The sequence below is a fragment of the Haliotis asinina genome, chromosome 1 (genome assembly GCF_037392515.1).
Source record: "Haliotis asinina isolate JCU_RB_2024 chromosome 1, JCU_Hal_asi_v2, whole genome shotgun sequence".
In the NCBI taxonomy this organism is placed as follows: Eukaryota; Metazoa; Mollusca; class Gastropoda; order Lepetellida; family Haliotidae; genus Haliotis; species Haliotis asinina.
The window spans coordinates 61,563,478-61,851,835 of record NC_090280.1 but is presented as its reverse complement, the minus strand read 5'-3'; the positions used below and the strand labels follow the sequence as shown (position 1 = coordinate 61,851,835).

The window sequence follows — 288,358 nt, the reverse complement described above, 5'->3', positions numbered from 1 at the left end:
TGTCCAGTGTCAGACCAGATCCATGACTGCCTGAACATTCAACAGGAACAGAAACCTGAGGATTGTCAAGTCTCGATCCAGCTCCAGAAATACTGAGAAGATCATGGTTGACACTCTGTCCATGAACATTTTCAGTGTTCTCTTTTGCCACTATAACACAAGGAGAAATCATATCATCTTTTACAACAGTAATGGTTTGCATGGTTGAATGGCCTTTAAATCCAGAAGTATATTTTCCTGATTCTACTGCAGAAATATCCTTGACCTTTTTAATATCACAAACAGGAGCCATAACTTTTCCAGAGTTAACTATGACTTCAAATCTTTGATTTGTTTTGCTCATAAGAATTCTATTCATATCTCTGGTATCAGAGCCAGTTCTTCCAGACAAATAATCATTTGTTTCTAGAGACATCATAACATCATGTTCATCAGCTTCTTGAGAAAGAAGCACATAACTGTCTTCAGATTTGTGAGATATCGGAGCATCATCATCATCTGGCTTTCGGTGTAACAAATCAGCATCATCTGTTCTGACAGGAATGCAGCTCTTGGACTTCAGGTCATCACAAGGCACTGACAACACTAACAATATGTCCACAATCCTCATATATGCCTTGTCCGTTCTGTCTTCTTTCGTGAGGATGATCATATTCTCAGAGTCGGTTGAGGCAATGGCTGTCTCTCCTGTTTCCTCTTTCTTAAAGAGGTCTTTGTTCAAGTTGACCAAAGCTGTACATGCTTCAAGTAACTGCTCTTTCCCTGATGAAACTTGCTCTCTCTCATCAAAGCCTTCCAAGGCTTTTGTTTCTTCAATCTTATCAAAACGGGGAACATTTCCAGAAAAATGTAAACCTTCGTCATTCGTCTCCTCTGAGCCCTTCTCTTCTACATGAATGACAGGATTCTGCACAACAGGAACTCTTGACCTTCGGCATCGGAATTTTCTGAATGTTTTATTGGATTGTTTAGGATGAAGCTTCAAATGCCTGTTGAGGTTACATTTGTCAGCAAATGCTGCCTTACACAGAGAACATTTGAAAGGTTTTTCACCAGTATGTAGTTTCCTGTGTTGGACAAGATGTGTCTTTCTTTTAAAAGCTTTCATGCATAGGTCACACTTGAAGGGTCGATGGTTCGAATGGATACGCATGTGTGTTGTGAACTGGGACCATTTTGTGCAGATCAAATTACAGACTGAACACTGAAATTCTGCGCCTGTTCTGCGTTGTTGGAGATGGCGTTTCAATTTCAAGATGTTTGGGAAATATTTTTCACAACAATCACATTTAATGGATTCATGTTCCTTTTGGGATTTTTTTTCACTGCGTATGTGACTGAGGGTTTTCTGTGGTCCTCGTGTGTCTGTTGCCACGAGGTGAGATTGTGTATCATTGCTCGAATGTGAAATCATATGACTGTAGCAAAGTTGTTCATTGGAGAAATGTTTAAAACAAACCCCACATCGATAGATGTTCTCAGTCTGTTCACAGAGATGGCTTTTTGGTTTAGACATCTCTACATCCAAACGTCCACTCCTGATGACAGCATCTCAAATCTCTGAAATAGAACACACAAAGTGTCAAAGCTTAGATGGAACCTACAAAATAAACACAATTCAAACACAATTACCATTTATTCCTAACATTTACTACACATGCCTTATGAAGAAACACAGAAACAAACCTCCTTTCTGTCTAGTCTGTCCATACGTTACCTAAAGTAGTACAGAGCTATCAAAACAATAACATGGATATGCGATTCTTAACATTGTTCTTTGTCAGTTACACCTAAACATCAAAGTCAAAGGGAAAAAGGAAAGATAACGAAAGGCACAAAGTTAGTCAACATATATGGTCTCTACCTAGAATTTGATGGAAATTACAAAACACATATTATTCCAAGTCAGGTGAGGTAAAATGGGGTTTAGCGTCGCACTAAGACTATTCCACTCACATGATGACATGCATGCGTGTGTATGTGTGGCTGCTTGTACTAGGTCAGACTTAAGCTGCTTTTAATATGCTAGCTCACTGAGATACCATGCTGCAGTTAAGCCTGAATATGCCACTCAGTCACATTATACGGACTCTGACCCAGCCAGTTCTCTTTGTAACCATTAACGCCGAGCACAAGGCAGGGACCAACAAGTACCATATTTTATTATCTTAACTCACACATAAATGTTGTTTTCTGACTGGCCGAAAGCTCCTCTGTTATTTTCAGTGTATCCTGCTTACAAGATATTCAATATCTTCATTTGGTACATTGTGGTAGTTACTTACTTACCTCAAATAAGATTAGATGATGCAAGATGCACGTAAATTACCAATGTTTTGTGAATGGAAATGTTTTGTGATGGAAGGGAGATAACTCTAAATCTATTTTTCTTGTGGCAACTGCAAAATCATGTGATGTCTACAAAAACATTTGACCCTCTTCCCAATAAATAAATTTTGACAAAACATTCAAATGTAGTCCCTGTGAATAATGAGAAGGGAAATTACATCGTGGCGACTTTACTAAGAGAATACCTACGGGGGGAAAATCAGCAAGATTTGAATGACTTAATGCCCATGCTTCAAACAGTTCAAAATCAATATTGAGGTGTTCAGTATCATGAATATGTTGTTCACTGGTCCCTCAGGGACCATGGGCTGACGTACGCTGAGTTGTTTTGTTACGTTTGTTTATGTTCGGGATCAGGGAACATAAACAAACATCGAGGGTACCTCAATTCATGCCCCACTTGTGACCACTGACAAGCTTATAATGTCTTTTGTTATGATGCAGAACCCACAACTTTCTGTTCTTTGTCTGGGTAGATGCTCTGACCACTAACTGGCAACTAATTGTACGATGTCCGCTATTCTAAGTAATTTAGTTAACCAATAATGAGCAATCAATCTATCAACGCAAGGGTGGTTAATTCTTTGAAGGGAGGATGTTGTTTTTACAATCGCACTTTACGACAGGGTGTAGTCATCTACACACACTACCTTTTGACAAAAGTAATTAATCAATCAGTGTGTTATCGGTTAATCCTTTGATCGATGTTTGTTTTTGTAACTCAGCGGATAAACCCTCTTGCATCACTTACGTGCACATATTACATAACATACAATACATTTGCCATTACAGACTTTAATTTATAATTTTGAGTATTTACTCCAGACAGGAGAAATGCCAAATGGGAACCTTTGTTGAGTAACCTGAGTGGTGTTACTACTAATTATACCTGTTATAAATTCATTAATTGACCATCCAGGGAATGATGACAAATAACACGTGTAGGTTTACACCATCAAACGCGAGTTACAGCAAGGAAGATGTAATCTCTGTGTCGCATGCAGCCTGAAAACACTTATGGGCCGAAACAAATTTGACCAATTTGCGGTTTGGTTTCGTAATTCGACCGTTGGCGAGAAACATTATTCGCTCCGCAAAAGTGCCCCTTTAAGGAATATTGCATTTTACCGGGCGCTCTTTTCAGATTAATTACCACTCCCTCAAGATCGGCAAGGGTACCGGACCCTAACCACATGCCCTACCACTAACTCGTAACCCTAAAGATCGCAAAGGGTGCTGAGCACGGTAAAATGCACTCTAGTAACTTATTAACGATTATAAACTGTTAATACGCACTGTGTTTGACAACTGCTCTATGAAGTTGTGTATTCATAATGGCTAAGTTACGTCCCTTTCTGTGGATAGTAAAATCCGAAATCAGACATATTCGGACGGAGCCAAATAAAATAAATATTAATGTAAATTTCAGTACACTTCAGTAGTGATATACAGGTTAACATGTGTATAAAACAGACTTTGGATAATGAGTTCGATGACATTTGATACCTCCGCAAATGGCAATCAAGTTAATAACTAAACGTGAGCATTTGGATATTTCGTTCACTCTGTTGTTGACGTTTCATCCCACAACGACTTGATACGATTAGACTGTTGGCGCATGCGCACAGGAGAAACAGGACCAGTCGAGGAGAGCGCACGCGTCCTCATCGTTCGTTATTTTGTATTTCTTCCTTGTGTCGAGATTTGCCACATAGGTAACTATTTGTACCGCTGCAGTGGACATTTATTCATAAGATGCATATATATCATGTAAAGAAGTCGACTTGCATAGATTAGCTGTCGTAATGATGTGTTTGGCTGTAATTGACTGGTCAAGAAACTGGGACGTTTCTGCCTCAGTGGTTCATGGAGGGAGTAACGAGAGACTGTACATCGAACTGCGCCTTCTTTTAACAACAGTGAAATCGGACTGTCGCTATGGTCATCTATCAAATAGTGACATTTACTAAATGTACCGTGTCCATTAATCAGATGAAAAAAACGAAAACCGATAATGCGCGTTTTGAAATTGTGTCAACTTGCCCAGTATTGCATAAGCCACAAGTGTGGTTACACAGCAATATTATCAGAAGTGCATAAAATCGCGGACTTTGGTTCGTTCTGCTGTGCATGCTTGAGTGTTATACTTACAGTTCTAAAACGTCTTTCTTTCTTGTTGATCTTAGTATCTGACAATACTGGAAAGGTGTTTACTAAGCTTTGTGATAGTTTTAAACTTTCTGTTTTTCAAGGGTCTCAGACAGGGTCAGTTAACATTCTGTAAATGCCCCTGCCATTCCCTACAAGCAGGAAGGTATCTAAATTAACTGCTGATTTAAAAAATGTCTCAAAGTAGATTCTTGAAAAAACATATGTGTTCTAGCGATAGTTTTGCATTCCTTAGCATGTTTGGGGAGGGATGGCCGTGGTGTATTATTTATTCTTTCATTCATTCATGTATGAATTACTTTCTTTTGTTCTTTTTCTATACTTTTTTTTTCATTCATTCATCGTAAAATTCTGACTGATACAATAAACAGGCTGAAGTACTGTTAAACACAGCTGAAGTTGCACTGGGAACAAACCAAATCACAGTGTGCATTGGAGCATGATGAGGCACACGTTAATTAGTATAAATGGTAAAGGAAGCATGCAGGTTACCTATCCCTGTTGTAGATTATCCCTGGTACGACTAAAGGAAATATGTTCTCTTTCTTTCCAAACCTGGCCCCAGGCAATATGGAGAGAAGGGAACCTAAATACCAGTAAAAATGACTTGAAGAAACAGAGCTACAGATATTTTTTTCAATATCAGGAGTGTGTACTCCTTATTTTTTCAAGACAGGGGTGTGTGTTTAGTTTCATATATGCACCACAACATTCCTACTCTTGTATATACAGATATATACAGATATATATATATTGTATAAACAATAAAACAATACTTTTTTTTAGATAAATACATCTGCAAATGACTCTAAGCCCATTTCAGTTAAAATAACTGAGTCAATAGTAATCACTGTTGCCAGACACAATGACACATGCAACAGCTTCTAAACAATAAACTAAATCTTGACAAATTTGTTCTAATCGTTCCTTCAAATTTATGTCCATTAGAATTTAGGGCTTTTTTTCTCTACACATGTAAGAATTACATGGGTAAACTTTAGGCTTTATTGTATGTCTGATAGAATATCTGTAAATGAACACAAGAAATTCTGAATACAACCAAGAGCATAAGGAATAATTGAGACTATTATGACAATACTGTTGCACAAACCATCATGTATTCATCCCAAGCATAGCTAGATCATGGAAAACCAGATGATGATGATTTGGAGATCTTACCTGCGCTTTTAAACAGGGGTGGACGATAATACCAGTTAACCGGTATAATGCAGTTCGAATTTCACAGTACAATAGATTGCGATACACCTTTCGTGAACTGGTTCATTCTATGCAAACAGTAATTTTTGTGATGTAGTCAAAACAACTAGTAACATTTGTATTTCCTTTATATCATTGTACATTAATAGTTTTGAGTGTTTGTTGGTCATGTAATTGCATTTGCATGATTTTTAAATGGTATATATAAGAAAAATATAACTGGTAACTGCACTCATTTTTATGGATAGACAAACCAAAATGATGGACACGTTGCAGACGCTTTTCTTGAGTTCCAAATTTTAGTGCAAAGTCTTTAGTTCAAGACCTTTTACAGTTGATCTATTGTGCAAACACACCTGAGTCCTGACAGTGATCAGTGGCATTGTTTCAAAAGAAATTAAGTATTAATTTTATTACCTTAGCCCTTGTGTTAGACTTCCACAATATATTATCAGGGATCGAAATTATTAGTGCCATTTTACTGATGGGACGGCTAAGATTGAAATGGCATGGTTAAATTCTTACCTGTGTGCCCTTGTGGCACACTTGATTTGTTTGCGAAAGTGCATTACAGTATGTTTTAACCATTGTTATCTTTCATGCTCTAAAATGAAATTATGAACAATGATCAGTGATAAAGTGTGCAGGTCAGACAAACAGCTACACATCAATGTCTTTTGAAAGTTTTGAGGTCAGTAAATAAACAAAAATACATACCTAGCATTGTTTTGTTACTCATGATTTATAAGTGAATGTTACAATACAATTACAACTTTTACATTCACTTTAAGTCATAAAATGTTTTGAAGTTCAGTTTAACAGATCATGAATTTATGGCACATCTGAAATTGAAATGGCACTGTTTAATTATCATGACAGTGCCCATGAGGCACACTTGAAGAAAACCTAGTTTTGATCCCAGATTATACTAAAATGTTTCCAACATGATGCACATTTTGCATACAGAACTTCCATGGTAACCTGAAGGGTGTGTTACTGTGGCATGATCAAATTTATGAATTTTTAAGCTGGCCCAAAGAGGTAGCTTTCATGTTTTTCAGTGTGTTTTTATTCACAGGTTGTGTGGTTTTATCACATTGATAGTGGTACTAGTTGGTTATGTGGGATTGTACTTGAGAAGGCAAGTTTTGGTTAGAAATATACGTAGGGCTTTTAATTGGGTCACATTTAATGGGCTAAGCAGTGTTTGTAGTGTCAGAACTAAGATGTGTGTTAGTGTCCGGTAAACTCTGGAGCACCATTCTGTGTTGCGATACAGGTTCAGGTGTTTCTATTTCATTGCTGTGTTTTTATGGATTGTTTTTGGTTAAATGTAGATGGGAATTTGATTTTTAGTTGCCTGTTTGTAATTTAGTTATAACCCAGTCAATTTTGTTAGATTTATGATTGATCTTTTTTTTATTATACGTTTGTTTTCATTGAAATGGAAAACCAGTTTGATCTCCTAGAAATGGTTTTTGAAACTAAGTCACCATGTCAGTTGCCACAGTTGACCAGATGTATCAAATTTGGTTGATATGCTCAGAAATATTTAAATTTGGAAAAGTTATTTCAATTATTGATCATGTAACAGCTTTCAACAATTGTGCTGTGATTAGAACCATGGATCTTCTGATCCGGAGTGTGACACCTTGCCCACATGACCAAAGGGGTTAACCCCACAGCAAGCTGACCCGTCCCCTGAAACAAACAGAAATTCATTCACAAATTCACTCAAGACATCGTGAACCTTTAAGATGATCTAGGAATGATGAAGTAGCCAAGCAAGAGGTTAAAGCATCCGCTTATCCCGCCAAAGACACAGACTGGATTCCCCCACATGGGTGAAATGTATGAAGCCCATTTATTGTGTCTCCTGTTGTGACATTGCTAACAGCATAAAACTAAACTCCCTCAAAATGTGGTAACTATAATAGCTGTGAGTCTTGTGGCCTCCGACTATAAAACTAGCTTAAGTCTGGGCTAGTACAAGCAGCCACACATACATGCACATCGTCATATGAGCGAAATATTCTCAAGTATGACGTTAAGCCCCATTTACTCTCCCTCACTTCACCTTGGTGGTGAATGTTTCACTCACTGTCCTCCCACTTCAAGAAGGTCCATCTGGGCACTGCGACAGTACTGATCAACTCATTGTCAATATGAAAAATATGATCAATGTGCTTGTATTCCATTGATATAGTGTAATCAGATGTAATTGTTTTGTAAACTATTTGACCTTTGATTTTCCAGGTCCTTCTCAATCAGCCTTGGAGTCCAAAAATTGCAAGAGCTTAACAGCAATCCATAAGGCCTCAATTCAGAGATGGTGTCTCCGTTATCACATTGATGCATATTTAACAACATGTCTTCCAATTCTAATTCAAATTCCAACTCTATACTCCTGTCCTCAACTCTCTACCGATGTGGCGTCTGCTTCAGCCTGTTTTCGTCCCAGGAGGAATGTTACAGTCACATTGTGACACATGAACCCAGTACAAAGATAGTTAATGAAGATGACCCAGCCATCCAAGAAGAGACTAGCAAAGAGGAGACATCTGTCTCTCAACCTTTGGCAGAAGCCATCCAACAGGAGGAATCTATTCCCAATTCTGATGAAGGGGTGGACATTTCGGGACAAGTTACATTAACTGAAGCAGATTCCCAGAAATTCATGGTCATGCTGGATGCTGGTATTCAGAATGAAAGGGATTATGTGAAACAAAGTATTTCAGAAGAAGCAGTAAATGGAGATGGAAATAAAGGATCAGAAATATTAACTGTGAAGAAAAATAATGCCGGGGAAATAACTTCAATTGAGGTTGGAACTGTTGGAGAAGATGCAGAGAAAGAGGTTGAGATGGAGACTCCGTCTCAAGGTGGAGCTGCGGATCCAGTTGAAGTGTGGGTGGGTAAAGTTGGGGACATGGTTCATGGTCGACGGCTGAGTCAGAACGAAGATCTTGATATTGCAGACATTTTGATCAACATCAAGCAAGAAAAGGTTGAGTGTGAAGTTCCTGAAGAACAGGCAGCAATTCAGATTCTAGCAGAAAATCGAGCAGAAGCTGGAGTAAGTGACCTTACACTTCTAACGAGTCAGATTACCAAGAGTGAAAATGTTGAGACTGCTTCGCCGATGTCAGCAGCTGTTGTAAGTAAAGGACCATCACTGAAAACAAAGAAAAAGAAGAAAAAGAAAGGGTGCAAGATAAAAAAGGAGGCCTCTAAAGTTCCTGTTGTTAGAAGAAAGAAGAATGTTGTGGATGAAGAAGAAGATATAGAAAATACTCATGCTTGCAAATATTGTGGGAAGAGGTATGCGATTTTGAAAAGTTTGAAGTATCATGAAAGAACACATGACTCCGAGAACCTGCTGTATTGTGACATATGCAAGAAGGGTTTTGTGAAACCCTCTCAGCTAGCTAACCACAAGAAGAGTCACATTGCCCGTGACGAGAGGCACAAGGATGAAACAACAACTTACAAGTGTAAGTATTGTGAGAAGGAATACAGGATTGAGAAGAGCTTGAAGCACCATGAGAAAGTCCATGAAGTGGGACACCGACACTGGTGCGACATTTGTAACAAGAACTTCTTCAAACCCAGTGACCTGTCCCGACACAAGAAGGTTCATGAACCGTTGTCAAAGTGTTACATTTGTAACAAGCCTTTTCGAGATCCATCTAAATTGGAAACTCATGTTCGGAAGCACCCTGAGCTGCTCCTTCTTGAGAACAAAGCACAGCAGCGAGTTTCAAAGTCAAGTGTTCTGCATTGTAAGTACTGTTACAAGAGATGCATCAGTTTTTCCCAGCTATGCAACCACGTCCGCACTCACACAAAGGTCCGACCTTTTTCCTGTGATATCTGCGGAAAAACTTTCAACCGTGTCAGCAACATGAGACTTCATAGAAAACTCCATTCTGGTTTAAAACCTTTTGAGTGTTCTAAGTGTAAGATCAACTTTGCTGATTGGGCAAATCGTAACCGCCACATGAAGAAGTACCATGATTCAGTAGATTCAGGTCCAGTGAATTACAAACCGAGAGCTTCAAAAGTCTCAATCATGAAAGACCTACCACCTCCCCCAAAGTTTAAAGTTAAACGAGAGGCACTTGTTGCCGAAGTTTTGAATGCATATGAGCAATTAGAGAGCCATGGCGAGGAGAGCAGTGTTGTGGACCTGAAAGGTAAGACGAAGAACTTGGTTCAGTGTAAGACAGTTGAAGGAATTCCTCAGCAGGTTCAAGAGATGATATCATTCAGTGACAACCTGTCTGGAGTTCCTGTCAAAGTGGTTGCCAATTCAAATGTCCAGATTGCACCAACTACTTCAGAGCAAGTGTATGTCGTGTTCGAGGACAATCCATCAGTATGCTACGTGCTTGAATACGAAGGAGAAAAAACCACACCCAAGGTTGAGGTCAGTTCCATTCCATGTGCATCTACTTCAGCTGAAGAAGTTGGGAACAACATTGAGATGCTGGTGAATCAGAGTGAGTCTGTTCAGCTGCTCCCTACAATGTATGACCCTGGGAAGGAGACAGTGGAAATGGTGGAAGACAGCACTGTTGAACCAGTGGATGACGAGGAGGTCGATGATGACCTCTCTCTGAATAATGTTGATTCTGAGGTTTCCAATAAATCAAATAATTTAGTAGCAAAGGCACCGAAAGTGCCACATCCAGTTATAAAGAAGGAGGAGGTCGAAAAGAGATTTAGCTGCGGTGTTTGTGGGCTGCGCTTCAAACATAGAGTAACTCTTAGATTTCATACAAAAAAACATACTAAAGAAGGAGCTATTTATTGTGAAATATGCAATGCTGAATTTTTCCGTAAATCCCGGTTGAATGTTCATATGCGGGATCACACAGGTGAGCGGCCATATAAATGCACAGAGTGTGACAAGTCCTTCAAGGTGTCCTATGATCTGACGGTTCACATGAGAACCCACACCGGTCAAGGTGTCATCAACTGCGACCACTGTGGCAAGGTGTTCTACACCAGGCGAGCCCTGAACGCCCACATGAGGAACCAGAGCAATGTAAAGCCTTTCTCTTGTACACGATGTGGCAAGCTGTTCAAGCGTTCAGACCAAAGGAGACGCCACATGCTCACCCACACTGGCTCCTTGCCGTTTAAGTGTCACTTGTGTGAACGAAGTTTTGGCGATTCTTCCAACAGAAAGAGACATGTTATCAAAGCCCATGGAAAGGCTGCTCTGGAAACTTTACCCAAAGACAGAGTTTCTTTAACTAAAGGTTTAGAGGACTGAGTTCCTGGGGGGTAATTGGTGGCTACAGTCAGGAGGACAATCTTGCCAGACTTCTGTCTGTTCGTTTGTTATATGGGAAGAGTGACTGGCTGGTTGAACTGTCTCGTTGATAAAACTCTCTTTATGATCCACGTTACATTCTATTTGCCAGTGATGTAGTGTTACCACCTTTACCAAACACCAAACAAACATCAGCGCATAACAAATAACTTTCGTGTTTTAAAGTCTTGCGTATATTGCATCAATTTTTTTAAATTACTAGCTGGCACATTGTATTATATTTAGAGCGGTAATTTCCATTGAAGTCGGAAAACGCAAGGTAGAGAGATTCAGCATTGAAAGATTTCAGTCAAAGATCATTTTGTTTCAGTGAAATACTGACATATTGACATGATTGATATTCCATCTTGACATTTGGGAAAAAATACCATGAAAATTAAAAATGAGAATTCTCTCTTTAAATGTTAAGTTAAAAATTAGATGAAAGAAATAAGTAATGTTTTGTGCCCTGGATCTTGTTACTAAGTAAGAGGAGGTTGGCCTGGAAGTCTGATGTCACTAATATCATTGGTAACAGTAGTGTATGGAAACACAAGTATACATTGCAGAGTTCTGTCCCATGAATGTGCCAGAATCTGCTGATCCAGGATACAAATGTTATTATGCTCCTGGACCCCATTCCTCAAAGTTATTGTAACCTTAAGACGATCATAACTCCCATACTTTAACATAGACTTACGGCAGTTTAAGTTCTACGATGTTTTAGTGGAATGAGGCCCTGGGTATGTAAGCACCTGTTTGTGACCTACGACACAGCAGGCCTCCTCTAACAGACCCTGATAATGATATACCCCTTGCAGTCGCATTGGATTTACCATTTTGGCACCAACTGAGTAATGACAATGATGATGTTGATCTTGTGTGGCAGCTTTGTGATCAGCAATTGAAGAGGCAGTTACTACTGTTACTGCATTGTAGCAAACAGAATCTTTAGGCCAGATTGAACCTGACAGTTTGTTGTTTCTCTGTTACTATAGTTACAATAATATATATATTTCTAAATATTGGTTAATGTACAGATAAAACTTTGATGTTTTACATGATCATTTGTAATTATGTCAGTTCATGTTTTCTTCAGCATTGTTTAACTTCAATGTTTTCTTTACTGAACATCGCACATGGGTAGACAGCAAATTTGATCTTACCCCTAGTGAACAAGTTGTGTGGTGGCACAGCCTTGTGGTTAAAGTGCTTCTCATCATGCCAGAGTACCAGATTCGATTCCCCATATAGGTACACTGTTGAGCCCATTTCTGGTGTCCTCTGCCATGATATTGCTGTAAAACTGCTGAAAGTCCCGTAGCCTAGTGGTTAAAGAGTTCTCGTCACATTCTTAGAAAACCCATCCCCACCCCGACATTGCCACCCTGACACCATACTGAGTGAGAATGGTGTTACGCTGCAGTGTTCCAGCAATATAACAGCAAGAGAGACCAGATAAGGGGGCTTCACACATTGTACGCATGTGAGGATTTAAAGTCTTCAGTGTAATGAGCAAACACTTTAACCACTAGGTTACCTCACCGTACCTGGTAGGTACAGTCATGCATGAGTACATACCAGTCTAAGTAAACTTAGTCTCAGTGTATCTCGTTATACTCCACCACAGAGTCTTAACAAAACCTAGTAGAAGGTCATGTCAGGTAACCTTTGAGCGACCAATGACGTTCCAATCAAACGCGAGACAACGGCTACTGTTTAGGGATCGGGGGGACTTCAAAATATTTAGGTCACTGACACAAAAATCTGCATGTAACACAATTATTTGACTTGCAGTATATACGCTTTGGGGTTTCTGTTGACATGGTTACCATTACCCAATATTTCCGCTAGCTGACGTCTTTGAATATTGCCAAAAACACTATTTTGAGTGACTGTTTACTCACCGTTGTCATGGTTGTATTACGCCGTGTGCATCACCCGGAAGCCAGCTTATGCTAAATAGCATTTGGAATTGTTCAGGTACGAACCTTTTCAAGATAAAAAGTTCAAAAGGTATGTGCGAATATCCACTTTCGTGATTTGGTAACCTGTATTCTGATTGGTCAGTCTCAAAGGTCACCTGAAGCGACCTCCCATAAGGTTCTGTTAGATTCAGTAGTGGAGTTTAACGAAAAGTACTGAGGATAAGTTTACTTAGACTGGAGTACATACACAGGGTTGAATCGTGTTGCCACTCTCTGAATACCTTGTCTGGGTCATGGGGCAGTGGGTAAGCCATGTGGTTAAAGTGTTCACTCGTCACGCTGAAGACACAGGTTTGATTCCCCACATGGTACAATGTGTGAAGCCCATTTATGGTGTCTCCCTCCATGACATTGCTGGAATATTACTAAAAGTGGCATAAAACCTAACACACCCACTCTCCAGGTTGTTATAAATCTTGAATATCATAAATGTCTCTTTCCTGTGGAATTATTTATAAAAGACTTTGGAAATGATGTACTTCTTAAGACAAGTGTATCTATAGTGCATCAATATACTTACATTGAAAGTACATTTCTGGTGTCTCCCACCATGATATTGATACTAGAATGTTGCTAAACCAAGCTCTTTAGATTGAAAGTACACTGGTTTCAAAGAAAAAGGGCTTGTTTTGTTCATATGGTAAGAGGTAACAAATCAAATTTTCTATGCTTCTCAAAACCTATCTCTTGAAAATTTGTTTTGTTCTTTTTTTTTTTAAATTATTGAATTTATGATAATTAAAGCTGGTGTGAAACAGTCTTGTGGAAGAGTCATGCAACGGAATCGTGGAAATATATTGTACAACTCAAAATACTTGATGGTACACTTGACTTTTTCATGACACTTGACACATGAGAACAGCTATGCTTTCATGTCATACAAAAAATTGTTTTTTTTTCTTAACTTGTTTTGAATTTTAGATCTAATATTCAGATTGAATCTTACTTTTCAGAGAAAAAAAACAGTTACAAGATCTTTTCCAAAGATTAATAAGATTAAGATTTTCTGTTATCAGGGAAGGGAAATAACTTAACGCATTTAAGTATACTGGCATTGACTTCAAATCACTGGTCCACAAAGGATGTCATGTGGTAAATGATTGGAATCCTGTATGTTTTATGTTTGAAGAACAACCACTTACCAAACTATTACTGAGTTATGTTGATAATATTGTGGTCTAGACAATTTCAAACTAAGTGTTTTACTATTATTAAGGCGAGATTATTTGTACTCTGGATCATTTCAAACCATGGTCCATGATGGGATGCATTCCATAATATTATCAGTCAATACAGTGTATGATGCTACGTACATCTGCTAAGGTACATCTGGCTACCAACAGCTGGGAGCAAAACAAATTGAGGGTCCAGTGACGGGATTGCTTGTGTGTCATCATCCCCTGATTACGTGGATCGTTCACAATTTCAGCCTCTTAGATTGTCTATTACATAGACCCGCGAATATCTGGTTTAGAATTAATCTTCAGCAACATATGCTTGTTGTAAGGGGCGACTAGCAGAGTCAGATGGTTAGGCTGCCTGACTTAATTGACATGTCATTTTATCCCAGATGCGTAGATTGATGCTAAATGATCACTGGATTGTCTGGTACGGACTCGATTAAACAACAAACCAACTGACCAATGCTTATTTTATCAGAAAATGGATTGTCTGGTCCAGGTTCAATGATTACATGCTGTCATCAATTTGGTTAAACATTAGTTGGAAGTGGGTCAGAATAACTCTTTTGTTTTCAAGCTTAGTCAAACCATTGAAAAGACTCATGTACAGAATTGTACAGTTTGTAATTAGTGTTTCAGCACAAATGCGGAATTACTGTATATTGTTCTTCCTCATTTGATACCTTCCTTCGGTTACCATGGTTATTTTGTCAAGTTAAGGTATTTGCTTATAATCGGATTGTGCAGTTTCAAATTTTGAAAAAATAAATATGTTGAAATACAGTGTTATTCTTTGTCTTATGAATTGCATGTGAATATATTGAAGGTTACCTTGGATACAACATTAACACCAAGCGCAAACACATTTTACCATGTTCAAAGGAAAGAAGACTTGGTGAAATTGTGATAAGAGATGTTGCAACGGAGGTGCAATGATCCCATGTGGTTGCAATACTATACCTTTTACCAATACTGTGATTTGTATAACAGTGCTTTCAGATCCAGGTTAGAATTGGGTATATTCTTGTATGTTCTTTGTGTTTACCCATCTAACTTTGTGTGCTGTCGATTAAGTGCCTGACGCTTGGGGTGTAGGTTCAAATCCCAGATGGGACTCAGGCAGTGTAATCCCAAATATACTGGACAAAGAGTTAGGGATACTGGTATTTTTATGATTGATATTTCATCGGTATGTCAAGGAGTAAATAGATCCCTATTCGCAATTCTAGAACTTACACATATCCCTAACTATTTTTGTCCAGTATATAATGTGTCAGCGCAAGTGTTGATCTATGGGGATACAATGACATGTCCAAGGCCATGAATCCGACCACCTGATCCTGTCGGTTTCCTCTCACAACAAGCGTGGGTTGCTCAGAATCTACTGTAACCCAAATCTTCACAGGGTGTAGGCCAGCAAGACAGTCCAGTGACCGACATTGTGAGGGGAAGGTCACCCAATCAACCAAGTCTGTGAACCTGACCACCTGATCCTGTCGGTTTCCTCTCACAACAAGCGTGGGTTGCTCAGGATCTACTGTAACCCAAATCTTCACGGGGTGTAGGCCAGCAAGACAGTCCAGTGATTGACATTGTGAGTGGAAAGTCACCCAATCAACCAAGTCACTGAACACCCAGTCTCCCTTTAGTGGCACGTGCCATTAGTTACTCAGTTTGAAATTGTCATTTTTTGCACAGTCAGATTAGAACAATACCCATGGCCTTAATAGTCTCTTCCATACTGATGAGCTGAAAGACTAGCACCCAATTCCCTTCATACAATGCAAGCTCTTTGTATATTATTCCGCTTTGTGCGAGATTATGTCTTTCATCAGCTTTCAGATACAAATTACATACAATACAAAACACTTTGCATGTTTGCATGAACATGAATTCTTCCATGCAAGATTATCTCCTTCCTGAGCTTTACATACAACCGTAATACTGTAAATGAGTTAATTCAACTTTACTGATAAAAGAAATTTTGCTATAAATATTTGTGAAATTACCATACACCTTAACGATGGCCGGGTTTACAGCGAGTAGAGCATGTGACATCGCAGCAAGGATACCACCCAGACCATATGCTCATCTTTAACACACTGACTGCCTCTCATGAGTATACATGTAGCATCAATTTTAGTTGAATTTGCCACAAGTTATCTTGTAGCTATATCACTGTATTGTAAAACAAGTTTCACATGTTGGCAAATCGAGCAGACATTGATACTACAAGCACAATCGTGGTGGCAGTCAATGTGTTGACATGGAATGGTCGCTTTGGGCAATTGAGATATCAATAATATGATGTCATTGAGATGATTTAGCCTTGCAAGATATTTTCAAAACCAATCAAGCCCTGGTGGGAACAAATTCTCAAGTGCGAAGAAGAAATACCAACTCAACATTTGGTCATTTATTACAGAAACAGTTACAATCGGCATGACTGAATTAAGGAAAATAACAATCTCTCATTTCTTGGTAATACATGTGAATGATATGGGACAAAGCCACCTCACTGACAACAGATTGCATAAGCTTCATGTATGTAGAGATGACATCGTAATAAAAAGAAAAATAATTGTGAAAAAAAATTCTGTAAGACCAGTTACCGCAATGACTACTGTTCAGTCCAGAACACTTCCATCTGCTGTAGCATCGTCATCCCGCCATCTGCATCAAATCACCGAGTCAAAGGCAACATATTCATACTATTTGGTTTATAAACCTACCAGTCCCAGATTTCACAACTTTAGAAAAAAATTCTGGTCACCCCCATTAAATCTTGGTCGGAAAATTGATTATGAAACTGTTCATGTACTAATCTTGATGGACTGGCATGTAACTTTCTACGCACGGTTACAACAAACTTCAATCATAAACCCAGAAAAAACTAAAATGCAAAATAACAAATGTGGAGAAAGAGCTCCAACAATAAATTACTACCTCATTTCAAGCATATAGCATATGTTTGGCAACATTATTGAAACATAGATTACAGAAGGTTACAGAATAGTATAACTCTTAAGACAAAAGAAAACAAACTATCAAATTATGTACTGATGAATAAAAATACACGCATAACAAGACTGCATAAGAACAATACTGCTACTTTCAACACAGTCACATGCTTCTCAAACACAAAGTCACAGTGACACTATGGAACATTTCTAAACTTTGTCAAAACAATCTGCTTTCATCTCAGAGATCATCTCACTCAGGAGGCTTTTGTCCTATCAAGTGTTCACTTACTTTCCATCTTCACTATATAAACAAACAAGAAAAAAACAGTCCAATTCTCTTGTGCCCCAAAACAAAAATTCAGTGGCTATTAGATGTGGTGGAGATGTGAGCATGCTTGATTTGATTCTTAGGTCAAACCAATTTTATTTCTTGTTTTATGGATCTGCCGGTCACATTCTAAAAACAAAATAACAAGAAAAAAAAAATTCCCTGCTCAAGAAAATAAATAAATAAAATAAAATAAAAATTTGATGTTTTTATTAGTCAAAAATGTAAGCTTACAAGATTCTTTTGATTATTTTTTGCACCATATGCACTTTAAATTTTCCAAAGTAAAATACTTTTAGCATTTATTTAGAAGGAATATTACTTTGACTGGTGATCTTAATTTTACTTACTTTACCCTCCTGCCTTAAGGTTTTCAAAAATTATAACACTCAAAGAAATAAAATTGGTCTGAAATAAACAAAATACCTCAAACTGGAAACAAATGTATCCAAACACAATGCATCAGTCTACAACCTAAATATTAACTGCAAATAATGCTCTAAGACAAAATCAGACTGGAAAGCTCAAATATTCATTGGCACCATGAAACATTGGTACTGAGAAACTACTGAACAACTGAACAGAAATAAATAACATCATTCATAAATAAATGTTGCCACAGAGACAGGTCCAGTCTCTGCGGAGGCACATTTCAAATCCATAGACAAGGCAGATATCAGTGCTCAGCTTCCACACCCTGAGTCTTGAGGAACACATTGCATAACATACCCTGTCAACCAGACCAATGCCAAGCATTGTCTACACAGACTCGTCCGATGAGGACATGAATATTTTTTTATGTTTCTCATATTTGATCATGAAAAGCATGAGTGGACACTAAAAATATATGTTAAAATTTTTTTCTGTTTTTCAATATTTGTGAAACATATTTGTTGAAATTCTAAAAAAATAGTGGCTTGATATTTGTGTTTTAATTAATTTTTGATGTAGTTCAAACTGCTTTGCCATGAAGTTATATTCCCTTTACCTTGACTCCCAGCACAGTATGAAAGGGAAGTAACTCTTCAGTAGACAAACCCAACATCCTATAAGAAATCAATCCTAACATTATATAAGCCAAACCAACTGTTGGAGTAGATAATGTTACTGGCCACAAGACTGCATAATCAAGCTCACAACAAAAAGAAAATAAATAAAAAAAAGCTCACTGAAAATACAATGCTCTTTTGCACAAAATATCTTAAAATAAAAAAAATGTTAAGAGAACACTGATTGCATAATGTAATGCATGACATTTATGATGTTGTTATGTATTCTAAATTACTGCCGTGCACAGTTAGTGAATGAGTGAGTTGGGTTTGATGCTAAGTTAAACAGTGTACCCGTTCCAGAGTTGAGTTAACATTGCATTCAGCAATATTCCAGAAATATAGCAGCAGATCCCAGATATGGGTCTCAAATATTATTACACCAATATATGCATAGTGTCAATATCCAACTCAGCTGCTGCTCAAAGGCGCTTTGTGCCCTTGGTCTTTGGTGTGACGAGCAAATGCTTTGACCACAAGGCTACCCAACGGCTCCCATTGTGATAGAGATGCTTTTTACATATCTGGACATAGGAAATCTTTAAAAGTGGCACTGACATCAGCTAGTCTTTAATGAGTGGTACCTCCAGAGTAAGGCTGAATATAAAAAATTACATGTTTCTCAGGCACATTTTTTTCGAAATGTGACAAGGGAGGGCCACATTTTTCTTTTTTTCTTTCAGAAATACAGCTAGGGATGTTTAGCACATGTTAATGAGTTGTAGATTTAGTCAGACTCGTTACAGACACTCATTCTTATATTAAATGAATTGATGCCTAAATTTATCACTGCATTTTTTTCATCAACCTTCCTCATGACAACATTCATAACAAACGCAAAAGGACCACTAATTCTAGTCCATTATACAAATTTTGACAAAGTTGAGAGGAATGAAAAAAAAACCCCTAAAGCTTGTTATACCTTTTACCAGTTTTGTTATTAATGGAGTTAACTGTATTGAGGTTTTGTTGTGACAGGATCCATCTGAGAAATGGGTTGATACATGATACAAGAGCAAGGAGATACATGCCTCTTGACAACTTGTCATATATAAGAATTATATTTTTTCATCTAAAGGAATGACTTAGGAGACTAACATTCAACTAGTCATCTGAATAAACCTCTTGTCTACCTTGGATACATGTAGGTTGTGGCACATCATACATGCACATTGACTTCTGGAGACAGACACCTTTCACAATACCTGTTACTTATCTAAATTACAAACTCTGAAGGTGTTCTTCCCATTTTATTGGAAAAAATAATCTTTGAAGAATTTTTAGGGTATTGTTATATGCAAGTCATGTTTTCACAACTGAATTATTTGCCAACTCCCCATACTGGTTGCCATGTTGTTGATATTGATAACCCAACAATGATGCTGTTAAAAGTTGGTAAAAGAAAACAAATGGCAGGTTCTGTGAAATTGGGGTTAGCTCTGTTCTTGATACAGAGAATGGTGTACTGATGACCATTCAATGCTGAAACTACTTCTATTTACAGGGTAGGAAATTCTTTGGTTCACAAGCAAGGGATTTCCTTTGTGGATTTCATTTCCATTATCATCAATGAACACTAATGTTCTCAAACAATGCATCAGCAGCCTATTTCTACATAATATATATCATTTGTTCACATTGTTTCCTTCCTTTTTTACTGGAGGTGCTAAACTGCGTCCACATTTAAGCTGAGACCAATGCATGAGTGAGTATAGTCTTAGGCCGCTTACAGCAATATTCCAGCAACATCATGGCTGGGGAAGGGTAGGGGGCACCAGGAATGGGCTTCATACATTGTACCCATGTGGGGAGTCAAACCCGGGTCATTAGCGTGAAAAGGTAACTTTTTAACCACTTGGCTACCCAACTGCCCCAACCTGAGGCCACATACAGGATATATGAGCTCTGACTAGTGGGGTAAACATACGGTGGCGTATCTGATGACATATCAATACAATTCATATCCCAATAGAGTAGTTTTATTTCTTAAGTTCATATTCTCACAATATTTTGATGAATCACAATTCTGAACCTTTTTTGTTTCAGTTTCTGACAGCATGGACAGGATATATTAAAAAAAACCCCACATGAGCATTCTGCTTAGAGGCAACCAAGAAATACTTTACAAAAACGCTCTTTGACAAGTTTTTTATCGTTCACATATTTACATCAATGTAACTCGTAATGTAACGAGTGTTAAGAGGTGATTAACAGGATTGGGTGATAAGGCTTTCTGACATGGTTGTCTCATGTCATTGTATCCCAGTTGTGTAGATCAAAACTCATGATGCTGATTACTGGATTGTCCAGACTGAATTATTTACTGACTGTTGACACATATGGCTGGAATATTACCGAGTGCAGCATAAAACTAAAGTCATTCACTCGTTCTTCAATGCGATATGGCATTGCTGTATCCTTGGTGGATAGTTGAATAGAAACTAGTCATTATTACTTTTTGGATGATTGGACAGTAGTGATTTTTAATTAAATTAGTTTCTAGTGAACAAGACAAACCTGAGTAATTTGCATGATTTACACAAATGTAAAAATATTTATTCAGTGTCTCTTGTATATTGTGCTACATACAGCTTTCATACATATTCTAACTACGCGGATTTACTAGTAATCAGTCTTGGCACAATCATCTGAAATTTATTTTAACAAGTAAATAAAACAAAATATTTGGAACCGGAATATGTTTTCATTATTATACCCTACCTCCCCGAAGTTCTAGACTACAAATCTGTAATTCATAATAGCCTCAAATTCAGCTTCATTTAAGCTGTGATCTGATTGGTCAATTCAAAAGGTTAGGTGATTTCACCTTCTCCTACAGTTTGTTAGTTTCAGTACAGCAGTGTAATGAATAATGCTGAGTTTCAGTTTACTGTATATGTGTTTAGCAGGGACTGTAAATTCTGGTATCTTGATTACCTAGGTGCAACCTTTGTATTTGGAAAGTGTCTACAAACCACTGTCTCCTTTTCTGAATAGGAAACTAGGAAACTGTCCTACGAAAGAAATAAACATAAACACATCTGAGTTTAACTAACGTCTATGTTACTTCTGCTATTATTCTATGACAAAGGACATGGCTGCTACAATGAAAAAAGGCTTCTGTCAGCGTTGCAAACACCCGCCTGCCTGACCATCCGGGACGGTCTGTTTGGCAACCTGATGGTGAGTCTTACAAAGTTGCACGCCGATGGTCTTGGATGATTCTGACTTATAGTATAATGACTAAAGCCTTGATTGAAACAATTGAAAACGTCAAGCAGTTTCCATCCTCTTATTTTCTTAACTAATTTTCTTAATCCAGAAAATTCTGGACTGGCAACTTTCCAAGCAGTCTGGTAGCTTTTGAGAGTTACCAGACCAGTTGCCTGGCTGAAAGTGTTGGGACTTTACAACACAGCTTCTGTTAAAATAAGAAAACTACTCTACAGGTGACATTTGGAAAAGCATACAAAATCTTACGACATGGTTTGGAGAGGTTTGAGTCGTGGGGAAATATAATGCAGTGAAGCATGGAGTATTGCTTTTAGCAATGTTCTAGCTTTATTACCGTGGGGGACACCAGAAACGGGCTTTGCAGATTGTACCCATGTGGGGAATCGAACACATGCCTTCGGTTTGATGAGTGAAAGCTTTAGCCACCAGGCAAGTGAAGCATGGACTACAGCTACTGACTATATAGGTATACTCTACTTCTAAAACAAACTCATGGATGAATTTTGCGAGGAGTGAAACATCAGGTTTTGAGCAAGGGATTAGCACATGAAAAGCTGATCTTTTGATAGCGACAGAGGGATGGTTTATACGGGAATGCATAAAACATATTCACATATACAAAACAAACAAGAAAATTGTACAAAAAATTGTAGATTTATAAATGTATCCGGTCTCACACTAGGCATTTTCCGCCTTTGACTCTGATGTGGAAACAATCCTAAAACAAGTTTCTAGCTTCCAAAAACAGCTCGCCACTACACCTCCCCATTTGTCACTATGGTTACCTCCATTAACAGAGAATCGAAGACTGCCTGAACCTCAAACACATGCCCAGACGTCTTCACATCCTGGCAATGAGAAAGAGTATGCAGTGGATGTTACATACCGGGTTGCATGTTTGGTAATCAAACAATTCTTTACATGATGAGGCTGAAAGTCTTTTCACACCAGAATCAAAGAAGGATGAAATGCATAGTGTGGTACTATCTAAGTTTAAAAATATCATAAATACACAATCTTGCAAACACATAGGATATGTATTTGTATAACAAACACAAACAGTACCATCAGACTTGTTTTTGTCAATACAGGAATAGATAATGTATACTCCACCACAATCAGAATGACAATATTCTGGCATCAATGTTACACGACAGATGAGAACCATGCACAACAAAACCACACTTTCGTGGCAAACCGGAACAGATTTACAACTGGATCTATGTAACTGATATACATATACATGATGGTTGCCACAGTAATGGTTATGGTTGATGAGGACATCAAATTCATTAAAATCAAATCTTTTACTCAGCTATGGTACCTCTCAGCATGAAGGTATCTCACGGGTTGAGACAGGTGATTGGAGTTCAGAATTTCAAAAATGAACATAATTGGACAGTTCTGAATTCAAAACCTAATTCCAGTCACAACTACACGGGTCAAAATATACTAAAATGTTGTACAGCTGAGGGTGAATTTATGATATGTGACACTTTCTGCTTCCAAGAAAAACATTTCCAAATTGGGTGTTGAAAATTCACTGGATGCGACATTCTGTGTAAGCATATTAAGAAGTAGTACGATGTGTGAGTAAAGGATCTGATTTTAATAAAATTAGGGGGAAATAATTTGTACATCTATTATTTACAATGGGATAAGATTGGAACAAGGATACATTGGGCCTGGATTTATTTAAAGATTTTTTATCACCAATTATCTTGGGTCATTCAAATTTTGGAGTTGCTCAAAGTATGTCAAATATATTTGCCTAGAAGCGGTCTGGGTAGGTCAGATAGATGGGGAACCCATGAAGAACTGGGTCAGCAAACGTTCTCAAGCAACCCAGCCGGCCATAGAGGTGAGTAGCTGGATCGGGTGGTCAGACGCATTGTGTCCAAAGTGCATAGATTACTGAACTGTCTGGTACAGTCTTTATTATTTACAGACCACCACTACCTAGCTGGAATATTGTTGAGTGTGGTGGTTTTATGACACTTTGAACAACGCTTCAGTAACATGCTGAGTGTCAGCGTTACAAGACAGGAAGACTAAATGCTACAGGTCATGCTACTCTAGACAGATACAAGTTTGGTGAACTGCCTCCATGATGCAGTGATTAGAGCATCCACTTAGAGGACATAAGGTTGTGGGTTCTATCCTTGGTCATGTTATACTAAAAGACGTTAAAATATGGTACTTGTTGGTCCCTGCCTAGTGCTCCGTATGAATGGTTACAATAAAGACTGGTCAGCTCAGAGTCTGTATAGTGTGTCTGAGTTGAGTATTCATGCTTAACTAAAGCATGATATCTGAGTGAGCTAGTGCTATGACACCAGCTTGAGTCTGGGCTAGTACAAACAGCTAAATATGAATGCATGTTGTCACATGACTGAAATATTCTAAAGTGTGACGTAAAACATCATTTCACCTCACCTCACCCATATTTTACCATCACACCCAGGATCAGGGGCTCAAAAGTTTTTTCAAAAGTCACTTGGCACAGGGCATGTGACTTCAAAAAAGTAACTTGTCCTGACTGACTTTTCACTTGATTTTATGACACAATGTTTGATGTTAATGTTTACTGGACCATTTATCAAAGAGTGACGAATTTCAAAGAACGATAGCTCTTAATTATTATTATCATTATTATTGCAAAATGTAATAGCTACATCATGAGCAGATATGACCGAAATCCAAGTTTATTTGCAGTTTGAAACCATATGTGGAAATTATCTAGTAGTCCACGGAAAAGTAAGATACCATTATTTGATTGCCCAAAATGAAAACTGACTTGTCCCGGGTGTTGGGCGATGGGATTTTTGAACCCCTGAGAATGCTATATAAAATTCAAGTTATGAAGTGGTATGATAGATAACTATAGATGTGAATAAATTGGGTGGATATAATAATATCAGATTCAATGATTCAATATAGGGTTTTACAACAAGAATCCAGACATGTATAGACTGTACAGTTAAACTGACATGACTATTATTGATGATGAAATACAAAACAAAATAACTATCATTACAAATTAATTATCATTATAAAACACTTATATAAATATACATAATTACACATACTTCAATAATCAAATATCTAAAACATCAAAGTTGCTGTATCCAAAAGGATTTTTTATGACTTATAAATACACCATCTTCACATTTTCCCAGATTATTGTAAATATTTGAATAATTACAAACTTGAGTGAGTGAAGTGGGTTTAATGCCACCTTGAATATTATTCCCGTTATATCACGGCATGTGAACTTAATGTGGGACGACTGAGTGAATTTAGTCTTAAACCGCTTTTAGCAATATTCCGGCAACATCACTGCAGGGGACACAAAAAATGGGCTTCACACATAGTACCCATGAGGGGCACTGAATCCTGGCCTTTGGTGAGACAAGCGAACGATTTGACGGTTAGGCTACCTCATGGCCCAAACCAGAGTAAGAACCCTTCATCACAGGTTACTTGTGTACCGAAAGGACACAACACTGCATGACTAGTTGCAGCACCCTAGATAACATACCAAGGATCCAAATCGATCCCCCTCTTGGAAACGTGATAAAATTTGTATGTACTGTAATGCATATAGTTGGAACATTGCTATGTGAACCATTGTCAGGCTACATACATTTTATGAAAGATATTGACTGTCCCATGTTACTATGCCTCTTCTAGCTTTACCTTATATGATTAATCAGAATATAAAATAAAAATTTAATCATGATTTATTTTCTGACCATGGTTCCTGGCTCTGGTTATTCAGAAAATACTGAATTGTGTGTGTATTGCCTCCCTGTAATTAACGAAGTGAATTCTGATTAAAATACAGTGAGACTCGTTATACAGACATTAGAAAGAAACCCTGCCGGTTGATATTTGCACAAATGTGGTCCTCCTAGACTCCATCTATTGCTGCCATCTTCTATTATAACTAAAGCCTGTCCACCATTGTGACTGTTGCGTTCACTTAAACACCCCCTGGAACTTTCATGTCACTTTCATGATGTTTCATACACTTTCATGTACCCTCATACTTTCATGAAGTTTCACACACTTCGATGTAACCTCACACACTTTCATGTACCTTTGTACACTTTCATGAGGCTTCATACACTTTCATGTACCCTCATACACTTTCATGAGGCATCATACACTATCATGCAACCTCACAGTCACACACTTTCATGTAGCCTCATACACTTTCATGAGGCTTCATACACTGTCATGAGGTTTCATACAATTTTATGTAACCTCATACACTTTCATGAGGCTTCATACACTGTCATGAGGTTTCATACAATTTTATGTAACCTCATACACTTTTATGAGGTTTCCTATACTTTCATGAGGTTTCATACCAACAGATTGATTCACAAACAGTTGGGGATCATGGCTATTTTTGGGATACTTTATTCCTTGAGACTGACTTCCTTTGAAGGTTTACTGTATATAACAATCCTCATGATCGCCAACATTTTTTGCACAATCTATATAAACCATTTCATGCCATTTGACAGAAATGAAAACAAACAAACACTACACTTATAAACAATATGTCCTGATAAAAATTCTGATATAATAAATATGTGTTTGAGATTTCAGTGTCCACACTTTCAGTTTATTAAATGACACATTTAAAGCATTTTAGAAAATAGAAAATAATTTTGATTTATGTATTAAGATTGAAATGGCAGATTAAAATAAACCGTAAGTCAACTAGGTTTGTAAGAAGTTGATTTCTTTATATTAATTAATGATTTTCAGTAATTGCACATGGAATATATAATTGGTGCCGCTATGCAGGGGAAATCTTTGCTGTGGTGGTGTCTACTCAAGACTGACTTTAGTTTTGCCCATCACAGCATGCTTGGCTTTGCTGAGTCTCTTGTGATAGCTCTGTGCCATGGAGTTGACTATAGACAACACAAAGTATATCACCATGACAATCACTATCTTCTCGAATATCCATGACAACACGTTGGTATCCTGAAAATACAAAGAGAAATATCAGATTTGTGCTCCACAAAGCTTGATTGGCATTTCAGAAGATGCTATTTGATAAACACAGAAAATTTCCTGGGTTTCATTTTCTTTTAATCCTTTGAATAAAAGCCGTGAAACGTTGTATTCAAAGAATAAAAGATGAAACCAAGAATACTCTCTATGTTCCATAAGTCAGATGGGTTTAATACTGCTTCTCATTTCCGTGAGTGAGTGAATGAGTGTAGTAGTACACCATTTTTAGCAATGTTACAGCAATATCACAACAAGTGACCTAACAAGGCACCTAATCGCCAGCACACAAAGTAAGCCACCTAGCCCGCTCTGCCACTGCGACTTACACAACAGGCTAGGCAGCTGACGTTGTGTGCTGGTGTGCTGGCAATTTGGTGCCTGACTTTGAGGGTGCGGGTTCAAATCCCACATGGGACTTAACCAAAAGAGTACCAGAATTTGTACTTTACTAAGAAAGTGAAATCCCTAATATGACATATGTTGCATTTGACCACTTCACTTCTAAATGTCATCGTGTAATCACTGTTAGCAACATCCAAACAGGCATGAGGGGACCTTAATAACACTGTTAGCAGCATCCAAACAGGGATGAAGGGACTCTTGAAAAAAAACCAGATGGCCCTGTAGATCTTACGGAACAGTGACAGTAACAACTCACCGATTGTGCCCCAGTGCCTATCTTGTGATGCAGCTTCTGTTTCTGTTGCTCAAGCCACTTGGCGAACGGCGTCTGTAGTGACATCCCCACTGCTGGTATACTCCTAGAAAACACAGTACACAAGTATTACTCCACCCAATACACGATGCTGTCCTAAGTGGGGTGGATACAGCTTTCTGAAAAAGGGGGGGAATGCACACTGTTGAGAAAACAGGGGGTGTACCCTTCATTTATACCAGTGTTTGAATGGTGAAAAAAATGATGATACCTGTGATACTAATTCCACATAAGACACAAAATGCTACTACATTGATATTAGAATCAAAATTCACAAATATTAGAATCAGATTCACTGATAACAGAATCAGAATTCACTAACACTGAAACCAACAACGATATTCACAATACTAAATCAAAATAAGACAATACATGTATAACAATCTTATTTCTAAATACGATTTCAATCTACCTGGAGCCAATTCCAAGATGGAATCCCCATGGACTCAGATTCAATCAGCCATACCAAAAATTATTTCAGCTATATGGCAGCAGTCTGTAAATACTAGAGTCTGGACCAGACAATCCAGTTATCAACATTATGAGCACTTATCTATGCAAATGGGATATGATGGCATATATATCATGTCAGTGAGCCTGACCACTCAATGCTGATAGTCGACTTTTTACAACAAGCATAGTTTACTGAAAACCAATTTTAACCCTGGGCCTAGATTTTTGAAGCTCTCCTAGCACTAAGATAGTCGTAAGTTCCATACATCAACACTAACTTATGACTATCTTAGCGCTAAGAGAGCTTAAAAAATCTAGGCCCAGATCTTTAAGGGTCCATGTAGTTAGAATATGTATAAAGGCTGTATGTTGAGCGATATATACACCTGAGGTTAAACAATTATTTGTTTTTATTTTTCATGAAAGTAATTGTACGTATCTATGTTTTGATGACCAGAAACTAATTTTTTGAAAAAACTATTTACTACTGTTCTATCATCATCTATTACTCGTTGCTAGTTTCTATTCAACTGTCTGCTAAGCAGTAGAGTCATGATACAGCAATATTGAATTGAGGAGCAAGTGAGAGAGTGAGGTTAGTGTTAAAGGCTCATGATACAGTAATAGATTCATTACATTACGTGAGGGAGTTCAGTTTTATACAGACTCAGCAATATTGTAGCTATAAGATCTGTAAATAATTGAGTCTGGACCAGAAAATCCCACGATCAACAGCATGAGCATCGATCTATACAGCTGGGATTCGATGACAAGCATCAACCAAGTCAGCAAGCCTGACCACCTGATCCTGTTAGTCGCCTCTTTCATTACATTACAAGTTACATTGAGAAAAATATGTGAATAATAACAGACTTTCTAGGAACCAGGTTTTACAGATTCTCCATTATTTCTAACACAGATCTTCATGGCCACATGGACTTAGTATCATGACAAGAGTGAAAGCATCAAACACTCACCCCAATAACTTCACTAAACTTTCCACATGTTGTTTGCTAAACAGGAAAATAACAAACAATTTCTGCAACAGAAAAGAAACCCATGACATTAGAACATACAACAGTATGTCAAGTGCTATTTACCTAGGGCACATTTCAGAAAGCAATCATAGAGCTACAACTCTTATAGCTCCCATACGTGAATGCAGAGTTGTGACAGTTGTAGCACTAAGATCACTGTGTGAAACGGGGCTCACTTCTTTCATATCTGTTTATTTCATCTAGATGTGCATTAGGGCTGCAGCCAATCAGCTGCGGGGTAAATGTGATACACACCACGAATATTGGGAAATGAATAAAAGATCACAAACAGATGTATTATTAACCATAGTCATTGACACAATAGAAATATACATTTTCTAACATGTTTTGATTACGTTCATAGCTTAAGATGACAATGACAAGTTACATGACGATCAAATAATTAAACAGAACTGAACTGTTGACGATTTTCCAGACTTGGTTTGGATATATACTGCATTTTGCATATCTTGCTTGAATAAATACGGTTTATTAATATTCCTTTTTAAAATGTTCATGAATCGTAGAGGTTGAAAATAAAGAAAGAATCAGGGATATAGTTTGATTCATTGATATACAAGTGAATGCCCAGATATGATTATTCATAACTATATGTGCATAATACAGCAAGATCATTATTATCATGATTATATGTATTTCACCTGTAACAGCTTTCTGTAAATGATGCAGTCTGAACAGAAGCAGACAATCCAGAGATTGATATCATGAACACAGATCATTTTCACTGCCATTACTTAAAGAATGAGTGTGAGTGAGTGACACAGTGAGTGAATGAGTTTAGTTTTATGTCACACTCTGCAATTTTCAAGTGATATGGCAGCAGTCTGTAAACAATTGAGGCAGGAAAGACAATCAAGTGATCAACAGCATAAACATAGACGTAGACAAATGGGATAGAAAGACATGTCAACTAAGTCATTGAGCCAGCACCCAATCCCATGAGTTGCCAAGAATGGTTTACTGAAAACCAATTCTAATCCGCTGTAACAGACCGAACTTTATCCATGGCCAATCCCTCTCTGGGGAAACCTTGGCCAAGGACAAACTTTCCCCTCGGTAAGAATCTCCTAGGACCAAACTTCCCCTGGGAAATTTTGCCTTGCTCTCTACTGGTCCTCTTATACCAGTCTTACCTGTATATGCATCTTAATAATGGCTTTTCCTATAAGTGTTGCACCAAAGAATGTCCAGAATGGAATGAGGAAATGGCCGCAAGTGATGCCAGCCAGGTCAAACAATGGGTTCGGGATCTGGAACACAAAACAGCCTGATTCAGACTGGTTCAGAATGAGAAGACCACATCATGGTTCATATGAAATGCCAAGATGTGGCAGTTCCATAATACATTTGTTCGTTGATTTTTTAGGACTGCACTCAAAAATATTCCAGATATAAGGTGGCAGTCTACAAATAATCGAGACTGGACAGGGCAAACCAGAGATCAAAAGCATGAGCATCGATCTGCACAACTGGGATACGATGACATGCGTCCCAAATGTCAGTGAGCCTGACCTCCAGATATTGCAAGTCGACTCTGACAACAAGCATGAAAAACAATTCTAACCCAATCTTCATGCCTTTATGTCAAGTGGATGTTTCACGTCCTGTTTGATGAGAGTTCTTTTAAGTGGGTCTCACATATATACTGAGGGAAAAAATTAAGGGATCACATGAAAGGGCAAGTTTTTCCAGGTTTCTTCACAAGATTTGTACTACATATATCATTAACAGTATATCATTAACAATACATTTGCTTACATCTTCAACACTTTAAATATCTTGTCATAGTATATGTATGAAAGTGTGTGTGAATGGGTGTTTTATATGTATTTCCTGTTACAAAAACAACGTATCTAAAAGTAATTCTCTTTTATTGTATCTCTATTCCACACAAATGTGTGACTGACTCCATAATACCCTTGGAACTTTTTACTGTATCAGGGAAGGCAGAAATAATATGTCAGTTACATAAAAGAAATGTCAAGATAAAATTCAACGATTCTTCAAAATAGGAAGCATTTTCAAATCTTTTTTTCTTGATGAACAAACTCACCGAAGCACAGGCTAAAATCCCGAAGAACCCCACTCTCTGTACAAGATTGTGAACTGACAACTTTGCTTTTTCCATGAATCCCTGAAACAAATGTTGGTATTCAATGTTTAAACGTTTTAGCACATCAAAACAATTTCTTCCTAGACAATCAATGAAAACTATTCACAACAGATGACAATACCCAAGAGAGTGAAAAACATAATTTCAGGGAAAATGTTTCTTTCTATCAGAGATAACACAGAATTGACATTCAACCCATATTTCTTCACTGAATTAAAGATTATTCCACAGCATTGTACCCATGTGGGAGTTGAAACAGGGTCTTCTGCATGATGAGCAAATGCTTTAACCACTTACCAAACCCACCGCACTCCCATTCTTTTTGAACCAATAAATAACTACTTGCTTATCGAGTTTATCAGGAAGAATTACACAATTTTCCTAGAATCAACTTGTAACTGAGAGTCAGTAGATCCTAAAGCATCTTTATGCTGGTTTCCACACACCACACACATCACCTACCAGTTCATCTGGGTTTGCCTGTTTTTCATGAATCAACTCCTCAATCTCCTCGAACTCATCCTCCTCCAGGTCTGCCCCTGACAGCCTGGCTGCTCTTGCCATGAAGTAGGGCGGCAATTCCCCAATAGCAGTGCCTGCTCCCTAAACAACATGGATTACATTCAACACAACATTCAGCAATGTAAACTTTGCAGACAATGTTCTCTGAGAAATAATATTCTGCTAAAATACATGGTATTTCTTTGATTTTCATGTTTGTTTGCAAAAGTAGCTACCAGAGAGCATGGTTATTAAGTTATGAGGTTCATGACTAGCACGGTCCAGACTTACATGGTCCAGTCAGACAAGGTCAAGACTAACATGGTCCATCCTGACATGGTCCAGACTACTAACAACTTCCAGACTAACACAGTCCAGACTGACAACTTCCAGACTAACATGCTCCAGACTAACACAGTCCAGACTGACAACTTCCAGATTAACATGGACCAGACTAAGATGGTTCAGAGTAAAATGGTCCAGTCTGAGATGGTCCAGCCTGACATGGTCCAGACTGACAAGGTTCACACAAAGACTGTCCATCCTAACATGGTTGTGACTAACAGATCCAGACTGACAGAACAGCAGTGGTCCAGGCTAACACAGTCATGACTGACAGACCAGCAGTGGTCCAGGCTAACACAGTCATGACTGACAGACCAGCAGTGGTCCAGGCTAACACAGTCATGACTGACAGGGACATGATCAACAAGGTCATTTGAAAGCAGGCACAGCAAAATTCCATTCTTCATCTCAGGCACAGAGACAGCAGCAGCTATACTGGAGGATGTTTTGTTCATTAGTGCAAAAAACATCCAGTGACAAATATCATGGGCATGGCGGTAGAAAACAGGGAAACAGTCAGATGCACCAGCCAAGTTAGTTAGTCTGAACAAGCGATCCCAAGAATCTTGCAGCAAGGGACTAATGAGGACTAATCCTGACACGTGTAATGAAAGAAGCAGTCACTGACCCACATAACAGCCTCTATCCTGACTTTGCTCATAATGGTCCAGAGAGACATGTACTCCTCTTCTTGTTCTGGACAGATGATCCTGGGAAAGAACAGGTGCATGCTGAACTGACTGAAATATATTCTTCTTCAAAGAAAGTACTATTGTCCCGCTTATGGGTCCCCTCTAAATCCTGTTGTTACACTACCCAGAAATAAACATAGTCATTGCACATCTGAACTTAAGTTCTCTACGTAATTTAGTTTATTGATTTTGGTTGAAATGTCATTCAATAACGTTTCAATTACTTGCAACGAAATCTACAGCCATATATGGTGAGGACCGCCATGATATCCTGTGCAGTCACTTCATACAAAAACACAATTGGTAAAAACTTCACTGGTGACAACATATTGTAGTCAGTACCTTAATGCAAACAAGTCTCCTCTATTTACGGGCAATGGTAAACCATAGCAATATAATTTGGGGTTCAGGGGAACACAAATGCCCCAAACTATCTTGGTTAGCTAATCAAAAGCTATGAAGATATCTTATTTATTCAGCAATAAGCAAATTATAGCTTGGTTTGGTTCAATTATACAAAAAAAACCCCACAGACAATTTATAGAAACAAAGCATAAACAGTTGATCGATCTACAATAGGTGCTTTTAGTGTCTTTGTGACAAGAAAGTATAACTTTGCCTCAATTACAAATGCTACAATTTATTTATTGTTCACAGGATGATTTCCATAATGTTATGTGACACATATGCAGTTCTGGCAATATCGATTAAGCACTCACGAGTTTGGGTAGGGTGGCTCAGGAAAGTCAACAGACATACACTCAAATGCAGCTAGCGTGACTGACGCTATGTGTGGACCCTGAAAAAACAACATGCAATAAATATACCATCATAGAAGGTGTGACTTATGTTCAATGCTACTAGATGGTTAAGGTGTGTAAATAATTGACTCCGGACAAGACAATCCAGTGATCAACAAAATCAGCATCGATCTACACTATTGGGATATGAAGACATGTGTCAACTAAGTCAGACAGTATGCCCATCTGATTCTGACAGTCAGTTCTTATGACAAGCATAGGGTGCTGAAGATCAATTATAAACCGGATCTTCATGTCTGATGAATTTTGGAGAGTTGATGTTTACAAACACTGGGAAAGGTTACCATGGTTACAGTGTTGCACTTACCAGATAAAGAAGGAAAGTGTGAAGGCCAGTGCCCAGTCCAACTGATGAGAGAATACCCAGGCCCATCCAGTATCCACACCACAGAAGGTGTTTCCTCATAAACATCACTATCTACAACACAAGGAAACAGATATGACATGGCATCAGTCAGTTACAGAGAGGGGAATACCCAGGCCCATCCAATATCCACACCACAGAAGGTGTTTCCTCAGAAACATCACTATCTACAACACAAGGAAACAGATATGTCATGGCATCAGTCAGTTACAGAGAGGGGAATACCCAGGCCCATCCAATATCCACACCACAGAAGGTGTTTCCTCAGAAACATCACTATCTACAACACAAGGAAACAGATATGTCATGGCATCAGTCAGTTAGAGAGAAAAGAATACCCAGGCCCATCCAGTATCCAAACCACAGCAGGTGTTTCCTCATGAACACCACTATCTACAACAAAAGGAAACAGATACAGCATGGCATCAGTCAGTAACAGAGAGGGGAATACCCAGGCCCATCCAGTATCCACACCACAGCAGGTGTTTCCTCATGAACACCACTATCTACAACAAAAGGAAACAGATACAGCATGGCATCAGTCAGTAACAGAGAGGGGAATACCCAGGCCCATGCAATATCAAAACCACAGCAGGCGTTTCCTCATGAACATCACTATCTACAACAAAAGGAAATAGATACAGGATGGCATCAGTCAGTTACAGAGAGGAGAATATCCAGGCCCATCCAGTATCCAAACCGCAACAGGATCATCGAAGTGCGATATACAGACATACAAATACAATCTGTAAATCCATGCAAACTAAGGGACACTGTGCAAGAGGACATAATGAACCAAATATTTAGGTTGATGGGTGCACTGAAGCAGGCTAAAAGGGCATGTGGGACCCAAGAACATAAGCAGTATGGTAAAATATTTCACAATCCGGCCAAAACATTTTACTTGCTTCACATCTTTATAAGACAAACCATATTGCAATATGAGTATTTTCATTTCATATAAAGTACATCCTCTTTATGCACACAACAGTTTTTGTTGCACAGTTTTTTTAAAGTCCAGTTTGCTGTTTGAGAACAAAGGCATGAAATGACATCCTGGTTTGAGAAATCACTTACTGGTTGATGGGCTCCCTCTGTGTTATAAAGAAAGGTGAGGACAGCAGTCAGTACTAGTACAGCCAGGACACTTCTCTTTCTCTTCCATAACCTGGAATAATGGAGAGAGTGACTGAGTGATGGTTTTGTGGATGAGATCTGTAGACGGATGGAATGAGTGAGCAAGTGATGAATGGATGGATGAATCTGTAGATGGATGAAGTGAATTTAGTTTTATGCCTCACTCAGCAATATTACAGCTATATGGCAGCAGTCAGTAAATAATAGAGTCTGGACCATACAATTCACTGACCAACAACTGGAGCATTGATATGCGCAATCGGGAAGCGATGACGTGTGTCAACCAATTCTGCAAGCCTGAACATCAAAACCTCGTTACTAGCCTCTTGTGACAAGCATAGTCACTTTTTGTGGCAAGCACTGGTTGGTGAAGACCTACATATGGATCTGTAGAGTGAGTGAGTGCCTGAGTGAGTGAGCGAGCTGGGTTAAACACAGCTCTGAAGAGTACCAGAGTTAGTTAGTACTTGATGTCTACAGCCACTCTACATTACCAAAGACCACATATCAGTGATATAAATAAGTAATTTCAAGGATGATGATCTCACCTAGATATCAGTGAATGTATAAGACACCCTGATTCAAAGACAAAATAAAATAGTGTCCACAAAGGTTTCTTCCACAGCACTATCTGTTCCCGTTCTTGCCGTTCTTGTTCCCGTAGTGCCTTCATGTCTATGCTTGTGCCTGTCGAGGATGCTGGGGCATCTACATCACCGTTCGTATTGCTCTCCGATTTTCTCTGGCGTATGCGTTTCTTTCCATCTTCCATAGTGCTATAGTTCAGCAATCTTGATATCTGTAAAAAATATCAGAGTGATGAGGAGTTCATGACTTTTTTGCAAGGTTGATGTAACTATCGTAACAATTTTCATTATCAATATGACAATTAATACGACTTGAATGACGTAAGAAATGCATTTACACAACAACATTACAGAGAGAGAGACAGAGAGAGAGGAGGATGGAATACATGGTAATGCAACATAATAGTAGGTGTTGCTTACAATTAAGTATTATTCAAGTTTAATTAAATACATACGTACAATGTAAATATGACCAGCTGAAACAGTTATACACACAACAATGATCCAAACAATTTAGATTTACTCTAAAGAAAAGTAGGGAAACTTCATTTTTATTTTACGATTGAAAAAATTGGGAGATATATCACGGTCACTGAGTCAGTCAATCTCAATTTTGAAATGACAATTATGAGTAGTGAGTGCACCATTGCTTGTACTTCCTAATGACCATAGTCACTTGCACAGTATTCGCAGTAATCAGATAGTCCACATTACTGACAGTGATTTATTGACCGTTCTGAAAAACATCAAAATCAAGAATGACACCTAATGCATGTGTATATGGTTACTGCAATATACATGTGCATGCCCTGCATTGTATTTACAGGTGGTGATAAAGAGAAATGGTGGTGCTTTCACAAGATGTCCATCCTTGAAAAGTTTGTTAAATCATGCTCCCTACCAAAGTTTGGGTTTCCCTTCCATTTTGGAAGAGAATATGATGACAAACTATTGAATCAAGGAATCTGACCACTTGATGTATTCAGTCACGTCTAACAACAACCATTATTTTTCTCTACCAGAGGAAGACTACTAACTTTGAAAGTTCATTCTTGCCAAATTGGGAAACTGAAAACCATACGTGACTGGGGACAAGAGTTCTTTCTTGATATCCTTACTATTCTCAAATAATCTCGTTCTACTTGCAGTGTTTGCAATGCTTTAATTTGCCAGCTGGCCATCAGGGCCTGCTGCCACCTGCGGGCCTTAAAATCTGAAGACCCTGAATGAAATCTGCAGGCCCATTTTGTTAAAGACAAACCAACAGTTTCATACTGTTTTTACAAAACCAGCTGGCAAAGACAATGGCACAGAGAGAAATTTGTATTTTAGTAAAGACTGGTGCTGTGCAAGGTCTGAAATACCAGGAACTGGGACTGTAACTTGTTATAACATGACGAATCAAGGATGGTTCTCGAACGTTGATAAAAATAATATGCAAAAGATTGTGGTTGAAAAGACAAATTAACAGATAATTCGCTAAAGGCCACAAGGGCCTGCAAATATTTGAAACTGCCAGCCTGATATAACAACAACCAGTGTTGTGTCTCCACGCCAGATATCAACAAACACCATCAAAGGTGTCAACAAACATTGGCACAGATGACAACAGATAGCATAGTTGTAAACAACCACTGTTTCAGGCACTGACAAACATTGTCCCCACAAACATGACCCACTACACCTGACTTGAAAATCTCTGAACTGTGAATAACTACATTACTACATAAGATGAATTTGTAACTGAAGCTGCTTGTTAGGTGCTAAAAAGTTATAGCCACAAGCCATATATCCCGTCAGGTACCTATTTTCTGCCGGGTGAACAGAAGCAATTTTGAACAAATTCACTTGTGTGAGACCATATGTATCATGTGTGCTCTGTTGTGAGGCAGGACATGTCATCTAGACTTTGCCTTCATTTGTGATTAATGCAATATTAACATGCAAAACCCTGTTCATGAACGTCGTCATAAACTGTACGATGACCAAAGAAAAATATCATTCAAACCTGAAGTAATGCTCATCTCATGGAACAATTCAAAGTATTGATATCAAATATCATGGAACAGGTCAAACATTGTTGTCTACTGGTGTATGCAGCTATCAGACTGAACTTTGACCTCATCAGCTGTTGACATGTTATTGAGTGTGTGATGATCCGTGGGACAGATGTTGATGATGCAAGTCACATTTATCTTGTTTATAACTGCGACAGATGGGTCATGTGTTGCATTGATGAAGTCACTCACCTACTGCTGTGATTCAGAGACACCATGATGGTGTTACCATGGTTACTCATCACCCTGGCTGTTTCACATAATCTGACAATGGTCACAACCAGGTGAATGTTCTGTTCTTTTAGTCACATTTCATAATGTTGTTATAGTCAGAACAACCTAAATAATGTCCTCCCTGCATGGCCACAATATAACTAAGGTCCTGGTGTCATGGCTACACCAGTGTATGAAATAAAACCCATTCGAAAAACCAAGATTTCTGACATACAGGCACATTTACAGTTAGCCAGATCGATGGTCTGGTAAAAATGTCTTAATCATAATGTCAATTTTTCAAATTGAGAGTTCCATTTAGACTTGAGAATTACTGTTTAAACACTGTACTATAGTACTGCAAGCTCAAGAACACTTCCTCGTCATATATTATTACTAAACAGCCACTAAACAAAAACTAAAAATTGAGTCATTTCCTTTCGATTTTCTGGTCTGGTTAAATCCAGTTGGGGCTGTAACATTTTGAAACCCGGATGTCTGGCTGGGGTTTGGGCTTATTTGAATAATTCATACACCAGATACACCCAAAATTATGTCCTGCCATGGTTACTGTCCCTTCAACATGGAAAAAAATAATAAACATGATCAAGCGCCCTGGTACATCTTACAAAAATCAATGCAAGCCCATTCTGTGTTCATGGTCACAAGATTATGATAGGTCACATGAGCATGGTCAGCGAGTAAGCTACAGAAGCTTAATACTGTCTTAGCAACATTCCCAAATCATGGGACACCATTAAAACATCTGACACAAGGCTTCTGGCCTTCAGTCACATTTACCTCAAGAGTGTGATGAGTTTGGTTGCATGTCAGTATTCAATAGTCCAGCATTCTGATGGTGTGGGACACCATGAAAAGTGCTTCATAAAACGTACTCATGTGGGGAATGGAAACGCATTGCTCTGGAGTGAAAAGTGAACGCATCACACTAGGCTACTGCCCGTCAGTCACTATGGCCACAAGAAACATAGAATATGATCATAAAGGCAAGACTGTACAAAACACTGAACATAAAATAAGCAAAAACATGACTCATTAGGGAGTACAATGTATTTGCACATGAATGAAGAACACACTCAACACACACTCCTTCAACTGGTCAAAAGGGTTCTTTCAGATTTGCACACGAGCAACATCCTCAATATCTCCCGGGAACGCGTTTCGATAAATGTCCACTATACCCTGGATACATTTATGGATCGGACCAATGATTTTATCACGTCCCTTGGCTGGGTTTTTATCCAGTCAGGTGTCTACGCTGGGAAACTGAGCATACCAGTCATAACTCATTTATCTTCTTGAATTATCTAACCGATTAAACTTGGCACCGCAAATGATGCAGAGGTACTCTGAAAGAGGTAGGAGTTCCTGCATATATGTTTTTCAAAAGTTTCACACCTGTCAATGTGTCTGTATAATTTCCCCTAAAATCTGAATTGCACTGCGAACAAACCTTCGTGGCTGTGATCGCTATCTTTGCTGATACTGACAAGTTCGGTTGTTATGGCGACATAGCTGATTGGCTACTGTGAAAATGCAGAGCCAGCAAAGTGAGGTGATAAAATTATCGAACTGAGCCGAAGATGCATCCAGGGTATAGTTAAGATATATTGGAAGGTATACAATGGGGATTGGATGACATCAACATGTGTATTAATATCTTTCATCACATCGGCACTACTTCAGCCATGTCGTGGCAAGAACAAATTTGACATTGATAAGAAATAAATGCATAAAATAAAACCTGTCGTCAAACAAAAGGACAGTAAAACAACCAGAGTATCACAGTTAGAACAAAAACTAGCATTTACTGTTGAATAATAGCACTATGTAAACAAAACAAAACACAACACAACAACAGGCTACATGTCACAAGCAACTGAAGGCAGGTAGATCACCACTTAAGCAACACCCACATGAACACTATTGATTTCCTTTGATCATACATTCAGTAGTAATGACTAACATGATCAAAGGTGGAGAAATTATGAACTACATGAAACACAAAAATACCAACAATTAATAATGGCAAACTTTAAAGGACAAATCTTAGTAAAACTGGTAAACAGCACAGTAATTTATCATGTCCAAGAAAAACCAACTTGAAAATGGTTAATATCAGTTATGAAGTCAACTGACTTAGCATGCTTGGGGGATAAAAGTAATCTGTATAGACATACCTATTAATATCTATAGTCATATCTATTAATTTATTATTTCAATACCGTGTTTACTGATCAATGTCATTTTGAAATGTGAGTGAGTTTAGTTTAACAAAACTATCAGTAATATTAAAGCAATATCTAAAGAAAGGACACCACAAATGGGCTTCTACATTGTACCCATGTAGGGAATCGAAACCGGGCCAACAGCGTGACGAGCGAACACTTTAAATTTAACCACTACTCAACCCCAATGTCCCCTCTGAATTATGACTTTAGGTACTCAAAACATAGGCAATCTTTCTTTTACTTCTGAAGTTAGAATATATATTGGTGATGGCTTACATTCATCACCCTCATGGCTTACATTCCATTCCCCACATTGGTACAATGTGTGAAGCCCATACCTGATGTCCTTTGCTGTGACATTGCTGGAATGTTGCTCAATCTACTAAAACTGGTTAACACTCACTCACTCATTCTAAGGTCCTACTGAAACCCCAATGGGTACTATTGACAACTTTTATGGTCAAAATCAGTGAGAATTCCTGCTTGAATGGCTAAGATTCTGCATTTGCTACCCATGAAATAAAACAAGCTGCAACCCACAAACTGACAAAGTTTGTCAATATTGTACTTTCAACTTCCAAATTACCAATGAAAGAAGTTACCCAATGGGCATGTTTCACTAATGTACTGGTGATTAACTATTCAACACTGATCACTGACAACATGCTCACAAATGTTCTAATTGTAATTGTCCCTGCAAATTATTGTATTGACTGATACCACTGCAAAATAATTTGATAATAGATTTGTCACCACTAACCAAAATCATTCATAAATACCTGCGTGATGGGGAATGTCAATTTTATCATACTTTCTGTTTTGTTCAGCTGTTTAAGAATTCAAATTTCCATTTTTTCACACAATTCAATGTGTGTGTGTTTCTGGTGGTACTTAGAAATCTTTGCATCCTTTCACCATAATAGCCCATAAATATTTTTCACCATGCATATCACCATGTAAATCACTATGTGCCAAGTGGCTCCCAAAAACTGTAAAACCAATATTTCACATTCATTTCACACTACCTCTACATTTGATTTTGCTAGTCTGAAATCAGAAAGCAAAGAACACGTTGAAAAGCTAAATCTAACCCTTAATAGTCTTATTCAATGTGTGTTCATATTTTAACACAGTCTTTCATCATATTCACACATGCATTATTTCTGTTTCTCCAATGTTTCAAATAGTTATAACATATTTAGGATAGAGAATATCACACGACTGTCCTCTCATATCAGATATCGTATGAACACTCTTGATAAGGGTTGCTGTTATAGCGCTGTGGTGTATATACAAGGTCACGGGTGATTTGGTTTTGCTGTTTGAACTTGAAGATATATTGGGAATGGGAACATGAACCCAACAACGTAACACTGAACCAAACAGCATTATGGCTGAACCAACTGTGGATCTGATCCCTATTTACTGAAACAATTACGAATGTAAACAAAATTTAATTAAAAGGACCAAAAAACCTAAGTAAAAGAAAAAAAGTATTGATAATCATTCATAAGAGCAGAAGTGATTCTACTGCAGATACGTTTCGTTAGACAGTAATGAACAAGATCAAACTACAGAACCAAACCCAGCACCTTAAATGGATTATATTTAACGGAGTCTATATTTAGCAGCCCCAAACCAAAACCGTATGTAGTGGTTCCCGTTCAAACGACTGCAAATGGCATTGTGCTCCATGAAATATTCATTACAGTGCATGGTCATTTGTTATAGAATGCTATCAAATACATCTAAAACAACTCTATGACAATTCCAATCTAGAAAACAACACACAATTGTCCAAGGATATGTTTCCATATTCTGATTTGGCTAAGGTACTTTTCTGCATACAGAAACGTACCTGAGGTACACATCTGTAGTACCTGTGCCAACAACAACCCTTCAGCACTATTATAATTTTGACGTGATTATCAGTTATTCATGCAATAATCAATAAATCAGTAAATGTTCCTTGGCAATGATATACCAGAAAACAATGTGAGACAATGTGGTGATGTTTATATTGGTGCAACTGCCCCAACACTCAAACAAATTTTAGTTATATTGTTATTAATTACCAGGGCCGTTTATTTTTTTTTCAATTAAGCGTTGCCTGAGGGCCATTAATCATAATTTTCTGGTATAGATAATAGGTATCTGATGTTGATGGTGTCCCTCACAACTAATGTTTTTGTTTATGTTCTGTTCATGTTATTATTCTCAGAGATACAGTTAGTTAGTTGGAAACAAGTACATCAATTTTACTGATACTTTATATACATGTCTCGTATTAGTACTGGAAATTTAGACAATTGTTAAAACTCTCACAACAGTGATATCAACCTGTTAGTCATGCAAATCGAAATACAGGTGACCGGCAACCTACCAACTCGGCCTTGCGGCCTCTAGTACTTAATCCCCTCTTCTTTAATTTCTTTCTTAATTCAATCACTGTTAGGTTTCCCAAATTACCATTGTCCTCCACCATTCTGGTACTACAAATTTAGGTTCGTTCTCAGTTAACAAACAAATTTAATCTACATACTTTGTGTAACGTGTCCTTAAGCCTCTTAGAAACCGGAAGTTGATCTGACAGGTAGAGCTGGGCCTCAAATGGTAAAGTGAGTTGCGTATCTAGTTGAACTCCTCGCAGAGTACCTGTACAGTAGGAATCGCTTCCACATTTGACGCACAACTACCCTCCCTTATTACTTTGTCGTTATTCTGCTTGATTTTTTCCCAGATTGTTTGGAATACCACACGTTCATCGGAAGATTGTGACATCCTTTTCTAAATGGTGAAAAAGCTTTGAATCCCGTTAGGGGTGTATTGGGAGAGCGGTCGGATTGTTCGTCGGGGAACGGTGGGGTAGCCAAGCATACCGTGCAAATATTAAAATGTCAAATTCCGATGAAATTGTTAAATTTGGTATCATTCTGTAGAAAAATATCCCCCGACATTTGCTTACTTTTATTACTCAGATGTTGTTTCTTTTATATGTATGTATGTATGTATGTATGTATGTATGTATGTATGTATGTATGTATGTATGGATGTATGGATGCATGCATGCATGCATGCATGTATGTATGTACAGTGTTCCCAGAATTTATTGAGAAAATCTTTGTTTTTTTTCTAATGATGCTAAGATTGGAAAAAGGGCTTTCACTATGCACTAAGCATACTAAATAAGGGAGACAACTCTTGAAGGCTTAGAAGGCAGCTCATTACGTCAAGAGTTATCTCCCTTGTCTGAGCAGACGGCTTCCTGTGTTGACATGGCAGAATTTACAGCAAGAGAGAAAAGAAAGCTCATTCTAGATGATTTTGAAAGGGGTGAGGCTGATGCTAAAGTGTTAGCTTGTAGACATGGTATTCCTCTGTCTACAGTATACAGAACTTTGAAGAATATTCAAACAGGAACCGGGATAGAGCACAAAGCAGGGGCAGGTCGGCCTAGGAAATTCAGTGTTGTGGATCGCCGAAGACTTGGGCAGATTGTGAGTAGGGGCAAATTGAAAAGTGTTGAGAACATCAGAAATGAAATGATTAGCAGAGGAAGTCCTCAGGTATGCAATGAAACAGTTAGGCAAGAATTACAGAGACTTAATTGGGTGAAAAAACGTGGAATTCCCCCGCCGTTGATGAAAGATGCACAAAAGGAAAAAACGTTTAAACTGGTGTCGGGCTCATGAAAATCAAGATTGGGATAATGTTTTCTTTTCGGATGAAAGTTCTGTTTGGCTTTTCCCTAATTGTGTGAAAATTTGGACCAAAGATACTGTCAAACCTATCTACCAGCGACCAAAACATAGCCCGAAGTTTCACATGTGGGGTGGCATATCGGCTCGCGGAGTGACGCCATTGTGTGTTTTCACGGGAAACTTGACAAAAGAAAGATACGTTGACATTCTAAATGGTCACCTTCTTCCGACAGCACAAACATTGTATGAAGATGATTGGATTTTCCAGCATGATAATGACCCAAAACACACACACACTTGAAAATGTTCAAGTTTTAGACTGGCCCAGTTACAGCCCAGACCTAAACCCAATTGAGAATGTGTGGGGAGTCATGAAGGACAGAATAAACCAAAAGGGACTGAGAAATATTGAAGATATGAAGGCCGAGGTGGTCCAATATTGGGATACCCTGTCACACGATTACCTACAAACTTTGATGGGTAGTGTGCCTAGGCGTATTCCGGCATGCATTGCTGAGCGAAGAGGTCGAACAAAGTACTAAAACAAGACTGAGACTGTAAAAGGATGATGTTTTAACATGTTTATGTAAGTAAAACGCCAGAAGTTAATAAACGTAATGAGTTACATGACGCAACATGATTCTCAATAATTTCTGGGAATACTATATGTATGTATAAATACATGTATGTATGTATGTGTGTGTGTCTGTCTGTGTGTGTGTGTGTGTGTGTGTGTGTGTGTGTGTATGTGTATGTCTCTGTGTGTGTATATGAGAGAGAGAGAGAGAGAGAGAGAGAGAGAGAGAGAGAGAGAGAGAGAGAGAGAGAGAGAACTATAGTGAAGAAGCAAGAAACAAAGAAGTCATTAGCTCTGTATTATACCCGTCGAGGTTAAGTCAGCTCAAATCGTGATCACCCTCGATCGATATACAACACGGGCTTTAGACCACTAACATCTTAGGGCAGATCACCATACTAGGGTCCGATTGTGATAGTGAAAGACGTGGCAACCACAATTAATCGTATCCTTTCGAAACAGAATATACAGTATAACTGCGATTAAATGCAAAACTGTAGCACATGATAAAGACACCAGACTCACTGTCCACCATATTTGATCAAGTCATGGCTGTGTTTCAAGATGGCCTATGAAAAAAAGATTTAATCCGTTTTAATTTCTACTTACCTCGGTGAGCGTACAATGATGAATGAATATTGTAACATGAGATGTTACAGTAGCGAAACAATGTCTTTTTAAACCTACAGTTATACATTCACGTTCATTTGCATCTAACACAACATCTACATCATCTGTCGTTTGTCATACATAACGAACACAAATCTGAAACACCGGACGTTTTCTGAATAATACAACCTCTTGCCGTAGTGTTTGACAGTACAATAAAAGGTAGGGACTTTTTTACCTCAAATATGGCAATCGTTTCATCATCATTTACAGCAGCCATCCTTTGTTGAATTTGAAGCAAGTACTAATTTGTTTGAAGGGTTTCATTATTTCTACGAGTGAGAGAGTGAGTTTAGGTGTGTGCTGTAAATAATCAAGTCGGTCTGGACCAGACAATCCAGTGATCAAGAACTTGAGCATTGGTCTACACAGTTGGGAACCCATGTCATGTGTCAACCACAGGAACCCGATATCGCACTGTAGGTTAAACATAGACCATAGATATACCCTCACGTCATATGTTTATGTTTAACCTACAGTGCGATATCGGGTCCTGTGGTGTCAACCAAGTCAGCGAGCCTGACCACCCGATCCCGTTAGTCGCCTCTGTACGACAAGCATAGTCGCCCATTCTACCCCGGGACCTTCACGGTTCTCGTTATTTCTACGAGTTGTGAATCGCTTAACATAACTGACACCTTGATCCTGCATCCCTGATATGGAATCGAATTCTGTCAAGTCAGCAAACAAGTGATCACAGTCTCGCACTATTCCTTTACTGGTGTTCAAGGTTCAGTTTGCTGAGACCGACACGGGAATGTTAACAAACGTTTCAGTCGCCGGAGCACCTGAACGCAAGCGTTTGATGTTTTTAACTTCGCCTTCAATGCCTTGTATTCCCTCAGATACCGCAAAAGGGTTCAATTTCAAGGCGTCCTAGCTACGATAAACCGTGGCCAGTAATCAGTTGATTTAGTCAATATCAGGTGGACGTTTTGTTTTTTGGTAGGGGTTTGGTATTCCATGGCTAGTATTTAATGGTTCATCGCCCGAGCTACTCACCCACTGCAGAGTATCGCGAAGACAATGTTAAAACAAACAGTTGTTTTAGTGGATCTGTGTTCAGTGAGTGAGTGAGTGAGTGAGTGAATTAATATTTAATGTCACATCGGCAATATTGCAGCCATATCGTGACGAGAACGATTAATTATAAAAATGCAAATGAATTAATAGCACATGCATTGTAAAACTCTGTCAACGAAGGACAGTAAAACTAACTAGAATATCACAGAGTAAAATGTAAAACTAGTAAATAGACCTAAAACAATGTATCCATAGAGGACAGTACAATATAAAAAGGAGCTATAGGTTGCCAACAACTAAAGGTAGATCACCATACTAAGGACCATGGGGACTTACAGTACATTTGCTTCCTGCATGGACCCTAGTTGGATTTACATCATCCCTTCAGCTGTTAGCAATTTAGACAAATCTAGCCATAAAGTAAAAAGCTGGAAAACTGAAATTTACTTCAAATGTTTTGGGACTTAAGTACCCTCCCAGGAGGACAATTATTTTACAGTACTTCAACCCCCTTTGAGTGAGTAAGTGAGTTCATATTTAACGTCACATCGGCAATATTGCAGCCATATCGTGACGAGAACATTTAACACTAAAATGGAATATATGTATACTATAAAAATCTGTCGACGATGGACAGTAAAAACACTAGAATATCACAGATATGAATATAAAACCAACATGAAAAACTAAAACATTGTAATTAAAGAAGACAATACATTATAAAACACGGGCTATAGACAACAACTGAAGGTAGATCCCCATACTAGGGACCATAGGGACTTACAGTACCTTTGCTACCTGCATGGACCCTAGCTGGATTTCATCCCTTCAACAGCTGGCGAGTATACAAAATGCTAACCAAAATTAAAACAACATGAATACTGCGATTAAAAGCCTGGTAGACTTAAATTTACATCGAATGTTTTGGGACTTACGTAACTTCTCAGGAGGACAATAATTTTACAATACTTCAACCCCCTTTGAGGGTACAGCCACTGCAATTCTAGTTCCTAACCTAAACTACCAATTATTAAAATACATTTATATACAGAACATATTACTCAAAATGCAACCAAGAAATCAGTTTCTTTTAAAAAACCAATAACTAAATGAGAAACAACAGTGGTAAAAAGATCCTTGATAGTTTTGACATTGAAATATCTATCCCTTGTGATGGAGAATTCAATACAGTCAAGCAGGATATGCTTGACCGTGACTCTCTCATCACAAGGGATACAAACAAAATGGAGGATCCTCACCTTTTAACAGGTAGGTATGAGTATATCTTGTATGGCCAATACGACATCGTCGCATGATGCCCTCTTCAAATCTGGACTGACAACCCAAGTAGGTATTACCAATGTAGGGTTTTATTTCGTGTAGTTTATTGGTACCTACTTGGGTGTCCCACTTCTTCTGCATCAGAGCACGGATATAAGATCTATTGGTGGCTTTGTAATCTTTGTAATAAGGAATAAGAAGTGGTGTCACAGATTTGTTGAGTGCTGCTTTAGCAGCAAGGTCAGCCAATGTGTTACCAGAGATTCCTACATGGCTGGGTAACCAACAGAAGACGACGTCGTACTGGCCAGTGGCAAGATCATTGTACAATTCAGTAATTTCTACTAAAAGTCGATGTTTGCAAGAAATATTTTTAATAGCCTGAAGGCAAGAAAGAGAGAATAGATTATATATTGTTTACGTTTAGGGTGTCTTTGCATATATTTAGGAGCTGTTAATATGGCGTTAGCTTCTGCTGTAAAAAGAGAACTATTATCTGGTAATCTAGAAGATATTGTTCTGGATCCAATGACAGTAGCACAAGCCACTGCGCCACTGTCATTGGACCCATCTGTAAATAAGGATTTATAATTGCTATATTTATGTTTCAATTGATAATATTCTTGTTTATACTGTAATTCATTCGTTTCTGATTTTTTAAATGTAGTTAATGTCAGGTCAATTTGTGGCCTAACCAACTGCCAAGGAGGAGAAGAAGGAAGACGGGAAGGAGCTATATTTCCAAACTCAATCCTAGAAGCAGGAAGAAATGGTTTAATTCTGAGCCTAAGAGGCGGAACAAGAGAAGACACAATTAAATGAGGGATTAGACTCATTAGAAGCTAATTTTGTGATGTATTGTAAAGGTAGTTTTATACGGCTTTGGTTGAGAGAAGGTTCATCAGCTTCGACATAAAGACTGTCGATAGCTATAGGAGAGGTTCTAAAAGAACCAAGACAAAGTCTTAGGTCTCGGTGATAGACAGAATCAAGTAGTTTTAGGTTGTTTTGACAAGCTCCACCATATATGATGGAACCATAATCAAGTTTCGATTGCACGAGTGATGTATGTAAGTGAAGGAGGGTAGTCTGATCCTTTAATAAATCGAGAGCCTTCAAGCATTTGGCTTTTAGGCACTTAATATGGGACAAAAAGATCAAATGTGAATCAAAAATAAGCCCCAGGAACTTAGCCTCCTTGACAACTTTGATAGGGGTACCACTTTAGTTCTGGGTGTTTGTGGGGTTTATTTTTCCGGCAGAAGTGTATACAATTGGTTTTGATTTAGAAAATTTGAAGCCATTTTCAAGACACCATTTATCTATTTTTTTTAAACACAGCTGCAGTTGCCGTTCAATAGTATGCATTTTTTCCCACGACAAGAAATATTAAAATCATCCACAAATAACGGTCCATCAATTGATTCGCTTAAAACTTTAGATAAACTGTTGATCTTAATGCTAAAGAGAGTGACAGACAAAATACTGCCTTGCGGAACACCCTGATCCTGATTGTAATGATCAGACAGGGTAGAACCTACACGAACCTGGAACTGTCCGTCATTTAAAAAGTTGGCTATGAATTCAGGCAAACGATCTCGCAAGCCGAAGTCATGTGAATTAAAATGCCATATTTCCATGTTGTATCATATGCCTTCTCAAGATAAAAAAAAGATAGATACAGCGTGTTGTTTATTGGTCAGCGCGTTTTTCACAAATGATTCTAAACGTACTAAGTGATCGACAGTACTTCTATTTTTACGGAAACCACATTGTATATCTGTGATAAGGTTATTTGTTTCCAAGTACCAAACAAGTCGATTATTTATCATGCGTTCAATGGTTTTGCAAACACATCTAGTTAGTGAAATTGGTCGATAATTGGACGGATCCGTATGATCACGTCCAGGTTTAGGTATTGGTACTACTATAGCATCATGCCATGGAGTGGGAAATTTCCCGGAAGTTCAAATATCATCCAAAATTGATAAGAGCGTCCCTAAACAGGATTCTGGTAACTGCTTCAAGAGTTGATAATGTATGTTATCAGCTCCTGTAGCAATGTCATGAGCTTGATCAAGAGCAATATGGAGTTCATGAATAGAAAAGGTTTCGTTATAATCTTCCCCATTATCTGAATTGAAATGAATAGTTTTCTTTTCTTGTTGTTTTTGATACGGCTGGAATTTAGGTACGTAATTCGAAGAGAAAGAGTGTTTAACGAGGGTTTCACCCACTGTAATTGCAATATCTGATTTATCTGTAAGTGATTGACCTTCATGTTTAAGATGATGGACAGTAGATTTAGTACCTTTACCTTTAATTTTCTGGACCATGTTCCATACCTTAGACATGGGTGTCCGAGAATAAATTTTGGATACATAATTTTGCCAAGATTGGCGTTTGTTTTGTTTTAAATTATGCACCATAGGATGGCGACGGAAATAATGTTCTGCTTTTTTCCTTGCCTTCCTAGCTTGTTTGCAGTCATCGTTGAACCATGGTCTTCTTATGTGTGGAACTGCAGAGGAATTTGGAACACACTCATCAGCTATGGAATTCAGAAAAGCATTTAATAGCATCAGGAACGTCAATGAAACGTTCAGGTTTAAGTTTTGCATCTCACAGTGTTTCATATAAAGCCCAGTTAGCCTTAGAGAGAGAGAGAGAGAGAGAGAGAGAGAGAGAGAGAGAGAGAGAGAGAGAGAGAGAGAGTGAAATAGAAGGAGGGCATAGTGTAAACGCTACATGTAAAGTAATTCTCACTGACTGACCATTCGAATTCATTTAGTAGTTCTGAATTTGTGAGTGACAAGTCGAGAGCAGAACAGGCCCCTGTACCAAGGTGTAAATATGTGCTGGAACCATCATTATAAATACATAAATCATTGTCAGAACAAAAGTCCTCCTACAATTTACCTTTAGCGTTTGTAGTTACACTACCCCAAAGTGGGTTGTGCCCATTTAAATCTCCCATTATAATACAGGGCTTCGGGAGCTGGTCATATAGAGCTTGAAGATCGGTTTTGCCAAACGCCGAAGACGGCGAAATATAAAGAGGGCATAGTGTAAACGCTACATGTAAAGTAATTCTCACTGCAGCTGCCTGCATATTAGTAATAAGTGAAACAGGGCTGTGAATAATGTTTTGTCTGACTAGAATGGATGATCGATCCGCCAGTGGCCCTACCACCCGGAGGGGAAAAACAATGATATGCATTAAAATGACGAATGTCAAATGTATCTATTTGTTTTAAATGTGTCTCTTGGAGACAGATCGCCGAAGGTGTACAATCTTGGACTAATAGCTGTAATTCATGTAATGTAGTCCTCAATCCTCTGCAGTTCCACTGTACAATATTACTGGAATAAACTATCCTTTGGGTGGTGGTGGTGGTGGTGGTGGTGGTGGTGGTGATTTATTGGGGATCTACCCCACACTCTTTTGGAGGGCGACAAGCTATGTGCCCTAGAATGGACGTTTTCAGAAGAGACCCATATTTATTCAGCAATAATTATTGTATTTCATTTTGTGACCCTTTAGGAGCTCTGCCACCTTTTTGTTTTGAAACATCAGGCTTAGGTTTAGGTTTACTTTTCATAGTTTGTTGACTATCAGCTGAGACTTTGAGAGCGACTGAGATGATGATGATGATTTGTGATCAGAAGAAGACTTTGATGTACTAGGAAGTGATTCCTCAGTCTGAGATGACATAGCAGGGTACAAAAGCTACGGAGAATCGCAATTTACCCAAGTCAAGGTAGTTTGGCAGTCTGAAAGTTCAGATCTCTTTACCAGTTTTTTTGGCCTCCGAAAAAGAGATATTTTGAGTAAATTTTATTTTGTTGATCTCCATTTGCTCTTTAGAAATAGGACACTGTTTAGAAAATGAAGAATGGTAATATTCTGAGCAATTGGTGCATCTTTTAAGATCACTGTCACAATCTTCTGTTGTGTGTGTTTTCTCACCACAGCCAGCACACACAACAGACAATGTGCAAGTATTTACACCATGTCCATATTTCTGGCATTGAAAGCACCTGAGCGGGTTGGGGATGCATGTATCAACCTGAATGTTACAGTAGCCTGCCTTCACTGATTTGGGTGCATTTGGAGCGGAAAAAGTAAACAGATACGTATTGGTTTTGATGGTTTTCTTGTTTCTCCGAGTTGAAAAGCGCATTCTGCCCTGATGTGAATATGCCTTTAAATGATATTGATAGCTATATTCTTGAGTCTTCTATCACTGATGAGGAAATATGTTCATGTCTTTCCCATCTGAAAAATGGCAAGTCAGCGGGTAGTGATGGTGTAATTACTGAGCTGTTGAAATCATCTAAGCATGTTATTATGCCCCTTTTAAAGGTATTGTTTAATAAGATTTTTGATACAGGCGTTTTTCCCATGGCTTGGACGAAAGCAATAGTTATTCCTTTACATAAAAAGGGCGATCGCAAATAATTACAGAGGGATTTCAATACTGTGCATATTAAGTAAATTATATACGTCCATTTTAAATGTCCGCATCAGAACCTGGGCAAATATAAGGAGTAAAATTCCCGAAACACAAGCTGGTTTTAGACAAGGTACTCTACGATTGATCATATTTTTACTTTACATGGTGCTATAGAAAAATGTCTAATTAAGAAAAGGAAAAAGTTATATGTTGCTTTTATTGATTTTAGAAAAGCCTTTGACTCAATTGACCGTCCTAAGTTATACAAGTGCTTATTCAAATCTGGTCTTCAGGGGAAAATGCTATCTGCTATCATGAGTATATATAGTTCAGTAACAGCTTGTGTTAGAGGTTATAATGGGTATACTGAATATTTTGATTGTCCAATTGGTTTAAAGCAAGGTTGTGTTCTTAGCCCCATATTGTTTTCCTTTTTCATTAATGGATTATCAGATGACATATCTAGATATGGCAAATATGGAGTGCAGTTATTTCCCGACCTATTAGGAATAATGTTACTTATGTTTGCAGATGATGTTGTTCTTATATCTGATACAATTACAGGCTTACAGAATCAACTTAATATACTGCACAATTACTCTGAATATTCAAGTCTAGAGGTAAATTTAGACAAGACAAATATAGTTGTTTTTAGAAGGGGAGGGCGCTTAGCAAGGAATGAAAAGTGGTTTTTAAATGGCCAGCCAATAACAACATTAAGTACTTATAAATATCTGGGAGTTGTATTTTCGTCAACATTCAAGATGAGAAATTGCATCACTGATTTAGCATTGAGGGGCAAGCGGGCCTTAATGGAAGTAATAAGTAATTTAAATGGAATTGGAATAATAGACCCCAGTGTGTACTTCAAAATGTTTGATGCCCAGATACAGCCGATATTACTGTACGGAGCAGAAATCTGGGGAATGCATAGATTTTATGAAATAGAAAAGGTCCATTTAATATCCTGCAAACGTTTCTTGAATGTCAGCCCTCAAACACCTACTGCTATTGTATGGCGAATGTGGAAGATATCCTCTCTATATAAACGCAGTGTGTAAAACTTTGAAATATTGGGTAAAGGTTATTCATATGCATGAAGATAGAGAGTGTACAAAATGCAAGTGTATTACGATAACTGTGGCTACAAGACATATGCTTCTTATATAAGAGAAATACTTTTTGCACATGGGTTTGGTTACGTCTGGATGTCCCAGACAGTTGGTGACGCAGCTTTATTTTTAAGTAGACTCAAGACTGTTGCAATCAATATATTTTTTCAATCATGGAACAGTACATTGAATAACAGTTCACGATACCATATGTACCGTGAGTTTAAAAGTCTGTTAACTCCAGAAAAATATTTATCATGTATATTGGACAAAAAGTTTCGAAATATTTTGACCAAATTCCGATGTGGATTATTAAGGCTAAAGTATAATGAAGGTAGATGGTTGAATGTTGAGGTTGCTGAACGTAGTTGCCCTCTGTGTAATCTAGGTGTGGAAGACGAGTACCATTTCATCTTTATATGTACTGAATATAACGCACTAAGATTAAAATACTTGCCATGTATATATCAGAAACAACAAAACTACTATAAATTTAAGTCTCTGTTATCAACGAACATTGAAACAATTTTAATAAATTTATGTAAATATATCTATCATGCTTATAAAAGCAGGACAATCAAACTCCAATAATTTTTCTTCAAACCACAGGTTCGTACATTTTAACCATATATTTACATTTGTGTGTATATATGTTTATATCACAATGTTATATTTATAGTGACAAGAATCTGTTAATACAATCCACATGTACCATTAATATGTATACCCTGTAATAATTAACTTATATTTGTAACAATTGCGTGTATATTGTATATGGGCCTGTGGCCTACGTACGGAATAGAAATACTTGACTTGACTTTAAAAGCGCTTGACGTTAAGTACACCCTGATCCTTCATTTCAGATACTATATCAAGGTCTGATATATCATCAAACAATCGATCTCGATCTCTAATGATTCCTTTGCTTGTGTTCAAGGTTTTGTGTGCAGACACCGTGACCGTAATGCCCACGAAAGATTTGATGTTCATCAGGTTGTTTGTTTGTTGTTTTTAACTACATTCAACTAACAGCGCACCCGAACGTAAGCGTCTAATGTTTTTCACATCTCCAGCAATACCTTGAATACCTTTGGAGACAGCAAAGGGGTTAAGCTTTAACGGTGTCTTGTCAGGAGTCTCAATCACAATGAAACGCGGCCAGTACTCAATCAATGCAGACGGTCTGTGGTCTGTATCGGCAGGGTCAGTTTGGGTGGAATTTCATAAGCCATGGTTATTTTAAATTGGTTCATCATCCAAGCTCCCCACCCACCACGGAGTATCACAAGGACAATGCTAAAGTAAGCGGGCCTCCAGCTTACAGCATCAAGGATACCCGGATGACATACTCCAGCAGAAGAATTAAAAGATTAATAATTCCACCAGATTGGCCCATGGGCCACCGCCTTCTGGGCATACGACTACACAAAAACATGAATTTGTAAAACTGAATTTCAGAAAGTAAAAAAATCGGCGAAGACCTAATAATATATATATATATATATATATATAACAATTATCAAAATTATTGCAACGTTACATATAGTAATGCTCAGGGCTTGGCATGACCAGCCGATTGGTTGAACCGGGCCCATTCAACCACCCGTCTAGGTGAAATCAGGGCCAAAGTGGTGTATAAGGCAAAGGGAACATAGTTACAGGCCCCTATTGCCCTCAACCACCAGGATCACATCCTCCACCGACACAGGGCCGAAACCCACGGCAAACGGGTTGGTAGACCAAATGTCCCCCTGGATCCACGACAGGGGTGAACAGCTCTCAGCGCTACCCAGCACCCACCACGAGGAGGTGGTGGGCTTTGAATAGATAAATTTAAGAGATTTCTGATCTGTCAGACCTTCATTCTGCTTCACAATCTGCACCTAAACTAGTCGTGAAGCTCCTGATTGTTTTTGTGAGTATCTCCGTTCAAAGTTCTGCTGGTGAACGGTAGTCGTCTCCTTGCAGCTGTACGAGAACTGTTCCTAGAGCAACAGGACTCGCATCTGTGACTGCTTCGCGAAGTCATTTGAATTGACACTTATCCGGGTTCAGTGTCATCCTGTGACCTCGTCTTACATTCCACACTCTCAGTCCTTTGCCATGGTCACCTACTGTTGCTGCATATCCGATAACGTCGTCAAGTTAAACTGAGGTAAATATCCATCATCCCTGATCGAAACACCAATACCCTATGTCAGTTCTCTCGTCTTTAAATGCAGCATACAAATGCCAACACACAACCATGCTTTGGTAGTCACTGAATGTGCATCTCATACAGAAAGTGGTTGGTATATTTGCAAGGGAGTAAGCATTGTAGTGAGTGAGTGAGTGATTTAATATTTAACGTCACATCGGCAGTATTGCAGCCATATCGTGACGAGAACATTCTTGAAATAAGGAATTTATGTATATGGTAAAAAACCTGTCGACGAAGGACAGTAAAACAACTAGAATATCACAATAAGAAATAAAACTAGCGTGAACAGTTAAAACTAATATCACTGGCTATATAAATCACCAACAACTGAAGGTATACTAGGGGCCATGGGGACTTACAGTACTTCTGCTAGCTGCATGGTCCCTAGCTGGATTTACACCATCCCCTCAGCTGCTGGTGATTGTATGCAAGATTAGCCACAAATTAAGATAACAGAAATACTACGGTTAGGTAAGCATTGTAACATTATTTAGAACCGTTAATACTACACATAAATTTTGTTTCTTCAGCATAACCAGTGAATCTGCTACTGACACACAACTCCTCATGCTTCAGTTACAACGCCGGTACTGACCATGCTGCTACTGCTGTTGTTGAATGGCGTTGCCACACAAGATGCACAACTATCTGGATATCACCCACCCATACATACACTCGATACAGAGGTTCCTGTGGCTGGTGGACTGTGGATTAGCTGGGTTTTTTTTGAAAACGTTGTCATGAAGGTACACATGTATTGTCTTAATACTAGTAAATTTCTCGTCAAGATTTTTTAGGCCTCCTCGGAAGTGTGCATTTCACGTGCATGATAGGAATACAATGTACTGTAGTATTTTATGCAGAGCGTATTTGAAGCTGGTTGTGGTTAATGTACACAGTTTCAAGCATTCAATTATCGCAGAAAACGTGGACTTCCTGGGTGAAGCTTCTCAAACATCATATCAGAAGGTAATGTTTACAAATGTTTGAGTGATTCGGCGATCGTGAGTAAACACATTCTTCAAATGTTGGACATCAATCTCTCCCATGCTTTCACATGTTTCTTGGACTTAAAGTTGACATTATTTCAAAGAACTCGATTCTGCTCAAATAAACGCAAATACAAGTTAAGGCTAGCGCTATATCTAGAAATATATGTTCAAAGGTAAACAGTGAGTAAGTTACAATTTACCGTCACATCAGCTATATATCAGCCATATTGTGACCTTAAAGGTCTACTTAAAAATAAACACAACTTGGAAATTGTAATACCGCGGTAAATTGTAATAAAAAGTGTGGTAAAATGTAATAACTGCACTACGGTGTATTAAAATCTATGGCAAAATAAAAAAAATCATGAACTGTGGTAATTTGTAATATCTACTGTGGTAAAATGTAGCAAAATACATTTTATATGAAAGGAAACATTCCTGATGTTAACTAAGCTTGTCACAAACTCCGTTAAACTGTACTAACATCTCTCATTCCTTGTAAATTTCAAAGGAAGTAGAATTCCACTCTGTGTGTGTCTTCATGGTGGTAACACGCCATCACTGACTCAGTATATATTTTAAAATTTCTATGCTCAGTAAATTGTACCGAGCTGCGGTAAATTGTACAGTTGGTACTGTAAATTGTAACAACATCTCTCATTCCTACTAATTTTCCAAGAAAGTTGTATTCCTGTCTTTGTTCGTCTTCTTAACGGTCAAATCCCACCATGGACATGTTAAAAGAAATGAGAGAATATTTTTTTAAATTTCCTACTTCCACACTGAAATGCACGCTCCGTAAATTGTAATAACAAACGTAGTAAATTGTAAAAAACTGCGGTAAATTATACATCATTTGCCATCCTCGCATGTTCCACCACATTGATGGCAAGCACTTTTGTCACAGCATGAAGTCAGTGACACCCTCTGATTTCAGTTCTCCCACATTTTCAGTTTCCGGCATTCAGCTATGAATGTTATACGAACTGAGTTGAGTTTTTCACTGCACTCAGCAATATTCCAGCAATATTTATGGCAGTGATCTTATACGACTGAATATTCTTGTTTTCCTAGTATCCAAGTCAACACCAGTATTGTCTATCGTCATTCATTCATAATGAATACAAATGATGACAGTGGAGACTTGTTTTCACTCTACAATATCTTCTGCAAGTCCCTGTCAGCATCGCTGAAGGTATGGACGTTTCATTCTCAGTATTGTGAACATTTCAATTTTTTCAATATCAGTATAGTGAACATTTCAATATTTCAATATTACTGCAAACTAGCACTTCATTTGAATATTATGCGAGTCGAGGTAAGTTGACTTTTAGCAATGTTCCAGCTTTATAACGCTAATGTTACAGGACTGCTTATATATTCTTGTTTTCCTAGTATCCTAGTCAACCAGAAAAACAGTGAGGACATCTTCTACAAGTTCTTAGTATAGTGAACATTTTATTGTGACTACAAACTTGCAATGAATGTTTCAACTTTACATTTTCAAGTAGATTACGATGAAACGCTATTCAAAGAACACGTTCGTTCAAGGAAGTAAGGTTTGAAATCAGGGAAATGTTTGAATATTTCGGTAATCGTGACTATGCAAATTCTTCAAATATAGGACTTTTGTCTCTCCCATGCTTTCAGTCGTTTCTTAGATTTAAATTTGACATTATTTTAAAGAACTGGATTCTGGTCAAATAAACGGTGTTTAACGCAATACTCCTTATGTGATCTTGTGTTGTGAATGTGGCCACGTCTTCCTACAAACTTGAAATCAGTACTGTTTGGAAGTAGTTCTCACCCCTACATGTTAATGATACAGTACTTTTGGTACTATGGATACAGAATGGGTTTGCGCTTCTTGTTTGAAGACACCTCCTTTCAAAGGCAGTCACATGTCTGGATCTCGTCGACCATTGATTGAAACATTTCATCAATACAAGCAAAGGCTATTTCTAGAAATATTCGTTCAAGGAAAAACAGTGAGTAAGTTAAAATCAGTGACCTTAAAAGTTTTAACTTAATAATACACACAACTAAAGTTTAAAACGCCTGTCGACGAAGGACAGTAAAGTAACTAGATTATCACAGGATTAAATTTGAGACAAGTAATTAAATCTGAAATATGGGAAAACCATGGGAACTTAATACCACGTAAAACCATGGGAACTTGAAGTACACACGCTTCCTGCATGGGCCTAGTTGGATTAACATCATCCTTTCTGCTGTTAACAATTTAGATAATTCTAGCCATACCTAAAATACAGATTCTCTACAAAATAAAAAAGTGGAAATGTTGAACTTTGAATGTTTCGGGACAATCAGTTTACAGTACTTTTACCCCACCTCAACGGATAACTCCCCGTCAAATATCTTCCTGAAACCAACCCACTACATTGCAGAAAAGTTATAGAGTTTCAATGGGTTGCAATTGGGAAATGAGTGAGTGAGTAAATAGTTAACGTCACATCGACAATATCTCAGCCATGTCGTGATGAAATCAATTACACAATGAAAATGAAAACAATTTAAAGAATGAAGCAGTCCTGTCTAAAATCTTCCTGAAACAAACCCGCAACATTGCAGAGCATGTATTTACCTTTTATTTGTTCCAAATTTGGGAATTCATTGGCCAGATAAATGCGAAAATCCAGACTGTGGCTTTGTCATCCCGCTATCACACATCCACTCTCTCTGTTCGTGATATCAACTTTTCTCCTACTCCATACGAGATTATCAAGTGGAAAAAGAACACATGAAATAGTGTATTGTTCCTTACACTTTTGCAGCGATGGGGGAATATTACTTTACATAAACAATGAACCTTAAACCTTTTTCTAGTACGTGCATTAATTAAGTGTATTTCTTTATTGGGGTGTACGTAAATGTAACCAGCTATTTCCAGTACACTTTACTATAGACATGTATACAACAAACCATACTGTCCAATTGTTCATTGTGAGTTTGCCTTGTTGGTTTTAGATTTCGTCCGCCATGCTGAAGACACGGGCTTGATTATCCTAATTCAGAGTGAAGCCCTTTGCTGGTGTCCTTTGGCGGGTAGCACATTGTTAAAAGCGGAGTACAACCAAACAAACCAATTAACAGTTGTCTGGTGTGGCCCGTGCTTGTAATACAAACCAACAAAGGTATTTGTGACCTTTGTACTACTTTTTCTCCTGATTGTGAATATTGTCACCTCACCAAATGTATGCAATAATTGCAGTCACAACAGCACACATTAGCAGAGATTTCTTATGGATGTGAAAGGGGTGTGGTCGCTTCCATTTGTATTACAAACTTTCCTGATGATTATGCCTTCTGACTTCGCTAGCTGCACGCCGTGTGTGCCATGACAGTACTTTGTTTCTTACAAACGTATCTGCTACTGAGTCAGAAGCCTTTATGTTTCAGTTACAACGCCGATACTGACCATGCTGGTGCTGTTGTTCCTGTTGCTGCTTGGCGTTGCCTCACAAGATGCACACAATAACCACACGCAGCTGTGGGTTAAAACCCCCGGTCAGCACAACAACCAAATCCATTTTCAACGGATTTCCAATAAACAGGCACTAGAGTGTTTGGCAAAGCATAGTGATGATATTGATGTGTGTCTTCACGGAAATGGTCTTGATATTAAAGATGTAACTAAGACAACTCCGAACGTGACTCCGACTAAAGCACATACAGAACAATGCCAGTGCAGAATTGAATACTCACTTGGATGTGATGTGGCCTTATTTGTTGATAATGGTGGAGATGACTTTGATGGACTATCTACTCTGAACATCACTCAACGTAAATTCGTAAGTGCACTCGATATAGATGTTCCCATATGTGACTGGTGGACTGTGGATTCCAAATCGTGTCACATAATCTGTCACAATGAAGACAAGGTCGACATGTATTGTCTTAATACTGGTAAGTTTCTCTTCAGGATTTTTGAGGCCTCCTCGAGGGTGTACATTTCTCATTATGATAGGAATACAAAGTACCTCTACTATTTTATAGAGAAAAGTACATGGCAGCTGATTGCACTGAATGTACAGAATTTGGAACATTCAGTTATCGCAGAAAACTTGGACTTTTTCAGTGAAGATTCCCAAACATCAGGTGAAGCTGAATCTCGCATGATAGTATGGCGCAGTGACACCACTGGGAAGACCTATGAGTTTTATTATGTTATCTACAACATGTCTGAGAAAGTCAAACCGCGATACTTTACAAAGATTTCCGATGTGTCGATATACTCTGTAGCTATTGTAAATGGGTCAATGTTTCTTGATGGTGAGAAAGCTATACTCTTCGTTCCTGACTTAGCCACTGGGGTGTCTCGAGTACTAAAACAGTGTGGAAAAGAGGAGGATGATTTTGAAGAATTTGGGTCTTACGGGCCGTTTCTGTACATGACGTGTGTAGATGATGACGACATTGGCCATTTCTATCTTGTGGGTGCTAATGGAAGCACTGTGGTCTCAGTACCTGCTCACATTGATTGGGATGAGTCAGCAGTTGGGTAATTCTTTCTGTAGCTGAAGTGTCAGTTTGACATCATGTGGTATTGATTTGAATCGCCTTGAATGTATTATTGTGTCATATTACTGAGACGTCCAATAAATAGATGTTGACAGCCCTGTTGTATTTCCTGTTTTGACCCGTCATCATTATTGATAGGGAACATGCCAAGAATGAGAGAGATGAACATGACCTTCAGAATCAAAGAGTGAGTGAGTGAGTTAAAAGTTTACATCGCATCGGCAATATTACAGCCGTATACCGATGAGAACAAGGTAATCAGTCTAAAATATCTGTAATACAAAGGACAGTAAAAGTAACTAGATTATAACAGATGTATTGATGTTAAAACTAGTCATGAAATCTAAAATATTTTAACTAGAGAGGAAGATACAGGTTATAGTTCGCCAACAACTGAAGGTAGATCACCATACTAGGGACCATGGACGCTAACTGGATTTATATCATCCCTTCAGCTGCTGGTGATGAGGTGAATTTTAGCCAAAATTAAAATGACAGGGATACTACAATTAAAATAGACGTTAAAAGAATGAGAGAGATGAACATGACCTTCAGAATCTAATCAGCAATATAGTCTTTGGTATCACGTGGACGTGACTTCATTATATGATAACGTCACTGATGTCGCAAACAAGGCCGTGCAATACAGAGAAACAAATCTATGAATGAATATAACACTTTTTCCTCTTATAAGGATAAGGAAGGATTTCAGATTTATAGTCATATCGGCAATAGTTCAGACATATTGTGACTAAAGCAAGTTTCATTACAGATACATGTAAACTGTAATTACCTGTCAAAGAAGGACAACTAGAGAGAATATAAAACTAGTATGTAAATCTAAAATCTATCAGGTGAGTGAGTGAGTTAATACTTAACGTCACATTGGCAATATTTCAGCCATATCGTGACGAAAACATTTTGATACTGAAATGAAATATGTATACATTATAAAATCCTGTCGTCAAAGGACAGTAAAACCACTAGAGCATCACATTTACAATTACAACTAGTGTGGAGAGTTAAAACAATTACCACTATTCGGACAATACAACATAAAATACGGGCTGCAGATCGCCAACAACTGAAGGTAGATCACCATACTAGGGACCATGGGGACTTACAGTACCTTTGCTACCTGCGTGGACCCCAGACGGATTTACACCATCCCCTCAGCCGTTGGCGATTATACTGAAAGTTAGCCATTATTAAAAACAACAGATATACTACGATTAAAAGTTTGGTCGGACTAAATTTACATAGAATGTTTTGGACTTACGTACCCTCTCAGGAGGACAATAATTTTACAATACTTCAACCCCCCTCGAGGGCACAGCCACTAACAATCTCAGTTATTAATCTAGACTACCAATAATAAAATATTTATCTATTTACAATTCTGATAACAAATCTAATTCTTTTAAGAAGGCAATAATTAAATGAGAGCTGGTATGAGTAAAAAGATCCTGCATAGTTCGTGAGTTAAAATACTGATCCCTTGTGATGGAATACTCTACACAGTCAAGCAGGATATGCTTGACTGTGATTCTTTCATCACAAGGGATGCAGAACGGAGGATCCCCACCTTTCAAGAGGTATTCATGAGTATATCGTGTATGGCCAATACGACATCGCCTTATAATGACCTCCTCAAATCTGGACTGACAACCCAAGTGGGTATAACCAATATAAGGTTTTATTGCATGTAATTTATTTACACCCACTTGGGTGTCCCACCTCTTTTGCATCAGGTCTTGGATGTACGATCTGATTGTAGCTTTATAATCAGAGTATGGGATAAGAAGAGGAGTCACGGGTTTCTTGAGTGCTGCCTTGGCAGCAAGATCAGCCATTGTATTGCCAGAAATGCCCACATGGCTTGGTAACCAACAAAAGACGATGTCGTATTGGCCAGTAGCAAGATTATTAATTAATTCAATTATTTCTATTAAAAGTGGATGTTTACAAGAAATATTTTTGATGGCCTGAAGGCAAGAAAGAGAGTCGGAAAAGATAATATATTGGTTATGTTTAGGGTGTCTTTGAATATATTTGAGAGCTGTTAATATGGCGTTCGCTTCTGCAGTAAAAATAGAACTGTTATTTGGAATTCGAGAAGATATTGTTCTCGATCCAATGACAGTGGCACACGCTACTGCACCACAGTCTTTGGAACCATCTGTAAATAAGGGTTTGTAATTGCTATATTTAATTTTTAATTGATTATATTCTTGTTTATATTGTAATTCATTAGTTTCTGATTTTTTAAATGAAGTTAATGTTAGGTCGACTTGAGGTCTAACCAACTGCCAAGGAGGAGAAGAAAGAAGACGGGATGGAGCTATGTTTTCCAGCTCAATGCCGGCCGAAGAAAGAAATGGTTTAATTCTATGTCCTAGGGGCGGGACAAGAGAAGACTTTTTGTTGTATAAATCCTCATAAAGGGGATTGAAAACACAGTTATAGGCAGGGTTAGATTCATTAGAGTATAATTTAGTAATGTACTGTAAAGCTAACTTTATACGGCGCTGCTCAAGAGATGGTTCATCAGCCTCAACATAGCGACTGTCAGCGGGAGAAGTTCTAAAGGACCCAAGACAAAGTCTTAGACCTTGGTGGTGGATAGAGTCTAGGAGTGTTAAGTTGCTTTCACAAGCTCCACCATATATGATGGATCCGTAATCTAGTTTCGAACGGATAAGTGATCTATATAAGTTAAGCAGGGTAGTTTGATCTCCTCCTCATTTAGAATTTGAAACAACTTTTAACAAATCTAGTGCCTTCAGACAGTTGGCCTTAAGTGATTTAATATGCGGCAAAAACGCCAAGTGGGAGTCGAAAATAAGACCCAGAAACTTGGCCTCCTTTACAACTTTGATAAGTGTATTGTTTAAATACAGTTCAGGGTCCTTATGCGGTTTGTATTTGCGGCAAAAATGTATGCAGTTAGTTTTGGACTTTGAAAATTTAAAGCCATTTTCTAAACACCATTTATTTATTTTGTTTAAACATAACTGCAGTTGCCGTTCAATGGTATTCATATTTTTCCCACGACAAGAAATACCATTGATATATTCGCAGTCGTTGTTGAACCATGGCTTTCGTATGTGTGGAATCGTAGAGGACTTTGGAATGCAGTCATCGGCTATTTTGTTCAGTTCATCAGAAAAGAGTTGGACGGGGTCAGGAACTCCCATAAACAGTTCAGGCTTCAATCTGTTGAATGAAAGTGATTCAAACAAAAGCCAGTCAGCTTTGGTATAGTTCCTTCGTGACAAAGGAGGGACGTCAGATGGACATATAGCTTTAAGAATAGTCGGAAAATGGTCACTTCCACACAAGTCGTCATGGACTGACCATTCAAACTCACCCAGCAGAGTAGCGTCAATAACTGATAAGTCAAGGGAAGAATATGTTCCTGTACCAGGATGTAAATAAGTGTTGGAATCATCATTAAAGAGACAGATATTGTTGGCAGAAATAAAATGTTCTAGTATGTTACCTTTGCTGTTTGTATGTGTACCTCCCCACAAGGGATTGTGTCCATTCATATCGCCCATGATGATACAGGGCTTAGGAAGTTGGTCATAAAGTGCCTGCAGATCGACAGGATGCACAGAAAAGGAAGGAGGAAGATAGAGAGAGCACAATGTAAAAACAATGTGCATCGTTACACGGACAGCAACGGCTTGAAGATGGGTATTTAGAGGAACAGGACTGTGAATGGTGCCCTGTCTCACTAATATTGAAGAACCTCCAGTTGCTTTCGGCCCAGGAGGAGAAAAGCAGTGATATGGAGTATATTGTCGTATATCGATGTGATCGTTTTCTTTCAAATATGTTTCTTGTAAACAAAATGCTGATGGCTTAAAATCTTGTATAAGTAAATGTATATCATTAAAATTGTTCTTCAGTCCCCTACAATTCCATTGAATAATAGTATTGGAAGTGTTCATGGAGGCTTAACTGGAGATCGTGATTGGGAGGAGTGTTCACTCCAATGAATTGGTTGTGAAGGAGGAACGTCTATCTCCAGAGGTTCATACGAGCTATGAACCTCAACAGATGCAAGAACTTGAGTGGGCGTCTCCACGTTAGTGAGCGCCTTTCGTATTTTCTGTACTTTCTTTTTCTCTTTTCTAGTTAGAGTTGCATCATCGGTATGTGTACTTTCCATGGAGTGAGATGGTACATCACGAGTAGGATTGTCTGTTTGTGAAGTGGTTGATTTCATATTACTTTTCTGAGACATGTCAGAGGGTTGGTGCAGTACAGTCTGGTCATCCTTGACCCAGGAGATGTCGGTCTGACATGACACGGAGACTGTCTTGCAAACTCGAGTGGAGGATGCAATTTGTGAGGTCATTTGTGCACTCAGAGCTATCATGGGCTCCAGTGCAACGGCAGCATACTACAGAACTTAGCACCATGACCAAACTTTTGACACTTAAAACATCGGAGTGGATTTGGTACATAAACCTCCACCCCGATGTTGAAATATCCAGCCTTTAGTGATTTAGGTATTACAGGTTGAGAAAAGGTGAAAAGATAGGTGTTGGTTTTAACAAAGACACCATCTTGTACTTTTCTGGAAAAACGTTTTACATGTGTGACTCCTTGAGATTTTAATTCAACAGCAATTTCCTCCTCGCTCATATCAGAAAGACAGCGAGCAACATCTCTCACAATGCCGCTGCTCGTGTTCAGTGTCTTGTGCACTGAAACAACAACGGGAGTATTAACAAATTGTTGTAAATCCAACAGATTGACTGATTGTTGTTTCCTCAAACACTCCACTAGTAAGGCACCAGTCCGTAGTCGTGTGACATTCTTAACATCTCCACAGACACCTCTAATGCCCAGTGAGATAGCAAACGGGTTAAGTTTTAAAGGACTTCCGTCAACTGATGCAATTGTGATAAACCGTGGCCAAGAATCAGAAATATCTGGAGCTACCTCCTCATCAGACGAGAGCATATCTACATGTCTACGTTTAGTTGCTTTGTAGGAACCAGGTGAATTGTATTGAGACATGGTATAACATACGAATTCAGCACCCCTGCTACCCACCCACCATGGAGTGTCAACAAGGACGGTGTCATTTTGCACCGGATCTCCAGGATGCTAACACAAGGGATACAGGGGTGGTATACTCCAGTAAATATGACATGAATAGCTATATTTGTCCAAAAGATTAGTTGTCAGGCTGGTTCGGCCCATAACAATAATCCAAAGACATATAGAATTCAGCGGTCAACATCACCAGATTGGCCCATGAGCCACCGCCTTCTGGCATAGGACTCTAGGCAATTTCCTCGATGCAGAGAAATAAAATCTGACTTTGAACAAGACCTAAGACCCAACAGTATAATGAAAATGTGCAAAAATAATCCCCATGCACAGGGCCTGGCGTGACCAGCCGATTGATAGAACCGGGCCCATTCTACCACCCGTCTAGGTGAAGTCAGGGCCAAAGTGGTGTGTTGAGCAATAGGAACACTGGTCCTGCTCCTATGCCCTCAACCACCAGGATCCCCTTCTCCACCGACACAGGGCCGCAACCCACGGCAAACGGGTTGGTGGACCAAATATGCCCCCGGGTCCACAACGGGGGGTTGGCGAGCACTTAGCGTTACCCAGCACCCACCACAAGGAGGTGGCTCGCCACGGGTGCCTAAAATCTATCAACTACAGAAGACAATTCAATATAAAAACAGGCTTTGGATTGCCAACTACTTAAGGTAGGCCACCTTACACTGGACCATGGGAACGTCCTATGTTTGAGCTAGTTTATAATCACAGCGGCAGAAGAGATCACTACAGCCTTGATGGAGAGAAAAGTCCATCCTCCTGCTGTAGAAAGTGTATATGACATCTGTCTTTTTATGTTCACTGTCACAGCCGTTCAGGACTGCAATGTGCACAACATATAACACTGCTTCTTTTCTTATAGCATCTCTCATATTTTCATTGGTTATAGGCAGTGTCTCAAATTGACTAGCATGAGTAGGTCTGTAACACTACCGTGACTTGTTTCTCTAATGCACTATTTTGAAGGGGTAATCTTGAAAAACCATCTGCAGTTTGAGTGAGCCCGAGAAGCCTTGTACTCAAAATATGGACTAGTAAACAATGCCCGCCTTTGTAGTGTAGCCGCTGCAAGTGTGGGAGCAGGTGTGACTGGCCTGAACGGAGGCTTGAACAGAGTGAGTGACTCAGTGGAGTCTGATCTGTGACAAGTACAAGTGCCTGCCATACACATGCTTGCCAAATGTGATTTCCAAAGCGTCTTTGTCTTTCACAGCCATTCGTCATGAAATGCGAACTAATAGCACAATGACGTGAAGAATTAACACCACAAGCAAGTTTCAGTCGTAGATCTGAATGATAATGTGTAAGTGCATCGACACTTAATAACAACTATATCTCTTGCATGCTTGCTCTCATTGTTTGGACCATACCTCATTCGACATCTTCCCCCAATGGTTGTCCATCACTATGTGAAACTTTGGTCATCACGCCTACCTTCTCCATTCTATGGATGGACATAAAAATATTGAATAGGTTCACGAATTGTTTGTAGAAGAATTGGGGTTGCTCGTCAGCTATGGTTTACAGGGTTTACAATAGAATGTGTAAAGCCATTCATCTGATATATAGTCAGGTGTTCAAAAAGGTAAACAAATCAGTTACCTCGGATGTCGTGTTAAAGTAACGAAAGTGTATGAAACTAATACAAACAGAGAGAAAGCCCACAGGGCTGATAACTAAAAATGTTGCTGGCCCTGTTAACATGTAACCATCCCTGTATTAACCGTAGGAAATTGAGATATGGTGTTAAAAGAAAGTGATCAATGAATTACTTGTAGTGAGGTACACTTGAACGTGTGCAAAAACAAATTTAATAAAACCATGACTTGGGGGTTACTGTTAATTCATTTAGTGTCACTGCCATCAGAAAAGAACGACATTATTTACTGGCTGAAAGCATTCTTTAGTGTTATATGAATGGGTAGAATGTTAGATAAATGGGTAGGTTGATCTGTGGAAGTTACAACTTGATTTATCATTAACTATACAGACATCATCTAGTTATCACAATTGTAAACTTCGAAATTTCGAAGTATTTCCCGTAGTCATTGACATGGTCAAATATACACCCTTCGGAAATGTATTGGTGCACAGGGCCGACTATAAAATAAGTTATAAGCACGCCGTGTAACCAGCAAGCAGGAGCCGCCGGGCAGACGCTAATTCACACACTGGTTACAAGCAAAACCAAGTAGGAAACTCAAAACTGATAAGGGTGTCAAATGGTATGAACACAAAATTAAAGATAAAGGTACTAAATCTATTTTCTATCAGCTTTGTAGTAGATGATGGAAATGTTCCATACCTTGGACTTGGATGTCCGTGTATTTATTTTGGATACATAATTTTGCAAAAATTGGCGTTTACATCTATTCGTTTTAAAAGTACGACGTTCTTTAGCATTTCACATTTATGTAAATTATGCACCAGGATGGCAATAGAAATAATCTTCAGCTTTCTTCTGTGCTTTCCTGACCTGTTTGCACTCATTGCTGAACCATGGTTTTCGTTTGTGTGGAATTGCAGGGGCTTTTGGGATGCACTGTTCAGCTATATTATTGAGAGAAATACTTTATGGCATCAAGAACCTCTATAAAATGTTCAGGTTTAAGTCTGTTAGTACACAGAGTACGATGTACATTTCAGTTAGCTTTTTAAAAGTTCCATCTCGAGGATGAGTTAGTGTCAGAGGGGTTGAAGGGTCTTAAGAACGATGGAAACCGGTCACTTCCACAGAGGTCATCATGGACTGGCCACTGGAATTCACTCAATACGTCTGCGTCTGTAAGTGATAAATCTAGAACTGAATAAGTTCCCGTCCACGATGTAAATATGTGATGGAACTGTCAATATATATGCATAAATCATTATCTAAACAGACCTTTAGAATTAATAGTTGTACCACCACAGAGTGAGTTGTGGCCATTTAAATCTCCCTTAATAGTACATGGTTTTGGGAGTTGGTCATATATAAGATTTTGAAGGTCAGTCTTCTTAAGAGTGAGTGAGTGAGTGAGTGAGTGAGTTAATGTTTAACGTCACATCGGCCATATCGTGACGGGAATAGTACGTTGAGATGGAATATAAAAGCCTGTCGACAAAGGACAGTAAAACAACTAGAACATCACCCAAAAAATATAAAACTAGTACTTATACCTATAACAGTTTATCTATGGAGGACAATACGATGCAAAAATGAGCCATAGATTGCTAACAGCTGAAGGTAGATCACCATACTAGGGACCATGGGGACTTACAGTACTTGTGCTACCAGCATGGACCCTAACTGTATGTACATCATCCCCTCAGCCGTCAGCAATTTGGGAAATCTAGCCATACAGTAAAAAGACACTTATTCTACGATTAAAAACGTGGAACAGTCTTCTTAAGAGCTGAAGACAGTGAAATATACAAAGAACATGATGTGAGTGGAACATGTAAAGTGAGTCTTACGGCAACTGCTTGAAGATTAAAAGAAAGCGTAACTGGGCTATGGATAACATTCTGTTTGACTAGGATTGAAGAGCATTCAGTCACGGAAACGAATTTTTTTTATCTCCTATTTAGGACTTAATATTTCCTAATTAGTATTTAATATCTCCTAATTAGGACTTAATATCTCCTAATTAGGACTTAATATCTAGTAATTAGGACATAGTATCTCCTAATTAGGACTTAATATTTCCTAATTAGTACTTATTATCTCCTAATTAGGACTTAATATCTATTAATTAGGACTTGGTATCTCCTAATTAGGACTTATCAGAGTTTAGAGGTTTGTACTGGATCAGAGCAAGATGATTCCCTTCGTTGTCTCAACCCTGATTGGAGCAGCGTTTTAAATTGGAATTGGTTTTCATTTGTCTGCGCTATCATAGTATTGGGATTCTTGAGAGGCATTTAGAAGTTGCTGAATATAATAAGACGAGTATAATGATGACAACTTCTTTTTATTGTCTAACACGACGTTTCTGTTCTATTTCTTGCCCCTTCTACGGGTGATAACGACAGTAGTACAAGACATATTATATATACCAGTACTGACAGGAAGAAGACAAGTACATGCATATACAAACAAACCACAGAGGACAGATCAAACACAGTTATAAAAACAATGATAACAGGGATTAAGTGAAGCCAGTTAACAGATGTGTACTGTACACAGATAATTAGATTTACAGGAAGTTTGAGGTGTGCATGTGTATACAATTAAGGAGGTGGATGAAACACACGATATATAAACGATGATGATGGGGTAAACACAACAGAGTGATATACAGCTGATTAAATGACATGAGGGGTGGCTTTTGTGATGTGAAGTGTGGTGTGTGTGTGTGTGTGTGTGTGTGTGTGTGTGTGTGTGTAAGAGAGAGAGAGAGAGAGAGAGAGAGAGAGAGAGAGAGAGAACTATAGTGAAGAAGCAAGAAACAAAGAAGTGGGTGTGGGTGTGATTGGACAGGTGGTGGATATATTGATCGGTGTGATTTGGCTTTCTGCAGACTGATGTGGTGATCTTGTCAGGCGAGTTATGGAGGGAAACATCGAGAAAAGTCAAGGTCTGTTGTTGTTCGGACTCCATGGTGAATTGAATGTGGTCATGTTAACTGTTAAGGTGGTTAAGTAGTGAGACAGGGTCCTTGGCAGGATGGACAATGGCAAACACATCATCTACCTTCCTGTACCAACATAGAGGCTGGAATGGTGATAAAGATAATGCAGATTCTTCAAAGCTGGTCATGTGAACTTCAGTGATGAATGCAGTGAGTGGACAGCCACCCATGGGGAGACCATGACGAGTGAGTGAGTTAAAATTTATCGTCACACCGGGAGTATTTCAGCCATACCGTGACGAGAACAATTAAGTTCATACATAATAATGCACTTGAATAAACACTTAAATGAAATATATGCATATTCTAAAAATCTGTCAATGAAGGACAGTAAAACAACTTGAATTTTTTAACTAAAACTAGCATGAAAAGTTAAAACTAATATCACCATTTTGACAATACAACATACCAAAAAGGCTATAGATCGCCAACATGTGAAGGTAGATCACCATACTAGGGACCATGGGGACTTACAGTACCTTTCCTATCTGCATGGACCATAGCTGGATTTACACCATCCCTTCAGCCGCTGGTGAGTGTACAGAATGCTAACTAAAATTAAAACAACAAGAATACTACGATTAAAAACCAAGTAGACTTAAATTTACTGTGAATGTTTGTGGACTTACGTACCCTCTCAGGAGGACAATAATTTTACAATACGTCAACCCCCCTTGAGGGTACAGCCACTATCAATTCAAGCTACTAATCTAAGCTACCATCCATTCAAAAACATCTATTTACAGAACATATTATTCATAATTCAACCAAGAAATCCATTTCCTGTATAATATCAATAATTAAATGAGCACTTCATCGTTTTAACTGTAAACTACTCATCCCCTGTTGATGGAAAATTCAGGTATGCATGAGTGTATCGTGTATGGCCACATCGTTGTAAAATAACCTCTTCAAATCTGGACTGACAACCCAAGTAGGTGTAACCAATATACGGTTGTATTTCATGTAGTGTATTTATACCTACTTGGGTGTCCCACTTCTTTTGCATCAGATCATGGATGTAAATTCTAATGTTAACTTTAAAATCTGAGTATGGAATAAGAAGTAGTGTCACAGATTTGTTGAGCGCTGCCTTGGCAGAAAGATCGGCCATTGCGTTACCGGAAATACCTACGTGGCTGAGTAACCAACAGAAGACGATGTCGTATTGTCCAGTAGCAAGATTATTATATAATTCAATAATTTCAATTAAAAGTGGATGTTTACAAGAAATATTTTAATAGCCTGAAGACAAGAAAGAGAGTCGGAATAGATTATATACTGTTTACGTTTAGGGTGTCTTTGAATATATTTTACCCATCTGTAAATAAGGATGAATAATTGCTATATTTATGTTTTAGTTGATTCTATTCTTGTTTATATTGTAATTCATTTGTTAAATGTGGTCAATGTTAGGTCCACTTGGGGCCTAACCAACTGCCAAGGAGGAGAAGAAAGAAGACAGAAGGAGCTATATATGCCGGCCAAAGAAAGAAAAGGTTTAATTCTTAAACCAAAAGGCGGAACAAGAGAAGATTTCTTTTTGCATAAATCCTCATACATATACTGAAAACAGTTATATACAGGGTTTGACTCACTGGAATATAATTTTGTTACATACTGTAAAGCTAATTTTATACGTCGCTGCTCAAGAGATGGCTCATCAGCCTCAACGTACAGGCTGTCAGCAGGTGAAGTTCGAAAGGAGCCAAGACCTTGATGGTGAACAGAATCTAAAAGTTTTAGGCTGCTTTTACAAGCTCCAACATATACAATGGACCCATAATCAAGTTTTGACTGGATCAGTGGTCGATAAAGCTGCAGGAGGATAGCTTGATCCCCTCCCCACTTAGAATTTGAAATGACTTTCAACAAGGCATGTGGCTCCAGGCATTTAGTTTTGAGGGATTTGATATGTGGTAGAATTGTTAAATGTGAGTAAAAAATTATTCCCAAGAACTTGGCCTCCTTTACAACTTCCACATGCAAGATAGACACAGTATGTTGTTTATTAATTGGTGCGTTTTTCACAAATGATTCCAGTCGCATGAGGTGATCGACATTACTTCTGTTTTTACGGAAACCACATTGTATATCTGTTATGAGGTTATATGTTTCCAAGTACCAAACAAGTCTACGAGCTGCGTTCCATGGTCTTGCAAACACAGCTTGTTAATGAAATCGGAAGATAATTTGACGCATCCGAATGATCACGTCCAGGTTTAGGCAGCGTCACGCCATGAAGAAAGAAATTTCCCGGAAGTCCAAATGTCATCAAATATATACAAGAGCGTCTCCAAACAGGATTCTGGTAAGTGCTTCAGGAGTTGATAATGTATGTCTCTTGTAGCAGTGTCATGAACTTGATCAAGAGCAGTATGGAGTTCATGAATAGAAAATGTTTCACTATAATGTTCCCCAGTATCTGAATTGAAATGAATAGTTTTCTTTTCTTGTTGTTTTTGATACTGCTGGAATTTAGGTACATAGTTAGAAGAGGAAGAGTGTTTCACCCAGTTTATTTGCAATATCTGAGTTATCAGTAAGCAATTGATCTCCATGTGTAAGATTTCGTACCTTACCTTTAATCTTCTGGACCATGTTCCATACCTTGGACATGGGTGTCGGAGAATTTATTTTAGATACATAATTTTGCCAAGATTGGCGTTTGTTCTGTTTAAAAGTACGCCGCGCTTTAGCATTTAAAATTTTAAATTTATTTAAGTTATGAACCATAGGATGGCGACGGAAATAATGATCTGCTTTTTCCCTTGCCTTCCTAGCTTGTTTGCAGTCATCGTTGAACCATGGCTTTCGAATATGTGGTACTGCAGAGGAATTTGGTATACACTCATCAGCTATGGAATTCAGTTCATCAGAAAAGTATTTAATACCATCAGGAACGTCAATAAAACGTCCGGGTTTAAGTTTTCCAGCACACAGTGTTTCATATAAAGCCCAGTTAGCCTTTTTAAAATTCCGCCTTGATGATGGAGGAACATCAGATGGATTTATAGATTTTAGTATAGTAGGAAAATGGTCACTTCCACAGTGGTCATCGTGGACTAACCATTCACATTCATTGAGTAGTTCTGAATTTGTGAGTGACATAAATCATTATCAGAACAAAAATCCTCCAGTAAATTACCTTTTGCGTTTGTAGTTACACTTCCCCAGAGTGGATTGTGCTCATTCAAATCTCCCATTATAATACAGGGCTTCGGGAGTTGGTCATACAGAGCTTGAAGATCGGTTTTGTGAAACGTCAAAGACGGAGAGATATAGAGAGAGCATAATGTAAACGCAACTTCCAAAGTTAGTCGCACTGCAACGGCCTGACGATTAGTAGTAAGTGAAACAGGGCTATGGATAACGTTTTGTCTGACTAGAATGGATGATCCTCCTGTGGCCCTATCACCCGGAGGTGAAAAACAATGATATGCATTAAAAGGACGAAGGTCAAATGTATCTGTTTGTTTTAAATATGTCTCTTGGAGACAGATCGCTGAAGGTGTAATATCGTGAACTATTAGCTGTACTTCATGTAACTTAGTCCTCAGTCCTCTGCAATTCCACTGTTTAATATTGTTGGAATAAACTGTCTTTTGGATGGATTTATTGGGGATCTACCCCGCTCTCTTTTGGAGGTCGACAAGCTATGTGCCCTAGAATGGTCATTTTCAGATACGTTCATGTCTTCAAGTGATCCATATTTATGGAATAATTGAATTAAATTTTCTGACCCTTTTGCAAGACTTTTTTTTCAAAATCTGGCTTTTTACTTTTAGTTTTAGTGAGACTTTGTTGAGGCTTTATTGACGATTGTGACGTCGCGAAATGTGGCATACAAATGCCAACTCACAACCATCCTTTGGTAGTCACTGAATATATAACATTATTTAGAACCGTTAATACTGCAGAACCGTTTCTTCCGTGTTACCAGTGAATGATATCTGTTATTGAGACACAACTCCTTATGCTTCAGTTACAGCGCCGGCACCGACCATGCTGCTAATGCTGTTCCTGTTGTTGAATGACGTTGCCACACAAAATGCAATCTATCTGGATATAACACAACGCTAATTCCTAAATACACTCGAAACGGAGAGTGTGGCTGGTGCACTCTGGATTAACTCTCTCCCTTAAAATGTGGTCACGAAGTTCGACGTGTATTGCTTTCATACTGGTAAATTTCACTTAAAGATTTTTTAGGCCTCCGCGGAAGTGGGAATGCCTCATTCAGAAAGGGATACAATGCACCATGCTATTGTATACAGAACGGATGGCAGCTGGTTGTTGTTAATGTTCATAATTTCAAACATTCAGTTATCGCAGAAAACTTGGACAGCCTGAGTGAAGCTTCACAAACATCATGTCAGAAGGTAATGTTTGGAATGGTTGGAAATGCTGCAGTGATTCGGTAATCGTGACTAAACTCAACAATGAGTGAGTGACAGAGTAAATTAAAATTTACAGTCACATCAGCTATATATCAGCCATGAATAAAATAGTAAAATTTCATTTTATTGCCCAGTATGAAAGGAAACATTCCCAGTTTTAACACGTGACACTAAGCTTGTCACAGTATTTCATTCCTTGTAAGTCTCAAAAGAAGTCGAATTCCAGTCTTTGTATGTCTTCATGATGGTCACATCCCACCACTGACACGTTAAACGAAATGAAATGCCAGAATACCTTTTAAAATCTCTATCATCCACCAGCAAAGAAATGCTCAGTAAATTGTACCGAGCTGCGGTAAATTGTTATAACAAGTGCTGTAAATTGTAATAACATCTCTCATCCCTACTAATTTTCATAGAAAGTTGTATTCCAGTCTTTGTTCGTCTTGTTAATGGTCAAATCCCACCATGGACATTTAAATGAAATGAAAGAATATTTTTTAAAATTCCTTTCTTCCACACTGAAATGCACGCTCCGTACATTGTAATAACAAGCATAGTAAATTGTAATAAGCTGCGGCAAGTTATACATCATTTGCCATCCTCGCATGTTCCATCACACTGAAGGCAATCAGTTTTGTCACAGCATGAAGTCAGTGACACCCTCTGATTTTCATTCTCCCACAATTTCAGTTTCGGGCACTCAGCTATGAATGTTATACGAGCTGAGTTGAGTTTTTCGCTGCACTCAGCAATGTTCCAGTTTTAAGGCAGTGATCTTATATAACTGCTTGAATGTTCTTGTTTTCCTAGTATCCAAGTCAACACCGGTATTGCCCATCGTCATTCATTCATAATGAATACAAATGATGACAAATGATTAACAGTGGAGACTTGTCTTCACTCCACATCATCTACAGCACCAGTCCCTGTCAGCATCGCGGAAGGTATGGACGTTTAATTCTCAGTATTGTGAACATTTCAACATTTTCAATCTCAGTATAGTGAACATTTCAATATTTCAATATTACTGCAAACTAGCACTTCATTTGAATATTATGCGAGTCGAGTTAAGTTCATTTTTAGCAATGTCCTCCTGAGAGGGTACGCAAGTTCAAAAACACTCACAGTAAATGTAAACCTTCCACTGTTCTTAGTCGTAGCATATGTGTATTTTTAATTTGTGGCTAGATGTGTCTAAATTGCTAACAGCTGAGGGGATGATGTAAATCCACCTAGGGTCCAAGCAGGTAGCAAATGCACTGTAAGTCCCCATGGTCCCTAGTATGGTGATCTACCTTCAGTTGTTGGCAATCTATAGCCTGATTTTATATTGTATTGTCCGAATAGTGACATTAGTTTTAACTTTCCACGCTAGTTTTAATTCCATTTGTGATATTCTAGTTGTTTTCCTGTCCTTCGTTGACGGGATTTTATACTATACATATATTTCATTTCAGTTTTAAATGTTGTCGTCACGATATGGCTGAAATATTGCCACGATAATGTGACGTTAAATATTAACTCACTCACTCACTGAAGACACGGGCTTGATTACCCGAATTAGTACAAAGAGTGAAGTACATTTCTGGTGTTCCTCTGCGTACAGCACATTGCTAAAAGCGGAGTACAACCGAGCAAATTAACAGTTGTCTGGCGTGGCCTTTGCTTATAATACAAACCAACAAAGGTATCTGTGACCTTTGTGCTTCATTTTGTCCTGATTGTGAATACTGTGTGTAATTATTGCATGCGGCTGTGGTTGGCTGAGGTTGCCATTACCACACGTATCTTTTCACGAACACCCGGTATGATCACTATTTCAGTGCCATTGCCTTGTCATCGTATCGCGTGGTGACAATCATTAGATTGTCTGGTCCAGATTCCATTTGCTTACAAACAGCATTTGTACAGCTGCAGTGCTGCTGAAACTAATCTGTGCTCATTACATAGTCACAACGGCACTCTTTAGCAGACATTTCCTATGAATGTGAAAGGGGTGTGGTCGCTTCCATTTGTATTACAGACATTCTTTAGGAGATAAACATCATGTGTTGGTCATTTTGCGGGTGTTATTGAGTATTTGAAGCACGGGAATGCATTTGGAACCGACGGCGTTAGCCGGAGGTTTCAAATGAAATATTCCCGTGCTTCAAATACTGAATAACACCCGCAAAATGACCAACACATGATGTTTACCGACATTGTAAACACAAAAGTAAATCAAAGGGTTTGACTGTCTGCACTCGTTTACATCGAGTATGGGTTCAGGAGTGAAGTGTCCTCAGCTGGCCGTTCCAGCTGGTTCCCATGGTAGCATCTGGCGTTGCTCATTTGTGACGTCATTCTTACTTTACGTCACAATATGATTTGAATGACGTCACCACTGTTGATGACACAAGACACATTGTTTGCGATGTTTCTACGTGTTAATACGTAGTGAATAGTCTTGCAGTTTCCGGGAATATAATACCATTTCATCATGTTTTCCAACCAATCAGATTACAGAACACAGTGACTTTTGGTTTACAATTAGGAGATAAACATCCTGTGTTGGCCAATTTCCGGGTGTTATTGAGTATTTGAAGCACGGGAATATTTCATTTGAAACCTCCGGCGTCAATAACACCCGGAAATTGGCCAACACAGGATGTTTATCACCTAATTGTAAACACAAAAGTAAACCAAAGGGTTTTAGTGTCTGCACTCGTTTACATCGAATACGGATACAGCAGTGAAGTGTCATCAGCTGGCCGTTTCAGCTGGTTCCCATGGTAGCATCTGGAGTTGCTCATTTGTGACGTCATTCTAACTTTACGTCACAATATGATTTGAATGACGTCACCACTGTTGATGACACAACAAAACAATTGTTTACGTTTCAATACGCGGTTAATAGTCTTTCAGTTTTCGGGAATCTAATACCATTTAATCATGTTTTTCAACCAATCAGATTACAGAACACGGTAACTTTTGGTTTACAATGATGATTATGCCTTCTGGCTTCGGTAGAAGAACACCGTGTGCACTAGCATGTGCCATGACATTACTTTGTTTCATACAAATGTATTTTCGTTTTTCAGCTTAATCAGTGAAAGGTTTCTGCTACTGCGTCACAACTCCTTCATTTTCAGTTACAACGCCAGTACTGACCATGCTGCTACTGTTGTTCCTGCAGTTGAATGTCGTTGCCACACAAGATGCATTCAATAACCGCACGCAGCTGTGGGTTAAAATCCCTGGCCAGCACAACAACCGAATCCAGTTTCAACGGATTTCTAGTAATCAGGCACTAGAGTGTTTGGCAAAGCATAATGATGATATTGATGTGTGTCTTCACGGGAATGGTCTTGATATTAAAGATGTAACTAAGACAACTACGAACGTGACACCGACTAAAGCACATACAGAACAATGCCAATGCAGAATTCAATACTCACTTGGATGTGATGTGGCATTATTTGTTGATAACGATGGAGATGACTTTGATGGACTATCTACTCTGGATATCACCCAACGTAAATTCGTAAATGCACTCGATATAGAGGTTCCCCAATGTGACTGGTGGACTGTTGATTCCAGATCTTGTCACATAATCTGTTATACTGAAGACGAGGTCATGAAGGTAGACATGTATTGTCTTAATACCGGTAAATTTCTCTTCACGATTTTTGAGGCCTCCTCGGAAGTGTACATTTCTCATTATGATAGGAATACAAAGTACCTCTACTATTTTATAGAGAAAAGTACATGGCAGCTGATTGCACTGAATGTACAAAATTTGAAACATACAGTTATCGCAGAAAACTTGGCCTTTGTCAGTGAAGATACCCAAACATCAGGTGAAGCTGAATCTCGCATGATAGTATGGTGCAGTGATACCATTGGGAGGACCTATGAGTTTTATTATGTTATCTACAACATGTCTGAGAAAGTCAAACCGCGATACTTTACAAAGATTTCCGATATATCTACATACTCTTTGGCTATTGTAAATGGGTCAGTTTTTTTTTCTGGTGACGAAACTATACTCTCCGTTCCTGACTTAGCCACTGGGGTGACTCAAAAACTAAAACAGTGTGGAAAAGAGGAGGATGATTTTGAAGAATTTGGGTCTTACGGACCGTTTCTGTACATGACGTGTGTGAACTTTGACGACAATGGCCATTTCTATCTTGTGGGTGCTAATGGAAGCACTGTAGTCTCAGTACCTGCTCACATTGATTGGGATGAGTCAGCAGTTGGGTAATTCTTTCTGTAGCTGAAGTGTCAGTTTGACATCATGTGGTATTGATTTGAATCGCCTTGAATGTATTATTGTGTCATATTACTGAGACGTCCAATACATAGATGTTGACAGCCCTTTTGTAAAGACAATATGTGTGTGTGTATTTCCTGTTTTGACCCGTCATCAATATTGATAGGGAACATGCCAAGAATGAGAGGGATGAACATGACCTTCAGAATCTAATCAGCAATATAGTCTTTGGTATCACGTGGACGTGACTTCATTATATGATAACGTCACTGATGTCGCAAACAAGGAGGTGCAATACAGAGAAACAAATCTATGAATGAATATAACACTTTTTCCTCTTATAAGGATAAGGAAGGATTTCTGATTTATAGTCATATCGGCAATAGTTCAGACATATTGTGACTAAAGCAAGATTCATTACAAATACATGTAAACTGTAATCAATTACATCAATTCCAAATGATATTTGTGCAATGATAAATATAATTGTAATCCATGCACAGGGCTTGGCATGACCAGTCGATTGGTTGAACCGGGCCCATTCAACCACCCGTCTAGGTGAAGTCAGGGCCAAAGTGGTGTATAAGGCAACGGGAACATAGTTACAGGCCCCTATTGCCCTCAACCACCAGGATCACATCCTCCACCGACACAAGGCCGAAACCCACGGCAAACGGGTTGGTGGACCAAATGTCCTCCCGACGGGGGTGAACAGCTCTCAGAGTTACCCATCACCCACCACGAGGAGGTGGCCGTTCACGGGTGCCTTGCGACTAAAGCAAGTTTCATCACACATGTATGTAAACTGTACTTACCTGTCAAAGAAGGACAGTAAGAACAACCAGAGAGAATATAAAACTAGCATGTAAGTCTAAAATCTATCAACTGCAGAAGACAATTCATTATAAAAACAGGCTTTGGATTGACAACTACTTAAGGTAGGCCACCTTAAAAATCTATGAATGAATATAACACTTTTCTCTCTCATAAGGAATGCGTTAAGATTTATAGTCATATTAACAACAGCTCAGACATATCGCGACTTAAGCTCGTTTCATACATGTAAATTGTAAAAACCTATCCAATGTCTTGGTTTGAGAGTGAGAAACAGTTATGCAGAATGCAAAACAGCGAGCGGTGAGGCAATGGTTATGTAGGTCAAGCGTTGACGAAGGCAGGCAGTTTAATGTACTCCGGTTAATCTGTGCGTGTTCCCGTGTCAATGCGACAACCAGCCTTTACATACGTCATTGATTCAAGTACTTTCGAGCACTTTGCAACATTATTCGTAGTCCTGTGACACTAAAAACCAAATCTCCAGGCAGTTGCAGTGCGAATTACTCTGAACGTTACACTTACTTTGTGTTCATTGCACATTCCACCTTCATCAACTCTTCAGCAGCTTGATCTGCAAACTCTCTGTGATCAGCTACCCAAGCCACGTGCACTCATGGTTGATTTGAATGGGCACAATCCTCTCTAATGAGGTGTGTGCAGGAACGCAAAAGGTGAAATGGTGGAGGATTTCTTTTTGAATAATGATTTATGTATTTATAGTGATGGTTCAAACACATATTTACACCCTGGCACAGGAACGTATTCAGCTCTTGTGGATCCATCTGATGTTCCTCCATCATCAAGATGGAACTTTAAAAAGGCCGACTGGCCTATACTGAAACGTTGTGTGTTGAAAAGCTTAAACCTGAACTTTCTAATAATGTTCCTGGTGCTGTTAAACGTTTTGCTAATGAATTTAATTCCATTGCTGACGAGTGTCTTCTGCAAGTCCCATGGTTCACTGATAAATGCAAACAAGCTAGAAGGAACGGAAAAAGGCAGAACACTCCATGCATTTTTGTCGACAACCCGCGGTGAATAATTTAAATAAATTTAAGATCTTAAAGTGCTAAAGCATGGCGTAGTTTCAAACAAAACCAAAGCCAATCTTTGCGAAATTATGTCTGAAACATTAATTCACGTGGGCACCCGTGAACGGCCACCTCCTCGTGGTGGGTGCTGGGTACCGCTAAGAGCTGTTCACCCCCATCGTGGACCAGGGGGCATATTTGGTCCATCAACCCGTTTGCCGTGGGTTGCGGCACTGTGTCGGTGGACCTTGGTGGTTGAGGGCATGGGAGCAGAACCAGTGTTCGTAATGCTCAACACACCACTTCTGCCCTGACTTCACGTAGATGGGTGGTTGAATGGGCCCGGTTCAACAAATCGGTTGGTCATGCCAAGCCCCGTGTATGCATATTTTGATACACAATTTCGGAAAAATTACTAATTTTAATTCTTCTGCTGGAGTATATCATCCAGGTATCCTTGGTGCTGCAAGTTGGAGACCCACTTGCTTTTAGCATTGTCCTTGTGATACTCCGTGGTGGGTGGGGAGCTCGGATGATGAACCATATGACACCAACCATGGCTTATGAAATCCCCCATAAGAAATCAAAACGTCCACTTGAAATTAATCCTGTTGATACTGATCACAGACCGTCTCTACCGATTGAGTATTGGCGACGTTTCCTTGTTATTGAGACTATTGACAAGACACCTTTAAAGTTGAACCCTTTCGCAGTATGTAAGGGTATTCAAGCTATTGCTGGGGATGTTCAGAACATTAGACGCTTACGTTCGGGTGAGCTACTAGTTGAGTGCAGCAAGAAACAACAAGCAACTAATCTGATGAGCATTGAATCTTTTGTGGGCATTCCGGTCACGGTCTCTGCTCACAAGACCTTGAACACAAGTAAAGGTATCGTCAGAGATTGTGATCGGTTGTTTGCAGACATGTCCGAACTTGATATAGCATGCGAAATGAAAGATCAAGGTGTGCTGTTTGTAAAGCGCTTTTCAACCCAAAAACATTCCAAATGAATACCTATCTGTTTTCTTTGTCATCACCAAATGCTCCCAAATCAGTGAAGGCAGGTTACTGCAATATCCAAGTTAAAACCTACATCCCCAACCCGCTCAGGTGTTTTAAATGCCAGAAATATGGACACTGTGTATCTACCTGCACATTGTCTGTTGTGTGTGCTCACTGTGGTGAGAAGACACACACAACAAAGGATCGTGACAGTGACTTTAAAAATGCACCAACTGCTCATTTTCGTCAAAACAGTGTCCAATATGGAAAGAGCAAAAGGCGATTAACAAAATAAAGTTTACCCCAAATATATCTTTTTCTGAGGCAAAGAAACTGGTGAAGAGATCCGACCTTCCAGAAAGTTATGCTACAGTAGCAAAATCATCATCTGAATCCAGCTCTAAAATAACAAAATCATCCACAGGATGCCAAACTACCTTGACTTGGGTCAGTTCCGACTCCCCACAGGTTTTATACCCTGCTATATCATCCCACACTGAGGAATCACTTCCTACTGCATCCAAGTCCTCTGATCATAAGTCATCTTCACAGTCATGCTCTGAGTCTCATTCAACAGCTGATGGACAACAAATTGTTAAAACTAAACCCAAACCTAACTCTGATGCTTCAAAGCAACAAAGTGGCAAAGCCCCAAAAGGGTCACAAAATAGAATTCAGTTGTTCAACAAATATGGATCTCTTGAAGACATGAACGTATCTGAAAACGTCCATTCTAGGGCACATAGCTTGTCGCCCTAAAAAAACGTGCGGGGTAGATCCCCAATAAATCCCCCCAAAAGACAGTTTATTCCAATAATATTGTACAGTGGAACTGCAGAGGATTGAGGACTAAGTTACATGAATTACAGCTAATAGTTCACGATATTACACCTTCAGCGATCTGTCTCCAAGAGACACATTTAAAACATACAGATGCATTGGACCTTCGTCATTTTAATGCATATCATTGTTTTTCACCTCCGGGTGATAGGGCCACAGGAGGATCATCCATTCTAGTCAGTCAAAACGTCATTCAAAGCTCTGCTCCACTTATTACTAATATGCAGGCTGTTGCAGTGAGAATTACTTTACATGTGGCGTTTGCGCTATGCTCTCTTTATATTTCGCCGTCTTCGACGTTTGCCAAAACTGATCTTCCAGCTCTATATGACCAACTCCCGAAGCCCTGTATTATAATGGGAGATTAAAATGGGCACAACCCACTCTGGGTTAGAGTAACTACAAACACTAAAGGTAAATTGTTGGTGGACTTTTGTTCTGACAATGATTTATGTATTTATAAGGATGGTTCCAACACATATTTACACTCTGGTACAGGGACCTATTCTGCTCTCGACTTGTCACTCACAAATTCAGAACTACTAAATGAATTCGAATGGTCAGTCCACGATGACCTCTGTGGAAGTGACCATTTTCCTACTATATTAAAAGCTGTAACTCCATCTAATGTTCCTCCATCATCAAGGCGGAATTTTAAAACTGGGCTTTATATGAAACACTGTGTGCTGAAAAACTTAAACCGGAATGCTTTACTGACATTCCTGATGCTATTAAATGTTTTTCTGATGAACTGAATTCCATAGCTGATAAGTGTATACCAAAGTCCTCTCCGGTTCCACACATACGAAAACCATGGTTCACTGATGACTGCAAACAAGCTAGGAAGGCAAGGGAAAAAGCAGATCATTATTTCCGTCGCCATCCCATGGTGCATAATTTAAATAAATTTAAAATTTTAAATGCTAAAGCACGGCGTACTTTTAAACAGAACAAACGCCAATCTTACAAAATTATGTATCCAAAATACATTCTCGGACACCCATGTCTAAGGTATGGAACATGGTCCAGAAAATTAAAGGTAACGGTACTAAATCCGCTGTCCATCATCTCAAACATGGAGATCAATTGCTTACTGATAAATCAGATATGGCTAACAAACTGGGCGAAACTCTCGCTAAACATTCTTCCACTTCGAATTATACACCTAAATTTCAGCAATATCAAGAACAACAAGAAAGGAAAACTATTAATTTTAATTCTGATAATGGGTAAGATTATAATGAAACGTTTTCTATTCATGAACTCCATACTGCTCTTGATCAAGCTCATGACACTGCTACAGGAGCTGATAACATACATTATCAACTCCTGAAGCATTTACCAGAATCTTGTTTAGAGACGCTCTTATCAATATTTGATGATATTTGGACATCCGGGAAATTTCCTTCTTCATGCTATAGTGGTACCAATACCTATACCTGGACGTGATCATACGGATCTATCCAATTATCGTCCGATTTCATTACCTAGCTGTGTTTGCAAGACCATGGAACGCATGATAAATAATCGACTTGTTTGGTACTTGGAAACAAATGACCTTATCACAGATATACAGAAGTACTGTCGATCACTTAGTGCGTTTAGAATCATTTGTGAAAAACGCGCTGATTAATAAACAACATGCTGTGTCTATCTGTTTTGATCTTGAGAAGGCATATGACACAAATTGGAAGTATAGCATTCTGAGAGATCTACATGATTTCGGTTTGCGTGGTCGTTTGCCTCAATTCATAGCCAACTTTTTAAATGACAGACAGTTCCAGGTTCGTGTAGGTTCTACCCTGTCTGATCATTACAATCAGGATCAGGGTGTTCCACAGGGCAGTATTTTGTCAGTCACACTTTTTAGCATAAAGATAAACAGTTTATATAAAGTTTTAAACGATTCAATTGATGGATCGTTATTTGTGGATGATTTTAATATTTCTTGTCGTGGTAAAAATATGCATACCATAGAGCGGCAGTTGCAGTTGTGCTTAAACAAAATAAATAAATGGTCTCTTGAAAACGGCTTTAAATTTTCTAAATCGAAAACTAATTGCATACATTTTTGTCTTAAGTACAAACCACATAAAAACCCTGAACTATCTCTAGATGGCACTCCCATTAAAGTTGTGAAGGAGGCCTAGTTCTTGGGATTAATTTTTCACTCACACCTAACGTTTCTGCCTCATATTAAATATCTGAAAACTAAATGCCTGAAAGCACTTGATTTGTTGAAAGTGGTATCAAATTCTAAATGGGGAGGTGATCAAGCTACCCTCCTCCATCTATATCGATCACTTGTCCGTTCTAAACTTGATTATGGCTCAATCGTCTATGGTGGAGCCTGCAAAAGCAGTCTTAAACTTCTTGGTTCTGTCCATCATCAAGGTCTAAGACTTTGTCTTGGATCTTTTAGAGCATCACCTATTGACAGTCTCTATGTTGAGGCTGATGAACCATCTCTTGAGCAGAGCCGTATAAAGTTAGCTTAACAGTACATTACTAAATTATACTCTAATCATTCTAACCCTGCATATAACTGTGTTTTCAATCCCCTTTATGAGGATTTATACAGCAAAAGGTCTTCTCTTCTCCCGCCTCTAGGACATAGAATTAAACCATTTCTGCTGCTGGCATTCAGATGGAAAACATAGCTCCATCCCATCTTCTTTCTTCTTCTCCTTGGCAGTTGGTCAGGCCCCACGTAAACCTAACATTGACCACATTTTAAAAGTCAGAAACTAATGAATTACAATATAAGCAAGAATATAATCAATTAAAACATAAATATAGCAATTACAAACCCTTATTTACAGATGGGTCCAAGGATGGTGGCGCAGTAGCTTGTGCCACTGTCATTTTATCCAGAACAATATCTTCTAGATTACCAGATAATATTTCTATTTTCACAGCTGAAGCTAACGCCATATTAACAGCTCTTAAATATATTCAAAGACACCCTAAACGTAAACAATATATAATCTATTCAGACTCTCTTTCTTGTCTTCAGGCGATTAAAAATTTATCATGTAAACATCCACTTTTAATTGACATTACTGAATTGTATACATATGGAAATTAATTAAGCAACACCAAATTCAAAGACACATAAAAACTTAACAAAGTTTAACGAAGTAATTTTGATGATTGATTATTCAATTTTGATGTATTGACATACAGCATGAGCTTTTCATGGGTTGATATGACGCGCGTGAAGCTTGCACAGCGCACGTGCATTGCTTTAACCTCAACTTTCGAAAAATGCACTTTTTCCCTGGGGTGTTTACAAGCGCAGGTTGTCGATTGCATTCGGTTTTTCATTCATTTCAATGTCATGGCACGTAGGAAATTATCAGAGGCCACTCGTTGGCAAATAATCGGCATGAGGAATGCTGGTATGTCTCTAAGACAAATCGGGACTCAAATCGGACGACATCATTCCATAATTTCAAAACTTTTGAAAAAATACCGGGCCACTAATGAAGTTAAAGACCTGCCTAGACCAGGAAGACCCAGGAAGACCACAGTCCGGGAGGACAGAGCTTTACTGAGACTTGTACGGCGCAGGTCCTTCGACTCGAGCTCTCGGTTGAGACAGGAGTGGCTTCCAGGGAGACCCATCTCGAACAGGACTGTTCGGAATCGTCTGAAAGCTGCAGGATACCGGGCAAGGAGGCCAATCAAGCGACCCAGACTGTCTCCAGCCCATAAGGCAGCCCGACTGGCCTGGTGTAATGACCGTTTGCACTGGAACATTGCCTCTTGGAGGAAGGTCCATTTCTCAGATGAGAGCCGGTTCTTGCTGCACATGGTGGACGGTCGTACTCGGGTCTGGAGGCAGAGGAACACAGCAATGGCTCCACGGAACATCCAGGAGACTGTGGCCTTTGGGGGAGGTTCCGTTATGGTATGGGGGTGCATTTCCATGAACTGCAAGTTGGATATCATTACCATCCGTGGCAACCTTAACGGTGTTCGTTACCAACAGGAGGTTCTTGACAGGGCTGTGGTACCTCATTTTGAGAACCATCCTCTGGCAACGAGACCCATATTTATGGACGACAATGCTAGACCTCACAGGGCGCATGCTGTAAATGATTTTTTGCGGCAAAATGCAATTGACAGAATTCCATGGCCTGCCATGAGCCCTGACCTCAACCCCATTGAACATTTGTGGGACTTTATTGGCCGTCGTGTGAGGCAGAGAGACCCACCAGTCCATAATCTCAACGAATTGACGGCTGCCCTGCATGAGGAGTGGAACAGGATCCCCCAGAATCAGATCCGGAGACTCATCCAAGGAATGAGGAGGCGTCTGGAATCGGTGGTGCGTGCGCAGGGAGGACACACTAGATATTGATGAAAGTCGGTGTGCAGACTCTCAGATGACTGTTCTTTCTTTCCATGTGACATTTGTGTTAATACACCTGACAACAACGTCTGTGGATGAATAGTAAATTGTGTCCATTTTTTCATGAATTTAAGACAGTTTTAAGAATTTGGATTTCGTTGCAATAAAGCAAAGTCTTGATACTTTTTCCCTTTAAGTTGTTTGTCAGAGATAGTCTGTTGAATAAAAAAGTGTCAAACTATATCAACCCGGCATATTTTGATTGTCAGAACACTTCAAAGTTGCTCCAATAGAAAAAATTGGGGTGTTGCTTGATTAATTTCCAGGTGTATATAATAATCTTGCCACTGGCCAATACGACATCGTCTTCTGTTGGTTACTCAGCCATGTAGGTATTTCAGGTAACACAATGGCCGATCTTGCTGCTAAGGCAGCACTCAACAAATCTGTGACACCATTTCTTATTCCCTACTCTGATTACAAAGCGAGCACTAGAACCTACATCCGTGATCTGATGCAGAAGTGGGACACCCAAGTGGGTATAAATAAATAACATGAAATAAAACCGTATATTGGTTACACCTACTTGGGTTGTCAATCCAGATTTGAGGAGGTCATTATACGGCGATGTCGTATTGGCCATACGAGATATACTCATGAATACCTTTTGAAAGGTGAGGATCCTCCGTTCTGCATCCCTTGTGATGAAAGAATCACAGTCAAGCATGTCTTGCTTGAATGTGTTGAGTATTCCATCACAAGGGATCAGTATTTTAATTCACGAACTATGAAGGATCTTTTTAGCAATATTAGCCCTCATTTAATTCTTGCATTTTTAAAGGAATTAGATTTATTAACTGAACTGTAAATAGATAAATATTTTATAATTGGAAGATTCAATTAGTAACTCAAATCGTTAGTGGCTGTACCCTAGAAGGGGGTTGAAGTACCGTAAAATACTTGTCCTCCTGAGAGGGTACATAAGTTCAAAAACATCTGAAGTAAATTTAAGTTTTCCAGCTTTTTAATCGTAGAATAAGTGTGTTTTTAGTTTATGGCTAGATTTGTCTAAATTGCTAACAGCTGAAGGGATGATGTAAATCCAACTAGGGTCCATGCAGGAAGCAAATGTACTGTAAGTCCCCATGGTCCCTAGTATGGTGACCTACCTTCAGTTGTTGGCAACCTATAGCTCATTTTTATATTGTACTGTCCTCTATAGATACATTGTTTTAGGTCTATTCACTAGTTTTACATTTTTCTCTGTGATATCCTAGTTAGTTTTACTGTCCTTCGTCGACAGGGTTTTACAATGTATGTGCTATTAATTCATTTGTATTTTCAGAATTACTCGTTCTCGTCACGATATGGCTGCAATATTGCCGATGTGACGTGAAATATTAACTCACTCACTCACTCCGGCGGGTAAAGCTTCTGGTGGGTGTTCTATTTTGGTAAGGCAGCCCTGTTCCTCTTACTCTCAATCTACAGGCTGTTGCAATTCGACTCACATTGCACATTACGTTTACTTTGTGCTCATTGTATATTCCACCCTCTTCAGCTCTTCAGAGATACGAACTGCAGTCATTATATGATCAGGTTTCGAAACCATGTATAATCATGGGTGACCTAAATGGTCATTACCCTTTATGAGGAGGTACCACCTCTAATTCAAAGGGAACAACCATTGAAGACTTTATCAGTGATAACAATCTGTGTATTTTTAACGATGGCTCAAAGACCTACTTACATCCTGCTAGTGGTAACTATTCTGCCCTGGAACTCACTGTCAGATTCTAGCATGTTAAGTGAATTTTCCTGGTCAGTCCACGATGACCTCTGTGGAAGTGATCGTTTTCCTTCCATTCTTATGCCAACCATCCCTGCTGATGAGCCACCTTCAACGAGGTGGAACTTTTCCGACTGGCCTGCTTATAAATCAGTGTGTGAAGAAATATTGCAGCCGGATCACCCTACAGTGCATAATCTCAATACCGTCAAAATAGCAAACGATAAGGCACGGCGAACTTTTAAACAGAATAAAAGTCGGTCTTGGAGAAATTATGTATCTAAGATAAATTATACAACGCCAATTTCTAAGGTATAGAACATGATACAAAGAATCAAGGGTAAAGGTACAAAATCTGTGGCTCATCAGTTGAAAGACGGAGATCAATTACTTACTGATAAAATAGGTGAAACTCTGGCTAAACCTTATTCGTCATCGAATTACTTACCTCAATTCCAAAAATATCAAATGCAACAAGAGCAGAAGACTATTAATTTTACTTCCGACAATGGTGAAGATTGTAACGAAATATTCTCAATTCATGAGCTCCACACTGCACTTGCCCAAACGCACGATACTGCAACCGGTGTTGATAACGTCCACTATCAACTGAAACATCTGCCTGACTCGTCTGGAAACTCTGCTTTCCATATTTGATGGCATATGGACTTCTGGGAACTTCCCATCTTCTCCGCGTGGTGCCATCGTGGTACCAATACCCAAGCCTGTTCGAGATCATTCCAATCCTTCTAATTATAGACCTATAGCTTTAACCAGCTGTGTCTGTAAACCTATAGAACGTATGGTAAATAATAGATTAGTATGGTGCTTGGAAACTAATAATTTAATCCAGTAACATTCAATGTGGTTTCCGTAAACACAGAAGTACTATTGACCATTTAGTCCGTTTGGATTCATTTGTACGAAATGCCATTGTTAACGAACAGCATGCGGTGTCAATTCTTTTCGATTTAGAAAAAGCATACGATACCACATGGAAGCATGGTATTTTAAGAGATACACATGATTTTGGCCCGAGAGGTCGTTTGCCACATTTTATATCTCAGTTTTTAAAAGACACTCAATTTCAGGTCCGTGTGGGCCCTACCCTGTCTGACCACTATTACCAAGATCAGGGTGTACCACAAGGTAGTATATTACCTGTTACCTTGTTTAGCAATAAGATTAACAGTTTGCCAAAAGTTGCGGATGAAGAGTTTCTTCTTCAGCGACGCATTAAATTATCTCTTCAGTATATCACTAAGGTATATTCAAATCCATCAAATCCTGCTTATAGCACAGTGTTTAATCCACAGTATGAAGAACTGCTTACACAAAACCCATAAATATTTTAAATCACGAACTATGAAGGATACTTTTAGCAACACAAGCACTCATTTAATAATTGCGTTTTAAAAGAATTAGATTTATTGACTGGGTTGTAAATAAATAAATAGTTTATGATTGGAAGTTTGAATTAGTAACTCGGATTGTTAGTGGCGGTATCCTCAAGGGAGGTAGGAGCACCGTAAAAGTATTGTCCCCCTGAGAGGTAACGTAAGTCCCAACACATTTCAAGTCAAATTTAATCTTTCACTGTTTTAGTTGTAGTATTATTCTTATTTCAACTTGTGGCTAAACTTGCATACAACCGCCAGCAGCTGATGGGATGGCGTAAACACACCTAGGGTCCATGCAGGTAGCAGAGGCACTGTAAGTTCCCATGGACTCTAGTATGGTGATTTATCTTCAGTTGTTGGTGATAAATAGCCCATTCTTACATGGTATTGTCTAAAATAGTTTTCTGCTTTTAAAAATAAATGCTAGCTAGTTTCGTTTTTTGTGATACCCTAGTTATTTTCCAGTCCGTCGATGACTGGTTCTTTAACTACCTGTATACCTCTCGTCATTATATGTCTGCAATATTGCCGATGTGACGTTAAATTTTAACTCACTTACTCACACTCCATGGTGGGTGGAGTGCGAGGAGGGTGAATCATAATCAATACCACCATGACACCCCCACTGAAAAAACGTTCGTATGAATCTGATGATTCATTATCTTCTGAGGATGAAATTCAAGAAGTTCTCCCAAATCCTAGTCATTGGCCATGCGTTTTGGTCATGTCAGCACCACATGATGGTCCACTAAAATTGAATCCTTTTGCCATTGTAAAGGGTATAGAAGGTTTAGCTGGCGATGCCAAGGAAATCAAGAAGCAACGTTCTGGATCTCTTCTGATCGAGTGTAAAAAGAAAATCTAATCACAAATACTTCTTTCAACCAAATCACTGGCTAATGTTCCTGTGGAGGTTTCCCCTCACAGGACACTCAATAGTTGCAAAGGTATTGTCCGTGATGTGGGACGTTGCCTTTTAGATATGGATAAGAATGACATCATTTCAGAATTACCTTCACAAGGTGTAACTGCTGTTAAGCAGTTCACTTCCAAAAGAGAAAATGACATCATAAAGACCAATATATATTTATTTACATTTGGTCTTCCAACACGTTCGGAATCATTGAAGGCTGGTTATTGTCACTTAAGGGCTGATGCTTACATCCCAAATCCCCTAAGGTGCTACAGATGTCAGAAATATGGCCATGACTCTAAATCATGCTGCAGCCCGGCTGTCTTGTTGTCGATGTGGAGGCACCTGTGACGATGGCAAACTCTGTGATAAACCTCCAGCGTCGTCCAGAACATGCCCTGCATGGGAACTCCAGTCAAACATTTCGAAAATAAAACATGAACGTAATGTCTCTTTTTTGGAAGCAAGGAAACTTGTACTAGCTCTTGAAAGACCAGGCCCGTCTTATGCAGCCGCTGCTTCAGCCTCAATTCCTACTTCTAGACCGATTTCATAGTGCTCTACTCCGATCCTGACTACACCTCATCGACAGTCGTCTAGTTCTTCATCTCAAACGGATGATCCATCCACAGTTGTCTCACCCTCGCCAATGACTTCAACAGTGAACCCGCAATCGGTACCAAAACCATCGTCTGATATGAAAACGCCGACCAAATACATTGACCATTCTAATCGTTCTGATCGTATTCCAAAGGGTCAGCGTGACCCTGTACGGATACAGAATGGTTTTCAAACCTTAGAGGACATGGATGTATCTCCTCTCCCTCTTCTGCGCAACACCAGTAAGTCGCCTAGAAAAAGGAAACACAGATCCCCTGTACAGCTACCTTTAACACGAGCGTTTCTAGTTCAATTATTCAGTGGAATTGCAGAGGCCATAGGAGCTATTTCAATGATTTGCATTTATTGATACACGATTATAAGCCATCACCAAAATGTCTACAGGAGACTTACCTTAAAGATAACTTTGATTTACGCCAGTGCAGTACCTACCATTCCTTCTCCCCACCAGGGACTAAAGCTACTGGTGGATTTCCATTTTAGTCCGACAGGGTGTGATTCATAGTCCTGTTTTACTTCATACGAATCTTCAGGCTGTTGCAGTTAGAATAACTCTGCACAATGGTTTTACTTTGTGCTCTCTTTACATTCCGCCAACATCGTTGCTTCAATTAACTGATCCTCAAGCACTTTACGACCAGCTTCCTAAGCCCTGCATCATTATGGGTGATCTCAATGGTCATAACCCACTAAAGGGTAGTGTGCACACAAGCAATACAGGGAAGTTACTTGAATAGTTCACTCAAATAATGATTTATGCATTTACATCGACGGCTCAGACACTTATCTACATCCTGGGAATGGTACTTATTCTAAGTTCTAACACCTGTAACACCTTCTGATGTTCATCCGTCATCCAGATGGAATTTTAAGAAGGCCAACTGGCCTTTATATGAAACTCTCTGTGCTGACAAACTTAAACCTGAACTTTTCACTGATGTTGCTGACGCTATAAAGTGTTTACTGATGAGGTGAACAACATAGCCAATGAGTGTATCCCTAAGTCCCCCGCAACTCCACACATTAGAAAACCGTGGTTTAACGATGATTGCAAGCAGGCTTGGAAAAAGGTTGAACAGTATTTCCACCACCATCCTAAGGTCCACAATTTGAACAAATATAAAATTCTTAATGCTAAAGCTGGGTGTATTTTCAAGCAAAGAAAACGCCATTCTTGGCGAATATATGTACCAAAGATCAATGCACATACATCGATATCAAGGGTATGGAACATGAATCAGAAAATCAAGGGTAAGGGCACTAATCCAGCATTCAACACCTTCAAGATGGGGATGAGGTATTGACTAACAAATCAGATATTGCAAATAAACTTGGCGAAACCTTAGTCAAATACTCTTCTTCTTCAAATTATGTACCTGAATTCCAAAAATAAAAAAAACAGCAAGAAATGAAAGCCATAAATTTCAGTTCAAATAATGGTGAAGATTACAATGAAACATTCTCTATTCATGAGCCCCATACTGCTCTTGAACAAGCTCATGATACTGCTCATATACATGATTAAATCCTGAAACATTTACCAGAATCCTCTTTAGAAACCCTTTTAAATATATTTGATGACATTTGGACTTCAGGAAAATTTCCGTCTTCATGGCGAGATGTTATAGTAGTCCCAATCCCTAAACGTGGATATGATCATACTGATGCTTCAAATTATCGACCAATTTCTCTCACCAGCTGTGTTTGCAAAACCATGGAACACATGACAAACAATAGACTAGTTTGGTACTTTGAGACCAATAACCTCATAACAGATATTCAGTGTGGTTTTCGTAAAAACAGAAGTGCCACTGATCACTTAGTGCGTTTAGAATCATTTTTCAAAAACGCTATAATTAATAAACAACATGCAGTGTCTATCTTTTTTTTACTTAGAAAGAGTCTATGACACTACGTGGAAATATGGCATTTTAAAAGATTTTCATGACCTTGGACCGCATAAGGACCCTGAACCATTTCTGAATGGCACTCCCATCAAAATGGTAAGGGAAGCTAAGGTTTTAGGTCTAATTTTTTACTCACATTTAACCTTTTCCCCGCATATCAAATTCCTTAAAACTAAATGCCTGAAGGCCCTTGACTTGTTGAAGTTTCTAACTGTAAGTGGGGAGGGGATCAAGCTACCCTCCTGCAACTTTATCGATCACTGATACTTTCAAAAACTGATTACGGCTCCATCGTCTATGGTGGGGCCGGCAAAAGCAACCTAGATTTTGTATTATCCTGTTCACAATCGTCTAAGACTTTGGTTTGGCTCATTTCGAACTTCACCCGTCGACAGCCTCTACGCGTACGTTGAGGCTGATGAGCCATCTCTTAAACAACGCCGTATAAAATTATCTTTATAGTATATAACAAAATTATATTCCAACGAGTCAAACCCCGCATTTAACTGTGTCTTTAAACCTCTGTATGAGGATTTGTATAACAAGAAGTCCGCCTCTTGGACTAAGAGTGAAACCTTTCCTTTCCGCTGCTGGCATAGCGTTACACAACATAGCTCGCTCCCGTTTGATTTCTTCTCCTCCCTGGCAGTTGGTGAGGCCACAAGTGGACCTTACACTGACTACATTTAAAAGTTAGAAACAAATGATTCACAATATAAACAAGAATATAATCAATTAAAAATTAAATATTGCAATAACAAATCCTTATTTACAGACGGATCCAAGGAGCAGTGGCTTTTGTCACTGTCACTGTCACTGGATCCAAAACAATATCTTCTAGATTACCCGATAGCAGTTCAATTTTCACGACTGAAGCTAACACCATATTAACAGCTCTTAAATATATTCAAAGACACCCTAAGCATCAACAATATATAATCTATTCAGACTCTCTTTCATGCCTTCAGGCGATTAAAAACGTATCATGTAAACATCCACTTATATTAGAAATTATTGAATTATATAGTGATCTTGCTACTGGCCAATGCGACATCGTCTTTGGTTGGTTACTCAGCCATGCTGGTATTACTGTCAAGGCAGCACTCAACAAATCTGTGACACCACTTCTTATTCCATACATTGAGTATATGTTTGAGTGATTTGGGTTCCTGAGCTGATTGGGTTAATGGCTGCAAGGTAAAGTAAGCTGCAATGAGGTTTTATGTCGCACTTGAGCTTATTCTGCTCATATGGCGACATGCATGCGTGTGTATGAACGGCTGCTTGTACTAGTCCAGTCTTCAGCTGGTTTTACAGCGCTAGCCCATGCACTTAAGCATGAATGCCCCTCTGAGACACGTTATACTGACTCAGAGTCGACCTGTCCTTGTCATACCCAGGCAGGGATCAACAAATGCCATATTTTAACGTTTCTTATGACGCGGCCGTGGATCGAACCCGCGAGCTTCCGCTCTCCTGCACTTACACTGGTATCGGTTGTGTGTGAAACATAGGTGAGTCCTTATCGCAAGATAAGACATATTTGCTTTGGTGTGAGTGGTAAGGGTTTGTGAACGAGAGGTCTGCTGAAGAGGCCTCCGTTTAACAAAAGATAACGAAGTCGAGTCAGAAGTCTTTGCCCTGTCGATTTGGCAACCGTCTGCAGTAAAATATTTCTTGCTTTTGACTCTGTAAGTCGAACTGACATGAATTGCCATAATCACATGTTCCACCACATCGATTGTAAGCTGTTTTGTTTCGGCATGACTTGGACCTGTGGACCATGTTCTGACAACGGTAACCTCGCACGGCTTTGGGCGAAAGCATCCACCCGTAGCCATATTTAAGTGATCGTAGATCTAGACCAGCTGGAAGCTAAGATGTAAATAAATAAGTGCTTGTCAATGCAATTTCAGTGTTTTTGTCAGTGTGAAGTCTTTAAGTCAGTGACACAAATGTGATTTTAATTCGGCCACAATTTCAGTCTACATTATTCCAGCTTTAGGGTGGAGATGTTATGCGATACTTGTATATTCTTGTTTTCCAAGTATCCAAGTGAACTCCGGTATCGCCTGTCGTTGTTCATTCATTATGAATGCAAATGCTATCAATGAGGACTTGTTTCTACACTGCTACATCTATGGCACCACCAAAGGTACGGCCATTTCATTCTCAGTATCGTAGTTGTAATTACAGCCCTAATTATCACATTAGGCCTCGGGTTAATTCCGGTGGTGTTTACATTAGACGAGTTTCCAGTGTCGGTATATCTAGACAGTGTTCTAGTAGCACGTGCGTTCACGAAGGCTATGTTTGGAATTATGGAAATGTTTAAGTATTTCGGTAATAGTGACTATACACATTCTTCAAATGTTGGACTTTAATCTCTACCATGCTTTCACATAGTTCTTAGATTTAAAGTTGACATTATTTAAAAGTACTGGTTTCTGCTCAAATAAACGTTGCTAAACGCAATACTCATTGTAAGATCTTGCATAGTGCATGTGGACACTTTTTCCTAAAAACCTGGAATCAGTACAGTTTGACAGTAGTTCCCATGCCTAAATGCTAATGATAGTTAGAGGAGAACGCTGACTTCTGTGGATACAGAATGGGTTTGCGCTTCTTGTTTGAAGACACGCCCTGGCCCCTCGCTGGATTAATCCTTTCTGCTGCGAGCAAATTTAAATAAATCTAGCCATATATAAAATACAGATTTTCTACGAATCCAAAAAATGGAAATTTTGAATAACTTTGAATGTTTCGGTACTTACACACCATCACAGCAGGACAATCATTTTACAGTACTTTAACCCTTTCGCAACAACGAATAACAGTCCCGTCTAAAATGATCCTGAAACCAACCAACTACACTGCACAGCAGGTATACAGTTTTAATGGGTTGCAGATTGGGGAATTAGTAAGTGAGTGAGTAAATAGTTAACGTGACATCAGCAATATCTCAGCCATGTCGTGACGACCACAATCTACACAATGAAAATGAAAACATTTTGGAGAATCAAACCTGTCGACAATGGACAGTAAAGGTACTAGGTTATCACAGATATGGATAAAGAACTAACACGGAAACCTTATGCATTTAAATTACAGCAGGCAATGCAATATATATTGAAAATCCGGCCTATGCGTTTGTCGTTCCGCTATCAGAAATATCTGACACCCTTTCTCTCTATTCGTGATATCAACTTTTCTCCTACTCAGTACGACTCCGTACGCTATTATCAACTAAACAATCAACATATGAAAATAATATATTGTTCCTTTCACTTTTGCAGTGATAGGTGACTATTGTTCTACATAAACAATGAAGTGTTCCGAGTTACCTTTTTCTAGTACGTGCATTAATTGACTTTCTTTACTGAGGTGTACTTAATTGCAACCAGCATTGTATACCTGTTTCCAGTACACTTTACTATACATATATACAACAAACCATACTGGTCCATTGTGAGGTTGCCTGGTGGTTATTTCGCTCGCTATGCTGAAGACACGGGCTTGATTACCCTAATTAGTACAAAGAGTGAAGCTCATTTCTGGTGTCCTTTGCGTGTGGCACATTGCTAAAAGCGGAGTACAGCATAAGAAACCAATTAACAGTTGTCTGGTGTGGCCTTGGCTTCTAATACAAACCAACAAAGGTATCTGTGACCTTTGTGCTTCTCTTTCTCCCGATTGTGAATATCTCAACAATGAAAGTTATCTGCTACTGAGACACAACTCCGTATGTTTCAGTTACAGTACTGACCATGCTGCTCCTGTTGTTCCTGCAGTTGAATGTCGTTGCCTCACAAGATGCACACAATAACCACAGGCAGCTGTGGGTTAAAAACCCCGGTCAGCACAACAACCAAATCCAGTTTCAACGGATTTCCAATAATCAGGCACTAGAGTGTTTGGCAAAGCATAGTGATGATATTGATGTGTGTCTTCACGGAAAGGGTCTTGATATTAAAGCTGTAACTAAGACAAATTCGAACGTGACACCGACTAAAGCACAAACAGAACAATGCCAATGCAGAATTCAATACTCACTTGGATGTGATGTGGCCTTATTTGTTGATAACGATGGAGATGACTTTGATGGACTATCTACTCTGGATATCACCCAACGTAAATTCGTAAATGCCCTCGATATAGAGATTCCCGAATGTGACTGGTGGACTGTGGATTCCAGATCTTGTCACATAATCTGTTATACTGAAGACGAGGTCATGAAGGTAGACATGTATTGTCTTAATACCGGTAAATTTCTCTTCAAGATTTTTGAGGCTCCCTCGGAAGTGTACATTTCTCATTATGATAGGAATACAAAGCACCTGTACTATTTCATAAAGAAAAGTACATGGCAGCTGATTGCACTGAATGTTCACGATTTCAAACATTCAGTTATCGCCGAAAACTTGGACTTTGTGAGTGAACATTCACGAACATCAGGTGAAGCTGAATCTCGCATGATAGTATGGCGCAGTGACACCATTGGGAAGACCTATGAGTTTTATTATGTTATCTACAACATGTCTGAGAAAGTCAAACCACGATACTTTACAAAGATTTCCGATGTATCTATATATTCTTTGGCTATTGTAAATGGGTCAGTTTTTTTTGCTGGTGAAGAGACTATACTCTCCGTTCCTGACTTGGCCACTGGGGTGACTCGAATAGTAAAGCAATGTGGAGAAGAGGAGGATGATTTTCAAGAATTTGGGTCTTACGGACCGTTTCTGTACATGACGTGTGTGGATGATGACGACAATGGTCATTTCTATTTTGTGGGTGCTAATGGAAGCACTGTAGTCTCTATACCTGCTCATATTGATTGGTATGATTCATCAGTTGGGTAATTCTTTCTTCATCAGAAGTATTAATTTGACATCATCCAGTATTGATCACTTTGAATGTATTATTGTGTCATATTACAGAGACATTCATGAAATAGATACTAGTTGTCACAATCTTTTCACAAGGTCAGTTTGTTGTGCATTTCCTGCTTCGACCCGTAATCAATATTGATTGATTAAAACAAGTTCAATCATATGTGTTGCGGCCCTATGTTGGCTGAGGGCTTCAGGAGCCTGTAACCGCGTTCCCTGTACTCAACACACCCCTTCGACCCTTACTTCACCTAGACGGGTGATAGAACTGGCCTGGTTCTATCCATCGGCTGGTCACGCCAAGCCCTGTGCATGGTGACTATTTTTGCACATTGTATTTGTAATTGGGTATTGGCACTTTTAACATCTATTGCATTAATTATAATTTATATTATACTGCCTAGAGTCTTATGCCAGAAGGCGGTGGCTCATGGGCCAATCTGATGATGTGGGCCTCTGAATAATGTATGTCTTTAATTTCTTGTCAAGGTCTGGACCAGTCTGGCATTAAATTGGTTGACAAAATACAGCTATTCAAGTCATATTGTCTGGAGTATAATACCCCTGTAACCCTGGAGTCAGCATCTTGGATAGCCGGTGCTTATTGACACCGTCCTTGTTGACACTCCATGGCGGGTGGGGAGCAGGAGTGCTGAACCGCTCTTTTTCACTATGTCTAAAAATTCACTGGTTCGTCAGATGATGATCATAGTGCTACTGCAGATTCATGGGCTCGATTCATTGTAATTGAAGCTGCTGACCATAATCCAATAAAACTGAACCCATTAGCCATTTCTAAGGCTAGTAATGGATGTTGCTGCAAGGTTAAAAATGTTACTCGCCTCCGTTCTGGATCTTTGCTTGTTGAATGTTCTAGAAAGCATCAATCTGTGAACCTTTCATCCATCAAACAATTTGCCAACATTCAAGTGGTGGTTACTGCACACAAAACACCGAATTCATGAGCGATCGCGCACGTTGTCTATCCCACACGAGATAGTCTTTGAATGAAAAATCAAGGTGCCACGGCCGTGAAACGTTTCACTAGTAAACAAAATGATTCAATCATCATATTTCAGCAAACATCCTTAAGTCCATAATTTAGACAATGCCAAATTATCAAATGTCAAGGTTTGACGCGCCTTTAAACAGAATAAGCGTCAGTCTTGGAGGAACTATATTTCCAAAATAAACTCTTGTACACCTATGTCCAAGGTGAGGAACATGGTCTAAAGAATAAAGGGCAAAGGTTTTTAATCTACTGTCCACCATCTGAAGTATGCTGATCATCTTTTAACTAATAAAACTGACCTTGCAAATAAACCTGGTGAAACTTTAGCCACTCACTCATCTTCATTAAATTATGTTCCAGAGGTTCAAGAGTATCATAAACAACAGAAAAAATATAAATTTTGCCTCTGACAATGGTGACGCTTATAATGAATTATTTTCCTTACATGAGCTCCATACCGCCCTTGAACTGGCTCATGATACAACAACAGGAGCTGATGATGTCCACTATCAGCTCTTGAAGCATTTGCCCGTGTCTTGTTCGGAAACGCTGCTAAATATGTTTGATACGATATGAACTATAGGGAATTTCCCAACTTCCTGGCGTAATGGCATTGTAGTTCCCATTCCAAAACCTGGCCGGGATAATTTTGACCCGTCTAATTACAGACCAATCTGAGTTGTGTTTGTAAAACCATGGCACGAATGGTAAACAATAGATTATCATGGTATCTTGAAACCAATAACCTTATCACATATTTTCAATGTGGTTTCAGGAAAAATCGTAGTAGCATTGATCATCTGGTACGTTTAGAATCCTTTGTCGAAATGCTATAGTAAATAAACAACATGCTTTGGTTTGCGAGGCCGTTTGCCTCTTTTTATACAAGACCGGCAATTTCAACTCCGAGTGGGTGCAACAGTGTCTGACCATTATATTCAGGATCAGGGTGTTCCACAAGGCAGTATGTTGCCCGTCACACTCTATAGTATAAAGACAAATAGTTTATCAAAAGTTTTAAACGATTCAATTGATGGATGTTATTTGTGGATGATTTTAATAGTTCTTGTCGTGGTAAAAATATGCATACATTTGAACGGCAATTGCAGTTGTGTTTAAATAAAATAAATAAATGGTGCCTGGAAAACGGCTTTCAATTTTCAAAATCAAAACTAATTGCATACATTTCTGTCGTAAATATAAACCCCATAAAAACCCAGAACTGTTTTTAAATGGTACTCCCATCAGAGTTGTCAAGGAAGCCAAGTTCTTAGGTCTGATTTTCGACTCACATTTAACTTTTCTTCCTCATATGAAATCCCTAAAAACTGAATGCCTGAAGGCACAATAGAGAACTAATTTGGGGCGATATGTGCATGGGATGTTTGGACAACGATTAAGGGATGTGGTGAAAATGAGTTGTTTGTAGAACAGAACAGGTTTATTACACAGAATTAAGTAGGTTGGTTGGAAGCCAGAAGAGAAAATGTTCATGGTTCTGTACAATAAGAGATTAGGAATGCTGCCTGGCAGCCAGTAGGGAGTGATTACTTCTCATGTACCACTTATTTGGTAATCTATATCGAAATGTCACCTGTTCAGAATAATGAAGTTGTTTATCCATAAACATTTTTCGGTATTCATAGTAGTGGCATTGTGTAATTGTAATGATACGGTTGCCATATTCAAGTGAAAATAAAAAGACGTCCATACCTCTGATGGTGTTGTTCTACACTACCTCAAGACGTAGCATTATTCAGGAAACGTCCAGTGTTTCAAATTTGCATTCATTATGTATGACAGACGGCAGATGATATGACAGATGATATGTGTTGTCTTAGATACAAATAAACATGAATGTATAAACGGTCGGATCACTGTAACATTGTATGTTTAAATACTGTAGCATCATTCATCTTTGAACGTTCATTTAATTAAGTATAACTGAAATTAAAAATGGATTGATTCTCTTTTCCTTTTTTTTGTCAGATGCTGGTTGAAACCTATGACTTGATCAAATATGGTGGGCAATGAGTGAGTAACATCACATCGGCAGTATTTCAACCATATGGTGACGAGAACATATTTGACATTGAAATGGAATGTGTGTATATCATAAAAAAAACCCAGTAGTTTAAGGACAGTAAAGTAACTACCATATCACAGTTAGAATTGCAACTAGCGTGGAAAGTTCAAACAAATAGCACTATTGGGACAATACAATGTGAAAACAGGCTATGGATCGCCAGCAACTGAAGGTAGGAGAGAAACAACTGACCAATACTAGGATCCACGAGGACTTCAGTATTTTTGCTACCTGCATGGGCCCTAGCTAAATGGTGGGCAATGAATCTGGGGTCTTTTCACAACGCAGCGGTGCTAAACCAGACTAGTTAATCGCAGTAGACCCGTGAATTTGGAATCCTTGTACAAGATATATTTGTCCTGGTTGCAGGACTGTTTGATTTGACTTTTCCTTGTGCATGGATGTATCTAGCAGCAACTAAGATTGAAGACCTCACGCCTTACATACAAGTAACCATTCGAGTAGACACAACAACCATATTATTAGTAATATTTATCATGGGTTGTTAGATGAACTCCATGGTCCCTGGTGTGGTGATCTACCCTCGGTTGTTGGCCATCTATAGCCTGTTTTGTATGTTACATATTTGTATACATACTGAAACCCAGTGGAAACATAACACAAACCTTGATGCCCACAAATAGATTCAAATCGAAAACATTAGAATTTTTAACGTACAGTGTGGTATGATGATGATCCGGGTTCAAATCCGCAAATTGTTTCCACCCATGGAACATGTGCACCAAACACAACATTGACTTGAAGCGCCGATCAGGATGGATGGACATGGTGCATCTTTTGCACGTGCACCCGGATGCATAAAAGAGCGATGCTCGTCTGGTTCAGAGCAGTATCACAATGCCACCATTTGCTGAAAACTAGAGATGGGGGGCTTTCGAAATGCTGTTGATGGGATGTTCCCAGAGAGAGGGTTAGCCGCCAGTTTAGAGTCAGTCCCTCCACCATTCAGAGGTTGCATATCAACATTAACGCTATCAACATACAGGAAGCGTTCGGGATCGCCCCAGAAACGACGCCACGCCAAGGTTACGGTGACACAAGAGACAGGATATTCCATTGTGAAAAGGTTTCATGGACCATGGCCTTGTAATAAATTTAGTTCACATATATCCAATATTTTCTTGTAATTTCAATTTGAACTTGCTGTTGCGTTTGCACTGGGTTTTAGTGTAATTCAAATATCTTAGATTGTATTGCTATCTGAAATCTGTCATAGTAGTAGTTTTACTGTTCTTCGTTAAAATTTATTTTATTTATTCTGATCTATGAAATAATTATTGATTCTTCTCTTCACAATATTGCTGAAATATGGCCGATGTGACGGCAAATTTTAGTTCACTCACGGTTAGATGAAAAATCTTGAAAAGAGAAACATTTGATCAAGTCAATCAAGTCAATTTTCTGTTCAGCACTGCCAATATCCCAGACACAGCAGGAGATCAAACCAAGTAGAGAAGTAGAGGAATTTACCTGCTTAGAAAGTGTGTTTCACAAACGAGAAGGCACAGGCCAAGACATCATAGCAAGGGTAGGTAAGGCCGAAAGGAACGCCAGAAATGCTTGGAAGATGTTTTTGGACAATTATTTCATAATGGTTGATATTTCAGATTCAAAACTCAAAATGTAATCATTCATGTCCCCTCTTCCGAACATGAGTAATATATGAATAATCATGATGTACCATTGTCTTACCATAGTGATTACTCGACAAATATCGAATAAATTACAAAAAAATCGTAGAGGTAGAAACACCTCTAAGAAACAAACTATACTGTGACCCACTTGGCAGGCAGACAGGGCGACAACGTTCGTGTGAGCACGGGCAGTTCATGTCAGGAACAGTCTGAAAATATCAAGAGTCGGCATGACTGCTGGTCGAGAACTCTAGTGGAGGTGCAACGCCGTCCCGCAAGCTATTTTGAGAACACAGTCTTCAGCCTTTCACCACACTGCTGGGGCAATTGTCGCAAAAAGAGCACACACAGGCTCTTTAATGTCTGAAAAGTCTCAAAGTAGTAAAAGTTTCTCAAAGTTAACCCAGATCTTCTCGATGGGATAGAGCTCACAGTGCCGTATTGGCGTATGCAGAACAATGTGACCGAGTTTTGCGGCTAATTCGTTGGTGATGTACTGGCGTTTTATGCTTCCTGGATTTTGTCCACGAGCTTGCACTTTGTTGCTGATTGCCTGTAAGGTACGTAACGGAAAATAAGAATATCCTGAAACTGAGTCCGTGTGAGATTGCTGTTGGTGGGTTTGCTCAAATCATGGTGGGGAGAGGTTCTCAAAGACAAACTTGCATATCGGAAGTTGATGCAGAATGATAGCAACTATTGACCATCAATACTCCAAGAGGTCAAAACCAATACACAAGATTCGCATTTGCTATTGCCTCTGCCTCTGCCATTTTTCAAGCGCGTTCATGAAAGAATTCACTATCTCGAAAACATCAAAGATAAGGATGGCTTTCTCATTTGTGATGACAAGGTAAAGGCAATTCAGAATGTCCCAGCACCATGGAATTTTGCTGAATTGCGCTCATCTTTGGGTATAGTACTATACAAAGGTCTCGCTAAATCTATCAACTGTAATACACCCCTTGAATTTCCTGTTGCAGAAAGGTGTGGACTGAGGTATGGTCCCAATAATGTGAACGAGCATGCTAGGCATGCACATGTTACTGAGTACTGATGTACTTTATGCTTTATGACGATAAAATTGGCCAGTAGCAAGATCATTATACAATTCAATAATTTCTGTTACAAGTGGATGTTTACATGATAAGTGTTTAATAGCCTGAAGACAAGAAAGAGAGTCTGAATAGATTATGGATTATTCACTTTTTATGCTTAGGATGTCTTTGAATATATTTAAGAGCCGTTATTATGGCGTTTGTTTTAGATGTGAAAATAGAGCTGTTATAGGGTAATCTAGAAGATATTCTAGATCCAATGACAGGGGCACAAGCCACTGCGCCACCATCCTTGGGCCCATCAGTAAAAAGGATTTGTAACTGTAATATTTACTCTTTAATTGATTATATTCTTGTTTATATTGTGATTCATTAGTTTCTGATTTTTAAAAGATCCTAATGTTAGGTTGACTTGTGGCCTAACAAGTTGCCAAGGAAAGATGGAAAGGAGATATAAGCCCTAGCTCAATGCAGGCAGCGGAAATGAATGGTTTAATTCTGAGCCCAAGAGGCGGAACAAGAGAAGACTTCTTGTTATACAAATCCTCATACAGAGGATTGAAGACAGAGTTAGATGCAGGGTTAGATTCGATAGAGTACTGTTTTGTAATATATTGTAAAGCTAATTTTATACGGCTTTGTGTAAGGGATGGTTCATCTGCCTCGACATAGAGACTGCGAACAGGAGAAGTTATAAACGATCCAAGACAAGTGGTGATGGACAGAATCAAGAATATTAAGGTTGTTTTTGCAGGCTCCACCATATACGATGGAGCCATAATCAAGTTTAGGTAGCACCAGTGATCTATATACGTGACGGAGGGTAGCTTGATCCACCCCCTACTTTGAATTAGAAATAACCTTTAACAAATCAAGTGCCTTCAGGCATTTGGCTTTAAGGGCTTTAATATGCATCAAGTGGGAGTCTAAAATAGGACCCAGAAACTTGGCCTCCTTTACAACTTTGTATTTACGGCAAAAATGTATGCAATTAATTTGGTACTAGAAAAAGTGATCCATCAATGAAATCGTTTAAAACCTAGGATAAACTGTTGATATTAATACTAAATAAAGTGACAAACAAAATACTGTCTTGTGGTACACCCTGATCCTGATCATAATGGTCAGACAGGGTTGAACCCACTCGGACTTGAAACTGTCTGTCGGTTAACTGTGGTACAAAATGAGGTAAACGACCTCTCAGACAAAAATCATGCAAATGCTTTAAAGTGCCATGCTTTCAGGTGGTATCGTCCGCTTTCTCAAGATCAAAGAATATCGATACAGCATGTTGTATATTTACTATAGCATTTTTCACAAAGGATTCTAAACGTACCAAATGATCAGTGGTACTTCTATTCTTCCGGAAACCACATTGAATATTCGTAATGAGGTTATTGGTTTCCAGATACTAATCAGTCATTTACCATTCGCTGCATAGTTTTACAGACACAGCTGGTTAAAGATATCAGTCTGTAATTGGATGGATCAGGATGATCCTTGCCAGGTTTGGGTTTAGGGACTACAATGGCATTACGACATGAAGGAGAAACGTTTACAGACGTCCATATTTTGAATATTGTCATTATATGAATATTGTCATCACCCGCTGCTGTGTCATGAGCTTGCTCAAGAGCAGTATATAGATCATGGAATGAAAACACTTCATTATAGTCTTCACCGTTATCTGATTCAAAATTATTTTTTGTCTTCTGTTCTTTCCGATATCTCTGAAACTCAGGGACGTAATTTGCTGATGAATAATTTTTAGCAAGACTTTCGCCACTTTTATTTGCAATTTGACATTTCTCAGTAATTAAATTATCACCATCTTTGAGATGGTGAACGGCAGATTTTGAACCTTTGCCTTTAATTCTTTGGATCATGTTCCATACTTTGGACATTGGCGTGTGAATGCGTGTGACATTTCTCAGTAATTAAATTATCACCATCTTTGAGATGGTGAACGGCAGATTTTGAACCTTTGCCTTTAATTCTTTGGATCATGTTCCATACTTTGGACATTGGCGTGTGAATGCGTGTGACATTTCTCAGTAATTAAATTATCACCATCTTTGAGATGGTGAACGGCAGATTTTGAACCTTTGCCTTTAATTCTTTGGATCATGTTCCATACTTTGGACATTGGCGTGTGAATGCGTGTGACATTTCTCAGTAATTAAATTATCACCATCTTTGAGATGGTGAACGGCAGATTTTGAACCTTTGCCTTTAATTCTTTGGATCATGTTCCATACTTTGGACATTGGCGTGTGAATTAATTTTGGAGATATATACTTCCTCCAAGACTGTCGCTCGCTTGTTTAAAGGTACGACGCGCCTTTGCATTTAGCATTGTAAATCCAGAAAAGAGTAGGTGCTGGTTGCAGGATGCAGATAAGTTCTTGAATCATCATTAAAATGCACAGGTCATTATTTGAGATACAATCTTCCAGTATTTTACCTTTAGTGTTAGTATTTGTATCACCCCAGAGTGGACTGTGACCGTTAAGATCACCCATTATGGTGCATGGTTTCGGAAGTTGATCAGAGAGAGCTTGGAGATCAGTCAGTTGAAGTGTTGATTGAAGGATTGAAGATCCACTAGTTGCCCTATCACCCGAGGGTAAGAAATAAATGCATCGTACTGACGTAAATTAAAAGTATCTGTCTATTTCAGGTTTTCTGCAGACAGAATGGTGATGGTGCAAGATTTTGGGCTAATACATGTAACTCATTATAATTAATCTTCAGTTTTCTGAACCCTTGGGTGGTCTACCCGTCTTTTTCCCATTATTTGTTCTCGGTTTGACAGTACGTTTAGACTTTGAATTTGTTTCAGATCAAGTCTGTTCTGTAGGCTGTGACAGTCTTTGTTCTTCACCCTGAACTGTTGATAGCACATGGGCGTTCACATTTGTTTCTGAAGTCTAAGCTGATTGTTTGGGCGTGAAAAGTTTCGGGTTATCGGGTTTAACCCAAGTCAGGTCTGTTTGACACACCGTTGATGAAGTGGATATTTTAGGCATGGTTTCAGAAGGTAGCCTGACGCATAAGTTGCATTAGGTAGTGTTGATTCCACAACCATTTTAGCATCAGTAAAGCTAACATTTTGAGTGAATTTTACTTTGTTTATTTCCATTTGCTTTTGCCATATTTTACATTCTTTGGAAAAAGATGAATGATTGCCTGAACAATTTGTGCATTTTTTAAAAGTGCTAGTGCTGTCGTCCGTTATAAGACGTCTTGCTAAAATGAGCACGTCACTGGCCGACTCCATCGAAAAAACCTCAATGGATTTGGGATGTATACTGCAACTACGATATTACAGTAACCCTCTTTAACAGACTGAGGGAGACTTGGAGATGAGAATGTAAAAAGGTATGTGTTTGTAGATGTCAGTTTTTCCGGGTGGTAAATCGTCTCTCATATGTCACACCTTGATCTTTCATTTCAGACACAATGTCCAGTTCTGAAATGTCAGCTAACAAACGGCCTCTATCTCTTTTGATGCCTTTACAGGTGTTCAAGGTTCTATTGACAGTGACTGAAACAGGAATGCCAGCCAAAGTTTGCATTGCCAATAGGTGGTGCCCTGCTGTGTTCGATTGCATTCAACCAGTACAGAGCATGAACGCAGCGTTTGATGTTCTTAACGTCACCTGCAATGCCATATATCCCCTTAGAAATAATAAAAGGGTTCAATTTGAGTAGAGTCTTGTCAACAGTGTCAAGAACAAGTATTAAAAGTATAATTATTCCACCAGTTGGGCCCATGAATATCGCCTTCTGGGCATAAGACTCTATCCAAAGTTTATGAAAAACGCATCACGAAGTCAAATCGTTTTCTATGAACAAGGGTGCCAAGACCATATTTTCAAAAATTCAATTCAACCACACGTCTAGGTGAAGTAAGGGCCGAAGTGGTGTGTTGGGCAAATGGAACGCAGTTAAAGGCCCATTTGCCCTCAACCACCAGGATCCCGTCTTCCACCGACACAGGGGCGCAACCCACGGCAAACGGGTTGCCCAATTTGGTCGCCTCTTACAACCAGCAAATGGGGTGCTGTGGACACATTCTGTCCCGGGTCCACACAGGAGAAGAGCACTCAGCATTACCCAGCACCCATCACGAGGAGGTGGCTTTTCACGGTTGCCATCAAGCTTCGAAAGGACAACTGATCTATATAAGTGTAGGAGGGTAGCTTGATCACATCCCACTTTGCATTAGAGTGAGTGAATTGCGGCAAACGGCCTCGCAAGTGAGTGAGTGAGTTCATATTTAACGTCACATCGGCAATATTTCAGCCATATCGTTTTGATACTGAATGAAATATGTATACATTATAAAAACCTGTCGTCAAAGGACAGTAAAACAGCTAGAATATCACAGTTACAATTAAAACTAGTGTGGAGAGTAAAAACAAATACCACTATTTGGACACTACAATATAAAATACGGGCTGTAGATCGCCAACAACTGAAGGTAGATCACCATACTAGGGACCATGGGGACTTACAGTACCTTTGCTATCTGCATGGACCCCAGATGGATTTACACTATCCCCTCAGCCATTGGCGATTATACTGAAATTTAGCAATTATTAAAAACAACAAATATACTACGATTAAAAGTTTGTTCGTACGAAATTTACATAGAATGTTTTGGACTTACGTACCCTCTCCGGAGGACAATAATTGTACAATACTTCAACCCCCCTCGAGGGCACAGCCACTAACAATCTCAGTTATTAATCTAGACTAGCAATAATAAAATATTTATCTATTTAGAATTCAGATAACAAATCTAATTCTTTTAAAGGTCACATGCAACCAAAAAATCAAACATAATTAAAACACATTTATGAATTATTCATGACATGTAATATACATTGCTGCTTTTATAAAAACAAATAAACAAACTTATAAACGTACAATCAAAAGTGCGATGCGAAAGTGCAATATTTTGTACTTGGACTTACTTCCTCCGAAACGAAGCCCTCGGGAGACCGAACCCAGTCGTGTGTAACGACGGCTTCCGATTGGCTGTTTCATTTGCTGATATGCCGAGGGTTCATTGTGTGTACAGAAAGATGATCTGTTTGATGGGCATTTTACAAGTATGGCGAGTCACAAGAAAGTAAGATTCTTTATGGCTAACAGCTTCTTTTTGTGTACTTGATGCTTCGTTTCAGTATGGATTCATATACTGTTGTCAAACAAAAAATCATTTACACTAAAAGAAGTTGTTATCCATGAAGAATGTATATAGAGATGCTAGGTTTTGAAAATACATGTTCTCTGAATTTGCGCTCGATCCAATCAAAAATCATGTCAGTAGAAATGGTAAACTACTGCGTGGCTAGAATCTGTCATTCGTCCAAGTACAAAGCAGGACTTCAAACTGAAGAGTTTGCACCAGTTTCCGTCAGATCCAGTCACCCGAAAAACAATGAATGTAGTTTGTTAGCAACCCACAGACATAAAAAAACATGTCATGTGTAGCACACCTGCCTAAGTACATAATGTGGCAGACACGGGACTCTGGTGCACGAGTGGTAAATCAATTTATTTTCTGTATGTCGTATAGTCTGATAGGTGTTAAGCTCAATGATTGAAGCTGTTGTCTTTAGCAGACCGGCAGGCAGACATATAGGTGTCAATAAACCAGACACTGAGCTTTCTCTGATCTGAGACAGAGACTGCTTACTACAAACAACAAGTTTTTTTTATGTAATGAGTAGATTATTTACTTGTTTGTGTACACAACCAAGATTAGACTACTGCTCACAACCTCAGACTCTGGGCATGCATACTGTTTCAAGCTCCACGAGCCTATTCACTGCGCATGCGTTATGGACGCAGCGCAGCACAGCTGATGAAACCAGTTTCCCCCCCCCCCCCAGGTTAGAATTATGGAAATGTTGTGAATATTTCGGTGATCTTGATAACAAAAACATTAAGAATGTTTCCACATGTTTTCGAGATTTTTTAGTCCAGTGAGCTAGAGGTGGTGAGTGAGTTAGCTTTGCTGAGCAATTATTCCAGCAATATCCGCTGGTGGACACCTGAAATGGGCTTTACTCATTAGGCCCATGTTAGGAAATGAACCGGGGTCTTCAGAGTGACGAATAAATGCTTTAACTAATAGGCAACTCCTTCACTGTTGATTTTTCCATCACAAGGAGTCGATATTACACGGTTTCATCCCTAAAAGGGTCTTTTTAATGTGTGTCCTAGTCTAATTAAATAAAAGTTTTTAAAATAAATTGTATTGACTAACATATTTCAAAATGTATTGTAATTAAGTCAAATCTAATTTGGTAGATGGAATATAGAAAACATTGATTGTTAGTGGTTGTACCTTAAAAGGAGGTTCAAGTAGCATACAAAATTGTCCCCCTGAGGGTCAGGGTAAGTCCCTTTTCACTCAAAGTATTTCTTTTACTCTGAATAGTAGTAGTATGTTTGTATGTATGGCTATTTTGCTAAACATGCTACGCATGGATTTTTTCTTCAATTTTACCAGTGAATTTTATCTGCTATTGAGACACAACTCCTTGTGCTTCAGTTACAACGCCAGTACTGACCATGCTGCTACTGTTGTTCCTGCAGTTGAATGTCGTTGCCTCACAAGATGCATTCAATAACCACACGCAGCTGTGGGTTAAAATCCCTGGCCAGCAGACAAACCAGTTTGAGTTTAAACGGATATCCAATAATCAGGCACTAGAGTGTTTGGCAAAGCATAATGATGATACTGATGTGTGTCTTCACGGGAATGGTCTTGATATTAAAGATGTAACTAAGACAAATTCGAACGTGACACCGACTAAAGCACAGACAGAACAGTGCCAATGCAGAATTGAATACTCACTTGGATGTGATGTGGCCTTATTTGTTGATGAAGGTAGAGATGAATTTGAAGGACTATCTGCTATGGATATCATCCAACGTAAATTCGTAAATGCACTTAATATTGAGGTTCCCGAATGTGACTGGTGGACTGTGGATTCCAAATCGTGTCACATAATCTGTTATACTGAAGACGAGGTCATGAAGGTAGACATGTATTGTCTTAATACTGGTAAATTTCTCTTCAAGATTTTTGAGGCCCCCTCGGAAGTGTACATTTCTCATTATGATAGGAATACAAAGCACCTGTACTATTTTATAGAGAAAAGTACATGGCAGCTGATTGCACTTAATGTACAAAATTTGAAACATTCGGTTATCGCAGAAAACTTGGACTTTTTGAGTGACGATTCACAAACATCAGGTGAAGCCGAATCTCGCATGATAGTATGGTGCAGTGACAACATCGGGGAGACGTATGAGTTTTATTATGTTATCTACAACATGTCTGAGAAAGTCACACCGCGGTACTTTACAAAGATTTCCGATGTATCTATATATTCTTTGGCTATTGTAAATGGGTCTGTGTTTTTTGCCGGTGTGGATGCTATATTCTCCGTTTCTGACTTAGCCACTGGGGTGACTCGAGTACTAAAAGAGTGTGGAGAACATGAAGATGACTTTGGTCAATTTGGATCTTATGGCCTATATCTGTACATGACATGTTCGGACGATGACTACAAGGGTCATTTCTATGTTGTGGGTGCTAATGGAAGCACTGTAGTCTCTATACCTGCTGAAATTAATTGGGTTGATTCATTAGTTGGATAATTCTTCATGTCAAGTCGACATCGGGTCTTGATAATTTTGAATGTATTAATGTGTCATATATTACCGAGACTTTCAGGAAAACCAGAGTCTTAATCCTTTCATGAAGTAACTTCAGGTTTTACTCTCTCGTTTTGTAGAAAGCGAGATTTGCAACGACCTGATAAAATGGGACCAAAGTGATTTTTCTCACTGTCATTCTTAAGTTGAGATATTGTTGGCACAATTGCTTTCCAAAGTATTTGGCCATGGGTATCTCCTGAAGAAGTGATTCGAGTGAGTGAGGGACAGTCATATCGGAAATATTTCAGCCATATCAAGACGAGAAGAATCAATTATTACATCATAAATCAGTGGAATTAGAAATTAAAAAGCCTGTTGATGAATAAAAAGTAGAACTACTAGTATCACAGATATCCATTCAAAAGTAGCTATTCAATCTAAAATACTAGTATTTGAACTATTTTCGACAATACAACATGAAAACAGGCTATAGATAGCCAAGAACCGAAGGTAGATCACCACACTAGGGGCCATGGGGGCGTGGGCCCTAGATGGATTTACCCGATTCCTTCAGCCGTTTCCAATTCAGTCAAATCTAGCAATAAATTAGTTAAATAAGTTACACATATTCTACGATTAAAAAGACGGAAAGAATAAATTCACTTTAAATGTTTTGGGACTTACTCATCCTTTCGGGAGGACAATAATATTACAGTACTCCAAGCCCCTTCAGGATACAGCCACTAACAATCTGAGTTGCTAATTTAAACTATGCGAAGTATAAAGTACATCTATGTACAAAACACATAAATCAAAATAAATCAATTAAATCAATATAAAAACCTACAATTAACATTTGTGAAAAGATCCTTAACAGTTTTTACACTGAAATGTCGATCCCTTTTGATAAAGAAGAGGTCATTCAAACTGAAGTATTTGAGGTTAGTTGTATACTCAAGTGACACTAGGCAATACAGTTGCTATATGCAAACGACCGAGTATGAACCACAAACACCATTGATTGATCTTCTGTGAAATGACACACGCTGCCTGGGTATGATGACATTAACTTGTCGGTCTCGGTTATGATGACAACCCAATATTTTGGAGGTATTTGTTAATCTAGGTTCTCCCCAAGAGTAGGTGAAAGGGTTAGCGAGCTCCATTATGTTCTTTTGATGGGATTTTATAGAACAACAATCAAGTTCTGAGGGATATTCTAAACAGAGGTAAACTTTTATAGAATTATTGATTATCTTAAGCAAACAGAATTAATTACAAAAGTGTGAGTTAAAATTTAAAGTCACATTTGCAATATTTCAGTCATATCGTGACTAAAACATTAAATACTTTATAATTTCATACTTTAAAATTAAAAATGTAAATCTGTCGCCAGAGGACAGTATAACATCCGGTATTGCACAGTTTGAGATATAAAAACTAGCATCATCCCTTGTAATGGACAAACGAATGCAGTTTAGAACATGTTTGACCGTGATTTTTCATCACAAGTTACAGAAACTGAAGGACCCTCCCCTTTCCAAAACTAGTCACATGCATTCCTCGAATGGCAACAGCGACATCAAATAAGGACTGACAGCCAAAGTAAGTAACATCAATGTTTGGTGTAAGTTCATGTAGTTTATTGAGACCGTTTATTTAGTTGTCATCTGTCTTTAAAAGCAGGCAAGATACAGGAAGCCCAAGAAGCGGAGAATCCGACAGGCAGCGGGAAGAGCCTAGGCGGACCAGCAGAAACGCAAGCCTGGGACAAGGAGGGTCGGAACAATGACCATCCATCTGCAACCCAAGTGCCTTTTTCACGTAGCCTCTGCCGGACCCAGTAGCCTACTGGTTGAAGCATTCGTTTGTCGCACCAAAGACACCATAACGCAATGTGTGATGCTAATGTCTGCTACATGTATAAGTGAAAGCTATAAAAACAATGTAACTGCAGGGCATTGTAAACTGAGTGTAAACTGTTAGCCCTGATAGTTGTGCGAGAATAAAAACACTCATTATTTGTTGGAGGCGTAGCATGAAGAGTAGCGGAAGTGTTGCAGATAGTCAATTTGGCCTCTGCACTGGAGAATTTGATTAAGAATAGAACAGGATATTTAAATACCGCACATATCCACGCAATTAGTACATGTCTCAAGATGAGATTGACATTCTGAGATGACATAATTCGTTTACAGAGATAGAATCAACATCAATATATCATATAAATATGCAGTTTCTACCTCCCATGATTTTCTTAAAACCCAAATCGTACGGAAGCATGTGGGAGATTTGAAACATTGGTTTCTTCACCTGAACTAGAATAACCATTCCTCCAGAAGCCTAAAAGGTAACCTTATGGTATTAATTGTAAAAGAAGCCCGTGAAGAACCTGGTCGCAACTGGTCTTCAATAACTATTTCTTGTCGTAAGAGGTGACAACGAGTATTGGCTGTCGGGGTCTCTGATTTGGTTGATCATTGTATTCCAATGGGCTTGTTTGCTGCTCATGTTGTTGATCACTAACTTCGATGCTGATTATTCACAAACCGCCACCACATAGCTACATTAAACACCAAACAGACAAACAAGTTAAAAAATACAAAGTCTATTCAGCACTTGTTTAATGGTACTGGTGAAAGAATATGGCAAAACATACATATCACAGGTCTAGCTTCTCCTTCGATGAACAGTTCATCGGATTCAAAGTACAATTGGATACACGTATATTACACGTCTGGGTCCCGATCCATAAAGCGTTCGTAGCGCTACGACGTAAGTCTATGAAAAACTACAGACATGTGACACGTCGTAAATAACCTTTTGAAGACTTTGTGGACAGGGACCCTGTTTGGTCTACAATACGGAGCATATTGGGCAAAAGATTGAATTCAAATCATTCAATATATTGATGCCATACAATATTACGAGATATTATGAGTTTCTACATGTAAGAGACTATGTGATCTATATGGAGGGATGGCGATTGGAAGGCTTAAAACTTAAAAGAGATCTTTGGAACTTGGAATGTTACTTGTCTTGAGTGAGTTTAGTTTTATACCACCTTTAGAAATGTTCAAGCAAAATCACCAGAAATGTGGTACACGCACTGTATCCATGTAGGTATCAAACACGGATATTTGACCTGATGAGCGTACTCATTTTACCCACCTTGCTATGCCACGCCCTCGCTTATACTGATGTAATGGACAGTATTGAGTTATGAAGGTGATCGGGTTCCTGTAGTCATTTTTGCATGATTAAATGAAAGAATGGTTAATACAACGCCTTCCTTTTGCATAAAGGACATGTTTGTTCAAACTCAACAGTAAAAAGGGCAATTTCATCACATATTATTCTGACGGCCTGGTTCCATCCATGACAAGATACAGAAATGAATGTACCCAATCATTAGAACTGAGAAAATTCCATTTTCCATGGTAGTGAGAACCATGGCTGGAAATTCATTGTACATCTTATATACACAGTGTCTCTGATAACAGTCTCGTCAATGCCTACAGAATGGAATGTAATGAGTTAAATAACTGTAAGGCAAATATGACAGCACAATAAACTGTAACAATTATCATTGAAAATTACACACACTTTTCATTAACTGCATCAGCTATTAAAGTGAGTATGATTTTGCGCTGCTTGTAGCAGTAGTTCAGAAACAAGGAGCAGTGGAACATCAGAAATGGGATTCATACATTGTACCCATGTGGAGTATCAAACCCAAGTCTTTAGCAAGAGGAGTAGATGCTTTAACCACGAGGAGCTGCTATGTCCAAGCTATTAAAGTCAAACACTACCACTAAATACAATCAACAAACAGGCTGCTGACAATCAGCAATTTGGGTTACGTCAGTCGGGTGTGACACTGCCTCAAACATTTCAGTTATATCACAGCATGTCAGTTGGATGTTTGAGTAGGTATTTTTTTAAGCTTAGCAATAATGTCACTATCTGGGACACTCGGAATGGGCTTCACACATTGTACCCATGTGGGTAATCGAAAATGGGCCTTCAGCATGGCCCAGGCCTTCGGTGTGATGAGAGGACACTATAACCACAAGGCTACCCCACCAGTCCTCTTCACAAAAGAAATCAACAAAGCTGCAAGAAGCCATAGACACCAACAGATTCCTACCAGCAATCACTCTTAACCTAGGAACAGCGCTGGTGACTCATTCCTTTTACTCATAGCTGTTTTCCATGTAATCACAATCACCATAAATGCTATTACCCTCTCCCCAACACCCTTGAACTCCTTTTGTCCATTACCAGTCAGTGCTAGAGAACTTGGTGTTATTCCCACCTGGAATTACTCCTGGTCTCAGTTCGTCCATTGCCTTCACCAATCAGAGAAAGTACTGGTTCCTCCTAGTTAGTGTCCAACCCTGTTATTATGTCTTTTTGGTTGCTTCACATGTACATAGCTGTCTGCTTTCTAGTAAGACAAGACTCTGAAATATCATGTTCCTCATATTACAGCGGTTGACGTTCATAGAGTTCCTACTTTATGAGTATCACTTCTAAATGCCATTCAACGACTGGTGCAACAGTGACCTTTTACACTTACAACTGACTTTAAGTGCTAGAAGGAATTTCCTTTTCAGCAGATACATGTTTGTTGAATCAAAGTAGGAAAGCATGGAGACGAAGAACTAGAGCCTTCATCACTTAAAGAAGCATCATACGTAGGCCCAGTAGTGGTGTTGTTCATATGTGAGCTCTTGCACGGGTAGACGTATCTGCTCACACTTGAGTAGGGCTGAGCGGGGCTTCAACAGAAAACACATGAATTCCATTCTGAGAGTCTGCTATCACAAGAGCCTGTCCACACCGACTTGATTCAACCATTGCGATGGTTCTTGGGTCTTGACAACCTTCAAGTGGTACCACCGTTCGGCAGTCACCTGTTTGTCCACTCAGAATGTGGATTTTGCGGGTCTTGTGATCCAGAATGTACACATTTCCATTGTTATCTTTTGTCATTGCATTTGGTTCTTTCAGCACCTCGCTCTCTACCCCATGGTACGACTTTATCACTGCACCATTTGTCCCAACCATCACCACTGCCTTCTTTGTCCAGTCGCAGATGACCAGCTTGCCATCACTCAACGCCTGTACTGACCTTGGGTACTGACACTGAACATCTACGTATGACAGGACAGTGCCAAAACTGTTGATGACATCAACTCTTGGGTTGCCATGAGGTCGACACACTCCAACAACATATGTATTATTTCGTAAGCTTGAGATTGAGGAATAGGGCCTGGTTTGCACAGTTTCACTAATGTAGTAACTGTTATTGTCAGTGTCATCTGCTACAAATACAATAAAGGCTTGGTTTGGACAAGTTACAACCAGTTGTCTGATGGACTGTGCATATGTTATATCCCAAGGATCCATGTTCCCGAACGTGAGAGTATTGAGGATCCGCCCCTTGATATTGATCACTTTAATGCAGTTGTTGAATCTATCAGACACAGCACACAGGTTCCTTGACATAGCTGTAATACCAACGAGTCCACCCCGTCTCTCAACGAATGTCATGTTTCCGAAGAAAGACAGTGATCGCCAAAGAGTCACATCGAAATCTTCAGTTGTCTGAGATTGAAGGTATCTCGATGGAGAAGTCGAACTAGAGAGTGGTCTGGAAGGGAAGACATAATGGGATGACTGTTGATGTTGATTTTGGCGTTGAGGATGGTGTCTGCTGGATGAATAATTTTCCCCAGGGCGTGGACTGAGGGACGCTGAAGAGAACCCCTGGAGGCAGTAAGGCCGTTCTTCAGGTGGTGGTGGAGCTGACGGGACCACTGGAGCTGCTGCTTGAAGCCTTTCCTCTGCTGGTTCTTGAGGTATCTCTTGCTCTGCTTCTGCTTCTGCTTCCTGGGCAGACCCAAACACCTCCTCCTCTGCCTCCTCAGCTATTTTAATATCAACATTCTCAGCTCCTAATCTGACCACTCCTATCCTGATTCCTGCCATTATCTCTTCCACTTCATTAACAAGAGGAACAAACTCAACAGGAGTCTTCTCACTGGATGACTGGAGGGTCTCCACAGCGGTTGTGTAGCTGGCTATCTGCTCTTCTATGTTGTACAATGCTGTGAGGGCATTTATGGAAGAATTGCTCATGAGCTTGTCAAACAGGTCCACGGTATCATGGAAGGACTTTATCAATGAGGAACATTCATCTACCTTGTCAGAGATACCATTCTTCTCCTTCTCAATAATATCAGCCAGTTGTTCAGCTACCTCCTTTTCCTTCTGAATGAGACACTTAACAAGCTTACTCTTTAAGTCTGAAAAATGTTCTGATATCTTTAGAGCAAGTTCTTCTTTCTGTAACCGAAGTTCTCTAGGTTTGGAGAGTTCAAACTTTTCTCTTGCTCTTTCCACATCATCTTTGAAGGTCTCCATTTTTGCTTTAAAATCCTTCAACTTCAAGGCTGTGACATCTGCAGCATCGTCGGTGTTCAGGTGATGATTCCCACAATCCCTGTGTTCCGCCAAACAACACTGACCACACACACCAACACGTTTTAGAGTACAGTAAGCATCACATTTATTGACAGGGTGTTTGGTACATTTCTCAGATGCTGTGTTCAGGGTCTTCTGAATATTGTGAACTGTGGATCTCGAACTTCGTGTATTCAGCGTCTCCATTAAACCCAGAATGAAGAAATTGTCTGGGAAAGCATCTGCCCATTCTTTTAATCTGCTTCCATCCGGATTGGCTGGTTTGGTGACTTTTCGACACACAGGGCATGTAAAGCTCAGTGTTCGTCCACGTGGGACATTGTTGGCAATGTGGTCTCCCAAACACTTTCGGCAGAAGCTGTGAAGGCATGGCAGTTGCTTTGGCTCCTGATACGGATCAAGGCAAATACTACAGGTCAGGTACTCATCTGAGATCTCGTCAGCCAAATCCATCCTGGTGACAGGTATACTTCAACTGAAAGAAGACAGTGAGTGAGTGAGTGAGTGAGTGAATGAATGAGATGAAACTTAACATCACATCATAGGGTCCAAATATCTGCTAATGTTGGTTGCCTCTTAAGGGAAGAGTTTTTGTTTGTTGTTTAGTGCTGCATTTGGCAATACAGTTATATTCGTTTATAACGAACTCAAAGGGACTGTTGTTTTCAGTTCGTTGTAAGTGAAGTTCGTTCTAAGCGATTCGGGAATGTTCGTGAATATTCGGAAATTACCAAGAATGGTTGGTCACCACGCCACTGGTTTGAAAGACTTCCCAGATCGCTATTTATGCCTTGACAATGTCAACAAGATTCACAAGATTAAATAAATGATAACATTTCACAGGTAAGTTTATTTTATTGTCCCCTTGATCCCCTGTGAGGAAGCCTGTTTGTTTTCACAAGCTAATTGGTGACACGTGAGATGACACGCGAGTGGATTCGGATCAGCTGTTCGTTATAAACATGTCAATTAACGCGTGAAATAGCACAGAGGGCCCATCAATTTGTTCGTTGTAACAGATAATTTGTACTATCAGTGTTCGGTGTATACGGTAGTTAATTCATAACAACATATAGGGAAGCAGTCGGGACTTCTGAATTTGTTCGTTGTAACAGGCAATTTGTTGTAAGCGTGTACGTTATAAATGAACTTTACTGTATTCCAGTTATATGGCAGCAGTGCGTAAATCTGGACCAGACAACAGAGTGATCAACAACCTGAGCATTGATTTACTGAACTGGGATACAATGACATGTGTCAACCAAGTCAGCAAGGTAGATTCTATGAGTCACCTCTTACAACAAACACTGGTTGTTGAAGACCAAACTTAAACCAGATCTTTAAGCGAGTTCAGTATACAATAGTAGTATGATAGTACACAAAACATTTACATACTGTACCTATCCATTTATCTTTGCAGTAATATTTGATTACAGATGGATGTACATTAGGTAAAACAAAGGTCATGGATGTGGCTCAAGCTTGAGTGAGTGACTAAGTGCCTTAGCATTAGAATATTGGCCTTCAGTAACCCATGCTTGTCAAAAGAGCCAACAAGATCATCATTGATACATCATTGGTACCCAACTGCGCATGTTGATTCTCAAGCTGTTGATCTCTGGATTGTCTGGTCCAGAATAGTTTACAGACCGCCGCCATATAGCATATTGTTGAGTGTGGTGTAAAACTAAATTCGCTCAGGATTTTTTTCTCCCCCTTTACCAGCAGTGACAGGAATAAGGCATTTACAGGCAAACACCAACTGGGTCAAATATAAGACTTGGGGCTTATGTTTCCAGAGAGGCTTTGATGTTTTGTATTAGTATGTAAATAAGGACATGTAGAAATACAAATATATAACAAACTAATATGACATTATAAAATCCAATCATTTTTATTATTTGAAAGAAATAGTTTTGACTCAAATCAAATGAAAATCGTTATCTATTGTCCTTCTCTGTATACTTGCCTACCCAAACACAACACTTCTTGTGGCATACAGGACTGTTCATAAGGTAAGGCTGGTGTGTGTGTGTAAATCAGATGATGAAGATGATGATGATGATGATGATGATGATGATGATGATGATGATGATGATGAAGATGATGATGACGACAACGACTTTTGGAGGGGGTATGGTCATTAATTATGTACACATTTACTAGGAGTGAGGGGTAGGGTTGTCACCAGTTTATATAGCTGTATCAAAAATATTGCTTAAAAACTGGGGAGAGCATTGTATTTGCATGACTTGCAAAGATAAGGTGTGTCACTTACTCTGTACATATATGTGGCGTGGGGTGGGGGTTGTGGGGTGTGTGTGTTGTTATTCACATTGTACATTATACATGAAAATCATCATGAACAGTCCCTAAAGTATCTTCAGGGCAGTAGGGTAGTCTACAGGTTAAACGGTTTTCTTGTAATGCTGAAGGTCACAGGTACAATTTGTGAAGCCACTCACTCACTCAGTAAATTATCCACTAACCTTTATCAAAGTCTGGTGGCTCTGATACTGGCTAGTTGACTCTCTCGACTCATGAAGATGGTCTTAAGTGTCATGTGGGAAGCTGACAGATGAATCAGTTTTGAGTATTTCCTGAGTTATTTGGGGAAAACATTTCTTCCTGGTCACACATATAGATACCGCCGTCTTGCTAACACTAACTTTTGCTCCTGACAGGTTTCAAACCTTTGGGAACAAGCAGTCCTCATAAAAGGTTTCCAAAATTCAAGATGTCACTTTCGATGGTAATATTTAATTTTCTTTTCTATTGGTTTGCTAAAAAAAATACATTTTTCACTGGATACATATTATTTTACTCTTATGACAGAGGATGATCTCTGTTATGAAAGAATGCACTGAGTAATACTGATGGCAATCTGTAAATATCTGAAGTTATGACTGACATCATGAGCTTCACCACCCAATCAAACCACTTATCCCCTTACTTGCTTCATCCAACAAGCATGGGTTGCTGACCATCCATTCAAACCTGGACCTTTGCATGGGAACAAAATTAATTATGCACAGTCAAACAGAAAACCTGATCTCAAGGATTTACTTTAATTTCCATACCTGAGAGTTCCTGGGACAAACACTTCTAATTTTCAAGGGTTCTGGACTAGTAAGTGCGTGAGTTTTGTTTTACTGTTTATATATTCCAGCTATATGGCGGTAGTCTGTAAATAATCTAGTCTGTACTAGACAATCCAATGATCAACATCATGAGCATCGATCTGCACATTTGGGAAACAATGACATGAGTCAACCAAGTCAGTGAACCGGACCACCCGAACCCATTAGTCGCCTCTATTGACAAGCATAGTCGCCTTTTATGGCAAGCTTGGGTTGCTGAAGACCTGACCTTCACGGGTCGGTTCTGGACTACAAAATTGGGGTCCAGACACTTGAATATAATTATTAGTACTATGCCTTAACACTGATGTAAGTCAGTTATTGTTATTGTATTGTGTATAATGAACATCACATTGGTACAGCAATTAAATTGCGATACCATAACCTGGCTAGAGGCAGACTGTGATAACTCGGTTGAAATTTAAAAAAAAATTATTTTGACTTTTTCTGCATTCCTGTGGACACGCTGATAAATGTTATTGCATCCATTGCAAATTTTTCTGTGAATAGAATTGCACTCCCTGGACCTTGCAGCGAGTTTAGTTTTAAGCCACATTTAGCAATATTCCCACAATATCACAGTAGGGGACAGCAGAAATGAGCTTCACACATTGTACCCATGTGGGAATAGAACCTGCATCTTTGGCATGATGAGCCAACACTCTAACCACTAGGCTAACTCACCAAAAAGAAAAAAAGAAACATTATCCCCATCTGCACCACTTGTGGACCATAAATATTGTCATGTCAGTCAGTGAAACAAACATGTTACTTCCGAAAAACCTGAGTGAGGGTCTGTAAGCCACTTGTTGGCACTACCCCTGCAATATTACCTGATATGGCCTCCAAACATTGTACCAATGTGGAGAATTGAAATCGGGTCAGAACTGCCCCTAACTTGCCAAGAAAAAAAATAATATGCTGAGAAAGGTGGTGAAGATTTATTCTGAGAGGTCTAGAAAGATGTTACAATGAGTATGAGTGTGTGATTGAGTTTAATGCAGCATTTCATAAAAGAATCAGAAGCATTTCATAATGCAGCATTTCAACACATTCAACCTCAGAATATGCATGTTTGAAATATCAGATGTGAAACATTTAAAACATTTAAAACGTTGGTAGTGGGTCAAGTCCCAACAATTAAAGAGTTGGATTAAATTTGGATTGTTACAATTAAAGATAGCCAATGCCATGTTGGTAAACATCAACGCCCTCTAGCGAGTAAGCCAGATTTCTGGGACCCAAATTTCTTCAAGGAAGATTAACCCCTTTATATTGTGAGTTGAGGCGGCAAACAGACCCGATGTATTTCAAAGTCGACAAAGTCAGGCCGTCTGATATTTACATGCCCTGTTCATCTTGTCAGCCAATCAAGTTTTCCTAGCAAGATTTACTGACCCAGTTTAGCCGCCCAAAAGGGCAAATGATATGTAGCTCTCATCTGTCAATATAGTGCAATAAATTCACATCCGAGATTGCATGGCGTCTCTGTATTTGTCACATGGAATGAAAATGACGTCACGCTCCCTCCCCACCCGTGACAAGATGGGCATGTGCTATAAGAAAAGGTATTCAAAACATTCATCCATAATGGCAGATCAGATTACGCTCTAATTCCAAGTTAAATATCACTCAGAAGGCATCATTTACCTTCAAATTAGATCAAAATATGCGTGACACGGACGGGTTATCAGAGTGACTAGTCTATGCGACCAGATGCCATTATTACGATGTGCAGAAACAATCGTTACCTGGTTTAGTTCCGTGTTGACGAGATGTTCTGTCGGGCGCCTTCGCCTGGAGTTACTTCCCTTTGATGTAGTTCCTGCGTGGGATAAAGAGCTGAATTCAGAGTCATGGGGTTGTCGAAAATTCAAGTGAAGTGTGTTCAAACCTTTACACACACAAGTATGAAGATTGGAGTATGTTTAAAATTATGTTATGATTTGCAAGTAGTTTAATTCAAATATTTAAGATGAAATTTACACATGAAATATAATTAAGAATTCAATAAATTTAGATGTATTTAACACATAGTTTCTTATGTTTGAAATAAGAAATTGGAAAGGATAGGAATGTGAAGTAGGTGGCCAGATAAGATAAGAATAATAACCTGTAACTGTTTAAATAAAATGTTTGTAAAATAAGGAAATGTCCTATTTAGTCCTAAAGAATAAATTAAGACAAAAGTTCATTTTACTGTTATTACAATTATATCTGTATGTATCAATGAATGAATGAAATTAAAAGTATTAAAAATTAACACACCTTTATTAGAATGCATTCATGCTCCCCTGCAATGGCATTCTGTTGGTTTCATTTTTAGGATCCACAGTCCCAATGTTCCATTTCGTGATCCCACTTTGAAGGAATTCCAAGACACAGGTAACCCTTTCGTTGCGAGGGTTAACAGAATAGGTTAGAATATGTTGTTAGTACTCTTGACCTGGGTCCACAGCACAAAGCAAACTTTGAGCTGAGACATGTGTATCTCCTTTGTACAAGAAGCCCTTTGCCTAATATAGAGTGGGGTTCAGAATCATTTCATTTTTGAAGCTTGCATAACCATCCCCAGTTACTCAGTATGTAGTCATGGGCAGTTTGAACCCCACTTGGCTCCACCAATGCTAAAAAATCCCCAACTTCAATGTGAATCCACACCCACCCTTGGATCTGCCTATGTCTACCAAAACATTCAAAATGTGCAAAATATGCTCTATGAAAGTGCTGATCTATGAACACTGGTCTTCAGTGATCCCACATATGACATATGTTACAGTTGTATGGATCAATGCTTAGGGTTGTCAATCACTGGATTGTCCAAACATGATAATTTACTGGCCTCCACCATATAGATGGAACATTGCTGAGAGCAACATTAAGCAACAAACAAACTTAATGGCTTCGTTTGTTATCACCAAAAGAGACTCAAAGAAGTTCATGGTTTAATATACTTGTGCTACAGTACTGCAACAGTATCACTGTGGGAAATGAAAAATACATGGAATGGGCTTCACACAGTTAAACCATGTGGAGTGAGTGAGTGAGTGAGTTTGGTTTTACACTGCTGTTAGCAAAATTCCAGCAATATAACCCAGGAGACACCATCCCTGGATTTCACACATTGTATCACAAGGGGAGGGAGCAAGTTTAGTTTTACACCGCTCTCAGCAATATTCCAGATATATGGCGGTGTCTGTAAATAATCAAGTCTGGAACAGACAATTCTGTGATCAACAGTGTGAGCGTTGATCTGCATGATTGGGAACGGATGACATGTGCCAACCTAGTCAGCAAGCCTGACCACCCAATCCCGTTAATCGCCTCTTACAAGCAGAGTCGCCTTTTAAGGCATGCATGTGTTGCTGAAGGTCTATCTTGCCCCGGACCTTCATGACCCACATGGGGAACTGAACCTGTGTCATCAGCATGACCAGCAAACGCCTTAACCACTAGGCTACCCCCATCGCCTCTAAACCAAGTGGAGAATTGGTTGGTGTCACAAGCTAATGCTTTAACATTTCACATACACATAAAACATAAGATTTACACAAGAAATATTATGAATTTTATTTAAAAATAATTCTTATGAATACACTGTACTACAGGTCTCTCTGAATGTGGAACTTGATGAAAAATGTTAATTTACAATGAAGCACTTTGTGTAAAAATGAAGAGTGAGACCACTCTATACAGGGAGATGTGTACAGATAAATGTGCAAATACACCACTCACTGTACAAGATGTACACGGTAACTGTTATGAAAGGATGAAGTGGAAACATTAGGTGTTGTGAACCTGAGTGTGTGAGTTAGTCTGTGAGAAAGAGTGAATGGTGTAATGTTTTGCTCGTCCCTTTTGTTCCAGCTTTCAGTGCTAAGTGTCATTTGTTAACATTAACTTACAACGATCTTTGAGCTAAGAGAGCTTTGAACAAGGCACTGGGTCTTTGGCATTGCAAGTGAATGCTTTAACCATCAGGCTGCCAGATGTCCCCCCATAATATGTGTGACTGAGTTTAGTGCTATGCTGCTTTTTAGTAATATTCCATCAATTTCATGGCAGGGGACACCAGAAATGTGCTTCACACAATGTACCCATTTAGAGAATCAAACCCGGGTCTTCGGCATGACGAGGGAAAAAATAACTACTAGGCTGCCATACAGCCAATACAACACTGGGCTTTGAAACAGTCTTCGACAAAATCAGCAGGAACCCATGCTGTTTGAAGATGGCCAAGAATCTGCCATTTATAACACTGTAACCATTCTATCAGCCTTCACAACCAGCAGTGCTGACTATCTATCTTGCATCTGAATTCCAAAAGGTAAAGTGAATTGTGAGTATGGTGTAATGCCAGTTCTAGCAATATTCCAGCATGTCACGGTGAAGAACACCAGAAATGAGCGACATCAATTGTACACGTGGGGAATTGATCCCGGGTGTTATGAATAACCAATAGGCTTCCCCATTTCTTCTTAAGTGAACCAATGATCTGCATTGGACAATCTTTTTCAACAGGGCATGACTGAGTGGTATGCAATCTGATGAGAGTAATTCAAGACAACACAGTGGACAAATTCCTTAGAGTTCAGGATTCATAGAGGTGGCAGGTCACTCACTTGAATTTTCATGGCGACGGAGCAGTCACATTTGAAATTTTGGGGATACTGGTGCTACATCTTGAATTTATGTGGTGGTGGTGTCACAATTTACATTCTTGTATGCTGGTAGCATCGTATTTATAATGTGTGTGCATGGAGCACACAATTCGTGTTTGTTTTTTTTAGTAACATTTTCATTTCTAGTGGTGCTGGTTGCATAATATTTTCTCTGTATTTCAATCACTTGGTGCTGGTCATTCGTGTCTGCATATGAAGTAGAAAACATGAGTTCGAACCCCATGACGCCCTATTGTACAGTAAACATAAAGTAATGTAAACAGATTTAGGCCTGTAAAAAATGTGGTTCAGATTAATTGACCAACCCTTAATTCTGGTGCAGAACCGATTTTTCTCAAGCGGTACAAACAAAATAAGCATTTAGGTACCACTGTTTCTTCCTGGCACTGATGGACATCAGGCATTCTAATAGAGAAAGTCGACATGATGGCCGCAGGCTTGATTAAATAAGCAATTTAACATTGATAAATGTGTTATTAAATCTCACCTACCTACCCTAAATTTTAAAGAGCTGTAATTGGAACCACAGCACTTTCGTTTATTCGACCTTAGTACACACCTCCCTGTCCACAAGCAATGGTACATGTCCGTCTATAGCACACAGCAACACCAATCTAAGGTCAACACTATGTACAAGGGCAATAACTTGAATCTTGTGTACAACAGGGGAGTTATACTTAAATGCACAAGTTATCCAAAACTGATGTCCTCTTTGTAAATGCTGTAAATCGTAGATTGGGACATTACGACAGATGAACTGAAAATATTAACACATAGCTCAGGCACAAGTTACAGGTAAAAATAAAATGTACCTGATAAAAGTGAAAATACGAAAAAAAAAAAAAACAACAGAAAAAAATGTTCATTGACTGCTCACACCATTCTGAAAATATTTAAGAAAGACAGTTTTGACAAAAGGAGATCAAAATCTCTGCAATTCTTTGCATACAAGCTTTTATTTTATAAATGAATTATTGTGATGAGAAATGTTGAAATGAAGAAGGGACATTAGTCTCAATGAAACATATTCTGTACACATCAGACTCTATATACACAGCTAAAAAATGTGAGCATTTCAACTAGTGTGTGAACCATGCACAATGAAATATGAGTGACACTTACACTAACAATGGATTAGAGTATAACAAATTTGTACAACTGTGCAAAAATATACAGTCATTTACAATTAAATTAATTCTGTATGTAAAACCATTCTTATTCACAATGTTTATTTACAATACAAGAGCACAACCTGCATTGTAAGTGTTGTGGCTGTTTGTCAACTCATCTGATTTACACAATTTGTACAGCTCATTACAATAAGTTGAAAGAAGCATCTAGCCCATCGTGATTGCAGCATCCAAAATTGATAACCATGGTAACCTCTTTGGAAATTATTACAAACAAATTCTGAATGAATTTGTATAAATTAATTTGTCTGATGAATCAATTTAATTGAATTCGTCCAAAATAACCAAGCTCTACAAAGAAAACAAACACCAAAACAAACACCTATGTAATCACATATAAATTTCAATTTTAAAATTTAAAATTTAAAATTTACATGTGAAACTAGATTTCTAGTTCCATATATGCATCATACAAGTTGCTGCATATCCTGACATATGAACAGAAAACTGATTGTTTCTAATTAAGTATAAATGAAAATCAATGGCTATCAGTTGATCAGCACTGGATTTCAAAGCTACAGGGATTTATTCAAGATTCCAAACTTCTTCCCTTGGGAGGCAATTTGGAAAAATATTATTTTGCACAAAGTACAAGTCACTTATGCTAAGCCGCAGAGTCTGTTCTGACAGAGCAATATGACTTCTGAAATCTGAATTCCATCGAGGAATTTTTTCAGACTTTGCTTCAGATTAGCAGCCATTTTGGCCCTCTGAGCATGTCCAGATGAATCCCTGAGCTAACAACTGATGAAGTCAAATTCATCCATGATAATCAGAAGATGAGGATACCTTTGGAAAGTTGACAAATCAGGGTGCTACACTCAGGACCAAATCCTACAATGGCAGTTGAAATACAATCACATACGATGTGCGCTTCCACTGAACACTTTTGGTACAACCATGGTCGACAGGATGACATACATATTCTGGCTGCCACTGTCATATCATGGGTAAGACCAACATCATTGTGCATTTACTTTTAACAGGTGCAGAATTTGAATGACCTTTGCATGGCTACCTTTGCATTCGTAATAAAGACAGCACCTGTCCATTTTTAGATGTTTGATGTTTGATAAATGTTTGATGTTTGATGCCATGATGGGACCATGCCGTATGATAAAAAGAGTAAATCTTGATCAGGGAATAGAGTTTCAGAAAATCATTTATGTTACATCACAGTTTGGTTGTAGACAGATGCCATGCCTGTGAAATCCAAGACCATGGTTACAGCACTGACAAAGGATCATAAACAGGATGATTCAAGAGGACACTGGCAGGAAAAAGGGAAGTAATTGCACAACAAAACACAATGTTTCTAATGATAGGGCCAATGTTCTCCCTCAGTAACTAACTACTAGTATTTGAGGCAGTGATCTAAGAAAAGAAAAATAGCAGGTGCAATGAATCCAGGGACAAAAATTGGTAAACAGGAAGGAAAAAATGGCTAATGCACTAATTCCATAATTTCCTACATCAGGCTTTATTGTTCTACTGAATATGCAAAACCTAACTGAATCATCAGAAAAAATTGCAATTACAAAATGCATTAATTTTCAGACATACACAAAATGTAACAAGCAATTTACCACTTGTCCCCCATCAGCCCAACTGTAATCAGGTGAACAGTCATGTGACATCTAGCGATAGCTATCACTTGTGAATCATTCATGCTTAGTAAGTCCCGTGAACAGACGTCAAATGTCGGAAAATAACGAGACAAATTTACTTGGCAGTTCGGTAGTTGCTGAACTGTGTTCTAAGACAAATTATGTTTTGAAATGCCAAGACCACTCACCAGTCTTAGAGATGCTCTTCACCCAGTATCTCATAGCTTTGATAACTACATGTCCAGAACTATTTTTGTACAATTCCACATGTTTCAGAAAACAGCCTTTTTGTGTGGTTCTTCTAAAACGTTGCTGTTTCTCACTGCATTCTTTACCATGGTTACAGATATAAGTTACACATGTATCATACATACAACAATCACAAACAATTTCAGTAGCACTTTTGAAGCATAACAGCAGCTGCAGAAGAGGCAACAACAATGCCAGTGATCTGCACAGCACACCTTGAATTTCATTGTTCAGTTACGTAAGAAAAGTCAAACAAAAAATTGAAACAAAAGACCCAATTACTCAAAGTCCATTTTAAAAAACCATAACATCATGCACATTTTGAATAATATAAAATTGTATTTCTCTTTCTTGCAGTAGTACTAGTAGTAGAGTGGTCATGTGTGGTCCTATGCATAGAGCTCAGGTTACAAATCTGTTGAAGTTAAGCACTGTTGGTCGCGAACAGTCCTTGTAATGGTGACTGTTTGGCACCTTGACTCCTCTAAGTTTCAGTCCTGCCCCAAATCGAAGCACACACATGGTCTCTCCTTTGGCAAGCAAGTTTATTCAAAATTGCCTCTGTTCACCACGCAGGAAGTAGGTACCTGGTGGGACAAATCATGTGACTATTAATCCTACAGTGCCTCACAGGCATCTTGGGTTATCTGGGGTAATAATAATCAGAATATATTTGCCAGCTATCAGCAGGATATGAAGCCAGGCTAGGTGCATTACTGACATTCTACATTATACTAGAAATTGATATTTTCCATATATAATATATTTATGGTGAGTATCACTTTATCAGTTGTCTTTTTGGACTTCAACAGATAGGATTTTGATAATTGTTAGGTAAAATCCAATTTTCACTTGTGTATTTTCTTTCGCCAAGCAGCTGATGAAGGGGTCTAGATTTACTGGTAGACTCGGAAAATAAGAAATATTCCCTCAAGCAGTACACCTTGTTTAAAGCTCCTACTGTTAACCCTTCACAAGACAATATCAGAGTTTTCTTCTACGTGACTATGTTCAGAGCCAAACCTGGACCATAGTTTATGAAATATAAGGTTTCGATTTCTGTTTAAATTTACAGCTAGCCAACCCAACAGTCTGGCGCAAATTTCAGACGTTCCCTACATCTGAGTGAATTCTTGGTGTCTGGTCTGATTAAATCCATTTTGGGCCCGTAACTTTTTGAAATGATGATGTCTTCCAGGGTTTTTGGCTTATTTCATACACTGCCATAGTTTCCTCTACATATTAATTTTCTTTGTGTATTTGTGGGTCTTTTTCTACTGCCACTCAGCATTTTCCAAGCCGTGATAGCTGTCAGTATATATTCAGATCTGGCCCTGCCAATTTAAACATGATCATCAATGAAGGGAATTGGGATATGATGACAAGCATGAAATGGTCTAGAGATAATGACAAACGGACCCCATCAATTACAGATCAAATGCCTAACAATGGAGGATTTACATGTAGACTAAGCAGAAGATAGAAAGTGCCAATGACAATGAAGGCATGGTTGACAGTGTTGAAGGTTGACTAGAATATGTTATGAATATGATTGTACAATTCCCCTAGCATCTCTGGGCAGTACATGATATCTGAATAGTAATGCTATGATGAGCTGTGTTTAAAATGCTCCTGATATCAAAGCTACAATGCAAACTAAAAGACTTGAATGCTAAAATATGAAAACATTTAGAATGTTTTACCTTTAACTTAACTACAAAGAATTCAACATTCCATGCATTAGTTTTGAACATAGTTGCCTTGATGTTTAATGTCTCATCCTTGGAACTTTCCTTCTTCTGAACAAACGTTAGAGATATTGGTCATGAAATACAATCTGTGAGTCTGCTCTGTATCTGCAATGGGGATGTTTTGAATATGAAGTAATGGAATCGTAAATGAAATGAAATTTGACTCAAAAGTCTCGAAATACACTGTCTTTAAATTGCCATCACTACAAAATTGTTGTTTACCAACTGAAGTTGGTAAAGCCCCTTCACAGTGGTAACCATGCCTCTTCATTCACATCCTGATTGAACAGTGCAGCTTAAACTTCATATATTGTTGACGCCATTTGAAATGCTATTGTTGATGCCAATTGAAATGCTACCCTGACCTTGAACTTTGACCTTAGGTTATAACAAGATTCATAAGAACATGAGTTCCAAACTTCTTTTACACATCCACCATTCTGAGAGAGCTGACTTTAATGCATCTTGTCCATTGGCCAGTCCTTGCTTCCTTCTGTATATGACCATGACCTTGACCTTGCACTACCTGTTGCTCTGTCACACACAGAGGGTTAATCCACAAAGCACAGCTGAGAGACAATCGAAGCACATGGGACCCAAGGACCCTTTTAGCACACAGGGCAGGCCAACATTCGAAGCCATGTTTTTCAGTTTGGGTAAAACCCCACCATATCACAGATGAATCATTTCGATATAAGGTTGTTCCACCTTTTGAACACATCCCAGTATACCAGGTTGTTCCATCAGTTGAGAGTGCCCCTACAGCCAACAGCGCCACAGAGACAGGGGATTTTCTCATCCTCAATGGGAAACTTGTAGTCATATGTGATTTCCTCATTGACATCAATGTCTCTTTTGGAATAGATAACAATTTTCTTTTGAGTATCTACTGTGATGATCTTTGCATAGCAGTTGGGCTGCAATGAAAACAAAAATAGATTATAGTTGTTTGGCCTTGATATCATGAAATTCAGGTTAGTTTTATTCAGCTAGTCTGCTTCAAGTGAGTGAGTGAGTGAGTGAGTGTTAACAGCATTTTCATGAAATATCTATCAATATATAATAACCAAAACTGAACACAAAAGGATCACAATTTTTAGTTAAAGACAGTGCAGGTGTGGTGATGTATCAACGTAGATGCTTTCGCTATTGTCAGTAAAGATGGCAGTATGAGGATCTATACATAAATGTTGCCATAACAGTACAATATAAAAGCCGTCTTTAAATTGCATGGACCTTTCATCCGTCAACATCTAAGATATGACTATCAAACAGTTTGCAGTTCTAAAAATCCACCTGGTTTGTTAATTCAATTCAACACTGCTCTATATGCAACATTTTAATGTATGATGGTTGCATGAGAACGAGAATGTCCAGACAAATAAGTGATATAAGCATGAAAATTACTTACATTGCAGCTGTGATTTATGAATCGGGCAAGGTTGCCACACTTGGTCGCGTCAATGATGGTCTCTCCATCAACACGGAATAGGTAGCTGCTGCCAATACCAGTGTTCTCATACTGCTTCTCACGTAGGTCAGCCATCGACTGACGAACTACCTGACCCACATATTCAATGACCATTTCATCTGCTGCGATAGGCTCCAGAGCAAACAGTCCCCAGTCATGAATGGAACTCTTTGCAAACCTCAGGTGCTTCTTTCGGAACTGGAATAAATGGTTACATGATTATACAATGCTAGACATGTAAGATCAATCCGATTCCCATAATGAAATTTATTGATTCCAGTATCAGCCATATTGTGGCTTCAATTATAGTTATCATTAAAAATACATGAATTATAGTATATAAAAGCTGTTGTGAGTATCACCGATACAAGTCAACACTGTACCTATGTGGAGAATCAAACCTGGATCTTCGGCATGACAAGTCATCATCTTAACCACTGACCACAGAGTGAAGATTCTAAAGCTAAAATTTGCCTCTATAACTGTCTGAAAGTCACTACTGAAATAGATTCCAACATGGACAACATGCACTGCTCAACAAAAGCTAAGGACAGTTTGAGTACAAACCTTGAGTTGGTTAAATTTGAATAGGTCTGACATTCCCATCTGGTCAGAGAAATCAGACAGAGCTGTCTGTAACCTTCTGTTTTCACTCCTAGCTTCTCGGGAAGACACCATGTTCTTCTTTGCCTGTTCAGCCTGAAGTCAAATGGGCAAGAGTGAACTTGTGAGGCAATAGAGGTTGTAACAGGGCATTCAGAATTACAATATTAACAGCATACAGAAACTTACATGCATGCTGGTTGTGTTGGCGTGGCGTGGCGTGGCGTGGCGTGGCGTGGCGTGGCGTGGCGTGGTTGTGGGTGTGGCTGAGTGTGTGGTGTTGTGGTGTTTTTACATCACATATTACGATGTTGATAAACACAACATTTTTTCACATTTCAGGTGTTTTAGTGTAAGCAATATCAGAAACATTCATCTGAAACTGATCCTAATGATAGCATCCTGGGTTCCCTAAATACTACCACTAAGATTTTGAGTACTATATTCAGCAATATCACAGCTGCGACAGTGGCCAGTAAAGAATTAAGCCTGGACCAAACAATCCAATGATTGATATTGGGAACCATTTATGCCATCAGGGTAGAGTTCTATGCCATCAACCAAGTAACCTAGTCAGACACTGATCCTTTTATTCTCATTTAAGAGGTTAGTCATAATTTATGGCAAGGGTGGGTTGAGGTGGGGGTATGTACAAAATAGTCCCCCATAGTACATGATACAAAACTGATGACACACCCCCTCCCAAACATAACGAATCCTCCTCCTCCAGCTACTATAACTTATGAAAGTATGAATGGTCCCTAATGACTAGCCTCGAGTGCTACAGGGGCATTATTTAATTGGGGCCAGTAGTCCCACAGTATCGCCATGGCAGTCTCCTTATAAAAGTTTGCCTTTGACCATAACTCACCAGTGTCTGGTTGATGCTGTCTGCTACCTTCTGCTGCATCTTGGCGTTGGCACCATGCAACAGATACTGAGCCTTTTCCTCCATTGACAACTTATAGTAGCCATCTGTCCTTGCACAGCCTGGATACATGAAACATAGGAATATTAGGTCTTAGCTGACATGTGAACCTCCACTGCATTACACAAAGCTGACCGTGCAAAACATCAGAGGGCACAGTGAGTGAGTGAGTGAGTGAGAAAGTTTAACCCTGTGTTCCAACTATATGGCAGATGTCTGTAAATAATTGAGTTTGGACAGACAATCCGTTGATCAACAGCATGAGCACCAATCTACACAACTGGGATACAATGACACGTGACAACCACGACAGGGGGGGTCTGACCTCCTGATCCCGTTAATCGCCTGTTATGACAAACATGGGTTTTGGAAAATCAATGCAAACTCAAATCTCCATGGGTGGTGGAAACCCAGTACTTCACAACAATGACCATGACACATCACTGTCAGTAAAACATTTAATGTGAAACCCAAATACTCCGTGCAACAAACCCATAAACCAGTGCCTCTCATTGACAATGAATACTAATGTTCCAGAACCACCATATGCATGAGACAAATTTAGGACATAGAGCGAGGGCTATTATCTTTGCAGCTGATCTGCATAATATATCAAGATAACATCAACACATACTGAAAATAGGGGTTTCATAAAGTAGGGTGTTTACAACTGTAGGCAACATGTTTTGCTAACAAACCCTCTAGGCCAATTCAGAGAAATTGTGGTATTGTTTATACTCGCAATGCCACTCCAACCATCCCTGTTTGCATAAGAGTATGGCTTTATGCTTTTAGCAACATTCAGAGCTCCAGATTATGTGCGAATTTGCGTATATTACTCAATAAAAATCACATTTACTCAAATCATTACAAATACACCAGTACAAAAAACTAAGAATCACCTAAAACCCAATAGCTCCACAATAGTATTAATACCTTGCATACTTTACTCAATGAACTAAATTGGCTTGTGTATGATAATTTGTTGTGGCGCCAAACCTCTGTAACAATGTTAGCAGATGTTAAGTGATGATTTATATATACATATACTATTATGGCTGTAGTAGCTCTCCAGAGTTTACTGTAGTAGGCACATGACTTCCATGCTGAGTGTCTGAAAATGCCTTCGAACTATTTAGCAATAGAAGAATTACTGGAAACTTAGGCCTATTGAGAAGCATTCGTATTTATGTATTAAATAGTGTTAATTACCCAATGAGGACAAGAAACTCTGTGTAAAAGTACTCAATTCTTTAAACAAGTGGGAGTACCCAATATGCTTGGTACTCCTCAAAACATGCAATTCCTCATACATAAACAGACATGGAAGCGAAAACCCAATTGCTTTAAAAAGTATCTGGCGCCCTGACCATTCCAGCACTATCATGGAGGGGAACACTAAAAGTAGGCATCACACTTCGTACCAATGTGGGAAATCGAACTCGAATCTTCAGCTTGCTGAGCAAACACTTTAACCACTAGGCTACGCCACCACCCCATCATTCACATGCTAACTTGGCACTGGCAATAATAAAACGCATCAAAGTGATTGTACAGCAGAAACACAGCTCTTTCCTGTCCTGGATTAACCAGTGATGTATGTTTGAAACTTTGCAAAGCTCCCTATTCAGAACCATTCAGGGTTCTATCTTGAACTGATTTTGACAAGGAAATGGGGAAAAAAATATCAATGTGTTTTAACTCTGTATTCAATGAAAAATGGAGAAAGGTAGCATTAAGACTCTCCTTCATTATTGGACCCACCAAGGATATACAAGCTACCTCTGTAATTAAGGTAACACTGTACAAATTGCGAACATTTCCTTCAACAATTTCAAAACAAGTTATTATTTTCAGTATGTGAATTTTACTGACATTTGCCAAGGCACTGAAAATAGGCCCAAGAGCAGGTTTGAATACACCACAGTCATTATTGTTTGAGATCTGATTTTGCCATTGCTCCTGTACTCACCTGATATTTTTGTTTTGTGTTGAGCTTCATCCACTTTCCGTCGTTTCTTTGGTGGTGATGGATCCGGAATATTAGTGACCGGATGATCAACCCACAAAATGTCATTGATCCAGTAAAACATGGGGTCATCGGATGACATCAGATCTTCATATGTCCGTTTTAAATACTGAATATCTTCTTCATCCATACCTTTATGATACATTTCAAAAAACTTTTGCCTTTCGTCTTCATAAGACCTTGGGCTAAATGACACTTTAGGTTTAGGAGGTGGTAAAATACTGGATAATTCACGACTCCCTCGACTGTTGAGGGTTGCTGTAATGTCTGCCAAAGCATCTTTCTTTTTGGGACGCTTTTTGGGCTCTTTTTGCTTTCCTTTCTTCTTCGTCGGCGAATCAGAAGAGATATCAGATTCACTGACATCCAATACACTTTTGTCCTTAACCTTTGACACTTTAGACACAGCACTAGTCCTATCATCACTCTCTTTATAGTCTGACACATCTGTCTCAGGCAATTCAAACTTTGCTGGGGGGAGACAGTAACTGTGGTCCATCCAAACCTCCCGGGACAGACCGGCAGATTCCTCATCAGCTGAGGCTGTAGCATCTGAATCTGCCTCATCTGCCTGTGTTGGGGGAGCAGCAAAATAGTCATGTTCTGCAATAGCAGGATTCATATAAGGACGGCGATCCCCATCATCCTCAGAACGAGGAAGTGAGAGCGTCTCCTCATTGCCAACTGGAGGAGGAATATCTTCCTCCTTCTCATTCTTTCCCTCTAGCACCTTGGAATCGGGACTTAATGTCTTCTGAATTAGCTTGGCTAGCTCAGGGGACTCTGCTGAGGGCTTGGGAGGCTTTGTTACGGGCGGAGGAGGTGGTGCCTTCTTTGGAGAAGGAGGATGTGGTGGAGAAGAGGTTCTGACCTCTGACACTTTCTCTTCCTCCTTGTCAGCTACTGCAGTTGGTTTCTCTTGAGGTTCTGTGACTTCCATCGTTTCTTCCTCATCCTCCTGATCACTAACTTCTCCTTCTTCCTTTTCTTCATCTTCCTTTTCTTCCCTGATCGGAGACAAAGGCCGAGTGTCTTCCTTTGGTTTCAGCTCTGCTTCTTCAGCACTGCTTACAGAAGGCCTGAGGGATTCACAAAGAATATGCATATTATCATCAATTGTTTGATTCTACTTTGATACTGCATTGAGCATTTTGTAGACATTTTGGCTAGATGAGAGAATGACTGATTGAGTTTAGTTTTATACTGCTTTTAGCAATATTCTATCAATATCATGTCGGAGGGACAGTAAATGAGTTTCACATATTGTACAAATGTAGGGAAATTGAGTTTGATATTGCCACAAAAAGTTTGTACATCCACAGAACAAAAAAAAAAGAGTAAACACAACATTTCTGTATCGTAATCATGGAAACACTAGTGCATGTGAAACCCATGTATACCAAGATTAAGCAAGGGGAGCTTGATCAATTTGTTTTGATTGTTAAGTTTTAATGAGGCAAAATATATTACTTACGTAATTCACATATTAAATGTACTGTCAGTGATAATTACATACTGCATGAAATGTCTTTAATAGTCAAGTACTGTAAAGATTAGAAAACTAACTTAGTTATTTATGTCCAATACAAACAAACTTACTTGTCTTTCTTGAGGAGGTCAATGTCAGACTCTGTCTCGATATCAACCTCCTCTTCATCACTTTCACTCTCCTCTTCCTCATCGTCTTCACTGTCTTCTTCTTCCTCCTCATCACTGTCTTCCTCCTCACTGCTCTCTCCACTTTCTTCTTCATCTTCCTCCTCATCTGAAACAGTAATAAGAGAATCAAATCCTTTCTTAAAATGACATGACTATTTGAAGTAAGAGAGTGAGTTTGGGTTTAGGCCACTTTTTGGTGTATTCCAGTAATATCACAAGGGACACCCAAAATGGGCTTCAGACATTGCACCCTGATGGGGTAAATGAACCTGGGTCTGCACAGTGATGGGGGAATCCCAAAAGAAAATGTATTGAATTCCCTATACATTGAGCCATAATACATTTCTTGGCATAACTGAATCACAGGTGGCACAGAAACATACTGACGATCCTCTGCATGCTGAAGCACTACTCAGAGTTATCTGACCTTACCAAGTTGACACGGTTTGACAACGGTGAATGAATGAATGAATGAATGAATGAATGAATGAATGAATGAATGAATGAATGAATGAATAGTGACGTTCACTTACCTCCAGACTGAGTTTTGTCTGCCTCCTCATCTGATTCTTCCTCGCTCTCACTGACCACTGGCTTCCTCGACAAACGAGTTGGAGACTGACTTGCCTCTCCATCTAGATACAAATGACACAACCTTTACTATAGTATACCAACATAAAATAACTCAGGTTTTTGTTCTTGACACTTATCTGGAAAATGTTGCAACAAAAGAAGCAAGACATATCATAAATAACAAAAATTGCAAGGGAGATAACCCTGTGAAGAGAAAAGTTATCTCCCCTTATACACTAACAACAAATGATGTGTTTTCATGATGAATCCTTGACAACAGAAAGTAGTATTGACTTCATATGTTCACATCTGTAACATTACTGATAAGACTGACTTCACAACAAAGCAGTGTGTTTATTGATGACACCTTACTGATACGAGTGACTTCACAACAAAGCACAATCTGTTTATCGATGACACTTTATAATGATACGAATGACTTCACAACAAAGCACAGTCCGTTTATCGATGACACTGCATAATCTGTTTATCAATGACACTTTATACTGATACGAATGACTTCACAACAAAGCACAGTCTGTTTATCCATGACACTGCATAATCTGTTTATCAATGACACTTTATACTGATACGAATGACTTCACAACAAAGCACAGTCTGTTTATCGATGACACTTTATAATGATACGAATGACTTCACAACAAAGCACAGTCTGTTTATCAATGACACTTTACCTGACCACGCTTCTTCTTCTTCATGTTTAGAGGTGTGGCCTTCTTCTGGTGGAGGAGATGGAGGACGGAACTTTTTCTGCAGAGATAGAATCATATTTTACATAACACAAAGCAGAAATACATCTTCATTTGTGGTAAATGTGGCATGTCGCATTCAAACTGTCATTCACTTAAAGCCCTGTACTGTCTCTGAAGTTTTGAAACATAATATGATGCAACTCAGATCAGCTAAAAAATATTAAAAACAGACATTATAAGCTTTTGCAATTGTAATGTACAGGCTATAACTGAACTAGTTACAAAAAGATAAATTCACAAATGTCATAGCACACGATAATGTGGTGATATCATAACATTGCATACAATGCAGTAGAATAAAGAAAAGCAATAGAGCCTTTATGAACCTCAACCTTTGATTTATCTTAGTGAAACATCTGTGGTTATCAGTTCAATTAAATTTAAACAATAACAACATTTAAGTTGCAACTCTAATATCCGGGTTTGTACTGACATGATGAGCTAACATGAGCTGACATGATGACCATATATAGTACAGAGCTTACAAACTAAGAAAAACTACATACAATCAAAATAAATTGTGATTTTATCCACTCTACACAATTTCAGCCATTCCCAGGGGACATAACTCTGCATAGAAAATGTAGGTGTGAGAGTGAACAAGTTTAATTTTATGCTGCCTCAGCAATATTCAAGCAATATCACAACGAGAGACACCAGAAATGGGCTTCAAACGCTGTGCATATGAGAGGATTATAATCTGTGTCTTCAGCTGAATAAGAAAGTGCCTTAACTACACTGCTACCCCACCACCACCAGACATATCTAGACATATCCCAGCTACACGGACAACATACAGGCAGCAGCAGACCATTCCATTCTTGTGCAAAACGAAATCCTGTGACAAGCAGAGAGAAGGACTGACCTTAAATGATGGCATCTTGGGCATTCCTCCTCGAATACCAAGAAGCCCTCCGCTGCCAAAGCTGCGATTGAAGCTACCAAAACCACTATCAATAACCCCGTCTCGAGACCAAGACGGTTTGGACTCAAACAGTGAGGCGATCGTTGAACTCATAGCGTTCTGATTTGTCGTAGGTGCGGGAGCTGGTGTTGACTTAACTGTCTTTTCAATACTTGGTAAAGATTTTGTTGGCTGGAACAGAAAATAGGGATACAGTGACAAATAGAGAAAATAATTCCAGGGAACATTTCAAGGTGCTGATTCACGATGTTCCCATTTCACAATGTACAGTATTATCAGAAACAACACAGTATAATCATGAAACAGCACAGTATTATCATGAAACAGGGGCAACTGTCACCATGGTACATAAAAATTAAACATAATTAACTGTTCTGAGGATTAAAGCAGTGGACATTTATCAAATAATCTGTTATGACCATAAGAATAACAAGTCTTTGTGGACGATCTTTATTGTCCATTAGCAACATTGCGGTATAGATATTTAAACCATCTTCGAACATGAGATCATAAGTCAAGTTCGAAAATGGTTACATCGCTACTGTACAACAAAGAAGTTGATCATCCATAAACACTTGTCATTTCTATTACTTACAACTTTTAGAGTGCCTCTCAAACAGTTTATTATGACCAAGATAACTGCATGAGTGAACTGGGATCGATGCAGTTTTGGTTTGAGTGAGTGAGTTTAGTTTTATGTCACACACAGCAATACTTCAGCTATATGGCAACGGTCTATAAATAATTAAGTCTGGACCAGACAATCCAGTGAGCAACAGCATGAGCATCAATCTGAGCAATTGGAATCTGATGACGTCTCAGCTAAGTCAGTGAGCCTGACCACCCAATCCTGTTAGTTGCCTTTTATGACAAGCATAATCAAGCTTTGGTTTGAAAACCTTTCCCGTTCATTGTTGTCAGAGAAATAGTATGTCACTTTAATAGAGGAGGAAATCCAAAGTGATGCACTCCTCAGACATTTTGCAATCAGAAACCCTCAAGTAGAGTACAGAGCTTACTAACTCAGAAACAATCCGCAGATATAATCAGGATGAGTTGTGATTTTTTCCAGTCAACAGATACTTCAGGAGTGCTAAGGGGACACAACTCTGCATAGACATTTACAGAAAATGTAACTTACTGAAGGTTAACAATGTCCTATTTAATATCATCGTCATTATAATACATGAGTAAAATACATCTTTCCTCAATGACGACTCTTTGAATTCTGTGTTTGAAAATGTATGAGTGAACAGCTCTATACTGTGTCAAATTATTATCCATGTTGAGAGATCCTATATGATGGATCACTTGGCCGTGGACTATACCGAGTAAATAGGAATTGTGATGACACAAGCAATTTGAAAATTGTTCATACCAGGTGACTTCATGTTGAACATGATGGAAGCATAACCTTTAATACACTGTAAGACATTTAAGAATAAATTCAAGAAGCAGAACTCAAACCCCTTACCTTAGTTTTCTCTGTTTCCTTATCCCACCACGTTTCAAAGGACTTAAACGCTGAGCTGACAACCATCTTTTTACACAAGTCTTTTTGCATCACCTCTTTGAGTTCCTTCACAAAACTATTGAGCACCTTGGCAAACATGGTCTCATCAACTGGCAGCTTGTCTGCACTTTCTATAAAGTCTGAAGTGCCACTCACACCGTTCTGATAACCACAATAGTTCTGATTGTATGTTGGATTAAACAAATTGTTAGAATGGGGTGGGTAGGAGGCAAAACCAGGCCACTGGTTGATGTTAGTCAGCCCCTGACCGTACACAGTTGCTGTTGGGTTGAATGATGACAATGTGGATGCTGGTTGCATGAAAGATGTGGAAGACCCTTGCTGGGCCTGGGTGGAGTTCGTTTGAGGGTTGATTTCAAGCTTCTGCTCACCACTGCTGATGGAGGAAAGAGACATTTTGTCATCGTCATCATCAACCTCCATGTCACTTGTCTCTCCCGCAGGAGATGCTTGTTTCACAGCGTCTGTCTTGACTTCTTGTGAAGCTGGGAACTTTCCTTGGGCATCATTATTCCTGAAGTTGTGATTTCCCAATGGCCATGCATCTTGGTGAGCACCAGGCTTCGGCCATGATCCATCTACAGGGGTTTGCTGATGCGAGTGAGGTGTTGACCAGGAGTTATCCCCTGGGGTGTGATGACTTGGTGTGGGCCATGAGTTTGTGTCTTGCGTTGATGCACCAGGAGTACCAGAGGAAGGATCCCAACTGCGGTCACTTACTGGAGATAGGTCACTTTTCTTAGTCTTCGCTGGTTCTGGTGGAGGCTCCTCATCAACAAACCCTGTAAGGAGTTCCTGTATGCGAGACTCCAGAGTCATTTTTCTTGGTTTCTCTTCAGCCTCTGGGGTCTTTGGTCTTACTGATTTTTCTATTCTTTCCTTCGGTTTCTTTTCCTCTTTGTCCCTACCCTTGCCTCTTCTATCATGGTCTCTCTCCCTCTCATAATCTCGATCATGGTCTCTCTCATACTCCCGATCATAGTCTCTATGCCGCTCTCGATCCCTATCACGCCCTCTATGATGATCCCTATCTCTGTCTCGGTCACGATTCCGATCACGGTCTCTATGATCACGATCCCTGTCTCGTTTCCAGTCTCTGTTTTTATCGCGTTCCCGATCACGATCCCTATCTTTTTCCCTCTCCCACTTTTTATCCTCACCCCTAGGCTTTCCCCAGCTTCTGCTGTTCTTATCATGGTAATCTGTTGAACTGTGTGAATGGAATGGTTCCTCCTGAATTGGAGGCTGGACTGTATGCAAAGGAGGGGGAGGTCGAGTTGGATCAAAATGAGGGATGCCTGCAAATCCATCCTGAACTGGAGGATGTCCTGGAGGATGTCCTGGAGGATGGGCTGGAGGATGGGCTGGAGGATGATGGTTACCAAATGGAGGCTGAATACCATAGTTAAAGTCCCCAGTCTGTGGAACATTGTAGTGCTGCATGTCATACTTGTTCCCAGTTGGGAAAGGGGTGTGGTTATAAGCATCACCATAGTTGACTGACGACGTGCCTGAGCCATACCCAAGGTCTGAATGGCTGGAGTAGCTGACATCAGACTTAGGACCAGAATGTCCACCTTCACTGAACAGCAGATGGTCAAAAGATGGCGGAGGTGGGTGTCTTGGAGGGAACTCGTTATCACCTGGGTCATAGGCCTCATGCTTCTTTGGGAAGTCATTGCGGATGTTCTTATGACCATGACTCATCTGCTTATCCAGACGTTGCTTGGGTTCAGCCAACATCTCCTCAATGATCCGTGATCGCTCTCGTCCTGAAAGAAAACAATGAGCGAATAGTGTGTGAAGCCTACAGCAGCAACTACTTGAAATTGGGCTCCTAATATCATTTTCATTTGATTTCAGCAACATAAGGACAAATAATATAGGGCAGACAATACGTCACAAAACTCAGATGTACTCTGTCCATTGTATATCAGGTTATCTCCCTTATTTTGAATGAGTGACAGGTTTTATGCCACTTTAAGCAAAATTCAAGTGATTTTATGACAGGTAATGTGTACATATGAACAAAACAAACCCATGATTGTCTCCCCTCAATTGATTTACTTAAATATTTTTGACAGACAACTAACTATCATTGTTTAGATGTGTGCAGGAATATAAAAGACACTTCCTTCAAACATGATTAAAGACACTTGACTTTCCTCATGACGTGAGAAAAGCAGTCTGTTCAGAAACTGAACTGTCACCCACCCATGGTATCTATGACAACCGTGATGATGTTGCCCATCTGAGATGTCTGGTTCAGTTTCTCGGCACACATGCGAGCTGCTTTGGAAGATGTGAACATGACCTGAAATAGCGAAACAAACTGTTCACAAGCATGCAATCACCAGACCTGACATAGGTAACTGTATTGTTCACATGTAAATACACTACATGGTATTAATGAGTGAGCATCTCCCGCCATCTGTTACAATTGCAATCCACACCTTATCATCATATCAAGAAACCTAATTCAGCACTCTGAAACTTCTTGCGTTGTTGCAAAACCTATTTTGTCCTACTAATACAAACACATTACAACATTAGAAATAAAAACACCATCTGTGATGAACATTAGAAAACTAATTGTTTCTATGTAATAACAACCCATGACCCTCCATATTGGGTCCTATAAGCATTTTTGAGCTTTAAATAACAAGTTTCTATTGGGGTACACCACCTTGCCAATGCCCATGTGCTTCTTCGTCTTGGGATGGTAGTAGATTTTGCATTCTTCAATCTTCCCAAATGTTTTGCACATGTTTTCTAAAAAGTCCTTGTTGATATTGTCATTAAGATTTCGGAAAGTGATTTCCTTAGCAGGCGGTGTTCCAACATAGTAGCAGTCATACTGAAAACGAAAAACATTTTATAAAAATCTTGTTTTGTCAGTGAGTGATGAAAAATGCTGTACTGGACATTATTCCATTTTAATCATGGCATGTGAGCTGGACAAGAACCATAAAAGATTCATGTAAGAATTGGTCTGCAGTCACCCATGCTTAAGAGGCGACTAGAGAGATCTGGTTGTCGGATTTCTGACTTGACTAACACATGTCAAAGTATCTGAATTGTGGATATTGATGATCATGCTGTACTGGTTGGTCCTGATTCGATTACTTACATACCCCTGGAATACTGCTGAAAGAAGCACTAACCAAAAAACCAACCAAACAGCTTGAAGAAGCAGCAAAGTCAAACTGCTGCAGGCCTCAGGCCATTTCAACTTTGGTGGAATGGGTATCGCGTTGAGAAATCCAGAAGCCTAATCAGGGTGAAATGGGATCTGAACCCATGACTACAGTTTCTGGCCTGCCAAAGGGATGCAACTCTGCATACTGGATTGCAGTCCATCAGACGACTTGGCCAACAGTGTATCAATCAAATCTATGAAGGGTATTTATGATGGGCAACTGATGAAGGAGTAAGCATACACTCCGATCATTGTGCAATTCACAATAAAGAAGTTGACATCCATATGCTGTTCTTAGCGTCCCAAATATTTCATATTAGAACCAAATATTACGCCTCCTAAAACAGTGGCTTAGATATCATGAATTGTCTGCAGGGAAGTAGTACCTTAAACCTAGGAACTGGCAAGTCTGCAACTTCCTTCCTACTCCAAATCCTCTGGAAACGGGAACGTGGATCACGGGGCTCGATCTGGCGATTTTCCTGAAACAGCAAAATAGCTCTTCTTCAGAAATGAAATTGAAAACTTTTTCGCTTTTACATATTATGCCTATGATAGAGCAAGCAGAATTTGTAAATGAGAACATTCGTCAAAAGTTACCAATCAGAACATAAGGAATGAAACAGAATGAGCCAACAAATACAAAGGATGTTGATAAATATGCACGTCCCTTCAAATAGCACTCTATCAAACAAAGGTCATGAACACAAATCTTTGAATATGTATTAATGGATGTGCAAAAAAACACTTAGAATAAACAGTGTAATGGGGATATAACATGTTTTGGAGAATTCACTGACAGGAGGAACAAAAGATTCTTAACTACACACATCTCTCAAAGTGAAACATTAAATCACTGATGTTGCATCATCTACTTTAGAGTGAAGGGCAAGATGGAGCACTTTCGTAACACACAAATTTTACATATTAAGCATGGCCAGCAGATAATAAGGAGAAATAACATCAAACTTTTTTCATAAAAAATGTAACTTTTTCCAACACGTAACTGTCTTTTTATGCTAAAATGTTTTAAAAAGCCTACTCTTTCACATGACCAAAGCTATGTTTGATCATTTTAAGACTGTGTCTTACCAGCAGTGTTCACAATGTGTAGAAATTTTGAACATCATGAAATCACAATGGATACAGGTAAATTGTAAAATTTCTAAACTACTCAAAATGGAGAAATGACATACCCATAGTTATGAAACCATCAAAGCATTGAAAAATATTATTTTTGTTTCAAGGCAAAAGCATCTAATATAATGGTAACATTAATATGATTGACAAAAAGCACAGAAACAGGAAATTGTTACAAAGTATCAAAATCAATTGAAAATGTCCCAAAAGTGTCTACAAAGTAATGAAATAACCTAGAAAGTAATAAACTTATGATCATATGCATTCACACTTACCAAGTATTAAACAAGGACATGCTTTGAGACCTTGTAAGGACGGGTAGTTACCAAAATATTAGAAGAGATTCTCTAAACACTGAATTCTTATTCTTGAAAGGCTAGTGCATACAGATTATGTAGATCTCTGTGATTATTGCGCAATCTCATAAACATAATAACATGTTAGTAACCATCTATAAGTGGGACAACTTTCTACAGATCATGAGGCAGACTGCATGAACATGACAGATTGCTTTTATGATCATAACAATTTATGCATGCTAACTCCTACTCAGATCGCTGATGTTGTCAACAGAAAACTGAATTGACAATGCATTAATTGAAGTTGCTGATCTGCATACCTGTGACCTTATTAAAACTTTCAGCAAAACAGACATTCTGGTGCACAGAATAAATACATGACAATTGTGTCATGTCAAAGTAATGATGATAAACATAAAAAAAAAATGGCGAGATCAACGATCAAACAACTCTGAATATCAGTTGGACTTAAGTCAGTGGTCACACTACTGGTTCAGACAATCATGGTATGATGCATGAAAACATCATCGCAATAGAGGCCGAAAAAACATGTTGAATCGTTGGGTCATAAGTTCTAAATCTGTAGCCTTGTTGCTAGAGATGAGGGTCCCATCAGACTTTCTCACCCCAGGAATCACGCCATCAATTCTGTAGACCTTCTGCTGCTGACCTCGATGGAGAAAGGGGTCAACAACAAGTTTATAGTTTCTTTTCTTCTTGTCCAATTGATCAACTGGAAGCCCTCTCTGCAAGCCATTGAGATCTGAAATGAGAAGCAGTTGCATGCATTGAGAAGATGCTGACATAACTCTAAGAAATCGAACGGGCTATATAGGAGACCGGCTTCTGTTCGTTTTCTTCATACACAAAATAGTGTTTTCTCTCACATGGATCTGGGTGTCTTCTGTCATGTTCCATTGTGTCCAGGGCCAATCTAAGAAGATTGGAATAAAAAGTATGGTTGAAGATACACTTGCATACAATTGTCGATCATTATATGTTACTAACTACTCGTCTGGACAGATTGGAGCCAAAATATATCAATGACTAAACAACAACACATCCCTCTGTGTTGTATCAAAATTCCCTGCTATCCCACAATTCAACAGGCGGATGTAGCGGAAACCGAAAAAACGATAGTTTCGTTTTATTTGTTTGCTGTTACCCGTGCAGGCTATGTGTCATGTGACCGAAATACAGAATATAACTATGACTGTAATTCAGAAATAATAAATTAGTAGTATTAGGATTGGTATCAAAAGAAATACGAAACTAATCTTGCATTTGACCATATGTTTCCTTGTTAAATGATCAACCATTTGTTACAGTCTTGCGGGAACAAGCCAATCAGGTTCTGTGTTACAACGCCGTGTTGGACGCACGTGTGCTAGTGGCTGTGGCTATATGCTAGTTGGCTGTGGCTACATACACGACGTCGTGTATATAAGCCTGTTATATGCACGACAGCCGCTTAGTTTTTCAGAGAGATGGATAAGAAGGCGAAATTGTTCACGAAACGTTTTGCCGAAAGATTGGCAAAAGGTAATGAATCAATCGTAACATTACACGAGAACAGTTCAGTTTGTTGTGTGTTTTCAGGCACTGTAGTGTTTTTGCAACTGAATGCTCAGCTCATTTTCAACGTGAGGAGCCTTTCAGTATCTTTGAATAGTGAGAGGGTTAAACCCCTTGCATTGCTAGCAGACAGCCAGTATATCAGATCTCAGTCATCACATCGATCACATAAAACCGATGCGCCATGATACAACTGAATGGCGTGAAACTAAAAATATCCCTCAGCCCCATCACTGTTAATGTTAATTTCTCAACTTTTCACAACAGGTACCGAAATGTCGGGTCAATTACTTTAAACACGAAAGCACAAACTGCTTAAAGGTGAATGCTGAAATAATACCATTAAAGGAACATATCAATGATTAGCTGTTCTTGTACATACATCTTCAGTGACATGTCACTGTATCCCAACTGAGTAGATCACTGTACATGCTGTTCATCACTGTATTGTCTGATCCAGACTCAATTATTTACTCAGTATATTTAGTGTGGCGTAAAACCAAACTCACTCACCTTGCAGGAACTTAAAAAATTGAAGATTGTGTGTTATAGCATCCAGTGAAAGATATTTCTTTCCACTAAAAGGGAAAGTGTACTGGTAGCAATGATACAAAGATACAGGGTGCTAAGGGTAGATCATTCCCATTGTCAAAACACATGTGCACCAGTAGACATTTAGGCCATTGCCAAGTCATGTGTCACTGCTTTGAAATAGAGCATGTCCACTTTGCCTGTCCATAACACGTTGCAACTATAATGAAATTGACAAGCATCATTCAAGACCTCGGTGGTTGTACTGGTCAGTCCCACGAGATGTTTGAAGAAAATTCTGTCAAGAGAATATGCATTCCAATGCTAAACATTACAAATTATGTTAAGGATGTCCTGTGTGAGACTTGGTGGTACATTATCAATTTGACAGACAATGCAGCATGGCTGCTTGATAAGATGCAGCACAACTAGTTGCAAACTTCATCCCAGTACCTTTCTGTAGTAACATACCCTTGATTGACAAGTGATTATTACACTACCTCATTTACATGTTCACACCAAAGACCCGGGTTCGATTCCCCACATGTGTACAATGTGTGAAGCCCATTTTCTGGTGTCCCCAGCCGTGATATTGCTGGAATATTGCTAAAAGTGGCGTAAAACTAAACTCACTCACTCACTCATTTTCATGTGGAAATGAAGGTCTTGGTTGACACATGTCTTAGATGTGTAGATTGATGCTTATGCTGTAATCATTAGAATGTCTGGTCCAGACTGGATTGTGGTGGTGGCATAGAGCTCAGGTCACAAACCAGGTGAAGTTAAGTAACGCTGGGCGCAGAGTTCTTGGATGGGTGACTGTGTCCTGATAGTTTGTGGGACCTTAGTCCTGCCCAACAGCAAAGCACATATGATACATGTGGTCTTATCATGGGCAGTGATGTTTGTTCAAATTGTCATTTTTCACCCTGCAGAAAATGGGTACCTGGTGGGACAAGTCATGTGACTAAGAGGCAGCTTGTGTTAGTATACAGGCTAGTAGTGTGTGGCGCGTTGATTGTTAGTGCAGTGAGCATACCTTATTTGGCTTTTAGCGCCAAAAATGGACACTATTATTTTGATTATTTACAGACAGCCACCATATAGCTGGAATATCGCTGAGTGTGTTGTAAAACTAAACTCACTCACTCACCTGTTTTCACACCTTTATTTCTGAAACAAAATCAGCAAACAAGACATGTGACTCTGAGTTTGAAGTTGAGAATAACAGTAAGTTTATGTTTTAACAGTTTACTTGATCTGGGTTTCAGGTTTCTTGTCCACTGTCTTGTGAGTGAGTTTAGTTCTCACACCTGGCTTTCTGTTGTGTCTTAATGCTTATCCTTCTTCGGGGAACCTGTGAAGGTCTGGGGTAGAATAGGCCATCAGCAACCCATGCTTGCCGTAAAAGGCAACTATGCTTGTTGTAAGAGGCTCGTAAGGAGATTGGATGGTCAGGCTCATTCACTTAGCTGCCATATGTTATCAGTTGCCAGTTGTGTAGATCAATGCTCATGCTGTTGATCACTTAATTGTCTTTTCAGACTTGATTATTTATAGACTCAGTGTTTATTCTAGGCTACACCCTTGCACCATTTGTGCACTGAAAGTTCATATCGTGCACTTTAAAAATACAGGGCCATGTTGCCACACTCAAGACATTTAAATATGAATCTGAAAAGCTTTTTATTGTTTTCAAGCGTGAACTCAAGGAAACCTTAAAATGCTCTGAAACGAATATTGTTTTGAGTATCAAGAACTCTGCACATCACTTTCAAATGCAATCTGTACAAGTCAGTGTTATAAGAAAATCTGATGTGCTTTGTAAAACAGATTCTGACTGGTCAGTTACTTTGAGTGATCCAGTCACGTTGCGCATAGCAGTTCGGTACTCTTGCTGCCATGGAGAATGCATCAGCAGTCAAGTACCGAAATGCCATGATGAAGTATCACATCTATGTGTCTTTCAAAATACATGATTGCAGCTTTAGTAGCCTGGACACATGTGTATTATTCAACAAAGACACAAATCGCATACAATGTACGGTGTGTATTACCCATCACAAAAATAATGTGTTTACAAAAATGATGTTGTTTGCAGAGTCAATTATCGGACAAGTACGCTCAAATGACATGTCAAAGCTGTAGATCAAATTTCATCAATTGAAGCTGAGAATTTAAGTTGATGCTTAACAATGAAAAATGACAGATCATTTCTTACAGTCAGGTAATATCAGGTCTTATTCTAAAAATCAAATTCAAAGTATAAATTGAACACTTGTTACACATAATATTTTCTCAATAATTAGACAAGTATATTGTCCTCAACCTTCCTGATTGTCATTTATCATTATGCATCACTGTTGTTTCAGTGTAGGAAGTTTGTTGTTTTTTTTTCAAATTAATTTTGAATTATTCCTAACTGTTCACTAAATGTTTCATAAATCTTGGTTTCATTTCCTTTGTTCAAATTGTTGACCTAACCTGTATTGGACATCAAATATTTTTTTATTATTGTATATCAACGATAAGTAACTACAAAGTACCATGTGTCTAACAAGTGACATGTAGTTTCAACTGACTTGACATGACCCACACCATTTGTAAATGGCCCAAATAACTGAGGACAGGTGGGCCATAAGCACACTTTTTATTAAGGCTAGAATGAATTCTGCATTCTGCAGGGTTCAGACCCATTCTCAGTCTAAAGGGTTTGAACGACATGAACAAGGTGCGATCTTCAAGATGGAGACACTGTGTTCTGTGATCTCATCCGTAGAGGCAGGGTATTGGCTCGCGTCCATAGACCACAAAGACACAAACCTCCATGTCCTTTTGCACCCTGAGTTTCGGATATAGGTCAGGTTTTCCTTCAATTGGAGTTGCCATCAGTTTCAGTCGCTCCTCTTTGGTGTCTCCACGTGTTCACAAATCTCGTGCTGGGTGCCAACTGAGGTCACCAGGGCACAGGGACACTTTGGTTACTCGTACATGGACAACTGTTGACTCAGGCACTTGCCACCCATTTGTGTCGGGAATCCACACAGTTAGTTACGGACACTCTCGGCAGGTTAGGTTTGATTATCAGTCCCAAGAAATCAGAACTGGTTTCTACACAGGATCTGGTTTTCTTGGGGGATGATATTGGAGACATAACAGGGATTAGTCTCTGTCTCGAGACTACATTTCCAAAGTCCACGGAGCTGTGTTACAATATCTGAGGATGCTACCTGTACAACAGTGTTAGCAAAGCTGTGGTCTTACTCACAGAGTTACGAGAAAGGTCTAGTTTCCAAGGGTTGGAGACCCTGGTGCAAACACTCACAAATCAGACGGATGCCTTCCTCACAGGGTAGGGTATGTTCTGGGCACCCACACAATGAGCAGCTAGCCAGATGGATACTAGGAGCTATATAAATAAACTATTATAAATTATTATTATTGTTAGGGTCATTCCAGGTGGTTCTGTTTTCCTCTGGGGTATCGAATCAGATTCAGGTGTTCTGCTCACGGATTACAGATCCGAGAGTTACTTGCTCTTGGCTGTAGGGGGCCCTTTACGGGACGTGTCACAAGACAAAAACAAGTTTTTTGTATACGTAAATATTTTATTACTAAACATAGTTACGATGATCTTAGGATTGTTAATGGACATAAAATGCTTATTTGTGCCCCAAGGAGGACTTTCTTCAAAGAATTCATAACCTCTACTAGTTCATATAAGTTTTATCATTTTGTTACCCATGAAGGTCACGGGGTAGAATAGGCCTTCAGCAACCCATGCTTGCCATTAAAGGCGACTAAGGTTGTCATAAGAGGCGACTAACAGGATCGGGTGGTCAGACTTGCTGACTTGGTTGGCATGTGTCATCGGTTCCCAATTGCGCAGATCGATGCTCATGCTGTTGATCACTGGATTGTCTGGTCCAGGCTCAATTATTTACAGACCACCGCCATATAACTGTAATATTGCTGAGTGCAGCATAAAACTAAACTCGCTCACTCACTCATCATTTTGTTCATCTTTATTCAAATATAGGATGAATGCGACCATGAATAAATGACATTATAGTGTTGAAGTTTACTGAAACAGTATAATATGTTAATGTATTGAAATGACAATCAGCCTTTCACCATTCATAATAATGAATTTCTCTTTCAGGAAAGCCAAAAAAAATCAAGAAAAAGTCTCTTCTTCAGAAGAGTATACACAATGTTTCAAAAGAATCTTTGAAAAGGGAACTCAACAATAACTTTGATTTGTATCTGAAATACTTGAACAAGTAAGTACTGACAAAATAAACCAAGTCAACTGCATTTTTTGTATATAAGGTAAAATTACATTGTTTTATTTTTCTGTATTGTTAAATTATAACAGAAATTAATGTGTATGTTCCCTAATTTTGATGAATTTTGGAAGTGTAATGTGAGTATGGCGAGATAGCAGTTTATTATGAAGAAAACTTAAGGATGGTAATAAACTAATGTTTGCTTTAAAGAATGAGTTGTTATGTATAAGCGGTGAAATGGTACACAGCAATGTATTCATATCGCAGTATTTTGTTTTCAGTTCGTTGCACCTAAATTCACACTGAAAATATGCTAGGTTTGGTTTTTGTACTGAAAAGATCAACTTGCTCACCTTAGGCTCATTGCTCTACCTTCCATGTATTTTCATTCTAGATGACATCTTCATGTCGCTACCATTTCTCGGAACATTTACCAAACCAACAGTAGATCTCCATGAAAACATTTATCCTGGCAGATTTTGTTGTTAATCAACTGAGCCGAATTGTACTGAATCAAGAGCTGTGTACTGCGATACGTACTGAGCTTGGCATGGCATACTGATGCACCATTGGTTATGGGTCTTGATGTTCCTGCTCCTTGTCATCTTATGCTATGTTCAGAATTCAATGTATTATTTTTCTAAATTTTAAAGTTTTTATAAAATTTTAGGTTAAGATTGAATAATGAAGTGCTATACAGTTGGTTTTAATGTACAAAATTGTTTTAAGATACTGATTGGCTTGTTTTAATTTTTTGTATAACCTTGCAGATGTTTGAAAAGACTGTCTGTGGAAACACCAGCTGGCAGCAATGACTTCAAGCTGATTCAGACATGGGAAGACTGTCAGGATGTTGTTGGCCTTACCAAACAGGCATCCAGACAACTTTGTAAATACTTAACACATATTCCTGTCCACACATTGTTTTAGGAACGCTGACTGATGTTGGGGAAGAATATACCATATTCCCTCTAATAAGTGCCTGGGATAAATCAGCAGTTGCTTTAATAAGCACTGGGCCTGTAATAAGTTGCCAATTAGTGTTTTTCATAAATCCATTCTCCCTTGATCCCAAATAGTTGTATTAAGGAATGGTCCCTATGTTTGATATTTGACTCACTGACAACTACTTGTGATACATCCAATAAGCACAATAAGCACCAGGTTTTCAGTAAACACTGGGTTTGGAAATCTGACAAAACAAAATAACTGCCTGAGCACTTATTGGAGGAAATATGGTAAGGCTGTCATGCTTGCATCTCAATTGCACAGGTCGTGAATGTGATGTAAGTTGATGGATTATCAAATCCAGAATCGTTAAGTTGCTGACTGATGTCATGTAGCAGTAATTTTATAATTAGGAGTAATTAGGATGAAGGTGTTAAACATCAGTCAAGTAAACAGTTGTATTAGGACCACATCTTAGTTTCCAGTGGGATAATACCTGTGAAGATCAGGGTTAGAATAGGTCTTCAGAAACCCATGCTTGCCACAAAAGGGCTCTTTCTTTGTCATAAGGGGCGACTGATAAGATCATGTGTATAGGCTTGTTGACTTCATTCATATGTCATTGGTTCCCAAATGTGCAGATCTCAGCCCATGCTATTGATCATAAGCTGGAATATTGCTGCGTAAATGAGTCGAATATGGTTTGTACTCAGCAATTTCTAATTGTTGTAAGGGGCATGGAATATATAGTCCATTGTGTTGCTGGAATATTGCAACTTGTGTTGTTATCTCATCCTTTTGTATGACATGATTGTGTTTTGTTTAAAATATATTCACGGACATTTTGTGATCAGGTACACAAGTGACTCTGAAAGAACTTGAAAGTGAAAGGGCATATTTCGTAAATATTTTGCAGAAATATGAGGTGAGTGTTTATATTTTGCCATAATGTTCAAAGACATTCATTGATATGAATCGTTAAGAGCCCACATGACTTGTACCCTTTAATTTGACATATCATGAAAATATTGAAAGACTAGAAGATCTGTTTTAACCAACATAATAAAAACCTAATCTAATCTAAACTGTCAATATCATGCAAAATGTGTCAGGCTGATGGCGAATAAATCAAGTTTGGTTATAACTATTACTGATGTTTATTCATTATCCCCCTGGCATGTAATGCGGGGGATATAGTCAACGCCTTGTCTGTCCATCCCCCGTCCATTCGTCTGTAATCATTTTGTTTCTGGAGCATAACTCAGAAACTGTTCAATATTTTTCTGCAAAACATGGTAGATATATCGAATAGAACCTATAGTGGTGCCTTTTGCTATGTACAGGATCTTGTGATTTATTATTTTCTCGGTTTCCATGGAAACGTTTCGGACCTAGTCTGAAAAGTGAGAGGTGTGTTTCGTTTCCAGAGCAGAACTCAAAAGCCGTTCAATATTTTTCTGCAAAACATGGTAGATATATCAGTCTGAAGCTATAGTGGTGCATTTTGGTATTTACAGGTTTTTGTGATTTAGTATTTTCTCGGTCTCCATGGAAATGTTTTGGACCTAGTCTGAAAAGTGAGAGGTGTGTTTCATTTCCAGAACTCAAAAACTTCTTAATATCTGTTAGTAAAACTTTCTAGATGTGTGTGGCACACCCCGAAGTGGTGCCTTTTGGTTTTTAAAGGTTTTTGTGATTTATTATTTTCTTGGTTTCCATGGAAACATTTTGGACTTAATCTCAAAATGGAGGGGTGGGCTTCGTTCCCAGAGCACAACTCGAAAACCATTTCATATCTTTCAACAGATCTTGGCAGATATATGAGACACATCTTAAAATTGTGACTTTGCTGGTTACAGATATATGGCATTTATGATTTTCATGAATTCCATGGAAACAATTCAAACTTAGTCTACAAAAACAATGAGTAACTTTCAGATTATTTGTCCTTTCAAACATGTGGGGCACATGTGGGGACCGGGGGAATATGTTGTCTTCTGATGACTCTTGTTTATGTGTAAACATGGCTTTGAGATGACTTGATCTTTATCCACTTCTCATTCAGGACACATGTGACATAGAGTCAAAGGAGATGGTACCAGCCTGGATGGCAGCCACCAAGCACCTGCTAGCATCAACCTGGAACTTGAAGGTCATCACCAAACTCATGCTGTACTATCTCAGGTACTTGCAGACTGATTAATGTTGTATGAAGGTTAAATGAGGGCAGTCCTATCTCTGAATGTTTCTTGAATGTTGCCAGTGAAAACATGTCACTGTACAGGTGCAGGAACGTTCACCCCTTACTAAATATGAAGATGGATTTCTGTTGCAGTCTCTCTTTCTCTCTTTTCTCTCTCTCCTCCCTCTTTCTCTCTCTCTCAGAGAAACTCATTTACTCACTCTAATGGTCTATCTGATTATTATTTCAGCAAACTACAGAGTGTGGCTGAAGACTGCATGCAAAGTGGAGAAAAGTGAGTGAAAAAGTCTGAATGTACCAGTACAGTGTAGAATTTAGCGGTCCTGAAAGTGTGGCCATTATGATTTTGGTGTCCTATGATGCCTTTGATCTCATTAGTGGATATTGGAGATTTGAAATTTGAATATCTTTGCTGGCACTGACCCACGATAGTTGTTGAAGATTTATGGTTTTATTCTCTCCAAACCAGGTAGAATTTCTTCACATAAAGCTTTCCACCCATGTAAAGCCAATATCAGTGTACGAAAGATGTAGAAAATCTTGCCTGTCCAACAGGACTGGCTGGTCAATTTTCTTACCAGTCCTCACAACATCTAGCCTGTCCTCCAAATATAGATGAAACACCATTTCAAGACTTAAAATTGGTTTCTTTTATTTTGAGCTATCATTTGATATTCACATACAGAGCTTGGCCTGTTAAATCTCTCCTTATGGAGTCATCTGGTTAGAACATTACAGAACTAGTCTTCAGAAAAGTCATCAACATCTCTATCAAGATCTGAAAAGTCAGATATGTTTTAGTACCAAACATATCTCATCAATTGATTTTGAGTGCTAATATGCCTTAATTAGAGTTGGGAATTGGTTAAAATCTCATACTTTATGATTGGTCCATTACAAAATAATTGGTTAGCATCACTTATCAAATTTTCCTTGTTATGCTTGCTAATGCACGAAACATTAAAGAGAAAACCTGTGGATCTTGTGGTGGTTTTTTTTATTGTTTTTTTTTTTTTTTGCACAGATTTCAAATTAAACATCTTTTCAAAGGATGACTATTGTGCTAAGAACATAAAATTTCCTGGAGTCTGGAAGATAAATTCAATCATGACTTGGAACATGTAGTGCTCAGATAAAACTAACCGTTTGAAAAATATTGTTAATGCAAACAAGTGCCACAGAATTGTTTGTGATCAATTTTGAAAAAAAAAATTGATTGATTGCTTGATCATTTAGTCACTGTAACCACTAGTCTTAATCCAGCTGGAATATTGGTAAAAGCATTAATTACTTATGGATCACTTTCTCCTTATAACAAATTGCACCTTCATTTATTCAAAGGGGTGTTGAACATGTAATACAGTATCAGAATGCAGTGTCTGTTCTTTCCTAGATGTACACATTTTCTTTGACATCTGTATTTCTTTGATGTACTGTCCTATTTTGACATCTATGTATCTTTGACATATATACTCATGGAAACAAATTAGGGAACACATGAAAGTTCAAGTGTCCCTTTATTTATTTCCTGAATGTCACCTTCAGTACAATATGTACCTTATGAAGAAACCTGGAAAAGAATAAAGGAACACTTAAAGTTTCATGTGTTCATGTTTGTTTCATGTGTATGTTTCATTTTCTTACAGTGTTGAAAGCATCACAGGTGAACTGAAGAAGTTTCTTCTCATGTCCTACCTGAGATCCAGAAAGGTATAAAACATTTGATTTATGAGGACCTGGGCCTAGATTTTCAAATCTCTCTTAGCGCTAAATCATTAAATGAGCTTCGAAAACCTAGGTCCTGCACAGGTAGTGATAGTTAGCTTCAAGTCTGCAACGTATGTCAGTGAGTATTCCGTTTTACTTTTCACCTAAGCATAACAGATACATTTACATTGATTTAATCTTTAATTTGATGTCACACTAACAAATGATGATGCTACACAACCATACTGATGTTTCTGTATTTGCTTGTCATGCTGAAGACCTGCTTTTGATTCCACACATGGGCATGTGTTAAGATGATTTCTGTTGTCCCTCCAAAGGGAGGTAACTCCAGTGTGCTGGGATGAGTCCATTGATGTCAGTCATGTTGATGCATTTTGAAAAAACCCTGTACCATGAATTTCTCAAACTGATGAATGCCATAAAAGGTGACCATGCTTGTTGTAAGAGGTGACTAACGGGATCAGGTGGTCAGGTTCGATGACTTGGTTGACTTGGTTGACTCATGTCATCAGTTCCCAGCTGAGCAGATCGATGCTCATGCTGTTGGTCACTGGATTGTCTGAACCAGACTTGATTATTTGCAGACTGCTACTTTATAGCTGGAATATTTCTGAGTGTGGTGTAGAGCTAAACTCACTCACTCACTCACTCACTCACTGACGACTTTATAAATGGCAATGTTTAATTCATGACTGCTTGTTACAGACGACAATGTACCAATCTCACTTCTTGTTATGCATGGAAATAATGGACTTATCCCTCTGTGTGTTGATGGAAATGGACTTACCCAACTGCTTGTTATGGATAAGAACTTGATCTGTTGTATGTGCTGCAGATGCAGACAGAGGAGCCCGAAGCGTCCTCCAAGAGACCAGATATCCTTGCATCTCTCCTGTCCATTTACATAGATCTGCTTGTGTACATGAACAGGTTAGTTCTTCGTCCTTCTTATGAATGGCTGTAGTTGCTTATCAGGCAAACTCAATATTACTTTCCAAGGGGTTTCCTGGTACCTTAATGGTTAAAGCATTCACTCCTCACACTGAAGACCTGGGTTTGATTCCCCACATAGGTAGAATGTGTGAAGCCCATTTCTGGTGTCCCCTGCTGTGATAATTGCTGGCTGGAAATGTTGGGGCGTAAAACCATACTGTCACTCAGTCACTCACTCACTTAGATGGAAAGGACAAGGTATGATAGGGGCCCTTACTGGCCCACAGCATGTCATGATTATCAAAATTTTACATCACGATAATTTTAGCATAAAAGGAGCTAAATTAATTGTCGAAGTTACCTCCATTTGCATTTTTATGTTTCTAGTGTTGTTAGTTTTCCTCTTTGAAGACCTCAAAGTTAACATATTTTACAATATCTTCTAGAAACCTACATTTTCTGATTTTCAGAGTGATAGAAAAGTGTGAGCAAAAGCATGACCCATCCCAATTTTTTCACCACATATGAAGCGAGTAAATTAGAATGTACACCTAAAAAATTGTGGTGGGTCACGCTTTTGCTCACATCAAAATCTTTAAAAAAGTACATTTTTTCGGTTTATGAAATTGCCCCATACAACATCTCAAAAAGTAAACATTGACATAAACTAACATCTTTAAAAACAATCCATCACATTTACACATCTGTGCCATGATACATTATATTTTGAATGGTTTTGTGCTCTAAAATACACATATCAAACATCGTTATTAAAATTTTCAATATCATAAGGGAATCACAAAGCAGATTTATGAGAGGTAAACATTGGTGTTTGTTGTTGGTCTCTGCTAGGAAAGTAAGAAGATGTCTGAAGATTTTCAAAATATGATCAAGCAGTACTGTAAAGGTGAAAATCTTTGTTATTGTGTAAGAATTTGATCATAGTTTTTCTATCATCTGTGTATCAAACACCTTTGAGTCACCTGTCACTGTCAAAATAACACTGTCATTCAACAGGATTGCCATGTATAAACATATGCATTTTCCAAGAACTTATGTACCTTGATGTTTCCAATGACATATTAGATTTCAATTAACCCAAATGACTACACTTAACTGTATGAAAAGGATGTTTTAGCTAGAATAAGAACATTGTATCAAGGTCTAGCAGGTGATGAACACAAGCAGATGTCACATCATACATAGTTGTAAAGTGTAATATATAAGCTTAAATTCACACTGGGAGGCAAAGGAATATGTAGCCTAATGGTTGCAATAGTGGACTGTTGGTTTCTTTTGTTATCAGACATGCAGGTTCAAATCCATGTAACTTTTCTTTCTTTTTTTCAAAGTTTGTTTATCAAGCCTACAATGTTTAACTAAACTGTTTCACATCAAATCCAAATATTGTAATTTTTTTCTGAAGTTTGGTAATCAATGTTACAACACTGGTGAAACAAGCTTTAAATAACATCATGTAAATCTTTTCTTAAGACACTGACCATTCACCTTTTCAAGTCGGTCTAGTTGCGTTTGTACCCAATATTTTAAATTCATATTTTATACATTTTGATCTACTTTAGGTGTATACACTTTTGAATACTGCAGTTCTTGAGAGTGAATCAGATTAAGAGATTGATGACTGTGTGAATGAAGAGTAATAATGGATTTTTTATATCTTTAAAGTGGATAAGTTGTGAATAATTACTCTGTGAAGTCTTTTGAATACTGACTTTAACATGTGCATGGTGTTAATATGAACCTGCACTGACAATGAAATTTCACCCGAAATGGGCCCCTTTGAGGTCAAGACCTGTGATTTTTAGTGCAACATGGTTGGCTATTGTAATAACATATGATGATTGAGATGTTAACTGTATATTTGCTAAAACTGGTTGTAAATGCTGACCTGTACCACGTACTAGTTAGAATGAAGCTGTGCCCAAACTGAAGCTTCACCCAAAACAGGCCCCTGTGATTCTTAGTGCAACATGATTGGTTATCATGCTTACATGTTGTAAAATTGACCCATGGATTACATTTGCAAAGAATGCTGTGAATAATGACTGAGTTTTGGGGACACAATTGGCAAGTAATTGAATTAACAATGTTTTGCAACCCTAATTGGGCCCCTTGAAGTTAAAACATTATGACTGACATTGACATGTTTTTCAGCATGACTACCTGTCGTAAAACTGCTGTAATATGTATGTAAATAAAATAACAGTTGTAAATAAGCCATTATGGCACACTGATATTTCAGACTTCTTGTTATTTTTCATGGGAATTGATAAAACCCATTTGGGCCCCTCTGCAGAAAAATTACACCTCAGAACATATAAAATATAGCATTTTTATGCAAAGCTAACTTGTCTCTAAACAAATAACATGTTTTCAGCCAATTCTGTTAGTGGGCCAAAAACCACCCCTATCATACCTTGTCCTTTGTGTTTTGAAGATGTATTGAAGCCTTATTGATAGATGTTCTCAGGACCTCATGGAACCCAATTCATAGGTGTGTACACAGACAGATTTCCCACCAACTCTTTTTTAAGATATTCCCACAGACCCCTTTGATATACTTGTACAATTCCTACAGGAGCCCTCATAGATGTGTAAAACAATGTAAAACAATACAGCCTAATAGGCCCAAATGAACTGTGTTGTGGATAGCTTTGTAGTGAAAGCCTCTCCCTGTCATGTGAAGGTCCCACGTCAATTCGTGACATGGCTATAGATTACAACGTATGCTTTTTCTTAGAGGTGACTAACAGAATTGGGTGATCAGGCATCTTGACTATGAAGCGATCAGCATCAAGTGCCTTGCATTGAATACCCATCATGATCCATGTTCAGGTGGACACAAGTCACTGTATCCCAAATGCGTAGATCAATGCTCATGCTGTTGATCACTGGATAGTCTAGTCCAGTCTGTGCCAGCCAAAGCAGGCATATAGCTGACACATTGCTGAGTGCGGCATTAAACAACAAACCAGTCAGAGAATGATGTCCGAAGAGAAGAGAGTTCATGAGCAGATATTCAAGATTTGTCTGAATTATATATGCTTGGTGCTAATGACATGAATATCTGCAGGGATAATGAGAAAAAGAAGGTTTCAAGGGAAATAACAAGCTTGACATCCTACTTACTCAAAGATTTGCCCATGAAACTTGACGTTCTTATCCAGATCTGCTCTCCAGTAGATTCAACACATGTACTCACGTTTGCAAGGTAAGAATTTGAATTGGAAATAGATTACTATATATCGCTGTGTTTGAGTAACGTCATGCGGAAGATAATTTCAGTCCCTGTCCATAAAATGTGGTACTTGTTGATCCCTGTCTGGGTACAACTGGGACTGGTTAGCTCAGAGTTCGTATAATGTGTTTGGTCGTGGGGCATTCATGCTTAACTTTGGCATGAAATCACAGAGAGCTAGCACTATAAAACAGGCTTAAACCTGGGATAGTACAAGCAGCCACACATACACATGCATGCATATCCTCATATGTGTGAAATATTCTTGAGGATAATGTTTTTTCACCTCACCTTGTTATCGTCAGTGGTGGAACATTCTCATGTTCATGGTGCCTTAGAGGTCTTCTGCAGGATCCGAAAACCAATTGAAAAAGCCATAAATTCTTGAATGAGTTAATCGGTCAAATCTCTGTGAATGTCACTTGATAGTGATGTATTGTTTTCCTTAATGCCCTCAGATCATGTTTAGAGAAGATTCCGGGAACTCTGGACCACACAACATACCTCAGGGTCATGCTCTGTCTCCGAAAGTTCCATGACAAAATCCCAGATATCATTGAGGTACGTATGAATGTTGACTTGAGAACTGGATCATGTTTCACAAATCTCGCTTAAGCTTAATATCTTTTAACTTTCTCATAGCATTCTTACTATTTGTGAAACTGCACCCTGGACCATGTGATCCAATTCCCAGTCTCTAGGTGTAGTTGTGTAGTCAACCCTTATGTTTAGGTCCAGGTACCCACCCAGTCCTTGCTCCCTTGGTTAGCCGTTATTTGCTGCCACAAAGATAGTAACTGAAGAATATTCAACAATATCCTTCAGAACATACTCTCAAAATCACTTTTATCTTTTGTGCTTTTGCAACAGAAATTGTTTGCTTAGAAGCCTACTACCTCCCTCCCTCCCTTCACCCGCCCTTACCTCTTCCAACTTTCTCAGCACAGATGACATTTGTTTTACTTGATTGTTCTGTTACACTCCATGTCTTTATTTGTTTGATGCATCAACTCATGCTGTTAACCCTACAACAGATTTTTTTGCAAGAATTGCTCATTTCTTTTTACATGGAATCATATTAATTGCTACAGAACAGCTGGAAGGTAAGAGCACCCTTGGGTTTCATTGACTGGCTGCAAGACAAGAGTCCTGAGGCCATGACACAGATCCCTGATGACATCCGCTTCAAGGGGAGACAAATCACTCACTTCCTCCTCACAAACCTCTCAGAAGACCTACAGTCTGTTCTTGAAGATGTAAGAATGAGTTCTCTACTATTTATCCACATTGTTCACGATTGATGTTTCAAAATAGCAGGACATTGGGTCCTGTAAATTTCAGATGTGCACACATTCGTACAATGTGTGAAAGTAGTGTCCCCTGCCATGATGTTATTGCTAAAAGCAGCACTTTATGTGGATCGTTTCAGCATCTGGTGGGGATGTGTGAACAGACAGAGTTGTGCCCATTTGACATGCCTGAATGCTGTGATTGTAGATTTGATTTTCTAGATTAGTCATTTGTCATGATTAGTTCATAGGTTTGGATTTCACTGAATAGTTAAATACATATCGCATCACATAAGGCTTTCCTCACTGTTTATCCCCAGCCTACATACTGTGAAATATGTGAAAGAAGAATTTCGGAAGAAAATGGTTTCTCATAATGTCCAAGGCCCTCAACAATGTCATGTGCTCACTGGAACTGAAAAAGTGGCTGCAATTTTGTATGAGTCAAACCTTGAGTTCCATTCTGCAGGTACTGACGGACAGACAGGCTGTCAGTGACTTGATGTTGGATGATGAGCAACAGGATGACCTGAAGGATGATGATGGTGGTGGAGACAAGTGTGACCCTGATGAGGAGCAGCCTCTCTTTGTCATGGACAGAAGGAAGTCAACTGATGACAGGGTGAGCTTCAGGCTGAGATGTGGTTGACTGGTCCGTGTGCTCACTTGCTGTGAGACAAATTTGGGTTTGCTTATGTCTCCAGAAACTCTGGTGACATAACTTATTTGGGTATTAGATGGTCTGACAAAGGAGTGTGGCCTTGTGTAGGTTCTCTCAGGGTATTGTATCAGGCCCGAGCTGGAAATACTTTAGTGGCAGTGTTTTAGGACTACTGGATCATGTACGTTGTAAATCTGCTCATTATCAGTATTATTATCTTGGGCTGTGCATTGAACATGAAGTGGAGGATACAGTATTAGGTTCCACACATCCTGTATGTACGAACTGGAATATCTCAAGAACCATTCACTGGATTCTTTTCTTATGTGGTACCTATGTTCATCACTGTGTAAGAAAGGTTCCGGTCATGTTTGGTGACCTTGACTTTCATTTCAAAGGGACTTGAACATTTTACCCTTGTTAGTGTGGTATCTCAAGAACTGTTCACTGGATTTTCTTCTTCTCCCACACCAAACTTCATCTAGGGAAGATGGAGGGCCCAGTCAATTTTGGTGACCTTCACTTAATTTTCATGGTCATGACTCTTTCGTGATTCCAGCATGTTAACTTATATGTTGAGATTGTCAGCAAGTTATCTCAAGAATGGTTCACTGGATTTTCTTCATAAAGTTACAGATTTCTCTTGAATGTTTTTTGATATGCCATTTCTTTGTTACTATTTTTGCATATTTCATACACCATGACATTCATGTCAGGGTCAGAATCAGTCTTGAAAATATTTGTGTGGTTGAAGAACTAAAGAGCAAGATGTCAGAGAGGTTGACTGGTCACATTTTTGTTGACATGTAACTTATCTTAAACTATGACCTTCACTTTCATTCCTGTTTAAGTTTGATTTGATAATTTCGGACAGAGGATTATGTTACCTTAATTACAATGCTTATTATGTTAAATGGGATGATTTTTCTGGTGACGTCCTCCCAAAGTTGTGTGTGTTTTGTGCTGATATTACCGATTTAACCATAACCTCGGTATCCTGATTGACTTTGTAGAAATCTTTTGTTCTTTGATTTCATTCGAAGAGCATAGCCTCAATCTATGATTTTCTTCCAGAAATCAAAACAGAAGGCTGAGGGGATAAAACTGAACAGAACAAAATCATCATCTGACCAAGACCAAGAAGAAATGGACATAGAGGCTGAAGGTGAAGCAGAAGGTGAAGATGTGGAAACTTCACAAACTGTTGACAATACAGCTGAAGTTGAAGTCATAGATTTGTCCAATGTCCTCAGTGCAATTTACGACAACAAACCGAACCAATATATCGGAACAGAATATGTGTCCACTTCATCTCAGGATTCCCCACGGAAAAAGTCCAAGTCACCGTTCAACCTGCCAGCTACAAAGACGAGAAAGAGCTCCAAGTTGAAAAAGCTGGACCGAGTTGATGAGATTGTACTGGACACTTCTGATGCCGATGAAGCAAAGGATATGATCGTTCCCAATCTGGCTGCTCACCTCAAGCATGGTGAGCAGGTTGTTCCTGATATTTTCATTGTGGATGATACAGAAGCTGCAAAAGCAGAATCATTCACACAGATGAAAACAAAGGGAAAGGAAAGTATAACAGTGTCCATTACTTCTCCTGAAACTGTTGACAGTGAATCAGAGGATTTCACCTTGGTTCAGATGTTATCTCCTAACAAAAAGGCTACACCTGTCGGGTCAAATGAAGGTGATGTTAGTTTTCAGAATGTTAAACAGATTTCTGGGAAAGGGAAAAAGCGTTTGAGTTCAGTTTCATCTCATGAAGATAATGTAATTTCTCCAAAGAGAACTGCTAGTGTTAAAGATAGTGGAACATCTCCCAGTATCTTGAAAGTCAACAGCATAAATCAGTCGCCCAACTCAGCTGCTGTGATTGAAATAGAAGATACAGACTCTGCAATTGACACTGATAAAGAAAAGGATTTACTGGGCAGTCGAAAAGGTAACTCATCTCGCCTCACAGCTTCAAATCAGAAGGAAACCAGTGACTCTGATAAGGAACAAAGAAGGAAGATGAGAGATTCTGATTCCAGTTCTAGAAAACCAACATCAAGTGTTCAGCAGCAGGATGGTAGTACTGGTGGTATGGGCCTGAGAACGCGCAGACGTTCTGCTAACAGTGCTTCAGAGTCTGAGTTGGCTAGGGAGCCATCAGAGCAGCAGATATCTTCCCCCAAACTTAATACGCCAAACTCACCTGTTAAAGATTCCCTTTCTAGTTCAAATACAGTTTCAAAGAAGGTTTCAGATTCAAAGATTCTTTCCCCCTTCATTAAACCACGCTCAACTGTTCGTGATGCAATAACCAGGTCAAGAAAGAATTCAGAAAAGGAAGATGCAAGCCCATCTAGGAGTCCTCGAGGCTCCAAGAAAAGTTCTGATGAGGATGTTTGTAGTCCTGCAAGGAGCCCATCCAGATCAAAGAAGAATTCAGTTGAAGAAGCTGCAGTTACATTAAGAAGTACACGAGGGTCCAAGAAAAGTTCTGATGAGGATGTTTCTAGTCCTGTGAGAGGTCCAACCAGCTCAAAGAAATCTGATGAAGAAGCTGCAGGTCTGTTAAGAAGTCCCCAAGGGTCCAAGAAAAGTTCTGATGAGGATGTTTGTAGTCCTGTGAGAAGCCCATCCAGATCAAAAAATATATCAGATGAAGAAGCTGCAAGTCCGTTAAGAAGTCCACGAGGGTCTCAGAAGAATTTGGCTACTGGAGATGCAATCCCTTTCACAACTTTGAGTCTGAATAAGGATTCAAATGAGAAAGCTGTAAAGCCTGTGAGAAGCCCAAGGCGACGCAGCTCAACATCTCTGTCTCTTGATGAAACTGAACCATTGACAGATACCCCTAGAAGTCCAAGGATGAAACATGAGCTTGAGTCATCTGTAGTACCCAGTTTAGAAACAAGCCCAACATCTGGAAAATCTGAAGGTAATATAAGCTCAGCTAGACCACAGTTATTCAGCCCTGAGAGACAGTCATCACCTGTTAAGAAACCAGCACCTGATAATGGATCTGTCACCCTGAAAACACCAAGTCGCACACCACAAAGGAAGAGTGCCATGTCTGCTCAAGAGATGTCCAGTGTTGCCAAGGAGGCCAAAATTCTTCATGCTGATATTATATCTGAGGATGATGTTCGCAAATCTTCGAGAAAAAGGAGATCAACAAGAATTGAAACTGATGATGAAGATTCTGGTCCGAAGGTCAAAACCCCAAGGAAAAGAAAGAAAGGATCAAAACTGGATGAAAGTTCTGGCACAGAGTCCGGCGATGTATTTTCCTCACCAGCTAAACTGAACAGGAAGGTGTGTATGTCACGGAACAGGAGTTCAGATGGCAGCTCAAAGGCCAAAATTACCAAACTTACATCTTCATCTGATCAGGACATTGAAGCAGCTTCTCCAAACAGTTTGAAAAAGATGAAAATGGCAGATGGTTGCAAGATAGATGTCCCAGAGGTATCATTTGACAGTCAACCTGTGAAGACCAATCATAATACTACACCTGGCAAGACCACTGTGAGGCAGACGCCTACTAAACGGGATGTTAACACTCCAAGGAGAAGTTCAAGGTCAGCAATTATTGATTCCCCAATGGTCACAAGGTCAGGGAGAAAGGTCAAGACCCCAAAGAAAGGGAAGATAACTCCAGCTGCCACACCTTCATCGAAGTCAATGCAGACTATCAGGGAGGATGACGAAGATGGAGAGGTAGTCTTCAACATGACTCCAGCCAAACAGGTAATCAGTCCCTCTAACATTAATGTACAGACTTTGTTTGAGAAGGCAAGGTGTAAGTAGCATTGTCATAGCCAGTTGTCCAATTGCATTAACAGTTGTTCCTTCGTGTATATTTATTCGTGCAGTCAAATTATCACTCTTGACAGGGGCTCTGCAGTAACAAAATCATTGATTAGTCTGTCAATCGAACCATATCGATGTAGGTCATAGAGAACAATAATCGTTGAGAAAATTATTATTGAATTTCCATAACTATCTGAGACCTGACTTTGAGCAAGAGTATTGTGAAAGGAATGTATTTCACATAACTGGAGAGTAATGACATGTTTTGGTATGGATTGTAAAAGGAAACAGCACCCCGAATGAACTTGTGGATAAAAGATCTGACTGAAAAGTCCAAGGTCATTGCCATCCCATTGCTATATCAGACCTTAAGACAAATATCCATGGAGATCTGGGTTAGAATTGGTCTTCAGGAGTTGATGCTTGATGTACTTAAAAGTCAATTTGATGAAGGAGCTATAATTAGCTCTGAAAGTTCTGTAAGGAATTATAAGCATTGGTTATCCATAAAAACGTGTCATGTATTCAAGCCTGTGCTCGACTGGACCGACTAGCGGACTTGATAGATACATGTGAACACATCCCAGTTGTATAGATTGATGCTCATATTGTTGATCACTGGATTATCAGGTTCATTTACACATCCAACCAGCCAACCAACCTTAAGACCAGTGTGGTTTGAATTGTTTTCCACTTGGCTGTTTTAATTTCTGTATTTTAATCTGCATTATATATTTTACAGAGGAAAGGTGGAAGACTGACAACACCTCATCGGTGAGTACTATATTTAAACCACATGTTTGCCTGCAGTCGCTTTCAAATGCTGGTTTGGTCTTGCATTAAATCAACTCTGTTACATGGCATAATAAGTGCTCTTCCCTAAGGTGTGGTGATAAACATGGGCGTTATCTGACTTGCTATATGTGTATTCAGTTCAGTTCACTGCAGTGGTAGAGTTTATTACCTCTGTGGATGATAGACTTTTTGCTGATTTACAGCTGACATACAGTGACATGAGGGAATTAACTCGGAATAAGTTTGATTATTTCTCCATAGAGCTGGAATATTGCTGAGTGTGGCATAAAACTAAATTTCCTCTCCAAGTTGACAAAAGGGGCAGTGTGTTGGCCTAGCAGTTAAAGTGAACACACTTCGCGCCAAGACCTGGGTTCGATCACCCTCATTGGTATAATATATGAAGACCCTTTCAAGCCCCCTTCCCTAATATTGACTGAATATTGCTAAAACTGTCATAAAACCATACTCACTAACACAAATTGAATCACCCATTGTTTAGGCTCTTAATGAATGGTAAGTGATTTCTATTTTCAGCTCCACTCGCAAGAAGAGGCAAGAGTGATAATTGGACAAAGACAGGATCCATGGGCTTTCATTACATAACCAAAAGCTTGTCTGTATTGACTAGGAATATTTATAAGTAATTTATGTCCAAGTCCCCTAGAATAATCAATTATCTGTGTAATGCAATGGTGGATGTAATATATTTTTGGTTTACACAAACGGGATGGGTGGTCAGTCTGGCAGACAGATAATTCATGTCTTATCTCAGTTGAGTAGTTCTGTGCTCATAACAGTCACTGGATTATCTGAGCCTGACTTGATTACTTACAGGCTGGTTTTATGTAGCAGCAATATTGTTGAATGCATTAAACAAACATGTCTATTTTGAGTTGAGAAATTCCGATGGTATGAGATTTTGGATTTTTTTCTCTTCTGACAATTGTTGGAGAATGTTGCTGGGTTTGTCATACTCTTCCTGTCTGTCTTCAAGTTTGCTGTTTACAAGTATAATACATGGACTGTATTTGACATTGTCAGATCGTGATAATTTATTACACCATCAACAGTGTAATATGAGATGGGCTCAAACAAATTCAGTGAGGGTCATCAAAGTATACAACTATCTCTGAGTTCAATATTGATCAAACTTTATGGAAAATAACTTGTTAAGATTTGTGGCATAGTGGTTAGAACATTCGCTTGTCACAGAAAAGACCAGGGTTTGATTCCCCATGTGGATGCAATGTGTTATACACACTTCTGGTGTCCCCTATTGTGATTTTGCAGGAATATTGCTAAAAGCAGGGCAAAACTCACTTTCTCATTATATTTCTTGAGCGTGACATTTCGATGCTGGTTCTTGTGCTGATGTTATGCAGGATTTATTGCAGGGCGAATGGGTCAGCGGTATGAATGACAAATCATTCATATTTTTGCATCATGAAAAACACTGCATTCGTTGAGGCTTTTTGACTACATTTCTCAGATTTTTGTACCAATGGATACAAATTATGCCTAAAGTACGACTGATCAAGATTTTTGGTTGATCAAACTCTGTCAAACCTGTTTGTGCAAAGGAGATAGTAGTGTTATCCCGATTTTTTTGAATTTGTAATTCTGGTATATTTTGGCAGTTGTTGATGCAACGGTGAGATGTCTGATATAATGTGCAAAGACGTATCAAATAGGGTTACTATTTCAACATGAAGTCATTGTGATCTCAGATAAGCCCAAAAGAAAAAATAAGTTCCAGTGCCTATTCCCTCTGGGTGCCTTTAAAGTGCTACTTTAGATAAAATCCCACCAGTGATGGTGGGTTGGCCTGGTGGTTAAAGCATGTTTGTCACCTCAATGGCCCTGGTTCGATTCTCCACATATATATGTGAAGGTACAATATGTGAGGACCTTTCTTGTGTCCCATGTCGTGATATTGTTGGAATATTTCTAAAAGCGGTGTAAAGCCCATATCACTCACAAGTTGTAATACTCGGTCAATGGATCAGCTGGTTCTGAATTGTCATCCTCTTTGAAACCATGTTAGATTTCATTCACAATCATCTCATCCTTCCAGGTACCCACTTTCTGCTATTTTTCACAGAGATTTTTTGTCAAGCCAAGATGTGTTAAATGCAGAATAATACTTGACAGCTTTCCAAGACACAATGGACTGATTGAAATGTGAAATCAACTTCAGTGTTACAAAATCGAACACATTATGTGTTGACCTAGACCATTTTTTTCACAAGTTGCATTTTAAGAAGTTGTGGAATTAACTATGATCAAAGTACCAGAAGCCCATTTCTTTCATCACCTACACATTAACTGGCAGCTATACCTGGTAGGACGACGGTGAAAAATGTTTTTGGTGTCACTCTCTCCTACATAGTAGTTATAAATACCTACCTAGGACATACTTTCATACTACCTGGTAGGATTACAGTGAAAAATGTTTTTGGTGTCACTCTCTCCTACATAGTAGTTATAAATACCTACCTAGGACATACTTTCATACTACCTGGTAGGATTACAGTGAAAAATGTTTTTGGTGTCACTCTCTCCTACATAGTAGTTATTAAGACCTACCTAGGACTTACTATCTTTTCTTACTATCTGCTTCATAGAACTTAAGATCTCCTATGTAGTATTTGATATCTCCTTCGTAGGGCTTAGTATCTCCTACATAGGACATACCTGGTGAGTACTGTGTTTATACTTACCGGTGTGCATGAAACTCTGCCTGGCCCATGTTTTGGAATTCTAGGTCACATGAAACCCTGGTCGTAAAGAAGCAACTCACTGGTTCTGGCAAGCTATTCTCAAAACATTCATAGCTCTACAATCTTCTTAGGCCCATTCTTAACACACTGGCTACAATCAATGTGAAGAATTCTTAGGGCTGCGAACACTTCAAGGATAAGGGCCCAGATGGTCACACTTGGCTGATGCTGTGGATTATTGCTCATATCAATCACTAGATTGTCTTGTCCAGCTGAAATATTTACAGGCAGCAGAAATAGTGCTGAGTGCAGCAATTTCTACAAATAAGCATTGCCCAGATGTTTAAACTGGAGGATTCAGGGAGTCCTTGGATTCGAACAGTTTGAGCAGAATGAGGTGTGACTTCGTTCACACTTCAGCATTCTGCAGATATAGTCTCATAGTTCAAGCGTTTGCTCATCACACTGATTAGTAGGATTCAATATGTGTTCTCTACCTCGATATTGTGGCATAAAACCTCACTCACTCATCATTCTGTTTGTCCAGAAATTATATGTGTTTAAGGAATGATAATACCTTCTGTAGTAACATTTCATGATTTCCCATTTTCTGGTGTCCCCCATCGTGATATCGCTGGAATATTGCTAAAAGCGGTGTAAAACCAAACTCACTCACTCACACACTTGATATCACACAACTTGTGATGAAACATGAAAAAATATAGGAACTGTTGTGCTTTCATGTGATCCCTTATTTTTTTCCTCAGTATATATACATGTACTTTCTGTTGTGCTGATTTGTACATACAAATACTTTTTGTTCATAAGCTTAACAAAGAATAGTTCATGAATATATTTCAGATATTTTTAGAACATTATTCATGGAAACAGGTAAGGGAAAACATGAAAGAATGAGTGTTCTTTCATTTATTTCCAGAATTTCACCCACATTACAATACACACCTTGTGATGCAACCTGGAAAAGAATGAAGGAACACTTGTACTTTCATGTGTTTCCTCGTTCGTTTTCATGAATATGTTTTTGTAGTGTAGACTGACTTCACATTTCTAAGTATCTCCACAAATGTTCATGATCCTCAACTTCTTGTAATAGTCCAGCAGGCCGTGCTAAACTTAAATACAATGTTCAAATCAGCTAGTTCTTGTTTGTCTTCTTTCGTGATACAAAGGATCCGTGCAGTTCTTGTGGGGTCTTTGAATTGTTTTTGTATGGTCAGACGGCCACCATATAGCTGAAATATTGCTTAGTGCAGTGATGACTAAACCAATCAACCACTAAGTGTTGTCTGTATGTATGTTGCTTTACAGTCTGCTCCACACATGCAGACCCTGAGTTCGGAATAGAACTGCTCTTCAGCAACACATGCTTTGTCATGAGGTGACTAACGGGATCGGGTGGTCAGGCTCGATATCTCGGTTGACATATATCATGGTATCGTAGTTGCGAAGGTCTGTGTTCATGTTGTTGATCACTGGTCCAGACTTGCACTTTTTTATGTACAGACCGCGCATAAAGCTGTAATATTGCTGAGTGCATCAAACAAACGCTATCCAGATGTGGCTTTGGTATTCAGACCTTTTCCGGGATTACCATGATACTTCAACATCCTCGGGAAAAACACTTCTTTGCACTGTACACAACGTCCTGCAAGAAATTAACGGGTGGACAGCCATTTGTGTCTGACGAGAGAGACAGATGATTTCGCCATCAGGTCGTGTCCAGCACACCACCATAAGCAGGAGACGACATAACGATGTAGTACTGTAGTGATATAAGTGAAGGAACTTGTAGTACATGTTTGTTTATCTGACGTCACGAAACAGCATCTCCGAGGCACTTTCGTCCTTCCCAACCTCAACCGAACCCATGGATTCTGTTTCAGTTTCTGTTTCAAACCACATGCAGAGTATGATTTGGAAGTTTATGATGTCTTGGCCAATCATGAAATGAAATGCCATCAGAACACATATGGGACTGTGCTTAAGGTCGGATTAGAACATGCCATAAAGAGCATGTCAACGGAAGTGACGTAAGAAAAAACCCTTTATTCTCGAAACAAAAGTATGGAAAAGGTGTGCATCTATCTTACAATAGGACAAATGTGAAAATGGGGTTGCTGCCCATGCCTTTCAAAGCCACAGTCGTGAGCGTGTGCCCTGACACATTGTTTTGATGGAAGAAGACACATTTTCTCAGCTCCCACGTCTCGTAGCCTTAATTTTAATTTTAATTTTATCCCGTATTGGCCTCAAAATGCAGCATATTTTGCCTTTTTGTATCCAGCCAGTGTGAACACAACCAGTCGCCAGGACACCCGTATGCATGGGTACAAAGTATTGATACAAATGTGGTCTATTATTTCAAAATGTTTAACCGGTGTGAATGGACATGCCAGGTGTCGTTCGATGTATGCACAAGGGGAGAGTAGGTAAGTCACAACCTGTCACAAAAGGAATTGATTTTAATAAACTTGGTGAACTAATAAGATTGTTGTTTTCTTGTAATATTACACATTTGTTGCCAGTTTCTTAAGTTGTGCACTGCGTGTTACAGTATTGTTAACATCTACTGGTTAAAGTGAGCCTACTGGTTGAAGCGCTTGACCATCACGTCAAAGACCCGGGTTCGATGGGTGCAATGTGTGAAGTCCATTTCTTGGTGTCCCATTGCTGGAATATTGCTAAAAACTGCGTAAAACCATACTCACTCACTCAATCACTAGGTTTCCGAAGCTGAATGATTTTTGTCTGAGAATGGTGAATGTGGCGAGGATGGAGGTGAGCGTAATGGAAGTTTTGACTGTTCTGTAATGTTTGAAGTAGGCAGAAATGGAAATAAAGTACATAAAGCAAGAATAAAAAATCCGGAGATTTGTGACTATCCTACAGTGTATCAAACAGGTAAAAATCGGAATAAAATAATAAATTAGGAATCCAAAATCCGGAGATTTATGACCCTCCTACAAGTTCTGAAACATGTAGAAATAGATATAAAATAAATAAAATAGGAATGAAAAAACCTGATGAATTATAACAAATTGTCTGAATAATATTAACGAAGGGTAAATCATATTGTGCGTATGTCGATTTTAAAAAGGTGTTTTTACATGGTATGTGGGAAGAAGCTTCTCCATCTCATCTTGAAAAATGGTATACATGGAAACATATTTAAAGTTCTCCAAACCCTGTACAACAAGAGAATATCAGCAGTTGTAACTGAAGGGAAGAAACTGTCTGTTTATTTCAGTTGTTCCACGGGGGTTAGACAAGGGTGTGCACTTAGTCCTTTACTTTTGTTTCGAAGTTTATCAAGGAACTTTCTGAATCTATGAGTGAAGTGTTTGACCTTGAAACATGTATAATATTTTACCGTTACTCCTTGCAGATGATCTCGTACTAGTGGATGATGATACACCTCTCAAGATGCAAAAACAGTTAGATTTTCTTCATGGTAATTGCTGTAAAAGGGGCATGGAGATTAATACTGACAAAACTAAAGAAACTGCTTTTTTAAGAAGCAGGGGTCGGTTATCTAGATTTGATAAATGGGCATATAATGATACAGACACTGAAGTAGTTAATGCCAGCAAGTATCTGGGTAATATGATGACACCTAATCTTGTTTGGTCAAGAGCTTGTACTATTTTAGCACAACAAGCGAACAAAGCATTATTCCCAATACAAAGTCTTGTTCGTAAATATTATGTAAATATTTATGATTCATTTAAGATATTCGATATGAAGATTGTACCAATTTTGATGTAGTAATATTGATTTATTTTTAAATGTATTTAGGGAAAGATTACTGACTGTGCCAAGCAAGACTAGCATGCAAAACAAACAAAACCTCGCTACACTTCTATTCTACTATTAAGTCATCACTTACTTCAGAATTGTACATCTTCGATCTTAATGATATTAAATAGCGTTAAGCACTGCTTATCTTCGGAAACTGTTATAACAGGGTAGGAATACAATGTCTTAGAAAAGGATTTTGTGATTATGAAAGCTCTGATTCTAAATGTAACGGAAGATGAAATGCATATTCTATATAAATGTCACAACACTTCGTGATGATCTACCTCTTACTTCAAGCACAGTAGAAATATCAGTGGATTAATGGGTTAGTATCATTCCATTGATCAAAAACTCTTGTTAGCAAGATATCTTTACAATGTGTTTCGTATTCGAAAACTCCCTTGATGCGCATGTGTATACATCCATGTCATGTACACAGAAACGCAAGACAAAACAGAAAAAAAACAAGAAAAAAGAAACGCCACTCCCTTTTTAAAATAATTAATCAGTTCATCAGTTTAATTCAAACACGCGTCAATAACATAATATTTTGGGAAGATTTCAAAATTGACATGTTTGATCATCAATACTTAAAGACGGATTTTAGACAATTACAAGTCAAAATAACGACAGGTGGCGCGACAGTACGATCCGAAATGGAATAACGTGTATGGTCTCCTGGAGTGTTGACAACAGTGTAGCACCGTCTGTACATGGAATGGATGAGACGGTTAAAGAAGGCCATAAGAACTTGTGCCCAGACTCGGTGATCATCCTGAGGGAGTTCAGCTGCAGCTGCCGGCATTGGTCGCGCATCATTGAGCCTCCTCTATATCTCGTACCTCGTTTAAGACTGGATTGAGGGCAGGCCATTCCAGAGTTTGTGTGCCGTGTTCACGGAGAAGGTCTCTAGTTGCTCTGGCAGTATGTCCTGCTGGAAGACGGAGTTCCCATGACGACCAAAAAGTTACACGACGAATGGTCTCAGCGCTTGATCAATGTAGCGGGCAGATGACATTTCCTCTACCAGGACCAATATTCTGGGACACCACAGTGCCTAGTTTGTGTGATTGAGAGCGATGGCACTCCACACCATTATGCTAGGACATCCCCACGAGTTTCTTTCCGGGACACAATGATCTGCAATACGGTCCCCGCTTCGTCGCCACACTCTCACTCTGTCATCAGCCGTCGAGAAAGCTTTAGCAGAAGAAAACTACAGTTTGCAACTCTCGCTACAAGCAAGACGATGTCGAAGAGTGATGATCGAATCCCAGTAAGGACTCTGACCTTTCTATGCCTCAAAATGATATTATTCTCGGGTGATTCCCAACGGTTATCCGCGAAGTTTCCGCAGCCTTAGCGAAACGATTTTGATGACGTACAACCTGGCGATTTTGCCTCAACGTTGTCATATATAGGCGGTCTTCCACTGCGAGAACGGTCTGTTGTGCTTCCAGTGGCTTGGACTTGTTGCTGCAGGCGGTATATATTGTTCGAACATGAACTAAAAAATGATCTGCAACATGTCTTGCAGATTGGCTAGCATTCAGTCTTCCTAAGGCTTGGGGCCTCTTTTCCGTTGATAATCGTGGCATGTCGCTAATGTCGATGAGTGATTGATTCGGTGCATTTTCGGTGACTCTTCTTAGACGGATGACACCTCGGAATGCATGTACATTGTCATTTTCATGAAATACGCACAAAGTAAACATAGCCCCAGCGTTATTCGTTACACTCCTATACTGAGTCTAACAAAACCTGACAGGAGGTCGCGTCAGGTAACCCTTGAGCGACCTGTGGCCGTCCAGTCAAACACTAGAAGGCCGAACAGATTTAACCAATCAGACAACGGCCACTGTTTAAGGTTTGGCGGTTAATTTAAGGTTAAGCCGATAGTCTGTGACAATGATCCCTCAACATACGAAAATCAGCATAAACACAGGTATTTGACCTGCAGTACATATACCCAGGGCTTTCTGATGACATAGTTGACAATGGCTAATATGTCTGCAAGCTGACAGTTCCTTGAATATTAACAAACGCTATTTTCAACGACTGTTTACTCACTGTTGACAGTAGGAAAACAGCATTCAGAATCATTCAGAAAGGTACAAACCTTTCCGAGGCAAAAGTTCTGTAGATATGTGTGAATGCCCACTTTCGCGAGTTTTCGCAGTGTCCTGATTGGTGAATCTCAAAGGTTAACTGATGCGACCTCCTATTAGGTTTTCTCAGACCCGGTGTGGTAGTGTAGCGAATAACACTGGGGCTAAGTTACTTAGACTGACAAAAAACCTCGCCCCATCATTACTTTAGTAACTGTGTTGTAACATTTTTTTCAAATACAGAATCAGAAACCATTTTTTTCTCTTGAACATTGGCAACAAACAAGGTATGTTCGGTACGCTGACGTTTCTTTTGCGGTTCAGTATATATTTTATGTAGTGTAATTATGGGTCATTTGGTCTTTAAAAATATACAATTGATTTGAACTAATTTGAAAATTAACAAAGGGTACGTGATACGTGAAAATCATTGGTGGATATTTTGGTAATTACCAAGGTGAAATTTTCAGACTTTATTTTACATTTATTTTGAACGCCTAGATTTGCACACAAAATCGCTGTATAACAAAAGCATTCTGCCATAGTGTTTTGGAAATCAAAACTCTTGCTGTGAAGTCTTAATACTCATTTTGTTTGACCAGGGATACTCTACAACAGGGATAGGTCACTCGCTTGCTTTCTTTACCATTTGTACTAATTAATGTGTGCCTCGTCATGCTCCGACGCACACAGTGACTTGGCATGTTCCCAGTGCAACTTCAGTTGTGTTTAACCAGAGAGACTATATAGAGTATATACGTTGTAGATTATCCCTGGTTTAACAGAACTTCAGCCAGTTTATGTATCAGTCGGAATTTTACAATGAATGAATGCATGAATTATAATAAGAATTAAGAGCAAGAATTATGTGAATAAATGAAAGAAATAAAGAAAAAGAATAAAAGAAAGAAGCCCATATGTCAATGAATGAAATAATAAATGATACACCGCGGCCTTCCCTCCCAAAACATGTTAACGGTCACATGCAACGTAAAACACAACTTTGCAGATTCTGGTACCTTTCGGTGTGCACTTGCCGAAACAAATCATAAAAAATGCCAATTCAACCTATAAAGTTGAAAAAAACGCGATGAAAAAAAAGCCCGCGAAATCGGAGTGCAAACGTTTCACTAAATTCCCCCCAGCGCTGAGGGGAAAACTGGTTTCAACAGCTGCGCTGCGTCCATAACGCATGCGCAGTGAATAGGTTCGCGGAGCTTGAAACAATATGCATGCCCAGCGTCTGAGGTCGTGAGCAGTAGTCTAGTCTTGGTTGTGTACACAAACAAGTAAATAATCTACTTGTTACGTACAAAAAATTGTTGATTGTGGTAAGCAGTCTCTGTCACAGAGAAAGCTCATGCAGTGTCTGGTTTATTCACACCTGCCTGTCTGCTAAAGACAACATGCAATACACAGCTTCAATCACTGACCACGTGCAATTTGAACTTAACACCTATCAGACTATACGACATAAAGAAAATATGTTGATTTATGACTCGTGCACCCGAGTCCCGTGTCAGCCACATTATGTAATTAGGCACGTGTGATACACATGACATGTTTTTATGTCTGTGGGTTGCAAACATACTACATTCATTTTTTTCGGATGACTGGATCTGACGGGAACTGGTGCAAACTCTTGTCAGTTTTAAGTCCTGCTTTGTACTTGGACAAATGACAGATTCCAGCCACCCAGTAGTTTACCATCTTTACTGACATGATTTTTGATTGGATCGAGCGCAAATTCAGAGAACAGATATTTTCCAAACCCAACATCTCTATATACATTCTTCATGGATAACGACTTCTTTTAGTGTATATGATTTTGTTTGACAGCAGTATATGAATCCATATTGAAACGACGCATCAAGTACACAAAAAGAAGTTGTTATCCATAAAAAATCTTACTTTCTTGTGACTGGCTATACTCGTAAAATGCCCATCAAACAGATCATCTTTCTGTACACACAATGAACATATATCAGCAAATGAAACAGCCAATCGGAAGCCGTCGTTACACTTCAGTGCATATCCACCCGCTATGACTGGGTTCGGTCTCCCGAGGGCTTCGTTTCGGGGGAAGTAAGCCCAAGTACAAAATATTGCACTTTTGAATCGCGATTGTACGCTTATAATTGTGTTTATTTGTTTTTTTTAAAAAGCAGCAATGTATATTATATGTAATGAATAAGTGATAAATGTGTTTTAATTATGTTTCATTTTTTGGTTGCATGTGACCTTTAAAGAAGGTAAAAGTATCGCAAGAACACGTGTTAACATCAGCTGTACTTTTAAAAAATCTACTTTGAAACATTTTTGTTTACATTAATAATTAATTCAGATATCTTATTGCATGTGGGGAATGGAATGGACAATTTAGTCTATCTTCGCAGTGAATCGAGAATAGAAGCTAGTGAGCTATAACTTACCAACTTGAAACTCTACTACAAATCTACTGTCCTAATACGGACACTAATATCAATTATTACAATTTAACTGAAGTGACAAAATAGTTGACCTATCATCTACATGTAGGATTTCAGTTGTTATAACACTCAGCGAACGTTATCAGCTGTTGAAAATAAACAGGGCTCAAGTCTTAAATACTACACTGCCACCATATTGGCTACACTGGTTACGTAACGACCCGAGACATACGTTCAGCGGCTTTTCAGGAGTTTCTTCTCCCCCTCAATATAGGCTCCCTGGTTTGACGATATTTTGAGGCATTTGTGAATGGTATACAAAAAAAAGTTTTAAAAACATCATAAGACACTAACGGACAAGTGATTTTATTTTCCTATTGTCCTCCTTTGAATCTTTTAGCGTTTACCTTCTCGCAACGAATGGCACATCTTGAGTTTGTGAATAAGAATCCCGCTAAAGGCGTGGGAGCGTTGACTTTGCAGTCCAGGGGAAGTAACTCGATGTCAAAGCGCAAGGGCACCTGTCCCTTGATAATGACCTTCACCTTTGACAGCTGAACCTCGCGCGGCCCGAGATTTCAGTGTAAACTTCAAACATGGCGGGACCCATAGCAGAGCGTGACAAATGATTTTATAGAAAATACACAAACAGAAAATATTTTCGGAAAGTTCGTTGAGCAAGAATGCGTTTGCTGAAACCAAACTGGGTATCCCACGAGGGTGAATATGCACATTTGTTTCATTAATAGTTCGATGAAATGCCTTTTTGGGAGGTATTTCGAAATTGTCAAATTTATGCAAATTGAGCGTAATTGCACAATGCGTAACAGTGACAAAGAGACACACATGGTTATGACAACAATGCAGCCAGACCAAATAAACATGGCCACAACTGATTCATCACTGCATACATGATACATGATTTTTCAATCTTATTTACAATGACCAGGTGCAGTACTGACACTGAGGTTTAACATCGTTTACAAATTAACAATTAGGTGAATCAAAATTTGACGTTATTTTGCATAGATTTATACACACGAAACATTAAATCTAATACCAAAAGATCGTCTCGTGCTTACTTGTTCCTGTCAAATGGGACTAAGAGAGTCCAGAAATGATCTATATGTTAACATCAGACCCTGCTGATGGTTCGCCACACCACTTAAAATAGAGATGAAGTTGTTATGCATAAATATGCCTTTATTTTACTTCCAAACGTCTGAAATGCCATTGAAGGAAGTTGATTTTCCTTGTAAGATATGTTTAGAAATGATTTCTGAGACGAACTCAGTCTTATGACCATTCTTGTGGTATTCTTTTATTTCTCTCACTCAAAATATATTTCAATGAATTTACCAAAAATGTCACCTTAACTATACAATTCTGTAATGTGAAACAAATTTTCAATGTTGTTTTACCTTTCTTACTAGTAGTATAGTAGTTCAACTAGTTGCTGTAGTAGTAGTAGTATATTGGGTCTTATGGTAAAATTTTGAAATGGAAACTTGTAACCATTTGGGGAATGTGTCCATATGTGGCAAACACATTTTGGAATACTCACATGTGAAAAAAGTGACAAGTTCATTTCTTTCCAGGCAAACCTATCTTCTCAATCGACATCCACCCAGATGGCTCAAGATTTGCAACAGGAGGGCAGAGTAAGTGAAATATTGAACATGTGTTTTCAATAAAGTTCTTTTGTTTTGTGAGGCAGGGGGTTAGCATTGAGGTTGTATAATTTGTTTGGTACATTTAAATTACGTCCAATTCTGCTATCTTCCTCAATGCTATTGGTATATTGTAAAAAGTAAGCTAGAAACAAAGTTTCTTTCATTCATGTATTCCTGGTTTTGAAATCACGTCTTGTATGCGAAAACATGTAATGCCAGAACAATTTTATTTCTCTTTTATGAATTTTTGTCCTCAGAAAATCTAAAGGCAGGAGGGAAAAAAAATGGTCTGTCAAAGTAATATTCCTTCTAAATGCTAAATGTATTTAACTTTTGGCAATTTATGAAGTGTATGTTGGGTAAAAAGCAATAAAAAAGTTTACATTTTTTATATGTAACATAAGGGTTTTGTGTTTGAGCGGGAAAAATTAATTAATTTTTGTTGTTTCATTCTTGAAAAAATGCAACTGCAAGTCCACAAAACAAGAAATGAAATTTGTCTGGCCTAATGTATTTTTCCAAAACCAAAACACGTAGTACAATCGTGCCCCGTTTATCCGAACACTTGTGTTTTTATTGAAATTGTCCGGATAAGCAAATTTTCAGATATCTGAATCAGGGGCCATATGTACAAAGAAACATACAAAGAAACGAACATAGTAGGCATCAGACATTGTCTATATTGATTACACATAAACAAATATCGGTGCATGCAATGTCTCATACCTGTTAATGCAGTTATGCTCTCTTGAAGAAATCAGTCATAGCCTTTTGCACTGGCTGTATAGAAAAGCGAGAGGACTTTCGCCGGTCAGTTCGTCACTGTCGACATTCCCAAGAACATCGGCAGTAACAGTCACAGTTGCAACTTGTGCACAGGATCTTAGTACATCGCAAAGTTCCGACAAGGCCATGTCTTCTTGTGGGTCCTCATTTGATTGGATAATATCCACATGACAAAAGCAGTTAGCAATTGTCTTTTCGCTCACAGCTGTCCAGGCTTGCTTGATCATCCGAATTAATTAATTATGGTGACCCACAAATTGACACACCTCAAAATTAAGTCTGCATCACCTTGCTACTCAGAGGTAGTTAATCTTCCCACACTTCAAAGACGGCCATCTTCTTTGTTACGTCACGCGAGGCCCTCGGTAATCACATGTGTAAACATATAGGTGCTCAACCATCCAGATATACGAGACAAAAAATGCACATAATTTAGTGTTTTGTATTTGAAAATGACTGTACGGGTGCGGAAACCGGATTTCCAGATAGGTGAGTAATTTTACAACATTGTGAATTCGTTTTAAGGACTTTTCCTTCGGAAGGCGAGTTTTCCGGATGTCTGAGGTTCGGATAAACGGAGCACAACTGTATTAGTTGTACATAATGATATGCAGCAATGTGTTGTCTTACTACAGGTGATGATGCTGGGAATGTGGTCATTTGGAACATGGGTCCAGTCCAGGACGAAGAGGTGGAGAAGGATGAGAATATCCCCAAAGTACTGTGTCAGATGGACGATCATTTAGGTAGGGTTATTCAAAGTTCGTTTTGTTGAATTGATGGAGAAATATATATATGTGGGTAGGCTTGCTGACTTGGTTCGCAACTGCGCAGACCGATGCTTATGATGTTGACCACTGGACTGACTGGTCCAGACTTGATTAGTTACAGACCATTGCCATTTACTGAAGATATAGCTGGAATAGTTTTGAAAGCAGTTTTAAACTGAACTCACTCATTCACTGACTATATTCGAATGTTAAAAACATATTTATATTTATAAGCAGTTAAAAATAAAAAAAGTCTTATAATTATGAAATAATGAGTATAGACAGAAAAGCCTTGAAATAGAGATCAAGAAGAATTTTAGATGGGATAGGCTGTTTGAAGATTACCAAATATTGAAGAAAAAAATAGCTCTTGAAGATTACAATGCTGTCTAGTTGGCTTGAAAGTAGTATGATGTTTTACGTTTCAGCTTGTGTAAACTGTGTTCGATGGTCTCACAGTGGCAAATTTCTAGCATCAGGAGGCGATGATAAACTCATCATGATCTGGCAGCACAGCAAGTAAGTGACAGCATAAAGCTCATGCAATTTCTTGTGTTCTAAATCAGATTTATGATGCTTGCTGTAATGAGTGCCTTTGAAACTTAAAAGAATTGTAGAGAGTGCTTGTTAAAACTAACACAAGTCATGCATGTAGATGTAGCAGTGAAGAACAAACTTAGGTGTCGACAGGACTGAAACTTTTAGGATAGTTACACGGAAATTATGTACTCCTTTTACATTGTTGTATTTCCTCTACGCAAGGATATAGGTTGTCATTTAATTTTGGGGTTTTAGTAAGTTTTGCTTTTGAGAATACCTCTTGGATTAGTCTGAAAGTTGGTCAAGGGGTAATTCTTGGAACAGATTACTTAAAATGGCAATTATTGGTAACCATGATCAGTTAATTCCACGAATTGTCTGACATTGTACTAGGTGGAATCAGTTGTTGCTTCTGTTCACAGCTGAGAATATTAGGCCCCAAAGGATATAGCTTGTAAAAGTGATTGTGTTTGTATGACTTGATAATTTTGTGACAGTGTATCATTCTGTTCAAATTGTGTGTCATTCTGTCAAATTGTGTGGATAATGTCGAACAGTTAATTGTCTTGTGCAAACTTGACCCATGAAGATCTGTGTGAGAATGGAAATTTACTAATCCATACTTGTTGTAAGAAGCGAGTAATGTGATCAGGTGGTCTTGTTGATGCTCATGCTGTTGATCAGTGGATTGTCTGGTCCAGACTCTTTAATTTACAGACTGCTGCCATATAGCTGGAATATTTCTGAGAGCGGCAAGAGACTAAATTCACTCTCTCAGTTGTTGAGGCTTGATTATTTTTTTAGCCAACAATCAAATAAAACAGGAACAACATTACTGATGTCTAGTCTGACAGTGAGAGTGTTTTATACTGTTCCATTGCTTTAAGATTTGCACGTCCATCATCCGTGTTTGGGTCAAACATTGTGAATGTGGAATCATGGAGACCTGCATCAACACTACGGGGACATCTTGGAGGTATGGATTTCCTCCTCTAGTATTTTGTGTCTTAAAACCCTTGCTATACATGTTGAAAGAAGTTTATCTAAGTATGTAAGACCCTGTCAGTTTAATAATCAAAGTTATGGTAATTTGCAGCCAATCAGACAGTCTGTTTCATATGTTACCTAGGGCATGTCTGTTGCACACTTGCAGACCCTTGACAGTTCGCATAGAACTTGTCTTCAGCAACATATACTTGTCAAGAGGCAGACCTACGGGACTGGGTGGTTAGAGTCACTGGCTTGTTTGACCAGGGATGAGAATTCTGGTGTATTTGATGGCACTGATGTTGTCCATGATATGTGTTATATTGTTTCAGTTAAGAAGCCTAGCCCATTTTCCTCTTTTTTTTTTCACTGAAACCCATCTTCATCCCTCGGGACTGATAAAACCCTGTATTTCCTGAGACCAGATGTGGTAATGCATTTATCTAGCTGAATGTTTGTACTAAATCAAAAGAAAACAATACCCTTCGAATTGACTTGTTTTTATTTACGTGATATGCCACGGTTCACATTTCCATGCTGCAATGTTGACACCAGCTGATCAGTTGACCTCAATGCAGTGAGTGTTGCTAAAGGTTTGGAGATCACTCTGCGTAGTCACCGAGGCGTGGCGGGATAATATGACTTTTGTCCTCCCTGCTAGTGGATTGTGATGTACATGGTATTTAATCAGTCACGTGAATCAATCAAAACTCGACGTTTATCATGAGGCTTGATAAATGTCATTGTATACTTGATGCTTAGATAGATGTTCATGCTGTTGATCACTGGTTTAACTCATCCAGATTCCATTATTTACAAATAGCTGTCATTTAGCTGGATTATTGCTGAGTGCGACATCAAACTACAAAAATCAACCCAGGTTTGACATGGTTCTTCATGGTACTAAAAAGATAGTGAGCGATGCATCATGCAAGAGATTATCTCGTTTAGTGTTCTTGAACATAAAAGTAGAGTATCGCTGTTCAGTGATTTACACAACTGATGTTTTATTTCAGATGTCCTAGACTTGGCCTGGTCTCCCCAGGACATCTGGCTGGCCTCCTGCAGCGTGGACAACACCATCATCGTGTGGAATGTGCACAAGTTCCCGGGTTAGTTTTTATGTAGTTATTTAGTCTAACTAGTCCGTAAAATGCCAGTAATAATTCCCACATGGCAATAAACATTTTACAATGGCATGATGCCTTTGTCATTTGAGTAAAGTGAAGTTTCACGGAAGAGCCAGTCTGTCTCTGAAACTGAAGCTTAAGTCTCTGAAACTGAAGCTTATGTCCTTGATATTGATATTGGGATTCATGTCATTTATGGTCCTCAACAAAACATACATGGCTGATATGGACCATTGGCTTCCTCTTGTCACTGCCTTATTACCAGCATGATGTGTCCCCCTTGTTATTTTTGTTAACCTCTTGATTCATGCTTATAAGTAGAATAGGCCTTCAGCAACTCATGCTTGCCATAAAAGGCGACTATGCTTGTTGTAAGAGGTGACTATCGGGATCGGGTGGTCAGGCTCCCTGACTGGGTTGACACGTCATTGGTTCCCAAATGCGCAGATCGATGCTCGTGCTGTTGATCACTGGATTGTCTGGTCCAGACTCGATTATTTACAGACCGCTGCCATATAGCTGGAATATTGCTGAGTGCAGCGTAAAACTAAACTTGCTCACTCACTCATGCTTACATGTTGTTATTTCTTAATCCCTGTTGATATACATAAATCTGTTCTGTGTTGTCACGTTGCTTGACATCGGTATAAGAAGCCATACCGAAATGTCATATCACATTTGATAAAATAAATTGTTATCTATGAAGAATTTTATTTTATCTCTCATTGTTGTCATTTTTTTTTCCAGAACAAGTTGCAACACTGAAAGGTCACTCAGGCCTTGTGAAAGGAGTAACTTGGGATCCAGTTGGAAAGTACCTCGCTTCACAGGTATTGCTGTTGTCAGGCATTAGCACTGATTTGATAACAATAAATTACTCACATGATTATCAAGTTTATGCATGATTGCAGCTAGTGAAATTGGGACACCCTTATTGTGTTATTTCTTCAATGTTTTGTATAACATTTCATATCACTATCCAGTTTTAAAGTTTGTCAAAACCTTCTTTAATGAGTCCCAGTATATTGCAGTACTACTCCCATGTTGTGTAACCTCCTGGTGTTCAAATGGATGAACATAATCATTTTTTACAGTGCAAGCATTTTGTTCCTATGTACTTGCTAGGGAGATAATTAGATGTTAGCATTTGGAATGTTTTGCTCTACTGAAATGTGCATGTTATTACAGTCAGATGACAAGACACTGAAAGTGTGGAGGACTTTGGACTGGCAGCAGGAGACTTGTGTTGCAGAGCCTTTCAAGGAGGTGAGTCACCAGACATAGTATGTTTCGGGCACCTAATCATCAGCACACAGTCAGCCTTCTAACCCTCTCAACTGTTTATTACTGTCCTTTGCTGATTATTTCAAAATGTGACATTTTCTGTTTATTTAGTGTGGCGGTACGACTCATGTACTCCGTCTCAACTGGTCACCAGATGGTCACTACATCGTCTCTGCACATGCCATGAACAACTCAGGTCCCACGGCGCAGATCATTGAGAGGGATGGGTGGAAGGCAACACTTGATTTTGTGGGACATCGGAAAGCTATCACTGTTGTAGTGAGTCAACAATCTGTCTAAAGTTCTTAATTTGCTCACTAAACAGTTTAGTTTTGTAGACCGGAGCCACGAGGGATTTCCTGACCCTGATGGTTTTACATTGCAAAAATTGAGAAGTGTTCTCTCTAACATTTATACCGTCATTGATGGATATTTACAATGTAGATGATCATTTAATGAAGCTACTTAACAATAACTGAAGCACATGTGAAAGCAATTTAATGATAGTAACTATAAATAGATATACAAGCTGATGTCCTTCAGCGGTCTGGTGGTCATGTGGTAGAGCATCTGCCTACAAATCTGAGAGTTACAGTTCCAATCTTGCTGGGGAAACCATTTGAACTTTAAGCTTAATTTTGAACAGTGTTTTTGAAGTGATTTCAAACACTGATATATCATTTGAATGTTGATGTTCATATAGAGTTAGGAAAGGTTGATTTCAAAAAGTAAAACTGGGGAAAACCTGGCCTTACTAACGAAATGTAAAACCTGTGAAGAAGCCGCACTGATTAAAAGTTAAACCTGTCCCTACACAACAAAAGCCTCAAATGTGGTTATTCTGTGAAAACATAAGATGACCTAACATATAGTGAGAAGCACGCTTCAGGTTTATATTAAGCAGGCTTGCAAATTGAGATGTGTTTGTCCCATGTCCATGAGCCATTGACTATTGTATTTCAGCAATCATGATAGACCTACAATGCATTTATTTTTAGTATTAAAAAATTGTAACAAATCTGGTATTCATTCAGATGTTTGTTTTATTGCTTCTTTGTTTGTTTACATTTACACTTGTGTTTATTTCAGAGATTTAACCCTCAAATTTTGACCAAAAAGATAAAGAAGGATTCTGGAAAGGTAATTTGCACAAGTGCTGTATATGAAACAGTCTTGGCTTCAGAAACCCGTGAAGGTCGTGGGGTAGAATTGGCCTTCAACAACCCATGCTTGCCATGAAAGGTGACTATGCTTGTTGCAGGAGGCATCTAATGGGATCGGGTAGTCAGACTTGCTGACTTGGTTGACACATGTCATCGGTTCCCAATTGCGCAGATCGATGCTCATGTCGTTGATAACTGGATTGTCAGGTCCAGGCTTGATTATTTACAGACTGCTGCCATATAGCTGGAATATTGCTGAGTGTGACGTAAAACTAAACTAAACTCACTCACTCACTCACTCACTCACTCACTCACTCACTCACTCACTCACTCACTCACTCACTCACTCACTCACTCACTCACTCACTCACTCACTCACTCACTCACTCACTCACTCACTCACCCACCCACCCACCCACTCGCTCACTCCAGATAAGGTGACTGAGTAGATATGGGTGGTCAGATTTCTGCAGTTTTCATGTAATCGTACCTTACCTGCATTGCTCAGGAATTCAGTCATAGGATTGTCTGGTACAGACTTGACATATTTACACACTGACATCACAAAATGCTTTGTAACTGCCAAAAGTGACATATAAACATCAATCAACCCAATAATAATATAATTTCTGATGATTGGCTGTGGTGAGGTGCCATTCTTGCTCTTGCTATCAGCCACTAGAGACGGTGCTGTGGCCTCGTGGTTACAGCTATTGCTCATCACACTGAAGTCCTGGATTCAATTTATCACATGGGTAATATGCGTGAAGTCCTTTTCTTGTGTCCCCCTCCCCCACTAGGATGTTGCTGGGATATTGCTAAAATTGGCGTAAAGTCAAACTCAATCAATCAATCAATCAATCAATCAGTCAATCAATCAACTGTTGGCCTGATGTGTGCGATTATTTATGATCTTCTGCATAAAACAATTGAGTATCTTATGCAGTGATTATGTTTGAAATTGTTGGGAATTATGTTCAAAATATGTTTTGTTTTATTTGCAGAGCCAACAATATTCATGCTGTGCTATTGGAAGTAAAGACAGATCTCTCTCAATATGGGTAGGTGTCCTGTGAATATTTGTACATATTGATGAGCAGGCTGTTTTGCATCAGTGTTATTTCAGCCATACAGAGAAGTAGATGTTGATGTTATTCTGTGGCCACAACACTTAGAGAGGCTAAAGATGGAACTTGTTATTACCCAGCCTGGTCTTCATTTTTTAGGGGATAACGTCTGTATTGTATATCGTGTCTGAGTATGGTATAAACTGTGGCATGGTGTCTCAGTGCTGTAAGACTTGTAATCAGTCACAGACAGATGCATGTATGTTATGTATTTTAAGCAAGTACAGCTGATCTGGAATACAACTCAAATTCTTTCTTTACAGTTGACTGCCTTGCGACGCCCTCTGGTTGTAACACATGATTTGTTCAATAGCTCAATTATGGATATATCGTGGTGAGTTGTGCGCCAAGTATGTACTAGATGCTGTTGTATTGCAAACTACATTGTGATTCCTGTGTCTCAGGTCGGCAGAGTCTAATTAAGTCCCTTGGACCACATCTGCAAAGTGTTCGTAGTTATAGAGTATTCTTGAAAATAAAATAAAGTATGTATACAGGTATCATAATACATCATATTATACACATTTTGTGGATCAGACCCTTTAATAGGGAGCAAAGTTGGATCAGGTTGTCAGCTGACATGGTTTGGCAGCTTGGTTGTTATGGTGACACGTTGCTAATAGTAGCAACCACTAATTTGACTTGATGCCCTTGTATTCAGGATTGTGTACTTTTTTTGAGATGTGACGAGACAGGTTGAACAAACCATGTTTGTCTTTCCACAAAGATTTATGGACTTTCACAAATGCTTTGTAACACTTTGGGATGGTAACAGTTGAGAGTTACTTCCCTTAGCCAAGTTTGGATCTGCTCTTTGTAGCTTTACTCCTAGATTCACTACAGTAGTGATCCAATGTTTGTCAACCATGGCTGATGTTTTCTGATGATGACCATTAATCAAGTGAAAAAATATGATGTAGCTGTACCACTATGCAAAGTTGCGTTAATTGTGAGTGACTTTTGATGTCTTATTTCCAGGAGTCAAAATGGCCTTGAGCTGATGTGTTGCTCTATAGATGGGTCTGTTGCATATGTCAACTTTACCCAAGAGGAGATTGGTCATGCCTTGTCTAAACAGGAAGTGGTAAGTTATTTGCAGAACCTATTTGGTATTGTAATTATTATGCAGATTCCATTATTCATTGCTTTTATTAAACCCTGAGTATGTAGGTTGAACTTCTTTTCAGTGTCCATGTATGTTGAAGGAGGCAACCTAGACGATTTAACAGAGAGGCATGCTGACAGTGTTGATGTATGTCATCATATCCCAGTATTGTAGTTTGATGTTCATGATATCAACCACTGGATTATCTGTCCTGGGATCTATAATTTACCGGTCACCATGATATAGCTGAAATATTGCTGAGAGTAGTGGTAGCCAATGGAAAAGACGTCTGGACTGTATTGAGACGACAGGGGGACCTGTGGCCAAAGTGTTGTCTTGCTGACCTCATCTTGATACCCCATGTGGGTACAGTGAGTGAAGCCCATTTTTGGTGTCCCTTGTAGGACTACAAGAATTCACCCAGACCTCTTTGTAGGGTTGCAACAATTCACCTAAAACTAGGTTTTCTGTGTTGGACCGTCAATTTGATAATTTTATTATTCCATTTTTCTTTAAAGTAAAAACATCAGATTTCATTTAACTCTCATAATTTATATAAACAATACATATTACACAGAAAATTTAATGAACTTTAATTAAGTAAAACTTTCAAAGTCAAGTGTGTGGAAATAATTTAAACAGATATTCAAATATCAAATTGAAATGGGGATAATGTTTGAGGTGTCAGATTCATTTTTTATAAATTAAACTGATTTGTTGCAGCACTAGTCCCTTGCCATGATATTGCAGGATTATTGATAAAAGCAACATAAAACAATGCTCACTCGCTCTTTATCTCTCTCATTCTTTCAGCAAACACTGTTAGAGAAGATCTATGGCAAGAGTCTTCCTCTTCAATCCAACCTGGCTGCGAATGCTGCCAGTCAGATAATCGAGTCAGCAGCACTTTTCAATCTCCAGCAGAAGCAAAAAGAGAAAGAGAAATTCAATGACCTTGAGAGCAAGAGCAACTCGTCCATGAAGGTCAACGGGGAGACGCCATTCAAGGTGTCACAAAAACCCAACACTGATGTAACGAGAACCTTGCTTATACACTACATAAGTCTGTCGCTAACATGACTGTCACCTCTTACTAACAGTCTGCGTCTGTCTAGATATGTCTCAACAGTTTGTCCAAATTCAGAGTAATGTTAAGTCTGAGGCTACAACAGATGCTCATTTCTGTTTTTATGTTTTCAATTAATTCATTGTTTATTGAATTGAAATTCATTTTAAAAACGTTTTGGTAATAAGAGCGGTGGTATTATGTTGAGCCATTGCGACCAGCTTGGAATGACAAAATTTCTAATGATACCCTGAAAATGAACTCTTAGCCCTGGGAGAAGGCATCAAGAATAATGATTTATAATGACTGATAAATACAACATTATAAAAAAATTTGTTTTGGCCTTAGGAATAGTTTGTAATTCAAATTCTGACTGTTGGAGACCACTAATGTGAATTATGAAAATATTCCATGAATATTTATTGATAATAACTGTAAGAGTCACTTTTCATGTACTATTTCTGCCCGTTTGGACAAAAATGCTAGTGGAATTTCTTCTACAGTCAGTGGTTAATTATTTTTGTTTCGTTTTAGCCAGACTTATGATGTATGTAACAGTTAACAAGATGGATATTTGATAGATTTCACCCTCTTTCTACTCTTGCTTGTTAGCGCATTGTTAAACAGTCATAACCCTTGTAAGACATTATAAGTACTTGATGGGTTTATGTACCTGACCATCTCACATCACCTCTGAGTACATAGGCTTTTAAGCAGTGTGACAGTGACATCTTTTGATTGGTAAACTGTGGTCACAGGGCTGTGGTAATTATGCCACAATTTACCTGCAGAGTTGTCTCCCTTAGGCACGCAAAACACAATATCAGTCATTCAAGTTGCTGTTCCTTGTACTTATTTCCATATTTGTCGGCATCATGATCATATTCATTGCTTTGACCAATACACATGCTGATGAGTTTGCTGTGGGGCTGGGCTGGTGGCAGAGTTAATTATGCCATGATTCACTTTGCAGTGTAGTCTCCCTTGGGCACACCCAAACCATAGCATGGATTTTCATTGCTTGTCCCCAGATTTATTTCTATATTTGTCAGCATCTTAACTGCCCCTTTGTCTTACCAGAGTAACAGTCATCAGAGATTTGCACTCACAACTGTCTTTTTCTGACATTAGGATTTATTGAGGATATTTATGTAGCACACATAGCCATGCCAAAAGTGCTTGCTCAAGGGGCTGATATAATGCAACTAGAATACAGTTTTACTCTAACATACTCATTTGAAACAATGCTGAACAAATATATGGGGAAATCCCATTACCTGTCACATTAGAAAGAACATTCTCAAGCTTTGATTGTGCATTGAAGTAACTCACAAGAAGCTGAATTTGTCAACCAAAAGTAGTACATAGGTTGTTTAGTGCTTGTTATAAAGTGGCAATTTCCATTTTGAACTACCCCTGAAAAATAATTAAAATTCGACTCTTAATTCCAAGTTTGAATAGTCGACATTAGAATAGTTTGGAATGTCCATTTGATAGCCCATATTGTATGGCAGGAGCTTACGACTTGCTATAGAAAGTATCTTCCAGTTCTTTTGTGTCTGTAGCAAGCAAGAGATATGTGTTAAGGGTGTAGAGTCCGAAATTGTAATGGGAATATGAATTCATGGCTTTGGCACATTAAGCGTAAGGGACACTGACTGGGAAATCCGAGGTCTCAATGGTCTTGCTGGTTGCCCTCCATCGTGAGCATGATTGCTTCATTGGTCATAGGGGACAGTGGGGAAACAAAGTATTTAAAGCGTTTGCTCATCATGCTGAATTCCTGGGTTCAATTCACCATGGGTATATAGTTTGAAGCCCATTTCTGTTGTCCTCTGCCATGATCTTGCTTTGCTAAAAACTGCAATAACACTCACTCAGTGCTCATAAAACGCAACTACACTTCAAAGTAGACCTCTGTCTTCAAAGGTGGTGAGGGAACAGGGTATGTGAACCTATGAAGCATGGATGAGGCCTTTAGATTCCTTGATCATTTGTGTCTGTGATGTTTGTGTGGGATGGTGGGGGTAGCCAAGTATTAATATGTGCTTGTTGGGATTAGAGTCTGATTCAACAGCAGTCGGGTACAGCATCATGTGCTGATACTTAGTATGTAGTAAAGTTTGTACTTTCATGATAGTGCTTTGAAAACTTGTTCTATTCTTCACTGGATTTTGGCAGTTCTGTGAAAAGAATCTATTTCAAGTTTTAGCAGTATCATGAGGGGTGTATGCTTCATGAATCTCATGACAGGCTATCAAATGTCCCTGGGTGCAAGATATTTCTTCTGCCATTTGGAAGTATGCGTGCAACCATGTTTGCTACGTGGAAGGGTTTAAGATCTATATCTTCAGGGTTGCTGTTGTACTAAACAACCTTAGCACCAAGGCTACCTTAAGTCAGCATTAAAGTGTGGGAGTTACAGTCACCATAGCACTAAGGCTACCTTAAGTCAGCATTAAAGTATGGGAGTTACAGTCACCTTAGCACTAAGATTGCTTTGTACAGTGACACCCTGCTCAGTAATATATTTCCCACCGAATTGGGATACGTAGACGATGTGAACCAATCATATCTATACTTTCTGATGTGGGCATAAGGTTGATTGTGTCTGGTTCTCCCCTTTAAATTACCAGGGCAAACACAATTGCAGACATGGATGATCTTTGAATCCAAGATTCCACCCACCTTAACTACAGTTGACTAAACTTTAGAACTTACACCAAATAGCTCCCCTGAATTAGTGAAAAAAATCACATGAATTTCTGAAATTCCAGGGGATCCATTCAGGATGATTGTTCTATGATGCAAATAGTTTTTATTGCTGAGTCGGCAAAAATTATTAAATAGTTCTTTCAAAATTGAACAATCTTTTTTTAGTTCTCTCTATTTTAGATCTATGTGCAAAGTTTGTTTAATTTGTAGGAAGTATGCATATTGTACCCTGCTCCAGCTTGCTGTTTATTGCATTGTATACTGGGCATGTGTTGTGAAAATTACAGGAGATGTAGAGTAGTTACATCTTATATTGGTTAATGTCAAAGTAATCATCATGAAATCATCCAATCCGATCTTGGCCTAATGTGCAAATTTGTGGTTGCCATGGTGAAATTTATTGTCTGTAGTAGTCATCTGCTTTGTAATAGTGCAATGCTTGATTGTACATATCGATGAGTCCAACACAACTGAATAATCAACAAGTCTGCTTCTGATTTCCTCTTGTGTTAACTAAGAGCTCCTAAGATCTGTACTGTTGCTGGTATGTTGCTAAGAGCCCTCACATAGCTTGTATGTTGCTAAGAGCTGTGATGTAGCTGGTATGTTGCTGGGAGATGTGATATTGATGGTATGTTGCTAAGGGCTGTGATGTAGCTGGTCTGTTGCTAAGGGATGTAATGTAGTTGGTATGTTGCTGAGAGATGTGATGTTGCAGGTATGTTGCTAAGAGATGTGATGTTGATGGTATGTTGCTAAGAGCAACTAATGTAGCTGTTATGTTTCTAAGAGATGTATAGTTGGTATGTTGCTGAAATGTGATCTTGCTGGTATTTTGCTAAGAGACGTTGCTGGCAGTGTGCTAAAAGATGTTGAACAGTTGGTATTTTGCCAAGAGCTCTGATGTAGTTGGTATGTTTAAGTAGGTTTGTTGCTTCGAGCTGTGGAGTTGCTGGTATGTTGAAGCTTTTTAGGAGAAGCCCAAAATACAAGGGTTTTTTTGCTGATTCACAAATACTAAGTTTGTTTGGAGGGTTATTTACAGGGTGTAAGTGATGTGCCCAGTGGTCTTCTTTGGCAATGGGGGTGGTGTGGTATACTAGAGGTAAGAGCATTGCTTGGCATACTGAAGACCCGGGTTTGATTCAATCTATGGGTACAATGTGAGAAGTCAATTTCTGGTGTTCACAAACGTGATATTATTGAAAATGACTTAAACTCTTACTCACATACTTGCTTTGATCATAAGTGCCTCCAAACTCACCAGGTACTATTTAGAGTATTTTTCCATTGCAGCCAAGAGATAAGCAGATTGAGACAAAGACAGCTGATGGAAGACGGAGAATCACACCAATCTTCCTCGCTCCTCAACCAGAGATTGGATTTGAGTAAGTTGTAGAGATCATTTCACATAAGTGTGGCAAACTTGTCAGTGTAATAATTTCTTTATTATCTATTTGAGTCATGTATATTTAGGCAGCAGAAGACAGTAAGCTTGTGAGGACATCACAGATGAAGTTCAGAAACAACGGTTGCTAGGTAAAAGTGATATGTGCACATAAGATATATATGACTCTGGTTCTGTTTCACCATATGGATAATGATTTCATGCCAAACGCTGATGGGACTCCAGCCCAGAATAAACACTCATGGATCTGTTTGCAGCCGGCATGTGATCAGTTCTGAACCTGACAAACCAGTGATTGATATCATGAACACTTTCTCATTCTGGATTGGAACTATGTCACCAAACTGGACGTGCAAGGTTCAAAGGGCATGTTTCATCTTGAATATGCCCATCATTGTCATTTGTGCTTGTCACCAATCATAATTTGACGATGCATGTAATGTTTATTGTTGTGGGCCATCGTACTTTGACACTGTAGAGTGCAGTTCTATGTACCTGCGCTACTGTTTCACAGATGATTGGAAATAAGTGGAAATATTGCTGATAATGGTATGAACAACATTGACACCTCAAAAGATACCATACTGAACAGAAAAAGAAACACTGGTATCGAAAAAATAAAATCTCATGACAGTAAGCATTCATGTTTATGTCGTCTTTTTAAGAACATCCCCTCTCCCCCTCAGAAAAAAAAGGGTTGAGTTTCCTTTGAAGTTCAGTATACTTTGAATTCTTCCTCATGGTAGCATGGAGTCAGAGTACCAGTGCAGTACCAATCTTAGCAGTAACATGACTCTAACTTAAGATAGACTCAAGATAGCCTGAACACTAAGGTTGTTTGGGACAATAGCACCCAGTTAGTAGAAGACAATTTAAATAACTCACTTGACAATAGATCACTTTTCATTTTGTCCAAACTTAATTTCTTTACTCAGGAGTAGAACTCAAAATCTGTTGCATGAATCTATAGAACGTCATACTAGTGCATCTTTTGTAGTGAGTGAGGAGATATCATGGGAGCAGAGAAGCTAGTTTGAAGAATGAGTTCCATGACATAGACTCATCTCAGGGGTTCAATACGAAATCTAGGGTGCAATATGTAATTTAATCATGTCATATGTATTGCATCCCCGTATTACTATCCTAAGTTTACATGGGTATGTAATAAAACAGGTTTTCATCATAGTTTTGATGAGACACAATACACAAGTTATGATATGAAAAAATATATTACTATGCCTCTTTTTATTTGTGATGTACAGTGTGTTGGGTCATCCCTTCTTTGACGATTACTCACAGTCAAACTATTTGTCCACACAGGGAGGCTCCTCTACCTTTTACAAGCAAAAAAATTGAATTTGCCTCCTCTGAGAGACAGAGCTCAATTCAGATTGAGAAGCAGGATCGAGTGACGGGCCCAGGGATCCAATCCTCACCCTCCCAGTCCCTCCAGTCCCCACCCCCAGGCAGCAGTCTGGGCTCCCAGGACTGTAAGACCCCCTCCACTAGCGATCCACACAAGACCGCAGAGGCCAAGACCCCAGCTTCCTCAGCATCAACAGCTGTGTTTCAGGTATGTGTGTCCTTAACTGGGTGGGTGAGTGGGTGGGTGGGTGGGTGGGTGAGTGAGTGAGTGAGTGAGTGAGTGAGTGAGTGAGTGAGTGAGTGAGTGAGTGAGTGAGTGAGTGAGTGAGTGAGTGAGTGAGTGAGTGAGTGAGTGAGTGAGTGTTGCATCAGCATTGTTTCAGCCATATAGTGACCTCCTGAACTGGAAATTTCAATATTGACACAATGACTCAACTACAGTGGAAGCTGTCAAAACTGGCATCTGTCCAATCTAGCAACTTGTCTACGCCAGCATAAAATCTCAGTCCCATCCATAGCTTGTACATTTACATCAGGTGTACAATCCAGCTCTTTGACTAAACCAGATTATTTCTTCAGACCCAGTGAGTGCCGGTTTAGACAGCTTCCACTGTATATCATGATATATCAGTTGTTAATTAATTTAAATAGAACTCTTCTCTACCACAGACCTTCATTTAATCAATTTGAAAGTGAATATGAACATTATAAAACTTTTAGGCTCTAGTTAGTGTGTATCATGGAATGATCTCTACTTCAGCCAATGAAAGCCCTTGAAAAGACGCCTACAAAGTCAGACAAGTCAAAGTCCACCCCAGCCCCAAGCACTACCACCACTACGCCAGCAGAGAAGTAAGTTGATGCAATGTCTCATGTGCAGATGACCCTACTGTTAATTAAGCTGGCAGAGGGTCTGCTTGCAGAGCAACTTGTTAGTTGTTTGATCCCATGGGATTGTAAGAGAATCACATGTAAATTCCTGAAAAGTTAAGATCAAGACAAGCAGGAAAATGTGGTAGTTATTGTCAAGTGGGACAACTGTAACTGAAGATAGATTCAGTATGTAGGTCTATTTGAGCACGAGGTACAATCGTAGCTTGAATATTCAGTGATTTATTTTGACCTGTTAAAAAGCTGGTAGTGCAGCACTGACTGTATTGTTAAAATGTATTGTTAGTACATCTCAGAATCAAGGAAAATTAGAAACTGAAAGAAAATCCCATTGCAAGAAATAGGGAAAATTAGAAACTGAAAGAAAATCCCAATTTTGAACATAACAAATATTTTAATCTGTATTAGCTGTCAGAGGCGCTCAGTTTAAAATCCTAGATAAAGAGAATACTGCGTTCTTAAAACATGACCTCACTTGCTGTACAGGTCAGTCGAGGACAAACAGAAGGAATATCATCGTGCTAAACTTGCATCTGGCCTGTCACTAAAACGGAAGATCGATGATCGGCGTCCAGGAAAAGTGGGACGACCACGGAAAGCTGATCGGGAGGCCAAGGAGGCAGAGAGAGCAGCCTTGAACATTTCCCAACCAATCTCTACCCCGGTAAGACTTCTTACAGTAGGGGACACACTTCAAAGCATGGTTTCAATTTCCTGAAATGACAACCATTAGATTTTGGCTCATATTACAATATTTTGAACCAAATTTTGTTTGTTCTTTTGACTTTTGGATTAGCATATCCACTTTGCATGCTCAATGGCATGTGTGATGCCTGTTTTTGGTGTTCCTTCAGGATGTAGCTGATACACTCACTGCTGAGTAGTGTCTACCCTCACCATTGTAAGCATGCAACAAACTATATTTGGTAAAAGATATATTTTCTAAAATGATACATTTATTATTTAAGCTTGCCCCTGATCGAGAAATTGTACGTCATGTGCCTGTGCCTAGTGACCTTCATCTCCCCGTGCCAACCATTGAGAAATCATCGAACAAACAGGTAAAATAAAAAATGTTGATGCTTATAAATCAGCCATTGTAGATTTGAGATCTGTTGTTTTTGACTGACTGATTGGCCCAAGTTGCTAAAAGGTTGTTCTGACATGCCCAGTAATTCGATGTTATCATTGGCAGATTGGTGATAGCTTGGGAAAGTTGCTAAAATGTTTTTTAACATGCCCAGTAATGAGATGCTCTCAGATGCAGCAGTATTGAAAACTTAAGTTGATTTTCATGAAACTGCTATACCTACCTGCAGTTACCTCCATTAATGACCTATCTACTGATGCTGCAGATTCTAGGCAAAGCAGGTGCCCCTGGCTCTGTGGCCCTGGAGGTAGAGAACCTGGTGGGCGGCAGCACCCATAAGCTGCACAAGGTCAGGTGTGTCAAGGATGGACTTGTCGCTTGGGAACAGGTCATGACCTCTAAGATCAATGCTGTCACAGGGTCAAGGTCAGTTAATTTTCAGTAATAATCTGTATCATCAGCAAGATTGAATTTTGCTTTCCTTATTTACAAGTCATAACAAAAAATCCATTGAAAATTGTTTGTGCATATTTGGCCTGAAGAGACAAATTTTGTTATCATATTTGCAGACATCGGTCAGTTAGAAATCATGTGTTTAGAATACAAACAAATGATAAATGTTGACAGTCCACAAGGTTGCCTAAGGCCTTTGTGGTTGGAATATTGCTAAGCTTAACTTGATACAAGAAGATCAAAACATCTCGTGTTTTTTGCTTGTGATATGAAGGGCACTGTTGGCTAAGGAACAGCAGATTGTTTAGCTGTGTTCCTTAATAGTGGCAGAAACCTATGTTCTTAGTTTTGAAATCTAGATTAGCAGTGATTATGTGTCAAGGCTTGTCACCTCTAGCCCTAGACTGATTAATAATTTCTGGAAAGATTTTGTTTGAATATATCCAATGCGGTAAACAAAAGACCAATGTCGCATAGTGCTTTTCTTTGATGTCAAAGTGACATGATGTAATAATGCTGAAATATTTTAACAGATTATGTCTGACTCCATCTCTCATTCACTCACTGATCCATGAAGATTCGGAATAGAATAGGTCTTCAGCAACCCATGCTTGCCACAAAAGGCGATAATGCTTGTTGTAAGAGACGACTAGCGAGAATGGATGGTCAGACTAGCTGACTTGTTGCGCAGACTGATGCTCATGCTTTTGATCACTGGATTGTCTGGTCCAGATTCAATTATTTACAGACTGTGGCCATATTGCTTGACTATTGCAGAGTAATTCACTCACGCATTCACTCACCCTCTTACTGTCAGCACTATACTAAAAGCAGCCAACCCTCTCATTTTTCCATTCTTCTTACCCACCCACTTTTCCTGTTTTCCACCATCATCACTCCCATCCATCCATCCATCCATCTAGTTACTCAATGGCATACGCAAGTCCAACCGACCACTCTTTCATCCAACTCAATCACTGTCTCTTTCAGTCATGTGTATGGAGTGAGCTGTGAGAATCATTCCGTGTCCTTCTTCAGCGAGGGAGGGAGAAAGACCCTCCCAACTGTAGTGCTGAACTCTAATGTCTCAATACTCAAGTGTACCAACTACCATGTCATGGCTATAACTCGCAAAGGAAGTCTCTACGTCTGGTGAGTATTCTTGTCAGTTAAGACCCATGAAGATCCCATTGTAGAGTAGGCCTGCAGCAACCCATGCTTGCCATAAAAGGCAACTATGCTTGTCGTAAGAGGCGACTAACGGGATCGGGTGGTCAGGCTCGCTGACTTGTTTACACATGTCATCGGTTCCCAATTGCACAGATCGATGCTCATGTTGTTGGTCACTGGATTGTCTGGTCCAGACTCGATTATTTACAGAGCTCCTCCATATAGCTGGAGTATTGCTGAGTGCAGCGTAAAGCTAAACTCACACACTCACTCACTCTTGTCAGTTACAGCTCAACAGAATAATAACATATACAAAATGTGCTATTAAATGTGGAACAAGTACACGTTGTGAATCTGCATGTATTACTCATTACTTTTTTTTATTTTGATTCATCGAGCGTGTAGGTTTCCATTCAGTCTAATGGTCATGATACTGTTTTTTTTGTAAGGTGGGGTAGCCTACTGATTAGCGTCACGTCCCATTTTCAATTCTGAAATGGGTACAATGTGTGAAGCCCACTTCTGGTGTCCCCTGTAGTGATATTTCTGGAATAGAAGCTAAAAAGTGCTGTTAAAATTAAACTCACTCACTCAATCAGGTCATATACTTGGGATTCTTTGTTTGAACAGATCCCAGAAATTTGCTTTGACTTACTTGATCGTGTTACTGATCAGTGTATGAAATAGAAGCCTACCCAGAAGCAAAATTATTATCAGGCTGATGACAATTCTAAGATGTCTCTTACCGAAGTGGCTGCTTTAGTAGCAGTGATTTGTGAAGCTGACTTTTTAACTGATTAAAATTAATTGATAGGGCTTTGGAACTGTGATGAGATCTTTCAGATAGATATACACTTCACTGTCATAAAATCAGTTGTCAGTCATCACTGAAAAACGCACCCACCAAAACATTTTACTTGTTATGTTTCAGGAATCTACAATCCCGTTGTGCTGTTATAAAGAATGAATGTCTAGCATCAATAATGACAGGTAAGAACCTCTTACTACAAAAGCCCAAGTAGGGTCCAAATGCTCACACAATTTGGATTATTCATGAATGTTGTCTGAATATAGTGACAGCAGTCGGTGACCTCAGCAACTTGTCTCAAGCCCCAAACTAATGATAATATAATTCTCTTCTGTATAGTAGTGGTGTGACTTTAGGACATGACAGATTTATATTATGATACAAGGCTTGTTGTAAAATACATCTACTTAAAACTGTAGTTGAGATGATCAAGGGTAGAATAGGTCTTCAGCAGCCCATACTTGCCACAAAAGGCAACTAAGCTTATTGTAAGAGGCAACTAATGGGATTGGGTGGTTAGATTCTCTGACTTCGTTGACACGTCATTGGTTTCCAAATGTGCAGATCAGTGCTCATGCTCTTGATCACTGGATTGTGTGGTCCAGACTCGACTGTTTACATGTGCAGGAATATTGCTGAGCATGGTGTAAATGTAAACTCACTCATTACGTTACAAGTTATATTGATATGAAAGTGTGATTAACAACAGAAACTGTTTGAGAACCTGTTTATACAGATTCTGCAGTATTTCCTGGTGGACTGTAAATTGCAAAACATAAATGTCCCTCAAGCCTGAAGTTTATTCCCTACAATAGCCCATATTTGCTGTCTATTATTTAAAAACAAAGGATCAAATAATTCAGAGGCGTGATTCACCAGCTGAAAGGGAGATAATTTAGACCATGTGACATGAACCAGCTGTTTGGACACAGATCATATCGCGTCTTGACCTTATTGCTACTCCTTCACACTCTTGTCAGCTCAGCTAAAAATCCATATGATAACACTTGCACATGTGCAAAAAATGATGGTGAGTTTGTACCTGTGGTTTCAGAACTTCGGTGATAGACTGTCCAGGTGCAGTGGTGGGGTAGCCTGATGGTACAAGCTAGTGCTTCTTATGCTAAAGACCTGGGTTTGATTCCCCACATATACAATTTGTGAAGCAATGATGTCCACTGCTGCGATATTGCTGGAATATTGCTAAAAGCAGCATAAAATCATATTGTCCAGACATGTGGTTTGGTTGTCATGCTTTGGTCAATGCCCATAATGTTTACCTGTTTTGCAGGCTCTGACAAGGTAGAGAAAACGTCTCTAACAGCAGACGGGATACCAGTCATTTCTCTCTCCAACAAAAAGTCCTACACATTCTCCGTTGAAATGGCAACATGGTAATATCACATTACAAGAATTGGGAGTATTTCCATTTGTTGTTATGAAAGGTCCCAAAATGGTCCTTTGGAAGTTTTAGCGACATGTTGTGATTTTAGACAAGTAGTTCTTGTTTTCTTAATTTTAAATGCATTATCTTTCAAACAATGACAAACTAAGCATTGAAACATTGCTTTGTATTAATAACCCTGTTGGAAGGCTAGTAGTGAGATTATTATTTGGTGTAATTCTGAATTTTGACCTAAATATTTGTTATTACTGTAGTTTGATGACTGAAATATCGCATCTGTTGCCATTAAGAAATTGTAAACCCATAAAGTTTGTTGCTATTCATAAAGTGCCACATTGTGCAGAATACACCGGTCTCGATGATCTACTGGCAAATAACCGCATGTATGAGAGTATTTCTTCAGAAATAGTCTCGCAAATAATGGAATAGATTTCTTAGCATGTCTCGGGCATTGTGATAATGGGTACCTAAGTTCAGAATCAAGTTTGTACTTGATACTGATTTGGGGTATTTTTAGTGTCCCATAATGTAGTGTTAGTGGAACTCTTACTCGCACAATCTCATCCTCCACAGGGTTCTTGTCAATGACAGAGAAGACACTCTGCAACTGTGTTCCAATCATCATGGCTGTCTCCCGTCAGGGAGTTTCAACATGGTGGCTGGACCCCTTGCATCACTACAGGCCAACCCAGACAGGTGAGAGCAGCAGCTAGTTAGCAATTCAAGATGACCTACAAACTGATTTAGTATCAAAACAGAATTAATTTTTGTAAAGTGCCAAAAGAACTGGTCTTCAGCAACAGAATTCCGTGGTCACCATCACTGACTTAGTTGACTCGTCAAAATTATCCCAGTTGAGTAGATCAAAGTTCTTGATGTTGATCACTGGATTGTCTGGTCCAGACTGCATTACTTACAGACCTCATTACATAGCTTGAATATTGGTGTGTAGTGCATTATCACAATTCTAATTTCCTTGTAGGTTATTCTGATCTTTCCCAGTTGTGTTTTTGAAGGGAACTGAGTGACTTGAGTTCATTCATTTTTTTATATACTCAGGTCTGACACTTACTGAGACATATATTTAAATGATTCACAGGCAGATTTTCATTTCATCATCTGAGAGACACACATGCAGTTAAGAGATGTGGCATTATGCATATTTAGGAAATATGGCCATTTGGTATTTGGTGTCAAGGTAACACTGTATTATAAGAGTTTATATATTGTCAGTGTACAAACCCCAAATATATTTCTAAGGAGAATTAGCATTTATGAAACAAAGATGAGAAATTACCTCTTATTTTTGTAAAATTGTTGAAAAGAAAATACTTTACAAAACTGTTTTAGAATGATATAGATCCTGAGATGTAAACCTATTTTTTTTATTTTGAGATAGTCATGCTTGTTGTCTTTTCAAATCTGAGTCAACACGCTCACAAGGCTTTGGATGAATACTTGTCACTGGTTTGTCGGGCCCAGACTTTTTTTGTTGAGTAACTGCTGATATGGCTTGCTTTTTGTTTTCCATGGCATAAAATAACATTCATTCATTAAGGTTGTTGTTCAAGTCTTATGAAATCTTTTTGCAAATCATAAATGAAAGTATTCTTGGGATGCCAGCTGAAACGCAAGTGTTGTTTCAGACCTGGACACAAGGCAGCAGGAATGCTTGGCTCATCCTCAGAACTGAAGCAGACAGCCACGCTCAGCCACCTGGAGTCACAAGTTGCCGTCTGCCTCAACATCAAGTCGGCCTCAGAATACAGGTTCTGGCTGCTTACTTATGTCAGATATCTAGTCCAAGAAGGTGAGTCCAATGTCTTGATATCCAGTCAAAGAAGGTGTGTCCAATGTCTTGATATCTAGTCCAAGAATGTGAGTCTGATGTCAGATGTCTAGTCCAAGAAGGTGAGTCTGATGTCAGATGTCTAGTCCAAGAAGGTGAGTATGATGTCAGATATATAGTCCGAGTAGGTGAGTTTAATGTCAGGTATCTAGTCTGAGAAGGTGAATCTGATGTAAAATACCTTGTCCAAGAAGGAGAGTTTAATGTCAGATATCTAGTCCAAGAAGGTGAGTTTAATGTCAGATATCTAGTCCGAGAAGGTGAGTTTAATGTCAGATATCTAGTCCGAGAAGGTGAGTTTAATGTCAGATATCTTGTCCGAGAAGGTGAGTTTAATGTCAGATACCCAGTCCAAGAAGGTGAGGCTCACATCAAACATCTGGTCCAAGGAGTTGAGATATCTATGATACTTACTTAAGTCATCAAATACAAGAAAATACAATGCATCTATCTCAGAAATATTTCCAGTAGAATTGCCAAATCTTTATAATTCATGGGAGCTACAGAACCTTATGGCTCTGTTATTTTGAAAAAGAGTAAAACCCAGCTCAATGGACAACTAATATCTGCCGTGTATAATATTGCTTAGTATTACACAACAAACAAGGCAAATATCAGAATAATAGCAGGAGCCGGTTCTGATTCATTGCCCACCATGGAATACAAAGTTCTGATTACAGAGTGAAAGTGATGTTATTCTGCTGAATTTATGTTTCTGCTCCAGGTTTTGAAACCCAACTACGAGAAGTGTGTAACGATCTTCTTGGACCGCTGTATAGGTCGAAGAAGTCGCCATCGTGGCAGGAACATGTCTTGGTAGGTTTGATGTGATAAATCGTTAAGCCAGTATACAGTGTTTGAAGTTTGGCGAAAGGTTTCGTCGAAAGGCATACAGGTCCTTGTTAGTTTCTGAATTTTAGAGTAAACTGATTGGTCCGGATATGAAAGCAAGACTGTTGGAGAAAATTGTTATTTCATTCTGTTGATCCTACAAAAAATACAGCACTTTACTTGATTTGTTACAAATGTGAGGCAACTGATGAGTGATATGTTTGCAACTGTGTGCAACTTTAGTCCAAACAGTAGATGTATGATGGTGATAGATGCACAGAGATACAAATCTCTACAAATTTGAGCCTCAAACAATTTCAGTACATTTGAAATACAATCAATGCAAAAGAAATTATCTGAAACTTTGAAGAAAATTAATTAAAATTTGGACAGACAAAAACTCTATTAAATACATTTTCACCAGAAAGAGCTCACATGCGTACAATGTGTAAAGCCCATATCCCCTGCCGTGATATTGCTGGAATATTGCTAAAAGCAGCGTAAAACTAAACTCACTCACTCACTCACCAAAAAGAGACAACAAGAAATGTAATGCTGATAATTTGGAAATCTGCTGAAATTAAATCTTCAATCTTGATAAATGTCATATTATCTTTCTCAGAATCTTGATTTTACATATTTACTTGACCACTGATGATATGATCAAATTGCCAGTTTTTATCCTTGAAACTACTATTTGCAACACTTAGGGGTTGCCATCTCTGGTTACAGGGCTGACAGAGTGTTTGCTTGGGTGGTGGTGTGTGCGGGGCTGCTCGTGCACATGAGTGCATGTGGCTGGTGGTTTTTGCAGGAGAGATGGGTTGTCATTGTTGGCATGATGAAAAGTCATCATTATTGGAATCGGTCTCCACACATAAGTGTTATAGTTTTTGTTGATGGAGTCATCAACTGCTAGAAAAAAAGAAACGTGGCAAGGTCAAATACTACCAAGCTACAAGGACCTGGCTTCCATGACTAACACCGTATTTCACACTGTTAAAACTAAGACTGGGATGGGTAATGCGGTACTCAAATCTGGGTCAGGTACAGCTGGAATTGAGTCTTAATTTGTAGGAGTCAAGTACCTGGAAAAGAGAGAACTCTGTAATGTCAAGCAGAGATAATAACTTGTTCTTCTGCATTTTAACAAGCAAAGGTGTTACTCTCTTTTTTGGTTTATTAGGCGTAAATTAGATAGCCTAGCATCAAATTCAGGTAAGTACATGCAGGTACTCAGTTCCAGTTTTTCCGACCCATCCCAATCCTAGTTTTAATCTTTTCTGTGTGCTTATTGTCAGTGCATGTAAAACATGTATGAAAGGTTAGACTTTGAAGTAAATGTGTTTTTCGGCAGGTACAGATGGGAAAGAAAATGATGAAAGGTGCAGTTCATTGACAAGTGACATGTATTTTGCAGGGTCTGAACAAAAGAGATCTTTTACGAGAAATCCTCCCAATTGTTGGCAGCAATCTCCGATGGCAGCGTCTCTACACAGAATACCAGGAGCAGCTGGAATCTGTGTGAGAAGGCCTCCCTCCCTGTTTCTTATGCTCTCTATCTTCATCTGTAGCTTGGAAGGAGGAAGAAGGTCGTCCAAGCGACGTTCATGGAATCATTGTACATATTCATGGGATGAAAGGACCACCGTGAAACGATCCATACTTAAATGTCGTATTGTAAAATTTGTAACCTAAGATGCCAAAGCCATTGTGGTTGAAATCTGTATGAAGTTGTTAGGTGATAATGTAATAATTGGTGCATTTTGCTGCCTGATCCAAACTTAGTGCCGCTTGATTCCTGTATAAAACATGATGAAATGCAAATCGAGTGGTAGTGTGCAATGTATTTGACTATATATTGCAACCTGATCCTTATCTTGCAGTGTGTATATCATGATATATACTGTCATCAAAGTTTAGACTCAGTAGTGTAAATGTAGCCACTTACTTCAGTCAAATGTTCTAAACTAGATTTTGCAAAATATTCCATACTGTTTAAAGGTACTGTTTACACCTGAACTAATGTATTGTAAAGCACGTTTTTGTAACATTGAAAAGATTATCGTCATGAGTTCAATGAATGCAAAAACTCACTGAAATATTGCGAATTCTTAAGAAAACACCAAAACACAGCTGTTCACATTCATGATATGTGCACATGCTTTTCTGCAATTCATCCAAGGAAATGGAGAAATTCATCTTCAATGTAATTATAATTTATAGATGTTGCATATAGTGAATGAATTAAGTGAGTCTAAACGTTTGATGGGTAGTATATATGTATTGCAACCCAAACCTTATGCCTTATCCTACTGTGTATATCTAAAGTGATTTATGGAAGATATGTCATATTTGGGATTTCACTTTCTTAGTAAAGTACAAATTCTAGTGCTTCTTTGTTTGAGTCCCATCTGGTATTTGAACCCGCACCCTCAGAGTCAAGCACACAAAGTCAGCAAACTGAACCAAAAGCATACTAGAATTTGTATTTAACTAAGAAAATGAAATGACATATGTTGCATTTGACCACTGTGTAAATGGCATTGTGTATTCATCGTGATTTATGTTTATGATTTATATATTGCACATTTATCAGTTGCTTGTGCAAAAATGTTTCTCATTTTGTACGGCAACCAGTTTATTATGTTGCAACATATATGTCATGAACCTAATCAGGTCTAAGATAATGTGTTTCAGTCATCAGAGTAGCATTCCTTTTATTGTCAGGATCTGCTGATCATGGCTGTGAACCACAGGTTCATCTTGATTATGATCTTTGTTCTGTCAACATCAGATTGGCACTGGTCTTCAGAATTTGTCGAAGGTGACTCACAAAATTGTGTAGGCCAATGCCCATGCTGTTGATCAGTTGATTGTCTGGTCCAGACTTATTTTCAGAAAGCTACTATAAAGCAGAGTATTGTTGAGTGCGGTGTTAAACAACAACAAATAAATAAGTAAATAAATAAATGAATCAGTCTGCAACATACTGAACTGGAGGGATTCATTGAAGTGTATCACTTCAGTCCTTCCTCACAAATAAAGTTGACAAACTGTGATGTGACTGGTACAGTGTTTAAATAGTTAACTCCAACCAACTTCTTTCACCAATGTTTACTCACTGACTGACCAGGAGTGAGGTCATAAGAGTAAATGTTTAATTTAGTATAAGTAACTGAGACACTAAACAGTTTTATGCAATGATATAAGACAGTCACCAATCACTATGTGTAAATACACATCAGCATTCCACAGTGTAATTCATCCATGTCATATCAGGAATGGTCTCTAATGTATTGTGTATTGCCATCTATATTGGGATGTAGAGAAGGTGATACATTGCACAAGGTATAACATTTCTTGTCTTTTTCAGCTGGCTATAAACAACCACTGACAACATTTTGGCTTTTCTTTGCAATTACTCAAAAATGTGTGCTCACAGACCCAGTGTGTTCTGCTAACTTCATTTTGAGTGTTTCTTCAAAAGGGTCCTTTTAAAAATGGGGTCAAATTATGGATGGCAATATACAATACATCTCTGTGGCAGCATAATATTGGTTCATCTCAAGGTCAGGGAAAAGCATGGGGTCAAGGTTAATGTCTTCTATCATCTCAGGTGATTTCTGTACCCAGTCCCATGTTAATGAAAGCAGCATGTAAATGTTAGTCTGCCTTTAATTTACAAAGGAATTTGTTTAAATATGTGTTACATTCAATGACTTCTTGTGTGCTTATTTCTGTAAAACAAGTGATATCCTGCCATGACCTTGTTCAAAGAGCTGGTTTACTAGCTTTCTGTTTAAAGCATTGGCACTCTCCACCATAGACCTGGATTTGATTTCCCATATGGGCACAATGTGTAAGGTCCATTTCTGGTGTCCCCTGCAAGGATATTTCTGCAGTGCTGCTAAAAGCAGCAGTAAACTATGTTTACTCACTCAACAAGTAAACATGGAAAAATAGGTAAGGCTCAGTAATCTTTGTTGTAAGAAATACTTCAGAATCTGTATGAGGGCACAGTTGGCTGGTGTGATGCACCATGGTTTGGGTTTGCTGTTCACATTAATAATCTGGAATACTGTTGAACATGCCATACTTAAATATAAACAAACTCCAGTACTCAAAGTCTGTTTGATTGCAAATTGAGACTTGCAAGAGAGTGATGGTGACCAGAGAGAGTGACCAGGTACACCAACAATATACATCATCCTTTATTATACTTCAGCGAGGATGAGATCATTACCATGGAAACATTTGCTGTCGTACCTTGATCCAAATTCAGAATCTGTGAAACCCGCCGTCCACTCAACAAGACATTCCAAGGTGGATGCCAAGGTTTTGTTGCCCACAGTCGAATGAATGAAGTCATCATGGTGTCATCATTGTGATGACAGTGTGGTAGATATGCATTACATGAAAAATGATGTTTGTTTCCTCCTATCTTGGACCTGGGAAGACTGCAAGATATTCTAACTTCTGAGATAGCTCCCGGAAGTCCTTGATGTATAGGGCAGTTTGTTTGTTTGTCAATGACACTTAGTGCTGTATTGCTACATTTTACACTTTACAAACCATTTTGCCATATTTCTACTCAGTGGATGTGACTTGTTGAAATGTTTTTCATATGTTGTAGATATGAATTGTATATATTTTCAGTTGGCACGATTGTTGCAAGATCGTTGATAGTTTTTTGGGTACAGGGCACTGACAGTTCTCTCCTTTAACCAAAGCCCGCTAACACATGAATCAGTGGAAATATTGATGTCTTGGTTGATATCGTGTTGTTATACCTGACAGTGATAACTGCTCATTGAAGTCACTTATTTGTCTTGTCCAGATTCAGTTATTTAATGCAGTTGTCAGTGGTGTGAAAGAAGAAACAAGCAACTGTCAATTAAATCCCCTGAAAAATTATGGTAACTTCTTCAGTTTCTGTGTAGATGCTTACACTTTTGACAGCTTGCTTGCTTGATAATGGCGTTAGCACCTACACCGAAACTAATCATAATGGATTCACGAAAGACATCTTCACCAATAGACACAATTAGACCATATAGTGTGTGGATAGGCCAAGCATAGGTTGTTTGAATATCAGTCTGTGTTTAATTACATCTCTTCACTTGAGTTCACCAAGAGCTATGCAAGGAGTTAGGTTGTGTCACGTTTCTCCTCCATCTACATATCTGGGTGAATTCAGGCATTTGCTCTTGTCAACAACCCGTGTTCAGTTCCCCATATGAGTACAATATGTGAAGCCCATTTACGGCGTTTCCTGTCCTAATGTTGTTGAAATTTTGTTAAAGCAGCGTAAAAATAAACCGAACTCGCTCACTCGGTGGATTCCTAACAAATATACGAGTTTAAAGTGAACAGATGTTTTTCTCCACAAGTCCATAATGGACACTCATACTCAACTTCACATTTCTCGTTTTTTCTTCAGATTATTGCAAATCATGTTTTTTTTAAAAAAAGAAAACCGGAGCTACTAAGGGGTTTCACAAGTGATCTTCAGATCACAGTTAATTGAATTTATGTCTCCCAACTAAAATTTTGAGAACGTGGCAAACTGTGAATTGATTTCTTTGTCCAATGTGAGTTGATGAAATGAAATTTGTACGAGTCAGTATACTTGTTGATTGTCTTTTCATTAGCATTCTGACATTTTGGACAAGCTCAGGACTTCAAGCTTGTACTGAACAACACTGAATGTTTGAATCACCGGACCATTTGTAAACGTTACCATTTTGACATTGAAGAATGAGGACTAGTTTTAATGATATACACCTTCTTTATTCTGTGTAGGCGACGTTTTGACGTTTGCTTGACAACGAATGTTTAATCTGTCGAAACGTTGCCTATACAGAACAAAGAAGTTGTCTATACATAGAAATAGTCGTGAAACTTACAGAATGCCAGTCAAAAAAGTTATTCTGACATTCAGGGCAGGATCTACGCCTGGATACAAATGGAAATCTGTAATGGATATTTCTGCTGCTTTAAAAACAATATATTCAAGCACTGTCGTGAGTGATATCGTCACGTCTGAAGAATACGTAATTATCTTTAGAAATGAACCACATTTCCAGCCAGTGCAGGTCAAACGCAAGAAAGATTGATCTTTTATGTCATTCCGTTTACTTGAGGATTGCATTTAAGAGGAGATGCTGTTTTGAAAAATCTGGATGAGGATGAATATCACTATTGTGTCAGATGACCAGAGTGGGACCATTTACAGATCCCGGTTCCAGATATGGAACACTACTATGTTGAAGAAGAATCACACGAATGCACTTCCACGTTTCTCAGCAGACCCGTGAAAACGACACTGTTATGGTTGGTTGCATGCGTGATTAGTAGGCTGTTCCATTCATTAAAAAAAAAAGTTAACACAGATGTAATGAGTTTTGACATTGTAGCTAAAGATCCTCTATGTCATCAATATTTATTTAATCAATAATATGTAAAACTTTATTCGTCTTGACGATCTGATAAGAGTAACGTTTTACCAGAAACATAACATATTTTAAAGATTTATCTGTATCCTGTATAAAATCCAGTATAACGTGATGACCAGGATCTGGATGGTTAAATAGGTTTGACCGTTATACTGATTGTGTAAATGATAAACTGTCTTATGAAATAACAATTGTAGAAGTTGTATCTGCAATAGACTATGCTAAACTGATTAAGTCAGCATGAGACCTTCCTTGCTTTATTGTTTTAACAAATGATGTGTAAAGGTCATTTTCTAGCTGCATGAACTACTGCTTTTATAATACCAATGTATGAAGAAGAAAGTAGACAAGGATGCCCACATATTCCCTGGCTGTGCAGTTAATACAGATTTTGTCTTGGTGATCAATTCATCGGTCTCACATAGAATCAAACGGACTGTAGGTTCGCCTCGGAGACACGACTATTGCCCTTCCCTTCGATGAGTGCGTATGACGGTTTTCTTAGGCGTAATGTTATATCTTCTTGTGGCTTGTGAGATGATCTCAGTTCAGGAAATCTCTTCTCCGAAGGGGAAGTCGATCTTTTTCAGCCACCATCAAAACATCCGCTAGATCGTTCCGGGAGAACTCACGAAAGGCACAAGCGAGGTCATTGATGAGATCACTATCTGATTTGCCACTGTTGGTAGCGATCCACCTGTGTAACATTCTGAAGGCAGGGCTGATGTGACGACCACTGGCTTCCTCTGAGATTCTCTCCACTTGGGTCAAGGTCATCCCGAGTTCTATGGCTGTCTTTTGCCACTCTGACCACGGCTGCTGCTCGCTAAGAACCAAAAGGCTCTTCTCGCATAGAGCCGGATGTCCTGAAACAAATGGAGAAACCGCACATCAGTCCACTGAAACACACACACACGTTGTTGTAAATATATTGCATGTAGGACATAAGAATACGGGATAATAACAGGTAAGCAAGTGCATATTGAGGACTTTCATAAGGTTGGAAGCTAATACAAATGTCCGATCTGCAACTAAATTGTTTGTAATGATTTTTGTTTGAATCGCATAGCCAAATGAGTACGAGAGCAATATTTGTATTAGTATACAATGGGATGTGTTCTTTTAGAACAGTTTTCCTTTCTGTATCCAACACACGTTTAACTGAGCACAATCAGATAATTTGGTCCTTTTCACAAACTTTTGACGTTTCCGAAAACAAACTATTCCCTTAACAGGCGCAAACAACGTCATTCTGGACATAATTGTAAACAAACTACATCTGAAAGGTCTTCCCACCTCCCACCACAGAAACCAAAATGAATGCCTCTCTTGTAAGAGTATAAATTAACCTCTGTATACCTGGTGACCTATGAGACATCCAAATGCACATAATTTCATCATGCTAAAGGAAATGGGGAAGGGGTTGCTATAACAAAGGATAATGAGGATATATTCTCTCTGAAATATTCATGTTTGTAATCCCTCATTCACTCAATTCTCTCTGATGTCCCCAGCAGTGATATTGATAAAAGCGGTATAAAACTAAAGTCATTCCCCCAAAAGATTCTCACAAACAACTAACTTTTCTCTTCGAAGGCCCCATCTTCGGAAATTGACGACAAAGAAGCAAAAGATGACATCATCGAAGGCGTTGTTTCATTGGATGATGCACTGCTACAGCTGGCCAATCGCTGACGTCTTTCCGAGACATCCGACTTACTTCCTAATGAAGTCACCGATCGCCTTCTGCCATTGGACAAAAGCGATCCAGTCGCAGAACCTGAACGAGACTTGCTTGAGCCAGAACGAGTCACTGATGGACCAGAATGAGACACCGCTGACCCAATTGTATTCCGAGGCTGACTGAGGAGGTTCTTCGAACTTTTTGTTCCACGGTTAACGTTGAAGTGCACCCGATGTGTCCATTGTGATCTATTGCCGATAAACGTGATGATGCTAAACGGCGTCGATGACACTTTGACTTTCACTGGGAAAGTAACATGGTTTTTCTTGGCAGCTTTAACGAACACGAGAGCATATGCTTGTCTTGGGATACCGGGTGCGTATGTAATGTCGCCTCCTAGTTCAATCCGGATCCTCTCCCTGTCGGCAACAGGGATGTCACGTGACCGACTCATGCTGATCTCCTCAAGCCCGGCACGTCTGTGTTCCTCCGCCACGACATCAGCTCGACACGACTCCACTACATCGACCTGTAAATTATCTACAATTAGGCGAGTTTGCATCATAAATAACCGCATAATAGAGAAGTAACTGACGCAGAACAAGTGCTGAACTTGGAAGACTACATCCCCATTCCAGACAGACGCCCCACGAACTGCACAAAAATATAGGTCCAGCATAAGGGCGACTAGGTGAGTTAGAGTGAAGATACTCATGTTATAGGTCTCTGTGACTTATGGGACAGTAGGGGAACATGGAGATGAAAGCTTTCGCTTCTCAACAGACCCCGGATCGATTTCTCACATGGGTACAATGAGTGAAGCCCATTGCTGGAATATTGCTAAAAGCGGAGTGAAACTAAAACTCACCCACTCACTCAGTAAAATATATATTTACCAGCAGTACTGGCAAACCAGCAAGGCCTTTGTTGTTGATGAAGCATAGTAAGGTGCACAGGTTTTCCCGCCCCGACAAAAACCGGGCTGCCGTCAAAATCTCAGACCTTGACACTGACGCGGATCTCACCCGCACAGCACTGTACCTGGAGGCGGAATTGGTATATTAGTACATAAGTTGACGTGTGACGGGCACTCACGAGCAGTAGTACATAGAGTTCCATTGTCGTGGGTTCGAACCTCTTATTTTCGCCATGATCATGACTCTTGCTTCTGTTTGTTTAGAAAAAATGAAGTAGAATGACTAGTATAGTAATTCCTTGTAGGGATGGTAAGAAGTAAAATGTTTGCTGTTCAACTCCGAACTCGGCAATTTTCTAGTCATATGACGGCGGTCTGTGAATAATCGAGTTTGGACTAGATAATCTACTGATTAGGATCAATGATCCATGCAACAGAAGTGCGATGACATGCAAGGAACTGACCACAGACGCATTTCGTGACAAAAAAAAACGCCAGCCAGGTTGTTCGTGGTACTATACTCTTGCCCATATTTACCACGGGCGAGGAGTTAGAAGGAGTGATGTATTCTTACGCAGAGAATCCCTTCACACTGATGCTGTAGCAGCCTTCTTCCTTGGTAGGAACGTCGTCGACGATGTCCACTTTACCATCATGCCAGCGGAGGAAGACTACTTCCTCATCACCACCGTCTTCCTTACATTCGTGAATGGGCAGTGTGACCTTTGCCCTTGTTTGTAGTTCACCTTTTAGGTTGTGTTGAACGTTGACAGTTGTAGAAAATCCCATAATGCTTTGGAATGTGTTTGGGTTGTACTTCCGGTATTCTGAGGACCTTTTTGGGTCCACCGTTTCCGTCTGAAATGAATTGGCAAATAGCATCTTTGTCATAAAAAAACGCAAAACACGATACCATTATATTTTTGGACAGACGCTGATGAACACCTATTTTTTCGATACGACTATTAAGCTGTAATGGCGGTTTGGTATTGCAACACAGAGTTTTCATGTTGTCGGTCTGCTGCTTTGAGTTCTTGTTACAGGTCTCACGAACGGCATTTTAGAAGGTTTATCAGGTCGAATTTTCCTTGAATGTTCAGATCGCAAAGTGACTTCCCTACATCAGACTTTTGTGATATGTTTAACATTTATTAAATACGAGCTGGCTATATTCGCCTTTCATATCTTTCCGTCTTATCGATATTTGATTACACAGATCTCGATGTGTGAGTGATTGAGTTTAGTTTTCCGCCCCTTTTAGAAAAAAAATCATACAATATTACGGCGGTGAGCACCAGAAACAGCCCACACAGATTGAACCCATGTGTGGTCTTCGGCGTGACGAGCTAACGCTCTAACCACCTCGTTGGACCTCCATTCTCTGCTGTGCTTAAAGTTCTCGTTAAAGCAAATAAAACTCAAATTCTTTTAATGTTAAAATAAAAAAATAAAAATAAAATAAAAATCGCAATACTTTTGGCGATACAAGAGAAAAACGTTTACAATACACATACATTAACTGAAGATGGAAGTAAGTACAATTACAGTTATGAAATTAGGGAAAGATAAGTAATTAATGGGAATATATTTACTTCATTGTTCAGTAAAAGCTTCGCATTTAAATATACAATGTATATAATGAAATTCATCTGCTACAACTAGTACTGGTGATTTACTGAGATTGCAAGTTCTGTTTTCACGACCAATACCAGGAGAACGGCCAAGTTCAAGGTAGGTTGTGATTACAGGTTCTGTATTTTAAAAGTTGTAAATCTACGAAAGCCGACAGGAATAGATGATTTTCTACAAATAGGAGAATTTTAATGTATTTGTAATAGAAACCTTCAAGGCTATTGTCTGTATCAACTTTCCAACTTTCATAAAATTGATCGTTTAGGAATGATTCTACCTGAGAAGTTAACCATTGGCAATGCAACATTTACGGGGTTATGAAATATATCAGACATACCACAAATTTGTCAAGCATACCATTTACACATATCATATATTAATATCATATTCATTTTCTCCTTGGATAAGTGCATAATAATGAATCTGTTTTGAGAGTTTTGGAGTAGTTCCAAGAGTATGTAGCATATACTAGTAACAGATTACCCTTACAGCGGCTAATACTTACAGGGAAACTCTCCATGGTTCTCTGTGTATCATATAATCTGGGGTAGAATTGCGGAAATCAATATGACTAATTTCAGAAATCTCAAATGAATCTTTTCCATAACTTGTAAATTTTGGTATGCCCATGTCTCACAGCCTTAAAGCAAAAAACAAGATCGGTGAAATCGTAACATCAAATGCTTTCCGTAAACAACCTATAGGTGTATTAAAGTTTCTTGATTTTTTCAAATGGTAAAACATGGCTTTGAATGTTCAGTCTCTATTGAAAGTCACGCCAAGATACATGTAATCACACGCAATGTCTGTCAGAGTATTCCCATATTGGAACTTTAGCATGGAGTGTTTTACTGGACCGCTCCCAAATAGGAGTACCTTTGTTTTATCTTGTTTTATTTCTACATGTTACAATGCGTATGGGATTAGGTTAGAGAACGATGAAGTTTACGGGTGAAACAGACGCGCCGTGCCTTATTTACGGTTGAACGCGGCGCAAAAACGTACTCACTGACTCATTCTTATATGTTTAACTGAAAGCACAACACCCACCACAAACCGGAACTCCGCATCCTCTTCAACAGCTCCTTTAGGGAATTCAATTTTTACATCCGGGTCTTTGTCCGACACAAATTCCACGCCCTCTGGTGTGATTGTTGTCCGCTCTGGTTTCAGTCTGGCTATCACTGTCAGTAACTGGATGCTGTCGAGATGCGCACGCACACATCCATGCTGAAATGAAAGATTGCTTTCAAGTGGAGTCAAGTCTAGTGGACCAGTTACCTACATCAGTAACTGTTATAAAAACCTATATTTCAGTTTGACCAAAGCCGCAAAGTCCTTATCTCGATGGGGCATCACCACATTCGTTGCCTTCGTCTAGTCTAGAAGGGTTGGTTATTAAGATCAAGGGTTCATCTTACAACACCTCAGTGATGTTTTCAACACGGTTGTGGCTAGACATTTCCAAACTGGACGCTTTTGCGACAAAAATGAATACTCATGCAGTTCCCCTTTTTACGTCTACCTTATATTGTTGTTTTTTGTTTTATTTTATTTTTGTATTTTTGTATTTTTATTTTTTCCTTTGCCTGGCATCGATGGGCCAAGATACACGTCGTATCTGCGCTATACGCTCATCATTCATTCGAAATCATACCACAGGCTCTTGTTCTAACAGATGTTTGTTGTAAAGGGCACGAAATGCGGCCATGTAGGAACTGTTTCTTATATCCTTCCTTTCATAAACATCATATTGACACAGACATTAAACGGAATGTCGTCATTTGAAGTTCAAGATTCAAGAGTTCAAGATTCTTTACTCTGTGTCAATGGCCTCCAGTCTGCACACGTCTATCTTGTCTATTAACATTCAGTATATGATTTGCGTTTCTTTTGTAATACCCAGATTACATTTCAGCTTGAATACGTAAATACATATTACCATACAACACATGGGGTGGAGTTGCTAGAATTGTCTCCTGGAATATCTCGGTAGTTTTTACGAGGTGCGCTTGTCATGTATGTTTGTATGTTCCGGGTTTTTTTTGGCAGCGGTCTGTAAATAATGGAATCTGGACCAGAAATCCAGTGATCAATGGCACGAACATCGATCTCAATGCCATGTCTTACCTTGTACACAGCATGTACGAAGACCCATTCCCCGTCTTTGAGAATCTTCAGGTAGAAGTCGTACATCTCGCCAGGAGGCACGTAGCTCTTGGGTATATTTACTGGAAATTGCAGTCAAGTTCTCGTCAGTGCTACAGTTGCAGCAAAGGTTGTTTGTTAAGGTTTCAGTTATATGACAACCTGTCAGCTTGGTGTAGGAGTGAGTTAGTGAGTGAGTGAGTATTGGTTTACGTTTAGCAATATCCACAGCAATATCATGACAGGGGACACCAGAAACCGGCTTCACCCATTGTACCCATGCGGGGAATCGATCGCAGATCGTCGGCGTGACGAGCGGACGCTTTAACCACTGGTCTAGCCAACCACCTCACTTGGTACAGGGGGTAAACGATGCACGTTTAAGACATTTACCACTTTCTTGAAACGAGTACGAATCATTATGGCGCACGTAAAGATAATCAGGGCTAACGTGGGATTCAAACCTATCAGAGTGAGTGAGTGAGTGAGTGAGTTTAGTTTTACGCCGCTTTTAGCAATATTCCAGCAATATCACGGCGGGGAACACCAGAAATGGGCTTCACCAATTGTACCCATGTGGGGAATCGAACCCGGGTCTTGGGCATGACGAGCGAACGCTTTAACCACTAGGCTACCCCACCGCCCCGAACCTAGCAGATGATTATCGGTGTGCCATATAACTTCATAAACACAGACATATTGAAATCATTCCTTGAAAAACTAATAATCAAAGAAATAGTAAACAAAAAGATAAATGTTCATTTAAAAATATTCGTAAGTTTACACAGTGCTTAATAACCAATGTTCTCATAAAAGAATGAGTACAACACAAGGTTCGCCTATTGCATATACCAGCCAGCCAGGAAAACGTAGTAAATTTGCTTGTTTAGCAACTTGCATCCCACGAAACAAGTTGACACTTATCCTTTATGTTGAGTTGAAGAACGAGCGAGTGAGTTTAGTTTTATCCAGCACTCAGGAATATTCCAGCTATACGGCGCCGGTCTGTAAATAATCCGGAGTCATGACCAGGCAATCCAATGATCAACATCATGAGTATGAATAATCACAATCGATCTACGCAACTGGGATACGATGACTTGTCAACTAAGTCAGACAAAGTTATAGCCTCGACAAGCATGGGTTGCTGAAAATCATGTCTAACCCGGATCTTCTATATTACTACTACTGCTGCTGCTGCTGCTGCTACTACTACTACTACTACTACTACTACTACTACTACTACTACTACTACTACTACTACTACTACTACTACTACTACAACAACAACTACTACTACTACTACTACTACTACTACTACTACTACTGCTGCTGCTGCTGCTGCAACTACTACTACTACTACTACTACTACTACTACTACAACTACTACTACTACTACTACTGCTGCTGCTGCTGCTGCTGCTGCTGCTGCTGCTGCTGCTGCTGCTGCTGCTGCTGCTACTACTACTACTACTACTACTACTACAACTACTACTACTACTACTACTACTACTACTGCTGCTGCTGCTGCTGCTGCTGCTGCTGCTGCTGCTACTACTACTACTACTACTACTACTACTACCTGGGACATTGATGGTGACATCCTCTTGTAAGACGAGCTCTTTTGAATGCACTTCATAGATGTCGCTGCAAAGGATGTCCTCAGCTGAGAGGTCCAACTCTTCCAGTCTCGAATTTCGCGTCTGCACGTCCCAAGTCTCCAGACGACATTCCAGATTCTCATACTCCTCTGCAGGGGCGCCATCGCCGAGGTTGTCATGGCACCACTTGTACCCATCACAACTCAGAACTCCAAATACCTCACTGCCGTAGGTAAAAATAAAATAAATCAAGATACAGACAAATAAAATAAGATCTGATCACTCAGTCACGTGTGTTCAAGGAAAGCATGGGTTGGTGCAGAAAACATTTATCATATTATCTTGCGTTTGCTGCAGAGTAACGATTCTTTTAGGCACAGCGGGAATTTGCCGAATGGGAGTGAGTGAGAGAGGTAAGTTTTACGCCGCGCTTAGCAATATTCGAGATATATGGCGGTGGCCTTTAAGTAATCGAGTCTGGACCAGACAATCCAGTGATCAACAACATGAGCATCGACCTGCGCATTTGGGAACCGATGACATGTGTCAACCATGTGCCTGACCACCCGATCCCTTTAGTCGCCTCTTACGACGAGCACAGTCGCCTTTTATGGCAAGCATGGATTGCTGAAGGCCTATTCTACCCCGGGACCTTCACGCAATAGCCACTGGGCTTGCCTTGTGCTCAATTTCGACGATCAGTTCACGTAAATCTGATCCACCGGTGAATCGTTGACTGGATAACCTACTGGTATAATCATCTACTCGTCACGCCTGAGGACTTAGTTCGAATCATCATAAGGGTACTACTAGTATGTTTGCAGTCAAGTATACTTTCCCTGCCGAGGACCTACTCCTCGAGCTCCATTCCTTGTGTGATAAGACACGTTCCCTCACAACCTCTCATCACCAAGCTCGAGGACCTTTGGAAATATATACTAAATTATGACTTAATCCGAACTGGCCGTTGTGCCGAATGTTAGTGACATGTGTCTATCTTTAATTAGGTAATGAAAAGATATCCTGGTTGTAGATGTACAAGGTGATTTTCATGCGAGGGTGACAATAACTCGCATACCGTAACAAAGACGCGCTAACGCTGCTTTGTTCAACCTATCCTCGAACGGGACATCAACTCCTTACATAACGTAAGTCCGAATCCTACCGTTACCTGACATTGAAACAGTGTGTAGAGCAGGCTCGTGGAACATGTTGACGATGTGATGTGAGCGTTCATTGGTCAGAGCACTAGCTTGTTTCAACTACGGTGGAACCTGCTTATGACACCACGAGGACACCTTTAGTATTCACGGGTAGAGTGGATGAGTTTAGTTTTACGCCGCTTTTAGCTATATTCCAGCACTATAACCACGGGGGATGGCAGAAATGAGCTTCACACATTGGTACCACGTGGGGAATCGAACCCAGGTCTTCGGCGAATTCTTTAACCACTAGGTTACACCACCACCCCTGGTTGATTATGTAGCAGTCGGTGTATTTGTCATACCTGAAATTTTCATCCAAACCTTTCTCCTGGTCACACTTTTCTCTGCTAGATGGCTGTCCACCTTCTGGTCTGTTGGAGGGAGAAAAGAATCTTTAGATTGATACAGCTTAGTTCCAGTGATATAAATAAAAACTGTAAGTCTTGTAAATCATACAGACTGCCACTCATAACTGTAATGCCGGCGTCCGACCTTCATAAATTCCGGATGCACTAGTTGTGGTACTGATCTTTCAGTTGCTTTACATGGTCCAACTGATGAACCTTCAGTTGTTGGTGATGTAGATCCGTGTTTCATATTGTTTTGTCCAAATAGTGCTATTATTTAGACTTTCCACACTAGTTTTAATTGTAACTGTGATATCCTCGTTGTTTTACTGTCCATTGACGACAGATTCTTCTAAAATATACATATTTCGTTTTAATACCAAACATGTTCTCGTCACGATATGGCCTAAACATGGCCGATGTGACGTTAAATATAAACTAACTTATGCAGCTTGCTGTATTTGCTATCAGCATCAAAGGAGAGTTCCACCTAATGGTGAGTGCCAGAGACATGCCTCATTGCAAATGAATCACTGTCGGCCCTTCATAAAAAAGACATGCTGTGATAAAACTGAAATCCTAGTCACATCTCGTTAATTACTCCCTCTCACATTCACACTTGTCACTGCACTAACAAGCATTAATTTGAGTGAAACAATTATGCGGCACATGTAACGACCACTTCCTGATGAACACCATTACAACATGCTGCTTCAACCAAAGGACGTTACTCATACAGAACTCGAGCAGGAGTAAGCATTGTACTCACGCGTACACGAAGAAGATCTTTCCCTGGGTGTCCGCCATTTTGAATCAGAGTGCACATGCACTGTCCTGCCTCAGCTGTAGCTATACAATAAAAATGGTGATTCATACAACTGACAATTAACACTAGGAGGGAGATTTAGAATCATAACTCTGTATTAAACAAAATATATTAACAACGTAATTTTGATAACGTGTTTTGTCTAACATAGGTGCATGTTATATTTTGGCACATATATTTCTGTTTGATGGGCATTTCATCTTTCATCTGGCTTTCAGTCATTTGGTTATTCTCTAATTCAATCTTTGTACGCTTCCAGAGGCTGCCAATCAGTTATCTTAATCTCATATACGGCAAACACAACTCATCCCCAGTCTACTGAAATCTCTCAAAATAATTCATGTATTATTTGCTTGACAACAACATTAGAATTTGTGTAGAAATGTAGTCTTTTACTGAATAAAGAAGTTATATATCCATAAAATTATCATTATTCTGCATATGTTTCTATTTAACGATTTCATACGTTACCACCGTAACGAGACATTAGAGGTCCGCGTTAAATGTCTTTGTTTTGAGCTGACAAATACAAAATGTTAAAAAGTATAATTCGAACTGAACTGTGTAATGGCAAAATGGTCATATACAAACTCTTACCGCTGTGTACCTCCACCTCCTCATGTCCAGGTCAGAATGGCCAGCAAACCTCACGTGAAAACTAATCTAATCCGGATTGTTACGTAGGAGCCGGATTACAGGAGGTTTATTGTACTACAGCGCGTGCGTGATTGGATTAAAGCTGATTAGTTCACTGTGTAACGGATTAGCGGTGTCGAGCATCGGCCGCGACGTATTTCTAGTGCAGCCTTTCTTACGAAAGTTGTGAAATGGAGCTTATGTCATGAATCCTTACTGTCCATATTTAGAGAAAGACTCACTCCCTTACTCGCACAATCCACAGACTACCTACCTACCTACCTACCTACCTACCTACCTACCTACCTACCTACCTACCTACCTACCTACCTACCTACCTACCAACCTACCTACCTACCTACCTACCTACCTACCTACCTACCTACCTACCTCAATTAATAGGCAAAGGGTGTTACTGGCTGAAGGTCGTCAATAAGTTATAATTTTCTTCTCGAAGAACAATTGATCGAAATTCGAAAGTTAAACATACATTCCTCGAATGCATGGTGGCACAAGCAGTTATTCTTTGTTCGAGTCAAGTGGGAGAGTGTTTTGTAACGACGATAGTATTTCTGCCATGACCAAACAGTACATTATTTCAAACAGTTTAATGTGGCGATGGAGTAGACGCGATTTTAGTGTTTACTGGCACAATATCAATGAGTGAGGTAATATTTATCGTTATATTGGCAATATTTCAACCACATCGTGACGAGAATAATCATTCATCATACTAAAGATCAATATAATGAGAAATTAAAAAACACGTTGACGATGAACAGTGAAACTATTATAGAGTATTATAGATAAGGTAAAGCTAGAATGCAATCAGTCTTAAAGAGAACAATGCAAAATAAAATGCAACGGAAGTTAGGCCACCATACAAAGGACTATGGGAACTTCCTACACTGTTCCCTAACTGGATATGTACCATCCCTTCAGCTGCTATTGGCTGCACATAATGTTACCCATTTATCCTAAAACTACCAATATTCTACAATTACAAACGACGGTGTGAAGAATATGAATACTAGTATGAATATTCTCTGATTAAGGTGGACTTACATACCCTCTAAGGGGACAGTAATTTCACAGTACTTCAGCGGCACAATATCAGTACGCTATCAGACCGCTCGGGTATTATCCTATAATTGAGTCTTGCTAAGCTAGCGTCGGAACCGTTAACACCATGTCTTAAGTCCTGTACACATAATTACCGTGAGCACACAACGGTAAACGGATCATTCAGAACAGCGTTTCGTTCTCCCAGTTGATGAATTATATTCAGGCACCTGGCCATTCACGTGGTGAATACTGTGTTCCCCCATATCTATTCATGTATGCCTTGTGGTGATAAAACATTTCTTAACCGGTGCCTCTTAACCTTTAGATTCATGAAAAGGCAGGTTACCTTGAGCGTTCTTTCATTCATTTATTTAAATGTGCATTTCCCATACAATTCAACTCGGTCTATATCAGAAATACATTTACCCGCTACTGCCAAGTGATCTTATCAAAGTGTCATGAAATAAGCTACACAATTAGTGACAAACATTTCACTTCATTTTTATTCATTTTTGTCAGCTTTTGTTACACAAACTGAGCGAAGAGTCGTACAATCTGCTTCAGTTGTATACCGGATGTTGGTGACTCCGACACCAGGAGATGCGTCTTGGTGTCAAGTGTCATCCTCTGACCCCTTTCAACTGTTCAATGAACAGTTACCATATAACAGTTTCCAGGTGAGACAGGGAATAATGAATGTTATGCAAGACTCTATATCATTTTATCAGTATTAACTGTTATGTCTCCTCAGCTTTTGAAGGTAAGAACTATGTAATTTTCCTAGAAACTGGAAAACGGTGCATGTGATACAGTGTTCAGTTGGATTGAGATAGAAATTGACATTCCTTTCGTTTCAGAACCTTAGACATCTGAACTCCTAAATCGCACACTTTCCCCCAAAGAATGTACTTTTATTGAAACTGAGATAAGTAATCTGTTCCGGTGTTCAGCCTTTCTGTATGTAAAACTACATGTACATGCCAGGGTCTGGAATACTCGAATGCGTCACCAGCATCCAAATGTGAGAGAATTAAAGGCTATTCTAAAGGGGACCTCATACAATCGATCATTTCAGTTTCCTACTGATGACGTAACTACCTGGTCACAACAGTCTCTACTTCGATCCCCTGACTGAAGGTGTGGACGCGCTTGACCAGACCAACTATGTCAGCGCCCCATTCCATCTTCTTTCAAGAGTACTAGGGAATATAGGTCAGTAAAATACAGTCGCAACAGTCGTCGTCCCACGTTGGAAGGGACAACTATGGTGTCAACGACTGATGATAATGTCACTATCAACGTCGATTCTGTTACCGAACCACGAGTGGACATTTTCACCCATGGGGTAGAACCAGGACAACTTCGAAATCGAGGATGCCAAATACATGCCAGGCGCTTGTCAACCAAGTGCAATGATGTGGATAAGTCAAACAAAATAACAAATGCTTTTACATTTGTTGCTGTCAAAGGAGCCTATTCTCTATATTATACAAGCTAAAATCGGAGGAATCCATACGCCATGCCATACAAAGTCAGTTAAACCTAAGCACTATGTCATACAAGCTAAAGGAATTAATACGTTGTCAAGACAAAGGAACCAATAAGCTATATCATACACTGTCAAATAACCCTATACGTTATGACATGCAAAGTCAGGGAACCTGTATGTTAAACCATGTCAAACCAACTTAAAGAAAGCCACAAGCTATGTCCTACAAAGCGAAAGGACCAATAAGCTATCTCATACAAAGTCAAAGAAGCCAATAGCACACGATGTAAATACTATCACGCTGGTCAATGCTAGTAGATGTATCTGCTATAGCACACGATGTAAATAATGTCACGCTGGTCAGTGCCAGTAGATGTATCTGCTATAGCACACGATGTAAATAATGTCACGCTGGTCAGTGCCAGTAGATGTATATGTTATAGCACACGATGTAAATACTGTCACGCTGGTCAAGGGTAGTAGATGTATATGTTATAGCACACGATGTAAATAATGTCACGCTGGTCAAGGGTAGTAGATGTATATGTTATAGCACACGATGTAAATACTGTCACGCTGTTCACTGCCAGTAGATATGTATGATATATCACACGATGTAAATAATGTGATGTTGAACACAATTTGCAAGTATGCATTCTATGTTACATTATGTCACAAATAATAGCATTTGAAGTACACGCTTTCGACAACGGCATCAAACACCGACCTATAATTCAGCTTTGTCTTATAACTGGACTTGCCACGGAGACAACGACCATAGACTAATATTCTGAGTAATCGGTGGCTCCAGTCTGAGCATGACAAGTTGCATCCCTTGATCATACCAGAATCCTAAGATCGCACTTAAGTGCCAGTGTTCTACGACCATGGCCGATTTGAGACTTCTTTCTACTTTCAAAAGGCATTCCATCTGACTATTTTCTTAAAACTGCTCTGTTTCATTTGTCTGCATAAACTTTCGGTTCTACGGATGACTTCCGCCACATCCGCTCAACATGCTTCAACAGTCAGAATATTTTCTTAAAATCGCTCCGTTTCAAATGTCTATGTGTCCTTCCGGCTCTCCGAATGACTTCCGCCATATCCGTTCTACACAGTTCGACAAAGGCTGACACCAGAATATTGATGAGATCCCTGTCAGATTTGCCTCTGTTGGTCTGTATCCAAAACACAAGCAGTTTGAAAGCTGGACTGAAGTGTTGTCGGTGTGCTTCGTCACAGATCCTAGCTATGTCAGAACTGGCTATGTTCAGCTCCACCAACACTCTGTTCCATTCCGTCATGGAGAGTTGCTCGCTCAGGGCCAGTAGACTTTTCTCACTCAGCAGAGGGTGCCCTAAACAAGGATAGCATTATAAATAACATAGTGAAAAGACGTCTGTCATATAATTCCTCAGTTATTTACCGACTGAAATATTGTGGCTTTAGATAAGGAACAGACACATTTTTTGTGCCGTGTATGAGTTTGTAAAAATCAACACGATTAAAGAGAACAAGCAAACTATTCATGGACAGTATTGAATCCACCATTCCAACATTCAAAGAACCCAAGCAGGATCCAACATCAAATCTTTCAGTCATCTGAATAGTAAATGTTCCATAAGTCTTTTTATTAAATACAATAATCCAAAATCAGCCTGCACAGCTACTTAGATAACGCAAATACTTTCCATTTGTGACAGAGCGGTGAAAAATATAAGTGTAAACTAATCTTACTTTCTTCTATCGCTGATGCAGTGGAAGAGGCAACGGTTGACACCGACTTCAGCGACATGGCACTACTAACTGGCCTATCAAACATCAGATTCATTTCAGACTCCTCCTCTGCAGATTGCATTGAGCTCGTTGTTTGGCGGGTTACTGGCCTGCTGTCTTCCCATTGGCGGTCAGACACCTCTAACTCTTTAAAGAGCACCCTTGTAACCGGGACATCTGACACTGGCCTATATTCCACCTCGGATTCGTAATGTTTTAAGGTCGGAATGCATCCAGTAGTTGGACAAAGAAGATTTTTAGATCCTAAGCTGAGATCGAAATGGATAGAGTGAACCCATCTTCCTCTCGCGCCTCTGAAGTTGATGACGCTGTAATGAGACGACGACGCCCGTGTCTGGAGAGGGAAGCTGACGTTGTTGGTGTCAGCTGCTTTCACGAACGTGAGATTGTACACATCACGTGGAATACAAGCTGCAGGGACGAGATTCCCTCCCAGTTCGATCTTGATTCTTTCCCTGTCCGAAACTGGAATGTCCCGTGATCTACTCAACTCGATTTCTTTTATGCCTTTCTTACGGTGCTTCTTTAGGACCTTCTCAGCCTTGCAAGCTTCAACGACATCCAGTAGGACTGAAGCATCAGAGACGCGCATCTTGATGAAGGACAACAGAGTACAGAGGTTTTCCTTTCCTGCCAGGATGCGGGCAGCTGCCAAGACATCTTGATTGGATGACGTTTTGCGTTTCCGAACTGCACTGTAGCTTAAGACATAAAAATAAGCGTTAGTAGGGCTCAATCAGTGAAACACCCAATAATTGGGAACTTTCTGAAAAGTACCAGAGAAATGTGTACCCTTTTCCCACTAGCTTCCCGCATGCCTAGAACCAAGAACAGAAGCATTACAATGCCATGGATTTCCAGATGCAATGAATGACAGACACCCTTGAATCAATATTTTGAGGTAAAGGTCAGATTTCAAAACATTAAAAGGATTCACTGTCGAAAATTGAAACAGATTCCAGTGGTAGCAAATAACGGCAACGCCATGGTCAGTAAATTTTGAATGTGACAATGAAACATCCTTACTTCCAACACTGAAGCTCAAATGCTGCTGGGAGTGTCTATCCAAAAATCATACGAGAACTCAACGATATCAATTATCGCATAATAAACAGTTGGTTTAGATATACAACGCCGGCGCAAAGGAATATATGTCCTTGACAGTCGTCCCAAACCAAATTCCGTTTGTGAAAAGAAAATCATGGCTGTGAAATTTATATGAATGGGTTACTGAAAAGCAGTGGTGATGGCATGTGTTCACATTAAGAAATCAATGTGACCACCAAGTGAAATGGATGGTTTTTTAAAAAGTAAATTCAACTTTAGTGTTTCTCGGGTGAGTGAGTGTAGTTTTAGCAATGTTCCAGTAACATCACGGAAGGGGAATCGAACTCGGGTCTACGGCAAAACGATAACGTTGTGACCACTAGGCTATCCCACCACCGCTTAGCGTTTCTGGAAAGACACAGGAAAAGAGTACCTGATGGACATTCAAACGTACGTTTCAGATGACCCAGATAGAAACAACATAAAGCGGATCCTACCCTGAGAAATGGCTGACGGCAACACTGTAACAATTCTCTGTCCTCTTGGGTTCAGTCTGAATGATTTCTACTTTATCACCCTCCCATCTGAGGAACAGCACTTCTCCTTCCTCGTCCTCCTCTTGGTTGTCCTCCGACCTGTGTATTGGAAGACGGACCTCCACGAGCTTCTTGAGGCACACACCATGTGCGTGTTTCACGTGCAGTGTTGTGGTGAAGCCAATGATGCTGTTGAAGACTGTAGGATTGTAGATCTTGTATTTGCTACTTCTCTTTATGTCAACTGTTTCCACCTTGAGGGACGAAGCATAAAACATAATATATAATATATATATATATATATATATGTGTGTGTGTGTGTGTGTGTGTGTGTGTGTGTGTGTGTGTGTGTTACAATATCGATGGTATTGAAACAGAAATGATTCCAGTTCTTACACTGCAATTACGAATCTTTCAGAACGGATATAGACTTGATTGCTTATTTATGGTTTAACGGCATACTCAGTTTTCCAGTTGTATATGGCGGTTGTCTGTGAACCAGACGATCAAGAGACTGGCATTATGAGGATCAGTTTTCCCATTTGGGATACGATGACATGTGTCAACCACATCCGCGAGCCTGACACCACGATCTCCTCTTTAGACAAGCATGGGTTTCTGAAAACCAATTCCAGCTAGGATCTTCACGGGTACTTGTATACATACTATGAATTTAAATTTGGTGTCTTTCTCCACAGTGCTTTCTGGGAAATTGACCCTGACGTTTTTGTCTTTATCGGAGACAAAGTTGTATCCCTGAGGGGTGATAACATGCTCTTCTGTCTTGAGTCTCGCAACCACGCACAGGGACTTGAATTCACTGACGCTGGCCTTGACGTTGCGATTCTATCAATATGTAAGGATATGTAGAATTTACAACGCTACATATAGCATTCTGCTATGCTTCATATGTTATACTTTTTCTCAAAGACGACAGCATATTGATAGTATTTATTTGAAGACAGATAAAATCACATCAGCAATTATCACGTGAATCAAAGATTTATAACAAATGGATGTGTAAAGTATGATAGTCTCTGAGAAAATGAAATGTCATCCTGACACAGCCAGTCTCCCTGTTGATATAAATCGTTGCTTAAAAGACATGTTTACCTCTTTGCGGTAATACTATCCAAACATTTAGTCTGATCTTATGTAAATGTTTTGAAAGGTATGTCGCATTTGATAAAGAACTTTCATGTACACCAGAATAGTACAACCTTGTATTCAGCTGGACAACGTGACCAGGCTCCTGATTTCTCAACCATGAAAAAGAATTCGTACATCTTCTCTGGTCGGACCTTGCTGCGTTGTAGCTTCACCGGAATGTTGATGATGAAGTTATCGGGAAGACGTGCATTGGCTGTCCCGTCCGTTTCATATATGGGACTCACTAGACGCTCGCTGGAACTCAGCTGTGCACAAATGTACCAGGAAAACAATGACATAAATGCAACAGGTTCAGTCAACGAAGTCCATCATGCACATTACACACATGTCAAATCAGGTACTGAGTGAGTATAGGTTTACGCCGCTTTTAGCAATATCCTAGCAATATCAACATACCACGAACACATCTATTACATTTCTGCAACAATTATTTTCTGCAACCTACCTACAATGTACGTCGTGCACAAAACCTGTAACGTACTTGCAGTATTGATGTAGCATTAGACACACACACACACGCACACGCACACGCACACGCACAAGCACACACACGAGAGATCATAACTGCAACATTTATTTAGCATACGTGAAACACACACACCACACACGCACGTACGTAGGCACCTACAAAAGAGCATACCTGCAACACACATGCACAAAAAAGACATACATGCATGCAACAATGAAACACAGTACTGTATTATTATTACAAATTTTGAAAGGTGGTAAACATCATGTTTTCACATCGAATTCATGTTTTAAGCAAATCTTTATGGTTCGTGGAAAAAACCCTGTATCTGACCTGCAACTGAACCAGCTGCCAGTTCCTCTTCAGGACATCCAGTTCTACCAGCTGACACTCGAGGTTTTCGTGCTGCAAAGGAACATCTGCCAACACGCCATGTCCAAGGGGCTTGATCATCCGCTCTACATGACAGGAGGGGCTGTCGATGGCTCTGAAGAACCAAAAGAGTGAGTGGTTTGTTGCTTTAAGCCGCGCTCAGCGATACTTCAACGGCATGGGGTCATTCCGTAAATAATTGGGTCTGAACAAGACGCTACAGTGATCAACAGCATGAACAATAGACGCAATTGGGATGTGATGACATGCGTCAACCGAGTCAGCGAACCTGACCGCTCGATCCCGTTAGTCGTCCCTGATCACAAGCATAGGCTGCTGAAGATCAATCGTAACGCGGATCTTCACGGGTAAAAGAGTGAGTGAGGTAAAAGGGAAGTGTACACATAAAAGTCACGTATTTCTCTATATGAAAGAAACATTGAAACATGTGAGAACAATACACATGTTTGGTCACTTTCTTAATATAAGTGGTAATCTCAGAGTACGTGTAAAATGTTATGTAGTTGTGCCGTTTTCTGATCAAATCAGGTTATGTTAGTCGATGGATCAAACTGGATTCCGTCTTGTTTGCAAGACAAATATACAGATACGATAAAGCAACATGGCTTCCGACTCATAGTCTGACTACGAAGGATTGCAAGAATGTGTAAAAACAAACTCTGCAGAACCTCCAGGAGCTAATGTTCGGAACAGCTGAGTGCGTGAGTGAGTCTGTATAAGTTTAGCCCGCTTTTAGCAATACTCCAGCAATATCACAGCAGGGAACACCAGAAATGGGCTTCACATTTGTCCCCATGTGGAGAATCGAACCCTGGTTTTCGTATGGCGCTTTCAGATCTTTCAGGTCCTTTGTTATTAAATTGAAACCCGTAAAGTCTATGATTAATAACTCGGACATATAACTGTCTCAGTTGCCTGCTGTTCATTCTGAAGTCAGTATTTGAGGTTGTTTGAACCTCGGATAAGTCGAAATATTCACGTAGGTTCGACACAACGACATTATCACACGACTCACTCAACAATATTATTTATGACAAAGTTTATCAGTGAAGTTCCGGATTAGAACTGGTCTCCAGCAAAGACCATGGGGCGGTGAGGTAGGCTAGCGGTTAGAGCATTCACTCGTCACCGCGCAGGCCCGTGTTCGATTCCTCACATGGGTACAATGTGTGAAGCCAATTTCTGGTGTCCTCCCTCGTGATATATTGCTGGAATAATGGTAAAAGCAGAGGAAAATAAACTTCATTCACTCACACTTCAGCACACCTATGCTGAACAAACAAACAAACGCAACAGTCAAGACAGGAGAGCTGCCTTCACAGACTGATTAATACCCAGAGTCCGTGATCTCAATGACCTGGAGACATGTATGTTACTGAGCGAATGAGACATGTATCCCAGTGTAGAATGTCACAAGTGATTAAACGATCGCAACTCATGCTAAGATCGGTGTGTAAAATTGATATATCGTTATTTTATTACTACAGACTGAAGTGTTATCAACCGTGTACATAATGGATTACAAATTGATATGATGTTTTTTCAAAACGTGCAAGATATACTTGACAAAGGTCATGGATATCAGTGTAATTGACTGTATTTCTGAAATTTATAACATTACGTCAGAAATAGTCTCCTGAGAAGTTGAAGGCCACGCCTATAATTCCGATTTCGTGTTTTACGTTTACAGGTTTCTAATTACGCAAAACTCTCTAGTCAGTTTGTCCCTAATCTTTCTAAAGTTGAGGACGAAGGAAAGTTACATAAACTTTACATACACATATCCTGTCGTAGTTTTAACGATTGTAGCGATGGGATATCTTTTTGTCTGCTTTTGTTTTCGACCAAAGAATTCGGCTGTAGTGTGTTGAGACATAATTAATTTGTTGATCAGCGCTTGAGCACGGGAATTCTGAAAAGCATGAGTGAGGGAATGAGTGAGTAAGGTTTTACGCCACTTTTAGCAATATTCCAGCAATATCACAGCGGGGGAAACCAGAAATAGGCTTCATGGTACCCATATGGGGAAACGAATGCTGGTTTTTCGGCGTGATGAAAGAACGCTTTAATCACAAGGCTATTCCATGAAACCCCGAAAACTATGAAGGGGCTCGACATGGGAAATAATATATTTAAACACTGGCCTTTTGTGGCAAGGATGTTGCGGAGTACAGGAATAAACTGAATTGACTCACTCACTTCACCCAGAAAAGCCTACGCTCTGCAGCAAACAGTCTGATGGTTTGATGTGTGTAAAATATATGGATGGATGGTTAGTGGGCAATAGCCACCGACAGCTCGTGTTGGACTTAATTATGAATATTTATTAAGACTATTCATAACGCGCCTTTCTAGGCTTCACCCGCGGCTAAAAGCGCACAAGGGGTGCTCAAAGCGCAGAATCTGATCGTTATTACCCCGGATAGTCCAAGTTGCTCGTGAGTCTCAAGATGATTAATAGTCACATGACTTATCCCAGTGGGTACCCGTTTTCTGCTGATTCTACCTACGGGATAACTGAACCATCTCTACCTTTACTTTCAATTTACCGTCACTAATTCAACATAGTTCTGCAGTGAAAAATATACATATCCTAACTTCTATAAGGCAACTAACGGGACCGGGAGGACTGATTCTGCTTGACACATGTCATTGTAGCGCAACACTATACACCAATGGTCAATGGGGTCTCTGGTGAATACGCTGTTAGTTACTGGCCATACAGGTGAAATGTTGCGTGAAAGAAATAAATACTAAAATACAAAGAGCAAAAATGGTTTTCCTACCCAACTTCCGGGTTATCCAATTCTTCCTCCTCTTCTGATGAGGAAGAATCATCCTCGATATCATCCTCGGCCGCCCTGTTGGTTTCTGGAGCTGATGTGAAGACGACATCAGAAGATTTTCTGAATAGATAATGAATGCTTCTGAAAGACTGAATAAGTTTGTCATAGTACAAGTTGACAAAGATATCCACGTTAAACATATACTTCAGAGGTAAGGGACCTAGTAATTTTGTGAACAAGCTGTATTTGACCATTATTATTACGTACAGTGAAGACAAGCGTTAGAAATGGTCCTCAGCCACTCATGCTTGTTATACGAGACGACTAAAGGGATCGAGTGGTCACACATGTCATTGTAGCCCAGTTGCGTAAATCCCATGCTATTGATCACTGTATTGTCTGGTCCAGACTTGGTTACGACTGATTGTCGTCATATAGCTCGAATATAGGTGAGTGCGATGTTAAACAGGAATTAACAGGCAGGCAAACGGATGAAGAAATCTTTGTCAACGGAGGAATTCTTCTGCCACAGGGAATGTAACAACAGGTACGTACCCATAGAGAACCTCGCCGATCTCACACCGGTCCATGTTTGTAATCCACTCCCTGTAGTTAGACCACTTTGTCTGTATGTACAGACCACCACAGTGTTATAAATAACACAACTCTTTCTGATATGGAACTTGGCAGTACACAGGTCGGGCATTGATCGAACGTTCTTTAATCAGAGTCGATAAGTAGTTGATAAACACAATAAAGGAAGCGCACAGTGAGTTGAGTATTGGTTAAGTGTCGGCTTGATTGGTTGGATGGTTGAGTGGTTGAGTGGTTGGGTGAGTGTGTGTATCAGTGAGTTCCGTTTTAGGCCGCAGTCACCAATATTCAGCTATACTGCTGCGGTCTGTAAATAATCGTGTCTACTTCTTACAACAAGATGGGTTAATGAAGATATATAAATTCTAACCTTCATCTTCACGAGTCGTGAGTGGTTGAGAGTGGTCTCAACACAAAACTAAGTAAATGTTTTAGGATTAGTATTAGTATGAAATGTGTTAAATCCCCCAGCAATATGTCCCCTCCATCGTGTGAAAAGTGTTCTCTTTAATGTATAAGATTACTTTAACCTCACATCTCGAGTATATCGGCTTAAGCCAAAGTTTTGTTCTCCCGAGTGACTGATTGAGTTATAATTATAGTCACACGGCAGAGTCTCAGCCACATCGTAACTAAAACAATTCATTCACTGATAATTGACAATGTTATATCATAAAATCTGTCGTCATAACTAGATTACCACAGATAGAAAATTGAAACATTATTGCATGGAACCTCTGTTATGGAAAACACAATATAAAACGGGCTGGAGATCACCTGCAGCTGAGGCTGAGTGAGTGAGTGAGTGAGTGAGTGAGTGAGTGAGCGAGTGAGTGAGACATAACAACACTTTAAACAACAGTATTCCAGTTATATCATTGGGTGTGCGAGGATTCTTCGGAGCGTTGTTGTAGAGTAGGCATAATAAATTTCTTCTTGCTGAAATGCACAAGGATATTTACATTACTTTACACCTGATACAATAACTACAGCAGTGCACGAATAAACAGTCTATAGATAACAAGGTCCGAAGTATACACAATTGACATTATCAAGTTCAGTCGCAGCCAGATCTGAACTGCAGTCAACAAAGCTTTCGAGAAATGCTTACCCCAAAAATTAGAGTTATCTCCCCATTTTGTGAACATAGACATGACAGGCACGATCGTCCTAGAATTTTCCAAATGAGTCAGTTTCTATCAACATGGCTATACTAATGAAAAGGGGAGTTTCGAGGTACGTGTTTTACATGGTAGACTTTGGATGAAAAAGGACAGTCTGTGATCATGTCTCATCATTTGTTATATGAGGCTCGATTTCAACGTTAACATCTTTACTTCAGTTTAGAAGTAATATCGTATCACTACGGACCGAATGAGTCTACCATATGCTGGTACAATGGACAATGGCAATTCGAGTATTACCATAGATATAGTTGTTAAGCCAAATGTTTCACTCCCAGAATACTTTGGATCAGGCGATCTGGTGATCAACACCATGATCAACACGATTTACTCAGCTGGGATACGATGACATGTGTCAACCAAGCCAGCGAGAGTGACCACCTGATACCGTTATACGACAAACAGGGGTTACTGAAGACCTGTTCTAACCCAGATCTTCACTGCTTTAAGCAAAACGGGATGGGGATTGGATGGAAAGGCATTCGCTGCATCTGTGGCACGGAACCTGAGTTTAGTTCTGAGTGTGAGGATATTGCCTTCCCTATTTAAGCAACATCTACACAGACTTAAAATAACAATTATTATTTTATAACATAGAAGTAAATCTGTCGTAATGATCCGAATGATGGCCGTGGCTCAAACACCGATTGCTAACACCTCGTAGTTTTAAAATTTTCAATAAATATTATCTTGATATGTCGTTAATTAAGAGTCATAATTGTGTCAAACATGCCAAAAGGTTATACACTGGTGAATCAGAAAAGGTCTGTGATCTAACAGAAAAATAGTTCATTTGTAGATCAAAGCAATGTGGTGCTGTTATACAGAGGGGAACATTGTTACACCAGAAACGCTTCATGCTCCAACGGACAAGTTATACGGTGGTAACTCAGAGTAGTGACGTGCTGTTACAGAATGTGAGTGAGTTAATAAGTTAAAGTCACATCGGCATTATCTCAGCCATATCGTGATGATCACCATACTAAGGACTGGGACTTTGCTACCTGCATGGACGATAGTTGGATTTACACCATCCCTTCAACTGCTGGCGATTGCAGGAAATATTTAGAACAAAAATACTACGACTTAAATACAACTTTTAAAGTTGAGGGACTTACGTACCATCTCAGGAGAACAATTATTTTAAGATACTTCAACTCCCTTTCGTGGACACAGCCACTAACAACAGCAGTTGATAATTTATACTACCGTGTTTAAATTACAATTTATCTATTTACAAAGCACAAAAAGTGAAAAAAATGAAAAAGAGAAAGAACTGTTTTCACATTGAAATACTTACCCCTTGTGATGGAAAAGGCATTACAGTCAAGCAGGACATGACTGATTTATGTAAAAAAGACGATACAACATAAAACATGACCAAAAACTAAGGTCGATCACTATACTAGTACAATGGTGGCTTACAGTACCTTTGCTACCCACATGGAACCTAGTTACACCACCCCTTCATCCGCTGGCATTTGTAGGAAAATGTAAGCTTATTTTGAAATACCAAAAATACTAGGGACCATGGGGACGTACGTTACAGAAAGTAAGTCATTGTTATAGCAAACTTCAGTGACTTATTTATCCCACGAATTAGTCACCGTGGCCCTTTTAAAATGTAAATATACACAAATTACCGTTTTTGAGACAAAACAGGAAAGTTACTTTCCAACAGAGGAGACGTTGATCCGCGGATGTTCTATCTTAGCTTCCATAAGCAGTCGCAGCGAAAGCTTGAAAACGTTTGTATTGTCTATGTACTTTATTGGCGAAATTAAAACCCAATTAAGGTGGACGAAAGCAAAGGCTGGATTAGGCAACCCCTCAACCCCCTCCAATTATAAGCACCTGTCAACTGGTTACACGGTCATGAGTTGCCAGGACAGATTTCCTCTCTGTGTAATTCCCCGGATATACCGCCAAGCTGGTTATACCGCCATGACTTGACAAAACCCCCAGAATTCTTCCTCTCAGTATAATTCCCTGGATACACCGCTATCGCCAAAATTTGTTAAAGCAAATGTACCAATTCCCTGGATACACCGCTATCGCCAAAATTTGTTAAAGCAAATGTACCAATTCCCTGGATACACCGCTATCGCCAAAATTTGTTAAAGCAAATGTACCAATTCCCTGGATACACCGCTATCGCCAAAATTTGTTAAAGCAAATGTACCAATTCCCTGGATATAACGTCAACTCTGATCAGCAAATCCACTGCATGCTGGTGTCATGCATTTCTTTTGGAGATAAAACAATCCTGTTACTATCAAAACAACTTTGTTTCAGCAGAAGTGTGTCTAATTGGTGTATTCATTGCCAAGATGACTTGCTAATTAAGTGTACAGACAGCAATCAGAAGCCTCATCTACTCTTGAGGGGTTATGTCACTGATTATGTCCACCCTCGATATGCCACCACCCTCGATATACCGCCATATTTGTCTGGACGGTGGTAGTGGTATATGCAGCTATACATGTAATTAAATCTACAACTTTTAACTTTAGAAGAAGGTACACTATAAAACAGGCTGCACATATCCCACAACTGACGGTAGATCACCATACCAGAGACTTTTGACTTAATGTATTCTACTTACCTGCATGGTTCCTAGTTTTATTGACACAATCCCTTCAGCCGCACGCGATTATGGGAACATGTTACCACTCACAAAATACTACGTTTACAAAATCCTGGTAAGTGTATATTTACTTTGAAAGTATTACAACAAGATGACAATACTTTTACAATACTTCAGTCCCATATGAGGATACAGCCACAAACATTCTAAGTTTCTCACTTGAACTACCGATGATAAGAGATATATATGTACAGTATACCCAAAACACATCAATCCAAATTTATCAAATAATTCTATTTCTTTAAAAAATTAAATAGTAAAATGATAATTGAAATTGAAAAGATTCTTCACTGTTTTGACACTGAAACATTTATTCATAAAGGAACACACCACTATTGGAATATGGGATTGTGTTTCTTTATTACAGAAGAGGTAGCCGAGTGATTAACGTTCTAGCTCACGACGCCAATGACCGGTGCTCGATTTCCTATTATATGCCTAATCACATGTAAACACCATCCTCTGTCACCAACCAGATTTTGCGATGTTCCTCGCAACCACTTCACGAGCATTGTACGACCGTTTTTTCAAATGTAACGTTCTACTCGGGTATAGGAAAGGCATGTTTGGAGAAACACAATATGACGCTTCCATGTTCACCATCAGTATGACTCCAAGTACCGGCACTTTGTCAAAACCGGCATTTGTATTTGGTCCCGAGTGGTGCCGGTATGAGTCAGTCCACTGTATAGATCTTCAGTAAATGCATTGCAGACCTTTAAATCGCCGATTTACAATGGATGAAAAAATGGATTTACAAACTGTATCAGAATATTGTTCTGCAGGAAGTAGTACTCCGTCAGGTACTGTTTTCAAATTTTGCACCTGTATTGTATTATGTATTATTTTGTGACCCACAAAAGGCTCCACCCATTACAGTAAACGCTGAAAACAGTATCATGTCCAGTCGATGACAGGGGTTCCTCCTGTTCAGTTTGCCAGTCAGGAATTGTTCTTCTGACTGTTTTTCTCCATCACTGCACGTCTTCTTGACGACACAAAGTATGCATACAAGGGACACAGCAGACATTCACTGATTAACATATCGAATAATGGCATTGACAGAGAGAGAGAGAGAGAGAGAGAGAGAGAGAGATAGAGAGAGAGAGAGAGAGAGAGAGAGAGAGAGAGATGGAGGGGATAATCAGTAAGACGGTGTTTCTCAGTAAGACGGAGTAGAATATAGGAGATGTAGCCAAACCCACCTTCTCGCCACTCTCGGTAACAGGAACACGAAGGGGTTCAGACAGGACGCAACCAAGGAGGGTAAGACGATGCTGATCAAGTAGTATTCCCGTCTTCGGCGAATAGACAATCCTGTTTGCACAACATTATTTTGTCTGTAAAATGGACAAAGGTCAGCCGTCAGTGAAAACATTTCCCACTGTCCATTCAGCATCACCGATGAGCTTGCATTAACGTTCACGTCGACAATGTTCATCTGGCATACATCATATACCCATGACTCGGTAACTATGTTACATGTTGGATAATCATCAGGACACACCAGGATCAACCAATTTCACACCCATGTGCAGACATTACCATTTGTCTCCTCTCATCCAGACCAATGATAATGTTGAGATGAGCCTCTAGAGTCACCTTGACAACTTCCTTGAATCTTCCAGGGATGGTACTCTTACTGTGGTTTTGGAAGATGTGTTCCTGCAGAGCAAGTTGCAATATCGCCTTTCACAGAGGCTGGCAAACAAACATCAACTGGTATGAACAACATCTTCTTCTGGCGGAGGAGATGCTGTACAATGTGTCTGCTCGTGATGTGATACCGGACTGAGATGTGTGGTTACATATCATAACCAGATAATCGTTTCATGTTTGTTCAGGTGACACGATCAGAGTAAGTGAAAACACGAGTTCAATACAGACTGAAAGCTATCTGATGATGGTTCGTGCAGAGTCATCAAATATTATACCATTATGTCAGAAAAAAATAGAACAGTCTAGAACCATTAGTATTTGTTCTCGTGGCCGAGTGAATGACACTGGCCAAATAAAACAGGGCTGATAGTATTAGATACTGGATCACACCTTTCACATAGTCAAGTGACATCGATACGCATGCGTTCAACAGAGAAATTATTAATCTAATTAATTTGATCCAGTCCTAACTGAAGTCTGACGGTTTCAACTAATCTCAAGTTATGGTAGTTAAATCAAACTTCAAACCGAATGCACAGTAGTAATGGACAAATCTCAAAGTGTTTATTACCACTGAAACCCAAATCAAATAATGTTTCGTCCACACGAAATCTTTTTTTGGCCTAGCATTTACGACTGGGACTCAATTCATATCGATTACTGTTGGATGGCAGTGGGGCATTTGGGGGAAAATCAGTTTACTTTAAACTTTAACAGTTGCTAGTGGCAAACACATTCCTCCGATTTCACATTATAGTCAACCAAAAATGGATACTTCCGCACACAGAATGTTCGGGTATATTTCCATCTTGCATGTTTTCTGTTTAATGGAAAACGCTTCCACTTTCTTTGTTGACAGCCCCTGGCTGTATCAAACCCAGTTTGGATGGAAGAACGGCCAGTATACAATCAGTTATGATGCATTGATCAAAGAAGTACATGCTGAAGACTGGACAGTCAGTCTTACATCTTCTATAAAAAGCACAAAAACATTCCGTACCCCTTAGAATACGCTACCATTATGTCTTCTTCGCTCTAAATTCCTTCACATATATAAAGTAGAGTGTGTCTCTTTTAGAGGAATCAAGAATTGTATCATTCTGAAATGACACGATAATAGCTATCGCTTTATGACATAGAAACTTGTATAGCCATATCCATGTACTATTTTTGTGAAATACAATTTGATCGAGAAAATTCGATCTTATCCCCACATGTGTTGCATTAACATGATATGGATCAACAACACCCTATCACTGGATGAAACTTACATTAAGGAAACAGCCCAAAGTGAAAGATAAAAGTTTAACATTATTGTGAATGTTTCAGGAAATGATGACATGCATGAATGAAGTCAGCGAGCCTGACTTCCTGATCCCGTTTCCGTCTGAAAGGGTTTTATGCAGATAACGACACTTCGTGTAACAGTAAATGTTTTATTACGTATATACACTTCTTAACATCTTATCAAAATAAATCACTCGTGAATTATTCGTGAAGGTCCGGAGTAGAATAGGCCTTCAGCAACCCATGCTTGCCATAAAACGCGACTATGCTTGTCGTACGAGGCGACGAACGGGATCGGGTTGTCAGGCTCGATGACTGGGTTGACACGTCATCGGTTCCCAAGTGCGCGAATCGATGCTCGTGTTGTTGATCACTGGATGGTCTGGTCCAGAATCGATTAGATACAGACCGCCGCCATATAGCTGGAATAGCGCTGAGTGTGGCGTAAAACTAAACTCACTCACTCATTCTTAACACCTGGTTGTATTCACTCTTAGCTTGATAATGTAAGAACCTACATCGAAACGTCGCCCTATGCAGTAAATAAGAAGTTGTAATCCATAACGTTGTATGTTTCCTTTTTGATTCACCAACTTCTAGCATGCCAATCAAACATTTAGTTAGAGAAAATGACCACAAAAACAATCTGCAAGTCGTCTCATTGTGTTTATGTTTACAAAGTAATCTTCAGGTTTGCATTAGAACGGTCAGAGACCATATTTCATAAGTAGTCTTCGGGTTTGTGTTAGAATGATCAGTGATCCACGTCTAAAAAGCTTTGCTTCCGACGAGAGACCGATGAATCTCTGTGGAATGGTGGTGTTACCAGGTGTACCTTTACTTGGGCCTCAATGCAGTGCAATGGTTACAAGCAAATGATATTATTGTCCATCATTGCAGTAGTCAATGGTTGTGTACACATATTTGTAAGTGCACTGATGTAACATTGGGAACATATATTATAGGGCGGACATGTGAAGCAATATACAACAGAATAAGATAGATGTCGTGCAATATTCAATGAATGCACATTCGATGTGACACAAGACACATCACGACTTGTCAGATGTGGCAAATATACAACAAATGTTTGATAAGACCTACATACCATATAGGCCCATGAAGGTCCGAGGTAAAATAGGCCTTCAGCAACCCATGCTTGCCTCAAAAGGAGACTATGCTTGTCATAAGAGGCGATTAACGGGATTAGGTGGTCGTACTCGTTGATTTGGTGGACACATGTCATCGGTTCCCAGTTGTGCAGATCGATGCTCATTGCATATAGAACTTGACACGTCACCTCTGATGCTATATGCAACATAAATGTTTGATGTGTTTATAATATACAACATGATATATTGGCTGTGATGCATTATATATAAGATGATAGATCAGACGTGATGCAAAATACCATAAGATATGTTTGATCTAACGCGATTTACAGCAAGATATGTGATGTGAACCCATGTGAACAGTATGATATGTGTCATATACAACACTATATGCTAGGTGCTGTGACACAGCATGGTATGCTGGATGTGCCGCCATGTGCAATACAGTATGTTACACGTGATGCAATATACAGCAGGAATATGACCCTATAGACAATATGATATGTCAGATATTGCTATACACAACATGACAGGTCGGGTGATATGTTATCTACAATATAATATGTCAGGTATGACACGAATTATACTACTTATTTTTCGCTATATACAACATATGTCGGATGTGACAATACATACAAAATGCCATTTTCTGGTGTCCCCCGCCGTGATATTGCTGGAATATTGCTAAAAGCGGCGTAAAACCAAACTCACTCACTCACTCACATACAAAATGCTATACAAGTTCAATGTGGCACTACATACAACACTGTACACATCTTAATATTTCGGAGGTCTAACTACGTTACATCGAGGTATGTTGGATATATGATTAAGTTTTTGTATGTACATGTATTTGTTTGTCAGAATGTAATGGTCGTTATGATGGTAGACTTCGTCTTCACATGCCCATTTTTAACGTCAGTGTCTATTAAGGAGACCTAAGAATTCAAACGTTTTTGTTAGGCGTTTTGACAGATTATAACCTATATGTGAATCCACGTGATCACAAACAGCTCTCCATCGTTGCAAGATATTCATCATCTCAAAAACACACTCACACTAACCTCTATGAACTTGAAGAATAGAACCAACAAAACCATTTCCGTATTCAGAAGACATCTCAGCTAAAGGCAGAGAACAACTATGACTATTTCCATAGAGACATGCATTCCTTGGTTTCTGTGAGACATCTCTTTGCACTTAAGAAACAGTTTATTAATACATTATTATTTGTATCATAACGACATGTGTGATCGGAGTACATGTACACTTTACTTGATGGTTCTACACTGTCACATACAAACAAGCGAGAAAACTCTGCAAGACCATGTGCAAAGCTGCAATACCGTGCTACACGCGTGTGACCCGATGAGCAATTCGCTGCGCTGCTTTCCCGGAAATATAATGCAAAGCGCAACAAATCACAAACTGACTGCTTTGCGTATGTATATAGACCTATGGACATCCATTATGGTTGACAAATATTGAATACTACCTTTGGCAAACTATTTTAATCAATGGGATGCTTAGCTGAGGCTCACATTTCCCTATTTCAAAAATGATAAAAAATGTAACTAAACCTACAATTTGTACATGCAGATGCATATTGGATCGTCATTCCACAAAATATATCCTGATATTCCAAATAGACGGTGTGTGTGTGACTATTTCTTAATTCAAATGATCCGTCGCCGTGTTTGTTCAAATCCTTCAACATCACGTGGTAGTGGTCTAATGTCAATGTCGTCGTGGCAACGACAATATACAAATACATGCATACATGCATTTCTACAAACTCTACACATAATTTGAAGGTATTTTATTCTGCTAGATTCCGCGTCTTGTACGTGCTATTTCACACTGTTTCACAACGCTGTTGATCATTCCACCTTAACATGTTATATTTCATTGTTGGAATTTACTGTGGTCTTATCTGTGTTGAAGGAAGCGGCATAGAAGCATCATTACACCAGCATATTTTCAACAACTATAGCAAAAACGTCCTTCCTGGTGGAGTAGATAAAACAGTGAAAGTATCCGTGGAAGTGTGGCTGTCGTATCTCCTTGGTTTGGATGAGAAGAATCAGATGCTGTCAGCTGTGATGTTTTTTATGGTTAGGTGGGAGGATAATGCTCTGGCGTGGAATGAGTCGGATTTCCCAGGTATTCATGAGACTTTTGTTCCAGATGGACAGGTATGGGTTCCTCAATTGGCCATGCCGTCAGCAATAAGGACAAACAGATACCTGACCGCGGAGAATTCCCTCGTTAACATTAAATCCAACGGGACAGTTGAATGGGTTCCGGACTATACCGGAAATATCCAGTGTCCAATAGACACAACAAAATTTCCATTTGACAGTCAAGCATGTCCTTTTCACATCGGAATATGGGTACATGGAAGGAAACATACACAAATTGTTGAGTCGCAAGTTCATGTTCAATCTTCAATGAAACAAAATGGACAATGGGAGTTACATTCTGTAGAAAGTAACCTGGTTACACATATGGGTCGACAGAACTACATTGATATCACTCTGAATATCCGTCGACGAAGGGAATATTACTTAGTCAGCATCGTTTTACCTTCAGTTGTGACCTCTTGCTTGAATCCCTTTGTGTTCCTGTTACCGGCTGAGAGTGGGGAGAAGGTGGGATTGGCCACGACCCTGTTGCTTTTCTATTACGTCATGCTGAGCCACATCTTTGGTAACATCCCTGCCATTTCCCTCACAATGCCTGTATTTGGGATTTTCATTGGAGGACAACTCGTATTGTCAGGTCTGTCAGTTGTCTGTACTGTGGTTCTTCTGAAGCTGAGCCAAAACAAGCGAGATGTTGCCGAGGATGGGAACAAAACGAAGATTAATTGCTTGTGGAAACGAATTGAAACTATTTTGTTTTGGACGTTTGCAATAACTGGAATCGTGGTATGTGGAACAGTGATAATTCTAATACAAACATGACGACTAAGGTCTACATACGTGTGTATACATGAATGAGATGGACGTGGGTCCATAAATGAAGACTCGACATCCAGTTGAGTTGCTATTTGTAAGTTTGATCTTTTGATTTGCAGCAATGATGGATAAACACAATATATTATTTTGCTTTTCAAATAAGATGTGTAAAATGGACCGTGCACATTTTATGAAAGGATTCCAATAAATACGACTGTCAATATCCGTTGGATAACTTTATTCGTGTCATGCTTTTGTGGTTCAGGTCAGTTTAATGCATTGTGATGGCATTTATAATCCCTTGTTTTGTTAGTGAGTGAGTGAGTTAATATCTAACGTCACGTCGGCAATATTGCAGCCATATCGTGACGAGAACATACGTGGTATAAAAAGGAATATATATGCATATTATGAAGAACCTGTCGACGAAGGACAGTAAAACCACTAGACTATCGCAGTTAGCATAGAAAAACTAGCATGGAAACTTAAAAACTAATATTATCACTATTTGGACACTACAATATAAAAACAGGCCATAGATCGTCAACAACAGAAGGTAGATCACCATACTAGGGACCATGGGGACTTATGGTACCTTGGCTTGTTTTGTCTTCTCTTACCGTCATGCATACTGTGTGGCACTTCATAAGGGTGTAACATCTATCGGCTGTACATTTCTGTCATCTTTGTGTGGATTCCTTCCTAAAGTGACATTTAGAAGCTGATATGATAAAGAGGAACACGTTTATGAATAGACACCTTCTTTATTGCAGTGGATGCAATAGAATAGTAGGGTAGATAACACAGGATCATGTTACAAGAGGAAACAACTGACTGTACGGTTGCATCACAGCAGGAGTGAGTAGGCTTAGGTGTACGTCACAGTATCAATTTCAGATATGTGGCGGCTTCCTGTAATTCTTGACCAGATAATCCAGGCATCCGATGACGTGTGTCAACCCAGCTGCATTAAGCAAGCCTGACCACCCGATCCCTTTCGTCACCTCTTCCGACAAGTATTCTACTGCTTTTTTAACATGACAGCCGGACAAGACTGGGTGGTTTGCCTCTGTGATTCGATTGATTGGGGTCAATGTGCCCCGAGGGAGCAGCTCGTGATTTTCTTATAGTCGATTGTTTACCAGGCATTTTCAAGAATTCCATTGAATTTAGCTCTTTCTATTTCCATAAGAAATGTTATTTGCTCAATTCTTAGTGCAGTGAAGCCTCGTTAATCCGGACGGTTGTGTTTTCAGCAAATGCGTCCGGAATGCGAATCGTCCGGACTACTGAATCAAAACCCACATCTCAGCAAGAGTTTCTCCCCTTTATCATTACAAAAAAGACACGACTCTGGATTAAACAAATAAGCATTTTATGTTTGTAAAGCTTATAAAATGACCAATAGCAAGCACAACAATACATGTATGTTGAGAATATGTTTCTGAATAGTTATCAAATAGTAATATCCATGTGTTCGCCTAAAAGTTAACTTTTCGAACGATTTAAAGAAACTTTGAATGCTGCAGTTTTGATCAAAACCTTCAGAACAAGAGCTGTTTAACAAATGATAGCATGAAGGGATGTGGGTGCTGGAACAGTAATCCTACAGTTCTGGTTACGTTGTCCTGAATTGTGAAACCAAATGTGAAACAAATGAGGTCGTCTCACTTGTCTCCTATTTCTGGGTCATGAGAGTAAATGATTTCATCGCAAGTGACCTTTTAATGACTTCTGACTGATATGGATAGCATCTGTAATAAGAGGAACACGATGGTTGATGAAATTCCTACAAAATGCACCTGCATACGGATGTGACATCTCAGTGCAACTGTGGTCCGGATTTCGAAAAACAAAGATTCGTAATAGTCCATATATACTGAATGCATGTTTCCATGTCGTATTCGAATTCAAGCGTTGTTGAATTACTTTACGTTTACACTGTATTAATATGTGCAAAATTCACTTCACATAGGCAGTGTAAACTGTTGACGACTCCTATTTCAGATCATCGAAATGTATTGCGTGGGCCAAATGGAATACAAATGGTTTTACAAATAAACTTTTTTCTCCATCATATTTTATGTTTAAATGCCAAGCCAGTAATGGGAAGGGAGGTATCTCAAGAGAACTACCTAAAGTCCCGCGCTAAAATATTGATAGCACTGAACATTTGTGATACGAAATGTGCATAATAATTATCACTGGAAACTTTGTGACCCAAATAATAATTATTACTATATCTATATTACTTAATCAGTAATACAATTTACAAAAAAATACACCCTCGTTAAACTGTTGACTCTGGGCTTTATTCGTACGTAAGTTCCAAATCTTTCAAAGTAAATTTAAAACTAACCAAGATTTTAGGTGTAATATTTTGTTTGTGATATTTTGTTAAACCGTGACCGTTTCCCATTATTTGGCTTGAGTAAAGTCTCTGGTTGTTTCTGATAACATTATCACGTTTTCTAAATATGGTATTTAACACTTGCCAATAATTATAATGGACGTCCGTCAGTTAACATGTAATGCCACTAAGTTAACGTGTGTTTGTGTTTGTATTTTTCGTTTCCAATATAGCAGTGCAGTCTGTTGTGGAAACAGGAAGAATTTGACTGGGTCTGTCACATGTTAGCGGACCGTTGTTTTCACAGTATTATCAGTGAGTGCGTTAAACGTAGTGGCATCCTTTAGGCTTTCTCATAGACCGGTGCATGGTGCTAACAAATCCTGGGAAACATAGTGGATATTGGATTCGATGTAGCTTTCATGACATGCCAACGAGACCCACATCCTGGGGACTAACGGACCGGCATACCTGTATTATCGTTCACATCAGTGTCTGCTATGTTTGCTTCGTGCTTTCGCGATTATCTCTATATACTATCCCCAAAAGGGTCGTGTTTACACCTTTGACCAATACCTGAAGCCAACACTCATTTTCAGTAGCCCGTTTATGTGCGTGAGTGTAGTTTTACGGCCCTGGTAGCAAGATTCCAACATGATGGCAGCTGAGGACAGCGGAAATTGACTTCGTACATTGTACCCATGTTGACATTCGCACTCGGGTTTTCGTTGCGACGAACGAATGCTTTAACCTAAAGGCCACTCCTTCGTCCCAGTTCACACATGTAATTTTCTATTTTGCTCTGGTGGATGATCAAGCCTAATCATTTCTTTCCACTCTCAATTTGTGTTCCCCCGGTCATATTCCTAAGGTGTTACTTAACGCCTCACTCAGCAATATTCCAGGTGTATATGTGTCCGTAAATAATGGAGTCTTGACCAGTGGTCAAGAACACGAGCATCGATCTACGCAACTGGATAAGATGGCAGGTCAGTCAAGAAAGCGAGCCTGATTACCCGATCCCTGGGTCGCTGAAGATCAATTCTAATCAGACTCGTAAAGGCTGGCATGGCTATCTGTTGATACAAGCTATCAAGTCTTATCTTCTCTAATTTTTGTCTCTGTTTAGAAATAGAGTCCAGCTATAATGTCCCCAATTCCAAGAACTCCGATACAAGCGTTCGGGTATGGGTGACCACGTTGATAAGGAGAGTGTATTTATGGTTTATCCAACGTTTGCGTAGGTAGGTACCACAAAACGTCAGGATGTAGATCTCCATGGTTACCAATTCAGTGTTTCCCTTGTCGTTTACAGTAGTTCACGGTCTATAATGTTAGAGTCATGTCATTTCACTTGGTCGTTTTCATTTTTTAAATAACCACTTAAAGATGTAAAAATAAAACCACGATTATATTGTTTTTCCTTCATTTTTGTTTGAGTGTATGTGCCCGGGGCATTTGAATCTAAATCAATGAACGTTTATTTCAACTACAGCCCTTTTGAAAACAAGACTTCTCAAATACTCAGTGTACACCATCAAATAAAGAAGGGTTGGAATATTTGTTTTCAAAGAGTATAAATATCTGATACCTTGTACTATTTGTTGCAAAAGAGTTTCCTTTAAATATAGGTAACTGCAGAAATTATCCGCAAAGATGAACACATATGACTTCTTAAAATGTTGACAGAAACTGCTTGACCCTCGAACGAGTGAGTTTGTGAGTGAGTGGGTTGAATTTTAGGCCGTTTCGCAATAATTTACCAATAACACGGCGGGGGACACTAGAAATGGGCTTCATACATTGTTCTCAGTGTATATTGAAGAAACCTTATAATTCAAGCTTCAGAGCATATGCAATACTTCTTAAAAGTAAGGGACCTGAATTTGCAGGTTAGATTGGAAGTATATGCGTTAACAAACCTTTCAAAGACAGACATCTTATGAACATACCATCATGTCTTTTATCACCAGTATCATCAATTAACACAACGCATGGAATGAACGTGCACGAAGCAGTAGCCCCATGCACGTGCATGGGGGTGTCATTCTGCATTTTGACGGCTTTAAGGAAGGTCGTTAAATCACTGTAGGCCATTTAATTTGACAATAATCTTACATGTTTTGATCATAAAGTTCTTAGTGTTTGTTCCTTAGCCGGCTTTTTGTGTGAATATGAAAATCGTACACAGGCAAAGTTCACGTCATACACCAAAAATCTTTCAGAGGCGATTACTGTCCAACCAAACATAGTCAAAAGGCAGTGCTAGTGCTGATGCACTCTCAAAATGTTCATTATCATCCTATCAACATTGATTGGATCCAATACATCTCCCAATGTTGCCAGTCGTAAATTAACAATGAAGGTCTCACAGTTTTTAAAGATATCGTGTTTATTTCTAATACAGGATGTTTACCATCTCCAAACCTGTTTGTTTTATTATTAGCAGTATACTAATATTGGATATTCAATGTCCACACAACTAGTACATGTTCAAGGTGTTGCTATGTTCCCTTGAGCATTGAATGTCAATATCAACAGCACGTCGTACTATAGGTTTCCACTCCCTGGGGAGTATACATCCCTTGCAGCCACTAGGCGTATCGAGTTATTGAGGCTTTTTCCACCGCTGGGTGGACTGGAATACATAGTCACAGTATTTGACCAAGTTCACTGCATGTTGCTGTACCTGCAACGAGGTGTTTATACGTATTCATGTGGCCAACGTCTAGTGGTATACCAATAGATTCGTGGTTTTTAAGTGCCCAGCGTTGTGTACTGTACACTAGAGGTTGTGACAACACTGAAAGAGTCTGCACACAAAGTTGACTCCAAGGCTCTTACATCCGGTCACAGATGAGCTTGATCACGACACTTCAAGCTCGCTGGATCACTAGCCTGGAGCTTCAGCCAGCTCATTTAGCGTCTGTGTCTATTAAGGAAACCTTATCATTCAAACGTTTTCGTTTGGGGTTGTGACAGAGGCTAAACGAAGTACGAATCCACGTGACCCAAAAGATGCAAGATGTTCATCATCTCAAAAACACACTGACGTTACAACCTCTATGAACTTGCAGAGTAGAAGCAACAAAATCATTTCCTTGTTCATAAGGTATCACAGCTACAAGCAGAGGACACCTGTGATTATTTCTATGGAACTAAGAAATGGTTAATTAATACACCATTATTTGTGTCATAAACAGCTTGTATGATCGGCATACATGTACATTTTACTTGATGGTTCTACACTGTCACAAGCAAACAAGCGGGAGAACATGACCATGTGCATAGCTGCATGTGGTTGTTTGCATAAAAGCTTGTGACGAAATGAATAAGAGACGGCGTTGCTTTCCTGGGAATATAATGTCAAGGGAAATCAAAACACACACTGACTGCTTTGCATATATGTGTGTAGCTATGGACATCCATTATGATTAACAAATATTGAATACTACCTTTGATAAACATACTGATGTTATCGGAATCAATAGGGTGCTTAGATGAGGTTCAAATTTCCCCATTTGTAAGTAACATCCATTTTAAGCTAACAGTCTATATATACAGATGTGTATTTGATCGTCATTCAACAAAATGAATCCTGATATTCCGAATGGGTGGTGGATGTATAGCCATTTTCCAATTCAAATAAACCGATGCTGTGTTCAATCCTCCAAAATCACGTGGTAGTGGTCTGAAATCAATGTAGACTTGGCAACCAGAATATACACATATACATGTACACATATATATACATACATGCATACATTTCTGCCAAATCTTCAGATAATTCGAAAGTATTTTATTCTGTCAGTTTTTGCATCTGACGCGTTATTTTATCAACATTAGTTTCTGACGCTACACATTAACATGTTACCTTTCATTGTTGGAATTTATTGTGGTCTTTACTGTGTTGAAGGAAGCAACATGCAAACATCATTACATCAACATATTTTCTACAACTATAGCCAAAATGTCCTGCCTGGAGGAGTAGGCGTACCTGTCAATGTGTCTGTTAACATGACGTTGACCTCCCTTCTTGGTTTGGATGAGAAGAATCAGATGCTGTCAGTAGGGATGTATTTTACCGTTATGTGGGTGGATGAAACCCTATCGTGGAATGAGACAGAATTCCCAGGTATTCATGAAACGTTTGTTCCAGATGGACAGTTATGGGTTCCTCTATTGGCCATGCCGTCAGCAATAAGGACAAACAGATACCTGACCGCGGAGAATTCCCTTGTTAACATTAAATCCAACGGGACTGTAAAATGGGTTCCGGACTATACCGGAAATATCCAGTGTCCAATAGACACAACAAGATTTCCATTTGACAGTCAAGCATGTATTTTTAACATTAGGTTGTGGACACATGGAAGCGAACATGCACATATTGTTGAGTCGCAAGTTCATGTCAGATCCACTGCGAAACAAAATGGACAATGGGAGATAAATTCCGTAGAAAGTAACCTGGTTACACATCTGGGTCGACAGAACTATACTGATATCACTCTGAACATCCGTCGACGAAGGGAATATTACTTAGTAAGCATAGTTTTACCTTCAGTTGTGACCTCTTGCTTGAATCCCTTTGTGTTCCTGTTACCGGCTGAGAGTGGGGAGAAGGTGGGATTGGCCACGACCCTGTTGCTTTTCTACTACGTCATGCTGAGCCACATCTTTGGTAGCATCCCTGCCATTTCCCTCACAATGCCTGTATTTGGGATTTTCATTGGAGGACAACTCGTATTGTCAGGTCTGTCAGTTGTCTGTACAGTGGTTCTTCTGAAGCTGAGCCGAAACAAGCCAGATGTTGCCGAGGATGGGAACAAAACGAAGATTAATTGCTTGTGGAAACGAATTGAAACTATTTTGTTTTGGACGTTTGCAATAACTGGAATCGTGGTATGTGGAACAGTGATAATTCTAATACAAACATGACGACTAAGGTCTACATACGTGTGTATACATGAATGAGATGGACGTGGGTCCATAAATGAAGACTCGACATCCAGTTGAGTTGCTATTTGTAAGTTTGATCTTTTGATTTGCAGCAATGATGGATAAACACAATATATTATTTTGCTTTTCAAATAAGATGTGTAAAATGGACCGTGCACATTTTATGAAAGGATTCCAATAAATACGACTGTCAATATCCGTTGGATAACTTTATTCGTGTCATGCTTTTGTGGTTCAGGTCAGTTTAATGCATTGTGATGGCATTTATAATCCCTTGTTTTGTTAGTGAGTGAGTGAGTTAATATCTAACGTCACGTCGGCAATATTGCAGCCATATCGTGACGAGAACATACGTGGTATAAAAAGGAATATATATGCATATTATGAAGAACCTGTCGACGAAGGACAGTAAAACCACTAGACTATCGCAGTTAGCATAGAAAAACTAGCATGGAAACTTAAAAACTAATATTATCACTATTTGGACACTACAATATAAAAACAGGCCATAGATCGTCAACAACAGAAGGTAGATCACCATACTAGGGACCATGGGGACTTATGGTACCTTGGCTTGTTTTGTCTTCTCTTACCGTCATGCATACTGTGTGGCACTTCATAAGGGTGTAACATCTATCGGCTGTACATTTCTGTCATCTTTGTGTGGATTCCTTCCTAAAGTGACATTTAGAAGCTGATATGATGAAGAGGAACACGTTTATGAATAGACACCTTCTTTATTGCAGTGGATGCAATAGAATAGTAGGGTAGATAACACAGGATCATGTTACAAGAGGAAACAACTGATTGTACGGCTGCATCACAGCAGGAGTGAGTAGGCTTAGGTGTACGTCACAGTATCAATTTCAGATATGTGGCGGCTTCCTGTAATTTTTGACCAGATAATCCAGGCATCCGATGACGTGTGTCAACCCAGCTGCATTAAGCAAGCCTGACCACCCGATCCCTTTCGTCGCCTCTTCCGACAAGTATTCTACTGCTTTTTTTAACATGACAGCTGGACAAGACTGGGTGGTTTGCCTCGGTGATTCGATTGATTGGGGCCAATGTGCCCCGAGGGAGCAGCTCGTGACTTTCTTATAGTCGATTGTTTACCAGGCATTTTCAAGAATTCCATTGAATTTAGCTCTTTCTATTTCCATAAGAAATGTTATTTGCTCAATTCTTAGTGCAGTGAAGCCTCGTTAATCCGGACGGTTGTGTTTTCAGCAAATGCGTCCGGAATGCGAATCGTCCGGACTACTGAATCAAAACCCACATCTCAGCAAGAGTTTCTCCCCTTTATCATTACAAAAAAGACACGACTCTGGATTAAACAAATAAGCATTTTATGTTTGTAAAGCTTATAAAATGACCAATAGCAAGCACAACAATACATGTATGTTGAGAATATGTTTCTGAATAGTTATCAAATAGTAATATCCATGTGTTCGCCTAAAAGTTAACTTTTCGAAAGATTTAAAGAAACTTTGAATGCTGCAGTTTTGATCAAAACCTTCAGAACAAGAGCTGTTTAACAAATGATAGCATGAAGGGATGTGGGTGCTGGAACAGTAATCCTACAGTTCTGTTTACGTTGTCCTGAATTGTGAAACCAAATGTGAAACAAATGAGGTCGTCTCACCTGTCTCCTATTTCTGGGTCATGAGAGTAAATGATTTCATCGCAAGTGACCTTGTAATGGCTTTGAATTCTGACTGATATGGATGAAGAAAAGCATCTGCAATAAGAGGAACACGATCTTCGACCATGGAACCAAGTCAGTTATAAGCTCATGTTCACATTGTACGTTCGCGCCTTACGAATGTACTGGTTGATGAAATTCCTACAAAAATAGCTAAATACGGATGTGACATCTCAGTGCGACTGGGATCCGGATTTCGAAAAACAAAGATTCTTATATAGTCCATATATACTGAAGGCATGTTTTCATGTCGTATTCGAATTCAAGCGTTGTTGAATTACTTTACGTTTACACTGTATTAATACGTGCAAAATTCACTTCACATAGGCAGTGTAAACTGTTGACAACTTCTTTTTGAGATCATCGAAATGTATTGCGTGGGCCAAATGGAATACAAATGGTTTTACAAATAAACATATTTTCCCATCATATTTTATGTTTAAATGCCAAGCCAATAATGGGAAGGGATTGAACTCAAGAGAACTACCTTAAAGTCCCGCGCTAAAATACTGATAACACTGAACATTTATGATACGAAATGTGCATAATAATTATCACTCGAAACTTTAAACATTGTGACCGAAATAATAATTATTACTTAATCAGTAATACGAGGGTTGGCTGAAAAGTTCTAAGCCTCACTGTGAAAAAAAGTTACAAAGTCCACGTTTGTAATTTATTTTTCTACATAGTCTCCTTCCAAGTTCACACACGTTTGCCAGCGATGCTGCAAGGCCCGAATCCCGGTCAGGAAGAAATCTTCTTCAGCTACCCTATAAAAAGTCACAGCGGAAATGACGTCATCATTACTTGCAAAATGGCGACCGGCGAGTTCCTTTTTCATTTTGGGGAACAGGTGGAAGTCAGAAGGAGCCAAATCAGGTGAATAAGGAGGATGGTCAATGAGTTCAAAGCCACAATCGCGGATTGTTGACATGGCCACCACTGATTTGTGAACAGGCGCATTGTCTTGGTGGAAGAGGACACCTTTAGCGATCATCCCTCGTCGTTTGGCTTTGATTGCTTCTCGCAACTGGCTCAGTAGATCAGCATAGTATCTGCCGTTGATAGTTTGACCTTTTTCAAGATAATCAATGAGCAGAATACCCCTGGAATCCCAAAAGACTGATGCCATCACCTTTCCAGCTGAAGGAGCTGGTGAATCAGGATGCTTCCACTGTTTTGACTGTAGTTTTGTTTCTGGTTGAAAGTGATGTATCCAGGTCTCATCCATGGTTACAAATCGTGCCACAAAATCATCGGGATCTGCTTCAAAACGACGCAAATTGTCAAGGGACGTCTGGAACCTGACACGTTTCTGTTCTGCTGTCTACACTAGCAATATGTCGAGTAGTCAATCGTCGATCATCGATCATCCATCAACATATCGAGCACTCGCGTGATAGTTTCTGGAGTGGTTGCTGTTGAAGGCCTTCCTGAGCGTGGGTCATCATCAAGGCTTTGTCTGCCACGCTTAAATTCTGCAGCCCACTTCTTTACTTTGGAAAATGAAGGAGCATCATCCCCTAGAGTGGAGACCATGTCAGCATGTATCTGTGTTGGGGACTTCCCTTTCTTTTGCAAGTACTTGATGACTGCCCTGTATTCAGTTTTGTCCATTTCTGATGATTTCAGAGGGTAGGTTTACCAAAAGAGCTGTAGTTGAGATAAAACTATTAGTACGTTTGTAGTTCTTGTGTCTATGATTCACTAAATGATTGTCCTCATTGGTGGCAAACACCTGTCTCTACCTGGTGGGAAAAAACCACTCAGGCTGAGAACTTTTCAGCCAACCCTCGTACAATTTACAGAAAATACACCCTCGTAAAACGGTTGACTCTGGGCTTTATTCGTACGTAAGTTCCACATCTTTCAAGGTAAATTTAAAACTAACCAAGATTTTAAGTGTAATATGTTGTTTGTGATATTTTGTTAAACCGTGACCGTTTCCCATTATTTGGCTTGAGTAAAGTCTCTGGTTGTTTCTGATAACATTAGCACGTTTTCTAAATATGGTATTTAACACTTGCTAATAATTATAATGGACGTCCGTCAGTTAACACGTAATACCACTAAGGTAACTTGTGTTGTTTGTATTTTTCGTTTCCAATATAGCAGTGCAGTCTGTTGTTTCAGAATTTGACTGGGTCTGTCACATGTTAGCGGACCGTTGTTTTCACAGTATTATCAGTGAGTGCGTTAAACGTAGTGGCATCCTTTAGGCTTTCTCATAGACCGGTGCATGGTGCTAACAAATCCTGGAAAACATAGTGGATATTGGATTCGTTGTAGCTTTCATGACATGCCAACGAGATCCACATCTTGGGGACTAACGGACCGGCATACCTGTATTATCGTTCACATCAGTGTCTGCTATGTTTGCTTCGTGCTTTCACGGTTATCTCTATATACTATCCCCAAAATGAAACGCCTAGACGTGAAATATGTTGCAAAAATGATGTATTTTCAAACATGTATAACTCGTCGACAAATAGACTTTAGAGCATGAAATTTTACACCAGTTCAGAAGTAGGTACTGTCTATGTTTCGTTCATTTTGACCAGATATTATCCGATGTCCAGGCACCCTGGCTGCTGTGCTCCCACAAGTGGCAGTACGATCACGCAACGGCAGTACCCGGATGTACTGATCTTCGGCTGCAGTGGCATCTCGAGGTCTCTCCTTACGGGGACGGTCATATGTCATACCTGTTTGGTTACAACGATCTGCAAGCCATGATATCTTGCTCAGACGAACACTCAGAGGTCTGGCAATAGAAGACTAGTAATCTCCAGCATGCATGCTTTCAATGGCGATGTTCCGTGTCGCAGAGTCAAGACGTGACGTAGTGATTTCACCTTCAAGCCACTTGAAAACGTATGCCAATTTCTGAAAGTAATCTGAATTTTCATTGCCAGATCGTGAGTTTTCTTTGCTGCACACTTCCAACTGGAAGGTGATTTCTGTTGCGCGATGGTGATGCATTTCTAATCCTTGTAAGAAATGTCATCAAAATCAACATTTTCAGGTAAAATCGATTTTCTACTTCTGAGTATGCAAACTGTGTGAATGCTGGGTGCCACCAGTAAGGAAGGTCGTGTTTACACCTTTGACCAATACCTGAAGCCAACACTCATTTTCAGTAGTCCGTTTATGTGCGTGAGTGTAGTTTGACGACCCTGGTAGCAAGATTCCAACATGATGGCAGCTGAGGACAGCGGAAATTGACTCCGTACATTGTACCCATGTTGACATTCGCACTCGGGTTTTCGTTGCGACGAACGAATGCTTTAACCTAAAGGCCACTCCTTCGTCCCAGTTCACACATGTAATTTTCTATTTTGCTCTGGTGGATGATCAAGCCTAATCATTTCTTTCCACTCTCAATTTGTGTTCCCCCGGTCATATTCCTAACATGTTACTTAACGCCTCACTCAGCAATATTCCAGGTGTATATGTGTCCGTAAATAATGGAGTCTTGACCAGTGGTCAACAACACGAGAATCGATCTACGCAACTGGATAAGATGGCTTGTCAATCAAGTAAGCGAGCCTGACTATCCGATCCCTGGGTCGCTGAAGATCAATGACTCGTAAAGGCTGGCATGGCTATCTGTTGATACAAGCTATCGAGTCTTATCTCCTCTAATATTAGTCTCTATTTAGAAATGAAGCCCAGCTATAACGTTTCCTATTCCAAAAACTCCGATACAAGTGTTTGGGTATGGGTGACCACGTTGATAAGGTGAGTGTATTTATGGTTTATCCAACGTTTGCGTAGGTAGGTACCACAAAACGTCAGGATGTAGATCTCCATGGTTACCAATTCAGTGTTTCTCTTGTCGTTTACAGTAGTTCACGGTCTATAATGTTAGAGTCATGTCATTTCACTTGGTCGTTTTCATTTTTTGATAACCACTTAAAGATGTAAAAATAAAACTACGATTATATTGTCTTTTCTTTCATTTTTGTTTGAGTGTATGTGCCCGGGGCATTTGAATCTAAATCAATGAACGTTTATTTCAACTTCAGCCCTTTTGAAAACAGAAGGGTTGGAATATTTGTTTTCAAAGAGTATAAATATCTGATACCTTGTACTATTTGTTGCAAAAGTGTTTCCTTTAAATATAGGTAACTGCAGACATTATCCGCAAAGATGAACACATATGACTTCTTAAAATGTTGACAGAAACTGCTTGACCCTCTGCTTAAACGGGTGAGTTTGTGAGTGAGTGAGTTGAATTTTAGGCCGTTTCGCAATAATTTACCAATATCACGGCGGGGGACACTAGAAATGGGCTTCATACATTGTTCTCAGTGTATATTGAAGAAACCTTATAAGTCAAGCTTCAGAGCATATGCTATACTTTTTAAAAGTAAGGGACCTGAATTTGCAGGTTAGATTGGAAGTATATGCGTTAACAAACCTTTCAAAGACAGACATCTTATGAACATACCATCATGTCTTTTATCACCAGTATCATCAATTAACACAACGCATGGAATGAACGTGCACGAAGCAGTAGCCCCATGCACGTGCATGGGGGTGTCATTCTGGATCTTGACGGCTTTAAGGAAGGTCGTTAAATCACTGTAGGCCATTTAATTTGACAATAATCTTACATGTTTTGATCATAAAGTTCTTAGTGTTTGTTCCTGAGTCGGCTTTTTGTGTGAATATGAAAATCGTACACAGGCAAAGTTCACGTCATACACCAAAAATCTTTCAGAGGCGATTACTGTACAACCAAACATGGTCAAAAGGCAGTGCTAGTGCTGATGCACTCTCAAAATATTCATTATCATCCTATCAACATTGATTGGATCCAATACATCTCCCAATGTTGCCAGTCGTAAATTAACAATGAAGTTCTCACAGTTTTGAAAAGATATCATGTTTATTTCTAATACAGGTTGTTTATCATCCCCAAACCTGTTCGTTTTATTATTAGCAGCATACTAATATTGGATATTCAATGTCCACACAACTAGTACATGTTCAAGGTGTTGGTATGTTCCCTTGAGCATTGGATGTCAATATCAACAGCACGTCGTACTATAGGTTTCCACTCCCTGGGGAGTATACATCCCTTGCAGCCACTAGGCGTATCGAGTTATTGAGGCTTTTTTATCCTGACGAGGTACCGAGGTACCAAGTCACCGTTGGGTGGACTGGAAGACATAGTCACAGTACTTTGACCAAGTTCACTGCATGTTGCTGTACCTGCAACGAGGTGTTTATACGTATTCATGTGGTCAGCGTCTAGTGGTATACCAATAGATTCGTGGTTTTCAAGTGCCCAGCGTTGTGTAATGTACACTAGAGGGTTGTGACAACACTGAAAGAGTGAGTGAGTGAGTGAGTTAATATTTTACGTCACATCGGCAATATCTCAGCCATATCGTGACGCGAACATTTAAATTAAATATATACATGTGGAAAAATCTGTCAACGAAGGACAGTAAAACAACTAGAATATCACAATTTTAATTAAAACTAGTATGGAAAGTTAAAACTAATAGCACTATTTAGACAATACAATATAAAAACAGACTATAGATCGCCAACAACTGAAGGTAGATCACCACACTAGGGACCATGGGGACTTACAGTACCTTTGCTACCTACATGGACCCTAGTTGGATTTACATCATCCCCTCAGCTGCTGGCGATTGTACGAAAGGTTAGCCAAAATTAAAAGAACATGAATACTACGATTAAAAACCTGTGAGACTTAAATTTACTGTGAATGTTTGTGGACATACGTACCCTCTCAGGAGGACAATAATTTTACAATACTTCAACCCCCTTTGAGGGCACAGCCACCAACAATTCAAGTTACTAATTCAAACTACCAATCATTAAAATACATCTATTTACAGAAACATGTTATTCAAAATTCAACCAAAATATCAATTTCTTTTAAAAAACCTATAATAAAATGAGAATTAACGTTGGTAAAAAGATCCTTCATTGTTTTTACTGTAAAATACTTATCCCTTGTGATGGAGAATTCAACACAGTCAAGCAGAATATGCTTGACCGTGACTCTCTCATCACAAGGGATACAAAATGCAGGATCCTCACCTTTTAACAGGTAGTTATGGGTAAATCTTGTATGCCCAATACGACATCGTCGTAGTATGACCTCTTCAAATCTGGACTGACAACCCAAGTGGGTATAACCAATGTAAGGTTTTATTTCATGTAATTTATTAATACCCACTTGAGTGTCCCACTTCTTCTGCATCAGATCATGGATATAAGATCTAATGATGGCTTTGTAATCAGAGTATGGAATAAGAAGTGGTGTCACAGATTTGTTGACTGCTGCTTTTGCGGCAAGATCGGCCATCACATTCCCAGAGATACCTACGTGACTGGGTAACCAACAAAAGACGATGTCGTATTGGCCAGTAGCAAGAGTATTATACAGTTCAGTAATTTCTATTAAAAGTGGATGTTTACAAGAAATATTTTTAATAGCCTGAAGGCAAGAAAGAGAGTCGGAATATATTATATACTGTTTACGTTTCGGGTGTCTTTGAATATATTTAGGAGCTGTTAATATGGCGTTCGCTTCTGCTGTAAAAATAGAACTATTATCTGGTAATCGAGAAGATATTGTTCTAGATCCAATGACAGTAGCACAAGCAACTGCGCCACCGTCCTTGGACCCATCTGTAAATAAGGATTTGTAATTGTTATATGTATGTTTCAATTGATTATATTCTTGTTTATACTGTAACTCATTCGTTTCTGATTTTTTAAATTTAGTTAATGTTAGGTCAACCTGTGGCCTAACCAACTGCCAAGGGGGAGAAGAAAGAAGACGGAAGGGAGCTATATTGTCCAGCTCAATACCACCAGCAGCAATAAACGGCTTTATTCTGAGCCCAAGAGGTGGAACAAGAGAAGACTTTTTGCTATATAAATCCTCATACAGAGGATTGAAGACACAGTTATATGCAGGGTTAGATTCGTTAGAGTAAAGTTTTGTGATATATTGTAAAGATAATTTGATACGGCGTTGTGCAAGAGATGGTTCATCGGCCTCAACGTAAAGACTGTCAATAGGTGAAGTTCTAAAAGATCCAAGACAAAGTCTCAGACCTTGATGATGGACAGGATCAAGAAGTTTAAGATTGCTTTTGTAGGCTCCACCGTAAACGATTGAGCCATAATCAAGTTTAGAACGAAGTAGTGATCGATAGAGATGGAGAAGGGTCGCTTGATCCCCTCCCCATTTTGAATTTGAAACAACTTTCAACAAGTCAAGTGCTTTCAGGCATTTAGTTTTAAGTGATTTAATATGTGGTAAAAAAGTTAAATGTGAATCAAAGATTAGACCCAAGAACTTTACTTCCTTCACAACTTTAATGGGCGTCCCTTCTAGAGACAGTTCAGGGTCTTTATGGGGTTTGTATTTACGACAAAAATGTATGCAGTTAGTTTTCGATTTGGAAAATTTAAAGCCGTTTTCAAGACACCATTTATTAATCTTGTTTAAACACAACTGTAGTTGCCGTTCAATGGTATGCATATTTTTACCACGACAAGAAATATTAAAATCATCCACAAATAACGATCCATCAATTGAATCGTTTATAACTTTTGATAAACTGTTGATCTTGATGCTAAAAAGAGTGACATACAGAATACTGCCTTGTGGAACACCCTGATCCTGATTGTAATGATCAGACAGGGTAGAACCCACACGGACCTGGAACTGTCTGTCATTTAAAAAGTTGGCAATAAATTTAGGCAAACGACCTCGCAAGCCAAAGTCATGTAGATCTCTCAAAATGCCATATTTCCAGGTGGTGTCATATACTTTTTCAAGATCAAAAAAGATAGACACAGCGTGTTGGTTGTTAATTAGTGCGTTTTTAACAAATGATTCTAAACGCACTAAGTGATCGACAGTACTTCTGTTTTTCCGGAAACCACATTGTATATCTGTGATAAGGTTATTTGTTTCCAAGTACCAAACAAGTCGATTATTTATCATGCGTTCCATGGTCTTGCAAACACAGCTAGTTAATGAAATCGGACGATAATTGGATGGATCACGTCCAGGTTTAGGTATTGGTACTACTATGGCGTCACGCCATGAAGGAGGAAAGTTGCGCGATGTCCAAATATCATCAAAAATATTTAGGAGAGTTTCCAGACAGGATTCTGGTAAATGTTTCAGGAGTTGATAATGTATGTTGTCAGTTCCTGTAGCAGTGTCATGAGCTTGATCAAGAGCAGTATGAAGTTCATGGATGGAAAACGTTTCATTATAATCTTTCCCCATTATCAGAATTGAAATTAATAGTTTTCTTTTCTTGTTGTTTTTGATATTGCTGAAATTTAGATGTATAATTAGAAGAGGAAGAATGTTTAGCGAGGGTTTCACCCAGTTTATTAGCAATAACTCCTTTATCAGTAAGCAATTGATCTCCATGTTTAAGATGATGGACAGTAGATTTAGTGCCTTTACCTTTGATTTTCTGGACCATGTTCCATACCTTGGACATGAGTGTCCGAGAATTTATTTTGGATACATAATTTTGCCAAGATTGGCGTTTGTTCTGTTTAAAAGTACGCCGTGCTTTAGCATTTAAAATCTTAAATTTATTTAAATTATGCACCATAGGATGGCGACGGAAATAATGTTCTGCTTTTTCCCTTGCCTTCCTAGCTTGTTTGCACTCATCGTTGAACCATGGTTTTCTTATGTGTGGAACTACTTTCCGGTGTAAGTTTTTCAGCACACAGTGTTTCATATAAAGCCCAGTTAGCCGTTTTAAAATTTCGTCTTGATGATGGAGGAACATCGGATGGAGTTACAGCTTTTAATATAGTAGGAAAATGGTCACTTCCACAGAGGTCATCGTGGACTGACCATTCGAATTCATTTAGTAGTTCTGAAGTTGTCAATGACAAGTCAAGAGCAGAATAGGTCCCTGTACCAGGGTGTAAATACGTGTTGGAACCATCATTATAAATACATAAATCATTGTCAGAACAAAACTCCTCCAACAATTTCCCTTTAGTGTTTGTAGTTACACTACCCCAGAGTGGGTTGTGCCCATTTAAATCTCCCATTATAATACAGGGCTTCGGGAGTGATCATATAGAGCTTGAAGATCACTTCTGGCAAACGTCGAAGACGGAGAAATATAAAGAGAGCATAGCGTAAACGCTACATGTAAAGTAATTCTCACTGCAACAGCCTGCATATTAGTGTTAAGTGAAACAGGGCTTTGAATAACGTTTTGTTTGATTAGAATGGATGATCCGCCAGTGGCCCGATCACCCGAAGGTGCAAAACAATGATATGCATTAAACTGACGAAAATTAAATGTATCTGTTTGTTTTAAATATGTCTCTTCGAGACATATCGCTGGAGGTATAAAATCTTGGACTAATAGCTGTAATTCATGTAAATTTGTCCTTAATCCTCTGCAGTTCCACTGTACAATATTACTGGAATAAACTATCTTTTGGGGGACGTTATTGGGGATCTACCCCGCACTCTTTTGGAGGGCGACAAGCTATGTGCCCTAGAATGGACGTTTTCAGAAACGTCCATGTCTTCAAGAGACCCGTATTTATTGAACAATTGAATTTTGTTCTGTGACCCTTTTGGAGCTCTGCCACTTTGTTGTTTTGAAACATCAGGCTTTGGCTTCGATTTATTTTTCACAGTTTGTTGACTATCAGCTGTTGATTGAGACTTTGAGTGTGACTGAGATGATGATTTGTGATCAGAAGAAGACTTTGAGGCACTAGGAAGTGATTCCTCAGTCTGTGATGATATAGCTGGGTACAAAAGCTGTGGAGAATCGCAATTTACCCAAGTCAACGTAGTTTGGCAGCCTGTGGTTGATGTAGTGTTAGATTTAGATCCCGATGATGTTTGTGCTACTGTAGCATAAGTTTGTGGAAGATCAGATCTCTTTACCAGTTTTTTGGCCTCGGAAAAAGAGATATTTTGAGTAAATTTGATTTTATTGATTTCCATTTGCTCTTTCCAAATAGGACATTGCTTAGAAAATGAGGAATGGTCGCCTGAGCAATTGGTGCATTTTTTATAATCACTGTCACAATCTTCTGTTGTGTGTGTCTTCTCACCACAGTGAGCACACACAACAGACAATGTGCAAGTATTCACGCCATGTCCATATTTCTGGCATTTAAAACACCTGAGCGGGTTGGGGATGTAGGTATCAACTTCTATGTTACAATAGCTTGCCTTCACTGATTTAGGAGCATTTGGACATGAAAAAGTAAACAGATAGGTATTAGTTTTGAATGTTTCATTGTTTTTTCGGGTTGAAAAGCGCTTCACATACAGCACACCTTGATCTTTCATTTCTGATCCTATGTCAATTTCGGACATATCAGCAAACAATCGATCACGATCTCTGATGATACCTTTACTAGTATTCAAGGTCTTGTGAGCAGAGACCGTGACCGGAATGCCCACGAAAGATTTCATGTTCATCAGGTTCGTTGCTTGTTGCTTTTTCCCCGCATTCGACTAGGAGGGCACCCGAACGCAAGCGTCTAATGTTTTTCACCTCTCCAGCAACACCTTGAATACCCTTTGATACAGCAAAGGGGTTCAACTTTAACGGTGTCTTGTCAGGAGTCTCAATAACAACGAAACGCGGCCAATATTCAATCGATGCAGACGGTCTATGGTCAGTATCAACAGGGTCAATATCAAGTGGACGTTTTGTTTTTTTGGTTGGGGTTTCATACGCCATAGTTAGTGTAATATGGTTCATCATCCGAGCTCCCCACCCACCACGGAGTATCACAAGGACAATGCTAAAGCAAGCGGGCCTCCAGCTTGCAGCACCAAGGATACCCGGATGATATACTCCAGTAGAAGAATTACAAAGAATTAATCCACCAGATTGGCCCATGAGCCACCGCCTTCTGGGCATAAGACTCTAGGCAAAATTCAGAACTTCAAATACATTCCAAAACCAGAAAAGTCGATGAATAATTCATATATATATATATATAATCCATGCACAGGGCTTGGCATGACCAGCCGATTGGTTGAATCGGCCAACCACCGGTCTAGGTGAAGTAAGGGCCAAAGTGGTGTGTTGGGCAAATGGAAAGCAGTTAAATGCCCAAATGCCCTCAACCACCAGGTTCCCGTCCTCCACCGACACGCAACGCAACCCACGGCCAACAGGTTGCCCAATTTAGTCGCCTCTTACGACAAGCAATGGGGTGCTGTGGACACATTCTGTCCCGGGTCTACACGGGAGAAGAGCACTTAGCATGACCCAGCACCCACCACGAGGAGGTGGCTCTTCATGGGTGCCACACTGAATGAGTCTGCACACAAAGTTGACTCCAAGGCTCTTACACCCGGTCACAGATGAGCTTGATCACGACACCTCAAGCTCGCTGGATCACTAGCCTGGAGCTTCAGCCAGCTCATTTAGCGTCTGTGTCTATTAAGGAAACCTTATCATTCAAACGTTTTCGTTTCGGGTTGTGAGAGGGGCTACACGAAGTATGAATCCACGTGACCAAAAGATGCAAGATGTTCATCATCTCAAAAACACACTGACGTTACAACCTCTATGAACTTGCAGAGTAGAAGCAACAAAATCATTTCCGTGCTCATAAGGTATCACAGCTACAAGCAGAGGACACCTGTGAATATTTCTATGGAACTACGAAATGGTTAGTTAATACACCATTGTGTCATAAACAGCTTACATGTACGGCATACATGTACATTTTACTTGATGATTCTACACTGTCACATGTAAACAAGCGGGAAAACTCTGCATGGCCATGTGCATAGCTGCATGTGGTTGTTTGCATAAAAGCTTGTGACGAAATGAATAAGAGACGGCGTTGCTTTCCTGGGAATATAATGTCAAGGGAAATCAAAACACACACTGACTGCTTTGCATATATGTGTGTAGCTATGGACATCCATTATGATTAACAAATATTGAATACTACCTTTGATAAACATACTGATGTTATCGGAATCAATAGGGTGCTTAGGTGAGGTTCAAATTTCCCCATTTCTAAATAACACCCATTTTAAATCAACAGTCTATGTATACAGATGTATATTTGATCGTCATTCAACATAATGTATCCTGATATTGCGAATGGGTGGTGGATGTATAGCCACTTCCCAATTCAAATAAACCGATGCTGTGTTCAATCCTCCAAAATCACGTGGTAGTGGTCTGAAATCAATGTCGACTTGGCAACCAGAATATACACATATACATGTACACATATGTACATACATGCATACATTTCTGCCAAATCTACAGATAATTCGAAAGTATTTTATTCTGTCAGTTTTTGCATCTGACGCGTTATTTTATTAACATCGGTTTGTGACGCTACGCTTTAACATGTTACCTTTCATTGTTGGAATTTATTGTGGACTTTGCTGTGTTGAAGGAAGCAGCATGGAAACATCATTACATCAACATATTTTCAACAACTATAGTAAAAATGTCCTGCCTGGAGGAGTAGGCGTACCTGTCAATGTGTCTGTTAACATGACGTTGACCTCCCTTCTTGGTTTGGATGAGAAGAATCAGATGCTGTCAGTAGGGATGTATTTTACTGTTAAGTGGGTGGATGAAACCCTATCGTGGAATGAGACGGATTTCCCAGGTATTCATGAAACGTTTGTTCCAGATGGACAGGTATGGGTTCCTCTATTGGCCATGCCGTCAGCAATAAGGACAAACAGATTCCTGACCGCGGAGAATTCCCTTGTTAACATTAAATCCAACGGGACAGTTGCATGGGTTCCGGACTATACCGGAAATATCCAGTGTCCAATAGACACAACAAAATTTCCATTTGACAGTCAAGCATGTATTTTTAACATTAGGTTGTGGATACATGGAAGGGAACATACACAAATTGTTGAGTCGCAAGTTCATGTCAGATCCACCGCGAAACAAAATGGACAGTGGGAGATAAATTCCGTAGAAAGTAACCTGGTTACACATCTGGGTCGACAGAACTATATTGATATCACTCTGAATATCCGTCGACGAAGGGAATATTACTTAGTAAGCATCGTTTTACCTTCAGTTGTGACCTCTTGCTTGAATCCCTTCGTATTCCTGTTACCGGCTGAGAGTGGGGAGAAGGTGGGATTGGCCACGACCCTGATGCTTTTCTATTACGTCATGCTGAGCCACATCTTTGGTAGCATCCCTGCCAATTCCCTCACAATGCCTGTATTTGGGATTTTCATTGGAGGACAACTCGTATTGTCAGGTCTATCAGTTGTCTGTACTGTGGTTCTTCTGAAGCTGAGTCAAAACAAGCGAGATGTTGCCGAGGATGAGAACAAAACGAAGAATAATTGCTTGTGGAAACGAATTGAAACTATTTTGTTTTGGACGTTTGCAATAACTGGAATTGTGGTATGTGGAACAGTGATGATTCTAATACAAACATGACGACTAAGGTCTACCTACGTGTGTATACATGAGATGGACGTGGGTCCATAAATGAAGACTCGACATCCAATTCGATATTTAAAGAGTTGATGATGGATATAACTGTTATTTTGCTTTTGGAATAACATGTGTAAAATGGACCGTGCACATATTATGAAATGATTCCAACAGATACGACTCTCAATATCCGTCGGATAACTTTAATTGTGTCATGCTTCTCTGATTCAGGTCAATTCAATGCATTATGATGGTGTTTATAATCGCTTGTTTTGTCTTTGCGTACTGCCATGCATGCTGTGTGGCACTTCATAACGGTGTACCATCTATCAGCAGTATATTTCTGTCATCTTTGTGTGGATTCCTTCTTTAAGTGACATTTAGAGACTGGTATGATGAAGAGGAACTTTTGTTCTGGATAGACAACTTTTTTTATTGCAGTGGATCCTGATTGCACTGATGAATATTTAAAACCAGTAATGAAATCTAAAATACATTTACTGTAGAGGACGATACAATATAAAGATACTTTAACTCCCGTCAAGGATACAGCCACGTACCATCTCAGTCACAAATTCAAACTTCCAATCATGAACATTTGTAGCTATTTACAAATCATGGAACACAACTTGCCTGCCCCACTTCTTCTGGATCAGATCACGGATATAATATCTGATGACAGCTCTACAATCAGAGTATGGGATAAGAAGTGGTGTCATAGATTTGTTGAGTAGCAGCAAAATCGGCCAGTGTGTTTCAAGAATTGCCAACGTGGCCGGGTAACCGACAAAAGACGATGTCGTATTGGCAAGTATGAAAACCATTATACAATTCAATAACTTCGATTAATGTGTATGTTTGTTAGAAGGCTTTTTATTGGCCCGAAGGCGCGAAGTAGAGTCAGAAAAGATTAAATAGTGTTTATGTTTAGGGGGCCTTTTCTGTACAAGTGATGAAGGGTAGTTTGATCCCCACCTCACTTCATGTGATATGTGGTTAAAAAGGTCAAATGTTGGTCAAACATCAGTTCTAGAAACGTGGCTTTCTTCACAATTTTAATTGGAGCACCATCTAAAATTGATCTTTATGGGGTTTATACTTCCCACATATATGTAATACATTTGGTCTTTATCCGTGAAAATTTAAAGCCATTGTCAAGTGACCATTTATGAATTTTATTTACGCCCTCTTAAACAAAAGTCATGTAAGTCTCGTGACATACCAGTTTCCATGTTGCATCATAAGCTTTTTCCAGGTCGAAAAAGATTGACACAGCATGCTGGTTATTTACAATGGACTTTTTAACGAAAGATTCTTGGCGAACCAAATGATCAATAGTGTCTCTATTTTTGCGAAAATCTCACTGAATGTTGAAATAAGATGATTGTATTTTAGAAACCATACTAATCTATTACTGATCATGCGCTCCATGGTTTTATAAACACAGTTTGTTTAAGAAATTGGTCTATAGTTAGATGGATCTGCATTGTCTCGGCCAGGCTTAGGTATTGGTACAGCATTAGCATGACACCACGAAGGAGGAAAGTTTCCTGTAGTCCAAATGTGATTAAACATGTTCAAGACATGTATTGGGTAATTGTTTCAGGAGCTGATAGTGGATGCTGTCTGCTCCAGTTGCCGTGTCACGACCCTGCGCCAAAGCAGTATTCAGTTCAAGCAGTGAAAATAACTCATTATTGTCTTCACTACTTTCAGAATGAAAGTTAAGTTTCAACCTGTCTTGAATTTATATTTCGGAACCTTCCGAGGATAAATTGACGAAGAAGAATGAGTAGCTAAAATCTCACCCAACTTGTTTGCAATGTCAGTTTTTTCTTTTAACAAATCTTGTCCATCTTCGCGATGATGAACGCTAGAATTTCTCATCAAGGGCTGACCATTCAAACGCTTTATAAATATTTGGATCAAGTCAAGTTCAGAATACGTTCCAGTACCAGGATGTAAATAAGTGATTGATCCATCTTTAAATGGACATAGAGTATTGTTAGAAATAAAGTCTTCAAGGATTTTGCCTTTTATTCTTAATATTAGTACGGCCCCGTTATGGTTATGGCTGTTAAGATCACCCATAATAATACAGGGTTTGGGAAGTTGATCAAATAGATTCTGAAGAAAGTGGGTCAATTTGGAGCTCTTGTGCTTCCACGACGTTTGATCGCTGGATTGTTAAGAACTGAACATTATTTACATTCTCTTTGCAATGTCAGTTATGAGCCCATGCCTTCGTTGTAATTTCGTACATTACGAATATACTTGAAATTGCACAAAATGTCACGTGCATACGAATGTGACATGTCTGTATGAAGGCAGCCAGAAAAACAAAGATTCTTACATAGTACAAACATACTGAATTAATGTTTTGTATTTTTTTATTTTCACTTCACATGGGCAGTGTAAACTGTTTTCAAGTTTCAAGCTTAGTATTTTTTATGATTTTTAGTTAAATTTGCTAAATGGTTAAATACGACTACAGTCGCCAGCGCCTGGTGGAATGATGTAAATCCAATTAGGGTCCATGTAGGTAGGAAAGGTTCTGAAAGTCCCCATGGTCCCTGGTACGGTGAGTTACCTTCACTTGCTGGCGATCTATAGACCGTGTATAATATTTCATATAATCACAAGTGACTTCTCTTTTGTTGACAATAACCACTTTTGACAGTTATTCAATAACGGACCAAAATAGCAAAACTGGATTGTAAACTTATTTGTCGTTATCAATGATGTTGAGGTTCATCCCGAAGTTGGTGCAAGTGACATATCAAATACAATTCTTGAGACTTACATATCGCTTCTCGCTCCTCCGTCAGATCATCTAAGATGATCATGACTCTGACTAGAACAGCATTGCAGACAAAACAACAATATATTTCTGTGCTATACTGACAATTCCGATGGATGATTATGCCTACTTAGACTTGAAGTTAGTAGATGCATTGCAGATAATCACAGATTAGCGATAAACCATGCTGGTGATAACACGTTTAATATGGGATCATAATTATGATTCAAGCTAAAGGAATTGGGATATATTTGAAAGTTATTAAGGAAACCGACTATCATGATTATATACTAGTATCTCAGCACTACATTCGAACAACCTAAACCTTAAAACATAAACAGTTTATCATACCCCATTGCTATCGAATAGTTAGAGTACAGCACAAGTGAGTGAGTGAGTGAGTTTAGTTTTACGTCGCACTTAGCAATATTCCAGCTATATGGCGACGGTCTGTAAATAATCGAGTCTGGACCAGACAATCCAGTGATCAACAACATGAGCATCGATCTGTGCAATTGGGAACCGATGACATGTGTCAACCAAGTCAGCTAGTCGGACCACCCGATCCCGTTAGTCGCCTCTTACGACAAGCATAGTCACCTTTTATGGCAAGCATGGGTTGCTGAAGGCCTATTCTACCCCGGGACCTTCACGGGTGAGTACAGCACAAAAAACATACACAACAGAAAAAGACCAACTCTGACGTAGATTCGAAATATTGTTTAAAAAATTTAAATGTTATCTGTATACATGTTAACATAAACGAATATGCTTTTCATTCAATGATCAAAGCCACACGACTATGCCTAAATAGACATGGTGTCAAAGTCAAAAGATGTTTATTGTGCAAAAAGCCTCCGACCCCTATACATTGGTGTGACACATATACAGTATACATATGGTGCAATAGGTCGTAATTAGTGATCCAAACAGCAAATCATGATACATGCAGTAAACTATGAACAAGTAGTGAAATACGATGGATCTACAACGTTATATCAGATTGTTATGTTTAATAAGAACATAACTGACAGAGTTCGACAGCTTTGTTATCACAAGCTTGTCAGGTGATGAAAGAAGTAGTTTAATAATGTAGATGGCTTACACTGATAATATTCAGCTATATATCTCGTACGCAAATGTTTATGAAAAGTCATAGAAATAAAATATGGATTTATGTTTTACATCGAAATTACAAAGAGTGGGTGAGTGACTTGATATTTAACGCCACATCGGCAGTGTATTAGCCATATCGTCATGAGAACATTTAGCACTGAAATGGAATACATGTGTATTGTAAAAACCTGTCGACAAAGGACATTAAAACAACTAGAATATCACAATTAGCATTATAAGTAGAGTGGAAAGTTAAAACTTATATGTTTTTATTTCAATACAGTATAATAAATTACAAAGAAGGGACATTCTCTTACATCGTTCAATATGAAAACGTCCTCCTTCGTGTACCGTCATGCTGGACAAACCTCACCTGAACGTATACAAGGATGTCTTAATTTCTTTGATGTTAAACACGAAAGACATTTCTCTGGCTGGACTAGTGATTTGTATTTTCTATAGGCGTCAAAACTTTAATCTGTTACTGAATGTCACTCGTGATTAAACATATCAAGACTTCTTTCTCGAAACTAAGTTAAAACAAACTTGCACCACCCACTGACTGACTTAAGCATACAAAACCATAACCATGTGCAAACAGAGGATTTTCTATATAAGAGATGCCCACGTCACTTTACCAGTGTTGTCCAAATGAACAAGCGTGTTATAGGCCTTTTGGGTAATCCATGTTGTTGCATACACAATATCTTAAACCAGAATTTTAGACATCGAATATGAGCATTCATATACAGGGGATAGCTGCCACATTCGTCATACACCATACAATTCGGTGTAGATAGTCCAACATTTAGATCTTACATACCACATGTATTTTTTCTATACATTCATACCGTTGGAATCACCAGATCACGGATCCATAAAGAATCGGTTGAATTGTGACATATCAAATAGTTTGAAGTAAACACTGAGTGTCAACACTCCAATGTTATGCAAGGCAGATAAAGACTTTTCAATGCTTTCTTAGCTTTAAATGATCATTCAGCAAGAGGTGTTTTCCAATTCATAGTGGATGTAAACCTTATGCCAAGATAAATGTAGACATTTATGTAGATAAAGGTCAGAGACAATTACAGGGAGGTTTTTAAAAGATATACGGCCACATTTCTAGACGTAACAATATTAGTTTTATCTGGATTAACGGATAAATCCCATGTTTTAGTATATTGTTCCAAAACATTCAACTTGATTTCTAGTCAACTAAACATTCTAAGAGATCTGGAAACATTCTGATGCCATGCTTACCGTTTGCGATAATATCGATGTACAATTCGTTGATAAACGGGGAAAGCAGAATTGGACTCACAACACATTCGTGTCTGAATCCAAAGGCGGGGTCGAAAAATTCAGCCTTATCATCACCACAACGTACACAAGCTTTTGCATTGGCATACATTGCTTTTAAAATCAAATACATGTGCACATTCTACCTTTCAGGCCAACAATACGTAAAGAGTACCACAATTTAGAACGATTGATTGAATCAAATGCGTTACAGAAATCAACAAAAGCTAGATACAGTTAGACATTTCTGGGCTAATGCAAAAAGTGTAAAGATATGATCAGAAATTGAATAGTTGTTTCCAAAATTTAGTGAGTCTGCCATTTGAACAGATCTATAAGTCTTACCTAAAATACTCAGAAATTTCTCTATACTTATCTGGATTGGTGACATCATCTTTCTGATGTAAGGAAATAGTAACTGGTTGCGCCCAATAACCGGGAAAATACCAGTTTTAGACAATTTATTTAAACACTTGTTAAAAAGGGGCATGATAACAAACCTTTCCACATTTTTACAACGACGAGGCCGAGGCCAGGTGAATTTCCATTTTTCAAATGCAATAGCGCTTCTGATATTTCTTTAACTGTTATGGGTGAGTCTGATACAAGTGATTCGACATGTGGAACATCTGCAGATACTCTCTCTGGTGTTGCATCATCTTGCCAAGGACAATCATCAAAAATATCATAAAAAAACTTTATAAAACAAATTTCTAAAGCAATTTAACCATTCCGCATTTGGAATTACATTTTGTTGTGTTGGTCAACTTTTTAAATATCTGATTTTTTTCCAAAATGACGTCGGACGTTTAGATGTCTTTGTTAAGTTTCTTTAAATCTATTTTTATTGATATTGTTACGCTTACGCCTAAATGTCTTTAGAGATTTTCGTGCAGGCTGACGTGCAGCCTTACCCTCAGCACTTAGAGGTGGATTATCAACATTCTTAGAATCAGTGAGTCAGTTAAAAATTATAGCCACTCATATATTTGGGTCATTTAGTGACTCAAAAGCGTCATATTTAAACAATTACTGGTGGTGTATCTTGAAATCTGTCTGCGGAGGACACTAAAGGAAGTAGAATATCACAGTTACAGGGTAACAACTGGCGTGGGAAATATATACTATTCAGGACAATACACCTTAAAAAAATGTGCAGTAGACCGTCAGCAACTGAAGGTAGATCAAGATACTTGGGACCATGGGGACTTATAGTGCCTTTGCTATCTGCATTGGCCAATGGAATTATTCACATACCATGCTATGTAAATTTTCCACAATGTCATAATATTCCAATGTTGCAGTCATCGTGTTTGAATAAGAATTACCACCGTTCCACAAAACACCACCCCAGTGATTGCAAACACCCAAAACAAAAGAGTTTCGATTCGTTTCCAGATCTGTGTTTTATACCCGTCCTTTGACCCTTTAGTCTTCGGGTCTGCTGTCACATCTCTGCTGTTGTGGCTCAGCTTCAAAAGAACCACAGTAAAGACGATTGATAGACCTGACAATATGAGTTGACCTCCAATGAAAATCCCAAATACAGGCATAGTGAGGGAATTAGCAGGTATGTTACCAAAGATGTGGCTCAGCATGATGTAGTAGAAAAGCAGCAGCGTCGTGGCCAACCCCACCTTCTCCCCACTCTCAGCCGGCAACAGAAACACAAAGGGGTTCAAACAGGAAGTTACAATGGTAGGCAATATGATGCTAACCATGTAATACTCCCTTCGTCGACGGATGTTCAGAGTGATATCAATATAGTTCCTTCGACCCAATAGTGTAATCAGGTTACTTTCTACGGACATTATCTCCCATTGTTCATTCTGTTTCATGGTGGATCTAACATGAACTTTCGACATAACTATGTCTGCTTGGCTCTTTTTGAATACCCACATTCTGATGCCAATTACACATGTCTGACTGTCAAATGGAAATCCTGTTGCATCTATTGGGCACTGGATAGTACCGATAAAGTCGGGAGCCCATTGTACGGTTCCATTGGATTGAACGTTAACAAGGTAATTCTCTGCCGTCAGGAATCTGTTTGTCCTCATTGCAGAAGGAATGGCAATTTGAGGAATCCATATGCGTGTATCTGGAACAAAAATCTCTTGCAAACCTGGAAATTCGGTCTCATTCCACGATAGGGCTTTATCCACCCACGTTATAATGAAATACATCACTAATGAAAGCATTTGATTTTTTTCATCCAAGCCAATTAAGTAGGAAAACTTCGTGTCCACAGATACATTTACAGCTTCATCTACTCCACCAGGAAGGACATTTTTGTCATAGTGTTTGAAAATATGTTGATGTAATGATGCTTCCATGCTGCTACCACCAACACAGACAAGACCACAGTAAATTCCAACTATGAAAGATAACATGTTTCAGTGGAGTGGTCGACAGGGTCAGGAGTGAATGAAATAAGGCACGTCAGACGAAACGCGTCAGAACACATACCCTGCAAATGTACATGTGTGTAGAGAAAGAATTTTATTTATATATTCTCGCTGCCATGACGACATTGATTCCATCTACCAGCCGACTGATTCTGGAGAATTGAGTAGATGCAAATAGCTCAGTTGTTACACACCGATCATCGTTTCCAGAATGTTTGAAAACAGTTTGTGGACGAGGGTCAAATAGACATGTGTCACATTAATTAATCGGGAAATGTGAAAAAGTGTTCCAGCAATATGTAAACATGATAGAAAACGTTAAGGGAAGCCAGTAATTCTTCCTGATAACACATAATGTGGTGTTCAATACTTGTTAATCATAATGGATGTTCACCAGTCTATTGATGCTTACAAACTAGTCAGTGCCTTTGTTTCATTTCCATTAAAGCAGAGATGCCTGCTGTTTGTCGAGTCCTAGGCTTTTTGGGCACACCCTCCTGACTGTCAAAGGAAAATCTCGATGTAACTATTTGAGACTGGATATTTCCATTTGAACCCAATTGTTTACTGAATACATACTTTGCTTTTCATGTTTTCACACACCGAAAGGAAATTCTCCACGAATGATTACAATTCCTGATAGGATGATAAGAAATGGTTTTGTTGCAGGATTGGACTAAACGGTGTAACTGATTCACTATTTGCGTGTAAATGATTCTGTCATAATATCAGTAAGTATTATTTATGAAACAAGAACTTCCTTCTTTCTCAATTTCATCCAGTAACACATATTGAGATTACTCCTGCAGCGTAAAAGGAGGGCTTTTAAATGAAAGTCAGCTGTACGTATTCATTCATTCACTGTAGCAACAAACAAAACCACACAGCAGCAACAACAATAATAAAAATAAAATAAAATAAAATAAAATAAATAAATAAATAAATAAATAAATAAATAAATAAATAAATAAATAAATTAAACCCTGTGAATTACAGATTTGATAAAGCAAAAATCAAACAAACATTCAGACAGACAAATCACCACTGCTATTCAAAGACGCAGAATATATGTAACAACTTCTTCTGGTCCACGTTATGAATGACACTTTTAAAAATGGTCCCAAGAAGGAGTTGTCAATGGTTCAAATCAAATGTAAAGATAATTCGGTACAAATGAATACAGGAGGTTCACTGTTTCCAGTTGAAGAAAAAACTGCACTCGTAGATCTACTATGCGGTTAGAAAATAATGTCATTCAAAACGTGCATGAATCTGTATAACACTTGAATACAAATGTACGTGCATTTTGTGCAATTTCATCGGTACGTCCACTACAGTCTTACTGCATGAATAATAAATACATGAACTCCTAACTGACGCTGATAAAAGAAGGTAAGTATTGTTCAGCTCTTTACAAACTAAAGCTATAAAATATAATAACGTTCTGGTGTAATTTGTAACCTCTTCAGTATAGGGAATAATGATATTAACGTAAAACAATCTCTGAGAAACGACATTGGAAATACTACCACACTGACCCACTGGGTAATCAACGTAAAACATTGTCTGAGAAACGTTCCTTCTCGGATATAATTAATCCATGGTTCAGTAAAGAACGTTCCATGTTGCCGATAGAGCACAAATCAGCCAAGTTGCGGAGCCTGACCTGAAGACTCAGTATTCACATGCTAATATATGTATATATAAGTACATTGCCTTACATAAGCAGGAACCCGGTATGTGAGGAAGGACGAGCTTGATATAAGTGCTTATAAACATATCTAGGTTTGATTATTTACCGATGGAGAAGAGACGAGTCCCTAAGGTCAAAATAGCTTAGAAAATTACATGAGTGGACTAGTGGATAAAACATCCGCTCGTCACGACGAAGACCCAGCTTCAATTCTCAACATGGGTAGAATGTATGAAGCCCACTTCTGGTGTCCCCCGTCATCGTATTTCTGGAGTGATGACATCAGGTATTGCGCAAAGGGGTAAGAATGCACTGTGCTACTGGTGGCACCCGACATTCCGACCTTACGAAGCTGAGGTACCGTGATGCCCCTACTGTTCAAAGTGGCGTCTAATGCAATCTACAGATCACTCAGCCACAATCGTAGTCTGATTATTCAGTAACGCACTGCATTGCTGTGACAGCAATCAAATATTTAACAAAACATACAAGTTAAGTAAGTCGTAATACATGCTGGCTGCCTGTCAACCACTGGCATTAGCAAGCATTTTAATATCAGATATAGAAGCCGACCTGATGTTATCAGTAGCCGTCAGTGTGTTTGTTCACCCCTTATAGAGGATAGTGATCACAGTTCTAACACACTACCTAACTCACCAGTTGATGAACATTTGTTTCTCATGGTACACAGTATACTCTGTGTGCAGTACTACATCACCTGGTGGCGTTACGAAATCAGTGAGAATATATGGAGATGCCTGGTTTCTACACGTAATTTTAAAATGGTTCGAACCAGCGGCGTGTATCAACCGTCATTCCATTCACATTTGTCCCTAACGGAGTCGATCAACACACTTGTTTCTCATCATGGGAATTTACTGTGGTCTTATCTGTGTTGATTGAAGCAGCATGAAAGCATCATTACACCAGAATATTTTCAACAAACATGTCCTGCCTGGAGGATTAGCTGAACCTGTAGATGTATCTGTGAACATCAGGTTGTCCTCGCTCCTTGGTTTAAATGAGAAGATACTATGAGTAGGGATGTATATAACTTGTTATGTGCACGGATGAAGCCCTGTCGTGGAATGAAACGGAATTCCCATATATTTGTGAGACTTTTAAACATAATTATGGTTTACCCAAAAGGGCCATGCCTTCAGTGTTCAGTAAAAACCTATTCCTGACCGCTGAGATTTACTTTGCTAACATCAAATCAACAGAACCGTAACATGGATTCCACTACGCAATAGGCACAAGATTCCCACCTGACAGTTAAACAAGTTCTATCGAGGTTGAGATATGGTTAATCGAAAGGAATCATGCCAAAATTGGTGACCTCCCATAGTACAATATGAACACTGGCGTGAATATTAACATAGAATGTATTCTCCGAAAGAAAAGTCGGAAAGCTACTGATATCGCTCTGGACATCCTTCGACGGTGGAAGTATTACTTGGTAAGCACCGTATTACATCCTGTTGTAGCCACATGTCTGAACCCCTTTGTGTTTCTGTTGCCGACTGAGAGTGGTGAGAAGGTGGGATGCGCCGGTTGCTTTTCTATTACGTCATGCTGAGTCACGTCTTTGGTAGCATCCCGACCAATTCCCTCACTATGCCCGTATTCGGGATTTTTATTGTCAGGTCTGTCAATTACCTTAACTGTAGTTCTTCTGAAGCTGTGTCAACGGACGGTAACAAACCACACATTAACAACCTCAGGAGACGAACTAAAACTGTTTGCAATAACATTAATATTGTACTTTGTGGAACAGTGTTAATTCTAATGCAAGCATGATGACTATGTAATGCACTGATGGACAGTTGCCGTTGGTATTTGTATCCATTGTATTGGACAGATGTCTATTTAAAGTTTCAGCTAATAATAAGATGAATGGCTTTCCATGTGTGTGAATGATTCTAAGAATCTGTACTCTACTTCCTGCTCGATAGTTTCTTCACTTTGGCCGTATTTGGTATTTTCAATAAAGGACAGCTCATATTGTCATTTCCGTCAATCTTCTCAACTGCAGTTCTTCTGAAACTGAGCCAAACCATCCGAGCACCCAAAGAGTGAAGAGTCATGCGATGGAAGAAAAACACATTGAGTCTTGGTACGATGCTCTGAAGTAGTTCTTAAATAGATTCTGGCCTAACCCTTAACTCGTTCATTCTCAATTCCCAGTTCATTCGTGAGTCTGATGTAGTGCCCATGTAACATCCTTCTGTCAGCTTGCAGCCATGATCAATCCCAATGACGACGTGGTCATCTATGCCTTCTTCTCGGGACCTCAAGAGTTAATTATATCAAGGTCCAGGGCTGCAGCGTTGCCAGGGAGTTGATCCATGACTAGTTCTATCAGGAGTGAGTTAATGAGTTTAGTTGTACGCCACACTAAGCAATATTTCAGCTATATGGCGGCAGGCTGTAAATAATCGAGTCTGGACCAGACAATCCATTGATCAACAACATGAGCGTCGATCTGCGCAAGTGGAAACTGATGACATATGTCAACCAAGTCAGCGAGTCTGATCACCCGATGTCATCAGTCGCCTCTTACAACAAACATAGTCACCTTCTGTGGCAAGCATGTGTTGCTGAAGGCCTTTTCTACTCCGGGGCCTTCATGGGTCAGTTCTATCAGGAGGTGCAGCTTACTTTTATACTCGACTGCCGATTTGGACGACAAATCCAACCAGCGTTGGGTCCGTGTATGATTATCCTACAAATAGTAACGACTTTGTTGGATTGGGGTCAGGCGAGTATCGGTAGTGTAAGATTAGTGTCAGGTAATCCTCGAATTACGATCCGACCGCAGTCGATCAGTTTTTATAAGATTTTACCAAAAAGGGGACCCTCAGAAAAGGATATCGGGTGAATTGCCATTGGAACTCATTGGAATGCTGAATTGGGATCGGATGGCTTCAGATCAGGTTCTGATGAAATAGGGGTATATAATAATTTTCATAGTGTGTAATTGTTGGGTAATGAACAGGATATATTCTGTTTTGGGTGATTGCAGAACTAGATTAATATATGGATCACTGGCTATTCTAACACAAACCTGAAGATTACTTGTAGAAACATAGAAACAGTGCGATTGCTTTCAGATTATTTGTGGTCATTTTCTCTTATACGATGCATCAAGTGTCGTGTTATTGTCTGTATAAAACATTTTCAGACGGAAACGGGACCAGGAAGTCAGGCTCTCTGACTTCATTCATGCATGTCATCATATCCTGAAACATTCACAATAATGTTTTATCTTTCACTTTGGGCTGTTTCCTTAATGTCAGTTTCATCCAATGATGACATTTTTAATAGCGTCTTATCGACCAAACTGCATTTCAACAAAATAGTAGATGACAATGTTACCACTCTACAAGTCTCTATGTCATAACACGACAGCTATTATCATATCATTTTAGAATGATACACATTTTGATTCCTCTAAAAAGACACTCATTAAAGAAATAACGGTGGCGTACTTTAATGGGGAAAGGAGTGTTTGTATAGAAAACATTAGACTTACTCTCCAGTCTTCAGCAAATAACAATGTTTGGTGTTTCTTTGATCGACGTGCAATGCAACCGTTTGTAGACTGACTGTTCTGCCATATAAATTGGTTTTGATATGACCAGGTGTTGTCAACAAGGCAAGTGGATTACGCAAGCGTTTTCCATCGATTCGAAAAAAATGCAAGATGGCGATAAACCCCAGCAAATTCAGCTTCTGTTTGCCAAAGTCTTCGCTGTTGGTTAAACAAAATATGAGATGGGAGGAATACGTGTGTCACTATAAAGGTTAAGGTAAATTCTCCTTCCCTCGAATGATACCTTATGGACGCAAACATTATGTGATTTGTGCAGAAGATGTGGGGTAAGTTTTCAGTATTAATAACCACTACTACTGTACAATCGGTGTGAAGTATAATTTAACTATCATAACTTACATCTGGCTCGTGTTCGTTTCTCCTTGAGATTAATTGAAACCCTCATACGTCAGTTAGGACTGGATTGAAATGCGAAGTTCTACACTGAAAGCATGTGTATTGACGTCACTTGACTAGGTGAAAGATATGGCCAAGCATCATTGCTATCGGACGGATATTTTATCTTGCCAATGTCATTCACTCTAACACGAACACGAGAACAAATATTACTGCCTCAAGATAATCAGTATCACTAACTTCTTTTAAAAGTTTTCCAGTGTGTTTCCAACCTTTATGTTATGCTTAAAATGCATGAAACAGTCTGCCCACGAACGACTTAGTCCCAGACTCAAGTAGCGGGGATACTCATGATGTTTACAGTGCTTGAAGTTTTCAGACTATTGTTTGACTTCATGGTATAACGTTTAATAACTCCGCACGAACCTTCATTTGATAGCTTTTAGTCTGAATGTTTCTCTTACTCTCATCGTGTGAATGAACAAACATGAAATGATGATCTGGTTGTGATGTATTACCACACATCTCAGTCTTGCATCACAAGAAGAAGACACATTCAACAGCATCTCGTCCTCCAGAAGAAGATGTTGTTCATACTAGGTGCTCTTCGTTTGCTAGCCTCTGTGAAAGGAGATATTGCGGAACGTGCTGTGCACAAGCACATTTTCCAAAACCTCAATAAGAATGCCATACCTGGAAAGTTCAAAGGAGTTGTCAACGTCACTGTAGATGTTCAGCTCAACATTATCATTGGTCTGGATGAGAGAAGACAAATGTTAATGTCTGACCTGCACATGGGCGTGAAATGGGTTGATCCTGGTTTGACCTGGAATATATCAATGTTTTCTGGAATAGATGTGATATTTGCACCAGCTGAATCAATCTGGACACCAGACCTGGCAATGACAAATGCGCTGAGGACGACACGTCGTCTTCTAAGAGCAGATCAGCTGGTAAGGATTGCACATGATGGAACTGTCTTTTGGATTCCTGACTTTTTCGGTGAAACGCACTGCCCCGTTGATATGAAACGATTTCCTTTTGATTATCAAACATGTAACATAGTTATCGAGTCATGGGTATATGATGCATGCCAGATGAACATTGTCGACGTGAACGTTAATGCAAGCTCATCGGTGATGCTGAATGGACAGTGGGAAATGTTTTCACTGACGGCTGACCTTTGTTCATTTTACAGACAAAATAATGTTGTCCAAATAGCATTGTCTATTCGCCGAAGACGGGAATACTACTTGATCAGCATCGTCTTACCCTCCTTGGTTGCATCTTGTCTCAACCCATTCGTATTCCTATTGCCGTCTGAAAGTGGGGAGAAGTTGGGCTTGGCGACATCGCTGCTTCTATTCTACTCCGTCTTACTGACTCACATCTTTGATAGCATCCCCTCCAACTCGCTCTCAATGCCACTATTCGGTATGTTCATCGGTGTGCACCTCGTGTGGTCTGCTGTGTCCCTTGTATGCATAGTTTGTGTTGTCAAAAAGACGTGTAGTTATGGAGAAAGACATTCAGAAGATGGCTCTGTCGGGACAGTTCCCAAAGGCGAACGGAAGAGGAAGAACATTTGTCATCGACTGGACACGATACTGTTTTCAGTGTTTACTGTAATGGGAGTGGCCTTTTGTGGGTCACTTTTCATTCTTATACAACAATGATGCAGAACTGGAAAGGAGTAACCGATGGAGCACTACTACCTACAGTGCAATGGTGTGATGTAGTTTGGGGTGCGTTAGAGGCATATTAAAATTGGTATTCAAGTATTAGACAAAATATTATGGATGTGAACTTCGTTTTTTTAATACACAAGGTTTCTTGAGTATCCCTTGCTACCTCGTCTGATGTATACAATAAGGAAAAGTTAACAGCCATAATATTTTGTATCATACATGATACAGATTGCAACCTTTTCTCGAATATAAATTTTTTTGCCTCCATTGCAACTGGACTGTTTGGAAATCGGTGATTCATTTACTGAAGATACGTACTTCAGTGTTCATGCTACAAATATTGGCTAGTGATGTGTCTTTTTGTCACTTGTAAAACTGGTAATTAAGACAATTTGTTGGAGGAAAAATATTCCCGCACAATATATTCTTCATTAAACCATAAAACACCCCATGTGCTTATTAATATGTTTTGATTGTATGAGAATGTTGTGTAGACTTACATCTTTGTAGAGGTGGGTTTGAATTTTGGTTATGTTGCTTGGGTTAGGGTTTGTTTTGGGGTTTGGGCTTGGATTTGGGTTGTTCAGTTTTTTGGGCTTGGGCTTGGGTTGCTCGGTTGTTGGGGTCACACTGCGGCAGGACATCTAACTGTCGAGGGGTTCCCACGAATATGACCTTCATATAACAGAATCAAAACATTACATTTGAGTCCTACAATTCCCGTGAAGTTATTGTTAAACGGGACATTTCAAAATATAATTCCTGATAGACGATGATAGTCCTTGTCTTATGTGAATGAAAACATAAGGGACAACGGTGCTGATGACTTAGAGATAGATGTATGATCACGTCACGTCAACAAACCGTCAGGGTGAATACATATATATGGCCATGAAATCTTCCACATCCTGAAATAATGGGCGATCTTTTTTAACTTATCTTCCCTTCACTAATCCGCTAGGTGCGCTGATCCGGACGGTCCAACCTTAAACTGACAGCGCACGTCGTATGCGCGATATGAGCCGTACGTGTTACCATTACACTTAGAGACAGTTAACAAGTATAGCCTTCGCCTTCACCGGTAACGTTCACGCCGGTGCATGGACAGAATATCTTTTCCCTTTACGATGATATGCCAAGTGTTATGTCTTAAAATATTTATTCAATGCTTCTATGATACACCTGGGATAGGCATGACTGCTTACTTTGCAAGTATGAATCGCGAAATGGCAGTTCGAAGCGAGGCGGTGGAATCAGCTGATCGTTTTCAGGTCATGTTTTGTCGTTTTGTTGACGTTTTGCAATCGGTTATTTAAGTCTGGCAGTAGATGTCTCAGTATCACACATTTAAAACTGCAGTGTATTTTCAGTGTATATGTACTCAAATCAGTTTAGTATTACGGCCGATATGGCTGCATTCATGCAATTTAGTGAGTGAGTGAGTGAGTGAGTGAGTTAATATTTAACGTCACATCGGCAATATTGCAGCCATATCGTGACGAGAACATACATGACAAAAAAGAATATATATGGATATTATGAAGACCCTGTCTACGAAGGACAGTAAAACCACTAGACTATCGCAGTTAGTATTAAAACTAGCGTGGAAACTTAAAAAATGATAGCATCTCTATTTGGACAGTGCAACATAAAAACAGGCCATAGATCGCCAACAACAGAGGGTAGATCACCATACCAGGGACTCTGGCTGGATTTGCACTATCCCCTCAGCTGTTGGCGACTGTATGCAAGATTAGCCACAAATGAAAATGACACATATTCTACGATTAAATAAGTGGAAGATTAAATCTGACTTAAACCGTTTTGGGACTTACGTATCCTCTCAGGAGGACAATAATTTTACGGTACTTCAACCCCCTTCGAGGATACAGCTACTAACAATCCTAGCTCCTAATTCAACTTCCAATCATAAAATACTTATTTATTTACATGTCAGTCAATAAATTCAATTCTTTTAAAAATGCAATAAGTAAATGAGAACGTTCGTTACTAAAAGGTCCTTCATAGTTCTTGATTTAAAATAATTGTCCCTTGTGATGGAAAATTCAACACAGTCAAGCAAGACATGCTTGACCGTGATGATTTCATCACAAGGGATGCAGAACGGAGGATCCTCACCTTTCAAAAGATATTCATGCGTATACCTAGTGTGGCCAATACGACATCGTCGTATAATGACCTCTTCAAATCTGGATCGACAACCCAAGTAGGTGTAACCAACATATGGTTTCATTGCATGTAATTTATTGATACCTACTTGGGTGTCCCACTTCTTCTGCATCAGATCACGGATGTAAGATCTAATCTTAGCTTTATGATCAGTATAGGGAATAAGAAGTGGCGTCACAGATTTGTTTAGCGCTGCCTTAGCAGCAAGGTCAGCCAAAGTGTTACCAGAGATTCCAACATGGCTGGGTAACCAACAGAAGACGATGTAGTATTGGCCAGTCGCAAAATAGTTATAAAGTTCAATAATTTATATTCAAAGTGGATGTTTACATGATAGGTTTTTAATAGCCTGAAGGCACAAAAGAGAGTCTGAATAGATTATGTACTGTTTATGTTATGTCTTTGAATATATTTAAGAGCTGTTAATATGGCGTTAGCTTCTGCTGTAAAAATAGAACTATTATCTGGTAATCTAGAAGACATTTTTCTGGATCCAATGACAGTGGCACAAGCCACTGCGCCACCGTCCTTAGACCCATCTGTAAATAAAGATTTATAATTGCTATATTTAGGTTTCAACTGATTATATTCATGTTTGTATTGTAATTCACTAGTTTCTGATTTTTTAAATGTAGTTAATGATAGGTCGACTTGTGGCCTAACCAACTGCCAAGGCGGAGAAGAAAGAAGACGGGAAGGCGCTATGTTTTCCCGCTCAATGCCGGCCGAAGAAAGAAATGGTTTAATTCTGTGCCCGAGAGGTGGAGCAAGAGAAGCCTTTTTGTTGTACAAGTCCTCGTAGAGAGGATTGAAAACACACTTATAGGCAGGGTTAGATTCGTTAGAGTATAGCTTTGTTATATATTGTAAAGTTAATTTTATGCGGCGTTGTGTAAGAGATGGTTCATCGGGCTTCAATTGGCTGTCAACAGGAGAGGTTCTAAAGGACCCAAGACAAAGTCTTAGACCTTGATGAAGAACAGAATCTAATAATTTTAAGTTGCGAGTCTAATCCAGGCAATCCAGTGATCAACAACATGAGCATCGATCTGGGAACCGATGACATGTGTCAACCAAGTCAGCGAGCCTGACCACCCGGTCCCGTTAGTCGCCTCTTACGACAAGCTGAGTCGCCTTTAATGGCAAGCATGGGTTGCTGAAGGCCTATTCCACCCCGGGACCTTCACGGGTCCAGCGGGTTTGGAATATACGTGTCCACATTGATGTTACAATAACCTGCTTTAAGAGATTTTGGAGCAGTTGGTGAGGAAAAGGAGAAGAGGTAAGTATTGGTGTTTGTAATAACATCATTCTTCCGGATTGTGAAACGTTTCACACTGAGTACACCCTGACCTTTCATCTCAGAGATGATGTCAAGCTCTGTCATATCCGCAAACAATCGGTCACGATCTCTGATGATTCCCTAGCTCGTATTGAGTGTTTTATGAGCCGTAACCGTGACTGGAACGCCAACAAACAATTCTGTGCTCATAAGGTTTGTGGCTTGTTGCCTTTTCCCACATTCAACCAACAAAGCACAGGAACGCAAACGTCTAATATTCTTGACATTACCTGCAAGGCCCTGTATGCCATTGGATATGGCAAAAGGGTTCAACTTTAATGAATTCTTGTCAACAGTTTCAATTACAAGAAATCGTGACCAGTATGCAATGGACGTGGGCAGTCTTTGATCAATATCAATTGGATCAGTGTCTAGTTGTCGTTTGGTTTTTTTAGGGGGGTTTTCATAAGCCATGGTTAATTTTCAATGGTTCGTCATCCGAGCTCCCCACCCACCACGGAGTATCACAAGGACAATGCTAAAAACAAGTGGGTCTCCAACTTGCAGCACCAAGGATACTCGGATGATATACTCCAGCAGAAGAGTTATTAAAAACACATCTACCAGATTGGCCCATGAGCCACCGCCTTCTGGCATAAGACTCTAGGCAAAGTGCAAACATCATACATCAAAATCAGAAACATGTTTAGAGAACAATTCGGCCAAGACCACAAGTAACAACATTTTCCAAACAGATTAGTGTAATGACAAAAATTTAAGTCCATACACAGGGCTTGGCGTGACCAGCCGATTGATAGAATCGGGCCGATTCTACCACCCGTCTAGGTGAAGTAAGGGCCAAAGTGGTGTGTTGGGCAAATGGAACGCAGTTAAAAGCCCAACTGCCCTCAACCACCAGGATCCCGTCCTCCACCGACACGGGACGCAACCCACGGCCAAAAGTTTGCCCAATTTAGTCGCCTCTTGCGACAAGCAATGGGATGCTGTGGACACATTCTGTCCCGGGTCCACACGGGAGAAGAGCACATAGCGTTACCCAGCACCCACCACGAGGAGGTGGCTCTTCATGGGTGCCTCGTGCAATTTACAACGGCGGGGAGCTGATGCGGTGCGCGAAATGTGAAACACTGAATGTCTTTTCATGTAAATTGCATCGGCTCGTTCATGGTGGGATTAAGATTTTGGACAGCACAGATATTTAGCAGATACAGAGCCAACTTTCCAATGCGATAAACATGGGCTTAACTAAAATCTACTTTTATATGTCTGTAACGGTGTGTGATGCATGAAATATAAATTAACTGTATAGGCAAATAATACATAAAGATATTGCAAATTTCTACAATGACTGCATTTTAATTACCATCAATTAAGGGTATAATTTAACATGTTTTGATTTTCTTAAGTTTTAATAAAGGAAATAATATTAAAATATTAATTTATTAAATATACTATTTTAGACACAGAACAAGCATTAGATTATGTACATATTCAAGAGCACTTTCCAAAATCTATTTTCATTACACAACTAAACAATACATACATTCATATTGATAATAAATTTCAATATCTAACATAATAAATGCTACTGTTAAGTGTTGTCAGCATCAAATGTTTACATTTTCCTGCAGTGTCTACATACATCTTGTCTTCACAATGATCAGATTATTATAATAGTCATGAAAAAGCTCATATTTCATTTTTAGATCTCGCTCTTATGTTTTGTTGCATTAAATTGATTTTTCAAATTCTAACACAAATATATCAATAAAGTCAACATCTTTTCCCACTTTACATTGTATCTGCACTGTACAATGTTGTAATTCCATCTGATTCTTTGTATGCTGGTGCGTGTGTACTTTTATATTACATTACACATGCATGGCTTTATTCAGTCATTGTATTGTTAAATTTGTATTAATATATATAAATGCATAAACATATCTTCATATAATAATTGTGGGGTTAAATTCGATTTTTTATCATCTAAAACATATTTGATAATAAACACATTTTCTGTGTTAATCCCTAACAAACAGACATAGCCTAAAATTTTCTTTAAGAACTGTTGAATGAAAATCAGAAAGTTAGATAGTTAAAGTTAGATAGTAAATTGTCTGTCATGTGTCAGCTTAATGTTACCCAAGCAAGAAACATATGAAATATATTTTATGATACACATCCGTTTGGTCGGTCAGAATTATATGTTGTTCGTTGAGAGAAATCTCTGTAAATGACTAGTTATATTAAGAGCTTTAAGTGGTGTTAAACTTTTGTAAGAAATGAACCAATAAATTCACACATATAACATGACTCACAATACTGACTGGTGGACATATTTTTCAAGGAGGAAATATTTTATTTTATTTATGACTGGTGTTTCTGATGCAACCGACTAATTGCTTGGATAATTGGTGTATGACACTTGCATATTATGTAAACATAAAAATATACAGTAGTGTCAGAATTTGGATTCAGATGAGTGAGGAACTGCTGCTCAAAACGTAATATATATGTTTCTAAGTAACTGTTACATTGTCTTCAATTGTCAGGGATGTGTAATAATCATAAATTCTCGATAAAGAACTTTCAGGGGATGCTCGTTCACTGGAGGTGTAGCCCCGATTTTTTTACATTGAGTCGGTGGTTGTATAGGAACTCTTTGTAAGA

The 288,358-nt window shown here is 39.2% G+C and overlaps 9 protein-coding genes across 13 annotated transcripts in view; 3 read left to right on the top strand and 6 right to left on the bottom strand.

Moving 5' to 3' along the window:
- Nucleotides 1–3,728, bottom strand: part of LOC137281718 (zinc finger protein 845-like) — a 5,226-nt gene extending 1,498 nt beyond the window's left edge. The window contains exons 1-2 of the mRNA XM_067813181.1: nt 3,646–3,728; nt 1–1,560 (exon numbers count right to left, since the gene is read on the bottom strand). The exon at nt 1–1,560 is cut by the window's left edge and continues 1,498 nt beyond it. Of these exons, the coding sequence (XP_067669282.1) occupies nt 1–1,516 (1,516 nt within the window). The 5' untranslated portion in view covers nt 1,517–1,560; nt 3,646–3,728. The remainder of the gene's footprint in view (nt 1,561–3,645) is intronic.
- A 231-nt stretch (nt 3,729–3,959) lies between these two features.
- Nucleotides 3,960–15,008, top strand: LOC137295637 (zinc finger protein 569-like). The gene is made up of 2 exons (XM_067827093.1): nt 3,960–4,064; nt 7,993–15,008. The coding sequence occupies exon 2, from the start codon at nt 8,105–8,107 to the stop codon at nt 11,015–11,017; it is 2,913 nt and encodes a 970-aa protein (XP_067683194.1). The 5' UTR covers nt 3,960–4,064; nt 7,993–8,104; the 3' UTR covers nt 11,018–15,008.
- An 11,530-nt stretch (nt 15,009–26,538) lies between these two features.
- On the bottom strand, nt 26,539–42,730 carry LOC137281712 (vacuole membrane protein 1-like). 3 transcript variants are annotated; one of them, XM_067813156.1, is made up of 12 exons: nt 42,684–42,730; nt 35,581–35,831; nt 34,973–35,063; nt 33,839–33,949; nt 33,430–33,509; nt 32,647–32,728; nt 31,635–31,775; nt 31,113–31,193; nt 30,193–30,309; nt 28,979–29,040; nt 27,492–27,594; nt 26,539–26,803 (listed from the first exon to the last, which is right to left on the bottom strand). In XM_067813156.1, exons 2-12 carry the CDS (start codon nt 35,802–35,804, stop codon nt 26,645–26,647), a joined length of 1,251 nt encoding a protein of 416 aa, XP_067669257.1. In that variant the 5' UTR covers nt 35,805–35,831; nt 42,684–42,730; the 3' UTR covers nt 26,539–26,644. The 3 variants fall into 3 exon arrangements, with proteins under 3 accessions (XP_067669257.1, XP_067669246.1, XP_067669266.1); XM_067813145.1 differs by lacking the exon at nt 42,684–42,730 and adding an exon at nt 42,525–42,674; XM_067813165.1 differs by lacking the exon at nt 42,684–42,730 and adding an exon at nt 37,628–37,695.
- A 72,019-nt stretch (nt 42,731–114,749) lies between these two features.
- Nucleotides 114,750–123,583, bottom strand: LOC137295623 (tripartite motif-containing protein 2-like). 2 transcript variants are annotated; one of them, XM_067827083.1, is made up of 2 exons: nt 123,526–123,583; nt 114,750–119,109 (listed from the first exon to the last, which is right to left on the bottom strand). In XM_067827083.1, exon 2 carries the CDS (start codon nt 119,085–119,087, stop codon nt 116,901–116,903), a length of 2,187 nt encoding a protein of 728 aa, XP_067683184.1. In that variant the 5' UTR covers nt 119,088–119,109; nt 123,526–123,583; the 3' UTR covers nt 114,750–116,900. The 2 variants fall into 2 exon arrangements, with proteins under 2 accessions (XP_067683184.1, XP_067683175.1); XM_067827074.1 differs by having other exon boundaries at nt 114,750–119,103; nt 123,526–123,543.
- An 8,343-nt stretch (nt 123,584–131,926) lies between these two features.
- Nucleotides 131,927–147,490, bottom strand: LOC137295674 (histone-lysine N-methyltransferase SETD1B-A-like). Its single transcript, XM_067827153.1, has 15 exons — nt 147,274–147,490; nt 147,013–147,149; nt 145,334–145,429; nt 144,435–144,605; nt 143,963–144,062; nt 141,689–143,520; nt 140,155–140,385; nt 139,212–139,287; nt 138,477–138,578; nt 137,884–138,049; nt 136,228–137,363; nt 134,199–134,317; nt 133,292–133,423; nt 132,665–132,922; nt 131,927–132,170 (listed from the first exon to the last, which is right to left on the bottom strand). The coding sequence occupies exons 1-15, from the start codon at nt 147,302–147,304 to the stop codon at nt 131,997–131,999; spliced, it is 4,761 nt and encodes a 1,586-aa protein (XP_067683254.1). The 5' UTR covers nt 147,305–147,490; the 3' UTR covers nt 131,927–131,996.
- Nucleotides 147,491–147,767: 277 nt separating this feature from the next.
- Nucleotides 147,768–172,286, top strand: LOC137295683 (uncharacterized). The gene is made up of 16 exons (XM_067827165.1): nt 147,768–147,776; nt 147,862–147,928; nt 152,655–152,775; nt 153,552–153,670; nt 154,584–154,654; nt 155,795–155,913; nt 156,162–156,206; nt 157,579–157,642; nt 158,496–158,590; nt 161,688–161,825; nt 162,311–162,413; nt 162,944–163,108; nt 163,611–163,763; nt 164,877–167,549; nt 168,355–168,386; nt 168,945–172,286. The coding sequence occupies exons 2-16, from the start codon at nt 147,874–147,876 to the stop codon at nt 168,970–168,972; spliced, it is 3,981 nt and encodes a 1,326-aa protein (XP_067683266.1). The 5' UTR covers nt 147,768–147,776; nt 147,862–147,873; the 3' UTR covers nt 168,973–172,286.
- A 7,737-nt stretch (nt 172,287–180,023) lies between these two features.
- LOC137295697 (protein HIRA-like) lies at nt 180,024–210,728 on the top strand. Of its 2 annotated transcripts, none has more exons than XM_067827199.1 (27): nt 180,024–180,206; nt 181,085–181,147; nt 182,581–182,691; nt 183,144–183,234; nt 184,143–184,231; nt 185,259–185,354; nt 186,120–186,202; nt 186,561–186,638; nt 186,768–186,935; nt 187,746–187,796; nt 188,824–188,880; nt 189,210–189,280; nt 189,925–190,030; nt 190,865–191,059; nt 195,129–195,220; nt 196,561–196,813; nt 197,366–197,457; nt 197,983–198,160; nt 198,465–198,557; nt 198,852–199,012; nt 200,030–200,191; nt 201,141–201,199; nt 202,309–202,411; nt 202,996–203,118; nt 204,069–204,232; nt 204,996–205,087; nt 206,523–210,728. In XM_067827199.1, the coding sequence occupies exons 1-27, from the start codon at nt 180,170–180,172 to the stop codon at nt 206,628–206,630; spliced, it is 2,976 nt and encodes a 991-aa protein (XP_067683300.1). In that variant the 5' UTR covers nt 180,024–180,169; the 3' UTR covers nt 206,631–210,728. The 2 variants fall into 2 exon arrangements, with proteins under 2 accessions (XP_067683300.1, XP_067683292.1); XM_067827191.1 differs by having other exon boundaries at nt 190,865–191,083.
- A 775-nt stretch (nt 210,729–211,503) lies between these two features.
- LOC137281707 (uncharacterized) lies at nt 211,504–221,900 on the bottom strand. The gene is made up of 9 exons (XM_067813130.1): nt 221,863–221,900; nt 221,049–221,117; nt 219,523–219,764; nt 217,923–218,023; nt 216,843–217,022; nt 214,735–215,018; nt 214,141–214,285; nt 213,143–213,773; nt 211,504–212,426 (listed from the first exon to the last, which is right to left on the bottom strand). Exons 1-9 carry the CDS (start codon nt 221,898–221,900, stop codon nt 212,104–212,106), a joined length of 2,013 nt encoding a protein of 670 aa, XP_067669231.1. The 3' UTR covers nt 211,504–212,103.
- Nucleotides 221,901–226,137: 4,237 nt separating this feature from the next.
- On the bottom strand, nt 226,138–233,897 carry LOC137274243 (uncharacterized). The gene is made up of 8 exons (XM_067807324.1): nt 233,863–233,897; nt 233,308–233,427; nt 230,462–230,615; nt 229,710–229,904; nt 229,156–229,335; nt 228,451–228,743; nt 226,847–227,607; nt 226,138–226,466 (listed from the first exon to the last, which is right to left on the bottom strand). The coding sequence occupies exons 1-8, from the start codon at nt 233,895–233,897 to the stop codon at nt 226,138–226,140; spliced, it is 2,067 nt and encodes a 688-aa protein (XP_067663425.1).
- Between the last annotated feature and the right edge of the window lie 54,461 nt (nt 233,898–288,358).

Bases quoted from the DNA above. Each gene is read 5' to 3' on its own strand.
- LOC137281707 (XM_067813130.1), bottom strand. From the start codon at position 221,900: ATGGCGGACACCCAGGGAAAGATCTTCTTCGTGTACGC. The intron at 214,286-214,734 runs GTAAGAATACAT...TTCCGCCTCCAG, and splicing joins AGTGTGAAGGGATTCTCTGC to GTACAGTGCTGTGCGGGTGA. The intron at 213,774-214,140 runs GTAAATATATAT...GATAATTTACAG, and splicing joins CTGGTTTGCCAGTACTGCTG to GTCGATGTAGTGGAGTCGTG.
- LOC137295683 (XM_067827165.1), top strand. From the start codon at position 147,874: ATGGATAAGAAGGCGAAATTGTTCACGAAACGTTTTGCCGAAAGATTG. The intron at 153,671-154,583 runs GTAAATACTTAA...TTTTGTGATCAG, and splicing joins ACAGGCATCCAGACAACTTT to GTACACAAGTGACTCTGAAA. The intron at 156,207-157,578 runs GTGAGTGAAAAA...ATTTTCTTACAG, and splicing joins TGCATGCAAAGTGGAGAAAA to TGTTGAAAGCATCACAGGTG.
- LOC137295674 (XM_067827153.1), bottom strand. From the start codon at position 147,304: ATGGAACATGACAGAAGACACCCAGATCCAT. The intron at 137,364-137,883 runs GTAAGTTTGTTT...TGAATCCCTCAG, and splicing joins GACCTCCTCAAGAAAGACAA to GCCTTCTGTAAGCAGTGCTG. The intron at 133,424-134,198 runs GTGAGTTATGGT...ATTTGACTTCAG, and splicing joins ACAGCATCAACCAGACACTG to GCTGAACAGGCAAAGAAGAA.
- LOC137274243 (XM_067807324.1), bottom strand. From the start codon at position 233,897: ATGGACCGGTGTGAGATCGGCGAGGTTCTCTATGG. The intron at 233,428-233,862 runs GTACGTACCTGT...TTATCTATTCAG, and splicing joins ATCGGCGAGGTTCTCTATGG to AAAATCTTCTGATGTCGTCT. The intron at 228,744-229,155 runs GTATGTATACAA...TCGTCCCTCAAG, and splicing joins ACACCAAATTTAAATTCATA to GTGGAAACAGTTGACATAAA.
- LOC137295637 (XM_067827093.1), top strand. From the start codon at position 8,105: ATGTCTTCCAATTCTAATTCAAATTCCAACTCTATACTCCTGTCCTCA.
- LOC137295623 (XM_067827083.1), bottom strand. From the start codon at position 119,087: ATGGATTTGGCTGACGAGATCTCAGATGAGTACCTGACCTGTAGTATT.
- LOC137281712 (XM_067813145.1), bottom strand. From the start codon at position 42,626: ATGGTGGAGGACAATGGTAATTTGGGAAACCTAACAGTGATTGAATTA. The intron at 35,064-35,580 runs GTGAGATCATCA...CCATTATTCCAG, and splicing joins ATACATTCACTGATATCTAG to GTTATGGAAGAGAAAGAGAA. The intron at 31,776-32,646 runs GTCAGTGACTGC...CATGTTGTTTAG, and splicing joins GGATAGAGGCTGTTATGTGG to GGAGCAGGCACTGCTATTGG.
- LOC137295697 (XM_067827191.1), top strand. From the start codon at position 180,170: ATGCGTTTGCTGAAACCAAACTGGGTATCCCACGAGG. The intron at 191,084-195,128 runs GTAACGAGAACC...TTTCCATTGCAG, and splicing joins CACAAAAACCCAACACTGAT to CCAAGAGATAAGCAGATTGA. The intron at 197,458-197,982 runs GTAAGTTGATGC...CTTGCTGTACAG, and splicing joins ACCACTACGCCAGCAGAGAA to GTCAGTCGAGGACAAACAGA.